Genomic DNA, 288358 nt, shown 5'->3' with positions numbered 1-288358 from the left:
TTATATAAATAACATTTCCTGGGTTTTTGCACATTCAAAACTGTTTTCCTGTAGTCTTTAAACTACAGATGAAAGACATCTTGGTCATATATAAGATCTCTGGCCCATTCTTTCTTTTCTTGAATATACAAAATTGTTCCACTGTCTTTTTGGATTAATTTATATCTTTAGAAAAGTCTGATGCCTGCCCAACTTCATTCCCCCATAAGTGAGTTGATGTTTTTACCTGCTTGTCCAAAACTTTCTTTCTTTATTCTAATCACTTTAAGATATGTGTTGATGTTGACTTTTCTAGATCAATTTTCCCTGGTACACAGTAAGCCCTTTAAATATGTAGATTCATGCCTTATTTTGTTTTTAGAAAAGTTTCCTTTAATTGTATTTTTAAACATTCGTTCTGTTCTTTTGTTTTGGTTTTCTTCTTGGGAGACTCCATATGTATAAGTTAGCTTGTGTTTTTTTCCTATAATTTTGCCTCTAATTCTTTTTATTTCTGTATTTCTTGTTCGTTTCATTCACTTTTCCCATACTTTGTCTCCTTCTGTGCTTTCAATGGTGCCTACTCTTCTTGTGTTCTAATTTAGACTTCTGAAAAAAATTTTTCCTTTTTCTTTTGTTTCTTCCATGGTTTCTGCCAAATCCCATTGCACCTCTTCCTTTAATTATTTCATCATCTGTTGTCTGGTCCTGAGTTCTTGTATTTGTGCTTTTTACCCCTTCATTAATAACAGTTATTACTTGCTAAATAATCAAGTAATGTTAAGTTACAATTTTTATCTGCTTCTTAGCAATACTTTTCTGGTGCATTTCATTGTCTATAGGAAAATTTTCCAATTCTTTTCCACAGTTTGATAGCATCTCTGTATAGCTGCTTTTCCACCTCCTTTTGCTGTTACTCATATTTGAATGAGTTTAATTTTCCTGGACTAGCTTTTTGAAAAGGTTACTAGTGGGTAGAAAGGAAGGACTAAGGAGTTCCAGTCTGCCAAGCTTTACAGCTCATGGGCTCTCTCTGTTCCTGTCTGTTGCAACAGACTATTTCCTTTAAAAATAATGCCAGTTATTATTCAACCACATTCCCTTTGCCCTTAAGGTTCAGAATGGTTTCCATTGATGTGATCTTCCAGTTTCTTCACCAGCCACTGCCACACAGGACATATCTCTTACCTTCCAAGGTAGGATCTCCACTTTTTGTTGGTGCATTCTGATTTGTACTTTCTGTAGTCTGCCACCTGTGTGGACCCCAGACCCTTCCCATCTCTCCAGAATTCCACACCCTGTTCCATCTCATCTAGGGTGAATATATCTCAGTTTGTCCAAGGACTGAAGAAGTTCCTAAGACTGGGACATTCAATGCTAAAGCTAGGAAAGGTCCAGGCAAACTTGGACCAGTTGGTCACTCTGAATTCATCCTTGCTCATCACTGCAGTTGGCATTCAGGATGGGGCCCGCCTCGTCTGGAAGTAAACACTTAACTGTCTTTCCTGAAATTCACCACAGCTAATGCCCTATTCACCATCCTTCTCATTGTCCATCACCATTTACCATGCAGCTCCTTGACTGCTCCTATTGGCTTCAGTTGCTTTGGGCAGTAGGTATACATAATGCATAGTTTAAGAGATCTCTGGTTCTCCAGGTTTTACTGAAAATGGAGTTTGTGAAGTTTTTTTCACTCAACTTGCTCTATATAATTTCGAAGAGAAGAAGTGGAAAAATTCAAACTAAGCCTCTCACATGTTTCCTTGGAGCTCAAAAGATATTTTCTGTTGTCTTAATAGAGTTCCAGGTTGAAGAGCCTCACTTCTAATATAATTGAATTTCTTAACCAAGAGAATTCTGCAGTCAAGACTGTGATGCTTAGAATAAGCAGACCATGTAAGCAATACCCCACACAAAATGATGAGCCAGCGAGGTGAACGCCAGGCTGTGTATGCTGCACATTACACAAGCACATCAAGGCACACAAAAGTACAAAGGCACAAGCATCAAGTGCTGTGTGGATACAAAGTAATAAAAACAGTGTGGGAAACTCTGATAACGAACAAATCATAATGGGAGTTAAATAACAGCCTGAAGAGAGGGTAGGTGGAACACAGAACCAGGTTGGTTTTTTTTTTTGCGGTACGCGGGCCTCTCACTGTTGTGGCCTCTCCCGTTGTGGAGCACAGGCTCCGGACGTGCAGGCTCAGTGGCCATGGCTCACGGGCCCAGCCGCTCCGCGGCATGTGGGATCCTCCCAGACCGGGGCACGAACCCGTGTCCCCTGCACCGGCAGGCAGACACTCAACCACTGCACCACCAGGGAAGCCCCAGAACCAGGTTTTGAATAAGCCCTCTTTGAATAAAAAGTTGCTGTTTTTTTTATTATAGCCAATTCATAAATACAAGTGTAAAAAATAGGCAGAATAAGTGCTCCTATATGCAAATCATTGTGCCACATGCAGAGGCATTGGTTATTTTACTTAAACCTAACAACTTTTCAAGGTAAGCATAATGAAATTGAGTGTCGGAAAAGTTAAAATAACCAATATCATTCAGCTAGCAAATTCCAAAGCTAGGATTCAAACCTGGGCATCTCTGGGACCAATGCCCATACTCTTCTTGCTACATCACTCTGCCTCTTTTCAATCAAAGGAAGGAATTAATGGAAGTTCAATGCATGGAAGAGAAACCTTGAGGGAGATAGTAACTTAAAACAGGGGCCTGGGGAGGGCAGTCATTGAGTTCTAACCAGATGTGGCAAAAGCTCAAGTGTAAATAGTATAACTGCAGCAGAAACACAGAGGGAGCAAGAAAGGCAGCAATGATATTTATCAAGATTTTTAATGCAATTGCTTCCACAAGCTAGAGAGACATTTAAGATCTGAACAACTCGGTGCATCTGGTTTCATCCCCTGACAGAAGCCCATTTGGACGAAGTGGGAATTAAATTCACAAATGTAAGAAACTAGAATAGTTTATCAAATTTCTTCCTGCTGTTATGAAAAATAATGTTGTGATAGGGAATGAGATTAAATCTCTCAAAAATCAAATTTAGTTTAAAAAAAGAAGGTGGCAGGCTAACTGGTCTACCAGAGGAGACAGAGGTATCAGGTTTAATTCTTGGAAAAGGGTTTGCAAAAAGAAAGTCTGACTCTTCATGTCCCTGAAAAGCTATTAAAATTAGATAAGTTCCAAGCATTTATAAAGTGTTAGCTTATAGCCCCTTCCCAAATTACAAACATGATGCATCCAAAGACTCAGGTGATCAGGATGACATCATTGGAATCATCTTCATCTTCAATCAACCCTCACACAGACTCCACTAGGAGCAAAGCCCTCTGCATGTTTAACCTTGGCTTCTGCATAGTACCCCATGAATAGAAAGAAATTTGGGTTTGCAAGCCTTCAGTTGATAGGCAAAAACTGCACCATGCAGGAAGCTAAATGATTTGAAGGGCATATACAGTCTTGACCAGAAACCTCCCTGCAATGCCATAAATCTTAATTTCATTAATTTCCAGCTATTCCAGTAATTTATTCAATAAGAAAATAAAATATTAACCCTTTATCTCCAGATACCAGTGCATTTGAATTCCACTAATCTTTATCTAGCTACTCCAGCCCATATTGACCTCTCCTTTCTCTGAAAATTATTCCAATGGCTCATATAGTTGGACTCTTAATTAGTTTTGTAATTGTTTATATCAGTAAGCTTGGATGCAAACTAGAGGATAAGTTCTTTAAGCATTAGCTCTAAACATTGTGATAATCCAGAGAAAATTCTTGGAGAAAACAGAAACCGTCAGACAGGAACTCCCTGTGCTGCCCAAAGACACAACATACATACTACCTTTCATCCCTCTAGCTGAGGCCAATTCTTCCCTCTGCATTCCAGATTCTATCCTTTCTGATTTTGTCAAGAACTTTGCATTATTTAGTGTGTATCTCTTGTATGGTTAATCTTTTCTTTCCTATTGGTCCCTTTCTATTGTATTCAACCATGCTCAAGTATCTCCAGATTTTCAAACTTTCCCATGTACTTTCTCCCCATTCTCACTAAACATTATTACTCTCTCCTCCCTTCATGGAAAACTTCTCCAAGGATTGTCAAGTGTCAAAGTTCCTCTATCTTCATATCAATATTCTTCACACACTCTAACCTGGCTTCTCTCTCATATGTGCCATTTAATTCCATCCAAACAATTGTATAAGGTGATCAGTGACTTCCATGGTATCAAATTCAATGGAATCTTTTAATTTTATTTGACATCTCAAAATATGCAACACTGTTATTCACGCCCTCTGACCAAAACATCCTCTTTGCTTTCTGACATAAAACTCTTCTAACTTGATTTCCTACTCCATACACTTCATTCCCCTTTCTTGGATACTCCACCTCTACCAACTCTTTAAATGGTAGAGTTCCTAACTGAATTTCCCTGGGCTTTTTCTCACTGGGTCAGTAAGTGGCCTGTTACTCTGCGTTTATTTTTCATGATAGGCTGGGATTCCAAATATGTAAGTGTGCTATTTTTATTTTATGTTGGAAAACTCTTTTCCCCTCTGAGTAGCAGAGCTAACATTAATTTTTTGGCATAGTGTGGAAAAGTATAAAAAATTTTCCAGGACTTCATCTTATCTGTTATTATTTGATTTCGATTTTCAGGTAAAACGGTAATGGACCAAGGGGTGATGTCAGTGAAAACAGTTGAGTAGGATCATCGAAAATTCTGTCTCTGTGAATGCAATAAGACTACTGGCAAAATTGTCAGAATCAACTTTTTCAGAACTCTGATAATTAACCAAAGGCTTTCAGCAATCCAGGGAGTGTTTATTCAAGAAAAACATATGACTCTCAGTAAGAACAGTGACCTTTGTAGCATTTTTATTCCGATCGCCCCGTCCCCACCTCCATGGTAACTTTGAAAGCCAGCAGCCTGAAATCACAGTGGAAACCAGTAGCCTAGCAGTCACTGGAGGCGGGGGACGGAACTGAAGCTCCATCAAAGCCTCATCTTGTGCCAACAAATCAGATAATCTAAATAAAATGGACAACTCCCTAGAAAGATACATATGACTAAAACTAACTCAAGAGAAATAGGAAATATGAATAGACCTATAACAAATAACATGATGACATTAGTAACCAAAAACTTCCCACAAAGAAAAGCCCAGGACCAGATGGCTCCACCACTCAGTACTACAAAATATTCAAAAAAGAATTCATATGAATACTTCACAAACTCTTCCAAAAACTAGAAGAGGGAAGAGCACTTCCTAACTCCTTCTATGAGTCCAATATTGCCTGGAAACCAAAACCAGACACTCACAATGAGAAAAGGAAAAATACACACGAATATTCCTAATGAATAGTGATGTAAAAATCCTGAACAAAATACTAGCAAACAAAATTCAGCAACACATAAAAAAGATTATATATACCATGTGACCAAGTGGAATTTATCCTACAAATACAAAATTGGTTCAACATAGAAAAATGAATCAATGCAGACACCATATTAGTAAAATAAAGGGTTAAAAGCCACATGATCATCTCAATAGATACAGAAAAAGCAATGGACAAGATCCAAAACCTTGCATGACAAAAACATTCAATAAACTAGGAATAGAAGGAAACTCCTTCAATCTAATAAAGGGCATCTATTTTTTTAAAAACCACAACATATTTAATAGTGAAAGACTAAAAGCTTGAAAGATTAGAAACAATACGAAGATGTCCATCTCACCACTTCCATTCAACATTGTACTGGAGATTCTAGCCATGCCAATTAGGCAAGAAAATAAAAAAAAAAGACATCCACATTTTTTAAAAGAAGCAAATTTATGTCTATTTGCAGATGACATAGTCTTCTTGTATACAGAAAATCATAAGGTACCACCAAAAATAAAACTATTAGAAGCAGCAAACACATTTAGCAAGGTTGCAAGATATAAGATCAATGTACAAAATCAATTGTATATCTATACATTAGCAATAAACAATCTGAAAATGAAAATAAGAAAACAATTTTATTTACAATAGCAACAAAAAGAATAAATACTTAGGAATAAATTTAACCAAAAAGTATAAAATGTGTACACTGAAAACTATAAAACATCTTTGAAAGAAATTAAAGAGTATCTGTAAAATGGAGTTTTACGTGTATTGAAGTTCATGTATTGAAGTTCATGTATTGAGTTCATGTATTGAAGGATTAAATATTTTAACCCGAAAATACTCCCCAAATCAATCTACAGATTCAATACAAAGTCCATCAAAATCCAAGCTGCCTTTTTTACACATATTGCCAACCTGATCCTAAACCTCACATGGAAATGCAAGTGAATCAAAATATTCGAAAACAATCTTGAAAAAGAATTACAAAGTTAGAAGACTCACACTTCCTGGTTTCAAAACACACTACAAAACTACATTAATCAAGGCTGTATGGTACTGGCATAAGGACAGAGATATAGAAAAATGGAATAAAATAGAGAGTTCAGAAATAAACCCATAGGCTTTTGACCAATTGATTTTTGACAAGCATGAGAAGACAATTCAATGAAGAATAGTCTTGCCAATAGTACTGGGACAACTGGCTAACACACACAAAAGAATAAAGTTAGATCCCGACCTCACACCACACACCAAAATTAACTCAGAATGAACCAAAGACCTAAATGCTAGAGCTAAACCTATAAACTATTAGAAGAAAACATAGACATAAATCTTCATGACCTTTAGGTTAGTCAATAATTTCTTAGATATGACACCAAAAAAATCCAGGCAAAACAATAAAAAATAGATAAATTAGACTTCTTCAAAATTAAAAACTTTTGTGCTTCATATGATACTATCAAGAACGTTAATACAACCCCTGGAATAGAAGAAAATATTTGCAAATAATATATCGGATAAGGGACTAATATCCAAAATATATAAAAACCCTTACAACTTATTATTCAGCCTTAAAAGAAATTAAGTACTGCTATATGATAAAACATGGAGGAACCTTGAAAACATGATGCTAAGAAGGAGCCAAACACAAAAGGCCACATATTGTACTGTTCCATTTATATGAAGTGTCCAAGGTACTCTAAGGTAAATCCATAGAGACAGAAAGATTAGTTAGCATGTGCTAGAGGTTGTGGAGAAGGGAGAATGGAGAGTACCTTCCAGTGGGTACTGGATTTCTTAACATAAAAATACTCTAAAATTAGATTGTATCAATGGCTGCACATGCTGAATATACTGAAAACCACTGAACTGTATGCTTTAAGTGTATGCATATTATGGTATGTGAATTATATTTCAATAAAAAAATTTAAAAGGGACTTATGCCACTCAGTAATGCCACACTTAGGTATATATTCTATGGAGAAACCTCACAAGGAGACATGTACAAGAATATTTATTCCTGGGCTTCCCTGGTGGTGCAGTGGTTGAGAGTCTGCCTGCCGATGCAGGGGATGCAGGTTCGTGCCCCGGTCCGGGAAGATCCCACATGCCGCGGACAGGCTAGGCCCCTGAGCCATGGCCACTGAGCCTGCGCGTCCGGAGCCTGTGCTCCGCAACGGGAGAGGCCACAACAGTGAGACGCCCGCGTACCAAAAAAAAAAAAAGAATATTTATTCCTGCATTGTCTGAGAAAAAATAGAAACAAATTAAAGATCCATCAACAAAAGAATGGATAAATTATGAATTTTTTATACAGTTGAATACAGCAGTTTAAATGCACCAAAGCATGTGTATTAATGTATATTGAGTGAGAAGTTAAAGAAGCCCAAAACATATCGTTTAATAAGGATGGAAAACAGGCAAAGCAATGTTATAAATTATTTATGGGTACACATATAGTACAGGTATAAAATATTCACAAGAATTAAAACTCCATGTTCAGGATACTTGTTACCTCTGCTGATGGCAGGAAAGAAATGGAATCAGGTTAGCTACAGGGGCTTCAACTATATCTGTAAGATTTCAACTTGGAAAGGAGAAGGGAGGTAGGGAGAAAGATCTGAAGCAAATTTTTAAAATCATTATAGGAATGAGCTGAGTGGTAAATACATGATTTTTTGTTATATTAGTGTCTATACTTTTCTGTGTGTGTGAAATATTTTATAATAAAATGAAAGATATGCTACTATTTAAATATACATTTATTTTATATATCGATGGATATAGATATAACCAAAACATAATCAAATATAATTTGACTTTAACTCACCAGTTCTTCCAAGTGTAGAGACCAGAGAAATTAGAACTTAAAGTGGCTTACTAGTCTACTGATGTATTTTGCTAATTAATTTTCTAAGAGATCTCTATAGAGATCTCCTTTTAATCTTAAGATAATTTTTTTTACTGTTTGAAAAATCAATTCATGATTATTCTCAATATTTAGAAACTATGATAAAGTATAAATAATTCAATATAAAATTACATACATAATCATACTGCTGAGAGATAGCCGCTATTTATATTTATATAAATATATTTATATTTATATCTGGGTACTTTCAGTCTTTTTCTTACAGCAGACATATATCTTTTTATATAAAATTAGGGTCATGTTATTCACATGTAAATTAGACTCTCATTTGTCTGCTGAAAACTTCCAATGCCTTCCTAATACCCTCGTATAAAATCTAAACTCTTTACCTAACCTTTGCCTCAGAGACCCTATACGATGTAGGCCTGCTTGCCTGGTCTTCTCTCACTCTCCCCCCCACCTATTCTATTTAAACCTCATTAGCCTTCTAATTGGACTAAGCTTGCTACCAACACAGCACTTTTGCACATGTTCTTCTTTCTTCCTAGGATGTTCTTCTCTCATGGAATTGTTTGGATTATTGTTCATCAAATATTCACCTACCTCTCCCACTCTAGATGGAATATGCTTCCCTGTCCCATTGACAGGCTTGTTGGGGTGATGTGCTTTGGAATTTGCAATGGAATGTCAGCAAACATGGTAACAGTTTGCAATATGCTGGGATGGCGAGGTTTGCCCTCTTGTGCCTCTGTCATCACCACGAGAGGAACATACCCCAGCTGACCTGTTAGTCCAAGAAGGATGAGACTCACATGATGCAGGCCTGGGCATAATTTTCACCTTGGTGCCAAGCCATGCCAAGCTCACACTGAATCAGCTAAGCCCTGTCTACCTACCTCAGAGAGAATAAATTATGTGGAGAGAACAAATTATTTTAACTTATCTTAAACCACTGAGTTTTGTGGTGGTTTGTACCCAAGATTATTATGGCGATAGTTCATGGATATATCCTGTATCTTCGCATAACTTATTCTTGCACTTCATTTAAATCTTGATTCATGTGTCACCTTCTTTAAGCCACTTTTTATCCCCTTGACTCTGCTTTATATTTATCCATGATATGATCATAATATGTATTTGTTTGCTTGTTGTCTCCCCACTAGAATGTAAGCTCATGAGAACAGACACTTTATATTGTTTACGGCAGTCTCCGTCATGCCTAGAATGTGCCATGAACATCGTACATACTCAATAAATAATTCTTGAGTGAATGAATATTTGGACTTTTTTTTAAACTTTGTATCATACCCTAGACATCTAGTTTTAGACATTTAATTTACTTCTTACTTTTGCTATTATAAATAACATTAGGATAAATATCCTAGTTCCTAAATCTTTCAGTATATCACTGATTATTTCCATAGAATGTCTAAGTCAAAAGGTTTTGAACAAATTTGGGATTCTAAATGTATTTGAACAAATTTTTCTCTCTTAAGTTTGCATAGATTTTTACTTTGACCTATAACAAGAGAAAGGTTTTCATCAAAATTTTGCAAAACTTAGTTTTATAATTTTTAATCAGTAAGATTTAAAATGGTACGCCATTCTTTTCATTTGCATCCTCTGCACTGTTGATAGGGTTAAACTTTTTCTACATGAATAACACATTGTTATTAATTCTTTGAGAAATAGGTATTCATGTTCTTTGCCCAGTTTTTCTATTAGTATGTTAAGAACTCCTTTTATCTAAAGGCCGTTAAGTTTTGTGGAGAATCTCAAGCATCGTAAATATTTTCTCCAACTGTTTTTTTTTTTCCACTTTAAGCCACTGAAGCATAGCACATATAATATCAGCTTTTCAGACAGGAAGAGCTGAATTTGAACACCAGCTTTGCTTCTTCCTAACAGTATGATTTTGAGCAAATTATTTATCCTCAAAAAGCTTCCGTTTCTCATCTGGAAAATGTGAAGTATAATACCTACCATACAGGACTGGTTTTAAGCAACATTAACTCTGATTAATTTAATCAAAATAATGTACTGGGAAGATACTGAGATAGCTCACCAAATGATGGAAGAGGTAAACCATCAGGCCTTAGGAAGGGAAAGAACCACAAGCAGCCCCAGGCGTCAGCAGCAGGAGCCCTTCCGTGGACTGCCCTGCTAAGGTCCAGCCAGCACATGACCCAGCTCTACTTGCTCTTTGTCCCTGGTGTCTACATTCAATATCCAAATTCCTGGTTGAGAGAATTTGACTCTCCTAATCTAGGTTATATGCCTCCCTCTATAATCAGGAAATGGGGCTTCATTACAGAAAGAAGAGGTGGTAAGTGTGTGAAGCATGCAGCCCCAGCCGAATAACAAAAAAGAGGGGAGGAAGGGAAGGGAGGAAGGAAGAGGAGAGAATGAGGGGGACAGGGAAGCGGAGAGGAAGGGACAAGAAAGACAGAGAGAAGGGAGGGAAGGAGGAGGAAGGGAGAGAGGCAAGCTACTCCCATTAAAGTGCTAAGCTCCTTATCTGCCCCTTTAGTAAACTGGCAGAAACAGTATACTATGCACTATTTTTCTCTGGATTTTACACATATTGAGAAAAATGAGATTCCACTGAAACCAGAATCTTAAATAAGTTTCTCATGGTAAGTTATCTTTTGCTCTTATTGAGCTTATTCCCAAGAGAGTCAGCCCTTGAATCAAACTGCAAATCTTCTCAGCACTCTAAGGGCTTAATGCTTAGTAGTAGCTGTAAAGAAGCAGCAGGGCTTTTCTGTTGACTCTGCTTCCCTAGGATACACTATGCATGTTTAATTGTACTCTTGAATAGAACAGAATCCTGAATGGAACAAGTACCTGAACACAACCTTTCAGAAGATCCAATATTTCAAAGCCAAAATAGAAATGCCAGAATATCAAGTTTTCAAATTTGTATAAAATAACCATGATGGAAAATTCTCCAAAAATATTATCCTTGGAATGGACTTAACCCTTCCAGGACTTAATTTCCTGTCTTTAAAATGGGTTTAATGGTATCTACCTCTCATGATTACTCTGAAAATTAAAACAAGATGAAAATAAGATTGAAATTATAAGCACCTTATAATAGAAATCCACATTCCACTATCTCTTTTTCCTTTGAGCCAACTGAAAGCCCTATGAAAACTTTCTTTGCCACAAAGATTTTATATACATATATATTTATATATAAATATATAAGCATATAATATATAATGAATAGGGAGTATAATAATAAAGACCATAATTAAAGTATTTAACAAGAGGCCTATAAAACATCTTACCAGTATCCAAACATGATATTACTCTTCATCGCAACCCTGCAAGTTCCATTTTACAGATGAAGAAAGTAAAGCTCAGAAAGTTTAAGGAAGGGGCAGGTCAAAGTTCAAACTTATCTCTGACTCAAGAGTTCATGCTCTTTCCACTAAGCTACATTATCTCCTAGGAAGATACAATGATTCATAAAGAAATCACTATAGAACTAGACAGCACAGTAATCAACTGCTCAAGATCTCTTCAGCCAGTGATCTGAAAGAACAGGAAGTAACCACTGAGTGGTTTAATGTATCTAACTTCAGCACCACACTTAGTTCTATATGGGCATATGGGAAAAATCTTGTCTGCAGCTTTGGGAGAAGACTCCATGGAGGAGGAGGGATTCCAAATGCCATGAAACATGGTTTGAGAAAACCATCAAATTTTAGGTCAGTAAAATTTTTACTGATCTCCCCCATCCGCGTACCCAGCAATTCAGACTGCTATTTTTGCTAGTAAAGAAAAGGAAGAAAAATAAGAAAGAGGAAGCAAAGGAGGAAAGGGAAGAAGAAAAGGAGGAGGAAGAGGGCGGGGAGAAGACAAGACCAACCAATCTGAACAAGTCTGTTATCAACAGTTTTCATGACTGGTAACCTTTGATCATTTTTTTTCCCTCTGATGGGCCATAGTATTTGAAGTAAATCTTTCAAAGAACCTGATATTTCAAAGACAAAAGGGAAACTCCAGCATGCCAAGTTTTAAAATTTGTAAATATCAAATTATTAGTATGATATAAGCATGTTAGAAAATCCTCCAAGGAAACTGATCCTAAAGTATGTCTTACTTGGATAAAGTCACAGCCCTAAAAGATATTTCCTCAAATTCTCTGAATTGGAGCTAAAGAAGTATATATTACACATATCTAACTTTTTTTTTTAGTATTTGGAGATGAATTTTTTTCAACCAATATTAGGAAATAGAGTCAATCAGATTCCTGTAAGGAACACCAAGGGGGCTTCAAAACGCACATAGCAACTCTCCTCTCTTCGAATCACCACCATCCAGCTAGATTCTGAATGAGGGAGTGCTCCAACAGGATTGGCATCAGCCCTACCTATCCCTGGAAGAGTCTTGTTATTAAATTATTTTTCAAAGATTCATCTTCCCCTAGTCTTCGGAGGCAGTACAGCTGGGAGTCATTAGCTGTAATCAGTGGGCAGCCAACAAAAAGAGGAAGCAGTGGGGGAATGCTCTTTCTGTAGAAGCCATCTGGGCAGAGGGAATTTGGTTTTAAACCCTAGAGGGTAGAGGAAGTTATTGGGATCTTGTTATATTTGGACTTGACTTCGGACCCTAAACAAAAGATCTTTTTTTTCCCAGAACTTTGCTTTTTTGAAGTAGGAGTAAAAGATAGCTGTAGTAAGCTAGTGGCCATCTCACAGGACATTATGGTCAAAGCAGACAATCTGAAAACAAAAGCCAAACACTAGTAGGTTGGGAGTCTATTTCTGGTTTAGAGTTTTTGAAAGAAAGGAGGATCTCTTCCTACTGTGAGCAATCTCCCTTTTCTCTTCCCTTCCTACCCACCTTCACAAAGAAAAGCATACCTCTTACACTCAAAAAAAAAAAAAAAGATTATGCTTGCCTAAGTTCTCCATACAAAGAGACCACTTTTGACTTGTTTCATAAGAGGGAAAGCACCACATTTTTCATTTCACCCTTTCTCTCTCTTCTCTGAGGATGCTGGTAATATGGTATAATAAATAACGCGCAAGAACACACTTTGAGGCCAGAAACCTGAGTTTGATCCTGGTTCCACTACTTACTGTGTGGTCTTAGCAAATTAGGTCAGCTCTGGGCCTCAGCTCCCTAATCTATAAAACAGGTTAATAATAGATCTCTCATAAGGTTGCTAAGAGAATTTGTGATGAGGTGTGTCAAGCACCTAGCATACTCCCTGGAACACAGCAGACATCCAACAATTGGTTGCTATTGTTATTTATGTTATTTATACCAAACTTTTAATAAAAGTAGCAAAATTCACCAAATCACTTCATAGGATTTGGGGGGGTGGATTATGGGGGGAGAAGGTTAACACAGCTAGTTAAACATGGCTCATACCTCCAAATCAGAGGATCTGTGGGACCAAACAGCACCTATAGATGTGTTTTGGCTTCACAGGGTTTTAATTTTTTTTTTCATTTATTTTGAGCATCTCAAAATGCAGATTTCCCATTAAAATATATATTTCCAGCTGTGCTTGAAAAACCGAAAGTTGAGCAACCCAGGGCCAGCATTCCTGGATGGCAACAAAGCGCTAAGGCTGAACAGGGATTACCCCTCTCAGATAGGATGTGTGCTCTTCAGTTTGTCAGTCCTCGCCTTCCCCACCCCTTCCCGGTCTCTTACCCTGCCTGGCCTTTTTAGGCATTTGAATCTGTGATATCTTCTCTAACCCTCTGCCCCAAAGTGTAGATGGCTGAGAATAAGAGAAACATAAAGGTGCTTCATGAAGGATGAGTTAGTAGTCGCAGGGCAGGGAGTGAAAAGAAAATATCACGTGACATCTTAATTAGGGGATTAGTAGGCCAAAGGGCACCAGACCCAGTGACTGCTCCAGGAACTTAGAGACTTGTCATTTAACTTCAACAAGTCTCAGGTTCTAACCTGTAAAAGGCAGCTAGTATTTACTGACACTTTACAAGGTGGATTTGAGGATCAAATTATGTAATGCATACGAGCAAAGTGAAAAATGTTATGTATAAATAAAAGGTAGATTACCAAACATAATGGACACAATATTTAAAGGAAGAAAATCATTTTCTAGCCCATTTCTAATATTATATCTTCCACAGAAATCACACAACTGAAAGGATTCTTTAAAATAATTAATCTAGCCCTCAATTTCACAGATGAGCAATTGGAAACACAAGAAGCAGCTTTCACGAAGCTTACAATATAGTGAAGTAAGACAAAATGTATGAAAAGGGTATGCACTGAAGGGATACCTAAAGTTATATAAGCCTCTATTAAGTCCAGGGGTGGAAATAGCAAGTCACCTGGAGCAAAAAAAAAAAAAAATGTTTTTCGAAAAAAATAACCTAAACAACAACTTAAACTGCTTCTGCCTTGTATTTTTTTTTTTTTTTCTTTTCTTTTCCTTTCTTTTCTGCAGTACGCAGGCCTCTCACTGCTGTGGCCTCTCCTGTTGCGGAGCACAGGCTCTGGACACGCAGGCTCAGCGGCCGTGGCTCACGGGCCCAGCCGCTCCGCGGCATGTGGGATCTTCCCAGACCGGGGCACAAGCCCGTGTCCCCTGCATCGGCAGGCGGACTCTCAACCACTGCGCCACCAGGGAAGCCCCCTGCCTTGAATTTTGAAGGGTAAATTCAAGGTGCCTAAGGGTAACAGGCACCCCTGTGGTCTGAGAAAAGGATATAACAGGACGTAAGTATCACAAGCAGACACAGAAGATGTCTCTCCCCATGACTACTGAGCTCTATGGATAGGGTGAGAAAATTTGCAGAAACTATGAGTCTTCTGAGGAGGGAAAACTCACCTCAAACTCCCTGAAATCCACAATCAGGACATCTGTCAGGAAGGACCAGAAAGGCTTTTACCCAAGGTCCACTGGCAAGAAAGGGAAGTCCCAAAGTGGAGCTCGCCAGGAAAGAAGGAGCATAAGGTCAAAACAAGGGTCTAAGAGTTCTAGTAAGTATGGGGGAGGCTGGAAACCCTTCAGTGTCATTTTGGATCTTCCTAAAAACATATTATCAAGATAGGATGAGATATACAAGAGATTTCTTGGGGGAAATTCTCCTCAAGACTAAAGGGGAAAGGAACAAGAGAAGGTTAGGAGAGTCTTCGGATCAGACTGACACTTGTGAAGGGAGAGAAGGAAGCAAGTAGGATTATGTTCTGAGGAAGTCTCAGCCGAGCCAATGGGGCACCTGTTGCAAGGCTGCCTATTAGCAGCATCTGTGTTGGGCAGAAAGGTCCCAGTTCTAGTACCCTCCCTCCTATCTAGGCATCTGGACCTGCAAGAAGATTTTTTTCTGAATGCAGAAGTGTCCACCAGGCTGGACAAAACCAATGTTCAACAGTGGACAAACTGGAATTTTCAGTCCTTTCTCTGCCTTTCTTTTAGAAACAAGATTTGTCCATTTTGGATGGAGTAAACCCCTTAATCTTTAAAAAATTAGAGAAGGGGGCTGTTGGGAAATTCCAAGAGGGAGTTAACAGATTTCCTGCTAATAACAGTAGGTATGGGGTAGGGAGTAGATCAAGCAATGAATTAGAAAAATAACATGTGATGTCATTATATTTGTATTGATACCTTGGCTGGTGAAGTGAGTTATACTGATTAAGTATAGATACAGGAGGGCTAAATAACAACAGAGTTTTGATAGAGTCAATCAATAATAGAGATCTCTAACAGCAGAAATGATAACTTATACCTGTATAGGACGTTACAGATTACGAGGACTTTTACATATATTACATTTGTTAATTCCCATGACAATCAGCAAGATTCAGAATAGTCTGTCTCCATCTTAGGTATACAGAAAATGGAAGCCAGTGGAGATTAGCAAATTTATCTGAACCACCATTAACTTCAAGAAGAAAAGTTCATACTGGAATCCTTTTTTTTTTTACTTTTTTTTTGCCCAAACCCTACTTTCTATCCTTTCTAGGTTGACTCCCTAGATTGCCAAATCAATGCAACTGACAATAAATTCATAGGATGTTAAAGGAGGGAAAGATCTTATTTGAATGAAGCCGTCAGAGAAGGCATTCCAGAGCAGGAGAGATGGGCTTTGCTTCTTGAATGATGGGCAGGATTCAGAGATAGGGAGGAGTTGGATGTTCCAGATGGGGAAAACACAGGACACCGGGGAGAGAGCAAATAAGACAGCTTGACAGGGCTTCCCTGGTGGCGCAGTGGTTGAGAGTCCGCCTGCCGATGCGGGGGACACGGGTTCGTGCCCCAGTCCGGGAAGATCCCACATGCCGCAGAGCAGCTGGGCCCATGAGCCATGGCCGCTGAGCCTGCGCGTCCGGAGCCTGTGCTCCACAACAGGAGAGGCCGCAGCAGTGGGGGGCCCACGTACCGCAAAAAAAAAAACAGCTTGACAGGTACGGGGAATAGTAGAAAATAGGGAACAGTAAGTTGGGACCAAGTTGAAACTATATCCAGAAGGAAGTGGAAAGTACTAGGTTTTTGAAGGAGGGGTGATGCCATCAAAGCCATTGGGAAGAGCACTGTGACCAGAGCCCTATAGGTGATGGTTCAAAGGAAGAGAGAAGGACCTAATTAAGGAATTAATTTAAACAAAATAACAAAAGGACTGGAAAATGATTATAATACTAGTGAATACAGAAGAGTTAAATGTTAGGGAAGAAAAGACTGAGAAAATTCCCATCACAGAAGTCACAAGGATATATTCCAGAAAGAGGGACTCAAGAGACAGGATCAAATACAGATAAGAAACCATTCTGAACAGCTTTTATCTTAAGGATTCTTTATTTGAACCAATTCTGCAGCAAATGAGGTTAAGAAATGTTTATGTTAGAAGATTTTCGTGTAGAACACTGTTTTCCTCTTCTTGGTTTCAGGGCAGCCAGACAGAAGAAATTAAGTGTAATTAAATATAAAAAGTATCAATTAGCACTGATTCTCCCATCTACAGAGAGAAATGACCAGTTGGGAGTGAGTGATCTCATCCTCTTTCAAGTCTCAGAAGGAGTTGGAAACAAGACATATTCTGTACATCTAATCACGTGAGAAGACATCATAGGAAAGTAAAGGGTCCCCAATACCAATAGGGGATTTTTTTCCCCAAATTAGCCCTTGTTCAGCGGGTCATTATAATCTCTAAAGTAATAATATTTTATGTCCTATTAACTTACACTAACAGAAATCTGACAGCCTTGGGTGAAATGGAATCTTAATCTTGAATGATACGATACTCCTACCCACCGCTGAATATTTAAAACCTTTATGTATCTAACAAGAGGAAGCATAATCTGGCAGAAGGAACACATTTAGCGTCAGTTCCCACTTTCATTAGTTTTTACCAAGCAGATTCAAACCAACCATTTCTCCATTCTCAAAATGATTTCACGTATCAGTGTTCAATGGGATATTCCCAGATTACAACGTTCTGCTTTTTCTGCAATCATCCACAATGGGTCCCACCAACACCATTTGTCAGAGTGCCTTCCCCACTTCTCTCTGCTCCTTGGTTCAATGCATCACCAGTCAATGGCTTTATGGCATTACCTAATTGGCATAGTTTTCCTCCACTTTCCCCAATATTTAATATCCACTCTCCCCCTCCAAACATACCCTTATGCATACACAGCCTTTTAGTAATATTCTGAATATAGAGGGCAGATGTTTCATCAGAGTTAATTGAGTTTAACAACATAAAATAATTCAGTGGTTTGTACAATAAGCTGATAAATTCCCCTCAATCAGGTAAGTACACCCAAACCCTACCCACCCACTGACTCCTGAGCATATCTGATTTTACTCAGGTGCCCAGATACTTCCAGTCGGAATGATTCCCCCCCACCATTCTTCTGGGATAAATCCTCCTTTTAATAACTAGACAAAACTCCCAAGCCATACATGGCAGGAAGCCTAGAGCCTCCCTCAGGATGTGCCTCTGCCTCTGCTGAATTAGTCACTCCACAACCTGCCACCACCTGCTGCTCCATCTCTACTTGCCCACCACACACACTGGACACCATGGTTTTTCTACATTTCCTAAAGCATCCCTAACATCCCTAATGCACACAGTAGAATTTTACTGGTGATGAGAGGGTAATAGAGAGCAGCACAGAGCAGGAAACAACTTCCTCTCAGCGCCAGACAACGGTAGATGCATGCTGCCCATTCTGTACTACAAGAACTGTTCAGAAGCCATATTCCTTCATAGGCCACGCAGCACCTCCCTCCGCGTTCCTGGGAGTCCCTGCTCCTCCTTTGTCCTCCTCACACAGCCCTCTTCCCTCTCCATTCACAGCCCCCTCGATCTAGATTACTCCTCCATATGCTCCAGAAGTCTTGTTTTTCTCAGTCAGAAAGTCTATCAGGGCTTTTTCCAAAGCAACAGAATCATTCCCTTGGGAATAACATATCATGCCATTCTCCTAGAAGGCAGAAACAGTAACAAATTTTTCAAATTTTTGCTTTGTTAATAATTTGTTCCTGCTTCATTTGCAACAGCTGAATATGTGGAAAGTCTTTTATTGAGGGCACATTTTCCTGAAACTCACACTACAGTGTCCTGCACTGTATGCTCTCCTGCATCCTGAAAGATGTGGATCCCAGCGGTAATCAAGGACCCTGCTAGCTATGGGCTGACCTCACTCTGAAACCCATTCACAAGACCACTAATACCACTGATTTCTCCAAGGCAAGGGAAATTTTTTTTTCTGCCAAGCTATCTTTTATTATTCTCCCAGAGGTACCCCTTTCTCTTTGCCAGGCAGTAGAACATCCTTCCCCACTTCCTGTGGTAACCTTGCTCTCTAAACAATCCACACACATCTTTCTTTCAGTCCTCCCCCAGTGCCTGGCCGTGAGCTTGCTATTTATACCAGTGTGACCCTTATTTACCATGTGAAAGCTTGGAAAGATTTTTGTATGTATACTTTCCAGAAGACCCTCTGGAATGAGATGACCCTCAACATCTGAATTTATCAGTCTTCATTTTCTAGCCTTGTCCACCTCTCTGTCAGTTTCCATCTTTCCTTACCTAGAGCCCTGTATCTGTCTCCTAGGACTGCCACAACAAATCACCACAAACTTGGTGGCTTCAAACAACAGGAATTTATTCTCTCACAGTTCTGCAGGCAAGAGGATCAAAATCAAGGTGTCAGCAGGACCGCACTCCCACCAAAGTCTCTAGGGGAAGAGCCTTCTTGCCTCTTCCAGCTTCTGAAGGCTTCAGGAGTTCCTTGGTTTATAGCAACATAATTCCAATCTCTGCCTCCATCTTCACGTGGTTTTCCATCTCAAGCCTCCCTCTGCCTTTTCTCTTATAAGGATGCTTATCGTTGGATGTAGTGCCCACCCAAATAACCCAAGATGATCTCATCTCAAGATCCTTAATTTAATTACACCTGCAAAGATCCTATTTCCAAATAAGGCCACCTTCAAAGGTTCAGTATAGACACGGCTCTTGTTGGGGAGGAAGACCACCATCCAGCCCACTACAAGCTCCACACTTCTAAAACCTTTGGCCTGACACTTGCCTGTGAAGAACATCCTTCCTGCAGACTCCCCAGAGCCCCAAGAACCAGGAAAGAGATTCACTAGGTTTGTCCACTGTGCACCGCATGGGCTCAAGGGAACTCTGTTCCCTTCACCTGAGGGCAGGTAGTAGATACTGTCTCTATGCATAGAGAATTGCTGCCAGAGACCTAATTAAACACGGGAGGATTCTACAGTAGTATAAAGTGGGGAATGTAATCAGTCTCACTTGACTTTTCCACCTCCCTTAGCAGAATGGAAATTTTTACTTTCTCTTCTTTCACCTTCCCTGGAATTTGTACCTAATATCACATGACAACATTTTCCAAACCATGATCTGCAGAACAGGAGATGTTGCTGAGTGTTCTGCAACTAGATGCTCTGAGAGAGTGAGCACGCACACAAGCTTATTAGCAGCTCTGAGAAGCCGCCAGTAAAGTAAGTAGGCTTTAATATTTTACTAAAGAAAGCTGGTTAACCACATTTAACCCAAACTCTCTTGACTTCAAAGACCTTTTTCTTAGAGTATCTTTTGCGATCTCATAAGAATGCTAATGTCCTACAGACTACATATGGGAAATTTTTTTGAAAATTTGAAAAATGAGGAGTGTCGTAAAATTAATATTACATAAGCAACAGTTATTGTCTTCTCATTCCCAACATTAGGATATAAAGCTGTGTTTTAAGTCACCTTGGTACTATAGGTCTAAAATTAAAGTCTTAATCTAATTTTGGTTTTTCTACATAGATCTGAGCACCCTCAATTATCTGGCATCTGTAGAGGATGAAGGAACAAAACCAGCACAGAATAACCCTCAAGATTTTTTTGTTGTTGTTGTTGGCGGTACGCGGGCCTCTCACTGCTGTGGCCTCTCCCGTTGCGGAGCACAGGCTCCGGACACGCAGGCTCAGCAGCCATGGCTCACAGGCCCAGCCGCTCCACGGCATGTGGGATCCTCCCGGACCGGGACACGAACCTGCGTCCCCTGCATCGGCAGGCGGACTCTCAACCACTCCGCCACCAGGGAAGCCCCCCTCAAGATATTTTTGAAGGCAGTGACCCACCTCCTCTTCATTTTCTCTCTCCAGCCTCCTCCTAATAGTGGTACCTTGCATGTAACAAGCACTGACTGTTCTCTAAGAACAAAGTAGTGAGTTATAATGCTCCCTCTTGCACTAATGTAATCTATATGTGACAATAAGCCCTAATTATTTTTCCTTTCACAGGCATAGTAGAACAATATTTCAGTGATTATTTGTTTTTAATATAATGAGAAACACTACGAGTTACAAGATAGATAATTTGCAAGAAAGTTTTCAGTGAGTCATTTCAAATTACAGAACTTGATAACTTTAAGCACAGACACCACACATTGTTCAAAAAACGGGCACTATCTGTGTGCTAATGAGCCTGACTGTAGGTTCTCCCTCCACTTCCTGAGCTGCGGATGTTGGAATGGACACTGACCCAGAAGTCAGAAGAGACAGGTTTCAGTTCCACTTGGATGACCACAGACAAATCTTTCTGAAATTGGAGCTCCTTTCTGGAGTTTCCAAATACGCAAAAAGGACATACTAATACTGCCAATCCTTACTACTCAAAGATTCCGTATTTGCAAATTCACCTACTTGCTAACATTTATTTGTAACCCCCAAATCAAAACCCATGGTGCTTTCAGTCATTCATGCACATGCACAGAGTGGCAAAAAATTTGAGTCACCGAACATGCGTGTTCCCAGCTGAGGTGGGACAAGGCAACACTAAGGCTTCCAGTGTCAACTCTCATACTGCAGACAAATATCCCTTTTGTGATCTGTTTAGTGCAATATTTGCACACTTTTTTGTGCTTTTTTTTGGTGATTTCACTCTTTAAAATAGTCCCCAACCATATGACCCAGCAATCCCACTACTGGGCATATACCCTAAGAAAACCATAATTCAAAAAGAGTCATGTATCAAAATGTTCATTGCAGCTCTATTTACAATAGCCCAGAGATGGAAACAACCTAAGTGTCTATCATCGGATTAATGGATAAAGAAGATGTGGCACATATATACAATGGAATATTACTCAGCCATAAAAAGAAACGAAATTGAGTTATTTGTAATGAGGTGGATAGAAGACCTAGAGTCTGTCATACAGAATGAAGTCAGAAAGAGAAAGACAAATACCGTATACTAACACATATATATGGAATTAAAGGAAAAAAATGTCATGAAGAACCTAGGGGTAAGATAGGAATAAAGACACAGACCTACTAGAGAATGGACTTGAGGATATGGGGATGGGGAAGGGTAAGCTGTGACAAAGTGAGAGAGAGGCATGGACATATATACACTACCAAACGTAAAATAGATAGCTAGTGGGAAGCAGCCGCATAGCACAGGGAGATCAGCTCGGTGCTTTGTGACCACCTAGAGGGGTGGGATAGGGAGTGTGGGTGGGAGGGAGGGAGATGCAAGAGGGAAGAGATATGGGAACATATGTATATGTATAACTGATTCACTTTGTTATAAAGCAGAAACTAACACACCATTGTAAAGCAATTATACTCTAATAAAGATGTAAAAAAAAAAAAAAATAGTCCCCAAGTGTAGTAATGGAGTGCTGTCTAGTGTTCTTAAGCACAGAAGGCTGTGATGTGACTTAAATACGTGTTGGATAAGCTTCGTTCAGGCATGAGTTATAGTGGTGTTGGCCATGAGTTCAGTGTAAATGAATACACAATATATATTAAATAAGGGGCCTTTAAGCAGAAACACACGTAAAGCAAGGCTAGGTACTGATCGGTTAATGACAATGTTGTGACAGAGGCTCACAGGGACTTAACCATGCATTTGCCTGAGGAGCAGTGGTTCAGTATTCACTAATTCAGTGTTTCTGATGACTTTATAGAACATAAGCACCATGAGCAATAAGAATCAGCTGGATATCTCAGCCTCATAAAGTAGCTTTGATGCACAAATTAGAAAATATATATTTATATTTTTATTGAAGTTGATCTTCATTTTGAAGATCAACATATTGAAGCTGATCTTCATTTCTTCATTTCAACTTCATTGAAGTTGATGACATTTAGGTTATTTCCATGTCTTAACTATTGTAAATAGTGCTGCTATGAACACTGAGGTGCATGTATCTTTTCAAATTATAGTTTTCTCCAGATATATGCCCAGGAATGGGATTGCTGGATCATAGGGCAACTCTGTTTTTAGGTTTTTGAGGAACTTCCATACTGTTTTTTTTAGTGGCTGCACCAATTTACATTCCCACCAACAGTGCAGGAGGGTTCCCTTTTCTCCACACTCTCTCCAGCATTTGTTATTTGTAGACTTCTTAATGATGGCCATTCTGACCAGTGTGAAGTGATACCTCAAGAAAATATATTCTTTAGCAACATATAACAAATTATTTCTGAATACCTGTCACACACCAGGCTCTGTGTAGACACTGTGGACTGAGATACACCAGTCAGAGTCCCTGTCTCACAGAGGAGGTTTAGGCGAACACTTAGAAGAAGCTTTAAACAATATGTTATGTTAACATTTTTGTTAATGTTTTCCTAATATTAAGGCTATTTAAAAATCCTTTGTCTTCAAAATGTAGGCTTTGTTCTTTTAGGACCAGAAGTGGATTTGGAAAATTAAATGTCTTCACAAAATTCCCCTAATTTAAGCCATAGAAGTGAAGAAAGAAAACAAACGTAAAACATTTCAAGAAAAATTCAGTATTAGATTTGGGATTATAAAAACTTTGTATTACAATAGTTATTAAGCACAAAATTTACAGAGCGTTTTACAAAGAGAAGATCAAAATTCCCACCAATCTTTAGAAAACTGAATTTACATCAAGGAGAACACAGAGGTACAGCAAAGGAGTACTGGGTTACCAAAGGGTCGTTTGGCCATAGGTGCTCAGAAGGCTAATCAAATACATAAAATAAAGACAATTCTGATCAGAATAGAGAGTAAGTAAAACCAAGGAGGTACAAAAGTAAAACTAAGAGATTCACCTGGATATTAAAGTCCTTCTCCACATGATTCAAATTATAGCCACTGGAGTATGAGAGAAATAGCAGCAGTCAAGACAGGTCAAAAGATGCAGAAGCAAATGCCAGGAAGGGTGTTTGAACTGCTGCTCCATGTCATTTGGCCAGTTTTACCAATGAGACGGTCAGCTCTATTTTGAAGACGGTGGCTAAAATGTTTCAGGTGTTAGAGTGCCATACTGAATGGTTACGCAGCTTCTCCCAGTTTATTTTCCCCAACTCCACTATCAACTGATTGAAAGGACTTAAGATTTTGAAAATCTAATGTGCCTCACTCCCCTGGGTGGGTATGTTGCTATGTAACAAAGAACATGCCAGTTTATCTTCCCCAGCACTAGGCACAGCTGGAAGGAAAGAAAAGCAAACCCATTTTAAACCATTTGAAAGCTACTCTCTATTCCAGACTATGAGGCTGCTCTCTTTAGGGTCTAAAATATGCTTACTTTACCCATCTTTGTTGACACAACCACAAACTTCAGCAAATACTGGAACCAGACTCAACCAGATTCCTTATAAACTTCCATATGTGAGCAAAATTCCCCTTTGATTTTGCCTAATGTTCATCTGCTATAATTTTTACCAAGTTCTAAAAAGGAAATCTAGCATTCTCTATTATGTATTTTACTGTAAAAGAATAAAATGGCAATTGGACAACACTTACCCATTTCAATCTATAGTAAATTCTGTCTCTTCATCCTCTCAAAAACTTTTTTTCTGGTAGTCATCATTTATCTTTATATCTTATAAGCAGTCCTGCTAACCCATGGAACTCTTTTTTTTTTTTTTTTTCTGACACCCAAAGCAATGAGGATAATTGGACTTACTCTTGCAGGATAAAAAATAAAAACAGAAGTCAGAGCTTCAGGTTGTGTTGGTAGTTGGGCTATGGGACCATCTTTTTTCTGAAGGAAGCCTAAATGTGTTCACAACTGGCTGAGTCTCCACTGGGAGAAATGTGCTGTCCTACATGCAAAACTGAGAGCTCGTGTCCTCTGCCTTCGTCCTCAGATCTTCCTTCAGACTTGGCATCGTGCAGAAAGCCAGGAGCCCTGCCTCGAGAGAGCTGAGCCTCTTCTATCTCAGACAGCAGCTGGCTATGTAATCCTGGACCAATGTCTGGTAACTTCTCTGAGCTTCAAGTTCTGTTCAGCCTTCCCTGATTTCCTCTAGTAACAAATTCTTTCTCCCTACTGTCCACTCCTTCCTTACGGAACTTTTCACATTTGTGTTGTATTAGAGTTATTTATATACAGCTGCACCTTGTCTATCATATGTAGGCAGAAACCTCAGTTCACCCATATTTCTGTCTCCCTCTTCTCTGTACTCCAAGGCCCAGTCAAGAGTCTCAACTTTTAATAGATATCATTAAGTAGTCATTAGATTACTAAATAAAACATATAAATACATTTCACTATGCCAGTCTCTCTTCAAATGTAAGTGGACATAGAAAGGGGGTGATCATAGTTGCTAACAAGCTTGAGACTATCTACCGAAAAAGGAAAGCAAATATTCATTATGAAATTAACAGTGCTATATGATAAAGATAAGCTTATATGATAAGTGTTGTATGATAAGGAATACAGGGATATCAAAAGCTTGATTCTGTTTATAAAAACTTTTGGGAAAAGCAATGTGTGTATCTTGCAGCTGGCCTCCCATGTTGATCCCATAGTGACCCTACTCTTCGGCATGTCCCCTAGGCCAAGTTTAATCAGCACGGAACAAGGTGCTCTCCACCTAGAACAGCTGAGGCAACCTCAGCCTCTTTTGATACCTGGAACTCCAAGCTCTCTCCGGCATTATAATAAAGCACATTCACTACTACTAGTATTAAGAGAAAGGGAAGGGACCTTAAATGTGTGATGAAGTGTCAACCTTGAAATCAGATGGGGGAATTCATGCATTTTAACATGCCTCTTTTGTAAGGTGACACATTCCTACCCAGTAAGGAACAAGGCTGCCAAGGATATAACTTCCTTTCTCAGAATCCAAACACCTTTCATCTTAAAAAGTCACATATGACTCCTCAAGTTTTAAACATCAGCTTCCTTTCACATATGTAATGACATATCCAAGAAGGGCTTCAGAAAGGAGTGGGATCAAAAGACCTGTCTGAAGCCTCAAATGCACAGCATACATTCACATTCACATTCTAGTTATTTGTGCAAAAGGCACAGCCCACAGGGCCCTCTCTGATCTGGCCTAGTTACCCCCACATTCTTGAACACCTGACACATCGAGCAGCTCATCACTATCTGGACATACTGAGCTTCTTCTCAGCTCCTCCTCTTCTCTGCTAGATGAAGCGCTTTAAGCTTCTGCTTTCTGAATCCATTCCAGAGTGAGGTATTTGTCCCTGCATCTGTGCTCACATATGACTTTATTTAGTACTTGGATATCATGTTTGGTTAGTTGTGTATCTGTGTGGCCCTCACCACCCTAGACTTACCCATTTTTCATCTTCAGAAATTAGCATGGTGCCTGACATACAACTGTGTTTATGCATACCTGTCCTCCCACTTCCTTGGTATAGACTTGTCACTTCAAAGTATCTGTGCAGGCCAAGACTAAGAATCTCACAATCCCCTTTTCATCTGGGTGGGGCCATCCAGTCAGCTCTCCCCATGGTATATGAGCAGAAGTGACATTTGCCTCTTTCAGGCCAAGTTGGTTAAGAAATGGCTGTGCCTGGACTTCACTGATGGCGCAGTGGTTAGGAATCCGCCTACCAGTGCAGGGGACATGGGTTTGAGCCCTGGTCCGGGAAGATCCCACATGCCGCGGAGCAACTAAGCCCGTGCGCCACAACCACTGAGCCTGCGCTCTAGAGTTCGCAAGCCGCAACTACTGAGTCCAAGTGCCACAACTACTGAAGCCCACGCGCCTAGAGCCCGTGCTCTGCAACAAGAGAAGCCACCACAATGAGAAGCCCAGGAACCACAACAAAGAATAGCCCGCGCACAGCAACAAAGACCCAAGGCAGCCAAAAATAAAAATAAATAAAAATTTAAAAAAGAAATGGCTGTGCCTTCTTAACCTTCTGTTTCCCTTTATGCCAGCTGGATGCAAAGGATTCCAAGGCCTGGCAGCGTCACAAGATGGAAGGTACCTAAGTTCTTGAGTCACTGCGTGGAGGAAAGCCTCCCACCAACTGGAACACTCTCATTAGATTGTTACATGAGCAAGGAATTAACATCTATTGTGTTAAGCTACTGAAATTTGGGGTTTCATTTGTTATAGTAGTTTTAGCCTAAATAATACAGATTAATTCTCAAAATGTGTACTTTATTAAATAATTCTGTGTAACAAACCATGCTTAGTCTCTCTAATGTCTAAATCATATAGCATGGATATAGGAGAGTGAAGGAAAGGGAACTGAGCAGGAGGGAAAGGAGGGAAGGGAGATGGAAGGAAAGAGAAGGGAAGAAAGGAGGAAGAGAGGAAGGAAAAAGAAGCTGTATACAATAAAGAATTGTAGTCAAGCTGCCACCTCAAACGTAAGCTGCCTATATCCTTATCACCAATCAAGTACATTATAACCAGGTCATTTTTTAATTTTGCTGCTGTATCTGCAATGCCTAAAATTTCCTGCGATATAGGAGATGCTCAATAAATATGTGCTGGATTAATGAGTAAATAAAATTATGAATTAATACCATGTTTTTCTTCCTTATAAAATGACCCCAAGAATTCACTCCTCCTTAGGGCTACAGATTATGGTATTCAATCAAGTATAAAATAATTTCTCTCCTCCAAAAGTTTAAAAAACAACACATAAGACTGTAACATTCATCTGAATGCTTATGATGTGCCATGGGCCTTATGGAATCCATGTTCCCTGGAAGCTTTTTTCTAAAATAATAGCACATTGCTTGCTGTTAAAGAGTTGATGCTTAATGGTTGGCTCTGAACTAAATGAAAGAATTGTTCTCCCTTTCTTATCCTAATCTCCAAAATGAGTTACTTATTATTATAAGAATTTTTAGGAAAACTTTCAGAAGGTATTTTTGGGGAGAAGAGCAGGGGAAGGAGAATTTTCTAAAACAGAAAAAATAATAATCCTACCTTAATATTGAGTAAAGGGAAAAGATACCACATGTAGTGAAGAGACCAATTTAATCTACATCCTATGGTCCAATGGTCCAATTACTGCAATACATATGATGCTAAATTTTGCCCAGTCCTGCTAATCAGACAGCAGCTCACTGTGTCTGTTTATCTCTAGGCCATTACCCAGTTGTACAGTAAATCTGCATTTCCAGAGATGGTCTAAAATAGAAACCCATGCTGGCTAATTTTGTTTTGGGACATATCAGGCAACAGCTAGAAATTTTTAAATGACCAACTTGTATTCCACCAAGGCACTGAATGAATTGATTAGGGAAAAGCTAAAAATTGAATAGTATTTTCCGGAGTAGGCTAAGGTTAGTGCTGCCAGTGAAAATGTGTAACTACCAAGTGAACGGCTATCAATCAGAGCTGGTTTTCAAATAGAAATATGGAAAAAATGAAATTAAATGGGAAAGGGGAATATCTTATTTTCCTCTCTATATGGCCGTTTCCAACTAGGTAATGATATAATTAATTCCTCAGGAATACATGCGAACTCCCACCACTAAAATTATGATAGAAGGTAAGTTTTCCCACCAGCCAGAGGTTATTTCTCGGTTGAGACAACCTTTGATCTGAAGATGGACACACACACTCTGAGAGAGCTGACACTCAAAGGACCAATATCGCGTGATTGATTGGTTTCTAATATGGAGAGTGCGGCGCTGCCGTTGAGAAGAAGGGCTCTCTTGAGAGACAAGCCCAACTATTGTTTGGCTGCTCTCATGTTAGCGAGTGCCCTGCGGTAACCCTCATGCTCTGAAATACTCATATTGGTTATTTCAAAGTTGGGTGCGGAATTGTGCTTTCCCATGTCTGTCACTAATGACTTGCAGCTGTTGCTAATCTGTGCCTCTGATTTCCTTTGATTACTATGTGTATTGATGCCTGTGGTAAATAGGCATCTGCCAGGTGCCAGCACAATCAGGGGAAAAATATAAAAAGTTCCCTGTTTCAAATTCAATGTGACATTGTGCAAGTTGAGAGGCAGCCATTTAACTATTCAGAGGAAACAGCTTCCTGGGGCACCTCCGGCCTCCTGGCCAGGGACATTCCTCCCATTCTCCCCACACCCACCCCATGATGCTGATTTTCTTCAGGATGGTTTTCAGCCACGACAGGAGGGCTTCCATTGCCCATGACATCAGCAGGGAGAAATATTTAAGATGGGTGGTTACGACCCAAGTTTCTAGAGAGCATCTCACCCCTCAGCTGATTTAAGCCTTAAAGGACCTCACCTGTTCCACTAACTGCCCAAAAGCTTCTCCACAACAGCTGTCCTGTGTTTTTCCCTCTGAGGAACACATCTTTCTCAGCAAAGGCTCTGGGCTGTATCACCTTCTCTTTCAGGAGAACCAGGTGATAATCTGGAAGAAAACAAAGCAAGACGTAGGCTTTCAGTGGAAAAATGCAAAAGTGATCAGGATCAAAAGCCAACACCTGAGGGTACAATGGCACGTAGCTTCTTTGGAGCACTTGTGTCTTGCTTTTTTGGTTCTCAGGGAAGCTACAGACAGAGGTTGAGTTCATCCATTTCTTACTCTAACACAGCAATGTTACACAATAACTTTGAAGAAAAAAAGGAGCCTCTGGTGTCCCCAGGTAGGAGTTTTTCTCCATGGCTTCCTCGACCCTCCTTTACCACAGCAGTAAGAGTGATGATTTTATCATTGTTAGGAAACAGAGCAAGAGGCAGGTCTGCTTTGGAGTTAGTGGTTAGGTTGCGAAGTTAGGCACCTCAAGGAAGGGACCAAAGAATAAAGGCTGGCCAAGTGAAGCCTAGAACATTGAGAGAAAATTTCATGAGATCCCAAGATATATTGACGTTAAATAGGTCATTTGAACCTTACAAAAATCTGATATGAAAATGAGCATCTGATGGACTCTTATCATTCCCACTTGGGCAATTTTAAAACCCAGACTGAGGCTGGGACATTGATTTACAAGCAGAGCTCAGGAATGTCTGGTCTTCTTCCATCAAACTGGAACAAAGTGTCCACTCTAGACATTTAATCCCTGTGGCTTCAAAAATCTGCCAGTAAGACAGTATGCCCCAGCAATAGATAAAAATAGAACATAAATGAAAGAGGACCTCATATCTAAGTCAGAAGAAATAACTAGAAGAATTTAGTAAATGCCCATTAGCCCAGTGATTAAGGGAAACAGATGCATCATAGTAATCATCTGAACATGAATTGTAAGATTCAGAAAGAAACCTCTGAGTTAAGCAAATTACAAGGCTAATAATAAGGGGATATAGCTAATAAATTAGCAAAAGTATGAGTCAACATTCTTAGAAAGAGATATTATATCATTCCCGGGATATTCAGACAACAAATACTTCAAAACTATTTTACTACACTGCATTTATTTAAAGACAGTGGTAAAAAATAAACTTCCCAGATCCAGACTGGAAGCAAGTCAACATCTAAAAGAGTCCTGGGGACGAGGGGAAGATGGCGGAAGAGTCAGATGCGGAGATCACCTTCCTCCCCACAGATACACCAGAAATACATCTACACATGGAACAACTCCTACAGACCACCTACTGAACACTGGCAGAAGACCTCAGACCTCCCAAAAGGCAAGAAACTCCCCCACGTACCTGGGTAGGGCAAAAGAAAAAAGAATAAACAGAGACAAAAGGACAGGGACGGGACCTGCACCAGTGGGAGGGAGCTGTGAAGGAGGAAAGGTCTCCACACACTAGGAAGCCCCTTCGCGGGCGGAGACTGCGGGTGGCGGAGGGGGGAAGCTTCGGAGCCGCGGAGAAGACCGCAGCAACAGGGGTGCAGAAGACAAAGCAGACAGATTCCCGCACAGAGGATCAGGGCCGACCGGCACTCACCAGTCCGAGAGGCTTGTCTGCTCACCCGCCGGGGCGGGCGGGACTGGAAGCTGAGGCTCGGGCTTCAGTAGGAGCGCAGGGAGAGGACTGGGGTTGGCGGCGTGAACACAGCCTGAAGGGGCTAGTGCACCACGGCTAGCCGGGAGGGAGTCCTGGGAAAAGTCTGGACCTGCCGAAGAGGCAAGAGACTTTTTCTTCACTCTTCGTTTCCTGGTGCGCGAGGAGAGGGGATTAAGAGTGCTGCTTAAAGGAGCTCCAGAGACGGCGCAAGTCGCGGCTATCAGCGCGGACCCCAGAGACGGGCATGAGACGCTAAGGCTGCTGCTGCCGCCACCAAGAAGCCTGTGTGCGAGCACAGGTCACTATCCACACCCCCCTTCCGGGGAGCCTGTGCAGCCCGCCACTGCCAGGGTCCCGGGATCCAGGGTCAACTCCTCCGGGAGAACGCACGCCGGCCTCTGCCGCCGCAGGCCCGCCCCGCACTCCGTGCCCCTCCCTCCTCCCGGCCTGAGTGAGCCAAAGCCCCCGAATCACCGGCTCCTTTAACCCCGTCCTGTCTGAGCAAAGAACAGACGCCATCCGGCGACCTACACGCAGAGGCGGGGCCAAATCCAAAGCTGAGCCCTGGGAGGTGTGAGAACAAAGAAGAGAAAGGGAAATCTCTCCCAGCAGCCTCAGGAGCAGCGGATTAAAGCTCCACAATCAACTTGATGTACCCTGCATCTGTGGAATACCTGAATAGACAACGAATCATCCCAAAATAAGGAGGTGGACTTTGAGAGCAACACTTATGATTTTTTCCCCTTTTCCTCTTTTTGTGAATGTGTATATGTATGCTTCTGTGTGAGATTTTGTCTGTATAGCTTTGCTTCCACCATTTGTCCTAGGGTTCTATCCGTCCATTTTTTTTGTTTTTTGGGTTTTTTTTCTTAAAAAATTTTTTTCTTAATAATTATTTTTATTTTAATAACTATTTTATTTTATCTTATTTTATTTTATCTTCTTTCTTTCCCTCCTTCCTTCCTCCCTCCCTCCCTCCCCCTCCCTCCCTCCCCCTTCCCCCCTTTTTCTTTCTTTCTTTCTTTCTTTCTTTCTTCCTTTCTTCCTTCCTTTCTTCCTTTCTTCCTTTCTTCTTTTTCTCCCTTTTATTCTGAGCCGTGTGGATGAAAGGCTCTTGGTGCTGCAGCCAGGAGTCAGTACTGTGCCTCTGAGGTGGGAGAGCCAACTTCAGGACACCGGTCCACAAGAGACCTCCCAGCTCCACATAATATCAAATGGCAAAAATCTCCCAGAGATATCCATCTCAACACCAGCACCCAGCTTCACTCAATGACCAGCAAGCTACAGTGCTGGACACCCTATGCCAAACAACTAGCAAGACAGAAACACAACCCCACCCATTAGCAGAGAGCTGCCTAAAATCATAGTAAGTACACAGACACTCCAAAATACACCACCAAACGTGGACCTGCCCACCAGAAAGACAAGATCCAGCTTCATCCACCAGAACACAGGCACTAGTCCTCTCCACCAGGAAACCTACACAACCCACTGAACCAACTTTAGCCACTGGGAACAGACACCAAAAACAAGGGGAACTACAAACCTGCAGCCTGCAAAAAGGAGACCCCAAACATAGTAAGATAAGCAAAACGAGAAGACAGAAAAACACACAGCAGATGAAGGAGCAATATAAAACCCCACCAGACCTAACAAATGAAGAGGAAATAGGCAGTCTACCTGAAAAAGAATTCAGAATAATCATAGTAAAGATAATCCAAAATCTTGGAACTAGAAGAGACAAAATGCAAGAAACATTTAACAAGGACCTAGAAGAACTAAAGATGAAACAAGCAACGATGAACAACGCAATAAATGAAATTAAAAATACTCTAGAAGGAATCAATAGCAGAATAACTGAGGCAGAAGAACGGATAAGTGACCTGGAATATAAAATAGTGGAAATAACTACTGCAGAGCAGAATAAAGAAAAAGGAATGAAAAGAACGGAGGAGACTCTCAGAGACATCTGGGACAACATTAAACACACCAACATTCGAATTATAGGGGTTCCAGAAGAAGAAGAGAAAAAGAAAGGGACTGAGAAACTATTTGAAGAGATTATAGTTGAAAACTTCCCTAATATGAGAAAGGAAATAGTTAATCAAGTCCAGGAAGCACAGAGAGTCCCATACAGGATAAATCCAAGGAAAAACACACCAAGACACATACTAATCAAACTGTCAAAAATTAAATACAAAGAAAACAAAAGCAGCAAGGGAAAAACAACAGATAACACACAAGGGAATCCCCATAAGGTTAACAGCTGATCTTTCAGCAGAAACTCTGCAAGCCAAAAGGGACTGGCAGGACATATTTAAAGTGAAGAAGGAGAAAAACCTGCAACCAAGATTACTCTACCCAGCAAGGATCTCATTCAGATTTGATGGAGAAATTAAAACCTTTACAGACAAGCAAAAGCTGAGAGAGTTCAGCACCACCAAACCAGTTTTACAACAAATGCTAAAGGAACTTCTCTAGGCAAGAAACACAAGAGAAGGAAAAGAACTACAATAACAAACCCAAAACAATTAAGAAAATGGGAATAGGAACATACATATAGATAATTACCTTAAAGGTAAACGGACTAAATGCTCCCACCAAAAGACACAGATTGGCTGAATGGATACAAACACAAGACCCATATATATGCTGTCTACAAGAGACCCACTTCAGACCTAGAGACACATACAGACTGAAAGTGAGGGGATGGAGAAAGATATTCCATGCAAATGGAAACCAAAAGAAAGCTGGAGTAGCAATTCTCATATCAGACAAAATAGACTTTAAAATAAAGACTATTAGAAGAGACAAAGAAGGACACTACATAATGATCAAGGGATCGATCCAAGAAGAAGATATAACAATTGTAAATATTTATGCACCCAACACAGGAGCACCTCAATACATAAGGCAAATACTAACAGCCGTAAAAGGGGAAATCAACAGTAACACATTCATAGTAGGGGACTTTAACACTCCACTTTCACCAATGGATAGATCATCCAAAATGAAAATAAATAAGGAAACACAAGCTTTAAATGATACATTAAACAAGATGGACTTAATTGATATTTATAGGACATTCCATCTGAAAAAAACAGAATACACATTTTTGTCAAGTGCTCATGGAACATTCCCCAGGATAGATCATATCTTGGGTCACAAATCAAGCCTTGGTAAATTTAAGAAAATTGAAATTGTATCAAGTATCTTTTCTGACCACAATGCTATGAGACTAGATATCGATTACAGGAAAAGATCTGTAAAAAATACAAACACATGGAGGCTAAACAATACACTACTTAATAACAAAGTGATCACTGAAGAAATCAAAGAGGAAATAAAAAAATACCTAGAAACAAATGACAGTGGAGACACGATGACCCAAAACCTATGGGATGCAGCAAAAGCATTTCTAGGAGGGAAATTTATAGGAATACAATCCTACCTTAAGAAACAGGAAACATCTCGAATAAACAACCTAACCTTGCACCTAAAGCGATTAGAGAAAGAAGAACAAAAAAACCCCAAAGTTAGCAGAAGGAAAGAAATCATGAAAATCAGATCAGAAATAAATGAAAAAGAAATGAAGGAAACGATAGCAAAGATAAATAAAACTAAAAGCTGGTTCTTTGAGAAGATAAACAAAATTGATAAACCATTAGCCAGACTCATCAAGAAAAAAAGGGAGAAGACTCAAATGTATAGAATTAGAAATGAAAAAGGAGAAGTAACAACTGACACTGCAGAAATACAAAAGATCATGAGAGATTACTACAAGCAACTCTATGCCAATAAAATGGACAACCTGGAAGAAATGGACAAATTCTTAGAAATGCACAACCTTCTGAGACTGAACCAGGAAGAAAGAGAAAATATGAACAGACCAATCACAAGCACTGAAATTGAAACTGTGATTAAAAATCTTCCAACTAACAAAAGCCCAGGACCAGATGGCTTCACAGGCTAATTCTATCAAACATTTAGAGAAGAGCTAACACCTATCCTTCTCAAACTCTTCCAAAATATAGCAGAGGGAGGAACACTCCCACACTCATTCTACGAGGCCACCATCACCCTGATACCAAAACCAGACAAGGATGTCACAAAGAAAGAAAACTACAGGCCAATATCACTGATGAACACAGATGCAAAAATCCTCAACAAAATACTAGCAAACAAAATCCAACAGCACATTAAAAGGATTATACACCCTGATCAAGTGGGGTTTATCCCAGGAATGCAAGGAGTCTTCAATATAAGCAAATCAATCAACGTGATACACCATATTAACAAATTGAAGGAGAGAAACCATATGATTATCTCAATAGATGCAGAGAAAACTTTTGACCTAATTCAACACCCATTTACGATAAAAACCCTGCAGAAAGTAGGCATAGAGAGAACTTTCCTCAACATAATAAAGGCCATATATGACAAACCCACAGCCAACATCATCCTCAATGGTGAAAAACTGAAAGCATTTCCACTAAGATCAGGAACAAGACAAGGTTGCCCACTCTCACCACTCTTATTCAACATAGTTTTGGAAGTTTTAGCCACAGCAATCAGAGAAGAAAAGGAAATAAAAGGAATCCAAATCGGAAAAGAAGAAGTAAAGCTGTCACTGTTTGCAGATGACATGATACTCTACATAGAGAATCCTAAAGATGCTACCAGAAAACTACTAGAGCTAATCAATGAATTTGGTAAAGTAGCAGGATACAAAATTAATGCACAGAAATCTCTGGCATTCCTATACACTAATGATGAAAAATCTGAAAGTGAAATCATGAAAACACTCCCATTTACCATTGCAACAAAAAGAATAAAATATCTAGGAATAAACCTACCTAAGGAGACAAAAGACCTGTAGGCAGAAAATTATAAGACAGTGATGAAAGAAATTAAAGATGATACCAATAGATGGAGAGATATACCATGTTTTTGGATTGGAAGAATCAACATTGTGAAAATGACTCTACTACCCAAAGCAATCTACAGATTCAATGCAATCCCTATCAAACTACCACTGGCATTTTTCACAGAAGTAGAACAAAAAATTTCACAATTTGTATGGAAACACAAAAGACCCCGAATAGCGAAAGCAATCTTGAGAACGAAAAACGGAGCTGGAGGAATCAGGCTCCCTGACTTCAGACTGTACTACAAAGCTACAGTAATCAAGACAGTATGGTAGTGGCACAAAAACAGAAAGCTAGATCAATGGAACACGATAGAAAGCCCAGAGATAAACCCACACACATATGGTCACCTTATCTTTGATAAAGGAGGCAGGAATGTACAGTGGAGAAAGGACAGCCTCTTCAATAAGTGGTGCTAGGAAAACTGGACAGCTACATGTAAAAGTATGAGATTAGATCACTCCCTAACACCATACACAAAAATAAACTCAAAATGGATTAAAGACCTAAATGTAAGGCCAGAAACTATCAAACTCTTAGAGGAAAACATAGGCAGAACACTGTATGACATAAATCATAGCAAGATCCTTTTTGACCTACCTCCTCGAGAAATGGAAATAAAAACAAAAATAAACAAATGCGACCTAATGAAACTTAAAAGCTTTTGCACAGCAAAGGAAACCATAAACAAGACGAAAAGACAACCCTCAGAATGGGAGAAAATATTTGCAAATGAAGCAACTGACAAAGGATTAATCTCCAAAATTTATAAGCAGCTCATGCAGCTCAATAACAAAAAAACAAACAACCCAATCCAAAAATGGGCAGAAGTCCTAAATAGACATTTCTCCAAAGAAGATATACAGACTGCCAACAAACACATGAAAGAATGCTCAACATCATTAATCATTAGAGAAATGCAAATCAAAACTACAATGAGATATCATCTCACACCAGTCAGAATGGCCATCATCAAAAAATCTACAAACAATAAATGCTGGAGAGGGTGTGGAGAAAAGGGAACACTCTTGCACTGCTGGTGGGAATGTGAATTGGTACAGCCATTATGGAGAACAGTATGGAGGTTCCTTAAAAAACTACAAATAGAACTACCATATGACCCAGCAATCCCACTACTGGGCATATACCCTGAGAAAACCATAATTCAAAAAGAGTCATGTACCAAAATGTTCATTGCAGCTCTATTTACAATAGCCCAGAGATGGAAATAACCTAAGTGTCCATCATCAGATGAATGGATAAAGAAGATGTGGCACATATATACAGTGGAATATTACTCAGCCATAAAAAGAAACGAAATTGAGCTATTTGTAATGAGGTGGATGGACCTAGAGTCTGTCATACAGAGTGGAGTCAGTCAGAAAGAGAAAGACAAATACCGTATGCTAACACATATATATGGAATTCAAGAAAAAAAAATGTCATGAAGAACCTAGGGGTAAGACAGGAATAAAGACACAGATCTACTAGAGAATGGACTTGAGGATATGGAGAGGGGGAAGGGTAAGCTGTGACAAAGCGAGAGAGTGGCATGGACATATATACACTACCAAACGTAAAACAGATAGCTAGTGGGAAGCAGCCGCATAGCACAGGGAGATCAGCTCTGTGCTTTGTGACCACCTAGAGGGGTGGGATAGGGAGGGTGAGAGGGAGGGAGACGCAAGAGGGAAGAGATATGGGAACATATGTATATGTATAACTGATCCACTTTGTTATAGAGCAGAAACTAACACACCATTGTAAAGCAATTATACTCCAATAAAGATGTAAAAAAAATAATAATAAAGAAATAAAAGGGTCTTGATGGATTGGAAAGGGGAAAGACTTTACTGAGATACAGAATATATTGCCAAGGAGACCAACCGAAGGCAAAGACATCAAAGAGATTCGACTCTGCTGCTGCCCTTTTAATCAGAGTTTCGCCAAGTATGAAAAAGCATCTCTCTTCTCATTGATAGTCAGAAAAGAGATAGAATGAGATGAGGTGTAGGATTGATAATCATCCAGAATACCAGTAGGAAAAGGCTAGCTGGGAACATGTTAGTCTTCTAACGCCAATTCACACGGCCACCTCCCCACCATCCCCATTCTCCAAAAGAATGTAATGTCAGGCACAACATACTCTTAGCCTCACAAGCAAACCTGCATGGCAGAGAAATCTTTGGTTTTCCAGCTCCTTGATATGACCTCTTATAATTACCCGTAATCTTAGTAATGGGATTTAAATTGCTATCACACATCTGAACACAATATATTCCAGAAAGACCTGTAAAAGGAAACTTCCTGCTGGAGCTCTGTCAAGGGTCTAGGTCCTGCTCAGACAATGAGGTTGAGCTGAATCCTGCACAGACAGCAAGAGCTAGTTGCAGCCAAGTGAAGTAATCCGCTGGATCTTCTGTCCATCAACCTCCCTGCTCCATCCGCAACAAAACTCTTATTCAGTAACTTGGAGGAATCAGAAATCACAAAAGAAATCCACTAAATGTGAACTCGGTTTTGTCACCATGAGTGTTCCTTTCATTACTGGGTGAAAGTATGAGATATCTAATGTTTAGTGATATCAGTTTCACATTTAATTCAGGTCATTGGAATGGCAGTTGCCCCTTTTCCAAATATTTAAACAGGAGTTTTGTGACTGGTTCCCAAATAGTGATGCAAGGGGAGTATCAATGTGAGCTGCTCTACAAATTAAAATAAAATAATTAAAACATAAAAAGAATTTGGAAAAAGTGCTTATTATGTTATGCTCCCTTTTAAGGATTCCTAAAATACACTACCACATAATGGATTCTGGAGGAGTCCTGAAGTTCAATAAAATTTAATCTAGAATTCTGATGGGAAAATTACTTCATACAGACAATACCTGTAAATACATGAGAAAAAGTGTTTCATGTTCATGCTATTTTAATATATTCATTTGTCTACACCAACACAGACATTTTATTACTTACAAATTGGCAAATGTAGGGAGTACTTCTACTATAGATTTTCATCTATATAATTTGGTCCATAAAGTGGCCATGATAATAAACTTTGGCAATAATCAAGATGAGACAAAAATCACTGTTCAAGTGAAATCCTGTAGCAGGATAAGTTAATTTGGGGTCTTTCTTAACTGCCTATTATATGTTTTGTGAAATATTTCATTTGTATTAATGAAAGTGGGAAATGTTATGATTTTTGCCACAAAGAAATGTGATCTCAGGGAAATCCTACAAGCGTTTCATAATAACATTCATCCTCTACGCCCTCAACCCCCAAAATTACTATGTAAGTATAATCAGATGAGTTTTAAAGAAGACCTTCCATGTGAAAAGCACGTGATAGAGACTGACAGTCCTCATTCCTTGTTTGGGAGCTTGTTAAATTCAGTAGATGAGGCACGATAACTCTGCTAATACTTAAAGACATAATACTGTAAATGCTGTAAGGGAATAAAAGAGGGCCAGCTCCCAATTACAACTGGGAATATCAGGCAAAGCTTCATGAAGTGGATGTCATTTGAACAGAGCCCTAGAGAATGTGCTGATCATTAATAAATAGAAACAAGGGAAGGAAGAGAAAAGTATTATAGCATGACCAAAGAGAAATATCAGAAAATGAAGAGAAAAGTTGCATTCAGATTTTTTTCAGGGTCTTGAATACTAGGTAGGACATTTGAAATGTGAAAATAAATTACATAAACAATAAAGAACCAATGAAGATTTTTAAGAAAAGAAGCAACCCTTAAAGAGCTATAACCTGGGAGGAGCATGTGGAATGGATGAGGAGAGCAGTCTAGAGCAATGGTTCTCAAAGTGTGGTCCCCTGGGCAGCAGCAGCATCACCTGGGGCCATGTCAGGAATGCATACTCCTGGGCCCCACCCCAGACTTAGAAGTCAGAAACTCTGAAAACGGGACCCAGGAATCTGCGTTTTACCAAGTCTTTCAGGGGATTCTGATACATGCTCAAGTTTCAGAACCACTCATCTAAAGGCAAGAAAATCAACCACAAGATAATTTTATTCATCTAGATGACTGGTAATGAAGATATCTTACCTGGTATCTTAATCCAGGTAAGTAATTGTAGTAAGAAGGAAAAGGATAGAACAGATGGAGGAAAAGCAGCTAATTTCACCGAAAGATCAGTGATCTAAAGGATGCAGATCATCACGTCTCTTCAAATGCTATCCCAAATTTCCCAGACAGAAGACCACAGTTCCCTTTGTTTTTCCCCAGCATGTAAGCAATATTGTAGAAACACAACTGAACAACTTCTGAAGACTAACTATATATAAGGAATGAGGGATACAGAGGATTTAAAATAACTCCAAGTTTTAAGCCTCAGAGATAGGTTGTTGAAAGATGCCTTTAACAAAGACAATTAAGAAAAGCAGGGCTTCCCTGGTGGCGCAGTGGTTGAGAGTCCCCGCCGATGCAGGGGACACGAGTTCGTGCCCCGGTCCGGGAGGATCCCACATGCCGCGGAGTGGCTGGACCCATGAGCCATGGCCGCTGGGCCTGCGCGTCTGGAGCCTGTGCTCCGCAACGGGAGAGGCCACAACAGTGAGAGGCCCGCATACCACAAAAAAAAAGAAAAGAAAAGCAGGAGGAGCTATAGATGGAAAAATGGAATGAATCCATGTGTTTAGTTTTTACTTATTTATAACCCTCTCCAGTGAATAAAAGGATTCACAGAAGCTTACAAAAATGCATACTCTACAGTAAGGTAAAGTAACATAAAAGAAAAGAAAAAATAAGAAAGAAAAAATGAGACCGGAGAAAAATAAAGGTAGAAAAGTAAGATGAAGCCACAAGTGAGCCAGAATAGGGCCACGACTATGGCTTTTTGCTTCCTTGTAATCATTACCCCAAAATATTCACAGGATTCATGAGAGCAAAGCAAATCAGTTACTTAGGAAAAGTCCATTTTTCCTTTGTACTGAAACCAGGGAGGAGTTTCCCCCTTAGACCATCCAAGAGGGGATTTATAATGTAGCAAACAGTCCTGTCAGTACTGCCCTTGGAGATAAATAATTTGGTTTGAGACTGCCACATGGAACTATATGTGCATGTCCTTAGAACAATAAAGTTAATATTGTTGCTATTAGGACTTATGCCTATGGTATAGAAAACACTACCTAAATAAGATATAATATTGTCACTAAGATTATATAGCAATAGGTTTCAAACATGAATAAATATTTAATTGAACATATAAAAATGAACAGCAAAGGAAACTATCAATAAAACAAAAAGGCCATCTACTGAATGAGACAAGATATTTGGTAAAAGGTATTTGCAAACGATATATCTGATATGGGAGAAGATATTTGCAAATGATATATCTGACAGGGAGTTAATATCTAAAATATACAAAGAACTCATACAACTCAACATCAAAAAAACAAACCACCCAATTTAAAAAATGGGCAGAGGGACTGAACAGATATTTTTCCAAAGAAGACATACAGATGGCCAACAAACATAAGAAAAGAAGCTCAAAACCACAATGAAATATCACCTGAAGCCTGTCAGAATGGCTATTACCAAAAAGACAAGAAAAAACAAGAGATGTGGCAAGAATCTGGAGAAAAGGGACCCCTAGTGCACTGTTGGTGGGAATGTAAACTGGTGCAGCCACTGTGGAAAACAGTATGAAGGTTTCTCAAAAAATGAATAACAGGGACTTCCCTGGTGGTGCAGTGGTTAAGAATCCGCCTGCCAGTTCAGGGGACACAGGTTCAAGCCCTGGTCCGGGAAGATCCAACATGCCACAGAGCAACTAAGCCCATGCACCACAACTACTGAGCCTGCGCTCTAGACCCCGTGAAACACAACCACAACTACTGAAGCCCACACACCTAGAGCCTGTGCTCTGCAACAAGAGAAGCCACTGCAAGGAGAAGCCCACGTGCAGCAACGAAGAGTAGCCCCCGCTCGCCACAACTAGAGAAAGCCTGCACACAGCAACAAAGACCCAACGCAGCCAAAAGTAGATAAATAAATAATTTTTTAAAAAAATTAATAATAAAACAACCATATGGTCAAGCAATTCCACTTCTGGTATTTTTCCAAAGAAAATAAAAACTGTAATTAGAAAAGATATATGCACCTCTATGTTCACTGCAGCATAATTTACGATAGCCAAAATATGGAAGCAACCTAAGTGCCCATCAATAGATGAATGGATAAAGAAGATATGGTAAATATATATACAATGGAATATTACTCAGAATATTACCATAACAAAGAAGGAAATTTTGCCACTTGTGACAACATGGATGGACCTAGTGGGTATTATGTTAAGTTAAATAAGTGAGACAGAGAAAGGCAAATACTGTACAATTTCACTTATATGCAAATCTAAAAAACAAATAAACAAACATAACAAAACAGAAACAGACTCATAGATACAAAAAACAAAGGGTGGTTGCCAGAAGAGTGGGGGTGAAATATGTGAGAGAGATTAAGAGGTACAAACTCCCAGTTACAAAATAAATGAGTCACTGGGATAAAATGTACAGTATGGGTAATATAGTCAGTAACATTGTAATAACTTTGTATGGTGACAGAACTAGACTCATCTTGGTGATCATTTTGTAATGTACAGAAATACTGAATCACTATGTTGTGCACCTAGAACTAACATAGTGTTATATATCAATTATACTTCAACTATATAAATGTATATATATATGTGTGTGTGTGTATATATATAAGTGTTTCCCTCTTGGAAAAAACCTAAATTCATCAAACTTTAAATTTATAAAGCTGATGAATAATAAGCATTCCAAAAGATTCAAAATAAGCTGTCAACATTAATTTTTATTGACTAGCAATTGCCGTTAGTGAAGTCAATTGATAAAATTTCATTTATCACTAGGTTTTCTTTCTTTTTCTTTTTTTTTTTTTTGTTTTGGCTGTGCCATGTGGCTTATGGGATTTTTAGTTCCCTGACCAGGGATCGAACCTGTGCCCTCAGCAGTGAGAACACGGAGTCCTAACCATGGGACTGCCAGGGACTTCCCTATCAATAGATTTTCTGGGGTTTTTTGTGGTTTTCTTTTTCATTTTATTTTATTTTGTTTATACAGCAGGTTCTTATTAGTTACCTATTTTATACATATTAGTGTATATATGTCAATCCCAATCTCCCAATTCATCCCACCACCCCCAACCGCCACCCACTTTCCCCCCTTGGTGTCCATACGTTTGTTCTCCAAATCTGTGTCTCTATTTCTGCCTTGCAAACTGGTTCATCTGTACCATTTTTCTAGGTTCCACATATATGCATTAATATATAGTATTTGTTTTTCTCTTTCTGACTTACTTCACTCTGTATGACAGTCTCTGGGTCCATCCACATCTCTACAAATGACACAATTTCATTCCTTTTTATAGCTGAGTAATATTCCATTGTATATATGTACCACATCTTCTTTATCCATTCATCTGTCAATGGGCATTAAGGTTATTTCCTTGACCTGGCTATTGTAAATAGTGCTGCAATGAACACTGGGGTGCATGTGCCTTTTTAAATTATTGTTTTCTCTGGGTATATGCCCAGTAGTGGGATTGCTGACATATGGTAATTCTATTTTTAGTTTTTTAAGGAACCTCCATACTGTTCTCCATAGTGGCTGTATCAATTTACATTCCCACCAACAGTGCAAGAGGGTTCCCTTTTCTCCACATCCTTTCCAGCATTTGTTGTTTGTAGATTTTGTGATGATGCCCATTCTAACTGGTGTGAGGTGATACCTCATTGTAGTTTTGATTTGCATTTCTCTATTACTGATGTTGAACATCTTTTCATGTGCCTCTTGGCCATCTGTATGTCTTCTTTGAAGAAATGTCTATTTAGGTCTTCTGCCCATTTTTGGATTGGGTTGTTAGTTTTTGTGATATTGAGCTGCATGAGCTATTTATATATTTTGGAGATTAATCCTTTGTCCATTGATTTGTTTGCAAATATTTTCTCCCAATCTGAGGGTTGTCTTTTGGTCTTGTTTATGGTTTCCTTTGCTGTGCAAAAGCTTTTAAGTTTCATTAGGTCCCATTTGTTTATTTTTGTTTTTATTTCCATTACTCTAGGAGGTGGGTCAAAAAAGACCTTGCTGTGATTTATGTCAAAGAGTGTTCTTCCTATGTTTTCCTCTGAGAGTTTTATAGTGTCCAGTCTTACATTTAGGTCTTTAATCCATTTTGAGTCTATTTTTGTGTATGGTGTTAGGGAGTGTTCTAATTTCATTTTTTACATGTAGCTGTCCAGTTTTCCCAGCACCACTTATTGAAGAGACTCTCTTTTCTCCATTGTATATCCTTGCCTCCTTTGTCACAGATTAGTTGACCATAGGTGTGTGGGTTTATCTCTGGGCTTTCTATCCTGTTCCATTATCTATGTTTCTGTTTTTGTGCCAGTACCATGTTGGCTTGATTACTGTAGCTTTGTAGTATAGTCTGAAGTCAGGGAGTCTGATTCCTCCAGCTCTGTTTTTTTCTCTCAAGATTGCTTTGGCTATTCGAGGTCTTCTGTGTCTCCTACAGATTTTAAGATTTTTTGTTCTAGTTCTGTAAAAAATGCCATTGGTAATTTGATAGGGATTACATTGAATCTGTAGATTGCTTTGGGTAGTATAGTCATTTTCACAATATTGCTTCTTCCAATCCAAGAACATGGTATATCTCTCCATCTGTTTGCCTATCACTAGTTTTTTGTTTGTTTGTTTATTTATTTATTTTTGGCTGTGTTGGATCTTCGTTGCTGCGTGCAGGCTTTCTCTAGTTGCGGCGAGTGGGGGCTACTCTTCTTTGCAGTGTATGGGCTTCTCATTATGGTGGCTTCTCTTGTTGTGGAGCTCGGGCTCTAGGCGTGAGGGCTCCAGTAGTTGTGGCTGTGGCTCATGGACTCTAGAGCGCACACTCAGTAGCTGTGGTGCACAGGCTTAGTTGCTCTGCAACATGTGGGATCTTCCCAGACCAGGGATCGAACCCGTGTTCCCTGCATTGGCAGGCGGATCCTTAACCACTGTGCCACCAGGGAAGTCCCTATCACTAGTTTTTGAAGAACGCATCCATTGCATTAGATGTGGCAAATATATTTTAAAGCTACAATACCAAACATGTTTCACAAAACAGTTTGTACAATAAATGTGATATTAGATGAACAATGAAAAAACTCTGTTGGGTAGATTAGCTATTCTATTATGTCATGAAACAGTAGAACTTTCTGATAAGGCTATTTTTAAAAAGTAAATATATTCCAAAGATCAGTGTATGACTGAGGACTGTTTTAGTTGTAATTATCAGAAACTGATTCTGACTTTAAACATTATATATATGTATATATGTACATATACATCTGTATTATTGGAATGATACATGAAGTCACTCACGGATCAAAGGCAATTTTGGAGAGTAAGGACAACAGGATCTAATGGGCAGACTGCTCAGCAGGCACTACCGTTATCAGTATGAATCAAGCCTCCAAGTTTTCTATCCTCTACCACTCAGGTCAAGATTCCCAGTCCTAGAACAGAGAGTATTGCTTCACACGCCCATCTCTTAGCTAGAGAAAGGCAGGGCCCCTTGCACAACAGCCTGTCTCAGGCAGCCTGTCTTACAAAGATGTCAAGGTTGTGCTATGGCAAGAGACAATGGACAGCGGAAAACAAATGTGCCCCACATGGAGTAAGTGTGCATTTCTGACAGGAAGGAAAATAAAAAACAAAAAACATGTACATTGACATAAAACATGAATCCAGTCGTCATCCCAGAAAGTGGAATATCTTCACATTCACATCTTTTGAATATCTTAAGAAACCAAGATTTTTCCATAGCTTTTTATCAACTCAAAAGGACTCCTCATCAGATCAGGAGGATTTTTTCTGTCAGTAAGAATGTGACAGAATCATTTTGTCTTATTCTTACATTTCATAAAAATTAAAATAAAATTAAAAGGAACAAAGGGTAGTATTGACCTTATGCTTGAAATAAGCCAAAATTATACTAAAATACTAATGCAACCTTAGACAATGTGAATTGGAAAATTAAGTCCAAATGACAGGAAGTACAGGCTCAGTGCCTTCTGTACTGTTGAGACAGAGCATTGTTTTGAATTCTGAGTTTTATAATTTAGAAAGGATGCAGCAAATTAAGAGTATGCTCAGAGGACATGACAGGGTATCAAGGAAACCATCAGAATAACAATGACAGGAAATGGGAACAATTCATATATAGAGAAGAGGACTTGGGAATTAAATGACAATGGTCTTGAATGTACTATACTGTAATGTAAAGAAAAAATGAATGTGCACCCCAAAGATCTAGAATCTAGTTCTCACTCTTTTCCTATTTTGCTGTGTGATCTGGGACAAGTTGCTTACTGTCTCTGGGTCTTGATCATCACATCTATAAAAGGACTGGCTACATGTTGTAGCCAGTGGCAGGAATTTTAATCAGGTAGGCCCAGGTTCAAGTCCCATTTTCACTTCTTATTGGTTATAGGATTTTGGTCTGAGCCTCTATAAAATAAAAATAAATAAAGATGAAATCTCCCTCAGAGTTAACTTTAAAGATAAATAAAATAATGCAAATAAGATGCCAGGTACAGTGCCTGACATATACTAGATCATAAATTTAGAGTGTTCAATTACCAAAAAATGGTAATTGTAACTATTCAGTAGTATGAGTCTAGGAAATATTGATATTTGGAGTACCATTACAAGAAATAAACAGGTTTTCTGTCTTGCCATGGGACCAGTTGGTAGAAGCTATAAGTAGGTAGATTTTTCTTTAATTAAAGAAATAACTCTCTAATAACTAAAACTTAACAAGAGAAAAAGCTGACTTGTGAAGTAGCAAGATTCCCAACACTGCAAATACTCAAAAAGGGCAAGATGAGTGTCAAGCGGGGAAACTACAAAACAGTTCCTATATTTTATATGAGTATATAAGTATATAAATTCCCTTACTAACCCAAACATCTATGAATTTCAGCTGAGAGCAGTACCAAGCACACTCATAGTTTATAATATTAATGTACCACTGCCCTCTAGTGTGTAACCTAAGAAGATAAAATCATGGACACACACACAAAAAATAAAGAAAGAAAGAAAGAAAAGAAAAAAAAATTGCATAAGCACCACGCAAAATTATTTTTACTTGCAAAAAGTTATCTCACTGATCATTGAGTAAAACCTTCTCATTTTCAGATGCAGAAGCTGAGGAAGAGAAAGCAAAATGATTAGCCCAAAGTCAGCTGCAGTGCTTGGTCTAGAAGGCTGGCCTCATCGCTCTCAGGTCAGGGTTCCTCCCATTACATCACATGCCTGGTCCTGCAGGGCACAGCCAGGTAGGTCTTCCCTGTGTAGCATCACTTATTGGAGTCGAGAGTCCTTGGTTCTAGCCATGTAACAAGTAAAAGTTTCCCTTAGCACCATGAGCCCAGTGCGTCCTCAATCACAAGTTCAACCCTTACAACTATTTTTCTGAAAAAACAATGGTTAATGAGGCCTTGTTGACAAGAACAGTCCGTTATCAGCAAGCTAATGACCACTCAGGCCGCAGCAGGGATGCCAGCCTACAATTAGGTCTGCAGTGATGTACACACAGAAAGGGACTCTAGTTATAATTAAACCTGATCCTTTGGTTCAATTGCTCATTAGGAAAGAAAATAAAACAAAACACAGACCCCACAACAAGAAGGCCTAAAACTAATACTTTGGTCAAGGGATGAAATTCCAGGCCACTGATCTATTAGTCCATGTCCAAGTATCTGTCTCTGAGTGAGCACTTAAGCTTATATTCTTATTCAAAATATTTTGTAATGGAGGAGGAGTTGTTTTACATCTTAGTGATTTTAAAAATCATGGCACATAGGATGGTGGGTGACCTTTTATCTTCTTCATTTTGCTTATCAGTACTTTCCAATTGTTTTCACTATAAACTGTATAACTTGTGTAACTAAACATATTTAAAACTTACTAAATCTTGGCAAAATCTCTTTAAGTGACGAAAAAATACCTAGGTATTAAATACAAGAATACATAAGAAAACAAATCTTTCATAATTAGAAGGAGGAAAAACAATCTACTGAATGGCAAAGTGATGTTGTAAAAAGCCAGCATGAATTCTGGGTTCTAGAGACAGACCAGAGTTTGCACGACAGCTTTCCTAGTTAATGCCTTTGATACTTTGGACAGATATCTAAAATCTTTAAGGACGGTGATTGTGATTAAATGAAAGGTCTTATGTAAAGATCCTGGCACATGTAAAAAAAAAGTGATTATTAATTATAGACTTCTTCCTCTTCCCCATATTTCCCTGTGTTACCATTTCTTTCTCCCCATAATTCTAAGAATATGTCTAAATCTAGAAGGAAAGATGCTTTATTAAGAAAGAACTACCTACTTAAAGCCTTGGATTGCTGAGGAAAGTAGTAAGAAGAGGTGGAGAAAAGGAGGTAGGTGTTGACAGCAAAGGGGGAACAGCCTGCATTTGAGTTTTAGCTCTCTGGAGCGTTGAGAAGGTGGTGAAGAAAAGGCAAGAGAGATGGAAGCTAATAAGATTACAAGAGACTTGTTTTCTCCACTTCTTCCCATTTAGTCCCCTTCTTTCCTTATTGCCTCTTTTGGATTTTCCTAGGAAATAAATGATGAGGGATTTTCTTATGCCTGCCTGTTCATCTGCAACATCTCCTTGCTCCTTAGTAAGCCTGCCCACTGCCCCTGTGCTTCTGAATCAATCTCACCAGCATCCTCTGGAATGATATGTCATAAATATTCTTTTCATTACGTATACCTTCTCACACATTCCTTCAATCTGTTCATTTCTATAAGTCTCTTATCCATCTGTCTAAAAGCATTCTTAGATTATCTCTATACTTAATATTCAATCCTGCAAGTTTTTAAATTGCCATGTTCTCCTTTCTGGATAATAGAAAGGGAAAGCACTGTGAAGAATATATTATTTTTTAAAAAACTGGTTCCTGTGCGCAAAGGGCTTATAATTTACTTGTGTTGACAAGACTGCTACTTCACTAGAAACAGTGGTGATCAATAAAAGGCAGTACATAATTAAGTCCTAAACTGTATTGTCAGACTCTGAGTTTCTATAGCTTCAGGAATGCAGGAGGAGTTCCCCAAGGTGCTATGGCCAGGGATGACTTGAAGGAAGTACACAACCAGAATACTGCACATGACAACTACTCAATAAATGTTTGTTACTTGATCCTTGAAAATCATTATCATAAGATCGTCAATTCTCCCATCCATTTGACAATTACCCTTACTCATTGAATTGAAGGTGCATATTATTTCACATTTTAACAACTCTGAAACAAGGAAGCATCTTTTCATCACTATCTCAGTAGGTATCATAAATTAATTGGTAGTGCTTTTCTTTCTTTGCGTATGTAAAATAATGGTATAGCTTACACCTGATGGCTTCTTAGATTCCATATAATACAGTATTTATTGAGCATCTAGTATATTTCATGCTATTATTCTCGATCTTGGGGATATGTGAACAACAAATGCTAAGTTTCTCTCTTGTGGAGCCTGCATTGTGGTGATGGAGATGTATAATAAACAACTGAACAAATATTTGATGCATCGAAGCTAGGTACTGTGACAGAGACTGAGAGGAGAAACTAGATTTAAACCTAGATCCCAATCTACTGTGTTAGAAAAGAAAAAGTATTCAGAAGCAAATTTTAAAAATCAGATTTCACATAAGGGGAAATTATAATTTGGGAGGAATTTACATATATTTTGAGTATTCATCTTCCCCACTAGACCATGGGCTTCTTGAAAACAGGAATTGTCCTTATCTATCTTTCAATCCTCTGTGCATACAGCATCATGTATACAACTGTGAAAGAAAGTGAGAAAGAGAAAGAGGGAGGGGGAGGAAAGGAGGGAAGGGGGAAGGAAAGAGAGGAAAGAAGGAAGGAAATAGAAAAGGAAGAAAATTAGCATAATATTGTGCAGTTGGCCTTGTTCTGGGTACTGCGATAGGCACTTCATTTATATTAGCTTCTTTTAATTAATAGCTGTTGAATAAGTGAACTTTTGGAAGGGGAGAACTTATAAATAAAAGTCAACAGAATTTCCATGCTAGACTAACTTCACTTTTTTTTATTTGTTTTGCTTTAAGAAAAGTTACCATGTTGCAGATATGGGGATGCTGTCATCTCAAGGTGTTTATTTCTGAAAAGCATTTAATTAGAGAAGTGGTTTATAATATAAATAGTTATGAATTGGATATAATGATCAAAGCAGCTGATTAATGGAAAGACATCAAACTTAGCAACTGTCTTCAAAGCTATGACATGTCCCTACAAAGCCTTGTCTTATTCAGCAGTTTTGTCGGTGATTTGGGCCAATAAGAAATTACATTCCGTAAACTGGTACAACCACTGTGGAAAACAGTATGGAGGTTCCTCAACATAATAAAAAGAGAGTTGTTATATGATCCAGCAATCCCACTCCTGGGCACACACCCAGACAAAACTATAATTTGAAAAGATACATGCACCCGCTATGTTCATAGCAGCACTATTTACAATAGCCAAGACATGGAAACAACCTAAATGTCCATCAACAGATGAATGGATAAGGAAGACAGAGATATATACATACATATATATATATATAGTGGATATTATATATATAATGGAATATTACTCAGCCATTAAAAAGAATGAAATAATGCCATTTGCAGCAACATGGATGGACCTAGAGATTATCATAGTAAGCAAAGTAAGTCAGAAAGAGAAAGACAAATGCCATATGATATCACTTACATGTGGAATCTAAAACATGACACAAATGAATATATCTATGAAACAAAAACAGACTTACAGATATAGAGAACAGACTTGTGGTTGTCAAGGGGGAGGAGGGGTGGAGGAGGAAGGACTGGGAGTTTGTGATTAGCAGATGCAAACTCTTATATGTAGGATGGATAAAAAACAAGGTCCTACTGCATAGCACAGGGAACTATATTCAATATCCTGTGATAAACCATAATGCAAAAAGAATATGAAAAATAATATATATATAACTGAATCACTTTGTTGTACAGCAGAAATTAAATACAATGTTATAAATCAACTATACCTCAATAAAATTTTTTTGAAAGAGAAATTACATTCGTATCTAATTTGCAGGTGATAAATCTTGGAAGGATAGCTAATACATCAGATGATGGAGCTAAGATTCAAGAAGATCATGACAGAACAAAACAATGGGGTGAACCTAACTTAATAAAAATAACCATAAAATCCTGCTTTCAGATTAAAATTTTCATCTGCAAAAGTACAGTATGGAGATACATGGTGAAAGAACACTATATGTAAAAAGATTTGAAGATTTTAGTTTCTGACAAAATCTACATGAGATAAAAGTGCTGAAGCTAAATTTTTTAAGTACGCCATGTTTAATACACCTTATTCTACTTGCACTATTAGCTATCTGGAGTGAAAATTGTATTCAGTTTTGGCTGACGTAATTCAGTCAGAGCTTCTGATTCTTTTAGCAAGAATCAACTAAAAAAAAAAAAAAAAAGGGTTTCCCTGGTGGCGCAGTGGTTGAGAGTCCGCCTGCTGATGCAGGAGACACGGGTTCGTGTCCCGGTCCAGGAAGATCCCACGTGCCGCGGAGCAGTTGGGCCCGTGAGCCATGGCCACTGAGCCTGCGTGCCCGGAGCCTGTGCTCTGCAACAGGAGAGGCCACAACAGTGAGAGGCCCGCGTACCGCAAAAAAAAAAAGAAAAAGAAAACAAAGCAGCATGGACAATACATGCACAGATGAACATGACTGTGTTCCAATAAACCTTTATTTACAAAAACAGGTCACAGGCTGGACTGGCTCTGTCCTGTAGTTTGCTAATCCCCAGACTAGAGAGCTGCTCCTCAAGACTCCTAGAACTCTAGAATTCTTTGGCTCTGAGGTTTGAACCCAGCGACCTATTTACCCACAACCATACACAATATCCACAGGAACCCCAGATTTTTAGGAAGGCTACAAAGAAGAAAAAAGAACAGCAACGTTTATGGTGAATAATGAACAGAGATGAACCAATTTACAAGTTTTTGATCAAAGACATAATTTAAACTCCTCCCAACACAGTATGGCCTTCTAGATAGATTCAGAGAATCCTGCACTAAAAAGAACAGGCCTTTTAACAGCCACAGGTAAGAGGTGAGCAGGTGATTAGCGAAGTCTGTATCCTCAGCCTTGGCCTGTTCCACTGCGGTCAATTACACAACTGGTTATAAGTGTGTGTTTGCACCTGTTCAAGTCTTCAAATGTGCTGATCTCATATTAATTAAACAACTTCTTAAAAGCAGGTTAAAAACAAATTAGACCCTGCCATCGTGTGCCTGTCCCAGCCATCCCTCAGTGGCCCTTCATCTATAAGGGATCATCTACACAGGTAAGGAGCAGTGTTTCTTTGTAATTAGGGAGGGGTTCATTATCCTCCATCAATTAATGCTGCCACCACTTAGTGAAAACGGTTGTTGCTACACAGCACAGATTAGTGACTAATTAATAAGGGTTGATTAGCTAAGCTCCCTCACAAGGTAGAACAGATAACAGCCACCTTCCACATGGACCACTGATTGATTGATGGAAGCAGTCAATGACATCAACAGTCTAAAATGCCATCAACTGTCTAAAATGAAAGACAGGCATGATGAGGACTCTCGTCTTTCTAAATGCCTTAAGAGACAGCAGTTCATAGCTAACCAGTACCTCTTCCAAATGTAACATTTTCAAATGACTTAAGGTGCCAAGGATCTCTGGCTTGCAATCAGTTAAAAAGGGAGGCATCTAGAACCATGATACATAAATATGGGAGGTAAAAAAATTGACTCAATATATAGGATACACAGTATACTACAGAACAAGAATACTTACCTATTTCAATATCCCTACTGATATTTTTCAACGTTATTTTTATTAGGAGTATGGAAGAGTGGGTAAAAACATTGGACTGAGATTTGGGGGGTTTGATCAGTTACAGACCAAGCAAAATGTTCATGTTCTATTACAGCAGTTATTGTGGCATGTCATAATTATCTGTTTATATATACATCACTCAGGCACACAAACAAGGCTTTGCTACTGAGAGTCAATAAACTGATAACTTGCACACAAGGCACTTTCCTATATGAATAACAACATAAATTACCATGATTAATCTTTCATTTTTGAAACTCTATGATGCTGAAAAGCAGATGGTTTGCAGCAGGTCTGTCATCCATTCTCTCCCTTTATCAGGGGCACTCCCAGAAAATAAAAAGAGAAATATATATTCTCTGACAACCACTATATACCAGCATTGTGCTGGGCAGAGCTTACATAGTAAAGGTAGCATAAAAAAAAAAAATCCAGACTTTCATGTGTATCGTTGCAAAGAGCAACTGAACTTCAAGTACTCTAAATACTGAGATTTAAAATTCTCTATTCCGTCAGTCACTCACGGTTCAATGTGGATTTTTTTCTCTATTAGTTGTCATTATTACCTTTTAATTCTTCTTTTCTTTCTTCATCTTTAATACCTTAGTCACATGTACTTTATTATTCTTTGTTTATATATTTGGGGGTTTTTCATTTATAATATCCAGTGGTAACAAGGGTGTGAGGTTACAGGTATACTAATATGTTGCTGGAGGAGATGTGTAGTAGAGAACAGTTTGAAAATTGTTGAGCCAGCATTTCTACTCTTAGGAATTTAGCCTTCAAAAGCACTCCCATACTATGCAAAGTTTATGAGTAAAAAGGTGTCAACAGCACAAATTTCCTTCAATACAAACATGGCTAAAAACCATGGTTTATTCACACAATGGAAAACTATACAACCCTTTAACACAATGATATATAATTAGATGTGCTCATATAAAAAGATTCCCAAGAGATAGGGCTAAGTGAAAAAGCAAATTGCAAAAGAGTGTTATTCCACTGTAATACAAATAAGGACAGCAATCATAGCAACAACAACATAAAATATTATTATAGGGCTTCCCTGGTGGCGCAGTGGTTGAGAGTCCGCCTGCCGATGCAGGGGACGCGGGTTCGTGCCCCGGTCCAGGAGGATCCCACATGCCGCGGAGCGGCTGCGCCCGTGAGCCATGGCCGCTGAGCCTGCGCGTCCGGAGCCTGTGCTCCGCAACGGGAGAGGCCACAACAGTGAGAGGCCCGCGTACCACACACACAAAAAAAAGTAGCAGAACTTATGTCATTTTGCAATTCAGAAGTAATCCTGCAGCCCTTGCGAAGCACAGGGAATCTACCAAAACAGTAACAACTGGACTTTGGCTGCAGCTTTTGTGAAAGTATAATAATAATACGGAGGAGGAGGAGAAAAAGAGAAGAGCGGGGAAAGGGACAAGGAAGGAAAGGAGGAGGGCGTGGAGGAGGGGGGACGAGTAAAAGGAGGAGGAAGAGCAGAGGAGAGCAGAAGGGGGAGGGAGGGAAGGAGGAGGCTCTAAAAGTCAAGGACCCCTTCAGGCAAAAACAGCGCTGCTAGACATGCTTTCTCCCTGCATACAGAGACCAAACAAATGCTTTAAGGTTGCAAAATATAATTTTTTTAAAAAACAGAAAAATTGATGGTACCCACCAACTTGATATAACTCTTCTCCAGTGCTGGGAAATACTAGCTGGAATACTTCGGTAACCCAGAGTATTACAGCAAAATTCCTTCGGTCCATTGCTGAGGGCAAGCCAAGTTAAGGACATCTGTCAACACACCTGCAATCAAGAAATTCTTTCTTTTCCTTCTAGGAAAAGAGATAAAGAGAAGCCAAGAAGTCAAGGGCAGGGCTTCCCTCGTGGCGCAGTGGTTAAGAATCCGCATGCCAATGCAGGGGACACGGGTTCAAGCCCTGGTCCGGGAAGATCCCACATGCCACGGAGCAACTAAGCCCGTACACCACAACTACTGAGCCTGTGCTCTAGAGCCCGCGAGCCACAACTACTGAGCCCATGTGCCACAGCTACTGAAGCCCGCGCACCTAGAGCCTGTGCTCCACAACGAGAAGCTACCGCAATGAGAAGCCCACACACCACAACACAGAGTAGCCCCCACTCGCCGCAGCTAAAGAAAGCCCACACACAGCAACTAAGACCCAACAGAGCCATAAATAAATAAAAATTTTAAAAAAAAAAGTCAAGGGCAGAGAGCAGAAGAAAAGCTAGCTGGCAGTTTGTAGGACTGATCCCAGAAGGTCTTCCTACCCATTTTCAAATTTAAGTGCCCTTGTTAACAGAGTAAAACATTAGCATAAAAGTCCACTAAAGAAAGCGTTCAGTAGAGCCCTACAGAAGCTGGGACAAAGAAGTGGTGCTCATCACTAAGCTTTTAGGTCCTATGAAGGCAACTGATTTGACTGAGAAGTTTCAGTACATGCTGTATTCTCAGGGGAATTTTATTAAGATTTTTTAATGGTCAAAGCAAATGCTTTGTAACATCTAAGGTTTTGCAGGCTGAAATTACAGAAATATGACCTTTGGCAACACTTCCCAAATTTTTAAAGTGTGAGAACTTCCTAAACGTCAAAATACAGTTTTGCAGATCTCCCATGAGTAAGAGTTTTGCTCTGAATGTCCATTTATTTAAAAATATTTGACACACTTTAAGAGAATGATGCGAAATGCATAGATGGTACTCAATAAATATTACTGAATGAATGAAAACTAGCAGCACACAGATACAATATTTCACCTACAGACAGTGCTTGTGGGGATTGGCTCCTGATCTCCAGATTAGACTATTTTCCTTGGAGTGAAAAGTGATGGTCTCCTTTGCCCATCTGTCTCTGTGTTAGAGCAAAACTTAAGCTATTAATCAAAAAGTGTCTTGACCTCGCCTGGGCTCCACCCAATTACAAATGGAAACTGTGGAGCTTTCCACACGGCATGTATCCTAGTAGGCTCCTCAACTTACACAAACTGTCAAACTTCCTCCCTGCTTAGCTGTTAAGCACATTTTCTGCACTCAGCCAGCAACATGACTTACCTGTTCTTCAGCAATTACTGAAAGGATAACGCTGAAGTCACTGCCACTTAATTTTATCAAAACCTAGTTAAGAGATTTAATTTATAAAAGAATGTCAGGCAGTCTATTTTCCTCTAGATGTAAGATTTATGCTCAGATCATTGATCTCACTTATATGTAAAATCTGAAATAGTCAAACTCTTAAAAGCATAGCGTAGAATGGTAGTTGCCAGGAGTTGGGGCAGGGCAGGGAAGGGGATGGGGAGATGTTGGTCAAAGGGCACAGAGTTTCAGTTATGCAAGATGAGTAAGTTCTGGAGATCTAACATACAGCATGGTGACTAAAGTTAACAATACCATATTGTATACTTGAAATTTGCTAAGGCAGTAGATTTTAAGTATTCTTAACACACATACCCACTTAAAAAAAAAAAAGAGAAAAAGATGATGAAGAAAATGGTAACTATGTAAGGTGATGGATGTGTTGTTAATTAGCTTGATTGTGGTGATCATTTCACAATGTACACATATAGCAAAACATCAAGTTGTTCACCTTAAATATATACAATTCCTATTTGTCAATTATACCTCAATAAAGCTGTTTTTTAAAAAAATTTATGCTCACATCAAACTATTCCGTCAAAATGCAATGTACCTAGTCTGCACACAGTTACTTGGTTCCCCTCCCTCATAGAACTGCTTTCACCAAACTCATTTTACATTTACCCCATTGGCTCACATTATGGAAAGTAAAAAGTTACATGTTAACTTGGAGAACATTGTTCACTGAAGAACACAGGGTTCTCTCTATAAGGGCCAAGGGAGCAGTTTATCTCAGTACCAGGAAAAGTTTTACTTCTCCTAAGCAATTGCTAATTGCTAATTACCAATAAATTTCTGAGTGATGGTATTTTCCTACTGTGTCAAGAAATCGCAGAGCCAATTTTTGTGAATTGAGTTATCTCCAAGAATCTCAAAGAACTAATAGTATATATTTTGTGTACTCACCTGTCCCTAGTTTTTACTGTATTTTTTCTAATCTTCCTAATTAGCTTGAATTTCCCAATGGTGTTAGGTGCTAGACGTGACAGAACTGGTGACTAGATCCACAGCTGAGAACAAGTCTCTAAGCAGAGCACATTCTAAGTTCAGAAGCTCACTAGGTCTTGCAGCCAGCCACTTCCATGAAGAGCTTCCTGAAAGGGACCAGCTTAGCGGAAGAAGCACTGACACCCCCACCTCAACATTCAAAACTGCTCCTACAGTTTGCTCCTGCGCCACCATCCTGCTCCAGCTTCCAGGGGCTTCCTCCCTGCACAGCCTGTGAGCAACAGCCCTTCCCTCGCACCTGACTGGGCCTCTGGGGCGAGGAGGTGCTGCACGAAAGGAAAGCCGACGCACAGAGGAGTTAACCGCCTGGTCCAAGATCACAGAACTAAGCTGTGAGACTTGAGTTGGTGTCCTTCGTGCATCACATCTTCCCCATCACTTAAGAAGCCATTGACATACGTGCATATTTAGCTGTCTCCTACCTGCCATGTGGCTGACAGGGTCTCCATGCTCTGGCCTGGTGTCAGGCCTGAGCTTCTGAGGTGGGAGAGCCGAGCTCAGGACACTGGACCACCAGAGACCTCCCAGCCCCACATAATATCAATGGGAAAGAGCTCTCCCAGAGATCTCCATCTCAACGCAAAGATCCAGCTCCACCCTACGGCCAGCAAACTCCAGTGCTGGACACCCCATGCCAATCAACTAGCAAGACAGGAACACAACCCCACCCACTAGCAGAGAGGCTGTCTAAAATCATACTAAGTTCACAGGCACCCCAAAACACACCACCAGATGTGGTCCTGCCCACCAGAAAGACAAGATCCAACCCTACCCACCAGAACACAGGCAACAGTCCCCCCCACCAGGAAGCCTACACAAGCCATTGAACCAACCTAACCCACTGGGGGGAGACACCAAAACAACGAGAACTACGAACCTGAAGCCTGCAAAAAGGAGACCCCAAACACAGTAAGTTAAGCAAAATGAGAAGACAGAGAAATATGCAGCAGATGAAGGAGCAAGGTACAAACCCACCAGACCAAACAAATGAAGAGGAAATAGGCAGTCTACCTGAAAAAGAATTCAGAGTAATGACAGTAAACATGATCAAAAATCTTGGAAATAAAATGGAGAAAATACAAGAAACGTTTAACAAGGACCTAGAAGAACTAAAGAGCAAACAAACAATGATGAACAACAAAATAAATGAAATTAAACATTCTCTAGGAGGAACCACTAGCAGAATAACTGAGGCAGAAGAACGGATAAGTGACCTGGAAGATAAAATAGTGAAATAACTACCACAGAGCAGAATAAAGAAAAAAGAATGAAAAGAATTGAGGACAGTCTCAGAGACCTCTGGGGCAACATCAAACGCACCAACATTCAAATTATAGGGGTCCCAGAAGAAGAGAGAAAAAGGAAGGGTCTGAGAAAATATTTGAAGAGATTATAGTCGAAAACTTCCCTAACATGGGAAAGCAAATAATCAAGTCCAGGAAGCGCATAGAGTCCCATACAGGATAAATCCAAGGAGGAACATGCCAAGATACATACTAATCAAACTATTAAAAATTAAATACAAAGAAAAAATATTAAAAGCAGTAAGGGAAAAGCAACAAATAACATACAAGGGAATCCCCATAAGGTTAACAGCTGATCTTTCAGCAGAAACTCTGCAAGCCTGAAGGGAATGGCAGGACATATTTAAAGTGATGAAAGGGAAAAAACTACAACCAAGATTACTCTACCCAGCAAGGATCTCATTCAGATTTGACAGAGAAATTAAAACCTTTACAGACAAGCAAAAGCTAAGAGAATTCAGCACCACCAAACCAGCTTTACAACAAATGCTAAAGGAACTTCTCTAGGCAGGAAACACAAGAGAAGGAAAAGACCTACAAAAACAAAAACAAAACAATTAAGAAAATGGTAATAGGAACATACATATTGATAATTACCTTAAATGTAAATGGATTAAATGCTCCAACCAAAAGACATAGACTGGCTGAATGGATACAAAAACAAGACCTGTATATATGCTGTCTACAAGACCTACGGACACATAGAGACTGAAAGTGAGGGGATGGAAAAAGATGTTCCATGCAAATGGAAATCAAAAGAAAGCTGGAGTAGCAATTCTCATATCAGACAAAATAGACTTTAAAATAAAGACTATTACAAGACACAAAGAAAGACACTACATAACAATCAAGGAATCAATCCAAGAAGAAAATATAACAATTGTAAATAGTTATGGACCCAACATAGGAGCACCTCAATACACAGGCAATTCTAACAGCCATAAAAGGGGAAATCGATAGTAACACAATAGTAGGGGACTTAAAAACCCCACTTTCACCAATGGACAGATCATCCAAAATGAAAATAAATAAGGAAACACAAGCTTTAAATGACACGTTAAACAAGATGGACTTAATTGATATTTATAGGATATTCCATCAAAAACAACAGAATACACTTTCTTCTCAAGTGCTCATGGAACATTCTCCAGGATATATCATATATTGGGTCACAAATCAAGCCTTGGTAAATTTAAGAAAATTGAATCGTATCAAGTATCCTTTCCAACAACAACACTATGAGACTAGATATCAATTACAGGAAAAAAAAACTTTACCAACACATGGAGGTTAAACAGTACGCTACTAAATACCCGAGAGATTACTGAAGAAATCAAAGAGGAAATCAAAATAATACCTAGAAACAAATGACAATGAAAACACGACGACTCAAAACCTATGGAATGCAGCCAAAGCAGTTCTAAGAGGGAAGTTTATAGGAATACAATCCTACCTCAAAAAACAAGAAAAAGCTGAAATAAACAACCTAACCTTACACCTAAAGCAATGAGAGAAAGAAGAACAAAAACACCCCAACGTTAGTAGAAGGAAAGATATCATAAAGATCAGATCAGAAATAAATGAAAAACAAATGAAGGAAACAATAGCAAAGATCAATAAAACTAAAAGCTGGTTCTTTGAGAAGATAAACAAAATTGATAAACCATTAGCCAGACTCATCAAGAAAAACAGGGAGAAGACTCAAAACAACAGAATTAGAAATGAAAAAGAAGTAACAGCTGACACTGCCGAAGAACAAAGGATCATGAGAGATTACTACAATCAACTGTATGTCAGTAAGATGGACAACGTGGAAGAAATGGACAAATTTTTAGAAATGCACAACCTTCTGAGAGGGAACCAGGAAGAAATAGAAAATATGAACAGACCAATCACAAGCACTGAAATTAAAACTGTGATTAAAAATCTTCCAACAAACAAAAGCCCAGGACCAGATGGCTTCACAGGTGAATCCTATCAAACATTTAGAGAAGAACTAACACCTATCCTTCTCAAACTCTTCCAAAACATAGCAGAGGGAGGAACACTCCCAAACTCATTCTACGAGGCCACCTTCACCCTGATACCAAGACCAGACAAAGATGTCACAAAAAAAGAACTACAGGCCAACATCACTGATGAACATATATGCAAAAATTCTCAACAAAATACTAACAAACAGAATCCAGCAGCACATTAAAAGGATCATACACCATGATCAAGTGGAGTTTATCCCAGGAATGCAAGGAGTCTTCAATATATGCAAATCAATCAATGTGATACACCATATTAACAAACTGAAGGATAAAAAACATATGATAATCTCAATAGATGTAGAAAAAGCTTTTGAAAAAGTTCAACACCCATTTATGATAAAAACTCTCCAGAAAGTAGGCACAGGGGGAACCAACCTCAACATAATAAAGGCCATATATGACAAACCCACAGCCAACATCATTCTCAGTGGTGAAAAACTGAAAACATTTCCTCTAATATCAGGAACAAGACAAGGTTTCCCACTCTCACCACTCTTATTCAACATAGTTTTGGAAGTTTTAGCCACAGCAATCAGAGACAGAAAAGAAATAAAAGGAATCCAAATCGGAAAAGAAGAAGTAAAACTGTCACTGTTTGCAGATGACATGATACTCTACATAGAGATGCTAAAGATGCTACCAGAAAACTACTAGAGCTAATCAATGAATTTGGTAAAGTAGCAGGATACTAAATTAATGCACAGAAATCTCTTGCATTCCTATACACTAATAATGAAAAATCTGAAAGAGAAGTTAAGGAAACACTCCCATGTACCATTGCAACAAAAAGAATAAAATATCTAGGAATAAACCTACCTAAGGAGAGAAAAGACCTGTATGCAGAAAACTATAAGACACTGATGAAAGAAATTAAAGACGATACAAATAGATGGAGAGATATACCATGTTCTTGGATTGGAAGAATCAACATTGTGAAAATGACTATACTACCCAAAGCAATCTACAGATTCAATGCAATCCCTATCAAACTACCAATGGCATTTTTCACAAAACTAGAACAAAAAATTTCACAATTTTTATGGAACACAAAACACCCCAAATAACCAAAGCAATCTTGAGAAAGAAAAATGGAGCTGGAGGAATCAGGCTTCCTGACTTCAGACTATACTACAAAGCTAAAGTAATCAAGACACAAATACAGAAATATAGATCAATGGAACAGGATAGAAAGCCCAGATATAAACCCATGTACATATGGTCACCTTATCTTTGATAAAGGAGGCAAAAATATAAAATGTAGAAAAGACAGCCTCTTCAATAAGTTCTGCTGGGAAAACTGGACAGCTACATGTGAAAGAATGAAATTAGAACATGCCCTAACACTATATACAAAAATAAACTCAAATGGATTAAAGACCTAAATGTTAGGCCAGACACTATAAAACTCTTAGAGGAAAACATAGGCAGAACACTCTCTGACATGAATCACAGCAAGATGCTTTTTGACCCACCTCCTTGAGAAATGGAAATAAAAACAAAAATAAACAAATGGGACCTAATGAAACTTAAAAGCTTTGCACAGCAAAGGAAACCATAAACAAGATGAAAAGACAATCCTCAGAATGGGAGAAAATATTTGCAGACGAAGCAACTGACAAAGGATTAATCACCAAAATATACAAGCAGCTCAGGCAGCTCAATATCAAAAAAACAAACAACCCAATCCAAAAATGGGCAGAAGACCTAAGTAGACATTTCTCCAAAGAAGATATACAGATTGCCAACAAACACATGAAAGGATGCTCAACATCACTAACCATTAGAGAAATGCAAATCAAAATTACAGTGAGGTATGACCTCACACCAGTCAGAATGGCCATCATCAAAAAATCTACAAAGAATAAATGCTGGAGAGGGTGTGGAGAAAAGGGAACCCTCTTGCACTTTTGGTGGGAATGTAAATTGATACACCCACTATGGAGAACAGTATGAAGGTTCCTTAAAAAACTAAAAATAGAACTACCATATTACCCAGCAATCCCACTACTGGGCATATACCCTGAGAAAACCATAATTCAAAAAGAGTCATGTAGGGCTTCCCTGTGGCGCAGTGGTTGAGAGTCCACCTGCCGATGCAGGAGACGCAGGTTTGTGCCCCGGTCCAGGAAGATCCCACATGCCGCGGAGCGGCTGGGCCCGTGAGCCATGGCCGCTGAGCCTGTGCGTCGGGAGCCTGTGCTCCGCAACGGGAGAGGCCACAACAGTGAGAGGCCTGCGTATCACAAAAAAAAAAAAGAGTCATGTACCACAATGTCCACTGCAGCCCTATTTACAATAGCCAGGACATGGAAGCCACCTAAGTGTCCATCGACAGATGAATGGATAAAGAAGATGTGGCACATATATACAATGGAATATTACTCAGCCATAAAAAGAAATGAAAATGAACTATTTGTAGTGAGGTGGATGAACCCAGAGTCTGTCATACAGAGTGAAGTAAGTCAGAAAGAGAAAAACAAATACTGTATGGTAACACATATACATGGAATCTAAAAAAAAAAAAAAAAAAGGTTCTAATGAACCTAGGGGCAGGACAGGAATAAAGATGTAGACATAGAGAATGGATTTGAGGACATGGAAGGGGGAAGGATAAGCTGGGATGAGGTGAGAGAGTAGCATTAACATATATACACTACCAAATGTAAAATAGCTAGTGGGAAGCAGCTGCATAGCACAGGGAGATCAGCTTGGTGCTTTGTGACCACCTAGAGGGGTGGGATGGAGATGCAAGGGAGGGGAAATGGGGATATATGTATACATATAGCTGATTCACTTTGTTATACAGCAGAAACTAACACAACATTGTAAAGCAATTATACTCCAATAAAGATGTAAGAAAAAAAAACTGGTCCATATAATAGGAAGACTGCAAGGGAGCTGGAGATCACCTTTTGAGAGAATTCAATATTTGGTTTAAAAAAAAAAAAAACTACTTCCTCCATTTAAAAAAAAAAAAAAAGGAACGGGTATGTTCCACCCTCTCCCAAGCCAAAGGAAGGGCCTGTGCTACCAGGAAAAAAGTCCTTAAATAGAGGATTCCCAGCCTAGCATGAGTGCCAGGAAGGAGAGGAAGGTGAGTGAGAATGAAGAGTCTAGACTGGTGGGAGAAGGTTGAGGTTGGGGGATCGAGATTGGGGCTGGATGATAACGGAGGGGAGCTTGAACAGAATGTGAAGTTTAAAAATGAACAGGCGTGGGGCTTCCCTGGTGGCGCAGTGGTTAAAAATCTGCCTGCCAATGCAGGGCACACAGGTTCAATCTGTGGTCCGGGAATATCCCACATGCTGCGGAACAACTGAGCCCGTGCACCACAACTACCGAAGCCCACGCGCCTAGAGCCCGTGCTCCACAACAAGAAAAGCCACCGCAATGAGAACCCGCGCACCGCAACGAAGTGTAGCCCCCGCTCGCCTCAACTAGAGGAAGCCGGTGCACAGCAATGAAGACCCAATGCAGCCAAAAATAAATAAATAAACAAATATTTTTAAAAATGAACAGGAGTGAGTCACCTAAATGTGATTGTTTTAATAGCCAAATAGCTGTGATTCAAATACTTTAAATGGCTCTCGCTGGTGATAGAATTGGGGTGATTTTTATTTTCTCCTTTGTGTTCGCCTAAAGCACCCAAATTTTTACAACAAACTTGTGATACATTATAGTCAGATGAAAAAGAGTTCATTTTGAAAAAAGTAAACTATTTAACATTAATATCTTGAGATGACATCACAAAACCATTCAATCCCATAAGTCAGCCAGAACTTCAGCAGCTACTAACACAAGTTTTGTGATTCTCACAGTAATTAAATGAACTTGTACTACCAGATAATAAAACATGATGACACTACAATAACGTAATGTGGTACACACGTTAAGAATAGACAGTGGAACCAAATACTCTAAAAATGGAATCTCATACATACCTATTTAAAAAGAATTTAGTATATGGTAAAGGTGGCATTACTAATCATAGGATAAGAGAAAGTATTATTTAATAAATGGTGCTAAAAATAGCAAGTTAACTATTTTAGGAGGAAGATAAATCACTACCTCACAATGTACAACAATACATATTTTGGATGGATTAAAATGCTAAGTGTAAAAACTATACTCAGGAAACCTAGCAGAAATACATGTGAATTTATGATAAGACCTAGAATGACTTTCTAAGCAAAATGCTAAAGGAAGAAAATAAACCAAAGAGAGAGACCAATTTTCTTATGAACGTGGTATATCTCTCCAGTTATTTAGATCCTAATTTTCACTCCCTCTCACAGGTATCTATGGATGTTGGGATTCTCGATGCTTTTATTTTCTTTCTCATATTTTAGTTATGTTCCAAGGTTTCTATAGTGATCATATAATCCTTTCATAATAAAAATTATTTTAAAAATAAATGTTTAATGAAAAGACTAATTTAAAAGATCTTATAGGGCTTCCCTGGTGGCGCAGTGGGTGGGAGTCCGCCTGCCGATGCAGGGGGCGTGGGTTCGTGCCCCGTTCCGGGAGGATCCCACGTGCCGCGGAGCGGCTGCGCCCATGGGCCGTGGCCGCTGGGCCTGCGCGTCCGGAGCTTGTGCTCCGCAGTGGGAGAGGCCACGGCAGTGAGAGGCCCGAGTACCACAAAAAAAAAAAAAAAAAAAAAATCTTATAAATACTATAAACCCTGTTAAGTATCAAATGCTTGATGAGAGTTGAATACCAAGAGGAAATTTGTGCATGAACATTGACATGGCTCTACAGAAAGATTTCAGAAGAAAACATGCTAGTCCAGAGAAAAGGGAATGAAGGAGAGCTTAGAGAATAATTAATTTTCTGTAATAATGCTCTCAATTCAGTTTTGATATCATCTACCACAAATCCTTGCCTTCTCCTAGTAAGCAAGGAATGGAGGTTATTCTGTGCACCAGAAAAAAATCAAAGCAGTCTCTTGCAGTTTAGCCAAAAAGTCCAGGGTACGGGAGGCGTTAATCAAGCAGCTGCAGTCTTTGTTATCTGTGTACCTTTTTTTTGTTTTGTTTTGTTGCGGTACGCAGGCCTCTCACTGCTGTGGCCTCTCCCGTTGCGGAGCACAGGCTCCGGATGCGCAGGCTAAGCGGCCATGGCTCCTGGGCCCAGCCGCTCCGCAGCATGTGGGATCTTCCCGGACCGGGGCATCGGCAGGCGGACTCTCAACCACTGCACCACCAGGGAAGCCCTGTGTACCTTTTTGATGCGCACTGAGGGATGGCAAGGACAGTGTGACCTTGACAGCCATGACAGGCAGGCGCTAAAAGCAAGCAGCAGTGTACTGTTGCTCCACAGCTCTGTGATGCATGAGAAATCTTTGTTAACCTCTTGGAATATCACCCTTTGGAGACATCGCTGCTTTTTTTTTTTTTTTTTTAAATACGTTCACTACCCAAATGTTGCCTGCAGACACAGCACAAACTTAATGGCTCTACAGCAATTTGCCTTTGAAGAGAGTTCTGGCTCCACGAGATGCCACAGACATATCAAGGGGAAAAGAGACACCTTACAGAAAGGGAAATGTGTGCTTCCCACTTCCGCATGCCCCGACACATAGAGTTTCAGATCCTGAAGCACAGAAGGGGGCTGGGATCGAGTCACAGCCTCTTGGCTCCAGAGAGTCCTGTCATTTATATCTGTGTATTCCGAGCTAACATCCCTATCCAGACATATGTGGGAGAGGTGAGAGCAACATCACTGGCCTCAAGGTAACAAGGCCAATTGGAATTTTGAAGACGCAGAATTCTTTTGTCCTTCAAAGAAACATCCACATTAAAAGTTAGCCTCAAAAAAAAAAAAAATTAGCCTCACCTCTCAACAAATAGTTTCACCATCCTGAGCTTGTCTTGTGTCTTCCAAAACGGAAAAAAAATTTTGCACCTCACACTGCTAGGAAATCAATATCCCCTCCTACCTCACTCCCACGCCTCACAACTCTAATCTACCAGAATATTCACAAAGCTCACTACACCAAATGGCAATCAGAGTATCAGCTTCACTAATGGCTGATATTTAATCTTTAAAAACACAAAATAAAGGCAGATCTCTAAGGCCAAGACTGGACTTCCTTTCTGAAATGCAATCTTCTCCTTGAAACGCAAGATCACCCTCACACATCCTGTCAGGTACTGGTGAAGAAGCTGGGCCCAACAGTGAATCTGCTGAAACAGGTCCTGTCCAGTCTGCTTACCTCATGGGGAAAGGCAGTGCTAGTCCCTTCTGCCCTTCTTGCAGAATTATAAGGCAAGCAGAAAAAGAGTAAAGTCAGATTCTCACTTTGGAGGCATATTAACTACCCACTGTGTTGTACATGACCCTAGATTTACACTCCCCAATTAGTTATTTATCTTCCTTTCAGGAGGGTGAGCAAAAGGTGGGTCAGAGAAACAAGAAATGTTTACTCCAGAACTGCCTAGGACTAAGGTGGAACTACAAATGAATGGATTGGAGGCCTGGCAGAATAGAGTATCCTGAGACTTAAATCTTAAAGACCCAGTTTACTACAAAGCTCAAAGAATACATTTTCAGCAAATGTTAAGAGTGAACATCAAGGTGGGGTGATCCTAGCGGAGGGAGAATTCTCAGGTCTCCTCAGTTTCTGATAGCAGATGGGCTCAGGCTGGTGACAATGGTATTCTACTTGTCCAGCGAGAGATCCTGCCAGTTTGCATGAAGACCGATCACTATGAAATTCTGAACAACTGTTTTATGTGGCTGCAAAAACTAACATTAGTTAGCCACATCAGCTGGCTCTACCATCCAGTTCTAAGTGTACTTAGTTACAACCCCATTGGCACCATCTTGCTTTCTTATCTGAGACATTATAGTAATAGATGGGCAGTCACATGACAATTGTGACATGGCCAGGCCATATGCTTGCCCAAACAGGTATCTAAGAAAAACTGAGCACAGCAGACCTAGCCCCTTTTATATTATCTCCATTTTACAGATGAAGAATTTAAGACAGAGGGTGGTTACTTAACTGTCCAAAATCACAGCTAGCGTGTTGTAGGGCCAAAAAATTGAACCCGAGTGATCTAGCTCCAGAGTTCATACTCAACCAGTGCACTGTGCTGTGTTGCAAAACTACCTATATATGTTTCTAAGGAAATATGCCCTACTAAGATCAAAAGAAAGAGTGAGCTTTGCTCTGGTTAGAAAAAGAAAATTAGCCTCCACTCAGATTGCCACCCAGAGCCACAGACTTAGAATTAATAAGAGGCTGAGCCATCATCTTGTCCAATCCCCAGTCCAGAGCATAAATCCTTTCTATAAACCTCCTGACAGATCTCATTTCTCCTAGTATGCCACAAATATCACAACCATAAGAGGTAGTATTTATTAAACATACACTCTGTGCAAGACTCTCCTAAACGCTTCATGTAAGGTATCACATTTAGTCCCTATCAGATAAGAAGCACAGAATTGCCATTTTCAGATAAAAAATTTAAGTGTGAAAGGATCTCATACTTTGTAACTAGCAAACTCAAGATTGCCTATTGGAAAGGGGTCTAGGAGTCAAGATCAGGGTGCAAGCCCTTGCCAGGGAGGGGCAGCAGTACACTGTGCAGGGCACAGCTGTCGTCTGAGCCCCCTGGTATGGCACATGTGCTCAGCAGGGTTGTCGCTGTGGTTGTTCTCTGTGCCATCACTTTATTCTTTCTGCTAGCTGCCTTTTTTGCCCCCTCTCTTTATTTAATCTGTTTTATCTTTTACACATCAGCAGTCATTTAATGAGACTGACATAGGCACTGAGGATAAACCAGTGAACAAAACAGAAATCCTTTCTCTCTTGGAGCTTGTATACTCTTGGGGGCAGGAGAAGTGTGTGTGTGTGTGTGTGTGTGTGTGTGTGTGTGTGTGTGTGTGAGAAATATATAGTCAGAGATATCTAAATATATCTATTATCTATATATATTTACTATAGATATCTATAGACATATCTATCTATAGACATCTTCTATAAAAGATATCTATATCTATCTTTCTGATATATATCTGATATACCCATCAAATAGATGGATAGATGCAGAGAGAAAGAGAGAAAGCTTTGGTGATAAGTGTTATGATAAGAAAGTAAAGCAGAGTAAGAGAGACTGAGAGTGAGAGTATAGGGAGGAAGATGGAATTTTATATTAGATGGGTGACCTATAAGCAGAGACTTTATTTCATGTACTTTTGGGACCTCATATCAGAGAGGGGATGGGGTCAATAGTATATCCCCAAAGTAATGTCTACATATCTTCATTCATTCATTCATCTTGGAGTATCTTAGACAAAGATTTCATTATGCTAGACTCTGTGGAAGACACAAAGATGAAGAATAACAAGTAGCTGTCTTCAGTTGGTTCCCTGGGTTATATACTCTGAGACCGAGATTTGTGTGCAGAAAGGAGTTTATGGGGAATGCTCCAGGGACAGCACTGTAAGCATTCAGTGTTGGGAAGCAGCATTGGGCAGAAGGACATATCGACTAGTCTTATAGGGAGCTCTAGAGCTGGGATGGCCCTACAGCAGCCAGGCCGACAGGCGTTTGAACTTTTGCATCAACCAGTCACTGGATGCAGGCTGTCCCTAAGGACAAAGTGAACTCTGGCTAGGCTGCTCCCCTCTGCAGAGGGCAACTGAAAGTGAGGGACTTCAATCCCACAGCAACCAACACTCCCAACAAGTGCAGAGATGAGCGAATTAACACCACGGTCCTGGAGGGAAGTCTCCACGACGCACCACAGCACTACCTGTGCCAATTGTTTTCGCAGTAGGCAGCATGATGAGATTGTTAAGAACATGTTGGGTCAGAGCGCCTGCATAAATCCTGTCTCCACCGTTTGCCAGTAGTATGACTGTGCCTGCGTTCCCTTGTCTGTAAAATTAAGGTAATAATGATTTCTACTTCCTAGGGTGGCTCAGAAGATTAGATGAGTTGGTATATGTAAAATGCTTAGAAAAGCACCTGGCATACCATGGTAAGCATCAAATAAATGTTAGTTAGGATACCAATTTTCTCTTTCTGCTCTCAGAACATCTCCTGTACATATTACTATTTCCATTTTAACAAACAAGCTTAGAAAACTCATTCAACCTTTCTTTCCCTTCTTTGCTTTGCAGCCCATGTGGTTTAGATGGGGCTGGCCCCACCCCTCAAGCTCTGGAAATGGGCACATGACTTGAGCCCGGCCAATCAGAGCAGTGCAGAGCCTGCTGCAGATTTTGAAACAAGCATCCACCTGAACTGAGACAAGAATTTCCTCCCCTAAGTGCTTTTGCCGGACTTTCATGAAAGCATGCTCTTTCTCCTGAAAATTCTAGCTCTAAGGATAATATAAAGATTCTGAATTTCTAGGAATCCTCTTTTCTAAATTTTGGAGAGAGCCAGCCTAAAAATGAAGCCAACCCAAAGCGAACAAAGCCAATATATGAGAGACAGTTTGTTAATGACTGTGTTTGAGTTCCTGAATCCTGGAATGCCTGAAACCAAAATTTGGGGTTTTGTAAAAACATGAATTAAGAAATTCCTTTTTTAAGTTGGGTTTTTCCACTGGAAATACTTGGTTAGGTCAGCACAGCTGAGCCAGCTAGAACTCAACTCTAAATTCTGTGGAAGTGAGCATAACCCTGGAGAGTTACCTGAGATCCCAATATAAAGAGAATGAGGCGTCAGTAAGCAATCAACAACCACAGCCCAGGAGAGCCCCGTCAAAAGGAACGATAATCCCTGATACGGATGTGATGAGAATGGCACTTCCCCTCTCTGCTGTCACAGGAAGAGAAACCTAAGGAAACATGATGACTAAATGTAATGTAAACGTGGTAGCCTAGATGAGATCCAGGAACAGAAAAAGGACATTATGCAGAAATTAACAAACTATGAATAAAATATGGAGTTTAGCTAATTTTTAAAAAGGGGGGCACAGGGGTGGGGGAGGGAATAACCTCTGCATTTACTACCAGTTAGTCTTTGCTCTGACAGCTGCGTGGCCTAGGAAGATGAGGGCAAAGCAGAACGGCCTCAGCTCTAGCAGCGGGAGCTGCTTCCATCTTCCTGGATTATACCTCTTCATCACAAGGCCTCTCCCACTTATTTAGTACAGCACGCTCTGTGCAAGGTACTGGGGCTCAAAGATGTGCAAGCTATGGGCCCACTCTCAAGGGATTTCCAGTCTGGGTAGCACCGGACAGAAAGGGTGGGTCTCTTGGCTCCAACAGTGGCTCTTAGACCCACCGCCTCCCCAGCAGATCTATCCTTGGGGCTTGGCTTGGATCTTTCCGTCCTTGGCGTGGAGGACCCCTTTACTTCAGACAGCTGGGTCATTAGAGGAGACAGGATGGAAGGGAGAAAAAGGAGTTGGTTCAGTTGGCTGGCTCTGAGAAATGACCATAGGCTCTTAAACCTATCCAGATCCACAATCCCTTTTCTGAAATCTTTGAGGCAGATATGCTTCAGAATTGAGAATTTTTCAGAATTTAGAAAGCAAATATAATGAATTACTAGGACCTCCAGTAGAATCTGGGGCCTTACCCCATAATCAAATGTATTAATATTTTATCAAATATTATCAAAACAAAACACAAATATTCACTCTAAGTGGGATAAATATAATGATCATAAATAATCTCATATGAATTCCAGACAGGTTTTGCCACCAATGAATTTTGGTGCCAAACTTATTTTAAAACTCTTGGTTTTCAGAGCTTTGTGAGTTAGAAATTTGGATAAGGGATTGTAAACCTGCTTAACCTTTCAGCTTCAACCCCAAGAGAAAATCAGTAGTACTCCCCCCATCCCTTTCCACTCTCCCTTGAGCTGTGTTTGGTTTATTTCCTAACCCTGCAGGAGACCACCTTTAATGTTCCTTTCAAACTTCTTTCAGCCATAGAACAATGACTGTATTTTGGAAGAAGCTGGCCTGAACCGGTTTCATTCCCTAACCTACTTCCCTTAGTTCTCCCCACCTCATCCACACAGAACTTACTCAGAAGTTCTTAAACTTGAGTGTGGATCACAATCACCTGGGGAACATATTATAACGAGTCCTACAGGCATAGTTTCTGATTCAGTAGGTCTGGGATCAAGCCTGAGAACTGCATTTCTGACAAGTTCGCAAGTGCATCGCTTAGACGGTGCTAGTCCTGAACCACACTTTAAGGACCCACTGCTTTACTTGACGGTGCTTTCTCATTCCACACTGAGGAGAAAAAAATCAATAAACACTCAAACCCATTTTTTATTTTCATGAAGACTATCTCCCAAATGACCCCAATGTGTATTTGATGACTCACAGCTGCCTGCCTGTCTGACACATAGACAGAAAGACAGCAGGATACTTGTGAAAAGCTTGCTTGCCATGGGATTTTGGATGGGATGTCACCCTGAAAAGCCCAAGCTAGGCTCTTTACTGGTATAGGAATCAAAACATCAATGCTAACGGGGATTAGGGAGGGGGGTTAGACTTTGATTCTAAAGAAAATTCCTGAATTGAAGTTTCTTTCCCAAACCACTGTATCATGTTGCTATGTGGAAAAAAAAAAAAAAAAAACTTTGCAAATGATCTTCAAAAGTCATTAAACATGCAAAATACTATTTTCCTTTTAACGTTCATAACTGTCAGCCAACATGTAAACTAGCAGACATAGATTCAATTCCTTGGGAATCAGGAGGTTGTACAAACTCTCGTGAGTTGATTTTCTTAATTTCTCTACTTATAGGCCACTTGCTAACTTCAAGATATCTCTTTTTCACACCCACACATATTTTTTTTCAATTCTCTTCTTCCCTCTTTATTTTCTAGATCTTATGCGCTAAGTCCAGAAAAAAAATCTCTCCTCTTCTTACTCTGCTTCAATTCTGAGGGGGAAAATGGCCAACTTTGAACAAACACAAGAAGGCCACCCATTTTTAGACCAACTTAGACACAAGAATCAGTGCCACCAACATCTCAATACAAAGATATTTTTCTTCTTCATGTTTCTCTAACACTACGTTTACTGAAACATCTTGATAACTAAAAATGTATTTCTACTGAATCTGGCATCTCCTTCATAGTTTTGACTACTCTAGCTGTATTCTTTTCACTTGCTTCAGCTACAAATTGCATTATTTAACCTACCTCATCGGTTTAATAGCTTTTGGAGGGTTGATCTGAAAACCTATTCGTGATTTATAATTTTTGTAATAAAGGGACATATGCATTTTTGCCTCAATAAATATCTACAAGCCAATCCATTTCTGGTTCAAGGACTAAATGAATTTCTGTAATCGCTTAAACATGGAACATGTATTTAACAAGAGAGACCCTTAATGACCATATCTTGGCCAACACACAGATTATCAAGTTGAACTGTGTGATTATTTACTTTGCAAAAAGATTCTTTGCTTTTCAAAAGAACTAACCAGTTTCCTTTACTTAGTCCCATGTTTGACCCACACACATTTTCATGCACACAGCTATTGCTAAAAGCAAATGTAAAAATGAAATAGAAATGAAGGGTAAGTATCATCACACTTATTTTAGGCCTGTAGACTCTGCCTCCTTAGATTGACTCCCAGTTCCTAAAAGAAAGGCTCAAAGCATGTACCTTTCCATGTGGATGTTAGATTGAACATTAGCAGACATGGCTACATGCCCTCACCATAGCTCAACAATAAGTAGCCAGGTGAAACCTAGGGCTAGGGATGTTTAGTGATGCCCTACGCATAGGGTCACCAACAGCAAGAATTAAAATGTCTAAAGAGCAAACTACAGTTGACCCTCCCTGAACATGCAAGGTTAGAGGCACCGACCCTCCACACAGCAGAAAACGTGAGTATAACTTATATGTGGCCCTCTGTATACTAAGTTCCTCTGTATCTATGGTACCACATCCACAGATTAAACCAACCTCGGGCCCTGCAGTATTATAGTATTTACGATAGAAAAACTCTGAGTAAAAGTGGACCTGCGCAGTTCAAACCAGTGTTCAAGGGTCAACCATATTTATTTCCAAGTATCTTTTCTGAAGCTCACCCTTAAAGGCAAGAGTTGTGTCTCAGAAAGCTCTGCCTCAGGGGAAACCATTCTAAAATTAAGGCCCATGCCTGTTCTATCGTTCAGCTAGGGTCCCTGACTCTACTCCTAATTCCAGTTTTAAGGATGGGGCCTATAAATGGATTTTTAACATTCTCTCTGTTTTATGCCTTAAATGCTCTTATATTTTCATATACCTTAACTATCCTTTAAAATATTCAGCCCTGCTTCTAGAAAAGGACCAGGTTGGTATTTGTCTCAAAGATACATGCCTCCCATTCTCAGGCTACCTGCCTCTGTGAAAATAAACGAAGAATCCCATAACTCACTCACTATCTGAGAAGACCACCGGCCAGCAGGGTGTACATCTTCCTCATCCAGATGCCACTGGGGTGAAATCATACCATCAATGAGAGACAGAATGCGTACTCACTGGTACCTACTATGCGGCCAGTGTTTGCTAGGCTAGTGGTATGAAGATAACCAACTTAGTCCCTACCCTCAAAGGACTCAGAGTCAATTAAAGGGATCCCTTCTTTAGGGTTAATTATTGTTCTTTCTCTGTAGCCCTCTTAATATGCAACTACCCATGGGTAAAATGAATAATATAACATGCTATGAATTTGTTCATCAGGTCTTTCCTCCCAATCCTAAAGTATCTGTGGGAGAAGACAACTTTTAAAGAAAACAATTCTCTCAAACCTCTGAAAATCAATACAATGACTCACATACCCAGTTTAAGAAAAACTCGAGTCTGTCACCTTAAAGACTCACTTTGCTGCAACCTGTGTCCTTTTATGACTGAGCCATTCCTCTGCCCTTCCTACCGTGAAGCACTAGATGGCACCAGAAAACTGCTGCATCAGAGTAACTGCACAAGCATCCTTGGCTTTCCATGTCTCCTTTCTCATCAAGGGGTCTCAGCATTTCACATATGGTGCCTCAAATTTGCCCTTGTAGGTATCATTTTCATCAGAGAGGAGCTAAAGAAACAAAAATAAATTGATATTCTAACAGAAGAAGCACCTACCATTATCATCGTCAACACTGATTCAATTGCTAGGGGCCAGCAATGTGGCTTCAAGGCAACTTCATGATTTTCCCAGCAACTCAGAGTTCTCATTTTCTTATATACTAATTAGATCCAGAATCTCGTCTACCTCCCTGAGAGGAATGTGTGAGAACAAAATGCCATAATGGATTTGAAAGGCTTTTGTGAACTGTGATGGGTTATTAATTGCCATTAGCACACATTTCCCCCTGAGATCAGAGCTTGTCTTGAGGCAACACAGGCTGTGAAGGGAAAAGCAGTTTCTCTGCAGAAGGCATGAGGTGCTTGTGCCTGGGTATGCAGTGTTTCCATTGAGCTTGGCCAACATACTCAACAGCATACAGCGAGGGAAGAGAAGTGTTATTCAGTATCTAGACACCAGGGATTTGTTCTCTCCACTCTCTGGTTAAAGTATCACCCCGACTCAATTCCAGTATCAGGCAGAAGCCTCGACACACTCATTCCCTGTCCTCTCAGCAAACTCCACGTGAAGCTGAGTTCTAAGCAAAATGTGAAGTAAGTGAAGTCTCTAAAGTTTTCCTCTTCATCCACAGACTGATTTAACTTATCCTTCACAGTTAATCCTGTACCATCACTTTTACCCAGGCTGTCCCTGTCAGGTTGGGAAATGAACAGAAAAAGGTATATATAGATTAACATGTTACCCCTAGAAACATCTATATTTTAAATGAGAATGGTAACCAAAAAGACAGTGTTTCATCCAAAGGAATAAATCTCTAATGGTTGAGTATGAGGCACTGTAGAGAGATTTTGTTATCTCTTTGCACCAAAAAAGTCATCTCTCATAGCTTTTAACAGAAGGCCCAGACAGCTTTTTCTCCTTCTGCTCCCCCACCCCAACTTTTTCTCTCTGGTCTATGCAACTGACCACCCTCTGAAATGCACCTACTGTGCTTTCCTTTCCTCTATGCCCCTCAGCAACCACACTTTTAAGTTTACAGGACCTTTCTTTCTGACCCTAAACTCAATGATGACGTTCTCCTCCCTCCCTATACATACATGCTTAACAAAAATCAAGCTAGCCACCATGTAAGTACCAGAATTATAGCTCTTTACACTAATTTATAATTGACAAAGTGTTCCCATCCAACAGGTAACGGGAGGAAAATGAGATGCAGTAAATTACCTGAGGTCACAGGACTAACTGGCAGCAGGATTCAGACCCAAATACAGACCCCTGGCTCCCAGCAACCCAAGGACTGTTCTGAAAACTACGGAAGAAGAACCTAAAGACCAGAATGACACTGCCATGGAAATGCCCTAAGGGCCCACACCTACACCTCCAGGCCCACAGACTTCCCATGGGGACCAAAGGCAAATCATACCTACAGCCAGCACTGGTACCCTCACTTTCACTGGGGCTGGGGGAAGGAGATGGAGGACAGAAGTACTGTACTATCTCAGGCCCCGAGATAGCCCCTGATTTAAGGGGACCTTAGATACTTCAGACGAATCCCACCCTGAGCAGAACAGGACCCAGAGTACCGTTTCCATATCCAGATTCAACCTTGAAAAACCATGAGATAGGGGAAGAAAGAAGAGCCCAAGAAAGCAAAAAATTGGGGCAGTAAAACCATGTTCTTGTTTCCAGATTTCTTAATCCTCCCTGAGGACAGCTCACGTAAAAGAGCATTCTAGGCTGTTGTGAAAGAAGGGGAACCACCACGTAATTTTTGGGTTTTCACTGAAATCCCCTACTATGATTTAACCATACACCCACCAACATCCTTTCCTCCCATTAGACCATCCCTACTAGGGCTTCTTCTTTGGCCCACAACAGAGCTGCCTTGCCGGTCCTGGGCCAGCACCTCCTGACACCACACGGTAAAGTCTTTATAAGAGCTGGCACTCCTTCCCCGCTGGGGAGAGCCCAAGACCTGGGAAGAGATTCTCTGCCCTAAACCAGGAAGGAAGCACCTTTCAGCCCTGAGTGCTTCACCATGGAGGAGGAGGTGGTAAAGGGGAACAGGAGAACTGGAAAGAGTTACTGAGAAGGGCCACCCATTTCTGAGAGTGCAGTCCTGTCAGTGGCCCCTCTTAAAACTCTTTTCCACATCCATGTGAAATGCTTTCATCCGAGAGCTGGGCAAGTGGCCCCAGCTCTCTAGGGCACCCCAGTGCCCACAGTACCCTCCCCAGTTATACTGCATACCTAGAGATAACTTCCACACAAGGCATCCAAAGGCAGAAAAAGAAGCAGGCCCGAAGCTTATTCAATTAAGATCATATCCAGAAGCCTTGTCAGCACAAAGGTGAGCTTGTGGTCGCTGCTGCCCTGGGACAACCGTGCTTTAGCGGTTTCTTTCTGCACGGCCTACCGCTGCCTTGGCAGAACCTTGCTTCCAAAGGCCCGTATAGACACCGGATAGACATATATATACCCGTGTACACCAGTATACATATATTTATATACATTTCTGTGTATATATGCACATATATACTTACAGCGTCAGCTCTCGGTATCCTCTGGGGACTGGCTCCAGGACACACACGAATACGAACTCGTGGACGCACAAGTTCCTTACATAAAATGACCGTGGACGCACAAGTCCCTTACATAAAATGACCGTACCGTCTCCTGGTTCCACCCCCGCGGGTTCCGCCCCCGCGGGTTCCGCCTCCCACTGATCCGAAATTGACGCGTAATCCTTCAAGTGTGTGGCTAAATGGGACTACAAAGGAAAAGAAAAATAACAATACACTATACTTCTGTAAAACTTTCTACCTTTATCCAAAACTTTTACACCTATTACGGTATTGTTTCATTCCTAACTCATGAGGTAGATTGGACAGATGTTATTAGGAGCCGTATTTCACAGATAAAGAGATTAAACTTCAAATACAGTATGTTGGTTTGAGTCATAACTAGAATCCAGGTTGAATGACATCCATGTTGTCCTGCACCAAACAGATATTTCTTAGTAACTGTACAATTAAATATGGTGCAGTTTGAGATATCAAATTCCATGTTTTATTGATATAAACCCATTTTAAGAATTATTGTTGCTGATAATACCCCCTGCAGATCACTTTTTATCTCTATAATTAAAATTGGAGTAGAAGTGAGCAAAAATTATTTAGATACTACCTATCCTAAAAGAGCCATTTGATCTATTAGTCTCAACCCTACCTGCATATTAGGAATCAACTAAGGATCTTTTTAAAAATATCAGTGCCTGGGCTTCACAACCCTGAGCATTTGAAGTAGACTATCTGGCGATGGACAGAGCAAAGCAATTTTTTAAAGCTCCTTGTTGGATGTTAATATGCAACCACAAACTTAGTTGGCACGGGAGTATACAATGTCAACCAATGCCAGATCATTTTGTACATTGTGTGCATGTACGTGTCCCAGGTCTATAATCCAAATGTCCCCAAGTTTACCGGCTATTCAGGGGTCACCCTTTTCATCAATACTCAAATAAAATGACTAGAGCTACCATCTAACATATGCTGAGAAATCCAATCATCTCCCTGATATTTTTAAGGAGTCTAGGAACCATGTTCTCTTGGTTCATATCACTCCAACTTCCTGCTGTTGCTGGTTTCTCAGTCCTACTTACCATCTTGCTTTCTGCAAATGCTGACCTTTTTCCTCATTCTATCCCCTCACCTTTGGCCACCACCTTCCTACCTCCTTTCAACACCCAAAGCAACTGTATCATTACTACTTCATGGAACAAGCCTTTACTAAAAGCTTAGGTTTAATAGAAGAACACCACCAATCCTAAAGAAAAACTTATCACCGGGTATTAGGCATTACTCTTCTTGAAGCTTCTCCATCCTGTCACAGGGGATTCCTGCTGGCTGTTTTTTTTCCCTTAGCCAACAACAACTATTATTCAACCATATTCAACCAGACTTTTCTATCATCCTTTGTCTTCTCTCAGTCACAGGGGTCCTCACCATTTTTCTACCAAGCTACCAACCAAGCAAGCTCACATTCACTTAATTTTTTTTTTTATTTTAACCGAAATGATCCATCCAGTATTTTCCTAAACAAAAAATTCATTACCTTTAACACCTGGCAGAAGCTTTGAAGTTACTGTTTTTCTTTGATTTGTCACAGACTGAGTTTGTAGACTGTGATCCCTTCCCTCACCACTTTCTTATGTATATATTTATGTATGTAATTTATATAGGTGTGTGTGTGTATATATATATGCATATATATACACATATATATGGGTATATATATGCATATATGTGTATGTGTGTATATATGTATATGAGTATATATGTGTGTATGTATATGCATATATACGTATATATAGGTATATATATGCATATATATGTATGTATATGTATATGTATATGTATATATGTGTGTGTGTGTATATATATATGTGGCAGGCAATCATTGGCTGTCAGGTGGAAGACTGGTTAGAACCTTAGGAAACAAGGGACATAACAGGCAAGTTTTGGAGAGTCCATAGGAAGAGACAACTCCAAAACATGTGGAGACATCTGAGAGAATTAGGCAATTTCAAGGAGCAGCCAGAAAAGGCTAATTGGTGGGCCAAATGTGAAGTGCTTGAGCGCTGAACCATTAGAGAATGTCCCAAGGCCAATTTCATTTAAGGCAACCTAAGATCTTTCCTCAAGCAATCAAAAATATTTACCAGGAGGGGATCTACGCTCCCAGGGAAGCTGTGCAGTGCCAGACACTGAGCTGGGTAGTTTTATCACAAGCCTTCAAGATAGGGTATGATGGAATTCTCTGGCCAAGATGCCTTCCAGACATCCCATCTATCTCCAAATTACAAAATCGTCCTAATCGGGTTTTTGGTAACGAAGGAAGGCAGCCTCCTACTCATGACCTTCAGGGTATTAACTAGCAAACCTGGCAATTCTGGACTGTATGCAGGAGTATCTATTGCACTGCTTGGCAGAGTGCATAACCAAATCAGGACGATTTCAGAAACAGGGTATCTTGCCATGAGGGATGACCTAGAATTGGGGAACTACAAGAGAACTAAGTAAGTCATCTACTTCACCTCTTCATGACATAAAGGAACTGGGGTCTTTTGGACGCTCTTGGATTCTTAGTTGCAGAGTTGAGGCAACTTGTCTCCCGGTTTCCTGTTGTGGGATGTTTTGTGAACACACAAGCTGTCATAAAGTGTACCTTTAATTAATCTTTATTCTCCGCAATAGTAGAAGAAGCCTTAAGATGTGAAATGAACTATATTTCAATAACAAAATCATGATGGAAAAGTATGTTTCCTGACACAAGTGCCGTTTCGTTTCTGGCTACACTGCCATCTTCTTCTCTCTTTCTCCCTGATACCATATCTGTCTACCCACCCACCCCCTACCCAATATATATCGCAATGCCTGAAAACTGAGCCTCTCTTCTGACAACTGCCCATGAAAACCGCCTAGAAAAAGGCAATGATTCAGTCTGACCCCAGGATGAATTAATAACAAAACACAGAGCCCTGAACAAAACATGGCCTTAGTTTTGTTGACTTAAGAGATTTTATCCCAGCATATTTTCTAAACCTTATCACCTCTAGATCTGCTACTTGCTCTGCTAAAAATGTGAAAAAAGGTAAATCAGTGCCAACCTTACCTATTAAACCATAAACATAAATTTTCCAGCATTTTTTTTTTTTTTTTTTTGCGATATGCGGGCTTCTCACCGTTGTGGCCTCTCCCGCTGCGGAGCACAGGCTCCGGATGCGCAGGCTCAGCGGCCATGGCTCACGGGCCCAGCTGCTCCGCGGCATGTGGGATCTTCCCGGACCGGGGCTCGAACCCGCGTCTCCTGCATCGGCAGGCGGACTTTCAACCACTGTGCCACCAGGGAAGCCCATAATTTCCAGCATTTTGATAAAATACCAGGCAATCCCCCAAGGAAGTTTATCTCAAACACACACGCACACGCACACGCACACACACAAAAGTATAAACTTTCCAAGCTGGGCACAGTGAAAAATGACAGTGAATTGAGTGGGAGTCAGGAGGCCTAGATATAGTGTCAGCTCTTTTGCTGACTGACATAAGACACCATCCCAGTAGGCCTTGCTTACCTTACCTGAGATCAAGAACCAGACTAAGAATCCCTAAAGTTCCTCCATCCACAAGTTTCTTTGACTCCATATAATCATACAGGTATCCTCTGTGATATCCTGAGTGATGTGACTTAGGTTGGGTCATCAAAAAGGATGGACATGCCTCCCTGGGTTACCCTGGCAAAGCATATTAAGAAGCTGAATGTTGATAAGAAAAATTAATGTTGAAAATTAGGGTCACCCTACTTGCCCAGGAACCTGCTTTACTTGGAAGGAAAACCTCAGAAGCTCAGTGGCCGTGGGTCATTATTGAGGCTGTGGGATTCTTTCCTCACAAACCAAGTGTTGCCTTGCCCAGCACATCAGGGGCCTCTTCTAATACTGGCTCAGAGGGCACGAACCCCCTACACTCTGTTTTCCTTAAAATTTTCTTTATAAACATTTGACTACATCCCACCTCTGCTTATCTTAAATGAATGGACCAGGTATGGCTCCTCTTGGTCCACAGCCAGAAAAATAAGGAGACAAACAATTCATGGCTACTTTATGTCTTTCTGAGCAAGGAAGAAGCAGCAGAAGAGAAGACTCAAATAGGAAGACGGCATTGGAAATAATGGAAGAACCAAAGGGGGAAAAAATGTACTCGTAACTTTTGGCTATAACTAAGTCAGGAATAGGCAGTCAATTGGGAAGGAACCAAGCAGTGGCCTCTCTACTATTTATATGTCAGATTAATTATGGAAGCTGATGGGCAAGTTGTATGATTTGCCTAACAGAGTACACATGTCTCAAGTGCATGCATTCAAGAGGCCCTAATACTCAACACATAATTTGGTGCATGGCACTCTGGCAGCCTTCCAACATGCCTCAACTTCAGATACAAAAAAAGGTTGAAATCAGTGAGGCCTTAAAGAAGTGACCACATCACTGATAGTAGAATATTTAGGATGCGTTCTTGCTACAACAAAGCTCAAAGGTGGCAGAGGAGGTGGAAGTTCTGTGGTGCTTTTCCCTTTCTCCCTTTCATCTCAGAACTTGAGCATACAGAGTGTTGTGGACGGAATGTTTGTGTCCCCCGCCCCGCAAATTTATATGTTGAAGCCACGACTCCCAATGTGATGTTATTGGGAGGTGGGGTATTCGGGAGATACTTAGGTTTAGATGAGGGCACGAGGATGGGGCTCCCATGATGGGATTAATGTCCTTATAAGAAAGGGAAAAGAGATTAGCACTCTCTCAAAGAGGTCATGTGGGGCTTCCCTGGTGGCGCAGTGGTTGGGGGTCCGCCTGCCGAGGCAGGGGACGCGGGTTCGTGCCCCGGTCCGGGAGGATCCTGTGTGCCGCGGAGAGGCTGGGCCCGTGAGCCATGGCCGCTGGGCCTGCGCGTCCGGAGCCTGTGCTCCGCAACGGGAGGGGCCGCAGCAGTGAGAGGCCCGCATACCGCAAAAAAAAAAAAAAGAGGTCACGTGAGTGACAGCAGCTTACAAGCCAAGAGAAGAGGCCTCAGAATGAAACTTACTTTGCCAGGACCTTGATCTTGGACTTCCCGGCCTCCAGAACTATGAGAAATACATTTCTATTGTTTGAACCCCCCAGTCTGTGGTATTTTTTTATGGGAGCCCAAGCTGACAAATACACCGAGACCCAGAAGTCACAGTCCTTCAGTTAAATCCTTTACCAAGGCTTTGGTGCGTGACATAGAGCACGGGATGTCTTGAAGCCTGAGCTTAATCAACACCACAAATCAGGTCAAATAAATCCCAAGAGTTGCAGGTTACTGAGTAGAGTTTTCCAGATAAACAGGCCTCTGCTGCCTCCTCATTCCTCTGTCTAATTTCCAATGTAGAGTTTCCTTCACAGACCATGAGGCAGACCTGGATTCCTCTGACGAATCTGACCATTTGGCTTTTCTGTAGCATGCCATTCAGCACTGAGTTACACACCATCATGGACTTTTCATGTTTTTGTTTTGTGCCTTAAATGTCTCTTCTCCCTGAAGATCAATTTTAAGCACCTAAAGTGCAGAGACCACATCTCATTTGGTTTCAGCCTCCACAAAGTCCAGCACGATACTTAGTATGTAATAGGGAATCAGTGTGTCTTGGATTTATTGGTCAAATAAAGAGTAACAATTTTTGTAGTCAGGCAAAGAGCAATAATTTGCTACAAGCCTCACCTGTGTCAAGAAAAGCCCTGCCGGGGCTTCCCTGGTGGCGCAGTGGTTAAGAATCCACCTGCCAATGCAGGTTCGAGCCCTGGTCCGGGAAGATCCCACATGCCCCAGAACAACCAAGCCCGTGCGCCACAACTACTGAGCCTGTGCTCTAGAGCCCGCGAGCCACAACTACTGAGCCCACGTGCCACAACTACTGAAGCCCACGCGCCTGGAGCTCATGCTCCTCAACAAGAGAAGCCAAAGCAATGAGAAGCCCATGCACCACAACGAAGAGTAGTGCCCGCTCACCACAAGTAGAGAAAGCCCACGTGCAGCAACGAAGACCCAATGCAGCCAGAAATTAAATAAATAAATAAATTTATAACAACAGCAAAAGAAAAGACCTGCCATTTTTACAGACAAGATAAAGAGCTTTGCTCTTACTCAGCATCACACCTAATAGCAATAGTTCTTCATATTTGCCTGGCACTTCATAGCATGCAAAGTGCCTTCAGAATGATTGATTCCTACAGGTTTCTTCCCACCAAACTGGCAAACATGATCCTCATATCAGAGCCCCTCCTGTCAGGGTGAATGGAATTGTAAAAGTCCACCTCATTAAATACCACCTATCTCTCTCCAATCCCCTCAACCAAATCTAGCAATATTTCCATGATTAGAGTAAAAGCGTGAGGCTTTAAACGTTCTATTTACTCACAGATAGGAGTCATGAGAGAAATTCTCTCTACGTGACCTGGACAAGGAAAATAATTTAAAAAGCAGACATAATCAGCTTCCTCACATTCAAAACTCCCTCTTGATTGAGGGCTGGCTGGAGCCCTTTGTCCCTAGGAAGGTAGAAGAAGCAGAATCTACCCTGCCCTGTATCCCTACACATGAGTGAAAGGTTCTTGGAGACAGGTAAATGGTTTACCTATTTCTTTTATGAACAATAGAACCAGACAGCCTTTAGGGGAAAAATAAATCATAAAAGGGTAACATTGTAGTTTTAGCCAGAGGGGTGTATGCAAAAGAGGAAAGACTTGCCAAAATTCCTTTGTCCAACGTTACAAATAAATCTCCAATTTGTTACCCCCAACGAGTGCTTTCACTAAGCAGGCCACCCCCAAATTGGAGATTCAGGATCAGCATTTTTTTTTAAAACTAAACAAATAGAACAGATCACTTCAACAGAAAACAGAGCATCTCGCAGTCAGAATGTAAGAATCGCTTCATAAAACTTTTGAAATTTTATATGTAAAACTGTACTGGATCTTGTCAAATATATTTCTTACTACAGTGCTGAACAAAAAAAAGTTTGAAAGTTTTGCCCTAGCTGTAGTGAGGTTGCTGGTGGAGTAGTACCGTTTGCCCTCTCTTTTTTCCTGGTATTAGCCCAATAAAAGAACAGTATTGTTTGTTTTCTGATAGAGCAGCACTTGCCCTGGGAGCAGCCCCGGCAGGGTGGTGTAAGCCCTGGATTCTGGCCTATGAATCATGGCTGCATCATTGCCCAGTAGATAGGCCTTAGGCAAGTTACTTCACCTCTCAGAGTCTTTCTTCATCATTCTATAGGGATACCTGCTATTTCCTTCAAGAGTCTCAAAAAGTAATGAATATATTGCCTACAAAGTACCTAGCAAAGTGCCTACAAAGTACCTACAAAGATACTCAATAAATGTGACTTCCTGCCCTGTCCACACTTCCCACCCCACACCACCCCTTCTGTAGTGCTGTAGGGACTCTGGCCTCTGCATTTTCCCACTTTTCTTAGGTGGGGCTCTGTTGACCCTGAAAAGCGCTACCAAACAATCCATCCACGTCATCTCCAGAAGCAGTCACTGACTCAAAATGAGCCGAACGCATAATTCACTCAAAGTGTTCGGAAACACATGTCTCAAAGAATATGTGAAACAAGGCCTCCAGAAGGACTGTTCTGTGTCTTGGCTTGCAGAGTAAAGGCCTAAGAGAAATGTTTTATTAGATGAATGGTTTCATTGCCTTCAGGGGCTCTGAAAAACGTCAGTTTCATATTCTAAGCAATAAAAACGACTTCTGTATCTCCTCCAACTGACTCCACATTCCTCGTAATCAGGTGGTTTCCACAGCACCCAGGAAGGACTCTCAATAAATATTAACTAGGGAAGAACAGACCAGGAAAAACTCTACTCTTCTCCTTTTCTGGCTGAGCCATTTAACGGAAGGTCAGAGGCCTCATCTGTTCCTATGGAAACACCCCAGTGAGAATCCAACCCGATTTAGCCTGATTCCAACACTCAGTGAGGTGTTAACTTTTCCTAACTATGAAAGATTAACTGTCCCAAATTCCAATACCTTGAGGGAAGCAAGTTAATCATAGATGGCCTCCTGCTGTGTCACCCATCCCAACAGAGTTTTCGTAGCTGTATTTCCTCTCAGAACCTTGTAGCTCCTCCTCAGCAAGAATACTGTCTGTTCTCACCGTTGCTGGCTTTCCCTGGCTCTCTCTCCCCATGTCAGTTCTTTCCTGAAACCTTCCCCAGGTCTCTTGTCAGAATACTTCTACTTGTCTTTGCATTGCTTGCTAGTTTGTTTATACCTTCCCCAGATCCCTTACTACATTGGGATGTGTGTTACAATGACTTGAAAAGATGCCCATCCTCCCCCACAGACAGTGAGCACATTCAGAACGTGGACTGTGTCTCAACTGTTATCACCCCTCCCCTGAGCTCCATTCGTAACACAGTGCCTGACCCATCACGCACATTCATCGCAGGCAGTTGAACTGGCTTGACCAGAGTTCTCTGGGCGGCTTCAGTTGCTCATTTGTGCCTAAAACCAAGTCCTGGGGACTTCTTTCTTCTCCATAATATCAGGAGAGAACATTTTAAGACAGGAAAGAAACAGAAGGGCCAGAGAAAAAAGGAAGCTAGAGACAAAACCAAAAAAACTTCCTTCTTTAACATTCATAGCTGTACTTCACAGCTCTGTCTGCCACATCTGCCCATTTGCCCATTCACCACCTCCTCAGCTATGCTTGAGACTGGTTTTACCTGAAAATCAGCTCACTCAACTGGAGCTTTCAAAGGCTTCCTGGATTGCTAATGAGAATGACACTGCATTTCAATTTAGGGTCCTTTTTACCATAATCTCAAAGCATTTTCTAGCTAAAGAACCAAACTTGATTAAATCACACGTTCAGTTTGCCTCCCAGCCACATTCCCAACATTCAGGCCTTTGGAGGCAGGCTAAGCTGAGACCCTGAAGAAGGAGAGGGTGTCTTGCAAAATTGTGACTGCCCACTCAGCTCTCTCCATGCATCTACCCTTCCTCTGGTCACTCACAGGCTGGCCTTGCAGCTGCTACTGTCACCAATGTAATGCATGATGTTGCCCGGGAAGCAGTGCTTTTTGCAGCGGCTGGAACAATGTTTCTGACATATGTTCCCATGGCCAGAACAATGACAAGGCTCCTTTCAACTCGCTTTCTTCCCTTGCAGGTTTGGAGAATGCTCTTTGTGAGGCCTGGCTGAGTCACAGATGGACACAGGGCTCAGGACTGCCCCCCTCCCGTCCCTCCCCACCAGGATGCCTAAGGCATTTGCATACGGTGAATCCTCCTGCCAGGCTCTTTACAAAAGCAAAAGAAAGGCATTGTTTTCCTTTCAGGGCCAGGTGGCTTTGACTAGTAGTTTGTTCCATTAACAAGAGCAGCCTGAGGAGATTAGACAGAAAGGTCAGTTTCCCCCCACAATGATTTCACCCAGTGCTTATTTGAAGAGGCTCAGTAGCCCAGGGGCTCTGTGGCTACATCTGATTTCAATCTGGCCCGCACTCTGCACTTCTCAAAGGAGGTAGGAACCGAGGCTTTAAACTAGTTATAGACGTTTGCAGAGATCCCACCCTGGCTTGCGCAACTAGGATAGTATCTGGAGATTGTCACCTCTATTAGGGTTAATATATCTGGGAAAATACACAATACAGCCCAGACCCCCACATACACGTCCTCAAAGACCAAGGCACAGGGACATGTTTATTCATAAACATGTCCTTCCCCTTCCTCTCTTCTCCATCCCGTTGTTGCTAAGCTCTATGCGGCTGGTTGTATTAAGTTTGTTGCTTTTCTTCTGGCCTCTCCCTGAACCTCCTTCCACAAAGCTGTCAGAATAATTTTTCTGACGTTCAAGTCCAATTCCATCACTCCCTTGCTCAAAATTCTTCAGCAAGGCCCATTTGTCTTGGAGATAAAAGCTGACTGCTTCAGGTGGCTTCGGGATTTGGTTCTTCCCTACTTGTTCATCCACCTTTATATCCCAACTTCTACCTAGACTCCAGTGACTCTAAATGGTTTTGGGCTCAGCATCCCTGCTAGGCTCTTACATACCTCCAAAGGTGCTCTTTTCCCTAGAATGCATCTGCTCTCTGGTTTGTTCCCAGTGCTCAAGACCGCCAACTATTCCATTAACTTACCTAATTTCATTCTGCTCCCCGTGACCAAACGAGGACACGTTAGTCCATCCTTACCTATGTTGTTTCCTTAATCGGTCAAGGTTAGCAGAAGTTTGAGAAGTTCACTTTGCCCACGCCACCATCCCCAAACAAGAAAACCTTAAGGGATATCCCACAGGGTGGAATCTAAGAGTGAAGACGCCCAGGTGGCAGACGGAACAGAGGCAAAGAGGAACTGAGTGCTTGGTAACTTTGAGTGACTGAGTAAAGCCTGTCTGGAGCCTACTTCACATCTGGACTTTTCAAGTTCATCAGCCAGTGAATTCCCTGTATTGTTTAAGTCTGTTTGAAGGCTGTTCCATTACAATGCAGAGAACCTTATCTGATACAGCAGAAATGAAGAGTATTATCTTTGAAAGAAGCAGCTTTCCTTAGAATAAATGATAAAATAATATTAAACCAAGGGAGCTCAGCAAATGCAGCATTGAATAAAGAAGCTTGAATTCTGGACTTCCCTGGTGGTTCAGTTAAGACTCCACGCTCCCAACGCAGGGGGCAGGGGTTTGATCCCTGGTCTGAGAACTAAGATCCAGCATGCCCCACGGTGCAGCCAAAAAAAAAAGCTTGAATTCTAAATAAAAATTTGCCCACAACTTCTAGGGGCCCTGATTTCTTATACTTTATTCTTCTATCTATAAATTGAGTATTCCTACCAACTCCTTCCTTATTTTATAACACAGTTGATAGTAATGAAGCCTTGGAAGATGTTTTAGTCTGTTCTGGCTGCTATAACAAAATACCATAGATTGGGTGACTTATAAACAACAGAAATTTATTTCTCAACATTCCTCAGGGTGGAGGTCCTAGATCAGGGTGCCAACATGGTAGGGTTCTGGTGAAAGCTCTCTTCCATGTTGCAGACTGCCAATTTCTAGCTGTGACCTCACACGGTAGGGAGGGGATTAGTCTAACTCTCTGAGGTCCCTTTTATAAGGGCACTAATCCCATTCATGAGGGCTCCACCCTCATGACCTAATCACTTTCCAAAGGCCCCATGTCCAAATACCTTCACCTTGGGCATTAGGTTTCCAGTATATGAATTTCAATACATGAATTCAGACCACAGTGAAAGAGTTCTTCTGTTCCTTTGTATATGCATTTAGTCATTTAAAAAAAAGACAAATAAAACTTTTAATGAGTACTTACTATTTGCTTGGTGGTAGGTATTATATACGTAGAAAAACCTGAGACATCCTCTAGGCTAGGGTTTGGCAAACTCCAGCTCACAGGCCAAATCTGGCCCCGCTTGCTGTTTTTGTAAATAAAGTTTTATTGGAACACAGCTGCACCTATACGTTTACATAATGTCTGTGGCTACTTTCACACTGCAACAGCAGAGTCGAGAAGTTGCCACAGAGAACATAGACCTGCAAAGCCTAAAATATTTACTATCTGGCTCTTGATAGAAAAAGTTTGCCAACCTCTGCTCCAGGCTATTCACCACTGCTAAAACTTCTGGTTACAATAAACCTCCCTTTTCTGAAGAGCCATAGTGAAGTATACTCCACCAACTTTTGTGTAACACAGTCCCGAATATCAAATTACACTCCTCCCAAAAAAAGCATGGGGAGAAAGAAAAAAAATGTTTTTAAACATACATTCAATTGAATGCATTTTGAGTTTCCAGAATTAATTGGTACCGCAAATGAGATGCAGACCCCATGAATCATCATTAGGATCCTCCTTGAGAGATGGGCAAAAACCACCCCAGCTGGTGTCAATGAAAAACCAAGTGTAGACAATATGACTCATTAACAAAGAAGAGAGGTTTGTTTGTTTCTCCTCCATCCTTTCCCCTGGTGTAGTTTACTTCTCAGAACAATGATTTGATTTCAAGAAACTAGCCCAAGTGTAGATAAGAAAAGTAAACCCCAGTCCATTTCTGAGTATGAATGCAAAAGCTGGAATCTAGAAATTAGGCCCCTGGTTTAATTTTTTCTATATTGGTCTATGGTGACCCACAGGTAAGCTTCTAGCCTAAATATCCCCCTTTTCATTATGCAATAGGGGCTTTTTCCAAGCTCTTTTCAGATGCTAGAGGGATTAACCCCATAAGCACTAACATTGTTATACAGTGGAATAGAAATAGCACAGACTATTGAATCCAACAGATACCTGTGTGAATTTGTTTTGGCACTTATAATGTATGCAGTATAGAAGGAATATATTCTTCTATTCCTCTTCTCTGAACCGTGATTGCCTCAACAGTATGCAGACACTAACTCGTAGAACTGTTAGAGAACACGTGTGTGGTCACACGTGAAAGTATCTAACACAGTTGCAGGCACAGAGCTGTTTTCCAATAAATGTGGCTTTCTTTCCTCTTCCTTTCAACCTTCTATACCTCAGAGAATAAAAAGCATACCCTAATCTGAACAACAGAATCACAACCTCCTATTATTTTGAGTCTTTCCTGTGTTAAAGGAAACACAGAAGTTAAAAGTTGAGAGATATAAAGAGATTTAATTTAAATAAATAAATAAAGATTTAATTGTATTCTGGGATTTTCTCCCCCTAACCCAACCATTACCTCCTCTCCCAACCCCAAGATTAAACATGAGAATAGGTTCCTATTTCTAAATGAACAGAATGCTGCAGGCATCAATCAGTAGTAACCACTAATGGAAACTTGGCCACCAGCACCCACTCCAAGGCTGACACATTTGGATCTAATTGGCAGTCTGCTTTAGAGCAGCCAAAGAATATAGTGTCATACACATCACAGATCAAAGTAGAGGCAAACTTGCTAGTGGCCACGGGGCTTTGATTGCCAAACTTAGGTAGGCAGATCTGTGGGTTTTGTTTAGGGACAGGTAAACGCTCACTAGCTTATTTAGAGAAAACCTCTAGAAGACCCTGATTTAGCTAGTTTGGACCCAAAACATGAAGGTACAAGAAAAAGCATTCAGAGTAGCTGGCCACTTGGGTGGTCAGAAGGAGAGACCAGCTTATGTTCATGCTGCCACCACGTACATTGGAAATTACTTAATATTCTCTTCTGGGCTTCCATGTAATGAGTGACTCAGGCTTTTCAGTAAGAAATATGCCTCAGTCTCAAGCTCAGAAATGTCAACTATACATAAAAACACTCAAATCCATTATTAGTAGGAGAAAACAAAATTTCTCCTTTTACTAAAAACCAACAAAAAGAATGCTTTTTTCTAATTCCAGCATTATGCAGAAATACCTATCCACCAGAATTTAAATGATAAATGCTCCTATTGAATACTGTTAATCTTTTTAGTGTCATAGCCTCCTAAAAATTATGGAAACCTCTTTCCAGAAAATATATATGCAACACAATTTTACACACAATTTCAGTACTGACAGACTTCCTGAGGACATCCTAGGGACCCTCTTGGGCTCTATCTATACTTCCTAGATAAAAGATTACTGTATTAAATCTATTAAACAGAAGAACAAAACCATTTGCCAAATGATAGTTTACCACTATAGGTCTGTCATTACTTCTAATTTATGACAGTCATAGCCAATTTACCATTGGACCTCCAGCTCACCAATCAAAAATTACTGCCTATCTAATATCATCCACTGTGAGAACCCCTAGGAATATCTGATCATTTAATTCATTCATCTAAATATGAACAGACTACTAAGAAACATCAAACATTTGAGAGAAGTCTGCAGCACAAAAGAAGTAAACCATGGCAAACTTTTTTAAAAGTACAGTTCTGACTAGTATCCTTAGAGAGATTAGAATAGATATTACACCTACAACAGGATGTTCTGCAAAAGGAGAATACGAACATTAAAAATAATTACTGGAGATTAAAAATATGATTGCTAAGATACACAATAAAATAGAACGGTTGAAAGGTACCAGTAAAGGAAGTCTCCCATAAAGGAGAACAAAAAGATGGAAAACATGAGAGGGAAGGTGAAACATGCAGGACTAAAACAGAGGATTTAATATATAATAGGAGTTTAATAAGAGAAAATGGAGGCAAAGAAATAATAGAAGGAAATTTCCTAGGGCTTAAGAAGAAAACATGTGTTCACATTGAAAAGATTTACCAACTAAGAAGAAGGAGGAAGGAAAAGGACTCATAACTCTAAACATTACTGTGAAAGTTAAGAACAGCGAAAGATAAATCCCCTACAGGCTAACTAAGATATGGAATTAATATCTTTAGAATTCTGAGGGAAAAGCATTTGCAATCTAAAATTCAATACTCAGCCAAACTCTCTACTGTGAGGGAAGACTAAAAAAATTTCAGACGAGGAAGGACTAAGAAAGTTTGCCTCCCACGCACTTTAGTTGAAGATTTCCTCCAGCAAAACAAGGGGATTAACCAAGAAAAAGAAGACAAGAGACCCAGGAAATAGTAGATCAGAACCAGGAATAAGAAAAGATGTCTCAGCATGACAGCTATGGAGCTGGCCTAAAAGTACACGTTGAGGCAGGAAGAAGTGGTGATCTGGGAGGGAAGTCACTGAGGGAAGAGTACACACCATAGAACAGACAGGATTTGAGAAGAGGAAGTACCTGAATATACGATAAAATTCACAAGTGCAATAAAAAAAACATATAAAATATACTCACGGAAAAGCAGAAAGTTATATAACAAAGTCATGTACCAATAGAAAGGAAATTAACCAGTTAGAACAGTACCTTGATGGATTCTGTAGCAAAGAACAGAGTAAGTCTCAAATAAAATACAGAATGATTAAGACTCTTAAAAGTGATAATGATCTAATGATAGATACATGTTTCTTTTTATCAATTAGAGAAAAAAAAAGGCAATCAGAAACTCCAGGATAAACAAAAACCAAACAAAAAAGATATGGAAAATGTAGCATTTTTAACAATTAGTGAAGTATAAGAAAGAACAATCCATTTGAGCATTCTCCTTTAAGTGGTTCTTTTATTAAGGAAATATAATCATACCACACAGCTTGACTCTAAAAGAAAACAAGTATTTATAAAAATGAAAATATTTACTAGGTTTCAATTTTTAGAATCAATCTCTTGAAAGTGTAACATAAAAGACAAAATAAAAAATAAATATCTGTCTTGAAATGTATTGATAACAATAAAAATAACAGTAACGACAAGTATTTAATGAGAATTTACTATGTATCAGATACTGAACTTAGAATCAGCCTCTATTCCTATTTTATAGGTAGAAAAAGTAAGGCATGGTGAGGTTGTATAACTTGCCCAAGGTCATGCAGATAGTAATGTGTGGGTCAAACCGCCAGATAGCCTGGCTTTAGAGGCAGAGGTCTTACCACTATACTATACTTTCTCCTTTGTTTTTACTAAAAACGTTAAAAGTACAACTGATAGATTTTACAAATTAAAATTGGGAGAGGGTGAGGAGAAAAGGAGGAAGGAGGGATTAAGGATGTTAATAGCCTTTTTTACAAAGTAGGGAGTCAAGATACAGTCTAGTGGATGGAAAGGGAAATGGAGGTTTTAATTCTTAAGCTTGGAAAGGTAACCAAGAAAGGAATTAAAAGTAATGATGTAACAATATTGGGAGGAGGTAGGAAGGATAGGAGGGAGTTTGTATAAGTGAGCTAAATCCTCATAACTAGTAGCAAGAAATCAATTCATATTGTGGTTATATTAAAAGGAACTTCCCAAACAAGAATTTGTGGTGTATACATACTATTTAGACTTACAGAGGCATCACTAGATGAACACAAAACCAAACTGATTAAAGGTTGCCTGGGGAGTGGACTAAAGATGGAAAGAAGAGGTCAGAGGCTCTGCTGTTATTACGCTATTATATTTTTAAATTTGATGTTAATATATGCTAACATGTATTAAAATATGAATTTTATTTTGACTTAAATAAAATAGTTTTAAAAACACATAAGCAAAAACCACCAGAAATACAAGGGAATTGATAAAAATGAGAGCATGGGGGGAGAGGGAAACGAATACCTTCCTCTCATGTAGATAAAGTAGACTAATAGCAAACAAAGATAAAATGGAATTGTATAGTAGTATTAATAAGCAAGATTTGATATTTATATATCAAACTTTGTACCCTTCAGAAGAAGATGGTGACATAGGAGGCTCCTGAACCTACTTCCTTTCACAGACACAGCAAATATACAACTACACACAGAGCAATTCCCTCTGAAAGAAATCTAGAAATGAGCGGATCAACTCCTACACACCAGGCAAACAAGAAAACACCCACACGGAAGTGGGTAGGAAAGGCTGAGATATATTCTCACCGTAAACCGCATCCCTGGCACAGTGACATACAATTGAGGAGGAATGCACAACTCCCAGCATCTCTCTGAGGAATCAGAGTTTGGAACAAACATCTAGCACACCTCAACTTTTAGGACTAGGACTTCCACCTGAAGGATGATCCCCAAAATACCCAGCTCTGAGAGCCAGTGAGGTTTGTGTCCACAAGACCCACAAGACTATAGCAAACAAAGAAATAGTTGTTTTGGCTTTTGTTTTTGGCCACGCCATGCGGCATGTGGAATCTTAGTTCCCCAACCACGGATTGGACCTGCACCCCCTGCATTGGAAGCACAGAGTCTTAACCACTGGACCACCAGGGAAGTCCCCAAAGAAATGGTTCTTAAGTGGCATTTATTAAAATAGTTTGGATGCTATCAAAGTTGTATTGAAAGGAAAAATCATAGCTTTAAATGCTTTTATAGCTAAACAAGAAAGAACGAAAATAAGCAAAGCATTTAACCCAAGAAGTAAATAAAGACAATTTAAAAATTAAGTAGAGAAAATATATGTAAAATAAATTAATGAATTAGAAAGCAAAATAAAATTAATAAATCCAATAACTCTTTGTTTGAAAAAACTAAGAAAACAGACAAATATCTGGCTATTAAGAAAAAGCAAAGAAAGAAAGAAAAAACCCCAAAAACAAACAAAAAGAAACAACTGAGAGGAAGCCAGATAAAAACATCATTCTGAGAATCAAAGATTGTTTTTAATTATAAAAGATTTCTTTATATCACTCAATTCTTCACCCTCTCAATACAACAAAACTATTAACAATTGATTTACATATACCAATGTCTATGGAAGAACTTAGGAAAACTGTCCAAGCATTCCTCCAAGTTTTACTCTTCCTTCCCGAACCTCAGTTGATCAGCACGCAAGAACTACGGGGGGATTGCTGAGCCTGCGCTCTAGAGCCTGCGAGCCACAACTACTGAGCTCACGTGCCACAACTACTGAAGCCCACGCGCCTAGAGCCGGTGCTCCACAACAAGAGAAGCCACCGCAATGAGAAGCCCGTGCACCGCAGGAAGAGTAGACCCCACTAGCTGCAACTAGAGAAAGGCCGTGCGCAGCAACGAAGACCCAATGCAGCCAAAAATAAATTTAAAAAATTATTAAAAAAAAAAAAGAACTATGGGGACTGGGGGTGGGTGGCGGAGGCTGAGCTCTCCTGCTATTCGTTATAGGGATGGCCATGTTGGTCTCTGATCATTATATGCAGCTGTTCCTTTTTTTCCTCCTGAAATAATGGGTATTGATTAACAAACCGCCAAACTGGCCAAATTTCAATGTTCTTCCCCTCTCCTCCCTGGCATCTGTGTTCAGCTGTAGTAAGCAGAGCTCCAACAGCTACTGTGTCCGATGTACAGAGAGCAAAAGGTTTCCATGGGCAAAGGGCAAAAGAATATTCTAATGAGAACGGGTTAATCATCCTTTGTAAAATAGAATCACTGAGCTAAGTGATATTGCTAAAAGCTTTAGTCCTTCACATACAATAAATACTAAAGTATATAACATAAGATTACATCAGCTTATCTTATTATCAGACAGAGTGGCAGCTAAGAAAGGGGAAAGACACACCTCACTGCACTTTCAAAGGGAATTCCTTTCCAAGTAAATGAAAACAACATGGTCAATTAACTTCCTCAAAGGACTTTCAGAACTCGGCTCCATTTCCGGTCTTTGTCAAGCTGGTTGTGTACTTTGTGTTCCCAGCTTTCCCTAAAAAAGGAGAAGGTAGTTTGGTTGAAAGCATTTCTTAAACCCTAATGAATTCATTAATGTAAGAAACTCTCCTGTGCTCTCTACTTTCTTATGAATTACTTAAAGTTACTACCTAAAACCAAGTAGAAACATATCCCCCATACAATTTTTCTATGTTTGGTCTGGCTCTTTCATCATGCCCTACGAGGAATTATTATTTATTCTCCGTTTTGTTCCAAAAACGATTTAAGGGAAAATCCTATGAGTAAGCCTCACATTAATAAAACCTTTTCTAAACTGGCTCTAGGTAAAAACTGATAGCAATTGTACGGAGGCTTTAAGATTCAATGTAGTGATGATGTTCAACTAAGAAAATTATATTGTAATACTTTTTAAAGCACTTATTCTGTAGGTGATATAACCACCAAAATGCTACTGATATATATATATATATATATATATATATATATATATATATATATATATATATATGAAACTACCATATATGTGTGTGTATAAACATCTTTCTCTTTTGCTTTTTTTCCTTTCTCTGGACCAGGTCTTCATTAAGTGATACCTCTAGACTAGTGCAGGGTCCCCCTAACTAGTCATGCCACTTCCAGCTTTCCCCCTTGCAATTCAACCAGCACAGTGCTGTCAGATTAACCTGCTAAAGTGTACCTTTGCACGTGTCACCCGTCAAGCTCAGAACTGTTACTCAGCTCCCCAATGTAATAAGAACCCACCAACTCCTGAGCCTGGCACCCAAGAGTCTCTTTTTCCTCCTCATTTTCTGGCTCTCCTCTGTTCTACAAGTGCTTTGTTTCGGCTTAATTAGGCTAGTTATCAATCCTCAAGCCACCTTGCTCTCATCATGCCCCCTCTCCGTAATGCCCTTGTCTCCTTCTTTGCAATCACAATCCTAACAACCTTTCAAAGCCCTGATCCAGTACCGTCCCTGTAAAGCTCTAACCAAAAAGTTTCAGCAATATCTATCCGCCTCCACCTGCTCCCAACACATAGCTCAGCCACTCACCTGTCATCTATCAGGCATGACCCGATACGGTTACTCATCTTCCTATAGCCCGATGTGTTCTTTCTCCTCAACCAGACTGAGTCACTTTAGGCAACTAATCGCCACACATTTGTTTGTACAAAGACGGAACTGAATACATGCTTCATAATGAGAATGGTAACCTAATAGACTTGCCTTCTTCAGTGTGTTCAACTACAGATGGGCCATGTCCTGGGGGAAACAAGGCAAAGGTGAAGCATCTTTAAGAAGTGAATTTTACTTAGGTAATTTACAATGTTATCTTTAAAATGAAATCAAAATAATATGGAGCAGATTATAATTTTAGATGAATGTTAAAGACAAAATTAAAAAATAAACAGGTGATGTCAAAAAGTTTCTAGTCCTCAGCGGTTCACTTTGGGCAATGCTTTCAGGTCATTCTCTTCCTTCCAAGGGTGAGTTCGTGTTCTTATATCAGTTGAGGATGTTTATGCGGAAACATTCGAGAAATACCCTGTAGATTATGAATGAGCAGTAAGGAAGGAATACAATCATTGCCCTTTTTTTCCCCATTTTTATTTTAAGATGCAATCAACACACATTTTTGTTTTCATTAAAGTGGGTAATAGAAATTAAACCTGAAGATTTGTTTAAGTCTTTATTTTACTTGCTTGGTTATGATATATTTGTGACATCAGATTTAAATATTAGAAATGAGTTTTAGTGTGACCATTCTTAAAATTAAATCTCAAACGTTTAAAAGTCAAAATTTTAAAGCATTTTTTGAATATTGATTTAGCTTTTGCTTTTTAGTTTACTGTTTTTGAAATCCAGAAGTAGTTTTGTGTTCTACTTTTGAAAATAAAATTTATTAAGTCTGAATAAAAATTTCTTTGTTCCTAAGTAGATGTGCCCATCCATCCACCTATCTATCTACTACACACACACACACACACACACACACACACACTATATAGATAGGTAAATATACTATCATATATACTATTCTATAACACATCCATTAACACATGTACATATGTGCCGTAAATTTAATTCAATTCACAGAACATGCCATGTGTATAGGAAACATAGAGATAAATTAATCAATACCAAGCAACTGAATGTTAAAAAGACTCCTCAGACTGACGCACTCAGAATAAATAGTCCACTGTGTGTTTAAAATAAGGATACTGAGGTTCTGATGTTTTTAATATAAGTACTAGAGGAAACACATCCCTGAAAATTCCCCAAACAACTTTTGTTGTAAGTCTTTTCAGCCATCAAGAGCTGTAAACAAACCAAGTTCAACCATTGTTCTTTGAATTTGCTTATTTTAAATAAACTTGTACTATATTTCACATGCTTCTGGAATTATCTATAATTTTATGCCTGGAAGCTTCTTCCGGTAATTACCAGTTCCTTGTCTAATAAGGAGAATTTCCCTTTTGTGTACTATTCTCATGGATATGAGGCTCACAATGGGTGCTAGTAATCTTTTCCATCTTACACAAAAGGTTAGATTTGAAGTGGACTTAGAAAATAATCACTTCCAATTTTCAAGATGAGGAAACTGAGACCAAGATAAATTGTAAATTGTCCAAAGCCAAAATGAACTAGTAGAGGTCTCACATCTCCCTCTAGTCTTCCATTTCTAGTCAGAAAAGTGACCATTCTACTTTAAAACATCTAAAGTGTCTGGTCAGGGTCTGTATTCCTGCACTGGGGCAGGAAAATGGAAGAGGTGATGACCTTGACTTTCAGTGCAGGTCCTTCAACAACAGGCAGCAACTGGCTAACTGAAATCCAGTGCTTTATTGGTCTGACCTGGGTGGAAACACCATCCTGTACTTTAAGTCAACTCTTGAAAGGAGTTGTCCTTCCTGAATCCAACACAAGATTCAGTCCAATCCTGAATCTTCTGAAGGTTTGTTCAGAAAGATGAGATCAGGTTTTCTTCTAAGCCCATGTGGAAAAATCTGTCTCACGTAAAGACCAAGGAGACCTCTCAAGGACGCCAGCCAGAAGCAGAGTTACTGTTAAAACCTTGGCCATGCTAGGCTCAACTGAAAGTTCAGATCAACAGTTCCCTTGTAGGAAGCTAGATATTGCTTTTAACTCTTCCCTGAGTTTGTGATTTCTTCTAGTTGATACTATCACGTCTGCAAACTGCTTGGCTTCAAGGGGCAGGGAAACAGAACGGTAAAAAGTTAAATTTCCTATTGAAAATGACAAACATGTTCCCATTGGCCACTTTATAATTTAAAATTATGGAAGTCAGAAAGATGCAGCCAAAGAGGATGTCAAAGAGATCTGAATTATAAGAAGGACTCGACGTGGCTTGAAGATGGAGGGCACCACACAGAAGGCATGAGAACGAACTGAATTCTGCCAACAACCAGTGAGCTTGGAAGAGAACCCCGAGCCCCAAATTAAAACACACTTGGGCCAACACCTTGATCTTCAGCCCAGTGAGAGTCTGAGCTGAGAACCCGACTACATCATGTACAGAGACTGAGATTAATGAATGTGTCGCTTTAAGCCACTATTTTAAAAATTAAAATAATGCTAAGAGGCCCTAGGCTGGCTCACGCAAGATGTGGGTTCAAACTCTAGCTTTGCCACCAACCCACTTGATGAACTTGGGCCACATCACCTAGCCCCTGAGTCTCAGCTCCCATCTGTAAATTGGGGGAGGGGCATATTAATAGCTACTTCCCAGAATAGTATGAAGAGCCAATGGAAATGTGATTCAAAGTACTTTGCACACCATAAGAAATCTTGTAAATGCAAGTTTTTACCATAAACCTCCCCCAAGAAAAACTTCTTGTGCTTTTGTGAACGCATTTCTTTCTCCACATATCCTCCATTTTAATGGAGCATAAAATTAGCTACATGCTTGTGAAATATTTGTGAAAAAGTGACATGAAGGAATATATATATATATATATTTTTTGGCGGTACGCGGGCCTCTCACTGTTGTGGCCTCTCCCGTTGCGGAGCACAGGCTCCAGACGCGCAGGCTCAGCGGCCATGGCTCACGGGCCCAGCTGCTCTGCGGCATGTGGGATCTTCCCAGACCGGGGCACGAACCCGTGTCCCCTGCATCGGCAGGCGGACTCTCAACCACTGTGCCACCAGGGAAGCCCAGGAATATTTTAAATCTAAAAAGACAACGTATTTACTGAGGAGGTCATTCCTACCTCACACACATTCACAAGCTTGAAATATATTTTGGGGACCCCCCCCCTTAGTTCTCTTTTCTCCTTTGGAAAGAATGTCTGACTACAAACTCATCACCCACACTCACAGCCACAGCACACACAGTACAATGGCTCCCTCTCCTCTCCCCTCCTAACAAAGAACGCTTAGAAGCACTTTGACATTCGTGATCTCATCCTATCCTCCTAAGCCTGAGTTAAAATAGACAAAATGACACTATGTGATAAATGGCTGGCCCCAAACCACAGCACCAGTCAAGAGCAAAGCCAGGCCTGGAACTGAAGCCACTTATTACAAGCTGGGTGTCTGTCCCCCAACCCCACACCACCTGGACTAGCAGAAGGCAGGGAGAACAGAGGACATCGCCTGCTGGTTCTGTGCGTGTGGTGTCTCAGATTTACCAACACTCTCCCAACTTTGTTCACGTACCCTTGTGGTGCCAAAGTCCAAGGGCCAGGCTGGAATTTGGGACACACCATGCAGGGCAGTGTGTGGATTTCTGGACTTGTTTGCTTTTAGTGAAACAAACTGGCTTGACTTCAAAAAAATCAGTCCAGGGCTTCCCTGGTGGCACAGTGGTTGAGAGTCCGCTTGCCGATGCAGGGGACACAGGTTCGTGCCCCGGTCCGGGAAGATCCCATATGCCGCGGAGTGGCTGGGCCCATGAGCCATGGCCGCTGAGCCTGCGCGTCCTGAGCCTGTGCTCTGCAACGGGAGAGGCCCCAACAGTGAGAGGCCCGCGTACCGCAAAAAAAAAAAAAAAAAAAAAAAAAGTTAAAAAAAAAAAATCAGCCCAGGCTGATGAATAATCAGATGTCTCACAACTCACCTCAAGAAAATCTTCATGTTTATTTTATCTAAATATGTTCAATAGCATTAATGTCAACCACCCATCCACTCCCTCCAAAAGAAAATATACCCCCTCAAATCACGCCAGGTCAGTAAGGAACCACAAGATAAAATGGCTAACATTAGACTTAATCTGCTTCTCATCAAAAGCCTGAATCCTAGTTATAACACACAGAAAAAGGAAAGCTGATAAAACTGAAAGACAAAGTTTATGCAGAAAATGGAATTCAAAGCACGTCTTTATACAGATCAGAAATTCATTAATTTCATTATTTAGAGCCTCTTTTCTTGCTTTTGAAACTGCCAATCGACTGATTTATTTAATTCTAGGCCACAAATACACTTTAGAGTACAAGTTAGTAATGTTAATAGGGAAGAATCTGGATCTGAGTTAATCACGTTGAGTCTTGATTGTAAACATTAAAAGGAACTGATGACAATGTACCTCGTATTTGTGGGGAAGAGGTAAACACTTTGGCTTTTGGAGTAAGTACATGGACACAGCTATAATTCTAGTTCCAATAGCAAATCAGATACACACTCTGCATTACTTCTCTAAGGAATCACCATCTGTCTCCTGTCTCCTGCCCTTCTCTAGATGAACCCCAGGGAGTGATTGGGGTCGATCTCAGGGGGTGGCCCTTTGCCCTAGGCATGTTGTCAGACACACCAAAATACAGACTCTAAGTGATTATTTGAAATAACACATTCTTTTATACATACCTCCATTGATGCAGGCAATTGGAAGAGGAGGACATTTTCTTGGAACTCACAGACCTGAGAGTAAAGGCAAACTCAGAATTACTAGCTGGTATTTTTTTTTTTTTTTTTGGCCACGCTGCTTGTAGGATCTCAGTTCCCCGACCAGGTTAAGATTAAACCCGGGCCACAGCAGTAAAAAGCCCAGAATCCTAACCACTAGACCACCAGGGAACTCCTGTGGCATTCTTTTTCTATCTGTCACTTATAAATAGTATGACCCCTGGCAGGACATGTACACAAAACTATTGCTTTCTCTACGAAGTAGATCCAATATCTGCCCCACTTATTTCATAATATTGTTCTCAAAAGTTTTTTAAAAAGTATACACAAATATAAATAAAACATACTATAGTTACTCTTAAATTATTCAAAGAAATTCATTTCTTTCTCATAATGTAGAGCTGGATACTATCTTTAGGGTCCAAAAAATACCTAGATTTATTATCTAACAAATGAAAATAATTGAATTACAGGAAAACCTAATTATAATTCTCCACCAAACTCACTAGATTCATGATTTACATTGCAATGAGTTTGCTGGTTAGGGGATTAATTAAAATCACTGCTGTATAAAATGGTTCATTCAATAATTCTTTGGAAATGCAAATTCAAGTTCAGCAAATAATAAGCACTTTAAAAATGAAATAATGTTGACATTCTAGGAGACGATTAAGCAAATTAAGAAACGGTAACCCAAAAATGTTTTTAAATGGTCTTATTTCCTCCAAACTGAATGCTTAGAAAATGAAATTTGAATTATAAGTCAGTTGTAAACCTTTGTGCTCAGGTATCATATTAGAAGCAAGTAACATTCAGCAAAAAGGCATCAACACCAGTATAGGAATGTGAGTTTCCAGTTTTGCAGAGACACAAGTCCTAGTTGTTAAGCAACTTCTGGCACTCAACTTCAGGCGAGTCCTGCCTTGAATACTAATCAAATGGAAATGACCTGAAGTTAACCCTCTACCTGTAAATCCTTTCTATAAAAATCATAACAAGGAAACACATTCCTCTACCATACTTTTGGGAGGTTAGAACTGACCTTAGAGCACACGGAACCCAACACGTATTTTATAGAACTGATAGCTCTGATGCCTGGCATTTTTTATTAGGATGATCAAAGACCTAAATTATTGGTTATTTTTCTGGATAATGATCAATGCCTGTGCATTGGCAGAGTGAAGTATCACACACACAACAGAAAGTCTGCAACAAGTGAAGGCATCACACTTGATCCTATTTCCTTTTTTTTTTTTTTTAAAGAAGATGTTGGGGATTGGAGTTTATTAATTAATTAATTTATTTTTGCTGTGTTGGGTCTTTGTTTCTGTGCAAGGGCTTTCTCTAGTTGTGGCAAGCGGGGGCCACTCTTCGTCGTGGTACGCGGGCCTCTCACTATTGCGGCCTCTCTTGTGGCAGAGCACAGGCTCCAGATGCGCGCAGGCTCAGTAGTTGTGGCTCACGGGCCTAGTTGCTCCACAGCAGGTGGGATCCTCCCAGACCAGTGCTCGTCGAACACGTGTTCCCTGCATAGGCAGATTCTCAACCACTGCGCCACCAGGGAAGCCTGCTCCTATTTCTTTTAAGAAACAAGGTAGCAAGAGTTACTTCCATATATGGTATTGCAGATTAGGTTACTTTTTTGTCAGTTCCGAACCTAAGATTTAATAATGACTTGGTTGGCTCCTGGATGATAAAATTGAACGTGTCTAAAAACATGCAGCATAACAAAAAATAACACACTTGATTTCCTGCTCCACATTTATTGGGGCCAGAGAGACTAAAACAGCTATTTTCCTCTCAAATACTTGGAAAAATATAATACTACAGCAATTTCTTAAATACATAACAAAACTTTCTGGATGATGAATCAACATGAGATGTAACAGCCTATAGATATCAACCGTAACAGCTTTATAAAATGTCATTCATCAAAGGCATTCTGAAACTATCTTGAAAGCTACACATATACACATATTCTATATACATAAAGGCATCTGTTCATGAACAGAAAGTCTTTTAGAAGCACTGCATAGGGAAGGCTAAAGTAATACATATCTAGATTCTGTATAATTTATTTTTTTTTTTTTTGCGGTACACGGGCCTCTCACTGTTGTGGCCTCTCCTGTTGCGGAGCACAGGCTCCGGACGCGCAGGCTCAGTGGCCATGGCTCACGGTCCCAGCCGCTCCGCGGCATATGGGATCTTCCCGGATCGGGGCACGAACCCGTGCCCCCTGCATCGGCAGGTGGACTCTCAACCACTGCGCCACCAGGGAAGCCCTAGATTCTCTATAATTTTTAAGAGACAATTGGGGTTCTAAGAAACGGTGATTTACATTCAAATAAACATGTAGATTTTCAAATCTGAATAGGTGAGATTTTTGTGATGCCAGCGACAAGAAAATTCACACTGTGAATTGTTGGTTTTTCAAAGGCCTCTTTCAAACTAGGGATTTCAAGTCGGGAGCAAACATCCATGGCATGAACAAATAGGATGCCTAAGATTCTAAAACTTGGTTCCAAGTGGTTTTCCTCTTCACCTCCCTGCCTAATAACAATGGAAAAAATCCCTAGAAGGGGCAACAGCTAAACGTTATGGAATTACATCCAATAGCTTTTCTGGATGGTGAGTTATCCCATCCAGATTACAATGTGGCGAAGGATTTGTTTAATTTCTATTTCAAATGGACTACACTACTTCAAACCAAACGATCTTCTGCCACAACATCCAAAGATAATTAGATAGACCCATATTTCTTCCTAGGACGGACAGAGAATCACTAGGGAAGGACAGAGCTGACAAACAGAGGAAGGCGACAAGGGTAAACCCTTTCTCTGGCCAGTTATACAAAATGAAAACATCAGTCTCTGTTATCAAAGTTGCCAGCTTTCCCCATTATAAACACAATCTCTAGACTGGCTTGCATCTCACCCTTTGATGCACTGGAGATATAAGTGGGTTTTAACCAACCAACCTCTTCCTGTTGATTCCAACAATCTCACACAGGCCAAATAGTTGAGCGCTTTAAGGAAGAAATCACCAGTTTTCAGGCACTTTTCAACATTTAAAAACTTAAATCCAGTTATTTTAAGCTATTCTCTACTTCAGTTCTTTTTTAAAATTATTTTATGTTATATATATTTTTTGGCTGTACTGCATGGCTTGCGGGATCTTAGTTCCCTGACTAGGGATCGAACCCGTGTTCCCTGCAGTGGAAAAACGGAGTCTTAACCACTGGACCACCAGGGAAGTCCCTCTAAATCCAGTTATTTTAAATCTATTTGACAAACACTTCCCACTCCCCACAAAAAAAAGTAAGCTAATTCTTTTATAGCATCTCTGTGAGAAGACATAGTCCTTCAGTTTGTCAAGGAAATAATAGCATAGATGCTTTCTTCCACTTTTACTCCAAATTCAGGAGCTCTGCCTCAGATAACAGAATTTTAGGTTACTTGAAATCAGCCCCTGTTTAAAGATTCTTTGTGGAACCCAGCTTGAAGACTGTATTAATATGGGGAGTACATTGCCATGACTGACATTCTTGGTACAAAAATTCAATTTCAGTTGAGTTCCTGTGATCCCCTGAGCAGTTATAAATGCCCTGTACTATAATAAGGCAGTGTAAGAAAAAGCAAATTACTCAAATATATATCCATTTATATTTGTACTAATATGAAATACAGTGCTAGAAGAAGAGATTGATTTGTTTTCCTGAAGTGTTTAGAGTTTCAAAGGAAAATAAAGACACTTAATATTGAGAAATTCCTAATGAATAATTTAAAATATTTTGGGGTTGGTGGCCATTCAAAAGTTTTCCCAGAGTTCTCATCTATGTTCTATACAAACAGTAAATAAAAATGTACACAACCAATAGATGTACTATACAGATATCAATATGTACATGTGAATTAAAGTTTCTTAAATATATACATCCCCACTTAGAATACAATCCATTACATAGGCAAAGCATCGTTCTTTAATAACAGGTCCAGGATAGCAGCAATTTAATAGTCTAGTTACCCAGTTACCTCAGTAAATAGGTCCTGATAGGTCTTGATGTGGTACCCCTAGCTTCAAGGAGAGCCGTCCACTAACATTTAACATGGTTCTCACGAAGCATCAGGTTACTGTGCTAATGGCAACTATAGTAAAAGTTACTGTCTTTTCAAAACTCATTTATTCAAAATCTGACTAACAGAATAATGGGAAAAATAAGCCACAGTGAGGTGATACGAACCCAAACTATTTAAGATACATAAAGCATTTACATTTTGTTTCTCAGATATTTTTTGTTGTTTTATCAGTGCCCTGTACATACAAAAAGTACTCTGACTGCCCTAACAGATGCTGAAAGAGCAAAACTTTGCTGCTGGGAAGAGAGCTGCTCTGAATCGTGTCTGAAAATACATAAACAACTTGATGATCAATTAGCGTTTTTACAAACTGGGATGGCACATTGTACTCTTTTAAAAGAGTTACGTTTATGAGTCAAAACCTTTGGGGAACTTATGAACTTGTAACCAAAATTTACATATATAATATGCAAAAAATATTTAGGTTGATTTATAATAAACCATATTATAACCATCCCAGAAGAATGGCTTTTAAGTAAACATTTATTTTGTGTGTACTATTGGGTAAATCCATTCATGCCCAATGAATAGAAACTCTAGGTAGGCAGCAAGTTATACAGATTCTAGATATACCTATGGACTTTAATATTCACTCTCGGTGTGTACTTGCAGGTCCAATTCTATATCTGTTGGGTGCATGAACAGAGAGCTCAAGAAAGGTCCCTGATACCTGTGATGATGATTTTGAATCTCTGCCACTTTACCCATACTTCATATAAAACAATCCTGTAGACCACAGCTACTAGCTGTAAGAAAAGTTCATCACCCAGGGGAGAGATACTACATTAGACCAGATTGTTTTACCTGCTGCAGCCCTTTTCCTGGGAAGGGACAACTCCCTCTGCATAGCAATTTCTCCTGCTTGACACTGAGACCACACAGGAGAAACCTATTGTGTTTCCGCCAAATTCCTGGGGAATCAGCACACCCGCTAACCGGCAGAGGCAGAACCGCCATATCAGCTCCTAAGATAAGCAGCTCTCTTATAATTCTTACAAGAATTACAATTCTTATAAGAATTTCCCCTTAAGCAGTCTGATCCTTCCCCTCCTACAGGCGGTTTTCCTCATGCTTCTCACGATGGTCCAATCAACACAACAGACTCTGGCTTCTCAGTTAGCGCGTGTTGTCACAACTGGCAGCACGTTTATTACACCAAGTGTTCATTCAGGCTCCTTGAATGTGGCTGGAAGTTGAACAGTCCAGTAGGATCCTTCAGACGATAGCATGACGGTGTGTTAGTTCCTCCCCATCAACCCCAAAGCTTTCCAACACGCTTCATAGACATGGCCTGGACTGTTGCACTCGGTTCTCTTTACACAGGAACATACGCACCAGCGCTTGGCCTTTTTGGATGCCGAAGGTGGGCAGGCAAGTTCAAAGTCTGGACACAGAGGCACTTCCAAAGTCTGGCAAGGAGGGGGAGGCGAGTTCACTAAGGGGGGCTTTGTCACTGTGCTGTCTCGTATAACCCAGACATCTGTGGCACATGGATACGAACGGAGATCTTTAGGTTGTGGATGGGTCATGCGTTTTCTTCTTGCCCCGACAGGACTTGCAGATGCAACAGATTATACATGGGGAAGCCAGGAGCAGCAAGGGTGAAGTCACCAAGGCAATGATGCCCAACCCCACAAGAATCCCGACCACCTGGAAATGTAGAAGAAAAGCCTATTTCAGCAGTTCAATCTTCCTATGTGTACACTCTACCATCAGCTGTGGACTGTTTGTGTCCCCCCCCAAAAATTCATAGGTTGAAACCCTAATCCCCAGTATGATGATGTTTGGAAATGGGAGCCTTTGGTAGGTAATTAGGACATGAGGGTGGTGTCCTCATGATGGGATTAGTGCCCTTCTATAAAGAGACAGCAGAGAGCTTGCTTCTCTCTCCATTCTCTGCCATGTGAGGACACAGTGAGAAGATGGCCATCTGTAAACCATGAAGAGGGTCCTCACCAGAACCCAACCACACTGGCACCCTGATCTCAGACTTCCAATCTTCAGAACCGTGAGAAACAAATCTGTGGTTTGAGCTGCCCAGTCTAGGGTATTCTGTTATAGCAGCTTGAACTAAGACACCATCTCAGGCACATAAAGCAGTTACAATTATAGCCAGTGCCCGGAAGGACAAACCAAATGCTAACTCAGGCTCTGGCGCAAGCCCAGTGGGATCATGAATTGTTGGTGTTGGCTCTCTACCTGTTTCTTCAACAGTCTTAGAAGGATGTTAATAATGGTTACTAGGCTATGAACACTGACTCTCTCAAAAGGAACACAGAAATAAACAAACAAACAAACAAATACTATTAAAAATAAACCAGGACTCCCTTTGAACCTGCCATGTAAACACACAATGATATGTACAGAGGGATCTAAGCCACAACAGGGGCTCATGGGATTTTATTTTATTTAATAAATTTATTTATTTTTGGCTGCGTTTGGTCTTCGTTGTTGCACATGGGCTCTCTCTAGTTGTATCAAGCGGGGGCTACTCTGCTTTGCGGTGCACGGGCTTCTCACTGCGGTGGCTTCTCTTGTTGCAGAGCACAGGCTCTAGGCGCACGGGCTTCAGTAGTTGTGGCTCACGGGCTCTAGAGCACAGGCTCAGTAGCTGTGGCACGCGGGCTTTGTTGCTGTGCGGCATGTGGGATCCTCCTGGACCAGGGCTCGAACCTGTGTCCCCTGCATTGGCAGGCGGACAATGTGTGCCACCAGGGAAGTCTGGCTCATGGGATTTTAGAGCCCTGCCTTTCATAGCAAATATGCCTCAAAGGGCTTTGGGAAGGTCATTCTCTCCATTTTTTCAGGAAGAACGAGCATTCATCTTCATTCTGCTGGTCACTGTTAATTACTTGGCTGCTCTGTCGCCCTGCCCCTCCACCTCTCCTCTAGGAGACTGTGCTCATGAATTAACTTCAGGCCCCAGAAGTTCCCCAGAACCTCTCAGGCTGGGCTGGGTAAATAGGGAATGGAGTGGGGAGGATAAGTAGGCGGGCTTTTTAACCCATCCTAAGTCTGGTTTCTCTCACGCTCCTTTCAAGGTCAGGGTACCTGTGTTCGGTTCCACATCACTGAGGCTCTCGAGTGGCCGAGCTTATTCCTACATGGCCCTTTGTCATAATGTCTGAGGAAAATGTCATTCTGAAAAGCAAAGAGAGGTTTCGGTAAACACGCACTTTTGAGTTGAGAAATGGATACGAACCCCATCAGATCACCTCACTGGAAGCAAAGGCTCTTTCTGGTGATATTAACGACAGCCTGTGGAAACTCCAAGCTGACAATCCTTAGACAGTATCTTAGTAATTTTACAACTCATCGAGTGAAAACAGATGATAGTTCTTGAGACTCCATTGATTCTAAACAAGATTAATGACCAGACCAATTACCTTTGAAAGGTAGCTCTAGCAGAGGTGCAGTATGGAATGAGAGGATCACGAATGAGGCAGCTAAAAGGCTTCGTAGTCAACCAGCTGAGATAAAATGCCAGTGGCTGAGATGGAGAAGAGGTAAATACAGCCATGAAGAATTAAGAAGGTAACTAACTAGACGGGGAAACAGGGAGAAGAAATCACAGATGAGGGAGAAGCACCGCATGGAAGGCTTTATTGAGGGAAGTGACAACATAGAGATGCATTTTATTGGGAAGATGATGACCACAGTTTGGACGTGTTGAACTTGAGAGATACTTGAGACATTTAAGCACTACTGTTCAAAAGACAGCTGATTACATAGATCTGGATTTTGGGAAAAAGACTTGGGAAGCAACGTCCTTGGGCTGAAGAAACCACAGAAGTAGATGAGATTACCCAGACAGAGGGTGCAGACTGAGAAGTGAAGAGGTTATTGAACACAAACATTTAAGAGAGGGCCAAGGAAAAACCTGGAAAGGAAACTGAGCAGTGGCCAGAAACAAAGAAGGGAAATCAGAAGAGATGGTATCACTGGAGCAGAGGTGGTTGAGATGTGAAAGGCAGCGGAGAATCCAGGTAAGATGAGGAATAAAGTATGCACTGGATTTTACCCAAAAGGAATCTCTCACAGTCTTGGAAGAATGCAGTCAGGGTGTGTCTAAGTGGCAATCTGAGTCACTGCAGTGACTGGAGTGTCAATGGCTAGAGGCGATTATGCTTATTTGAGTCTTGGCTTCTAAAGGAAGGAGAGAAATAGAATGGCAGTAAGGAAAAGATGTAGGCTTGAGAAAAGGGTTACTCGTTTTTAAATGGGATACAGTTGAATGTGTGGGTAGGTTAGAGAGTAGAGAATGGAAGCTGAAGTCACAGGAGAGAGAAGATATAAATGAAGGGGACAAGTCTCTGAGGTTGCCAAAGCAGAGGACGAGGACTCTCTCATCCTCTGAAACAGCAGAGATGAGAATCAAGGCAGAAACAAACCCAACTCCCCACAGCAAAACTCAAAATCACTCTTTTTGGTGTCTGTCTCAGGCTTGGCTTTTGGATAACCACCCTTCTCCTAGACCCATGCTCTAAAACTTTCCTATAAACAAAGATCAACCCCACCATCTGACGTGGAACACTTGTCTACAGGAAAACATCATTATCCACAAGCCAATGCCCCCTGGCTAAAACTGAGAAAAATGAAACCTCAAAACACAATGACCAGAAGAAGATGCTGTGTATCTAGCAATTTCACATCTGTAGCGTTTTACTCGAGTACCAGAACAGCACAAGTGACGGAACACTGTGTTCTTTGCAACACCATACCCAAAACATATTTCAGCCAAAGGAAGGAGTGATCTGGCACACATATTTATTCCCTTACTCTCTTGCCTCCTAAAGAGAACCTCATGGGCTCAGCCTCCTAGTGGATATGAATCCAATTACTGCTTTGGTTAAACCTGAAGGAAATCAGAAAAGATTTCTTTCATTTATAAAGCATGAGGGGTGTACAATCGTGAGTCATACCCTCAACCAGAGTATCGTTCATTTGGAATTAGGAGAGGTCTCAAATATCAAACATAATTGTAATTCAAGGGGTTATAATAAATAGGATATTTTCTAAAGAATGAAAACATGTCTTTCAATCTGACCTGCTGGGCTTCTAGAGTCTAAAATGTCAACTTTCTCCTCCCCAGTGCATACCTCTTCCTGAAATCCTGACATCAAGCTGATTAAGATTCTTACTCATAGATGTCAGCCTAAACAACTTATCTAATTTTCAGTTAAAAATCAGGCATGTGGTGGCCAGCACGCATGCCATGTTAACTGCACTCGCTCACTGAGTGTGTATAATACTCAGCAGCAATTAAAATGAAAAGCTGAGAAAAGAACGGCCACCCATCCAACCATGACTGAGGGCTTACACCGATATGAACACATCTTATGGGTCCAAATTGTCAAAATAGGGAATATCTATAAGCAACTTATGCCACCCCAAACTGTAAAACACTAGAATTGAAAAAACTCTCTCCAATCCTTCACATCAACTGTGAGGTTACCATTAGCCTCAGCACTGGACTGAATGGAGCTGCACCTGAATTTGAGAAGACACACTTCATGCATGGCGGGGGAAAAGAATTAGACGAGACCCCTTTATGTGGGAAGGGAACTCTGAGAAAGCGGTAACTAATGATCCTGCTTTCACGCCAATGAATGAGATAGTAATTAAGAGATACCATTTATTTGAATGGCTTTTTTCCTTAAATTCAAAAAGAAAAAAAAACCAATCTAATCGTGGTAGGCAGAATAACTGCTCCTCTAGAGATGCCAATGGCCTATTCCCCATAACTTGTGAATATGTTACCTTACACGGCAGAAGGGATTTTGCAAGTGTGATTAAAGACCCTGAGATGGGGGAGATTATCCTGCATTATCCAGAGGGGCCCAACCTAATCACACGCATCCTTAAAAGCAGACAAGTTTTCCCAGCCTGTCGGAGGGAATCACTCTGGAAGTTAAGACCATGGAAGAAGGGTCAGAGAGATGTGATGATGCTGCCTTTGAAGATGGAAAAAGGAGCCATAAGCCAACGAATGCAGGCAGCCTCTAGAAGCTAAAATAGGCAAAGAAATGGATCCTCTCCTAGAGCCACCAGAAAGAATGCAGTCCTGCGGACACCTTGATTTTAATCCAGTGAGATCCATATCAGACTTCCAATGGACAGAACTAATGATAGTAAATTTGTGTTGCTTTAAGCCACGAGTCTGTGGTAGTTGGTTACAAAAGCAATATAAAACTACTACACTAATAGTCCTTTACATAATAAAATGAGACCGTGCCCCCAAAGCAGGAAATGTCCCTAAAACAAAAGCTTGCCTTTAAAGTTAAGGTGAAACACCTAAGGCAATCAAAGAGAGGTATCTACAGTAGCAGGCTCAGGATGTCTCATTAAGAAAAATAAACTTCTTTGGTGAACAAGAACAGGCTCAATATTTCAAAAGGAAAGCCCATCAGATACCGGCTGTCGCACAGATACGGGATAGAGAAGGACCACACGGGGAGACTCTTCCAGGTGGGACTTACGTCCAAGTTCTGGAGGCAGTACCAGCAAAACGTGTGCTTGCAGTTCTTACACATCATCTGAGCACAGCCTTCGTTGCGTTCAATATAAACCCGGCACACTGGGCATTGCTTAATGGGGGCTTCTGCCTCCGTCACGAAGAGGGCCCTAGAAACAAAATGAATGAGAAATTATAGGGGAGGGATGGAGACTGCTGCCTGGGTTTTTAAAAAGCAAGGACCGCAAGTGTGCACTAACCAGAGCTATGGGAAAAGTGGGCTGAATATAATTAATTAATCAGCTAAATATGCTCTTCTAGACTCAACTTTATGGTCATCAACTGAACTCCCAGGGCTCCTATTGGGTAGGGAGTGAACTCTCTTCTATCTGTGCTTGATTCCCCAGCGCAGGAGAAGGGTGTGGGTAACAGTAGGAGAGATGCCGATTATTTGTTGTTCAGTTAACTCAAAACAAAGAAGAACCTTAATTTATTTATCTTTGGCTTTGAGTGAATTACATAATTGTATTTTCCACAGCTGATTGAATTCATTGTTTTGCCAAATTAGTCTTTCATTCTCTGAGCACACCCTGTCTGAATAAAAAGTACAAGAAGTCTGCCACACAGTGGAAAAAACAGCTCAGGATCCAACGGGGGGGGGGGGGGGGGGGGGCGGGCGGGCGGGTAGAGATCATCTATCTAATGATCTGTGCAAATAAACAAACGGAGGGGATTGGAGGGAGTCAATCATCAATTCTTTCAAATAAATGCCCAATATCATTGAAAAGACCTGCTCCAAATAGATGAATAGGCCAGCAAGGCTCACAGGCTCAAGGGTGTAGAAAATAAGTAGAACAAGCTGAGGTGGAGGGAGGCCTGGGTGAGCCAGAGCACTGAGTTGCATTTTAGCTACTGTTCATCAAAACCACCACCCAGCACGTGGAAACATCAGTTTCACAAAGTGTGCTCAAACCTAGGACTGGATTTGGTGCTCATAATAACCCTACACAGCAGGGGGACAGCCACCGTTTTCATTCCTCCCCTTTGTTTTTTCAAATAGAGAAATGACTCATAGAGGCTGAATGACTTGCATGAAGTCACAGATACCAAGTGACAATGTCAGAACTCAATCCATCTCTCCTCTAGGATCTTTACATCGTCCTGTGATTCCCCGGGGACCTTGCTGCGTGGCAGTGACAATGTAGCAGGTACTGGCTAAGCGGGCACATGCCTGCCACGTGTGTTAGCTCTTTTTCTCCTCTTGATGTGTTTGGTCTGCAGTTCAAGCACAGCATCACAGCCAGGTAGCATTTCTGTTCCTGGAGAATGGCTCTCCACACTCCGAGGGTGCCGGGTGATTAAGCCAGCTGCACGGTAACAATGGTATTTCTGACCTTGCTGATGCAAAAGAGCTATAGCCTCAAGCAAAGCAAGGGATCAAACACAAAGGTCTCTCACTCGAGGCCCTGCTGCTGCCATAAAAACCCTCCGTCCTAGAAGGTACAGAGTGCATTGCTTCTCATCATAACAAAATCTCAACCTCAGCACTGTTTTTTTTCAGAGCACAACGTACTGAAAGATAAGCTCTCTTTCTCTAGTACACGCGAATTTTAGCAGCGTACTACACTGAATGGCTGTTGCTTCTACTGCTGTGTTCCTTTTGATATGATTGGCACACCTCACAAGCTGGCAAGTGAGTCAGGGAAGAGAATCATTTCTGCATCTCTTCGCAAGCAGGAAGAATGAGGTGTATCAATTGTAGGCGGTCACGGTACCTAAGCAAACGGCTGTGGACAAAAGTCATGACTTCCTACGGAGAACCAAGGGACCACATGCCTCCTACCTAAAAAGAAATCAAAACTCATATAGACTCTAATGTCAGCCGTATCTGGAAGATTCTCTGGGGGTAAATAACTAAAATTCCTTTAGACATGCTTATTTGGTTATTCTTTGTTAATAACTTACCAATCCTGAGACACTTCTCAGGAAACCTCTGCAGGGAAATAACTTACCTTGAAATTTCATCACAATATAACTCCTTCTCCAAGCAACATATTTCTAAGAACACTAGTGAATAATCCCAAGACGAAGTTTCCTTTCTTACCCGTGCTCTGTTGGCAGGACGCTAGGCTGACTGTCTCTGCAGGAGACCTCTGCGTGCCAAGCATCCTTGCAGCACGAGCAGAACTTCAGGTGGCAAGAAGGGCACTCCACGAGCACGGGCTGTCCTGGCTCACTTGATGCGACGGGGCATACTGTCTGACAGTCTGCGACAGGACACCACGTTCTGTAGGGGTCCAGATGAACTTCTAAAGCGTAAAGAAAGAAAATGTGGTGGTCTATCTTTCATTCAAGCCTGAGGCTTTGCTTTCTCTCCTACATTTATTCTTTTATAGGTCGACACTTACGGAAGCTTAGTACAACCAATGGCGATGGTTTCTACTACTGGTCTTCACAGTGGATCCAGACCTACAAGGTCACCCAGCCCTGCCACACTTCCCAAAGTACATACTCAATGGAATAGGCCACCATTGCCCTTATGAACAGATAAGGAGGCTTCTTACTAACCAAAATGCACAACTCTTGGAATATTTCTCACCCTTCAGCATTCGAAACAGGCAAAAAGCCCAAGTCCCTTCTACAATTATTCTGGATACCATCTTGGAGAAAAATTGGATGTGAAGAACCAACCAAAACAAAAGAAAAAAAGTCCACAAAAGATTTTGTCCTTTCAGGCACTGATAAACAGGTAGTGAGGTTTCTTCTGTTGTTTAGAGAGAAATTAAAGAAGAAGAATCAAATAGTTTTAGGACCAAACAGTGTCTGGTGTGGCTCAGTCAAGAAGTCGGATTAGCTGTCAATCTGGATATTCTGTTGCCCTGCCAATGTGCTGGTGAGGGACGATTTGTAAAAGACACACATGCTCTAAAAACAAAAGGTAGGGACCTTCACAGGCCATAAAATGATCAGACACCACACTGGCTAGATCCACGTGGCATGCAGAAAAGAAGATACGGTTTGGGAGATGTGCAACTGTCTTTCTATGCGAGTGTTTACAAATCTTGTTCAGTTTTCCATTTTCTAGTCAATAACAGACTCCGTATTCTTGTCATATAACATAACCTTTAGTGGAAAATATCATGTGGGAAATGATGTTATTTAAGAGGTAGAGTAGCCCTTTTTTCCCTGAACCAACGTATTTTGCAAATTTTAAACTGATGAGATTCTAGTTTCAAATCTCTTAAGGCTTGCGATTCTTGGAAATTTCCATGCAAAAAGCAAAAAAAAAAAAACCCCAAAGAATGGTGCAAAAACAAAATGAAGGTATTAAGTATGAGCTTAATTTTAAAGGTAATAATTTTACAAATTCAGTACCGGGGGAGGGGGGAGAGTCTGAAATCTTCCAGGAAACACTGGTTCCAATAATGTTGCATCTAGAAAATGCAACAATTGGACCTACGCTTATTATAGGTTTTCATTCAAAAAGAGCATCCTTAAACCTGTTTTCTTATCTAATAATTCTGGAGGGCAGGATTAGAGAATGATGGGCCAAATATAACCAGAAAAGGGAAGCTTATGATTCACAGGTCCTCAGACTCCGAGAGATGAACCCCTCTAAGATACCGAAAATTTTGGGACAGGATGATTAAAATGTTAAGGAGACACTGACACACATATGCTTCAAGACCCTGACCTTTGATTTCCACACCATTTATGTTTTCTCCCAAACTCTTTAAACTGCTTTGCAAATACTAAGCCCAAAGAAATGAAGTCTGGCATGTAACTTAGCACTAAGGATTCCCACCTTAAATATCTACTTACCATTCTAAATCACAAGTCTTCTAAAAGTTTGATGATAATGGAGGGAAAGGAAAGGAAAGTTAAGAGATATAAAATTTATAGCATCCCTACTGATCACCTTAAAAAGATTCAAGTATGCAACCTGTCTTCATAGCTCTAATCAATTAAAATTATTTGGTGGATGTTCTGACTTGTTCCTACTTGTTTCAGGTATCTGGGTGGCACAATAGAAACAGAAACAATAAATAGGGGAGCAATGAAAGATTCTGATGAACTCCTATTAACAAAAGGGCCTTAGTATGCAGTGCAGCTATGACACACAGTCCAATGCAAACGCTAGGGAAGAGTCGGAGACACAGAAAACAGAGATCGTCTGTAGTTTTCTCCACTATGACAGTACATAAGTGACAATGAAAAGGAGTGTGGAAGGAGAGGCAGAAGCGAGACATTACAGGCTTCTACTCATTTCTTTCATTAGAAGTCCTGTTCTGTAGGAATAACCTATAGAGCTTAACAAACACCAAAAGTGGAGTTACTAGGAGGTGGATGTGACTCAATTCAGAAATGAAATTGGCTACTCCAGCCAATTCTAGTGTTATCTACTCAATATCTATCCTTACCCCTGTCAACCCTCCTTGCTGAGAACTTTTATCTATCTCTATAGAGGTGGAATATTCCAGAGACTTGCTTTCTCCGCCTTCCCTGCAGCTAAGGCTTGGGTATGTGACAAGAGTCCTGCCAACAGGAGGTCCACCAAGGGGCTGCTGGGACAAGATCTCTTCCCTGATACAGGGGGAAGAATCGTCCTTTGGTCTTTCTGCCTTTGAACACAGCCGTTCAAAGCTGACTGAAAGGCTACTTTCAGTCTGGCATATGAACAACAGACTAAAAATAATTTTGGAACTAAGCTGTCCCCTGGAAAATCATTTACTTTTTATAACATTGAAATATATTCAAATTTCCCCTTTGTTTCACCTTCTTTTCCAAATATACAGTTCTCATTCTGTGCTTTTCCTTCCCCCTAAAAACCCCCTCTCTTCTCTACCAAGTCGTAGCCTATCCATTCCTAAAGGACCTACTTTCACGTGCTTGTCTTAATTTTTGGAGTCACAGAACATGCGTCTTGTTCACTGCTGTTCTCTATTCATTTCGTAAAGATGGTCTTTCTTTCTTCAGACTGTAGGCAAGAGCTATTTCTTACTCTATTTGTGTGCTCCAATATACCTGACACAGTGACGGGATACTACCTATTGATATAAAGTAGTAATTCCTGGGTTTTTCAAAAGCATAGACAGACTGCTCTGCAAATAACTGATTTATAATACATACAGTAATAATACCATCTTGAACTGCCTTGCACCAAAATTCCCTTCTGGGACTCTCATCAATAGATGTGCACACTAAAATCATCCAATATCAGTCCTGGTGTTGAAAGTATGTGATGATCTATATTAGACCATAGATCTCCACCCACCTCAGTCAGGGCTCTCTACCTCTGAAAAGATGTCAACTTGGCAAAACATGGACTTTTACATATAGCACTTTCAAAACTAAACCTCTTTTATGAAGTGTCACTTATAAGGGCAATGATGAAAAATGTTTCTAACATTAAAATGAATAAGTATCCCTTCTAGAATCCTACTTTCTCTCTATACCTAACATTCATTCACTTCCTATCTCATCTTAATCCTTGGGTGAGCGATCCACATTCTCTGATTCCCATTCCTATCCCCTCATATCCTCCTTAAGTCTTTAAAACAAAGTTTTTACTCCCAACACATTAAATAAACTGCTCTCTGAAAGGTACAACTGACATCCCTCTAGTCACATCCAACAAATGTTTCTCAATCCATCTTTTATCTGACACTCTTCTTGTAACTCTATCTAAGGCACTGGCCTCTCTGATTTCTTCCCACAATCTTCCTTTCCCCTTTATCATTAATACTGCTTCCTTTGCTCCAACGATGGATGGTATCTAAGACTTAGTCCTGGATTTTACTTATTTATAGAGCTCACGCCATGACTCAGCCTCAACTCTCATTTTAATTTGGACTATTCCAAATTTCTCCCTCAGGTCTTACTTCTTGTGATGATAAGACTGATAATTAGACAAATGTCTATTATTCATTGTTCATTCAACAAATGATCCATTTCAGCTACTTACTGGACACCCTGTGTATAGAGGCTTTGCTCCTGAGAAATCTCACAGTATGAGAAGGGAAAGAGATGTTTAAATACAATGTAAAAAGTAATAATAATAAGCTATGTAATTACTGACAAAACATCTCACAAGATAACAAAAATAAAACTATTAACAAATATCTGTGAACAGATCTTAGGGGATGGAAGTAAGAAAGTTTTTAAAATACAGAAACATTCTTATATACAGAACGTTTTTTATGCTTTTTTGTCCAAGTATCCACAATTAAAGTTTCCCTTTTTAATCAGCTCTAAAATCAGAAGGTAAAACTAGTCCCTCCTAATCACAGTACGAAGCAGGTGACACAGGCTGAGATGAAACACAACGAGATTAAGTTAGAAAGAGCTAAAGCATCACATAAACACAGATTAAAAAAAAAAAAAAAGAAATCCCTGGAATAGCAATTCTGTAGGCAGCCAGAGTTTACAAGGTGTAAAAGTGAAAGGAGAGTCTCCTTCCAGATATTAGAATAAAGATTCTGCACTTAGAGGAAACACTGAGCAAGGATACTGGCAGTCACCTCCAGAAGTGGGTTCTTGCCAGTTCACAAGAACCCACTGCATCTCTTTCCAACTCCATGTTCAGCGACATCACATTGGCTGCTGGAAATCAGCCACAGTGGAAGTATTTACACCACAGAAATTGGTAAGCACTATAAATCAAAGCCTTCCCCACCCCCCTAAAATCTGTTTACAATACATCATTGAAAGCAAGCCAAACTGAGAGTGAACACATAAATGTATAAAACCAACTCCAGCACAGACAAGTGTGGAGCACCGTGTGGGAACGTGAAGGACAGAACTCACACAGCACAAAAAGAAGTCAAAACTATAATAGAAGGGATGGTTCTTTCAAACAGATTTGCTGATCAACTCTTCCCACTTCCTGAACATCCTATATACAGACAGGTATTTATCCCGGAAGTCACATTCACAAATGTCTACATCTTCTTCTAAAGAGTACTTAGTATTTGGTTATATATTCTAGTTTACTATTCATTAACTGCTTCTGGCATATCTGTCTGGGTTCTTCAACTCCAGGGAGAGCTACCCTAGAGCACAGGCTTAGGTTCCACTTAGAAACACAGCACATCACAAGGAGGTGTTTCTGGGTCTCCCTAACAGGCTTCCAAGCCCCCCTCACTAGGCCAATCAGTACCATCAGATGGGATGCATTCACTATATTCCCCTCCATCCCAGCGGATCAAAAAATTTCCTTTTATAAATGTAGGGGGCTCGGGGAGAAAAGGAAGACCAGATATCTACTAATTTAAACCAATGACTTCTCTCAAACGGGGCCCCCTTCTCCCATCAGCCTCCCTTTTAAATAATTTAAATAAAAAGAAAGTCCTGCTAGTTAGAATCACATAATTAAAGCCTGGAGAAACGTCTATCCATACAGGAGGTACCCACAGTAGCAATACAATATCTTTTGTTTATGGAACGTTTGTTTTGGGGCACAGATTTTTTTTTTTTACACAGGTACTTGAGCGTGTCCTACAACTTTTAAATACTGCTCTGCTTATGTAAAAGATACTTGCCGAAAAAGGTGTGTCATTATTGCCTTCTTGATAAACCATTAAAGGCAGAGTAAATGACTACCCTGGTGGGTAGGAGGGTTGGGGATGGGGTGGGGGCAATCTAGCCAAATTCATTAAAGTCCTCTCAGTTTATATTTCTATGTTAAAGTAAGGAGCAAACTAAGTTAGCAAGGAGTTAGGGAATGAGTATTCAAAGGAGTAGTGACTCAATTTCTCTTACTGGATGTACAGACGGGACCGCAGAGATTTCTCCCTTATAGTCAAACAGCCACACGCTGCAGAAATTCATGATGGACATTTCTGAATGAGAAGAAAAGGTACATTGGTGTTTCTGGGCCTGAAGACACGAAGAATACTTAACGTGTTTTTCTCTCTGCCTTCTCTATTTTTGATTCATGACAGAGATGGCTCAGCTCAAATGCACACTTTCTACTCTTTCAACTGGGTGACTACAGTATTAATTTGGTTAGAATTGGGAAAGATAAGCCTTTGGGACTGTTAACATTTGTAAGAACCAGATGATACTGAGCAAACATCACTTCTGTTTCTGAGGGTTTTTTATAGCTGTGCAATTTTAAAAATCACATTTAAGTCTATAAGTGAGAACCGTGAATACGTAGCCAACCTACACATGGTTCTTGGTCTGACAGATATCCAACTTTTATCCAAATAATGCAAAAGAAGGGATTTACACATGTAATAAGGCAGTGCAGTCTTACACGGAGCTAAGTAAGCAGAGGGGAGCATCACAGGAAATAATCTGGGGATAGTCGTCAAGGGTCTGGTCGCAGATGAAGATGATAAGGCCTAAACGTGGTGAGAAGCCATTGGAGCAGAAGGCCATTTGATCAGGGGAGTGCTGTGATATGACTTCCACTTTTAGAAGATTATTCTGGCTACTGTAGGAACAATAGGTGGTAGCAGAACGAAGTGGCAGCACAGAGATCTAGTAAGAGGCTATTGCAGTTATCTAACCCAAGATGATACGTCTAATCCAAGACGATATACGTTAGAAGTGGAAGTACTAAAAATGTGGAGCATAGTTTGAAGGTGAAACTGCCAAGATTTCCTGGTAGAGATGCAGTTGGATGTAGTCACCCAGTTGACAGCTACTGACCTAGACACGTACCTGGAACATAGTATTCATTGAGTAAATGAGTGAAGCAACGTAAGAAATAGTATCTGTAGGGCTTCCCTGGTGGCGCAGTGGTTGAGAGTCCGCCTGCCGATGCGGCGGACGCGGGTTCGTGCCCCGGTCCGGGAAGATCCCACATACCGCGGAGCGGCTGGGCCCGTGAGCCATGGCCGCTGAGCCTGCGCGTCCGGAGCCTGTGCTCCGCAGCGGGAGAGGCCACAACAGTGAGAGGCCCGCGTACCGCAAAACAAAACAAAACAAAACAAAAGTATCTGTAGATCAATTCCCTACGGTAATAAAAGATATTGAAAGCATCTATGGCAAGGTTCTATATTGTTCAGCCCTGCGTCTAGATATTTTCAGAGAACAGACACAACTCTTCAGAGAGATATTTGTATAGGGCACCTTGGAGTCTCTTGGAGAAGAGCTTCCCACAACAGAACAGGGATCTAGACATACAATTCTGGCCAGGTTACACTGAAAAGGGATCTGAATACAATATGGCACCTGTCCTTCACATTATCCTTCAGCCTGGCTCCCAGAAAAGCAGCTACAAGCAAAAGTCAAAAGAAGCTAAAGGGGCTCCCCTGGTGGCGCAGTGGTTGAGAGTCCGCCTGCCGATGCAGGGGACACGGGTTCGTGCCCCGCTCGGGGAAGATCCCACATGCCGCGGAGCGGCTGGGCCCGTGAGCCATGGCCAATGAGCCTGCGCGTCCGGAGCCTGTGCTCCGCAACGGGAGAGGCCACAACAGTGAAAGGCTCATGTATCGCAAAAAAAAAAAAAAAAAAAAAAAAAGAAGCTAAAAGAGTTGTCTTGCTTTTTTTTAATTATTAACATTCCAATGTGCCATTAAGAGCACCATTTTGCTTCATATACCTCAGGTAACAGAGTATACCACAAGCGGGGCCTAGAAGCCAGAGTGGTAGAAACGGTGAAAAAAGCTGAAGAGCCATCAGACGTTGGCAGCCCCGGCAGCTAACAGGACTTCCCAGAAGCCAAGCCAAAAAGGAACATATTAATGGATACCAGGTGGTAGCCAAATCGCTATCCCATGAACAAGAGCTGTCTTCTCCACACCAATCATCTGAGAGGAGTTTGAAGGGAAGGAGAGCCCCCGGGTTGAACGGAGGACTTTCTAAAACACTTTTTATTACTATTACTGTGAATTCAATTCTACCTCCTGGCTTTGGGCTCAGGAAAACACAGTTATTATGTAGATAAACAAAATGCACATTATTCAAAACATTTAAGGTTCAGTTTCTTCCTCCTCCCCATATCTATTCCAAAGATGGAAAAAAAAAAAAGAACTGATGCATATTCAAATAATTTCTTCTGTATCAGCAGTGATGAAAACTTTCTGCAGCTTTGAGATGGGGCAAAGCTCAGAAACCTAGAAAAAGAGAACAGTACCCTCAACACTTTAATATGGACATGATTGAAAAGTGATTAATTGTAACATACTTACATCAGAGACAGACGAAGTCACAGACTTCAACTGGAATTTACTTATGAAAATTAGAATTAATTACTGAAGTAAAGTCCCACTATTTGATCTTCAGATTCTGCTTCTTCATGTAAATTACATAAGGCAGGAAATGCTATTTAAAACTATTTTCTACTTCAATACTCTGACAATTATTAGGACATAGACACATTCCAAGAAAATAAAACTGTCATGAAACCTACAGACCACGTCTGACCCCAATAACTGTTTTCAGCTTTCAAAAACTAAACTCCAGACCCTTGGTTTTCCCACCTGGAACTAGATATGTGAAGCTTACTTTTTATTTGGCTAGATATTTTCTCAGCTAACACAAGTTGTTTTTCTGCCATCTTCTACCATTGTGAGGCTGTACCAAAAAAGACATCGGAGGCACGTTTATTATTGTGGGAAATGCCATGCACTCAAGCTAATTTAATTATCAGCTGAGCTAAATCAAACTGTTTTAACTTTTACAACCCACTGCATTTTTAATTATGCCAAAATTAATTTGCTTTCTACTATCTCAAAGAACAAAGGTCTTCTGCAGATAGTTAAAATGCAATTAAACCAAACTGATTGGAATTAACATCTGCTACAGTAAATACCCAAACAGAGGTGGCCATCAGCAGAGGGGTTGCTCTCAAGATAGTTGTTGAGAACCATAGCATTTCAAACTTGGAAACAACTTTTGAGGTTATCTAGTCTAACACTGTTATATTGAGACCAACAGAAGTTAGGAGTCTGCATAACACATGGTTAGTGAGTATGTGATGGGATCAGGCCTTTTTACTCCTAGAATACCATTATTTATGTGAAAACACAATCATGTTATTAAATAGATTTCAATCCCCCCATCACCATGGGAATCTTTTCTCTTTGAAGCAGCAACTCTGAATGCTCCGTCTCAGCAAGTCACAATCTCCTTGGAGGTGTTCAGAGAAGGCGGATTGATGCTTTGAGTAAGAATATACTGTATGAAGGAAACTGATATGATAGGTGGGGTAAGGAATTTGCCTTGATTATCAAATTTCTATACAACTCTCTAGAATCTAGGACAATAAGGAAGGAAACACACTGAAAAAGATCTGAATTAAGATGAAAAGAAAACAGAGTGATATTATTGTGCACTCACTCCAAGACATGATCTGGGTTCTGGAAGATTCTTTCTTAGTTTAGTTTAGAAAACTGGGGACAAGATTTGGGGGTGGTAGTGATGAATAACAAGAAGAATAACAATAATGGCATAATAATTCATTGAATGCACTCTGTGACATACACAATATTAACTCATTTATTCTCTACAGCAGCTCTGGGACCATCATTCCATTACTATCCCCATTTTATAGATGAGGAAATGGACTTGCAGAGAGGAAGAGGAAAACACTTATGAACACTGTGCCTCTTATTCAGGTCCCTTTAGAAATCTCACCCAACTTGCTAATAAATGTCTTTTCTTGCAAACACTTCAGTTTTTCAGAGGAGAGCTGTAACATCTAGAGGGTGCTGTGTTAGGTTTAAAACTGATCAACAAAATGAACGGGATGGTAAAGTTAAAGAAGTGTGAAGCCAAGGAGAAAGTGTTACCACCTGAAAGCACAGAATAGCTTTGGAAGGAAACCCTAGACTTAGTCATACATTTACCACAAAACACCAGAAAATCAGGCTTAAAAAGAAAACACACACACACAGATGATAAGAATGAGCTTGTGATCAGAAACTATGAAAAGGAAGGTGACTAATGAGAGATGGGAGGTGTTAAAAAATAAAACTGAACTCATGATAAAGTCATTTAGTATCACCCAGTCTTAAAAAGTAAAAACACTAAAAGAAACCAAATAGCTACACAGGAGCTCTGGTGAGATAAGACCTTAATAATTAGATAGAAATGATGGAGTGGGAGCATCTCACCAAGGGCAAATGCAAGAGCAAGATGAAATTTGAAGAGCCGTCTCATAAATGTTAAGGCTCAAAATGAAAGGAGGCTTTTGTAGGGACTTCCCTGGTGGCGCAGTGGTTAAGAATCTGCCTGCCAATGCAGGGGACATGGGTTCGATCCCTGGTCCAGGAAGATCCCACATGCCACAGAGCAACTAAGCCCGTGTACCACAACTACTGAGCCTGCGCTCTAGAGCCCATGAACCACAACTACTGAGCCCACGTGCCACAACTACTGAGCCCACGCACCTAGAGCTCGTGCTCCACAACAAGAGAAGCCACTGCAGTGAGAAGCCCACGCACCAGAACCAAGAGTAGCCCCCCTTGCCCACACACAGCAGCGAAGACCCAACGCAGCCAAAAATTAATTATTTTTTTTTTAAAAAAGAAAGGAGGCTTTTTGTGAAAAATGCTGAGAACAAAAGAGCTTTCAAAGAAAAATGGAACCACAGCTTGAAGCCACATCTGGAATTGCACCTGGCACACACAGATACTCAGTACATAAATAAGTACATATTGAATACATGAATGAATACAGTAGGATTAACAGATGATAACAGGAAAATAAAGCCCTATTGTATTCAATTTTTTTATGAAGGAGAACAATAATGGCATTTAAACCATTTGTAAGAGTCTCTAGCCACTTGGTAACTATACAAATATCCAAGAACAGACACATTCACTCACCAAGGAACTGAAGCAACTTGCAGTTACAGTAAGTAAAAAGGATCACGAAAATTAGAAAAAAACTCTTAAGGCCTAGAGATGCATAATCTTAACCCAACTTTCCAAAAAACTAATTTGAAAAAGTAGGTTCTGGAAACAAGAGACAAACAAAATTCTAGGCTTAATAATCAGACATGTGCTTTGAGAACCAGAAGAGAGTAAAGCAATAATCACTAACACATGCCAAACTCAGTATTCCCTCTTCTTTGTTAATACTGGAAGACAGACACAGAAAACCCACAAACACAGCAGTAGCCAATGGAAAAATCACAGATGGATGAAAAGTGGATTCACAGAATCCACAGAATCAATGCCAAGTTGACACTTCTCTGCTTTGTGTAAACAGAGTGGTGATTTGGGACCATTTCTGTTCAAAAGATTTTCCCCACAAAGATGCAGATGAAAACAAAGACACAGAAGACAAGCTAATCATATATGTGACATAATGTAGAAGAAAACTAAAACACTGGATGACAAACTAAAAACTAAAAAAGAACTTGGTAGGCAATAAGAATTGGACAAAACTAATGATAATTTTTCTTACTAAGATACAGAGCTGCCACTAATCTGATTCTACATTTTTTTCAGAGTAAAAACAATCTCTCCAATTCTATCTGAGTCCAGCCAATGAGTTTTAGTTTCCACCAGTTAGTCATTTAACCCATTCATAATATTAGTATTTAATACATCTCAAGATCCCCTCTTAAAGAGTTCCACATAAAATATGTTCATGACATAGACCTCAAAGTCACCTAGCTGGTAAGTGTTGAGTTAGAGGTGAATGCGAAGTCTATTATGTAAAACGGAGGTATACAATTTAGATAAAGATTATTCCTATCAAGTAAACTGCATTTACTTAATTCTTACTTGGAATTAAGAATTATTCTTACTTGGAATGTTATTAAACTTATTCTTACTTGGAATGTCTATTTTCTAATAATAATTATTTATAATGGATGCTGAGGAAGAATTACATGAGTACAAATTGCCTTCCAAAATCACCTAAGATCAAAACGCCTCTGGGTCTCAGTTTCCTTTTTTACAAAATGAGGAAGTTGAACCAAATCATCATCAGATTTAACAAATTTCCAAATTTAAAATACTTCCATACGGGACTACCTTGGTGGTGCAGTGGTTAACAATCTGCCTGCCAATGCAGGGGACACGGGTTCGAGCCCTGGTCCAGGAAGATCCCACGTGCCACGGGGCAACTAAGCCCATGTGCTCTAGAGCCTGCGAGCCACAGCGACTGAGCCCACGCACCACAACTACTGATGCCCGTGCGCTCTAGGGCCCACGTGCCGTGCCTAGAGCACGCGTGCTGCAACTACTGAAGCCTGCACGCCTAGAACCCGTGCTCTGCAACAAGAGAAGCCACCGCAATGAGAAGCCTGTGCACCACAACAAAGAGTAGCCTCCACTCGCTGCAACTAGAGAAAGCACACATGCAGCAACAAAGAACCAACGCAGCCAAAAAAACCTTTTTAAATAAAAAATAAATTTAAAAATACTTCCATCCTTTACAATAGTATAAATGTCTAATTGAATTACAGAGTTTTACAGTTTGGCAGTTCCTCAAAAACTAAACATAGAATTGCCATAGGACCCAGCAATTCCACTGCTAGCTACGTACCCAAAAGAATTGAAAGTAGGGATTGTACCCCGATGTTCACTGTAGCGTTATTTGCAACAACCAAGAGGTGGAAACAAGCCAAGTGTCCATCAACAGATGAATGGATAAACAAAATGCGGTATATGTACACAATGGAATATTATTTAGCCATAAAAAGAAGTTCTGATACATGCTACAACGTGGATGAACCTTCAAAACATTACACTAAGTGAAATAAGCCAGACACAAAAGGAAAATACTGTATGATTCCACTTATGTGAAATGTCTAGACTGCAAATTCACAGGACAGAAAGTAGATTAGAGGTTATCAGGGGCTGGGAGAAGAGGGGAATGGAAAATTATTGTTTAATTGTTACAGGGTTTCTGCTTGGGGTGATAAAAGTTTAGCAAGTGGATGGTGGTGATGGCTGCACAACATTGTGAATGTTCTTAATGCCACTGAATTGTACACCTAAGATGGTGAAGTGGTAAATTTTATGTTGTATTTATTTTACAATAAAAAATTATAGAATTCAAAAAATTTTATAGATGAGGAAGCTTGGACACACCTATGTGGTCCTAAGCAAGTCTCAATCTCTCCAATTTTCAGTTTCTTCATCTATAAAATATGAATAATAAAATCAGTTGTCAATTCATGGCATCTGTATGGGGCATCTGTCTAGAACTTGCGAGAAAAAATAAATTCCATGTATGAGTAAAACTATTTGATCTATAATGCATCAGAGATATGGAAGACCACCTATAAAAAAAGACTGACTCCAAAACCTGCTTAACTTGTAACCAGACTGAATATATTATCACATCTAATGAAGAAATAAGACAGTCAGAAGTAGGGTTGAAAACAAGAACCTCGAAAAGTCCAAGTCACAAGGCAAAGTGTGGTAGCATCTATCCAAGCACTATCCGGGGCAGAGTAAGAGTCCTGGCCAATAATCTTCCATGTGCACCTTGCATAGGACAAGGCTATTCCTATTGTAAAGATGGATAGGGCACTTACCTGCATATTACTAAGCGAAAGAAGCCAATCTGAGAAGGCTACATACTGTTTGATTGCAATTATATAACATTCTGGAAAAGGGCAAAATTATGAAGACAGTAAAAAGATCAGTGGTTGCCAGGGGTTAAGGGGGAGGAAGGGACAAACAGGCAGAGCACAGAGGATTTTCAGGGCAGTGAAACTACTCTGTATGATACTGTATTGGTAGATACATATAATCATAAATTTTTCCAAACTCACAGAATGTACAATACCAAAAAAAATGGATGTGGCCAATTAATTTCAAGTGTTCTAATCCCATTGACAACAAGACAATTATAAAATCTATTTCAATATGAGGATATCTCCTAGAGAATGTTATGATTGTCTCATCTTAGAAAAAAGGGAATAGAAGCAGAACAGTGAATATACTTTAAGTTATTAGCATTTTTATTACCAACAACCTAATATTTTGAACATTGAGACACAGGAAGTACTCAAGAAAGTGTTTTATATGTATTAATTCATTTAATCCTCCTCTGAACCCCGTGGTATAGGGACTATTAATATCCACATTTTACAGGTTAAACACTGAGGTACAGAAATTAAGGTCACACAGCTAGTAAGGGGTGGAGCCTGCATCCCTACACAGGCGCTCAGCCACTATTTTTAGAATACACTAAAAATTCATATTCATCAGTGAGAACCAACTCACAGAAAGTTTTAATTCCTAATACTATTAGAATCTGCCTAATTAATTGCAAAAGACATTTTATTTAATAAAATGGCCTGCTACTGACAAGATGGGGCAATGGGTGGTGGGGAGGAGGTCGATGGTCTGGAGGAGAGATGCATCTGGGGCAAGGGAACCCTATAAACGGGCTGAGCCCTGGTTACTGAGTGGGACTGGTGAGATCGACAGGTCTCACCATTTAAGAAGTCTGAAAATCCAGCCTAACTCCTTTGACTTTCTCCAGGTAAGAGCCCTCACATCATGGCACTGCTACCAGCCACATCCATCCATGGGGTTAATGCCTAGGTTCCAGCAGTAATTTATTTTTATAATGGAGGATATTGGGACAAAGTGGGAAAATGGCAGGGCAGATGTCTGATACCATTCATCAGCATCTGATGTTATAATGCTCAACCTAATCAGCCCACGTGGATGGATTAGGGAGGGTCAATATAAACTACCCCATCATTAATTCCTCCAGTTAGCTCAGAATCTACATAGGACAGTGTAGATGGCATATCAGGCTATGTCTTCATCCATTAAACCTAAAATTCATTCGACTCTTCTGGTTCTGATTCTATGTTCCACAACATCCTTTTTGCATCTTCCTATAGGGCAAGAATGTAATTCAAGTAATGCAGTCCAAGAATTTTTAAATAAACTCCATATATCAGTCTTATAAATTTAGTTAAATGATATACCCATGAGAGATGAATCTGTTTTTGGCTTGCTGAAAAAAAATAAGCCTGTGAGACTGAACCAAACTTTGGTCAAAGGTAGTGAATGCCATCCTGCGATTCTCCTGAGAATATTCCTATTCTTACCCCCTTTATGCTCCACATGCTCTTTTTTATTTTTTCATGTAAGAATTATCTGTCAGGGTAATTGCAAAAATTAAATGAGATAAATTGTTTACCAAATTTACTGGCACATTAAAAAAAATGTTCATTTCTTCCCCTACCCTCTTACCTCTAGACTTTATTAATCCAGATTAAAAAGGTAGCAATCAGAAAACTGTACATTCATGCTAGATTAGAGTTGATTTTATATACGACGAGGCCTATGAGTTCCAGAGGAAACAATTTTCTTCTACTTCTCAGATATGGAAAAGTACACCAAAAAATAATTCCTACAGATAAAAAGCAGTACAAATAGAAAAGCTATATAAATTACCCCAAGTCTAAAGTCAGAAAGAAAATTAGTCCAATACATTGGAAATAGCATTAGAATGATTACTTAGCCATCACTCTGACTGAACAAGAACAAACGGTGACTATCACAATGAGCAGTGAAAATGTTTGGATGGATGAATGTTTTGAAGTGATCTTCAAGAGCAGGGAAGTTGGTGGTAAAACCATTTTGAGGGTCACTTTCTTTGTCGTACTGTTATTGTGAAACTACCCAACTTTTGCAGAACTTCTCTCACGTGAGCCCAATTAAAAATACAAAACAACCAACGTAAGGAAAGTTCTGTTTCCTGCCAGTCTGCATTTTTTTTTCCTGGCTGTGGCTGAGAAAGTTGAAATTTTATGTTGCAATTACCGTTTGTCTTTTTCTGAGTACCCTGGTGGCTTTTCTGACAGCTCACAGCTGCCTTAATCTTCCACACAGGTTAGGGTTAAGATGGTCACATTCACCATCAGGATAAAAAGAAGAGTGTTTACATACCTCGTTCAGATTTTAACCGCTGATAAAGCTGAAACTGATCCACAGATACCAAACAGGCAATCTGAAAGCAGAGACATTTAAAAGGTGAGATTTCAGTCATCACAGAGCCCTGAGTTACCAGTCTTTTTATGATCCCTTTTTCTTGTTTGGCTTACTGTATCCTCTCTATACCAGCTGTCCACAAACTTCTTTTTCCTTATACTGTTCATGCAGTAACAGAAGCAGCAATTCCCAAATCATCCCCAGTCCTCTGCCATGGCTAGGATTCGCTGCTCAAGGCATCAGTTACAGAACTCAGGGATCACCTCCTGTTCTTTTATCAGCATCTAACAAGACCAGACAACCAAATTTTTGGACTTCCCAAATTATCTGGGCACGTATACAAATGATGCTCCTCTTCTCTTTTAAGACATTTTTATTTTTATTATTTATTATTATTATTTTTTTTTTGCGGTACGCGGGCCTCTCACTGTTGTGGCCTCTCCCGTTGCGGAGCACAGGTTCCAGACACACAGGCTCAGCGGCCATGGCTCATGGGCCCCGCCGCTCCGCAGCATGTGGGATCTTCCCGGACCGGGGCACGAACCTGTGTCCCCTGCATCGGCAGGTGGACTCTCAACCACTGCGCCACCAGGGAAGCCCTTAAGACATTTTTAAAAGATTATAGTTCTACTGGGCATCATTCTTTAAACAAAGCCTGAAGATTCAAGTGTAGGGAGTAGCTGGGGTGAGTAACAACGAAAAAAGATTATAGTTCTAATCTAAGAACTAAGACTAAGCTAAGAAAAGCTAAGACTAAGATCAGGTAGATACTGTCTCAGGAAAAATGAGAACTTCATTAATCACCTAGCAAAGAGTACTTTCTAAGCAACAGAAAAATCATTTCTTCTGACGAAAATCACCTCACGGGGCCTTCGGTGATCACTCATTGCCATCCATGCCCTGGTAGAAAAGAAATGCCTGAGATATTTCTTGTGGCTAGACTCCCACTTCCATTTCAGATGCCACTAGGAAAAAACAGTGATTCACATCTAACTAAATGACATTTCAGATTAATCATTTTTAAATTGCATTTCAAAGGCAGATGCAGGAAAAGCTAACTGCTCTTAAACTGGCATTCTAAAAATAATAATTCCACTGACGTCAACATATAAATATATTGACATTGCTTAAAAGACTTATAACTGAGAAAATCAAAGGACTTTAGATTAGGTTTTCAGACATTCGGCAAGTTGATAAAGGACACAGTCTTAGCCTTGGCAATTCCAGCTGTAAAACATGACATATTTTTGGTATAAAATATATCTAGATGAAAGTTCTTGCAACTAATGGAAGGAAGTCTGCTTTGAGAAAACCCTTAAAAATGAGGCATCTAAAATGTTATTTAACAAATATATTTTAAAAGGAAATGAAAACCTAATTCTCCCCCTCACAAAAAAATTCAACCTGTTTATTTTGCAAATGAATTAAACTAAGTTAGCTAAAATGTATGAAGAACCACAAAATGGGCAAGTTCAGTCTTCTATGTGCCAAGTAAAATCTCCTAAAATATAAATTTAGTTATAACATTTTTTCCAGTTGGGGGGAAAATGTTGCACTTTCATCTGGCACCTTAAATAAAAGCTCCTTAGCAATCACTGGGAAAAAAAATCATGGTTAATTTTACATGATGTGTATTTTACCATAATTTTTTTAAAAGTATGGTTAGGCTTTTCTCATACTGAAAGCCAGTTTTGTTTCATCTGTTATAATACTATGTGGACATCTTTCCTGAAAGACAAAGGTGTCTCAAATAAAATGCAGAGTTGGAGACAGAAGGTACAGGCTCGTGAAGAGATCGGAGGCATTAAGAATCAGAGGATAATTCTTGACTTAGTCACTGATTCACTGCAGGTGGAGGACAAATACTCTAATACGACATTAACTTTTGGGCCAATGGTACTTGGGGAATGATGTCATCTGGGCCTGAGAGACCTCAGTGATATTCTAGAAATCTATTTTTAACAACACGCCCCCCCCCCAAAAGAAGCTACTTGAGGTCTTTGATTCTATGGGACAGTCTTGTACTCTAACTGCCACCACCTAAAATAGTTTCTGGACTGATGAAGACCTTCTTCAAACCCCTGAAAGGCAACCCCTAAAAATTATGATTTTTTTCAATGACAAGCAATTTATATAACAGCTAAGTCCAACGGAGTTGATGGAAGACAAAGCAAACAGGAGATATTTTAGACACAGATGAAATTCTAATGAGAAAAAGGACAGAAATTAATGCAGTAAAAAGTCAACAATGATAGTGATGGAAGTTAATTTTAAATTAGAAAGATAAATTTCATCCGAGGACACATTATTGCCAACAGGGAAGTCAGAGGTCTCTAACTTTTTGTCTCTTACTCTACCTTGTATCTCCTATTTATTATTTTATAGCTCAAAGGTTTGTATGGAATTAGGTCTTAATATGGTATATCAATTTTTCTATTGAAATGTGTGATCAAAAAAGCTAGTTCCATCACTTCTCACTCACACAAAAAGTTAGTTTCATCACACTCACGGTTTGATCCTTTTGGAATAAAGTTAACACAAAACACACCAGTCTATTCTCCAGCCCCTACCTCCTGGACTTCTTTTCCATATACTCATTGAGAGGCTATTGCAAAGCATTGGCTGGAAGCTTGGGATACAAAAGAGGAAGGAGATACCAAAGCTGCCTTCAAGAAACTTAAGTTACTCAGGAGGCAATATGTACACATAAGTTTAGAAAAAGATCTATTCCTTGATCTTATCATTTTTTAGATGTCATAGATTAGAGATAATTTTCTGAAATATTTTTATATACTTTGACTTTAGATGAGAGAAAGCTGAACCCAGTTTAAAAAAAAAAAAAGCTGATCCGGAGTATTAAATTCCTGGTTCTGTTACTATTTGGAGCTAAGTCACTATTGCTCGAGGTCTTTACAATTATAAAATTGAAATAAATGTGTTAGGATGATTACCGAAGGTTCAATCAGGCCACAGGTTAAGGGGCTACTGCTTAGAAAAAAGAAACAAATCAAAAGGACACTAAGATTGATTGCAAAACTGAAAATCCTAGAGAATAATAAAAGAGATTATATATAATGAGGTGTCTTATGTATTCAATTATCCTCTTCCTGCCAACAAACAAATTTCAAATCATTCAAAACCACACCAAGACACCTTTTTATTTTGAAATAATTTTAGACTTACAAAAAGTTGCAAAAAATTGTATAAAGTTCCTAAACGCCATTCCCCCAACTTCTAATGGGAACACCTTACATAACCATAGTTAATTATTAAAATAATAAAATTTACACTGATACAAAATAATTAATCTGTAGTCCATATTCAAACTTCACAAATTGTCCCACTAATGTCTTTTTTTTTTCAGTCCAAGATCCAATTCAGGATACCACCTTGCATTTAGTTGCCACGTCTCCTTAGCCTTCTCCAGTCTATGGAAGTTCCTCAGCCTGTTTTTGGCTCTTATGACCTTGACATGTTTGAAGAGTCCAGGCCACTTATTTGTACAATGTTCTCCTATGTGGGTTTGTCTGATGCCTTCTCATGATCAGGCTGAGGCTGTGCATTTTTAGCAAGAATATCACAGAAGTGATGTTGCGTCATCAGGAGATACATGACGACAATCTGTCTCATTACTGTCGATGTTAACTTTTTAACTTGATTAAGGTGATATCTGCCAGATTTCTCTACCCTTTGTAACCAGCAAGTATCCTGTAGTGAGATATTTTGAGATTCTGCAAATACACTGTTTTTCATCATACGTTTTCCGACTAATTTTTGTATCTATCAATAATTCTTGCCTATAATAATTATCACTGTGTTACTTGCTTAATAATGATTTTCTATTTCCATCATTCATTTCCGCATTTATTAATTAGAATTCTATTATAAGTAAGAGTTGTCCCTTATCCCTCATGTATTTGTTTATTCATTTATTTATTTAGGTCAATATAGACTAACAAGGCTTATTTTATTCAGCGAGTTCTAATCCATTACTAACCAGACTCATATTTCTTAGAAACAGAAATTTCTAAGTATTTTCTCATCTATTGAGAGAACTTCCCCCTCAAATCAACTACTAAAAAATCCTGAACTTGATTTAAAGTGATTTTTCGTTATTTGTCTTTTGAAATTTGTACTAACCTCCCTGTTAAACAAAAATTTTCCTCTCCTCCTATCCAAAGACCACGTTTTCTCCTCATCACTATTGAAACTTTCCAAAAAGAAAAAAAATTTTCATTCAAAGAGAAGGCAAATTCAGTTTCATTTTAATAGAACAAAAACAATAATATCAGAATAATAACAACAAAAGGCTACTAATTACCTGCAATCACTGTCTTTTTTGTTGTTGTTGTTAAAAATGAACCTGGGGGTATTTATTCAATACCCAGTTCCTACTCTGATGAAAGTCTTCACTTTTTCACCCCCCTCCACCTACAGCAGAGCATAGGCAGGGAATTCAGAATATACGTATATGTGGGGTGCTGGAACTATTATATATAACAGTTAATTGGATATCGCTAAAATCCACAAATGAGAAGAAACAAAAAGTCACACCCTTGTGGACCATTACTAACTATGACCATAATATTTGAGCAGACATCACCACCTACATTGACACTAACCCTACAAAAACCAAAGGAAAAGAAAGAGCAGACAGGGAAGCCTGCTTGCCAGAGAAGCATTAATGCTAAGAGTACAGTGTGTTCTCATTATATTGATAAATACAATATATGCTGTCTTTTAGTTAGAAAAATAAAATGGTTAAAACACAAAAACTAGGGATTGGCTTTCATGTATGTACTACCCATCAAGGTCTGGAAAGCCAGGACAGAAGAGGGAAAAAATAGTCTGGACTTTACTTAGGTTTGACCCTTTAAATCATACTTCTGCTATGGTTGCTCTTAAAAATGAAAGGAACAGGCTGAACATAGAATACAAAAGATCAGTAGATATGGAGATGAAACTGACCACAGAAATTGATCATTACAGCATGGCAAGGTTTTGGCAATTTTTGAAGGGCTGTGACTTGCAAAAATACTGGTAAGAGAAATAGTACTGGCCTTATGGATAAGTGCCCTATCACACTAACACAGAAACTAAGAATGTTTCCTATCACAACCCAGAAAATAAAAACTGGCCCATCCACCCATTCATATGACTGCAATAAACGAAGCTCACACTAGCTATCAAATCCTAGCTGAGGGCTTCCCTGATGGCGCAGTGGTTGAGAGTCCGCCCGCCAATGCAGGGCACACGGGTTCGCGCCGCGGTCCGGGAGGATCCCACGTGCCGTGGAGCGGCTGGGCCCGTGCGCCACGGCCGCTGAGCCTGCGCGTCCGGAGTCTGTGCTCCGCAACGGCAGATGCCGCAGCAGTGAGAGGGCCGCGTACCGCAAAAAAAAAAAAAATCCTAGCTGAAAAAACAAGAGGGCATCATTGTCTGAGAGCCGGAAGGTATGGCCCATTGGGGAAGCAAAAGATGGAGGAGACCTGGAATTCCAGGGCCAGGAATCTTTCAGAAAGGGCTGCTTTCACTCTTCTTTTTCCACCTGTTCTGCAGAGGCCTCAGTACATCTTCCCACATCATCCCCCGCCTCTCTCCCTCAGCCCATCAATGAGTAAAAGGGATATGCCCACGTGCACATCCACGTGACACATTCACCCCACTGCTGCTGAGTCTTCTTATATTTGCCTTTACTTAAAGGAGAAGCTTAGAAACATTACTCTCCATTTACATGCAGTTTTTAAAAAAATTATATAGCTATACCTTTTTTTAAAAAAAATCATTTATTTATTTATTTTTGGCTGCATTGGGTCCTCGCTGCTGCGTGCGGGCCCTCAAACAACGTTTTAAATATGTTCTAAGACAAAATTCAGCTTGGAATCTCAAAAACATCTACTAACTCCAGCATGGCAGATTCCTTTATCCTGTGCCACCCCAAAGTTTTATTCTTCTCCAGCCAACAGGGAACACAGTCAAAGGTTGTTTATAGACATGCTCAGTCCCTTCCCATTCAGGTCCTTAAACTACAGGAACATCGATATGGACACTTGCCTGGGCATCCTCATTTTTCCTCTGCCCCAGCTTCATACTCAGATAATGGGGGGAAAAATGAGTTAAATGAAAAGACGGCAAGTGGAGACAGGGCTAAAGGGTGATTTGGGGGGAACAACTGGATCTCCTATAATTCCAGCAGCCTTTACATAAGCCACCCTAAACAAACACATGATACGAGTAAAAACTGTGTTTATTTTGCAAATATAACTTCAAATTTCTTGGCACTCCGCTCCTCCATGCCCCCATCCCAGTCCTTCCACAGTGCCCCACCCTAAATCCCTTCCTATAGCAATTCTGGAGCTCCCGTTCTTGACAAGAACAGCTGCACCCATTCATCCTCTGGGTATGTGCTGTGGCACCAGCAGTAAAGGCAGGTCATGTCAGTGCCCCAGGACTTGGAAGGAGTATTGGTGGGTGAGAAGCTGTTCCCTGTCATCCACTGCCAGCTGGCAAGGGGTAGAAGTTCAACTTCTCAGGCCGTGTAATGGTAGGTATGTGCTCCACTTAAATTTTTTTTTTTAATATGTATTTTTTTTAATTTATTTTTGGCTGCGTTGGGTCTTTGTTGCTTCATGCAGGTTTTCTCTAGTTGCAGCGAGTGGGAGCTACTCTTCGTTGCAGCGCATGGGCTCTAGGGTGCGCGGGCTTCAGTAGTTGTGGTGCATGGGCTCAGTAGTTGTAGCTCTCGGTCTCTAGAGCGCAGGCTCAGTAGTTGTGGCGCACAGGCTTAGTTGCTCCGCGGCATGTGGGATCTTGCCGGACCAGGGATTGAACCTGTGTCGCCTGCACTGGCAGGCGGATTCTTAACCACTGCACCACCAGGGAAGTCCCTCGCCACTCAAATTTGACATGGCCCAGACAAATGGGTCAGGTTCTCCCTGTGGTGGTATGTTACTTCCCTAACACAGTAAGGAAACTGCTTAAATGAGTCATCACCTTTTTAACAGGGCTACTAACTTCAAGCAAAGGCCTTGCCTGAAGAAATGCTATCAGGACCAACCATCTGTGTCCTGCCTTTCATAATTCCATGTTGGACAAGATTCCTGGATCAAGTGCATTCGAAACGCCGCTGAGCAACAGCTGAAAGTACCAGATGACGCAAGTAAGGTTTTCCTTTTCCCCCGGGGTCCCAGTAATTGCGCCTCTAGGGCACAAGTCCTCCAGTCACTGACTCCCACCAGCTTCCATGACATTGAAGGGAAGCTGCCCTTTCTGCTGTTTCTTACATAAATAGTATTTGGGTTGGGCATTGAATGCTTTGCTGATGAAGCTACTCCTGATAAATAGAAGTGAAGGGGCAGAGCCACGACTGAGCCAATTTGGGAGCATTACAGCTTGCAGGAGACACACATACGAAGCACAGTCAACTGTGTGAGCTAGACCTACATAGGAAAGCATTCAGAGGTGTCCTTTGAAGATGAAAAATTTTAGACTTACATGCATTTTGTAAGACAATGAACGGTGAAGAACCATATATCGTACTATAAATAGCTGCAGCACAAAGGGAACCTCAGCCTTAACCAGAATTATGCTTTTTTTTTCAGAATTATTCTTAACAAGCAAAGTATATTTATGTGTTACCTATAAAAATAAATACTTTTTTAAATGACGGAAGAAGCAGTCATAGAGATAGAATCCAGTCGAGCACAATGTCGATAAGCCCCATTGTGATATACTCAATAATATCTAGATTAAGAGCTATGTGATAGAATAATAATAACTGTATATGAGAAAAGCTTGATGTCAAGTCAGAAAGGGAGATGGTACAGCCCAAGCTCCTGTGTGTAAGGTATTTGCTTTGAAAGGAATAGTCCCATATAAACTGTCGAAGCCACCAAGAGCTCCATTATAACCTACTCATTTCTCAGTTCAAAAATGAGAGGTAATCACCACCACCACCACATTTTTTTACTCTGAAAAAAAAAAATAGTGGCAAGTTAATTAAGAACATTTGATTACTATAATTCACGCCCATCTTCAGTCAGGCTCTTAGCCAGACCTATGAGTACAGAAATGGTCCTTTAATGTCCTGGAGTGTCTCTTACTTACCTAATGGGAAACAGACTTTGGAGAATGTAAGAAGTACCATAGTTTAGTTTGGAGTATGTTTTCGTTCTGTTTTTCAAATATCCTTTTGTCATTTTTAAGAGCCATTATGGGTTTATTTGCTTTTAATGCAGCCTAAAAGTAAAATTGTTTTTCGAGTAAAGCTGGGTAAATGGAATCAGCCCTAGGGAAGTGTGAATGAGCACGTGAACAGAGGGAAAAGTAAGGATTAAGAAGGAGAAGAGAACTACAGGGGAAGATGACCAGGGAATGTCTATACTAAGAAAACCAGAAAAGTTAGACTGTTCTAGAGATCTCTCAGACAAACCATGGCCTGTCTTCATTCATCTGTACAACATTAGCCCTAACATTTGATATCCAAAGTGTCAATGGCGAATGGTTACCATGCATTCAAAGTCTAGAACGCCACTATGTAATGAGCTTTCTGCAAAGATGGAAATGTTCTGTTCTGTGCTGTGCTGTCTAACCTGGTAGCCACGAGCCACATGTAGCTACTGAGTACTTAAAATGTGATCAGTGCAAACAAAGGAATGAATCTCTAACTTTAATTTTAGTTAGATGTAAATAGACACCTGTAGGCTTATCTAGAAGAGAGACTGGGATTACTTTCAAAGGCTTGTTTAGAAACGTCACTTCACTTATGTTTAATAGATTTTGCATACATGAATTAAACAAGATTCCATGGCAGACACGGCTCTTGCTGCCTGTTCCGTCTCACACTTTTTCCTCTTATAATTATCTGGTTCTTTATCAGTATAATGTCTCCCTGCTAGATCAGAAGCTCCAGGAGGACAGCACTGGGACTGTCTTATTCACCTCTCTGTCCTGGCCCAGAACAGGGCCTGGCACATTGTACACTCAGTAAAAAAAAAAGCAGCATATTCCCTGGAAGGCTTATGTATAGAAAGATGCTCCTGCAAATCTGGGTCTCATTTTAAAAACCACTTCCAAGTTGCACAGATCAATAGTATTCTTGGTAGATAACCTAATTTTTCCCTATTTTAATTTCCTCTACCCATTACTCACACAAAAGTAAACATTTCTCACCACAGGATGTACATATTCAATACTGCCTTTTTATTTTAAAAATTCAATTTATTTCATGATTTTCCTAAAATGAACAACTTCTAAACCATTATGTATTCCTTTTATTCTTCCCCCCAAAACACTTCAAGCTCAATTGTACCACTTACCCGATATTTCATAAGCTAAACACAGGGTGCTCAGATGCAGATTGGTTAAATATGGTCTATAACATCTTTCTGACTGCTTTGCGTACAAAGCAAAGGATATATATGTAGAGCATATATATTTGTATACAAAGCATATGTGTGTGTATGTATCGTGTTTACATACACATATTCATACACACACAGGCACATATCCACATACATACATATCCACACACCTATATATCTATACACATATATGCACTCTATTGGGCTTTCAATTATCAAGTCCTTTATCATGCATTCTATTTATCTACCTAGTTCTACTCTTAAAGCCATGTAATTTGTCAGAAAGTATTGGATTGGAATTCTAGCTCTTCTGCTTTTTAGATATGCACTCTTGGGCAAATTACTTAGACACTCTGGGCTTCAGTTTTATAAGTTTGTTGAAAGAATTAGATGGTATACTGGCTAAGAAAGCAACTACATGAACACAGACAAGATTTAAAGTGAGCAGGGCCGGAAGGTTGAAAGCAGATTTAAGGGCAACCTACTAATCAGGGATTGAAAAAACAAAGGAAAGAGATACATCACAGTCTTAATACAGTGGGAGAAGAACTCACTCAAAAAAGACATTTCTATGCCTGATAAATATTGAATGAAAGGCCTTTCTCTGCTCTTTGGAAATGGTTCAACTCAGGCTACCTTTGCAGAATCACAATAATTTATATTATCTATAACCGTGGCTAATCTGTCACCTATCTGACTATTCAGATAAGGCCACTGACTATTCAGCCTCCAAACCTCACATTTGGTAAACAGTTTCTATAAAGAATCCAAGGTATGTAGCAATAAAGTACTCCTTTAAAAAGTTAACCTCTGGGGCTTCCCTGGTAGCACAGTGATTAAGAATCCGCCTGCCAATGCAGGGGACACGGGTTTGAGCCCTGGTCCGGGAAGCTCCCACATGCTGTGGAGCAGCTAAGCCCATGCGCCACAACTACTGAGCCTGCGCTCTAGAGCCCGCGAGCCACAACTAATGAGCCCGTGTGCCACAACTACTGAAGCCCGCGTGCCTAGAGCCCATGCTCCTCAACGCGAGAAGCCACTGCAATGAGAAGCCCGTGCACCCCAACGAAGAGTAGCCCCCGCTCTCCACAACTAGAGAAAGCCCGCGTGCACCCAGCAATGAAGACCCAATGCAGCCAAAAATAAATGAATAAATAAATTAATTAAAATAAATAAGTAAATAAAACATGATCTTTAAAAAAAAAAAAGAAGTTAACCTCTGTATTTTGTTTCTAGACTCCCTGGCAGAGAAGTACATAAAGAGTCAAGATCGTAGGAAATCATGTCAACAGGAAAGAGGGAAAAATCAGTGCAGTCATCCATACCTCAGCTTCCTGTAGGGTCCCGTGGTTTAGGCACACCATGTCAGGGCAAGTGATGGGAGACCCACATCCTTCTCGGATTGCCAGCTGCATGTACTGTTTCAGACACTAGGAGTTAAGAAAAAAAGACAGATAATTACCCACCGCATTACAGAAGCACCAAGGTTATACAACCGCCACTGCCTCTTCTTCCTTAATTGGCAGACCTGGGGCTCTTGTACTCAGGAAACATAAGTTATCTTGAGTGTGAATAATACTAAGAGCCATCACTCTGGAAAGAATGCAGAGACAGGTAATTAATTATGTATGACTTCGTCCTAAGAATACTGAGTTCATCCAAGGCAACAAGTCAATGCCTGTATGCTCACACATTTTATCTACCACAGATTGGGAAAAGGAGAAATGTTCTTTTGCACTAATGGCAAAAGCCTTCTTTGTACTTTTTTTTTTTTAACTTACATGACTTCCCGGTTCCATTTTTACGCAGTGGTCCTCTCCCTCAAAATTTGCTGGGAAGTAGAACTCTGTGACCCTCGTGCTGAGCTTGCCAAACAGAATCAAAATAGATTAAGGCACTGGCTCCCCTATGAATACTCTCAATAGCAAATACACCTGGAAGAAGAAACGTCAAAGACAATTTGGGAGAATGAGACCTTCCCAGAACTATAGGCCTTGGCAGATGCTATGATGAGGAAGTGTGAGGAGAACCCGGGGAGAGAAAATATTGGATAGGAAATAAGAAATCCAGAGAGAAGAAGTAGAACACCGTAGACAAACTTGGTCTACTCATGCCTGTTGCGTGTGGATCTTGGGCACTGGGTGGAGAAGTGAGTCAGACTGAAAAGGAACTGAGAGCATTAGGAAGACCTCCGACCTCTCCCTTCTCCCTTCCAACCCATCCCCACAGGCCCACAGGGAATTAAAAGGCATAGTTCCGGGAGATCAAACTCTTAAGAAATTCAAAAGCTGGCTCCTCGATTTCTACTAATTTGCTTATAATTGGTGAGCTCTTTTCTATATGCATGATGAAAAACAATCAAGCTCAAATGTTTGAGGAAGACACCCCCCCAAATATATAAGCGTCAATAAATTAATGACTCTTACAAAGTAATGATTAGTCATAATTTGGTTCTGATTTTTACAACACTATACATTTATGTATCAACCTGCTACATTAAAAATACTGCTGTCGCACCTTTTATAAAAGCTTAACTAGCAAATAAATCCTAATGACATAATTGTGAAATCTTTTCCTTCCATTGACCATCTTTATGCATTTTCCCTGTCTGAAAATAAAACTATCACAATTGTATTATTTCAGAAAAACAATCCTGCATTTATCTGATTGAAGTTACTGTTACAATGTAGTAATGAATTAATGACTAAGGCAAACCATTTAAACCATATTTTTAACTCGGTAAATACTTAAAAATTCCCTTTTCCAAGGAGTCAGTTTTTTATCACAGAAAAAACTAGAAAATAACCTAAATATCCAAAAACGAAAAAGGCCTCAATAAATTATACTAAAGTCATGTAATAGAATGCTGAAGAATCGAGAAAAGTATTTTCAAATGATGTTTAAAGACATGGGAAAATGCTTAAGATTTAGTATGAATTGGGGAATAAAAGATGATTTAGTATGAATTGGAGAATAATCAATATCTGAGAAGAGAGTCCTCTTAAGTCACTCTTCCCCTACAATTGACCAAGTATAGATATAATATTTTAACTTTCACTGTTTTGCTCAAGAGAAGAGTGAACAATCACTTGCTCTAGGAGTTACTACGCCAGACAAGGTCTCCAGTACGAGGAAGAATGACAAGAAAGCAGTAGCAAGGAAATGTGGGGAAGAACTTCAGTGTACAGGCAAAACTCGAGAGGAACTGCAAAAGTGGCTAAGAAAAATAGTGTCACACTAAGGGACAAATAAATGAGTCAATGATGTGAAGCCCTGTCCACCCAGCTCTGCTCCTGAGGACCTCTCGGCCTTCCAACTGCCACACAGATTCCAGCGTTCCTGCCTTGGTCTCTCCCCCTGCCACTTGAAACTGATGTAGAAAGAGTGAAAATGTATGGTCTCTAGGCTCAAAGGGAAGATATCTGAGAAAAACAAAGTGAACAGTATAATAAGCATCAAATCGCAATATCTGGGCTCTAGCCTCAGTGCCACTCTATCAGGTGACAAGGGGACCATTACCTAAACCATGACCCCGACTTGCCTCCCTTAATTTTTAAAATGGGGACAATAATACCTGTTATGGCTACTTCACAGGGTTTTAAACACTCATACGCACAAACACAAAGCTAAAATTGTGTACATGGAAGCCCTTCGGAAGTGTGCAAAATGCAGAATATTTAGTCATATTTCTACTGCATTTCACCTGGTCTCAGACTTCTAAAAACTTTGTGGAGAAATGTTAATCCTTTAGCCTTCTAAGATTCTTTCTCCACTCCCTTCAGGAAACTCGTTAAACCACTTGTGGTAGAGAAGCTCCATAAACAGAGCAGATATTTATAAGAGAACATCACACACACCTCTATTCAATCCTCTCTGTAAAACTATTTATTTGCATCTATAGAAAAGGTTTAGAGTTAAATAGGAACTAAAGAGACTATGTGAGTCTTTATAGGCAAAAAAATTCATCTCAACTTATACTGCAAACTTGTAAAGCTGAAATCTAAGTTTTCCCAAGAGTTTATAATGTATGTTCTATTTGCTAATGTAATGCTCTTAGATACACTGCAACCAGGATACATAAACCCAGTGAATTTTGAAGCTTCCCACAAAGACTCTCCTGACCACAATATTATCTGACCTGTGCTTTTAGGACAGAAGTTAGAGGTGTATACACTGACGACAGTGTCTAAGTATATAACTTTTTTTTTTTTTTAAATTCTGAGAAACACTGCTTCAAAATAGAGATTCGTAAGTGCATGTTGCTAAGTGACGCTACAGCACAGGCACTTGACACTCCCTCACTACGGGCATGCATTTCTATTCAAAGGCAAAGAGGGAAAACAACCAGCCCAAGTTACTGCCTCTTATGAATTTTCAAGTAACTTAGGTTCATTATATGTTTTCTATTAGCTTTCACAAAAATTTAATCTCAAACCCTCCCTCTCTTCTTTAGCACCTCTGGCTAAAGCACAAAAGAACCATAAGCATGCACGTGAACCCCTGTGCACGTTACACAAATTAAACCTACATACAATGGTTAACAATTCTGGGAGAAATGGCACCTAGCTTGTAAATACAGAGAAACACAGAAAGAGAAAAAAGAAAACTACCGTCATTTAGTCACATTAAAAAAAAAATCACATTCCATTAAACAACAGGATTAAACAAATGTCTAACTATGCAATTTTCATAACAGCTAACAAATTCTAAGGGAAATGTTTCAAAAATTGAACTTTTCAAAAATCTTTTTTTTTCACATCTTTATTGGAGTATAAATGCTTTACAATGTTGTGTTAATTTCTGCTGTACAACAAAGGGAATCAGCTATATGTATACATACATCCCCATAACCCCTCCCTCCCAACCTCCTTATCCCATCCCTCTAGGTCATCACAAAGCAGCGAGCTGATCTCCCTGTGCTATGCAGCAGCTTCCCACGAGCCATCCATTTGGTAGTGTATATATGTCAATGCTAGTCTCTCACTTCATCCCAGCTTCCCCTTTCTGCGTCTTTATTCCTGCTCCGATGACCCAAAAGATAATGAAACAACTTTTTCTTTTAAATCGCCAATATTCCATTTAGTTTGATAGAACATAGAAACATCTTTAGGTCATTAAGGGTCATGTATAATAATGACTGTTCCTCAAAATCATTCCACAGCCCTCAAGAATTCAGATGGGATCTAACCAAGGATTTAACCATCAAACACCTGGTGAACCAGATGACGTGTCTCTTCCAACCCTGAGAGCCTATGAATTATGTACAGTGGAGTCTTCCCAGAAAGGGGTTTCTTCTAGGCCCCTTTCAGGGATGTTATTTTCCAGTTGACCAAAGGGCATTCTTCATTAGATATTCTCATCTATTAGGTGGACAAGGCAAAAAGGGCTACAACATTCAGACAAAGCTCCTATGTATCCACCACAAGAATTATACATACACACACACACACACACACACATCAATATATTTACTACACAACTGCTCATTCTGTTACTACATTATAGCTTTCTTAAAGGTTTTTTCCTTTAAGAAAAAGCATTATAATGAATAGTTGATGGAACTGGATTCTAATGATCAAGATTGAAGTACAAGCTCTAAAAGTCTCCTCTGCATCTTGGGCAAGTCATTAACCTCTCTCGCTGCAGCACTCACAGTTATAAGATGGGACAATACCACCTGCCTAGCCTACTCTCAGGGAAATGGAGGGTCCTCCATGAGGATAAATACATGAAAATACTCTGAATAGTGAAAGAGGAATGCAAATGTACAGAAGAAGACGATGGAATAGAAGTCTCTGAACTTCAGGCAGGCACGCAGACATGAAAGCCCCAAAAGAGATGTGACCCCAAGAGGGTGGGGAGGGGAGGTAAGAGGACAACAGGCATTGTTGGGAGAAGAGAGGTAATGAGTGCCATTAACTGAAAGTTTAAATTGAGCCCCAGGATCGTGGACACTTCGAGGTGCCGGTGCTGGGGTTCTGAGGTCAAATAAAAACTGGCAGCCCACGTGGCTTGAAGCTGAGTTGGTGACCTACAGACTTAGGGTTTCTCATCCCTAGCTCAGCCGTGGGTGGGAAAGAAGGTGATGAGGGGGAAGTACTTGAGGTCAAAATCTAGACAGGCCTTGAGTAAGTGTCTGTTTTGCTTTTTATCATTCCTAGTACAATGCTGTACACTAAAATGGATATTTAATAAAATTCAGACTAACACTTCTCGGCCTCGGTACACAATTACATCACAATGTCTCAAGTGTGTTCTAAATAACATCTCTTATTGAAGCCAATATTCTGTTTACTCCAGTTCAGACTATGATGTGTGTACACGATCCAAGAATAATGCCTTCTTTGTTGGATGCCGTTGAGCTAAATTATTAGTACAACTCAAGATGGTATCTCTTCCAATTCAAAAAGCCTTTTAACACACCCAAAGTATCCTGGCTTGGAAACATATAATGGGTTCAAAAGAATTCAAATAAATCAACAACCCATAGCTAAGCAGTAAGTTGTTTCCTGGTACAGCATGATCCTAAAACTTTTTTCTTACAAAACCCCTTTCAGAAACCTTGACTTTTCACAAATACGATATTCCTAGTGACGGGGATCACCTTCATACCCCTTTGTCAACTACACAGGACATCAGAGGACTGATAGGAAAACCTGGTACCAGATGACTGCAAAGAAGCCCCAAATCAAACAACAAACCGTAACTAATGTTAAAAAGAGACCTTAGCTTTACATTTCTCATCCTTAAGCTTCTCTTATTCGAGAAAGCCTTCCTTGCCTTGGACCCCAGTCTGATGCAACGCCCAGACTGTCTGCTCTCACAGCACCTTGATGACCAGCTAGCACAGTACTTTTCAAACTGGGTGCAAAGATGCATTCTTGGGAGCTCCCAAGTTCTCCATGGCTAGGTTTTTTCCCCCCATTTTATGTTTATTTAATGGTATTAATAAAAGCAGAGAAGACCCATTTCCACTCAATGTCAACGCTCATACTTGTGCTGGTGGGGCAGTCCTGTTTTGCCAAGCAGGAATGCTTTCATTGTCACAGGCTGATGAGAAAACAATGGAAGTATCTGGGCCAAGTGAAAGCTGTACAAATCAAGATTTTTAGTGATTCCAACACAAAAAAGTGGCAAGATCACTGAATTACCACTTGTTCACTGGAACACACCAAACTCAGAGCCTAACTGTTAAAAGTCGTTTAGTGGAAACTAAACATCGCCCATCACATCAATGTTCACTTGAATTTTATTGGTCTATAATTTTAGTTAATATTTAGCTTATGCATTTATTCTGATGTTCTTGTTGTTTGAGATAGAAGTTTAAGGTGCTTATCCCTTGTATTATGTTTTATCAGTTTAAGTGAGTTTAAAATTATTTTTACTTTAGCCTATCTCAATATTGGGGTTCAAGTTATTTTCCCCTTCAAAAGAAATCCCTACTAATCCATCAAAAGGAGGAGAACAGTGTGATTCTCAACGGCAGTGGGGCTGGTAGTATAGCACTTTCCCTTGAGGATGTATTAGAATATCAAGCCCTCCAAAGAGAATCTTATAAACCATACAACCGCCTCCTCTCCTCCAATTCTCCAGAAGACTCGGATTTCCCTCCCTACTTGCCAATTTTCCCATCAACACCTTAGGTAACACTAGATTTTAACAATTGAAGCATGTTGTACATGGAAATCATGCAGCGATTATCATCCTACATTGCAGGAGACTGTGAACTTGCATATCTCTCCAGTAGCCCAGACACCTTCAAGGTCTGGATCCTGTCTTACTCCTCTTCATATCCTCTGGAACCACCCATCACAGGAGCTGGTACATGGTAGACACTCAGACATCTGTGGGAGCTGGAAGCATGAATCTACCACCTACCAGCTTTGCGGCAAAAACTCCTTCTGTTCCAATCACTGAAACAGAAACCCACCCCACCTGCGGCATTCCTCTCTTTTCTTCTCCTTGGACACATATGAGCCGATACCACCTTCCAGGGCCAACTCCACTGTTTTCTAGTTCCCATTCCCTGCTGACTTTCAGGAAATTTACCCTATTGATCATCTAGTTTCTTTCCTATATCTTGAATATTTCCCCATGTATTGGGTTCTTCCCCAGCAGTTAAACATGCCTAAAAATATCCTACTTAAAGAAAAACAGTCATAAAGCAGCAAAGAAAAACAGCCCTCCCTTACTCCTATTGCTGGCTGTACACTACCTTCTTCATTCCTCTCTTCAGTCAAGTGTGTGAAAGAGCTGTCTGCCCTCACCTCCTTCACCAGCCCCATCCCCATTCTTCCCCTACAGTTTCACTGAAGTGGGTGCTAAAGTCAACAGCCACCTCCATGTCACTACATCCATACACACGTTCTTTCTTCCTGACCTCTCGGCGGTCTAAGACCCAATGAACCCACCCCTACTTTCTTGGAACTTTCTCCTCTCTTGCCTTCAGAATTCCACACTTCTCTGAGTTTCATTCTTCCTCTCCGGCCATTCCTCCTCAATCTCTTTTACTTCCTCTACTCAATTTTTAAATGCTGGAATTTCAGGATGGGATCAAAACTCTTTTCTTTTCACGCTTTCTTTTTGGTCACCTCACTAACTAGATATAACTAGTTATTTATTTGGTCCACTGCCTATTTGTTCTCAGGTCCATTCCCCACTTCCTGCTCTGCTCCGTAACGCAGAGAATGTACTTCCCGGGTTCCAGGGAGACTTGGCCAATGGGAGGCATTACTAGAAAAACTAGAGGGGGGGAGGAGGGAAGGAGGCTGGGCATTTCCACCTCCACCCCTTTGCTTTCTGTACTGACCTCCGACAGTGGCTGCATCTCCTGCTCCTCCTGGACAGGACCCTTCCCCATGGCTCTAGCTCCCACAATGGCTCTAGCTCTCACCAGATACCCTAACTCCTATTCTAGTAATACCTTTTCTTCCTCTTGTCCCCTAGCTTCCAGGGGAGTGATGCTTCCTGTTGTTGCTAATATCTAGGTGCTTCACTGCCCTATTTGGCTTCTCGGTCCTCCATCACCTTTATAACCAATCACCTGAATGAAACTTCCTGTTTTGAAAGACAAGGAGTGATTTCCATTCTCCTGGCCGAATCTCAACCAATAAATCAATGAATCCCAAATTTACCCTTCCAGGCCAGGTCTCTTCACATGTGCTCCAAAGCTGCTTATCAAACTGGGTACTTAGCATACTGGGCCCTGAATGGCTCATAGGGACCTCACACTCACATGCAAAGCTGAATTCATGATCCCCTCCCCCAAATCCCATCCTTGTCCTATGCCTTCTATCTCTAGGAATGGCATTTCCATGCACGCTGTTGTACAACCCAGAAACCTAGGAGTTTCTGGGTTGACACCTCTTTCTCTCTTACCCCTATATCCAATAAATGCCTACTACACATCTTCACCTGGTTGTCTAATCACAGCCTCAGACTTGACTTAGCAGAGCTTCGGAATCCGCTTGCCCCATCATATCAACACACACGCTTCCCCACATCCCCAGGCTTCCCATCTCAGTAACTGAAACCAATTACCTACTTGCGGAGCCAAAGCAAAAACCATCCATCCCTGATTCCTCTCTTCCTCAAACTCCACAACCAAAACAGGCCCCAAATCTAACCACTTCCTACCACACCCACTGCAATTCAAGTCACCATCACTCTTTCAAAGACCCCTGCAAGAGCTTTCTCAGGGGTCTCTTGGCTTCTCCTCTATAGGGCAGCCAGAGTGCTCTTTATACATTTTTTAAATAAAAATCATACATTATTTTCCTGCCCCAAACCCTCCAATGAATGTGCACCTCACTTAGATTGCCTCTCAAACTCTCTACCACGCCTCACAAGGTCCTAAACGTTCCAACTCCAAGCTACTGCCCCAACCTCATTCCTACAGCATTCCTCCCTTATTCTGGGAACACGCGCCTTCTATTTCTCCAACATGCCCAACTTGTTCCTGTCCTAAGGCCTTTCTTGGTATTTGAATTTCCTCTCCCAGGAATTTGAATTTGCTCTTCCCCCAGATGGCTCACTCTCACTTCATTCATTCTGCAGAGCACAGAGCCCCGAAGAAAAGGATATAAGACAAATATGTTTCTATAGACAAGAAACACTAGAAACTACGAGATCCCCATTGGGAAGGGCAGCTGTGATATTGTGATTTATATTAAGAAAAACATACTTGGTCTTCATCCTTTTTCTAGCACAGAGCTTCTAAAACCCTTGGAATTTCCTAAGTGGTAAGAGAGAAAAATTGTGTCTTTTGTTATGTTAATGACTTTTTTTTTATTGGAGTATAGTTGCTTTACAATATTGTGTTAGTTTATACTGTACAGCAAAGTGAATCAGCTACACGTATACATATATCCCCTCTTTTTTGGATTTCCTTCTCATTTAGGTGACCACAGAGCACTGAGTAGAGTTCCCTGCGCTATACTGTAGGTTGTTAGTTACCTATTTTATACATAGTATCAACAGTGTATGTATGCCAATCCCAATCTCTCAATTCATTCCCCCTACCTTCCCCCTTGGTATCCATACGTTATTTTGTTTGTTTTAAGAGAAATTTATTTTTATTATTTATTTATTTTATTCATTTATTTTTGGCTGTGTTGGGTCTTTGTCGCTGCGTGCGGGCTTTCTCTAGTTGGGGCGACTGGGGGCTACTCTTTGTTGTGGTGCACAGGTTTCTCATTGCGGTGGCTTCCCTTGTTGTGGAGCACGGGTTCTAGGCATGCGGGCTTCAGTAGTTGTGGCATGCAGGCTCAGTAGTTGTGTCTCACGGTCTCTAGAGCGCAGGCTCAGTAGTTGGGGCGCATGGGCTTAGTTGCCCTGCGGCATGTGGGATCTTCCCCGACCAGGGCTCAAACCCGTGTCCCCTGCATTGGCAGGCGGATTCTTAACCACTGCGCCACCAGGGAAGTCCGGTATCCATAGGTTTGTTCTCTAAGTCTGTGTCTCTTTTTCTCCTTTGTAAATAAGATCAACTATACAAATTTTTTTCAGATATTAACTGATATGCATTAATATATGATATTTTTCTCTTTCTGACTTACTTCACTCTGTATGACAGTCTCTAGGTCCATCCATGTCTCTACAAATGACCCAATTTCATTCCCTTTTATGGCTGAGTAATATTCCATTGTATATATGTACCACATCTTCTTTATCCACTCCTCTGTTGATGGACATTTAGCTCACTTCCATGTCCTGGCTATTGTAAATAGTGCTACAATGAACATTGGGGTGCATATGTCTTCTTGAATTATGGTTTTCTCTGGATATATGCCCAGTAGTGGGATTGCTGGGTCATATGGTAGTTCTATTTTTAGTGTTTTTTTTGTTTTTAGTGGGTTTTTTTTGCGGTACGCGGGCCTCTTGCTGCTGTGGCCTCTCCCGCAAGCACAGGCTCCAGACGCGCAGGCTCAGTGGCCATGGCTCACGGGCCCAGCCGCTCCGCGGCATGTGGGATCTTCCCGGACCGGGACACGAACCCACGTCCTCTGCATCGGCAGGCGGACTCTCAACCACTGTGCCACCAGGGAAGCCCGTTTGTAGATTTTTTTGATGATGGCCATTCTGACCAGTGTGAGATGATATCTCATTGTAGTTTTCATTTGTGTTTCTCTAATAATTAGTGATGCTGAGCATATTTTCATGTGTTTCTTGGCCATTTGTATGTCTTCTTGGGAGAAATGTCTATTTAGGTCTTCCGCCCATTTTTTTTTTTTTTTTTTTTTTTGCGGTACACAGGCCTCTCACTGTTGTGGCCTCTCCCGTTGCAGAGCACAGGCTCCAGACGCGCAGGCCCAGCGGCCATGGCTCACGGGCCCAGACACTCCGCAGCATGTGGGATCTTCCCGGACCGGGGCACGAACCCGTGTCTCCTGCATCGGCAGGCGGACTCTCAACCACTGCGCCACCAGGGAAGCCTCCGCCCATTTTTTGATTGGGTTGTTTGTTTGTTTGATATTGAGCTTCATGAACGGTTTGTATATTTTGGAGATTAATGAAATGACTTTTGGAATGCCCCCAGGTCACCTAAGGATGGGGGGCTGGTTGCCAGGGGAACCAATGCTATGATTAAAGGATTAGAACTTTCAAGTCTCAACCCTCAACTTCCAGGAAGGGAAAAAGGGCTGGAAGTTTAATTGATCACCAATGGTCAATGATTTAATCAGTTGTGCCTATGTAATGAAGCCTCCATAAAAACCCAAAATGATGGGGTTCAGAAAGCTTCCTGGTTGGTAAATACGTGGAGATTTGGGGAGAGTGGTGAGCTCCGTAGGGCTTGGAAGCTCCGTGCCCTTTCCCATACTTTGCCCTATGTATCTCTTCCGTCTGGCTATTCCTGAGTTATATTCTTTTATAATAAGCCAGTAATCTAGGAAGTAAAATGTTTCTCTGAGTCTATGAGCTTCTCTAGCAAGTTAATCAAATCCAAGGAGGAGATCGTGGGAACCTCTGCTTTACAGCCAATCAGTCAGCAGAACAGTTAACAACCTGGGCTTGAGACTGGCGTCCAAAGTCTGTGGAGGGAGTCGTAGGAATCTACATCTGAGCCAGTGGTCAGAAGCCCAAGTAACAACCTGGGCTTATGACTGGTGTCTGAATTGGGCAGGTGTGTGTGTTGTCGGGAGGGGTGGGTGGGTGGGGGGGAGTCTTGCACAACTGAACCCTTAACCTTTGGAATGTAACACCATCTCCAGACTCTGCTGGTATCTGAAAATTGGTTGGTAGTACGTGGGGAAGGCCCCCACATACACACACACTGGAACAGGGTACATTAACCCCAAAGAGTAGCCTTAAGGAGAAGCCCTGGGTAAAAGGAAGAACAGTGTTTCAACAGGAAGGTAGTGAATTTCAAAGATAACACTCACCAGCCTTACTATTCAAATACGTTACTGAAAATGCTTCTTAAACGTTAATGTCCATTCGAATCACTCAAGGATCCTATTAAAAATGCAGATTCTGATTCAGTAGATCTGGGGTGGGGTCTGAGATTCTGCCCTCCTCATAAGCTCCCAGGTCTTACTGATGCTGCTGGCACACAGAATACACTCTTGAGGAACAAGGTCTAGTAACAAAGACTCTCTACATTGGGTGCTTTATAGAATCACCTGGGGAGCTTTCCAAAAGTCCAATGCCCAGGCCACACCACAGACCGATCAACTCAGAAATTTCAGAGGGAAGGACCAGGCATCAGTATGTTATATATGAATGTATATGTACTGACATATGTACATGTGTATATTATACATATATATACATGTGTGTATTTTATATATGTATATATGTTTTATTGCTTTTATTCAATGGCTTTTAACATAATTGCAGAGTTGTACAACTATCACACATCGACTTTAGAACATTTCATAATCCCAAAAGAAACCCCATGCCAACTAGTAGTCACTCCCCATTTCCCCCCAAATCCTCCCACCCCAGGTTTAGGCAACGACCAGTCTACTTTCTGTCCCTACGGATTTGCCTAGTCTGGATATTTCACATAAACTGAATCATACAAGATGTGGTCCTTTGTGACTGGCTTCTTTCAATAGTATATACATGTTTTCATTTCTTTCGGGTCTATACTTAGGAGTGGATGTGGTATACGATAACTCTATGTTTGTCTTTTGAAGAACTGCTAGGCTATCTTCCAAAGCAACTGCGTCATTTTACATTCCCACCAGCAGAATGAGGGTTCCAATTTTCTTCAGATCCTCACCAGAACTTGTTACTGTCTTTTTTATTCTAGCTATCCTAACGTGTGTAAAGTGGTATCTCACTGTGGTTTTGATTTGCATTTCTCTGATGGCTAATGATTTTGAGCACTTTTTCACGTGCTTATTGATAATCTGCACACCTTCTATGGCGCAATGTCTACTCAGATCCTTTGCCCATTTTTAATTGTGTTTTTACTATTGAGTTTTAAGAATTATTTATTCTACATATGCCCCTTATCAGACATGATTTGCAAATACTTTCTCCCATTCTGTAGGCTATCTTTTTACTTTCTTGATGGCATCCACTGAAGTATGAAGGTATTTAGTTTTGATAGAGTATAATTTTTTTCCTTTTGTTCATGCTTTGCCTAACCCAAGGTCATTAAATTTTTTCTATTTCCTATATTTTCTTCTAAGATTTTTTTGGCTTTAGCTCTTATAGTTAGGTGTATAATCCATTTTTGAGTTAACGTTTGGTGGGAGGAAGCAGTCCAAATTCATTCTTTTGCAAATGGATATCCAGTTGTCTAAGCACCATTTGTTGAAAAACTATTCTGTCCCCTTTGAATTGCCTTGGCACCCTTGATGAAAATCAATTGACAACATGAGAATTTACTTCTGAACTCTCAATTCTATTCTATTCATCTATCTGTCTGTCTTTTTGATGGTATCACACAGTTTTGATTACTATAGCACTGTAGTAAGTTTGAAAGTAGGAAGTGAGTTCTCCAACTTTGTGCTTCTTTTTCAAAATTGTTTTGGCTATTCAAGGTCCATCAAATTTCCATATGAATTTAAGATCAGCTCGTCAATGTCTGCAAAGAAGATGGTTGGGATTTTGATAGGAATCGTGTTGAATCTGTAGATCCGTTTTCGGGAATACTGTCATTTTTAATAATATTAAGTCTTTTAATCCATGAAATGGGGTATTTAGTCTTCTTGAATTTCTTTCAACAATGTTTTGTAGTTTTCAGAGTATAAGCTTTGTACTTCTTTTTTAAAATTTATTCCCAAGTATTTTATTCCTTTTGATATTATTGTAAATAGAATTGTTGTCTTAATGCCATTATCATATTACTTTGCTAGTGCACAGAAATACAATTGGTTTTTGTATTCTGAAACCTTGCTGAACTGGCATCAGTATTTTTAAGCTCTCAAAGTGATTCCAACGTGCAACCAAGTCAGAACCACTAGGTTCAATACCATCCATGCCCTCAAGTCTAATGAAGGAAAATATGTCCATCATCACTGCCTTTATACCATTTTAGAAAATTCATCTTCATAGAGAATACATGCATCAACTAGTTCCAGAAGAAATAGTAAAGGAAGTCTAAAGGGGAAGTTATATATGTAAATTTAAAATATATATAAAAATTTAAAGTATCTTGAAACACTTTACCTTAAAATAGTGCTGCTACTTTTTCTGGAAGAGGGTACTCAGATCCACCCCGTAAGTTTGAGAACAGTCATTCAATATGGTAGATTAAATCTAGGCCCCAGTTAAAAGTACCTCCAGTTCCCACCAAGCAGGAATGATCAAAAGCTTCTATCTTGATCTCAAGTGATCATGAAACATTTAAATTAAGAAACTTGGGGAAAGTAATAGCTCTGAAGATAAATCCACTGGAAATGCTGCAGTCCCGTCAATCCTCACAACGAAGCCAATTAAATCTGCTAACCTGGAAGAATATTTCAGTCAGAGCAGGGAGCAGGCACTAGGAGCGCTAAGACCTGCTTCCAACATGAGTAATTCAATAACTCTTCAGTTGACCATTCTGAGGTTTTCCCTTTTGTCTCACCTGTGCTGCCTTTCTTAACAGAGGCAGGCCCCAATTCTAATACTAGTTCCAAAGGGATCCCTCTGTGCCAGATGCTATCTTATGACACAGTACACCCAGAAAAGCAACCAATGGTTCCAAGAGAAAAAATCAACAACAACAAGAAGGCTTGCCTGCCAAGTTTACATCCTTCCATTTCCTCCAAAGAAACATTAGACCTCAGAACTGCCAGCCCTCAGCTGGCCCCAGCGCCCCAGCCAACAGGCCCAGGACAGGCAGTGAGAATAAGGACATCCCAGATTAAACGTCGGTAGATTCCACTGAACTCATTTATCACTTTCTCCCTCCTCCTCCTGTGTCCCTAAAGAGTCCCTATTTGAACTCTCAAGCAGCCCTTCTGACTCTCTCGGAATGCACACAAGGTCTCAGCAACACAGAAAGGAACAAATCCCAAAATAATAAAGGGTCAAGAAACTCCTTTAGCCATGACGTAAGACTAAGCAAGTTATCTGTGTAAAATACAACCATTCAACCAATCTAAGCAAACAACTGAAGAATGCAGTACTTACATTCTACAAGAGAATTCACAGTGAGTATTAAAACTATATCATACAGGAAATTCCCTGGCGGTCCAGTGGTTAGGACTCTGCGCTTCCACTGCGCGGGGCACAGGTTCGATCCCTGGTCAGGGAACTAAGATCCCTCATACTGCACAGTGTGGCCAAAAAACAAAACAAAACAAAACTACACAATACAAAGGACAGAAGGATAAATTAAAGGGATGGACAACAGATGTGTGACGAAGCAAGAACAGTAAAAAGTTAATGTTAGAATCTATGAGGTGGTGGGAATATAGATATTCATTGTTAAAATTCTTTTGTTTTGGGCGTCCCTGGTGGTGCAGTGTTTAAGAATCCACCTGCCAAAGCAGGGGACAAGAGTCCAAGCCCTGGGCCAGGAAGATCCCACATGCCGCAGAGCAACTAAGCCCGTGTGCCACAACTAAAGACACAATGCAGCCAAAAATAAATAAATAAATAAATTTGTTTTAAAAAAATTCTTTTTGTGTTTTGTTTTGTTTTTTAAATTAAGGGTACTTTAATTTATTTATTTATTTTTGGCTGTGTTGGGTCTTCGTTTCTGGGCAACGGCTTTCTCTAGTTGTGGCAAGCGGGGGCCACTCTTCACCGCGGTGCGTGGGCCTCTCACTGTGGTGGCCTCTCTTGTTGCGGAGCACAGGCTCCAGATGCGTAGGCTCAGTAGCTGTGGCTCACGGGCCTAGTTGCTCCACGGCATGTGGGATCTTCCCAGACCAGGGCTCAAACCCATGTCCCCTGCATTAGCAGACAGATTCTCAACCACTGCGCCACCAGGGAAGCCCTTTGTTTTTTTTTTAAAGGATTTTTTTTAACATCTTTACTGGAGTATAATTGCTTTACAATGGTGTGTTCGTTTCAGCTTTATAAGAAAGTGAATCAGCTATACGTATACATATATCCCCATATCTCCTCCCTCTTGCATCTCCCTCCCACACTCCCTATCCCACCACTCTAGGTGGTCACAAAGCACCGAGCTGATCTCCCTGTGCTATGCGGCTGCTTCCCACTGGCTATCTATTTTACATTTGGTAGTGTATATATGTCCATGCCACTCTCTCACTTTGTCCCAGCTTACCCTTCCCCCTCCCCGTGTCCTCAAGTCCATTCTCTACGTCTGCATCTTTATTCCTGTCCTGCCCCTAGGTTCTTCAAAACACATGATAGTAAAAAAAAAAAAACAAAAAACAAAAAACACATGATAGTGAGCAACTCATATGTACTTCACTCAGAGTGCTCTGCAAATACTCTGGACCAGTGCATCGGAAACCCCTGGAGGAGGAACTGAAACACAGATCACAGGACCCCATCCCCAGAGTTTCTAATTCAGTAAGTCTAGGGTGGGGCTCAAGAATGTATAATTCTAACAGGTTCACAGTTGCTCCTGATGCTGCTGGTTTGAGGACCACTGGCCTAGAACTAAAATACTCATTACATGAGAGGCAGGAGAAAGGAGGAGATGATGGCAATAAGAATATTTGTCGAGCTCCTATGATAGCTTTGGTATGCGTCTTAAAATTATCTCGTTTAATCTTCATAGTAACTCTGAGACGGAATTATTCCCACCTCACACAAAGCAGTTTGGTAACTTACCCTCAGTTCCCATGACTGGGAAATACAGGAATTGAGATTTAAACCAAGGTCTAGTGGAGACACAGCCTTTGCTTACTTCCCCCAACCTCACCATGATTTCTGCCATTAGAACAAAAGCAGGAGAAAATACTGGAATCTTTATAACTTGAAAACACTACTTTTGTTCCATCTGAAGGTTACTGACCCCATAAAGCACAGAATTATTCAAAAACTAGACACCATTCCATATTAAAATGATCTGCATTTCATACCATACCCAGGAAACTTTTACAGCTATAAAATATTTTTTTCCAGTTGCAATAAAGATCTCTTTGCTTTAGAGTCCCTCATTCATTAATTACCCTCAGCACACAGGAAGCACTTGGAAACAATTGGAAGACTGACGACCGCTAGGGAACGCCAGTAACTCCACAAGCACGATGCATGAGGGGGTGAAAGAACACTCATCTTTGAATTAGGAAGTCTGGGCTTGAACCCTGACTTCAGTTTCAACATCTAAATATACACTAAGTGTACTGGAAGCTTCCAGGTGTGTAAAACAGACCTCTTAATCTCTCAGCACTTGTTTTCCTCACATAACTTGCCTGAGGTCACACAGTTGAAAGTTCATAGCACACCCCTCAATCCCTTCAACCTGGGGCTATGGCCACCAGTGTATTCAGATTATACATATACTCTCTGGTCTCTGGAATTCCTTGGATTTTTTAAAATCATTTGCTACTTACATCTTCTTTGTACTGACTCACCTTTTATGTACATAAAAACCAGTTGTCAATTTTACATTAGAAAGGCCATGGTCCAGCTTTAGAAACTTTTAGGATTACAAAAACCTAATATGGGCCTCATCCATTGTTCATGCTAACAAATGAAATTTAGGGAGCACATACCATGTGCTAGGCAGTACATTATGTATTTTCACAGAGATTGTTCTTATTTCGTCCAAACTACCCTATGATTCAGGAATTAAGAGTATGGATCTTGGTCAAGCAACTTAATTCTGCACTGGTTTCTTGACCTGTAAACTGCAGGGTAAGAGTAAATGGGGGAAAAAATAATTATCTTACAATATAAATATTACATAATAGGTACTCAAATGCTCTTGTTTGCCCTTCCTTGATTTTTTTTTTAAGGTAAATAAAGAGAGGGTCAAAAAGATTGAATTAAAACCCTACATTCACGTGGCTAATAACTCACACACACTTTCCAGAAGAGGCGAACCAAAAGGACCTCCTTACTGGGGGTGCGAAATGATTCAAAACCACTGAGGCTTTCCGTTAACACAGAGCTATTTACTTCCATAGAAACGGGGCACTGACTGTGTCCAGCCTGATTCCAAGAGGTTCCATGCATATCTGAAATCCATATCCTAACCAAACTTTGATTAACTTAAATGTTCAGAAAATGGTGTTTTAGAGTTAATTGAATTTTCTAGTTAACTCACAACCTTTTCGGCTGCCACTTGTCTAAATTTTTAAGTTTCTTTTCCTACTTAGTAACATCTTGTCGCTGAACATAGAGTTTGTGTGTGTGTGTGTGTGTGTGTGTGTGATAACGCATCTCCCACCACCTTAAGCCCACCACTATGAGCGTTATTTTTTCATTCATTCATGTCTCCTATGCGTATACTTTTCCAGACAGGGCCCATTTTTCTAATTTGACAGCACTGTGAATACCAAGGTATAAAATCAGCTGAAACTGTACTGGCACTGGACGAGCCACATATTTTTTAAAGATAGATTCATGAAACGAGTTTGTTTTGCTGCAATTAACTTCCTCCTTTAAAAAAGGAAGCATGGATTAAACAATGAGATAGTATGTTCTTTTCACATATCAGATTAGAGAAGGTGAAAAGTTTGAGAATACCCAGTGTCAAAGAAGGGGGTTTTTTTCTACCCCATTGGTGGGAAGGTAAACTGACACAACAGTATGGAAAGGCAACAGGGCAACACGTGATGATTTAAGATGCACCCACCTTTTAGGCAATTCCACTTCTGGAAATTTATCTCAGATATATTTTCATATTTATGTAAGTACAAAAATGTTTATTTATAATAGCAAAAACTGGCCCATCATTAGGAGGGACCTAGTTCATTAAATTTTGATACGGCCATACCAGAGAACATTATGCAGCACTTAAAAAGGAAGGTAGGTCTGTACATTATTATATAGAAACATGTCCACAAAACACTAGGTTCAATTTGTAAAACTCAAGTTACAGATCCCATTTCTCTATTACGTGATGTGCACAAATGTGTATCCATCCATGTGTTTCTATACATTAACAGAGAAAGAGTCTAGAAGGGGGTACAGGTGAACTGTTCATATAATCAAGACTTTGAAAGGTTTTTAACTTTGTTTTAAAACCAGCACATGTCACATTTAAGATTAAAAATTAATTTTTAATTTAAAAAGAAGAGAACAAGGAAAAATGGAATAGATGACAATAAGTTACTGAGATTTCACTCTATTTCTAATTAAATTCTCTACCCCCATCAGCATATACGACACTGGTCACCAAAACCTTTGCATTTAGCTGAGGTCTAAGACTGAAAGCCATTCTGAGTTGACAACTGAAGGGAAGAGAGAATTCAGCCAAGTAGCTTTTTCTTCTCACTCTTCTGTTGGGGGCTTTCATTTGCCTGTTGGCTTCCTATTTCTACAAAGAGATAAAAGAGGAACAAAAATCTTCCACATGTCACACTGAAATTACCGCCAACTTTGAAGAAGGACTTGAAGTTAACTGGAGTAGCCATCTGGTCCTGGCACAGTTGCCCCTGCCTGTCCCGGTACTTTTGGAAACTGGCAATTAGGTGAAGGATTTGCTTGGGATGGCTGATTGGGCCTCAGAACATGAGTATACAAATCCCAAAAACTGTTATACTAGCAAACAGGCAGTTACTGTATATCTCCTTCATGATCTTCAAAAATAGAGATTTTTTTTTTAAATTTTATTTATTTATTTATTTATTTTTGGCTGTGTTGGGTCTTCGTTTCTTTTCACGGGCTTTCTCTAGTTGTGGCGAGCGGGGGCCACTCTTCATCGCGGTGCGCGGGCCTCTCACTGTCGCGGCCTCTCTTGTTGCGGAGCACAAGCTCCAGACGCGCAGGCTCAGTAGTTGTGGCTCACGGGCCCAGTTGCTCCGCGGCATGTGGGATCTTCCCAGACCAGGGCTCGAACCCGTGTCCCCTGCATCGGCAGGCAGATTCTCAAGCACTGCGCCACCAGGGAAGTCCCAGAAATAGAGATATTTTTTAATGACTGATTTGGGTCATGATATGGATGAAATAAGTGAAAGTACTTAGAAGGATGCCTTGCACTAAGTTGGATAAGTTTGCTGCTATTATTATGACAACAACAATGATGATTAATGATACCTAATTACCTTCCTGGGTTTCTGCCCTCAGTGAACTTCAAGTCTAGGTGGAAAAATAAAATGGATCTATGCCAAACAGCTAGAGTACAAGACAATACAGATATTTGTATGAAATCTTTTATATCAGATTTTAAATGCTAAATGCTTTCAGAGAGAAGATGATCATTTTACACTCAGGTAACATAACTCAAATGTTACCAGGGTGAGAACAATGTTTGAGCTTTTCATCAACAAATCCTCCCCAATTTAGTGTTCTGCTCGTCAAAATAAGTATTTGTTGAATAATGAGCAGAGGTATGCCCTGACCAAGCAATGAGACATCATTAGAAATTGAGCAGGGGGAATAAAAAAGAAAGAAAAGAGGACAATTCTAGGAAGAAGTAAAGACCTGGAGGTATGAGGTACTTCACACACAAGAAGAGCAGAAGGTGATTTGGGTAAACACTGTGCAACAACGGTTCCTAGAGGAACTTGAATGTTAGCACTAAGGAGTATGATTCAAATAGGATCACGTGAATCCCTAATAATGGCAGTAGCATTATGACAGCAACATTTTAAGAAATCTGACAGTAGTATCCAAATGGATAGGAAGGAGGAGAAATTGGGGACATGAAAATAATTTAAATACTCCATACCTCAAAAGTACAGTCTACCATGATAAATACAGCATATGTTGACCAGGGTGTTCTCTGAGTTCTACCCACCTGCCCTCCTTCATCCTACTCCAGTTCTGTGCACTTTCAGACCATTCTCAACCCTATGCCAAAGCCATCCTCCCCACCCCACACCCAAACAAAGCCTTCCAGTGCCTCCATAATGCTCTTCAACATGGCATACAAGACCCTGCTTGCCTTTCCAGCCTCCTGCCCAAGAACACCCATACTTCCAACAACATGTTCCAGGGATGTCTTTCAGTGGGGTTCCTCAGTAGACCTCTCCTCCTTGGTTCTGTGCCTCACACGTGGTTGCCCCTCCTCCCTGTAGCACGTCTATCAATCAATCTCCTATTCATCTTTTGGCCTTATCCCCTCAGGAGACCTTCCCTGACCTCCTCAGGAGACCCTCCCTGACCTCCTCAAGTCTAGTTTAAGAGGGTTCCCACATGAACCCTCAGCACACTGTACTTCCTCTATCAGTGGATCTGCTTCCCACGTGAAGGCTGGACTGATTATACCTTATGCAGACAATTAGCACAGTGGCTGGTACACAGTAGTAGCAAATGAAAGAGTAGAATCAGGACTTAGATGGGAATAGACTTAGAGGAAATTGGAATACAGGTGATACTTCAAAAGAATAAACTTTGATGACTCAGTGGATGGAAGGGAAAGTTCTCTCATTGGACACCCACTTTCTTTCTTTCTTTCTTTTCTTTCTTTCTTTCCTTCCTTCCTTCCTTTCTTTCTTTCCTTTCTTTCCCTTCCTTCCTTCCTCCCTTCCTCCCTTCCTCCCTCCCTCCCTCTCTCCCTTCCTTCACAGCTGTGTTGGGTCTTTGTTTCTATGCGAGGGCTTTCTCTAGTTGTGGCAAGCAGGGGCCACTCTTCATCGCAGTGCGCAGGCCTCTCACTATTGTGGCCTCTCTTGTTGCGGAGCACAGGCTCCAGACGCACAGGCTCAGTAATAGTGGCTCACGGGCCCAGTTGCTCCGTGGCATGTGGGATCTTCCCAAACCAGGGCTTGAACCCATGTGCCCTGCATTGGCAGGCAGATTCTCAACCACTGCGCCACCAGGGAAGCCCTGGACACCCACTGTTGCCCACTCTCTGGTCATGATTTGCATGTTTGGCCAGCCTATCACATTCTGCTATGTGGTTCAAAGAATTAAACACTGGCAAGGTATGCTTTAAAAAAAAAAAGACATATAAGTGCAGATTACCAACATACCATCTGTTTATAACCTTCTGTGAAAAAGAAATTAAATCTTGGTCCATTTTCTAGAACCACCCTGCTACCCTGATACTATATGCTTTTCTAAAAGAAAGTAGAAAAGCCTTAAGTACTTGTTCAACCAATGATCAAAGTCAAGAATGTTGTGCAAATGAAGCTTGTTCCAAAAGAATTGTGTCAACCGAACCAGGGGAAGGGGGAACAAATTTATTAACATTCCCACATTGGACAGAGCCCTGTGGGTGAATTTTTAATGAGTAACCTTGTCCTTGCCCTCTAACAGAAAGATAACCTTCATTCAAATAATACAAGGCTAGTGAATAGAATAAAAATTTGATTTCAACCAATTTTATTCTAGAGAACAGAACTCATACTAATAAGTAGAATTTATACAGAAACAGGTTTCAAATCAATGCAGAAGAAAAAGATAATTCAGGATTAGAATTTCCAATAACTGAATAGCTAGTGTTATGGTATGTCCCAATCCTGGATGTTTTCAAGCAAAATCTAGACGATCACACCAAAACCAGTAGAGCTATACATGCTACCTGTATTCCAGGCACTGTACTACATGCTTTATCTAGATCTTCTAACCTTAAAGGATGATTTATTATTATCCCTAAATTATATAAAAGAAAATGAAGACTCAGACTATCCACAGACATAAATGGCTATCACCTGCTGGTCCAAGCCACTCTCATTTCTGGCCTGGGTTATCATATTTACCTTCTAACTAGTCTCCATGCTTTCACCCCTGCCCCTGTAGTCCATCCTCTACACAGCTGGCAGGGTGACTGTGATGGTTAATTTTATGCGTTAACTTGACTAGGCCATGGGATACCTGGGTATTTGGTTAAACATTATTTCTAGGTGTGTCTGTGAGGGTGTTTCCAGATGAGATTAGCATCCAAGTTGGAAGACTGAGTACAGCAGATCCACCTGCCCCCCAACCCACCATGTAGATGGGCCTCATCTAATCAGTTGAGGGCCTGAATAGAACAAAAAGGTGGAGGAAGGGAGAATTCACTCTCTCTGGTCGACTGTATGAGCTGGAACATTGGCCTTCTCCTGCCCTCAAACTGGAACTTACATCACTGGCTCTCCTCATTCTCAGGCCTTCAGACTCAGAGTGGAACCACACCACTGGTTCTGATGAGTCTCTAGCTTACAGACAGTGGGTCATGAGACTTCACCTCCATAACTGCATGAGCCACTTCCTTATAATAAATCTAAGAGAAAACAGAATCCTAATAATAGAACCAATAAAAGATGTATGTGTGTATATGTATGTACGTATATACTCTTACATATATACACGTGCATACATATGCATATATATACATATGTGTAAGAGCATGTGGATACACACATACATACGTATCTTTCATTGGTTCTGTTTCTCTGGAGAACACTTATTAATACACTGATCCATTTAAAACAACATTAGATCCAAAATAACGCACAAAAAATAAAATAAAAAGGGGGGGAAAAATTACATCATGTTACACTGTGGGTTAAAACCCTCCAAAGGTTTCTGTTCTCACATCAACCTAATGTCGAAATTCTTATCATAGCCTGCAAGGTCCTACCCACAAACACCACTATCTCTCTGACCTCATGTCTGATCTCCCTACACACACACACACACACACACACGCACATGCACACGCACACGCATACACGTGCATGCACACGCACACTGGCCTCCTTGCTGTATCTGAACATATCAAGCACACTTCCAGCTTAGGACCTCTGCTTCCCTCCACCTAAAACTCTCTTCTCCCAGGCATCTATACAGTTTGTTCCCCATGTTCTTCAGATCTCTGCTTAAATACAGAATAATGTATTTTCTGCTTAAATAAAAAATAAATTAATAATACAGAATAATGTATTTTCTGTTTAAATAAATAAATGCTTAAATAAGTCAACCCTCTGTATCCGTGTGGTGGGCAGGTTGGTTGGTTCCAGCACCCCCGCCAGGTAACAAAATCCACTGATGCTCGAGTCCCTTAGACAATATGGCCTAGTACAGTCGGCCTTCCACATTCCTCAGTTCTGCATCCGCAGATGCAGAGGGCTAACTATAACACCTTGTCAGTGAGACTTCCCTGACCATCTAACGTAAAATAGAAACCCCCTCTCCTTTAGCTTTCCCTATCCTCTTCCGCCTGCTTTGTTTTTCTTCAGAGCACATATCATCATCTGACGTCTGCATTTACTTATTAGTGTCTGTGTCTTGCACTAACCTGTGACCTATCTGAAAACCAGACCTTGATCTGATTATTTACGACTGTATCTTCACCATCAGAGCTGTGCATGGCACAATAAATCTTTGTTGAATAAATGAAGCCCAGACAACCAGATTTGAAATCTATTCTCTTAAATGTCAAGCCATTCTGGCATCCAGGAAAGGAACTTCTTTCACTAGGAAGGCAGGGGCATTAGATCTAAGGTCCCTTCCAATTCTAGGACTATGATGCCATGACACCATCATTAGGGCCTTAAGAGCATGGTTCTCTCTGCTGCTCTTTCCTTTGGCCACATTTTACCACTTTCCTTGAATAAGTAAGTGGTAAGCATTAGGCAATGGATGAGATCATAGGTCCAGGAAGCCAGCTCCCCCTTAAGTCATCTCTAGTCCATTTCTCATGCTACTACAGTTTGCCTTTATTTCTCAGATGCTATCTGACCTGCAGCCACTCAGTTGTCAGTGGAAAAAGAGAGTATCAAAATTTGTGTTTTCACACCAGTGGCTTGACTGCCAAATATACAAGTCATCATAGTCTTATCATTAAAACTCCAGTCAAGCATAAGCAGCAAGAACATTGAGGTCATTTACAAATAAAGACAAAGATAAATTTACCAACTCACCATCGATCGTCCAAGATAAAGTTAAGGGAAAGCATAACACCAACCTTGCAAGCCAGGTTATATTTTAGTACCAGAAACCAACAGAGCAAGAGAGGGCTCTGAACTGGCAGAATTTACTTCTGTCTATCTAGTACTACTAGAAGACATGGGAATCCAGGGAGCTGGAGATTTTAAAACTTCAGGAAAGGCTGGCAGGTCACATGACCAGAAGAGGGGACGGAAAACTGTTCCATAACATTGCTGGAGTAAGATGCCTCATTATTTCCTGCAGTCCACAGAGTTCTCAGTAAAAGACACTAAAAATGATACTAGATTAAACATATCAAGCCAGTAAGTAATTATATTACTATATTCTTATTGGGGGTCAGCAGCTCTTAAACGTTAGCTTGAGACACTTTCATCTGAATCTTTTACATCCACCAGAAATGTACTCATCTGTTGACTTTCCAAGTTGTGTTCGTTTTTGGTTTTTCCTATAAGTCCTACTGCTAGGTCTTCAGTTGAAACATGCAGCCATTAGCCACTCTTTGGACAGATCCAACAGAGAAATTTCTCTTTCTCAACCCTAACTGCTAATCTGTGGGTGTCTCAGAATAGTAGTGAGTTGAAATCACCTATATAACCACCTTTTTTTTTTAACATCTTTATTGGAGTATAATTGCTTTACAATGTTGTGTTAGTTTCTGCTGTATTACAAAGTGAATCAGCGATATGTATACATATATCCTCATATCCCCTCCCTCTTGTGTCTCCGTCCCACCCTCCCTATCCCACCCCTCTAGGTGGTCACAAAGCACCAAGCTGATCTCCCTGTGCTATGTGGCTGCTTCCCACTAGCATTTGGTAGTGTATATATGTCCATGTCACTCTCTCACTTTGTCCCAGCTTACTGTTCCCCCTCCCCGTGTCCTCAATTCCATTCTCTACATCTGTGTATTTATTCCTGTCCTGCCCCTAGGCTCTTCAGAACCATTTTTTTGTTTGTTTTTAGATTCCATATATATGTATTAGCACATGGTATTTGTTTTTCTCTTTCTGACTTACTTCACTCTGTATGACAGCCTCTAGGTCCATCCATCTCACTACAAATAGTTCAATTTCGTTTCTTTTTATGGCTGAGTAATATTTCATTGTATATATGTGCCACATCTTCTTTATCCATTCATCTGTTGATGGACACTTAGGTGGCTTCCATGTCCTGGCTATTGTAAATAGAGCTGCAGTGGACATTGTGGTACATGACTCTTTTTGAATTACGGTTTTCTCAGGGTATATGCCCAGTAGTGGGATTGCTGGGTCGTATGGTAGTTCTATTTTTAGTTTTTTAAGGAACCTCCATACTGTTCTCCATAGTGGCTGTATCAATTTACATTCCGACCAACAGTGCAAGAGGGTTCCCTTTTCTCCACACCCTCTCCAGCATTTATTGTTTGGAGATGTTTTGATGGTGGCCATTCTGACTGGTGTGAGGTGATACCTCATTGTAGTTTTGATTTGCATTTCTCTAATGATTAGTGATGTTGAGCATCCTTTCACGTGTTTGTTGGCAGTCTGTATGTGTTCTTTGGAGAAATGTCTATTTAGGTCTTCTGCCCATTTTTGGATTGTATAGCCACCTTTTTATAAAAGGTTAATGAGGAAGCAAGTCAAGCCTTTACACGATTTCCTTCCTCTAAAACATTTTCGAAAAACAGAACAGCTCAGCCTACTGACAGAACTTAGGAAAGAGAGGAATAATAATGTTAACTTACTAGGGGTCTGGGACTGTGCTAGTTGCTGTACGGGGATTCTCATTCGATGCTTCCTACAACACTCTAAGATAGATACTACTATCCACTACTCCCCCTTCATCCTACAGGTGAGAAACTAAGCTTCACAGAAGCCAAAGAACTTGCCTAAAGTTATACACCAGTAAACAGCAAAGCCTGAACACGAGCCTGGGTCTTCCTAGCTCTGCATCTGCACTTTTAACCACTATGAGTACGACACTGGAAGGGAAGAATGGAGGTGGGAATAGAAAAATGACATTCCTTCCTCCTTATGTAGGTATCGGTTAGAATCCAGGAAAGAACCACTGCAGGTTCTTTGCTTCATTTGAAAGTTACCAGTCCGTGTGGGTGCGCATGTATGTTTGGATGTACTCAGAAACATACACAACGTATGCACGCACACACACTGCAAATCTTCCCACACTGTAAATGTCTCCCAGGCTCTATGTGGGCCTTGCTTAAAGGTCACCCAACAGGCCCCAAGGAAAAGAAGGGCTTGGTTTAAAAAGCTTTATATTTCCTCTCACTTTTTCAAACACTGGAAAATCCATTTGGCTCAGAGAAATGAATAGTAAAAGGAGTTCTAACTACTTAGAGCCAACAAAACATAATGGAAAAAAGGCAAGAATATGGCTGGACTTTATTTTCTTTTTGCTCAGCACATCCTGTCTTTAATCTGAATGGTAAATAGGCCATGCCAACATACTAACTCTTTTTAGGTGAAATTATCTAGGTTATGAAAACAAGCAACAACTGTGTTTTCATTATTCTTTAATTCGTGGCTGACAGAAATAGCTTCCAAAATAAATCAGAGAGGCAAATATTGCTCACAAGGGAGAAACCCACAAATTTTCCCTCCTTTGATAATGGATTTTTGTGAAATTTTTTTTCTTTCCCTTGAATTATAATTGTGTGGTATTATCTGAAAGAGTGTGTTGCAAAAGCTAGAAAAGGGGAATTTGAATTTTCATATTTGCATTATTTAAATCCATGGGGGAGGGTGGGGAGAGAGAGAGAGACTTTTTCCATATTATTCATTATTAATTAACATCCCTGAGATATTTAACTTTCAAGTACAACAAGGAATTTTACAACACCTCCCTCTGTAACCCCACAATATCTTTGGCTCCGTGATGCACCTAATGATTCATGACTTAAGTCAGGCTAGTGAGAGCTCCGCCCATCTTTGTCCGTATATTTAGCTTCCCTTGCTTCATACTTTACTTTCTTCTCTATGTTAAATCTGAGCAAACAGTCTAACAGAAACCATCTTCTCAAACAGAACATGGTAAAGCTTCTTTTAACAAGAAACTAGATACATCGATGGATTATTTGAAGCAAAATCTGTCCCCTTCCTTTCTCTGGATGTCATTTAAATCAAGAATTACATCCATGGGGTAAGTCAAAGCGGCATTCTTCCATGCACTGGTTGTGGGGAAATTAATAGGTATTCCACTCAAAAAGAAGGTGGCATTGGTCAAACGGAAATGCTTCATCAGGAGAAGGTCAACAGGGTCCCTTTGCTTTCTTTCTAACCACAAGATTTCACAGAGTCTCTAAAATGCAATTATGCTTTACATGCCTCCAAGAGAGGACTAGAAAACATACACGTTTCCAAGCTAATTTGACTTGGAAACAGAGCTGGAGGGTCATGGAACACCCTTGGGTTAGGGAACACCCGCTTAAGCGCCAGGTCTGAGCTGGCCAACAGCCAATGGTCCAGTCAGACATTGTCCATCCTGTACTCTCCAAGCACACTGATCACACTGTTTCTTAGGGAAAACAGGACAGGGACAGAATGTATAAAGAGCTTTATTGAACTGATGAAAATATATAAGTATAGCACCATCTCTAGCAAGAGAACCATTACATTTGGACATTCTCTTCATGGGAGGGGGAAGAGGGAACCATCTTAGCAAAACCATTTTAAATATATGGCATGCACAAGAAGGCTTTCCCAGTCGATAATTGGAAGATGTCATCCAATCGTACTTAAAATTGGGAATTAGTAGTATGTAGCCTATTAAAAAATGTCACAGGTTTCTTTTCAGCCTTGAAAACACAAAACACATTTAATATCTTTAATTCGAATGCAAATCAAAATCTAGGGGGATCAGACACATTTTTAACTGGTATTTTTAACTGGTTTTTAACATCAGTAACCCTCAGATACATTTTTAAACTGGTTTTTAAAAAGAAGACATAAGAGCTCTAACAGAAACGTTAGAATAGTATTTCAGGTGAATCTGGTATCAACTGCAAATTTATAGACACTAATGTAATCAAACACATACAGCTCACTATTTTGGCAGATCATAGAAAACGGGGTATTGGGAAGCCAGGGAAGGTTAATGTTTACAGCGATGAAAAGTTCCCAAGTTGGAGGGATACCAACAATACGAAGCCATTTGTCTTTCTGCTCTTGAGTACTCCCCAACAATGAGGAAGTATGAATCTAAATGACAGAATAATCTAATTGTATGAACTCCTACCCCCAAACTGCTGAAGGAGAAATAAGAAGCAGTTGTCTGTCTTTAACTGGGAACTAAGCTCTATGGAAACAATAATATGGCAATGGCAGTAATCTGTGAGTATGAAACACAGCTTCTGCTTGTCTGCGTATTCCTTACCCAACGCTGATGCACACATTTGAATTCTGTTCTTCGAGATCTCATTGCAAAAAGTGAATTCCATATCCTGCTTTGAAACATCATTAACCCTCAGACAAAAATTTCCACTCTGGCTTTAACCGAATGTTGCTTCTGACTCATTTGTTTCAAGGATTAGCAAAGGTCCTGAAGCGATGTGAGAAAGTCAAAGAAAACAGTTTTGAAGCACAGCACTCAGAAACAAAGTAAGACCAAAGGAAACTGAAGCTGCCCCGTGATGACAAGGCCGTTTCCTTACTTCCTGCGAAGCAACACACGCTGACAAGATGAGGAAGAACCAGCATAAACATCACTTACTGAAGCCTCCTTCTGTCCACCCAACTATCAGTGTAACATCCTGGTCCATACACTCCTAACCTCCTGCTCTGCTTTTTTTCTAAGCCCCTATTACCCACTAGTATGTAACTTACCTATTTAGTATGCTAATTATTTATTATGTAACTCCTTTGATAGTATGTAAGTTCCTAAGAGCAAGGATCTATGCTGGGTTTTGTTTCTTTAACTGATAAATCGCAGCGCCTAGAACAGTTCCCGGAACACACAAATGCTGCTCATTAGATATCTGTTGAATAAAGGGATAAATGATACTATTTCTTTGCCATCTTTGGATCCTACAGTTGAAAACAGAAGGAAAGGATTTTAGTCACTTTCCTTTTTACCTAAAAATTATTCCAAGCCTTCTCTCTATGCTAATCCTCAATCCAAAAGAATTTAAGAAAATGGATATAAACTAGCTAGAAAATGTGTCATGTGAGTTAAATTAACTTAGAAAAAAGAGATGGAGCAAAATTTCCTTCACCTTAACTGTTTTTTTTTAAAAAGTATGCTTAGTAAAATGTCTTTTTATAAATTACTCCAGTATTTCCTAAATGATTTCTTTCTCCTCATTCCCGTTGGTTTAAGCACTGATCACTGTATCTAAACTGGTCAATGTCCTTCACAAGTCAGGGGTATTAAATTCACATTTGGCTGGTGATTATTATGCTTATTGTATAATAAATATTAACAGTCTGTCCATACAAGGCCTACCAAAGCAAAGATAGACAGTTGACTACTGTGATTTAGGCATAAGGCCCTCCCCTCTACCATGCTGAAATGCCCAGCACTCTTCCTAGCTGACTCTTACTCCATCCTTAGTTTAAAAGTGTAGCTATTTCAAACACACAGGACACACAGGAGAGAGGTAGGTACCATAAATAGAGGAAAGATCATTTATTTCTGGGCCTATGAATACAGGCCCAGAGTAGCTATATCTTACTACTTTTTCATTTTTTCATGAAAAATTTACCAATTTGTTATTTGAAATTTCCCAATTGGGGATGCAAACAAAAATGTGTTGAGGCCCGATGTGGCCCACAGGCATCAGTTTACAATCTCTTGTTAAGGCCTCAGGTCAGAGAGTACTGCCACCAGGAATCCCCCTCCCACTCCTAAAGTGAGTGAGGCACTCCTGCAGTATGTTACGTCTAGCCATCCCTGATTTCACCAAACTCTTGTATAGCTCCTGCAATGTGTCCATCTTTTCTGTAGGGAGTATCTTACTTATCTTTATATTCCCAGCATCAAGTGCCTAGCACAGAGGAGGAGCTCAAAAAATGCTTTAATAAATGAAAATTTGAACAAGACCACCTGGTTCACACTTCTAGTAGTCCCCGTGAACCCATCAGTCCATTTCCTATCTTTGTTCTTTAACCAACCAGCCTTCAGGGATACATGCAATCAAGGTCACGGGCCTTGATACCAAGTGCCAAACTAAAAGAGACAAGCCCACCCCTGCAGATCTATAGGGTTATATTTGTTATGAGGAATAAGCAGCATTCGGCATATTGTGAAAATAGGAAAAAAATTTAAAAAGGAAATTCGACAAAGTAAAACAATTGTATACCATGTGCTTTGTAGGAGACGAGCAAGTACATGAAAGAAAATTCAGCAAATTGCTACCTGATTTCTCCATCATTCAAAACACTTGATGAGCTTCTTACAGATGATAGTTAACTAAGGGATGTTTAAAATGTCTATTTTGTTCCTTAGCTAGAGCTTTAAGAACAGAAAGATGCTGCTTATTCAACCAATAATTCAACTTCATATACGTGTTACACTTTGCCTAAACCCCAGTAAATATCGGGTTTACTATTCAAGATAGTATTTGGAATCATATCCAAATGTGGAATTGCGCTCCCAAGCAGAATCATATTGTAGCAAACTTTGGCTTCTCGTTAAGTCACAGAAGTATATCCTGTATTTTTACAATTCTTCCCTTTGTATTCTCTCATGATGAAAGCATCAGGGTAAACTTACAGCTGTGCAGAAGATGCACCGGCATTCCTGGAGCGTGGTCATCTTGTCCAGAGACTGTTCACACAGGCAGAGTTTGCAAGTGACGAGGGGGGCCAGAGCTAGGTCTCCAGGTGTGGGATTTTCGGCAGCAGTCATGGTGAGACAGTGGAGCCTACCAGCTGAGCCCATCAGCCTGTCTTCAGCGTTCTTCAGTCTCCTCTATCCCTACAGAAAGGCCCAAAGCAGAAAATATTATATCCATTGATACAGCTATTGTTTAACCAACACATCTGGGCACCAGCAGGGCAAATCCTCACCCTCAATGATCTAAGTGTACAGTAAATGCACTTCTAAGAACCATGGATTAGAGAGCTTATCACCTTGGCAACCTATTCCTAGAGTCCTGAAATGTAAGGTGACCTCACTGTCCTGACTCATATCAAGTCAACTATGGAAATTAAAAGACTACTGTGAACAAACACACCATTTAGGAATCGCATTGCTATGATCAATTCAACAGATCCAAAAAATACTTAAAAAGAGAATGTCACTCAAAAAGTTAAATATAGAATTACCATATGATCCAGAAATTTCACTTCTGGGTGTACACCCAAAAGAATTCAAAGCAGGGACTCAAACAGATACTTGCACACCGATGTGCACAGTAGCATCATTCACAACAGTCAAAAGGTGGGAACAATCCAAATGTCCATAACGGATGAATGGATAAACAAAATGTGATATAAACGTACAACGGAATACTATTCAGCCTTAAGAAGGAATGAAATTCTGACACATGCTACAACAGGGATGAACCTTGAAGACATTATGCTAAGTGAAATAAGCCAGACACAAAAGGGCAAATATTGTATGATTCCATTTATATGAGGAACCTAGAACAGTCAAATTCACAAAGACAGAAAGTAGAAAGGGGACTACCAAGAGCTGGAGGAAGGGCAAACGGAGAGTTATCACTTAATGAATACAGAGTTTCTGGCACGATGAAAAAGTTCTAGAAATGGATAGTGCGATGGTTGGACAACATTGTGAATGTACGTAACACCTCTGAATTACAGTTAAAATGGTTGAAATGATAAATTTTGTTATGTATATTTTACTCCAATAAAAAAAATTTCAGGGCTTCCCTGGTGGCTCAGTGATTAAGAATCCACCCAATCCCTGCCAATGCAGGGGACGCAGGTTGGAGCCCTGGTCTGGGAAGATCCCACGTGCCACGGAGCAACTAAGCCCGTGCGCCACAACTACTGAGTCTGCGCTCTAGAGCCCGCCAGCCACAACTACTGACCCGTGTGCCACAGCTACTGAGCCCTCACGCCACAGCTACTGAAGACCGCACGCCTAGAGTCTGTACTCCACAACAAGAGAAGCCACGGCAATGAGAAGCCTGCACACCGCAACGAAGAGTAGCCCCTGCTCGCCGCAACTAGAGAAAGCCTGCACACAGCAACAAAGGCCCAACACAGTCAAAAATAAATTAATTAATTAAAAAAAAATTTCAATAAGGTGTCAGTGTTAATTGTGTTCCTTCACATGCATTATTTCATTTAATGTTTTGCAACCACAATGATTATTTCCTTCATTTTATAGATGAATTGAGGTCCTGAGAAGTTAAGTAATCTGCCGAAGTTCTCAGAGCTTATACACGGCACAGCTAAACTCAAACCTCCATCTTCTGAGGCCAAGTCCAGTGCCTGGTCCATTACCCAAGAACTGCCTCACAAGTGGATACTATGTGGAGGGATGTAGCAGGGAGAGAGAGAGATATAGGAATAGGGAGGGAAAGAGAGAAAGAGAGAGAGGTGAATTCCATGACTACGGCTATCATAAGATCACTGAAGAATAAAATTTGTCTCTACACATAGCATGACTATAGGAAAGGATATTTCTACACCGAAAAATAAAAATTATAACCGAAGCCCTTCCACTAGATTGTTTTTATTCAGAATATCTTTAAAAGAGGTAAGATAATTGTGAAAATAATTTCCCTACATATACACAGTTTATATCACATCAAGAAATTTCATGTTCTGATTAAATAAAAGCAAAATCCTTAAGTTCTTACTATTTTAACAGAGTACGGCCAATTCTAATAAATTTGGCCATAGAAATAATTGTATCCTCTCCCCCCAGAAGAACCAGACTCTCTTCCTCCCAACTTTTGGGCAAAAGAAATTATTTTACATATTCAGCATCTGTTATACAGCCCCACAGCGACTTAAGTCTCCATATATTAGTACAAAAGTACTAAAATACGGGAGAAAAAACCAGATTAGATTAGAAAGAAAAAAATCTATGAGATCTAATTGCACTAACTTTCTCAGTGGCACGTCAGAAAGAGTCAACAGTTTCTAACTCTAGTGCCCTGAAGTGTTTATGGTTTATCACCTACTCCTTAAGTAGTAGTAAAAGACTTGACCAAAAATAAATTAAATAGGAAGCTAACCAATGACTGGCTTCCAATATGATAGATGTTTCTCGGGAAAAGACCAATATGGTTCAAGACAGTATTCTTATTCAATTAACTATTGACGATCTATCATCCAATAGCAAACTAAATTCAAATCAACCTACACATCAAATCCAGGATTTTAAAGATAAAAAAAAAAAAATCCCTTTAGGGTCAATTAGGGGTAAAAGTGAATGATTTTACTTCTCCCCTGTTCCCAGTTTATACTTAACACAACTATCGCCTGTTTTCTTCTCCAAGACTCCTCCGTTGATAACATACATCATCTTATCGAAAACGTCTTTTCATCTCTATTTTCCCAACACTGCTCATACCACATATTCTGAGTTATTTTCCCCCTCAAAAAAAGAAATCCCAAGTCACACAAGAAGAAGAAATGTAGCCAGTAAAGGCTTCCTGTGTAGGGAAGATGGGAAATGACACAGGCCAGAAACATCCCACACCACAAATGTCAATTACACTAACAGCCCATTTGGAGGAAGCTGTTGAGAATAGATAAATCCTGTTGTCCCAGCCTAGGCAAGAGAGCAAGGTATTCTTCAAGAAAGTCATTTTTTTCTCACAATCTATTTTTCAGAAGGGGACATTTAACAGGCCAATGTACTTGAAAAACAAAGACATAAAGGGATACTTCTTAGAAGGTTATCTCTGGGACTTCCCTGGTGGCACAGTGGTTGAGAGTTTGCCTGCCGATGCAGGGGACATAGGTTCGTGCCCCGGTCCGGGAAGATCCCACATACCGCGGAGTGGCTGGGCCTGTGAGCCATGGCCGCTGAGCCTGTGCTCCGCAACGGAAGAGGTCACAACAGTGAGAGGCCCGCGTACCGCGAAAAAGAAAAAAAAAAAAAAGTTATCTCTTTGAAATAGTCTTCTTTTGAAGGCAGGGAGAGAAGTTGTGTGAATCAAGGACATCTGAAACGTAATCTTGTCCCTTGCAATATACGTAAGTTTTTACTCAGTTTGTGAGTTACATGCCTATAGGCTATGAAATCAAAGTTGTAAAAATATAAAAATATCACCTCCAAAAGTTTTCTCCTGCCCCCTTTATTTATCATTGTTTTGTGTGCGTGTGATTAAGAGCACTTAACATAAGCTCTACCCTTGGCAAATTTTTAAGTATACAATACAGTATTGTTAACCACAGGCACCATGCTGTTCCACAGGTGTATACTTGCTTCTCAACTCATCAAATTCTATACATTAAATATGTACACTTCTTGGTCTGTCAATCATACCTCAATAAAGTGGCTTAAAATTTATACATATAAATTTAAACTATATATATATATTCTTATAACATAAAAACTTTTTACAAAGCAGAGACCAATTTTGTTTAAAAAAAATTCCAAGCATTCCAATCAAGGCAGAACTTGTGACTGAGACAGAGGAAAGAAGTCACATATTTCATCTCTTTGAGAGCTGAACAATCCAAAATAATTCTTCAAAAAGAAGTGATTTATCTTTCTGTCTACCAGAACCCCAGTTCCCCAAAGTGATGGCTTTTGAATATTTTTAAAGCAGTGGAATTTTATAAAAACAAAATCTTAAGCACCCCGCCTTTGGATAACAGAGATAAGGTAGACTAGCGCCAGTTGAAACAACACGGGGAGACCCCGTCCAGGTACCCTTGACTTTCCCTTCAGCAGCCTCCCAGGCACCGTCATGGAAGCTGAAGGCTTCACCACGCACAGTTCGAAAACCAGCCCTTTGGTTTTCACTCTGGGCAAAATCAGTAATGAATGTTTTAGAAATAAATGACACACAGTAGCACTTCATAGAAAAAGAGTAACAAACAAGAAATCTGTTCACCATTGATTCATTAGAAATTGAGCCCTTCAAGCAATAGTCTGGGGAATCCCGAAGTCCTCTAAACGAATCTCCCCCGCACTTGAGATGTTTGTGAATGGCTCCAAGGTGTCCTAGTGTTTCTTCATTTATGTCTTAAGATTCACTGGTCTCGGGCTTCCCTGGTGGCGCAGTGGTTAAGAATCCGCCTGCCAATGTAGGGGACATGGCTTCAAGCCCTGGTCCAGGAAGATCCCACATGCCACGGGGCAACTAAGCCCACGAGCTACAACTACTGATCCCACACTCTAGAACCCACAAGCCACAACTACTGAAGCCCGCGCACCTAGAGCCCATGCTCTGCAACAAGAGAAGGCACCGCAATGAGAAGCCTGCGCACCGCAACGAAGAGTAGCCCCCGCTCGCCGCAACTAGAGAAAGCTCGCGTGCAGCAACGGAGACCCAACACAGCCATAAATAAATAAATAAATAATAAATAAATTCTTAAAAAAAAAAAATTCATTCCTCTCTACAACATGAAACCACCACTGGCAGAACTATCCCCCCACCCAAACTACTAAACTAAATGCCAGGAAGCATAGAGGGGTGGCCAGAAGATGACCAACCACACACTCGCAGTTCCTCCTGACCTGCTCACGGAACCAACATCCTCGTAGGTACACTGACAATACACACACTCCCCTCCAGGTTTCCAGAAAAGTCTTCCTTCCAGAGAGCCAGTAACTCACTCTTACTGGCTTGCTCAACTTGTTTTGCCTCACACTTCACATTTTACCTAAAATAAGAAAGTGACTTGAATATTCCATCCTCCTGCTTGATTTAAAATGGTACCAATTATAATTACTTTTACAGTTATTACAAGTGTGACTGAGCCTCTTTTTGGATGTCAAGAACCCAACGAGAAAAGAATTTTGGTAGCGAATGTAAGAGCCATGTTGCAAAGAAGAAAAACGTGACAAGCTAACTTCAAGTTCAAATGTTCTAAAGTTGGTGGCAGGATTGAGGGTGGAGTGGTGAGGGCAGGCTTCACCCAGATTGTAGAAGTCTCACTTGCTTAACTATAAGTAACCACACAAGAGGACAGATTGGCTGGGGCATGCAAGGAAGGAAAGCCACTCTAAAACATCTGATTTTGCACTAAATTACCGGGAAAGGGGAATCAGCAGTTCTGCCTACTCTGAGTGTCTCTTACCCTACAAAGTATTCATTATATGAGAAGCAACCACCTTCTGATAGGAAAGAACAGGACACTTTTTCCCTCTTGTGTTTTCATTAGAATTGCCAAAGAAAGGAATACTTCAGAAACGGTGCTGGAAAGCTCAGGATGTATAAGGAATTTTCATATTCTGCTGGCGGCCTGAAAAGGCAATCTGCTCCAAAAACGCAGTGGGTGAGAGAGCCAACCTTCAAAGTATTTTTAACTAACGTAGTTTATATCCGTTTCACTACCCAAAATCATAGCTGTTATTCCACTGCACAAAGATAACATGATTGGAGAGGATAATGTTTTACTAGGATACTTGTCTAGTTATTTAGGAATTTTTACACCATCTGTAAAAACTTTAAGATTTAGATAAATTGGTAAAGCACAATTAAAGGGACTAAGAGAAAAAGAAAGTTAATACAATGAAACAGCTGGATGTTACTTATGTAATAGAAATATTAATTTATGTAAAAATCCAGTTGATCTGTGGTGAGGGGTCTTAATTCCAGGCCATGATATGAAAGTCTAAGAGTTACTCAAGAACAAGGGACAAAACAGAAGAGACACATGAATGTTCTCAAAATGTTTACATGCCCCTGCAAGACACTGAGTCATCCCTGCAAAGTATTCATAAAAGGTATGAATGCTTCACAGTGACAGGGAGCTAACAAAGGGAAGCATTTTCAGGAAGAGTAGGTAGTGGGCAAGGTAGGGCTGAAGTGCTGCCTGTATAATGGAGAGACATTCTCAGGAAGCAGAGCAGAGATACTCTAGCAGAGCAGAAAGAAACAGTAATCCGAAGGTCCCACCTCTGCCTTGTTGGGAAAGCCCTCCCAATATCAACTAAGACTGACATGTTAGGCAACCAGCCCAACACAATCCAAAAATTAGTATTTTGTTGACCTTGGCATTTCTACCCAATGCAATGATTTATTTCACTGCTGGTTCACGTTCTTGACCAAAGCTATTAGTGACTCAAATGGTACTGACTGAACCTAAGAAAGTGCTGACCATCATCAGCCATTAGCCACTTGCTGAAATTCTACCCTAATACAGTTTGGAATGGAAGGTAGACCAGCTGACTGGTAGAGTACCAAGGGCTATGGACATTGGTGGTAAGTGAGGCAAGGGCTTATGCAAACCTCCATACTGGCCAGTGTTGTGGTTCTACTCCCTTACTACATCTTTGACCCATTCTCTGGCCATTCATCTGGCCACCCATTCTCTGGCCATTCATCTGGCCATTCAGTGGCCATTCATCTGGCCACTCATCTAGTGCACTCTGTGCACTAGATGAACCAGTGCACAACCAGTAATATCAGAAAAACAGTTCTAATACATGCCTTGAGAGGGCGAGAACAAACGGGAACACAGGCAGCCTCACTAGTAATCACAGAAATGGAATTACTCAAGTATATTTTATGTCCATTTAATTGCTTTGTAAAAGAATGAGTAGATGCATGGCATCACAATAAGATACTTCATCATTATTTGAAAACAATAAAACATATTAGAAACTATTTTCTAGTACAGTCGTCCCTAGATATCCATGGGGGATTGGTTTCAGGACCCCTGGCAGATACCGAAATCCTCAGATGCTCCAATTCCTTTTATAAAATGGCCTAATACAGTTGGCCCTCCGCACCCGCGGCTTCTGCATCCACAGGTTTCACCAACCACAATGTAGGACCCACCAATATGAAGAGCTGACTGTAAAAACAAACCCAAGAAATGCTTAATTCTTAGCAATAATGGAGGTAAATATTCACCTACTCAGGCTTTGTGAGGTGGTAGCATTGCTGCAAAACACTGTTTATCACTGTGATAGGAAAGGGAACTTCGGTTTTCTTCCCCACTGTTTCGCAGCTTCATTCAGGGGAAATCAAGAGATGAAAAAATATTCAGTCTAAAATTCTTTTAGTTTTAACATCTTCATCTCAACAGGTTCCAGGATGTCAATAAGATTATAACTCTGTAACCTGGAGACCCGGTTTCTTCTAAAAATGGAACTGATGTGCAAATATATCGCTACTAATTTTTTTGTGGGTCAAAAGGACAGACACTCCCTTAGGAGGGGAATCATAAATATTACCAAAAACTTTTCTAGGCAGTCTCTTTGCTATTTGAAATTATGTAATGAATAAAGCCCATTATTTTAATAAGATCTATTTTTTCTAGCTTTATTGAGATATAATTAATAAAAAAAAATTGTATAAGTTTAATGTATACAATGTAATGATTTGATATAGATATATTTTGTGAAATGATTACCATAATAAGGTTAGTTAACACTTCCATCACCTCAGTTACCATTTTTTTAAGATGAGAATAATCAGATCTAATTTTTATATTTTTTCCTACAAAGTACATAGGAGAAATATATGGAAAGACATGAGATCACGACCAACAAAGTACATGATATTGTGATAAGCTAACTCTAAACCTTACAGAGTACAGGGCATCCGGGATGTCAAGTTTTAACGTTTACAAAACGCCTATCCTTCTAAAAAGCGCATTTCTTTTTTCTTGCCTTCTTTCTGTATTCTCATTACCACTGCGAGGTAAGACCCAGGAGGCGGAAAACCATTCCCAGCTTTCCTAACAATAAAAACTTACCAAAGAAGGTAGGAGTGAATATGAGAATAACAGCTCAATGATATTTTGGGCATTGTAATTTTACATTCATCATTGTAGGTCCCTCCTCAACACCACTGCGGTGCCCTGCCCGCCTCTTATTTAATCAGTGGGTCCCTTGCCTCCCACAATTATTCATACAGCCCTGCTGAATAATTGCCTTCTCCCTGCCTGGCATAACAACAAAGCTCAGAGGCAGGAAGGAACGCCACTTACAGGCAGGTCAGACAATGATGTAATTAACAGATCAAGGAGAAGTGTTATTTCAGAAAGCCCCATTGAGCAAGAGACAGGCTGAATTCCTGGCTTATGACACTACCAAGAAACTACAGTGCCTAAAGAACGAATATCTAAACCAAAATGTTTTCTCCAAATGAATAAAAGCATGTGTAAATATTACCCTCTCCTGTGAAAGTTAAAAGTTGTATACAGACATATTATAGACACAAATTTAAAACCAGTGTGGGAAAAGAACTCCTCCATCCCACACCAAGCAAGGTGCAGGGCATGTATTTTTGTACATCTTTGCCAAATGAGTTTCTCAAGGAATCAAATACAGAAAAATGCAGAACGCAGAAAATAAGGTCAACCCACAAAGAATTGAATTCCATACATTAGGTGCTATGGACGTAAAGGTGATTAAACATAGTCCCCACTTATAAAGCATAAACTGGTTGAGGAGGCTGTCAACAGACAGGTTCATATAATCATACACAGGACAATTTGTGGGTTTATAGCTTCAGCCACAAGTCCAACAAAAAAGAGAAATGAGATAGTCTTGTTCTATCTTCCCAAGAAAGACAAAGAACCAGTTGACTTAAGGTCTGAGACTCAAACTCATGACTGCAGAGGAATTAGAAACCACTGAGACATAGCTTTCAAAGCATGTTCTTTTTTTTTTTGCGGTACGCGGGCCTCTCACCGTTGTGGCCTCTCCCGCTGCGGAGCACAGGCTCCGGACGCGCAGGCTCAGCGGCCATGGCTCACGGGTCCAGCCGCTCCGCGGCACGCGGGATCCTCCCGGACCGGGGCACGAACCTATGTCCCCTGCATCGGCAGGCGGACTCCCAACCACTGTGCCACCAGGGAAGCCCCCCAAAGCATGTTCTTTAATAGATACCACAAGCCATGTGATCAGAAGTATCCCCAGCTATGAATAAGAGAAGTGTATTTCACTTATATTGTTGTGTTTTCAATTCAAGCAAGGGAGCCAATCACAGATGAGAAGTTTCTCATTTCATGTTGCGAAAGCATTGATCACTTTCACTCTCTTTAATGTACAGTTTTCCATTTTTTAATAACTACTAAGGTATAATGCATTGGGTTTAGGAGTATTCATCCACCAAGTAAAGAGCAAATGCCAATATTAATAAAAATAAAATGTTAGTGCAAGACCTCCCACATATGCCTAAAGGTGAAAAAACAAATTTAAAATTAAAATAATGAAATAAATTAACTTAGATGCTCTTATGCCTCTTTAAATTATTTAACACTCAGGTGACATCAGGGAAACATTATCAAAAAAAAAAAAAAAGCCCAAAAAACAAAAATATAATTAAAAGGACAAACATCAAAGTATTTTTCATTCTCAGGTAAAACAACATGAATTAAAATTACTATTCTAGTCCAAAGTCACTTTCACTTCCAAGCTTATTCAGATTCTTTCAAGGCAGAGGCTACATCTTATACATCTTTATACACTCAGCCTCTAATCACTCAATACCACAGTAGATAACTTCTCTAATGTACATGGAGGAGAAGAAATACTCAGGGCCTGATTCTCATCTGGATTCGTTTCCAGCAAGTCAAAAGCTGAAAATATTGATAATTTGTTATAGCTAAGGCACTTCAATAAATTAAGGCAGGCATCCCTGAAAAAAAGTCTAAGTACTCAAGAGCAGTGGCTGGAGATACCAGCTCCCCAAAGCTCAGCTTGGCCCAATTCCCATCTCCGAAATAATCAGTTGCACAAAGTAGGTTTAGTCCCCAAACTGTCTGGACTTTGTTCCTCCACCAACATCTGGGTTCAACATGATTCCTGACCTCTACCTCAAACTAGAGATTTCAAACACTAAGAACCTCACTCAACAGGAAAGTAATACCATAAGTCAAGGCCAGGGGAAACACAGAAGCCAGGACCAGCAGAAACAGTACAGAGAAATGATTCTGATGTCCTTAAAAATGTTCCTAAACATCTAAAATATTGAAACAACTTTTCAAAAAGGAAAACTTAAATATAAATTTCTCAGATTAAAATATTTGTATCATTCAAGAGAAAGACAGTTTCCAGAAAGCTAAATGATCTTACCATTTAAATAAAATGAGCTTTTCTCTTTCTGATAGAGCATACTTTCCCCTCTGCTGTAGGGTTTGGCTCTGAAAACCTGGATCATAATCTGGGAGACCCAAAAACTAATTATTATGTTTAAAAAAAGACATGTCTTAAACTGACCTAGTTTGGAAGCCTGGATGCCTTTAAATTGCCAATGAACTGAAACCATTCATGAGAATGGGGCTTTTGAATGCTGAGAATGTTCTTTGGGGCTCAGCACAAAGATATTTGGCATAGGTGACTGTAAATATTTGTAAAACTCTGGGTAAATGGACAGTGTTTGACCACACTCAGAACTCACGTCCAGCACAGTACTGTAGAAGCAAGTTATCTAGGGTGATTGGTTTGGGGGTGGGGCGGGGGTGGCTGTTGGTTGAGGGGTTTTTTTTCTGTTTGTTTTAAATAAAAAGCCAAGCAATTCAATTTCGCTACTTGACATCTTTTTACATTTTCTATACCTTGAGTTTGTTTACTCATCAAGACAGTTCGAATTTATTTTCTTTCCCACTTTCCTAACTTTATGCTCAGCACAAAGAATAAAATCCCAGTCACAGGTGTGCAAAAGGGAAGACAGGAGTTTTATGAAAATGTGGCCTTGGACTTCCTAATACAATTCTCTCCACGTGGCCTTATGGATCTGATATAGATGTCTTTCTTTTTCTCGCTCTCTCTCCTCTTCAAGATAGCTTCAGAAATACTGAAGGGACTGTTACCCATGAAAAGGACTAGGGTCGAAAAGGGAGGACAGAGTAAGGAGGAGGGACCAGCAGAGGAATTAGATGTGAAAGGGACTGGGGACCAAGAGGCTCATCTCAGTGAAAGCTACAGCAGCCAGATACTTTAATTAGCCAGCAACTCAGTGAAGACTGGTTGGGTTCCTTTTGCCTCTTACCCACACCCTAAAAACTGAGTCATCTCAAAGTTCATTTATTTTGCTTCTGGGACTAGACTCCCGCAATCGGCTGCTTCAGAAACGTTAGATACATTGCTCTTTAATTCATACCTGGCAACGTTCAAATAAACCTCCAGAAATGCCAGTTCAGAAGAACACTGCTAGTCCTATTGTGAGCCCCAGCTAATGTTTTGAAAAGATACGTGCTGCAGACAGAAATAAGAAAGCGAGACTGTAGTGCAAGCGTGAAGACAGAACATTTTTTCAGAAAGGGGAAATCATTTCTGAGAAATCCAAATGTGAGAAGTATATGCTTCAGGAGCAGACTTACAGCAGAATCCCTGAAACTAGTAAGAAAAACAAAAGGTACCCTGGAAGGGGTAAGCTAAAGATACCTTTAGTCTGCTGATACAGGAATTGGTTTCATTTTAACTTAAACTTGAGAACAGCAATATAAGATCAGAGTTTCACCCTGTTTTATCAGCAGTTACACGACAAAATAAACAGCATAATATATGACCAAGATCCCACAGATAATAAAATATCTTATCCATATCTAGGTATGTCAACGTATTGCTGTGCACTTCCAAATAGCAGAAGGCAAACATCTGAGATTATGCCAAGTTTGGTCTCCGCTGAAGACACAGCGAGGTTTGATCTAATCTGGAATTTTGCAATACATTCTGAAGAGACTGTTTTATTAGAAATTAAACGTTTCTTTTTACCTTTACAAAGGTATCTATTTTTTAAAGTTAACAGGTGTTTCAGGCATTCAGAACGAATTCAGTTCTGTACGTTTTAAGCACTGGAGGCAGAAAATAAAGCTAAAAACCATGGTATCAGAGATAGTCTCTCGTCCTTTTTTCTTTTCTTAGTCCAACCCCACTGCTGTCTTGCAATGCCTGCAGCGTTTAAAAAGCTCGCTAAACCTACCTGGCAGGAGAGCTACGTTCCTCCCAGCCGCCGGGCTTCTCAGCAGACTCCCTCGCGCTCACCGCCAGCCGGGGCTGCTCGCACCCCGGGGAAGAGGAGTTGTTCCATTCTCTCCCTCTGCCGCTGGCAGCTTCGCGCTCTGTAGGACTGCACAAGGGCTCGGGCTCCCAGACCTACTGGGCCGGAGGAAGAGTACCTGTAACCGCCTCCTGCCTCGGGGCACAGCTGCGATGCCCGGGAACCTTGCAGAGCGTGGGGCTCCGCACGCCAGCAGCAGCCCCAGGAGCCGCGCGTTTATTTATACAGGAAGCTCAGGCGCGGCACTTCCTACTTCCCATCTGGGTCGCTCTTCAACTGCAGGTGATGGTCTTAACCCTGTCTGAACCCGGCTGCCAGTGCGCCCGAGCAGTCCCGCCCTCCTGCACTCGCTCCACTTAGCAGGACCTCTCTCTTGTCCTTCTTGGACGGCTGCTGCAGAAATGCCGAGCAGGGTAGCCAGCAGCAGCCCCTAGTGTCCTTCCTTCTGCCCAGACAGGGGCACTTCACCTACTGGCTCTCAGAACTTGACGCTTCTCTGCACGCGTCCTCCCAGGACGCCTGTCTCCCTCCTTCCCAGCTCTTTAAGTCTCTTGTTCCTACTTATAACAACCCAGACCTGCCTTCCCACCTTGCCGGAAAACTGTTTCTGTAGAAACACTTCCCATGCATGTTTCATCCAAAACACATGTACTTGATTTGTCCTTTTGCATCTAATGATAAAATTAGATCGCAGGCAAATCCAATCAGGACAGTCTCAGTTTACCTCATATAATACAGGCACACTTTTATGAAACAATGATTTTGCTGGAAGTGCTTTGTCAACAAATTATGTGGGGAACTGCTCAGTAACCTAACAGGTTGTACTCCAGCTAAAGAAAATGTAACAAAGTAATTGAGAAGCTGTGGGGTACTAGGATACGCCTTCCTCACTCCAAAACCTCAGACACTTAGTCTGTGTGATGTTTATAACACATTACATACCTACTCACTGCCTACATCCGCCAAAGGTCACAATCACAGTCCCAACTCCGTTGAACATTCCCATTTACAAACGTGGCTCTTCCGATCGGGAATCTTTCTGTGCTCACTCTGCACCCTCACTCTGCTTTTGCAACCACAGTCAGGAATGTGCTGCCTACAAGGAAGGGACTCACAGCCCTTTGTGGAAGGAATCTGAGCATGCCAGTGAAGTATCAGCAGTAGGCACAGTGCCACAGGACACAAGCAAACTGCTTCTCGGCTCTCCACGTTGAAGAAAACCTCGAGGTCAACGCCAAGTGCCGAAGCACATAGTGTATCTCTGTGTATGGTGGTAGGACAGGCAGGAGGACCAGTCCACTAGTGGGGGAGGAAGGGAAGGAGGCGGAGGGAGATAAGATGGTAAGAAAACATACAGTGGGGACCCAAAATAATAGAACTGAAGGATAGTTGAGCTTGACAAGTCCTTCTAGCTAGTTTAGTCCAGACACCTAACTTATGTCCAGGGAGATTTAAGTGGTCGGCTTGAACCAGACAGGGGCAGAGCTGGAACGACACCTAAAGCTGTGTTACATGAGAAAGGTATTTGTTAATGAAAACCACCCCACGGATGTCTAACTTCAAATTTAACAGTAGCTTAGGTTCTGGGATAAACAATCTCAAGATATTTTCTTGGTGTAGTGACCATTGTGGATGGACAGGAATCAGGAAAGATAAACAAAGCACGTTCTAAGAGGTTACTTTATTCATTAGTGTCAATACAAAACTCTGGTGCCTTAAACCAAAGTTCAACAGAGTCCACGTTTTCAATTACCATGCAATGAAGTTATAATCTCTTGTCAACAGGATAAGGGAAGAAGCTATTGCTAATGTGAATGAAAACATGGGTTAAGCAATAATCATGCTGCCTGTTGCTGCAAATGGCAGACGGGAAGAAAAATACATTGTATAATTAAATAATATCAGCACTGATTATTTTCAAGTTTATAAAATCTGCATGCAAATTTTTTTTTTTTTTTTTTTTTTTTGCGGTAAACGGGCCTCTTACTGTTGTGGCCTCTCCCGTTGCGGAGCACAGGCTCCAGACGCGCAGGCTCAGCGGCCATGGCTCACGGGCCCAGCCGCTCTGCGGCATGTGGGATCTTCCCAGACCGGGGCACGAACCCGTGTCCCCTGCATCAGCAGGTGGACTCTCAACCACTGCGCCACCAGGGAAGCCCTGCATGCAAATTTTCATAGAACTAAATAAACATATAGAACACTATAGTATTACGTGAACAACTCTTTCAGATCTGGAATAAAATACATAAGAAAAAATTTAACCAAGGAGGTGAAAGATCTGTATACTGAAACCATAAGACACCGATGAAAGAAATTCAGGACAGAAATAAGTAGAAAGACATTCCGTGCTCATGGACTGGAAGAATTAATATTGTAAAGATGTCCACCCTACCCAAAGCAATCTACAAATTCAATGCAATCCTATCAAAATTTCAATGGCATTTTTCACAGAAATAGGACAAACAATCCCAAAATTTGTGTGGAACCACAAAAGACCCCAGATAGCCAAAGCAATCTTGTGAGAACAAAGGTGGAGGAATCACACTTCCTGATTTCAAACTATATTACAAAGCTATGGTAATCAAAACTCTTTCAGATCTGCCTAACGAATCCACAGCGTGCATCATCCTCTCAAGCATGTATTGATCTCCTCCCAGACAAGCTGCTTGATGTTAGGAAGACAGACATAAGTTGGACACGGCCCCTGTCCTCAAAGAGCTCTCAGTCCAGGGAAGGAGTCAGACAAGCAAATCAATTATCAGGATACTATGGTGTGTATGTATGTGATACAACAGACTGAAACATGATGTGCTTTGGGAGCACAGAGAAGAATTTAACTAAAGGAAAGGGGCTGGTAAAAAGAATCAAGGAAGGCCTTCCCTGAGAAAGTGACTTAAAGCTGATACTTCAAGGAGCCAAGTGGGGAAGGTAGAAAAAGGTGAACCAGTCAGAGGCAAGAGCCACTGCAAATGCCTAGAGATGTCAGACTTTAGGTGACACTTTTCATAATTCAGACAGAGCAGATGCATTCAGAAGTAAAGAATGAGGGCTTGAACTAACATAGTGGCAACTGGCATGAAAAGGAAATGAACAAATGGAGAGAGAGCTCAGAAACAGAATTAACGGGACTTGATACCTGATTGGATGTAGGGAATGAGGGAGAAAGAAGAGCCCAGGCTGCTGGTACCACTAATTGAGAGTGAGAATAAAAGAGGAGCAGCATAAGGAAAATGATTCCATTAAATCCTGCAGAATCTGAGGTGTCTCTGGGACATATAGAAGACTTGTCTAGTAGGCTGTCAACAGAGAGAGATCTGGAGTAGAGGGTCTTTTAGGAATTACCACCATTTAGGTGGTGACCACGGATGAGATTACCAAGAGCTGAGGTCACCCACAAAAGGTTGCAAGCTGTAGAAGGACAAAGGGCCTTTGGACCCATACACACTCTATCACCCACCAATTATTATGTAACCTTAAACAAGATATTTAACATACCCAAAACTCAGTTTGCTCATGCACAAAATAGGAATGATGATATTCATCTCATAGGTTGTTGTGAGGCTCAAGGAGAGGTTTGTAAAGTAGCTAGCACAGTGGCTGATGGCACTATATGAGTTGTGGAGGTAGGGCAGTGAATGTCACCTCCTAGAATTGTGTGGTACACAACCTGCTCAGCTGTACAGCATGGCCCTGGCCTGATACACAAAAGAAACTCAATCAGCATTGTTCACCTTAGAAGGAAGGGAAAAGGAGAGAAAAAAAGAAAAGAAAGGGATCAGAAAAGAGAGCCCAAAGGAACGCCAGTATTTATTTAAAATGTAGGTAGAAGAGGAGCCCTCATATAAGCCTAAGAAGGAACTGCTTCACTCAGACCACAAAAGTAGATGTAACATTTGATATCTCAGACTGAGAAGTAAAATCCAGTCACCTCAATCTACAAAAATATTTTTTTATCTTTCTGAGCAATGATAGACATAATATAATAAATTGTTCACCAGAGATTGCAGTCATATTGACTTTCATCACAATAGAGAATTTCCTAATCTGAATCACAGACCTTCCTAAAGAAAAGGCAAACAAAATCTTGGCATTAATGGTAAGTAATCCAAACCACAGGAATTGTATTAACTTGTAACATACCTAAAGTCATGTAAAAGCAAGACCAAGATGAATCTAACACATACTTATATAGCCAAAATGCAAATATAGAAATATAATTACTAGATTACTAGATATGCATGTGTAAGATACTTATGTAATATATGCCATATTATATAAAATGTAACATGTAACAGATTATATATAACATACATTGTAGTCCTACGTAAGAAGGAAATCAACAATGGAATTTCTTTTTGGAGAATTACTCTCATTAATTAATATAAAGAAATATCAAGATTCATTCTGATGCCACTGAAATTACTCTTCTCGTCTACCTTAGTATATGTTAGTAACACACACCTTAGACTTGACATCTTAATTACATCCTGCGATAAAACATTGAAAAAAATTTTTTTAATGATTTGTTGAGTTTCAAGAAATCAGATGAAAGAACACAAGTACTGGGAAACCAGCTTCTGCAACAGGTGCCATTCTCTCTCCATGGGAAAAGATTTAAGGCAAAGGTCATGGTATTCTGCCAGTGACAATTTGGTCATTTCTCATTTAGAGCTACCATTTCATTCACATTGTTCTGTTGGATCTAATGGGGCTCATCTTATACATACATTCAACATTTATTGAGGGTATTGAGTATAGAACAAAGACTAAGACACAATACAAAAATAAAACTAAAAAATCACAAAATAATATAAGAGAAACTATGCCAGAGATTCGTTCAGGGTGGCATGACAGTCAAACTACATGGAAAGTCAAAATATGACCCAGAAATGATCACCCAGCTACATCTGACTTGATAATAAGAGTTTTCAAAAAGCTGGAAACATCATTTTGGTTTATTTCATGCATACAAGAGCATCTCAACATCTCACAGAGCAAGTCAAAACCAGCTGGGACCCAGTAAGAAAAACCTGACCAGAATGGTCATCATCAAAAAGTCTACAAACAATAAATGCTGGAGAGGGTGTGGAGAAAAAGGAATCTTTCTACACTGTTGGTGGGAATGTAAATTGGTACAACCACTATGCAGAACAGTATGGAGGTTCCTTAAAAAACTAAAAATAGAACTACCGTATGATCCAGCAATCCCACTCCTGGGCATATATCCAGAGAAAACCATAATTCAAAAAGATACATGCACCCCAGTGTTCACTGCAGCACTATTTACAATAGCCAGGACATGGAAGCAACCTAAATGTCCATCGATAGATGAATGGATAAAGAAGATGTGGTACATATATAGAATGGAATAAAAAAAAGAATGAAATAATGCCATTTGCAGCAACATGGATGCACCTAGAGATTATCATACTAAGTAAGTCAGACAGAGAAATACAAATATTATATGATATCGTTTATATGTGGTGGAATCTAAAAAAGATGATGCACATGAAGTTATTTACAAAACAGAAACAGACTCACAGACTTCAAAAACAAACTTATGGTTAACAAAAGAGAAAGGTGGGGGAGAGGGGTTAAATTAGGAGCTTGGGATTAACGTATACACACTACTGTATATAAGATAGATAATCAACAAGGACCTACTGTAATAGCACAGGGAACTCTACTCAATATTCTGTAATAACCTGTATGGGAAAAGAATCTGAAAAAGAATGGATATATGTATAACTGAAACACTTTGCTGTACACCTGCAACTAACACAACATTGTAAATCAACTATACCCCAATATAAAATAAAAATTAAATTTAAAAAAATTTGAAAAGAAAAACCTGACCAGAATAATCTCATACTGCCATTGCCATCATTCCACACAAGAGCCCATCATGACCCGAGGTGAAGGGCTGAACAACAAAACTCCTAACATCCTACATATAACACCACTAGCAAGCTGGGGTTATGGACTGATGAGAAAATGGAATTCAGCACTCTTGTTCATCACCTAACTCTAGAAAAAAATGACTATGTTAGCCCTGAATTTAAATTCGCCACTAGAAAGTCAGATGAAATCATCTTGAGAATCCTTGTTTGCAAAGTTTACATTAATCCTTCTATTAAAATTACCATCTCCTCCAAATTCTTGCATATCAGACAATCAATGAAAAAATTCCCCAATGTTCCCATAAATCATCAGCCCAGCCAATGTACCAACTGGTTTGTAGAAAATGAAGGACTCAGTGCTGTGTACCCATATCCTATAGATAAAAGGACTCAGCTGAAATAAAAGTCCAACTATTTCTTGCCTTAAATCATGAGGAACTTCATTCTTGGAATTAAGATTCCAATCTACAAGGATCAAATTACCCATACATGGGAATATTATAAATGTTGAGTTTTCCAGTGGGACTTTATTTTGAAAGGCACCTTAAAAAGTTAAGTCTTCTCTGTGATGTAGTTGGCTGATTCCCTTCTTTTCCTGCCTTCTCCCTTTCCTTCATCTCCTCCCTCTTCCTGAAAAACAGTGAATCATAAAGTCCCCAGTGAAACCAGGAGCCAGAGAGAGCGAACAAATTCTATCATCTGCAACAGATCAAAGAAACCAAAGTTAAGGGCATGGAAGCGAGGGCTCCGTGAATGCTGGTTGAAGAAATGCACATACCTTGAAAGGCAGGCATCCTATTCTGAATCCTACAAGAGAAAAAAAAAAAAAAATTCCCTCCTGGGAAAGTCGATTTCCCTTCCATATCTACCACCCTCCACCTAAAGTCCTCCATGTAGATATTAACAATTGCAGCAAAAACCAGACTCTGTGCAACAATGCCTGCATCCCGAACAAAATGAAATCTCAGCCTTCTTACAAATCAGTGTTCCTTTAGTGGATCCTTCTCATTCCCCTTGGCCTCTGGAGAGGAATCATACTCAGATTAAATATACAAAGATCAGTTTAAATAAGCAATAATTGCAGTCATGCTCCACGGTGTTACAAAGCGCCTTTTTCCACAAGTCCCACAATCATTTTAATATATTCCTGACCCACAAAACTATACTTATCTCATGAAAGTCACTGTTACTAGTTGCACATAGTTAATGATCTCATAAGGCCAGTAATAAAGAAAATAATCTTCTGCCCAGAGTGTCTCTATTCAGATCATGGGTCTTTCCTTCCTCCTCTAACTCAGGTCCCTTTATTCCCCAACCATGGAACTTAACACAGCACTCAAATTACTGATGTGTCTACCTCCCTGAGTAGTCTGTGAGAACAGTGTCATAATATTTTTCCCACTTTCTACTCACATCATGTACCAAAGTTAACAGCCTATGGTGTCTTCTAAACATTTCCTCTGTGCTCATTTCATCACACTGATGTTTGCTAAACACACACACACACACACACACACACACACACACACACACACACAAACCATTTATCTTAGCTCTGTTGTCTATTCATAGTCTTCATTTTGCTTTAGGGTAGTTCATGTTTTTCCTGTCTATTTACAAGAGCTCTTTGTAAATTATACACATTAACACTTTGCCTGCAATATAGTTTAAAAATACTTTTTTCCAGACAGAGCTGATTTCTATTGATTTATTTTATGTTACTATTTCCAGGAAATGGTTTCGGATGGTATATATTCTGATATACCTTCCTTTTCTCATAGAGCTTCTGGGGTTTGCAGTCTTGATTAAAGAGGTCTCCCAAGGTTTAGATTGTACATGTGGGCTTCCCCAGATTCTTGTGAGATTTGGGGGTTTTTTAATCCATCAGGGAATTATCTTTAAATAGTATATGATAATTACTGTTATATTTTAACCAGATAGAGAATTACCTATAAGCAGAACAATTTATTAGGTAACCAGGATTTTCCCACTGAATTGGGCTGCAACATGTATCAAATATTCAGTTTTCCGTATTTTGAATGATCTGTTCCTGAATCTATTCTCTTCCAATAATCGATTTGTTGATTCCGAGGCCAAAGGTATTTTGAAGTAGTTCTTCAAAGACACAAAACATTTCTAAAATCTGATTGACAGTGGATGGCAAAAAAGAGAAAACACATACTGTACGCTGAAGGATTTTTTAATATTCAACATCAGCTTCATCACAAAAATGTTGTAGTTCAACTACTTAGTGAATGTAGAAAAATATTTGTAAAATTTGGCAATGATTTCTATTGCAGTTTGCTTGAGAGAAATATTGAGTTATATGTGCAGTTATTTGTGCAAATTTCTCTCCGTGGATTCCTTATTTTAGTAATTCCACTGTATGTATTCTGACATTGTGTGCCACCAAAATCCTTATTTGTATTTTAAAAAATAAGTCATTTTCAGTGGCTGCCTGGGGCTGAATGTGAAAGTGTGGATTGGCTGCAAAGGGAGCACCCTTTGCAATTTTGGGGTGATAGAAGTGTTCTAAAGCTGTATGGTAGTGATGGTTGTACAACTGTATACATTTGCTAAAAGTCTTCCAATTGCAAATGTAAAACGGGTGAAATTTTGGTATATAAAGTCTACCTCAATAAAGCTGTTTTAAAAGTAATTTTATTTTTGATGATAGTTTTAAAACAAATTTACAATAGAATTCACAATAATATTAAATATTTAAATTTCAGTAGAATAACTATTCTAAAGCTTTACTTTGATTCCATGAATTATATGAAAATAATTAAACCATTCAGGTAAAAAGTTTAACTGAATTTCTATTTGAAGAATCTGATAATATTTATATAAATCTAGCATAATCTGTGAAAATTCCTCTTTTGCTAATGGGGCCAACAGATTAACAGCTATTACTTTACTTTTCTACATGCATAAGAAAACTTAACATTGAAAATGGGTGGAATAGTTTTAGAAGAGTCATTTGATCTAAATGAAAAGCCATGCTTCACAGAATGAAATATAATGACACCTTCTGTGACTGCATGTGTTAAATCATGGTCTCTGGGCAAAGTACTCTTTTTTTTTTTAACATCTTTATTAGAGTATAATTGCTTTACAATGGTTGGGCAAAGCATTCTTAAATAATTAAAAATTTTTGAAGTAGATATGGATGCTGCTCCAGTAGATGTGTGAATTATACATTCATCACCATCGTTCTTAAGAAACAGAAATTCAGTACTTAATTTTTCATTAAACTTTGTACTTCTTTAGTTCATTTTCTGCCAAAGGGGATTATCCCAAAATAAATGTTAAAGTTTTAAACAATAAAATAAATAGCTATCGATTTGTACCCTACAAAAATGACAAAACTGCTGTACCAGGAGGAGTCAGACTTTCTACACTTCCCACTGACCTCACCAGTGGTCAGCGTGGCAGCTGCCTGCTTTTCACAGGTCACAGTGGGGAGCGTGGCATAACTGGTCTACCAAGTAGCTGACAGGGTTAGCAACATCAAGAACTTCTCCCACCACCATGAAGACTGGAATGAGTTAGTCGTTCTCAGCCACCACTGTTGGAATGCATTTCATTTTCTCAGCAAGTGCTTTGCATGCTGTTCTTCAAAGGGAGGTGTAAGTTAACTTGCACTTGGAGAGAACTGGGGGTAAAAACAGGGTTATACTACCATCTTTCACATTTAAGCATGTGTTAAAGTAAAAGCACTCTTTTCAACAGATACATCTCACATGCTATTAGAGGAGACCATATAGTAAAACCTGATGTTATAAGGTGGAGGCTTACTATCTCATCTTATTTTAGTTCATTTTAAGATAATAATACTTCCTTAAAAATAAAGTCCAGAACCAATGCCAAATGGGACACAACAACTGGCACAAACTGGGACTTCTATAGTAATTGATCTGTTTGAATTTTCTACATGAGTCAACATTGGTCATTTATGTTTTACTTATAAAATTGTCCATTTCTTCAATATTTTCAAACTTGTTTCTACAGAGTTTTGCACATAGTCTTCATGTATAATTCTTATAATTTTTCCAACTCTCCTGCTTCTGTAGTCGTGTCTGTTTCCTCGTTCCTAATGTTGTATGTTTTTGCTTTTTCCAGTTTTTTGTCTTTAGCCGTTTTATCTATTTTTTTCTCCATTCCATTAATTCCAACTTTTAAAACTTTATCGGTTCCTTTATAAGTTTTCCTTTATAAGTTCTCCTTTGAGTAAAGTTTAGGGTATATGCTATGCCCTAAAGATTTGGGTATTTCCAATTTTTTATTGCTTTCTTTTTCATTCTTTTATCAAAGGTTTATCTGGGAGAGTTTCTTAGTTTCCAAGTGGTTTGGGTGGGGGTCATATTTTTACTATTAATTTCTAATTTAATTGGATTATGTTGAGGGAATGTGATCCAAAAAAATACTCTACTTTTTATATTTGTTATAGTTTTGCTTTGTTTTTGCCAAGTAGGTTAATAATTCTATTTCTAGTCATTGGTGTTTGGAAAACTGCACATCGCCAAAGAAATACTCCCTGAAAGGTGATGTGACCAGGTAACCTGCCCTGCTCACCTAAAGGCTAACTCCCAGAAGTAACAATGGCTCATGTTGCAACAAGAATTCTCACTTGCAAATCTGGAACCATTACATCTCTAAGTAGAAAACAAGGCAATTAATTATTTTTAACAGCCAGATGATTGTTTCACCTGGGAATTTAATCAAAACAAACCAAAGACATGCAATACTCCTGAATGGTGCCCAGCAAGCACCTGGTTCAAGTTTTCATTTTCCAACCTGGCATCTCAATTCTTCCACAGCATTAGTAGACATTGAATAAGCATCAGGCAAACCCGCTGTCCATCTACAAATCCAAGAGAAACACATTTGTCTTGCATGTCAAGAGTGCCTCAGCATGATTCACTGAAACCCGGAGGTGAAAGGGGCTAGTACTATTTTAAATGCAAGTAACTGCTAAAATATTTAGTCCCACCAAGCTTTGAAGACTCTGTACTCAAATCAGATCAGCCTTGGTGATCTAAGATGCAGACAATGAGCACATTTAAGAGAGGAAATCTTGTTTAAAAACACCAAGGAAATTCCAAACTCTTACAAAAGAATTAGCAGATATTTCAGCATAGATACACTTGGAGGCAAGGAGTTGTTTTTTTAAAGTTTTTCCTGAAAGTTCATAAAGGTAAAGTGGAAACTCCCTCAGGCCTGGTGTGTTTGAGGAATAAATAGATTATATTCTTGAGCATCTACTGTGTGCCAGGCAAGGTACTTGATACTAAGCATTTTGCATACATTATCTCTTTTAATCTGCACAAAAGTCATGATTACAGAAAATAACCTACATTTATGTGCATGCATTTTTAAATGGTTAGTAATGGACATATAGGAAAGGCTCATTAAAACATAAATTCGGCTATAAATTTCTCTCATGATATAGTCCATTTAGAATTAAATTAAGACTCCAATATTTTTACCTCTAAGTTGAGAAGAACCCCTTAAAACTTCTAAGATTTCAGTTTGTAATTTCAGCAAACTTTTGTTTCAAACACAGACCGATATGCCCATCCATTTCCTTTGAAATAACTGTTACAAAAAAATTAATTAAATAATAAGTCATCTAATCAAATAACCTCAGGAGATCTAATCCCATCTGGTATTATCCAATTGACCCAGCACATTACAGAGGTAACTCTGGCTAATACCCTAAATAATTTTAATTGGCACAAAATTCAAAGTAACATATAACCTGCCTACCCTTTTAGATTCATCTTCTGCCCTTATCATTTTGCATCTAAATTCTAGCCATACTAAGCTATTTTCAGGCACTCTGAATTTCCCACTCACAAGTTCCTCTGGTCCTTCATTAGCCGAGGCCATTCTTCCCCAACTTTCTCACCGAATGAAGAGCTCCTCATTTCGCAAAATGTCACTCACGGTGTATCTTTTCTGGGGCCACCTCCCTCTACCTAACTCCTCCCCCATCTGGTTAGATGGCCTCCTCTGGTCTTCCTCCGTTAGTACAATGCTCTCACACTATTAGAGCACCCATTCCTTTCTTCAGTAAACATTCATTAAGCTCCTATTATCGACCAGGTTCTTTACTAAGTACTAGGACTATAAAAATAAATAAAACATCAGACTTCAAGTGGTGTAGGAAAAGTCAGAGCAGTGCCACAGGATCCAGGAAGGCAGTTTTGTGAGCCCCACCCTGTAGGACAGGAAGAGTTGAATGGGTAGAAGTGTGAGACACTGGGAAAAAGAAATTGCATGAGTAATGGTATAGAGATGGATAACAGATAAGCTTTGTTGATGGCAGAAAAAAATTGCTAGCCAAGACATTTGATTAAAAAAGAAAAACTAAAATGAATCACTAATAAAACTTTGTTCAAGCTATTATAAAAGCAAAAGATAATCAGAGAAAGTCAATCCTAACTTTATTCCTAATTGTTGTTAATATCCAGGGCTTTCTTAAACCCAAAGAGGCTTATCAGTGATGTGTTAAGACTTTCAACTTTTATCTAAAGACAAAAAGGTTATTATTATTTTTTTTTAGATTCCATATATGTGTGTTAGTATACAGTATTTGTTTTTCTTTTTCTGACTTACTTCACTCTGTATGACAGACTCTAGGTCAATCCACCTCACTACAAATAACTGATTTTCGTTTCTTTTTATGGCTGAGTAATATTCCATTGTATATATGTGCCAAATCTTCCTTATCCATTCACCTGTTGATGGACACTTAGGTTGCTTCCATGTCCTGGCTATTGTAAATAGACCTTCAATGAACATTTTGGTACATGACTCTTTTTGAATTATGGTTTTCTCAGGGTATATGCCCAGTAGTGGGATTGCTGGGTCGTATGATAGGTCTATTTTTAGTTTTTTAAGGAACCTCTATACTATTCTCCATAGTGGCTGTATCACTTTACATTCCCACCAACAGTGCAAGAGTGTTCCCTTTTCCCCACACCCTCACCACCATTTACTGTTTGTAGACATTCTGATGATGGCCATTCCGACCGGTGTGAGATGATATTGCATTGTAGTTTTGATTTGCATTTCTCTAATGATTAATGATGTTGAGCATTCTTTCATGTGTTTGTTGGCAATCTGTATATCTTCTTTGGAGAAATGTCTACTTAGGTCTTCTGTCCATTATTGGATTGGGTTTTTTGTTTTTTGATACTGAGCTGCCTGAGCTGCTTATAAATTTTGGAGATTAATCCTTTGTCAGTTGCTTCATTTGCAAGTATCTTCTCCCATTCTGAGGCTTGTCTTTTTGTCTTATTTATGGTTTCCTTTGCTGTGCAAAAGCTTTGAAGTTTCATTAGGTCCCATTTGTTGATTTTTGTTTTTATTTCCATTTCTCTAGGAGGTGGGTCAAAAAGGATCTTGCTGTGATTTATGTCATAGAGTGTTCTGCCTATGTTTTCCTCTAAGAGTTTGATAGTGTCTGGCCTTACATTTAGGTCTTTAATCCATTTTGAGTTTATTTCTGTGTATGGTGTTAGGGAGTGTTCTAATTTCAGTCTTTTACGTGTAGCTGTCCAGTTTACCCAGCACCACTTATTGAAGAGGCTGTCTTTTTGCCACTGTATATTCCTGCCTCCTTTATCAAAGGTAAGGTGACCATATGTGTGTGGGTTTATCTCTTGGCTTTCGATCCTGTCCCATTGATCTATATTTCTGTTTTTGTGCCACTACCAGACTGTCTTGATTAATATAGCTTTGTAGTATAGTCTGAAGTCAGGGAGCCTGATTCCTCAAGCTCCGTTTTTCTTTATCAAGATTGCTTTGGCTAATCGGGGTCTTTTGTGTTCCCCTACACATTGTGAAATTTATTGCTCTACTTCTGTGAAAAATAGCAGTGGTAGTTTCATAGGGATTGCATTGAATCTGTAGATTGCTTTTGGTAGTACAGTCATTTTCACAGTGTTGATTCCTCCAATCCAAGAACATGGTATATCCCTCCATCTATTTGTATCATCTTTAATTTCTTTCATCAGTGTCTTATAATTTTCTGCATACAGGTTTTTTGTCTCCTTAGGTTGGTTTATTCCTAGATATTTTATTGTTTTTGTTGCAATGGTAAATGAGAGTGTTTTCTTAATTTCACTTTCAGCTTTTTCATCATTAATGTAGAGGAATGCAAGAGATTTCTGTGTATTAATATTGTATCCTGCTACTTTACCAAATTCATTGATAAGCTCTAGTAGTTTGCTGGTAGCATCTTTAGGATTCTCTATGTAGAGTATCATGTCATCTGCAAAGAGTGACAGCTTTACTTCTTCTTTTCGGATTTGGATTCCTTTTATTTCTTTTTCTTCCCTGATTGCTGTGACTAAAACTTCCAAAATTATGTTGAATAATAGTGGTGAGAGGGGGCAACCTTGTCTTGTTCCTGATATTAGTGGAAATGGTTTCAGTTTTTCACCACTGAGGATGATGTTGGCTGTCGGTTTGTCATATATGGACTTTATTATGTTGAGGTAAGCTCCCTCTATACCTACTTTCTGGAAGGTTTTTATCATAAATGGGTGTTGAATTTTTTCAAAAGCTTTCTCTGCATTTATTAAGATGATCATATGGTTTTTCTCCTTCAATTTGTTAATATGGTGTATCACATTGATTGATTTGTGTATACTGAAGAATCCTTGCATTCCTGGGATAAACCCCACTTGATCAGGGTGTATGATCCTTTCACTGTGCTGCTGGATTCTGTTTGCTAGTATTTTGTTGAGGATTTTTGCATCTAGGTTCATCAGTGATATTGGCCTGTAGTTTTCTTTCCTTGTGACATCTTTGTTTGGTTTTGGTATCAGGGTGATGGTGGCCTCCTAGAATGAGTTTCAGAGTTTTTCTCCCTCTGCTATTTTGGGAAGAGTTTGAGAAGGATAGGTGTTAGCTCTTCTCTAAATGTTTGATAAATTTCACCTGTGAAGCCATCTGGTCCTGGGCTTTTGTTTGTTGGAAGATTTTTAATCACAGTTTCAATTTCAATGCTTTTGATTGGTCTGTTCATATTCTGTATTTCTTCCTGGTTCAGTCTCAGAAGGTTGTGCATTTCTGAGAATTTGTCCATTTCTTCCTGGATGTCCATTTTATTGACATATAGTTGCTTGTAGTAATCTCTCATGATCCTTGGTATTTCTTCAGTGTCAGTTGTTACCTCTCCTTCTACATTTCTAATTCTATTGACTTGAGTCTTCTCCTTTTTTTCTTGATGAGTGTGGCTAACGGTTTACCAATTTTGTTTATCTTCTCAAAGAACCAGCTTTTAGTTTTATTGATCTTTGCTATCATTTCCTTCATTTCTCTTTCATTTATTTCTGATCTAATCTTTATGATTTCTTTCCTTCTGCTAACTTTGGGGGTTTTTTGTTCTTCTTTCTCTAATTGCTTTAGGTGTAAGGTTAGGTTGTTTATTTCAGATATTTCTTGTTTCTTAAGGTAGGATTGTATTTGTTATAAACTTGCCTCTCAGAAGTGCTTTTGCTGCATCCCATAGGTTTTGGGTCGTCGTGCTTTCATTGTCATTTGTTTCTAGGTATATTTTGATTTCCTCTTTGATTTCTTCAGTGATCTCTTGGTTAGTAAGTAGTGTATTGTTTAGCCTCCACGTGTTTGTATTTTTTACAGATTTTTTTCCTGTAATTGATATCTAGTCTCATAGCGTTGTGCTCGGAAAAGATACTTGATACGATTTCAATTTTCTTAAATTTACCAAGGCTTGATTTGTGACCCGAGATATGATCTATCCTGGAGAATGTTCCATGAGCACTTGAGAAGAATTTGTATTCTGCTGTTTTGGATGGAATGTCCTATAAATATCAATTAAGTCCATCTTGTTTAATGTATCATTTAAAGCTTGTGTTTCCTTATTTATTTTCATTTTGGATGATCTGTCCATTGGTGAAAGTGGGGTGTTAAGGTCCCCTACTATGATTGTGTTACTGTCAATTTCCCCTTTTATGGCTGTATTTGCCTTAAGTATTGAAGTGCTCCTACGTTGGGTATAAATATTTACAATTGTTATATCTTCTTCTTGGATTGATCGCTTGATCATTATGTAGTGTCCTTCTTTGTCTCCTGTAATAGTCTTTATTTTAAAGTCTATTTTGTCTTATATGAGAATTGCTACTCCAGTTTTCTTTTGATTTCCATTTGCATGGAGTATCTTTTTCCATCCCCTCACTTTCAGTCTGTATGTGTCCCTCGGTCTGAAGTGGGTCTCTTGTAGACAGCATATATACGGGTTTTGTTTTTGTATCCATTCAGCCAGTCAGTGTCTTTTGGTGGGAGCATTTAATCCATTTACATTTAAGGTAATTATTGATATGTATGTTCCTATTACCATTTTCTTAATTGTTTTGGGTTTATTATTGTAGGTCTTTTCCTTCTCTTGTGTTTCCTGCCTAGAGAAGTTCCTTTAGCATTTGTCGTAAAGCTGGTTTGGCGATGCTGAATTCTCTTACCTTTTGCTTGTCTATAAAGTTTTTAATTTCTCCGTCAAATCTGAAAGAGATTCTTGCTGGGTAGAATAATCTTGTTTGTAGGTTTTTCTCCTTCATCACTTTAAATATGTCCTGCCACTCCCTTCTGGATTGTAGAGTTTCTGTTGAAAGGTCAGCTGTTAACCTTATGGGGATTCCCTTGTGTGTTATTTGTTGTTTTTCCCTTGCTGCTTTTAATATGTTTTCTTTGTATTTAATTTTTGATAGTTTGATTAATATGTGTCTTGGCGTGTTTCTCCTTAGATTTATCCTGTATGGGACTCTCTGTGCTTCCTGGACTTGATTAACTATTTCCTTTCCCATATTCGGGAAGTTTTCAACTATAATCTCTTCAAATATTTTCTCAGTCCCTTTCTTTTTCTCTTCTTCTTCTGGGACCCCTATAATTTGAATGTTGGTGTGCTTAATGTTGTCCCAGAGGTCTCTGAGACTGTCCCCAATTCTTTTCATTCTTTTTTCTTTATTCTGCTCTGCAGTAGTTATTTCCACTATTTTATCTTCCAGGTCACTTATCCATTCTTCTGATTCAGTTATTCTGCTATTGATCCCTTCTAGAGAATTTTTAATTTCATTTGTTGTGTTGTTCATCACTGTTTGTTTGCTCTTTAGTTCTTCTAGGTCCTTGTTAAATGTTTCTTGTATTTTCTCCATTCTATTTCCAAGATTTTGGATCATCTCTCCTGTCATTATTCTGAATTCTTTTTCAGGTAGACTGCCTATTTCCTCTTCATTTGTTAGGTCTGGTGGGGTTTTGCCTTGCTCCTTCATATGCTGTGTGTTTCTCTGTCTTCTTGTTTTGCTTAACTTACTGTGTTTGGGGCCTCCTTTTCGCAGACTGCAGGTTCATAGTTCCCGTGGTTTTTGGTGTCTGTCCCAGTGGCTAAGGTTGGTTCAGTGGGTTGTGTTGGCTTCCTGGTGGAGGGGACTTGTGCCTGTATTCTGGTGGATGAGCTTGGATCTTGTCTTTCTGGTGGGCAGGTCCACATCTGGTGGTGTGTTCTGGGGTGTCTGTGGCCTTATTATGATTTTAGGCAGCTTCTCTGCTAATGGATGGGGTTGTGTTTCTGTCTTGCTAGCTGTTAGGCATAGAGTGTCCAGCTCTGTATCTTGCTGGTCGTTGAGCAAAGCTGGGTCTTGGCGTTGAGATGGAGATCTCGGGGAGATTTTCACCGTTTGATATTATGTGGAGCTGGGAGGACTCTTGTGGACCAGTGGCCTGAACTTGGCTCTCCCACCTCAGAGGCACAGCCCTGATGCCTGGCTGGAGCACCAAGCACCTGTCATCCACACGGCTCAGAATAAAAGGGAGAAAAAAAAGAAAGAAGATAAAATAAAGTAAAAGTTATTAAAATAAAAAATAATTATTAAAAAAAATTTTTAAGTAATAAAAAAAAGAAAGAAGAGAGCAACCAAACCAAAAAAACAAATACACCAATGATAAAGTGCTAAAAACTATATTAAAAAAACAAAAAACAGAAAAACGGACAGACAGAACCCTAGGCCAAATGGTAAAAGCAAAGCTATACAGACAAAATCACACACAGAAGCATACACATACACACTCACAAAAAGAGAAAGAGGGAAAAAAAAAATATTTATCATTGCTCCCAAAGTCCACCTCGTCAATTTGGGATGATTCGTTGTCTATTCATGTATTCCACAGATGCAGGTACATCAAGTTGATTGTGGAGCTTTAATCCGCTGCTTCTGTGGCTGCTGGGAGAGATTTCCCTTTCTCTTCTTTGTTCGCACAGGTCCTGGGGCTCAGCTTTGGATCTGCCCCGCCTCTGCGTGTAGGTCGCCGGAGGGCGTCTGTTTTTCGCTCAGACAGGACGGGGTTAAAGGAGCAGCTGATTCGGGGGCTCTGGCTCACTTAGGCTGGGGTGAGGGAGGTATACGGATGCAGGGCGAGCCTGCGGCGGCAGAGGCCAGCGTGACGTTGCACCAGCCTGAGGCGCTCCGTGCGTTCTTCCGGGGAAGTTGTCCCTGGATCCCGGGACCCTGGCAGTGGCGGGCTGCACAGGCTCCCCGGAAGGGAGGTGTGGATAGTGACCTGTTCGCGCACACAGGCTTCTTGGTGGCGGCACCAAGCAGCCTTAGCATCTCATTTCCGTCTCTGGGGTCCGCGCTGTTAGCTGCGGCTCGCGCCTGTCTATGGAGCTCCTTTAAGTGGCGCTCTTAATCCCCTCTCCTCATGCACCAGGAAACAAAGAGGGAAGAAAAAGTCTCCTGCCTCTTCGGCAGCTCCAGACTTTTTCCCGGACTCCCTCCCGGCTGGCTGTGGCGCACTAGCCCCCTTCAGGCTGTGTTCATGCCGCCAACCCCAGACCTCTCCCTGCGATCCGACCGAATCCCGAGCCTCAGCTCCCACCCCGCCCGCCCCGGCGGGTGAGCAGACAAGCCTCTCGGGCTGGTGATTGCCGGTTGGCACCGATCCTCTGTGCCGGAATCTCTCCGCTTTGTCCTCCGCACCCCTGTGGCTGCGCTCTCCTCCGCGGCTCCAAAGCTTCCCCCCCTCCACCACCCGCAGTCTCCGCCCGCGAAGGGGCTTCCTAGTGTGTGGAGACCTTTATTCCTTCACATCTCCCTCCCACTGGTGCAGGTCCCGTCCCTATTCTTTGTCTCTGTTTTTTCTTTTCTCTTTTGCCGTACCCAGGTACGTGGGGGTTTTCTTGCCTTTTGGGAGGTCTGAGGTCTTCTGCCAGCGTTCAGTAGGTGTTCTGTAGGAGTTGTTCCACATGTAGACGTATTTCTGATGTATTTGTGGGGAGGAAGGTGAGCTCCACGTCGTAGTCTTCCGCCATCTTGAAGCTCCTCCCAAGGCTGGTTTTTTTATTGGAGTATAGTTGATTTACAATGTTGTGTTAGTTTCTGCTGTACAGCAAAGCGAGTCAGCTATGTGTATACATATATCCCCTCTTTTTTAGATTTCCTTCCCATTTAGGTCACTACAGAGCACTGAGTTCCCTGTGCTATACAGTAGGTTGTCATTAGTTACCTATTTTTTTAATTAAGTAATTCATTTTATTTTTGGCTGCGTTAGGTCTTCGTTGCTGTGCACAGGCTTTCTCCAGTTGCAGTGAGCGGGGGCTACTGTTTGTTGCAATGCACGGGCTTCTCACTGCAGTGGCTTCTCTTGTTGTGGAGCACAGGTTCTAGGTGCACGGGCTTCACTAGTTGTGGTATGCAGGCTCAGTAGTTGTGGCTCACAGGCTTAGGTGCTCCACGGCATGTGGGATCTTCCCATAACAGCAATCGAACCCATGTCCCCTGCATTGGCAGGTGGATTCTTAACCACTGTGCCACCAGGGAAGTCCCTAGTTATCTATTTTATACATAGTAGTGTATATATGTCATAAAAAGGGTACTTTATGACTGCTGTGATAGGCATTAGTGAATAAAGATAAATCGTTCAGTCATGTGAGATATTAACATAGCAAACTGAGAAACGGGCTAAACAGGAGAGCGTCACTCACCTTTCCATGTAAGGATGAGAACCAATCAAGACAAATGGTAGAAACTTGGCTGCAAGGCTCCTAGACCATTCTGTTGGGCTTGGGGTCGGGGGGGGGGGTGTTGTCAAGGACCTACCTTGGACAACATAGATGTTGCAGTACTTACCTACAGCTACCAAAATTAGAAATGAGGACGCAGAAATCAGATAACATCATCCCCAAAAGAATGTGGTAAGCTTGGGTGGCTGCCTACCCCGTTCATGCTGATTGTTTCAGTTGAACAGTACAGATTGCTCCAGATGTTCCTTTGCCATCACGTCAGCTTATGTCTCTTATCAGAAAGCATGGTAACAATCAATGCCCCAAATAAACAGAGGCACTGATCCGCATCATGCCCTGAATTATGCTATGTTTATTTTATACTGCATTCCAGAAAATCAAATGGTCAACTATACGCCAATAAAAACTTTTTTCAAAATCATTATGTTGCACACCTGAAACCAATATAATGCTAGATGTCAATTATACTACAGTATGTATAAATCAATCAATAAATAAAAAGAAAATCAAATGGAAGATGAAATGACAAAGGAATGAACATTATTACCTCTTTTCTGCAAGGACGGAATAAAAGGCGTTGAGCACAATACCCTAGGTTTAAAACAAATAAACCTTTAAGCAAATTAATCCTTGTTACAATATAATATAAACTATTTTGTTATAGTTTATATTATATTGAGGAAGGATAGTTCTAATCTCTAAAAACTAATCAAAACCTCGGTTACTATAGCAATGTGACCTCATCTGAGTGCTTTCACAAACATCCTCTTACTGAATACATGCAGCGCCTCTCAGTTGAAGTTGTATCCTTGCCCTTTTACAGATGAGAAAACTGAGCACTGAAAAATGAACTGACCCTCCTGGGGTCAAAGAGGCAGTTACTGGCACAACGTGGACTAGAACCTAATAACCACGTCGCCTGATCTTCTGCTAGAGGATCACTTGCTTCCCAAAATAAACTTATAAGTGAAATCAAGCTCCCCTTGTTCTCATATCAGGATCTTTTTTTGGAAGGAGGACAAAATTAGAAGGTTGATGTAAAACGTTTATTCCTATTCTTAGACCTCTACTTTGGGCAAAAAGCCAGGTGTTCTACCAAAACAAATTAGACAATACTCCTATCTTAGCAAAAGCCCAATCTCGACCAAGAAGAAAAAAGAAAATGTACGTTGAGAGTTCTGCAACTCAGGGCATTACATCTCAGCAGTAGCCTTCTGCAAGAAGGATGGGGCAAGTTTCCTGGAAGAGTGAACAGAGTATGACTCAAAGACTATTTTAGTACAAGATCCTGTTTCACCCTTGTCCATCTGTTTTGCCGAGAATGTAAAGTTGTCTGGGTGAAATCAATCCGCTAAAGCCACATACGCAGGAGCCCCACGAAGGCACACAGTGATTACCTAACACGGCCGTGCAATTAGAGGCCAGGGCACACCTTCCGTTATCTGGCTGGACTTCTATGCAGTCATGTTGCCTCAGCCCAGGGAGGGGAGTTCAGGAATTCAGCTAAACCAATGGGGAATACTGTAAAATTCATTATTAATTTACTACAGGCTGATCGAAGGCAAAGAACGACTCAACTGCACACAAGAAAAAATATTTACACGCAGACATTGACTAACTAATGACAATACCTATTTATCAAATGTTGCAGCCAGTTATTCTCCCCCTTCTACTCTTCCCCCCACAAGACTTCCCTATCTTTCCTATGAGAGTCACTAAGGACATCAAACTCACTACTCTCCACCCTACCCTTCCTTTTGTGCCATCTAGTACCCCTGCATCCTTCAGCACTTGGAGCCCACATCTATCGTCCATCTGCACACCTCCACGGTTTCTCCCTACCTTCTTTAGAGGGAGAAAAAAAATGGGAAGTCCAGAGATTATCAAACTGTAGAGAAATACAGGGGAATTAGTATTAAGGAAGCTAGTGAATTCAGGGCTTCTGACATAGAAGAGTCGTGACGCTCATTTTAAGGGCAAGGAAACCATTTCAGCTGTGTTGTAGACCAAATGATCATTTACAGTTTGGCTAGAAACCTAAACTATCAAGTGTAATATTGTTTCCATAGTGAAATGAGTTCCAAGTTTTAAACCACTGGCCCACAAATAAACTTTTGGAACACTTAATATTCATAAGTTTGGGCCACCTACAAAAAATGTAACAATAAATATTTCCCCTTGAGTTTCTCTTTACAGCTGCAGAAGAATATATAGAAAGTATACACATGTATAACTGGGTGCTAAGATTTGACCTCCTTCCTTAGAAGCTGCTTCAAATGAGAAAGTAGTTGGTGACCACCACTGGTTCCTAAGAGCCCCAGGTGAATTTGTTCTTCTCACTGAGCTCAATGAGAGAAACTGGACTCACTTCTTGATAAGCAGTGACCACTGGGGAAAGGACTCTCAACATTATCATAAAGAGACAATAAAGCAAGAGGGAGGAGATATGGGGATATATGTAAATGTATAGCTGATTCACTTTGTTATAAAGCAGAAGCTAACACACCATTGTAAAGCAATTATACTCCAATAAAGATGTTAAGAAAAAGAAAGACAGTAATGACAACAGGTTGGGGGAGGGTTTTATTCGCTTTATATTGGCAAAGAGTCAGTAGAATTGTTACCATTGCAGCTTAAATCAAAAGCTGAGTTCCAAGGAGGCAAGTGGTTTCTTCTGAGCAGAAACTGTAAACATACTCCCTATGTCTAAGTGTGTGTCTGTGTGTGTGTCCGTGTGTGTCTGTGTAGAACCAACTGAGCTATGAAGAATAAGATTGAGGGGACAACAATGATGTACCTCAAGACGGGATGATCACTGACATAACAACATACTAGCCAAGCCTATCCTAGTCCTGTTTTCTCTTCAAAGAGCTATAATCATGGGTCGAACCTGGAGGGGAACTCTTAGACATCTCCATGTAACAATTAGAGTAGCCAGAATCAGTAGTCAAACTAGATGAGTGAGAAGACAAGAGTCAGACACTCCTACCAGTAAAGGATGGTGCCTCCAAATCCCATGGCAGCCATGTTTGGACGATGTAATTCCGTCTCCTTCAGCTAAAGCTGATTGGACCCAGAATGGATGTCTGTCTGAAGTAGAGCCAATCAGATTTTCTCTATCAGGAATCTGGAATTTGGATTTAGGGACAAATAATCTCTGCGTTTGGCTGAAGCTGTACAGTAGCCATATTCTGCCGTCTCACATATAAGAGATAACCTGCGTTAAGCACCCCACACACCCAGGTTAATATCCTCACTATGCAATGCAACAGATCCTCACTTGTCCGGGAGGGGTGCTTGGATATTCCCCGGTAGTCTGTACATACTCTTCTACAGCACTTACCCTACTATATTTTAAGCATTTACTTGCATGTCTGTCATACTAAACTGTGAATGAGCACAGAGAGCGTGTCTTTCATTTCTAGGATTATGATTCATATAGTAAATATTCAATAAATGATAAACTTACACTATTTTGTAAATATAAATTACGATTTGTGCTCATTTTTCACTCAAGAAATAAAAAACTCAAGATAGTGTGCAGGCAATAAAAGAATTTTGATCCACTTCAGAACATCCCCCAAAATTCAGTCTACAACAACCTTATCAGGGCTGAAGGAAGTCTCTGCTTTGTCAATTCTGAAGAATTACATTTTTTGGCAATGGAGCTCTATACATTGCACAACTTCTGGTCTTCTTCGATTCTCTTCTACTCAAAGACATTTCTAAAATATACACCCCCATACACAGAAACACGTGAGCTCACACATGTACATCCCACAAGTGTCAGATTTTCATGGAATTGTCAAGTACCACAATCAGCCAAAATATATTCACTTGTTGCTTCTTACAGATGTTGAAGGTAGTGGTAGAGATGAGAAGAATTATAGGGACATTTCAAGGCACATATACTGCCCTCAATTACATTTTGAATGTGTAGTTAACCAAAACCAAACAAACTTGAAACAAGGTAAAGATCGATACATGGGGCAAACCCTAGTCTTATCTCCGTATTATTACTGCCTTAACTGACTCATAAATAATCTAGATACAGCCTTCTTACTCAAACATAGCCTTTTATTCATTCATTCAGTGAGTTTTAAATAAATCCTTATTATGTGCTAGGCACAGTGCTAGACCCTAGGGATACAAAGGTAAACAAGAAAGCCAGAGTGTCTGACCTCACAAAGAAAGGATAATCATTTTTTAGTTATTTTTCAGTGCTAATAATAAAGTGCGAGGAGTGTTATGCTAGGAGATGCACAGGCGCTATGGAAGCACTCAGCTGGAGCCCAAACTTAGCTTAATCTAGAACAACAGTTTCCAAGTATGGTCCCTGTAGCAGCAGCAGCAGTGTCACCTGGTGATTTTAACAAAAGCCCTCCAGGGGATTCTGATCCAGTGCCATCCAGTGCCGTCACCTCCCTATGGAGGTGACATTTAAGCTGAGACCTGGAAGAACAGGAGTCAGGAAGTAAATAGGAAAAGAGGAATTTCAAGGTAGAGAAAACTGCATGTTTAAAGAGCAGGCGGCAGAAAAGCATGGTGCATTTGAGGGATTTACGGAATTCAATAGGGCTGGATTACAGAGAGGTTGAAAAAGAGTACTTTGAATTTAGGATGAAGAGGTAGACCAGATGACGGGGAAGCAATTTGCAAGCTTAAGAGCTAAACTAGAAGACCATGGGAAGACTTTTTAAGCAACTTGACATTAGCACATCTTTATTTTTTAAATATCACCCTGGCTGCAGTGTAGAAATAGACTGAACGGAAGCAAAATTTAATGCAGGTGCTTCTAGGTAAGAATATGTGTCAGTAGTCCAGGTGAGAAATGATGCTGGTGGTAACAGGGGGTTGGAGAAAAGTTAAATACTGATTCAGGAGCAGCCTGCCTATTTACAATTATTGAAGCCATGAATGTGAACGATATAACCACTGAGTAACTCAAGTTGGAGGTAAAGAAAGCTTAGAAACTAACCCCTTAGGAACACTAATGAAGAGAGGAGAAAGAAATAATAGAGAAAGCAATAGCAAAGGATAAAAAAAATGGCCAGCCTCTTTCCATGTCCAAGTCATGCAGCTCACGGTGCAGGACTCTGGATGGGGAGATAGAGGAGTGAGCCTCTTCGGCAGCATCCCACACAGTGGAGGGAACCAGATGCTCACTCACCTGCTCTCATTTTTCCCCTTACAAGAGAAATTGTGGAGGACTTCCCTGGAAGTCCAGTGGTTAGGACTCGGTGCTCCCACTGCCAGGGCCTGGGATCTATCCCTGCTCAGGGGAACTAAGATCCCACAAGCCGCATGGCACAGCCCCCACCCCAAAAAAAAGAGAGAGAGAGAAAAAAAATTGTGGGCTGAGAAGTTCTCTCCTGGCCCTAAGTTGTGCCACCTTGCGGGAGGGTTTGCGCGGGTGAAGTCAAGCTTTTCCTCTCACCCTCTCCACTGTGTCCAAATGCGTGGTTTTGCTTCAACAGTGTGCTAGAAGCTCTCCTCCAGGGACCTGGACTTCCACAAAGGCTCCACCATCCTTGCGTGATTGTCTAAGACGGCGTCTTCCAGTGTTTTCCATGGCTCCTAGACCATGGCTGAGGAGGACTGGACCTGGTTCCTGGACCACTGCGGGGTCTACAGCTGCAACCAAGGTCTGTATGTCTGTTACCTGACACACAGATGGCCAAGACTCATCCTGAGTCCCACTGCTCCCACAAAGGCACTTCTGTCCATTAGTATATTTCTAACATGCTGATTATTTCTAATGTAATAATATATCTGTGTCCATTAATACTCATTATTTCTAAAACGCTAAGATGCTTAGATAGAAACTGCTTTTAAAAGAATGAAACACACTACGTTAACTTTCTTGATCATTCGCGAATTGACTATATACTCCTTGGTTATTTACTTCTCACTCTTCAATTCCCACTGAAAATTTTATAGCAAATAACTCAGAAGAAACTGAAGAAAGGGGAGTTTTGACATCATATCTGAAATTTCTCTTACCCACATATGACAAAAACTGATCCAGCTATTGACAAACACAAAGTCATAAATATCAGGCGCTGATCAATAAAACACAATCTTTATAGTATGCGTTCTAAAATAAAATTAGGGGTTAGCAGTCTAACTCTTTGGGGAAAAAAAAGGACCAGAACTAAAAGAATACCATACAGAAGGGGGAAAGCATTGTTAAATAGGTATGATTGATAGCCTCAGAAATTACACTGGGTTTTTATACCCCATCAATCCTCCTCAGATACCCAACATTACTATGTTAATGGAAAATAAAAACGTAAAGCTCTCCGTGTTCTCCCTCAGCATAGCTCAGTTACAGCTTAGCTTTAAAGACATATTTACCTCCCAGTACCCTGTTGCCAAACTCTTTGTAATCCTCAGAAGTATGGTTGAATTTGATAGAGGGAAAAGAAGCATGGAAGGCTAGAGTTTTACTGTTTCCTCAGAAATGAAGCCATCTTGTGCAGCCTTCATGAATATTGTCATTATTTTGATGCTTTCTGAGTTCTTAGAATACGTTGATATCTGCATTATCATTCAAATCCCCAAAATTGTTTTCAATAGCTAAATCACAAACTATTTCAAATTAGTTCTCATTTAGGATATCCCTAGTACTGTTCCCTTCCCAAATACAGCTACAGAAATAGAATAAGTACCCCAGTGATATCAGAAAACACAATTCTTAAACAGAATAGTTATTTGGAGGAGACAGCGCATAAGATTAGACTGTAGTTCTCAACTCAGGTCACACACTCGAATCACCTAAGCGTGCTTTTTATGAACACTTGCCTGGTTCCTTTGCCAAACCAATGAAATCAGAATCTGGGGTGGGGCCCAGGCACAGTATTTTTAAATAGATTTCCCCAGATGTGCTCGATGTGTACCCAAGGTTCATTAAGTAAGAATTAGGTTTGGCTGTATATAACAGAAAAAAAAAAAAAAAAAGAAGTATCTTAAGATAGAAGTTCTCTTTTTCTCTTTCATATTAAAAACTATTTTTTGAAAGTCTGCACATAATAGTGCATGTATTGCAGCTCTTTGAGTCATCTAGGGCCTGAGTTTATTCTGACTTCCTGTTCTACAGTCCTGTGTTGGGTTTCTGATTTTAACATCCCTTCGTGGTCCAAGATGGCTGCTGGAACTCCAGCCATCATATTCAGGGCTATAAGAAGGAGAAAGGAAAAGAATGTGTGCCCCTCCTTTTCAATAGCCTTTCTGGAATTTCGCAAACACTTACATATGATTGGCTGAACCATAATTATGTGGACACACCTGGCTGCAGTGGAGGCTGGGAAGTCCACTCTTTAACTGAGATAAAAGTTCTATGCCTAAAGGAGAAGCTGAAAATGGAATTCGGGAAGGCAACTATTATAGTAGTCTCTGCCACAGATAAAGAAATCAGCAACATAACTCAGGCTCTCTCAATTCCATCTTGCTCTTTTTTGCTTGAATCAACCTCATTGTTGGGACTTCCCTGGTAGCGCAGTGGTTAAGAATTCACCTGCCAATGCAGGGGACATGGGTTCAAACCCTGGTCCAGGAAGATCCCACATGCCATGGAGCAACTAAGCCCATGCGCCACAACTACTGAGCCTGCACTCTAGAGCCCGTGCACCACAACTACTGGGCCTGGGCTCTAGAGCCCATGTGCCACAACTACTGAGCCCACATGCCACAACTACTGAAGCCCGCGCACCTAGAGCCTGTGCTCCACAACAAGAGAAGCCACTGCAATGAGAAGCCCACGCACCACAACGAAGAGTAGTCCCCGCTCGCCACAACTAGAGAAAGCCCATACGCAGCAGCAAAGACCCAACGCAGCCAAAAATAAATAAATAAATAAATTTATTAAAATAAAAAACCCTCGTTGTATGGTGTGCTGAATTGTTACTGGCCTTAGAAACATTAAGTTCTAAAGCTTGACACCATTATCTTCTGCTACAGTTGAACAAGCCAAAGACACCAAACCACATGCAGTAGCAGGATCAGTTGTCTATAATGTCACAGTGGACTCAGCTTCAAAGACTAGACTTAGAATTTAGGGACATGCATTCAATACACAATATTCATACCCCTTCTGGGCAAAGTGTGCACAAAGCCAGGTCTTTTTCAGCATAACCCTAAGCTAAGAATAGAGACAGAGATTCTTCGACATCACATTGAGTAGCATGCATACTAAGAGGCAGTCACCACTGCAATATAAGTCACCCAACTTTCTTGCATATATTTGACCCTGAGGCCATTCTTATAGACTCTGTGCACGATCAAACAGCTAAACCGATAATGGTCAGGGCCATCTTGCACAGAAAGTTCATTACTACCAACTTCCTATTTTAGTGTCCCACCACCCCCCTTATGCAGCTTGCCATGCAAATCCTCTCTCTCCTTTCATACCCATTTAGGTACCCACAGTTTAGGGTTCTAATCATAGCATTCCCTCTGCAAAGCAGCCAATTCCAATTCCCTTGCCCCCAAGTGTTGATGTCTCAGACCATCTCAGAGGAGGTATACACTATTGCCTCATGGCAACAATGGTAGTGTTAATAAAATAAACTAAAAACATAACCAATGAGTGTCCCTTCTAGTTAATGCCTGGTGAAAATGTGTATCCAAGACTCCCTCAGGAAGTGTTATGAGCTGAAGTGTGTCCTCCCAAAATTCATATGTTGAAGTCCTAACCCCTGGTACCTCAGAATGTGATTTGAAGATAGAGTCTTTAAAGACGTAATTGAGTTAAAATGAGGTCATTAGGGTAGGTCCTACTCCAATGATACCGGTGCCCTTATAAGAAGAGGTGATTAGGACACAGACAGAGGGAAAACCAGGTAACAGCACAGGGAGAACATGGCCATTGACAAGCCAAGGAGAGAGGCCTCAAAAGAAATCAACCTTGCCAACACCTTGATGCTGGACTCCTAGCCTCCAGGACTGTGAGATAATAAATTTTTATTGTTTAAGCCACCCAGACTGTGGTACTTTGTCACGGCAGCTCTAGCAAACTAATACAAGGAGTAACAAAGTATTTCAAACGGCACCAACTTTAGGACTCGTGGTAAGTCCCACTGAAATCATTCCAGGTAAGCAGTTATTTCCTTTGCCTGCAGGTAGGCCTAGACCCAGTCAATGGTAACAGTCCTGTATTTATAATGGACATTAAAAAATCTATAATTTGAGCAACAAAGTACTATTGGATTATAAATACAAAGCATAAAATAGGCATTCATGAGTCCATACTGATATAAATAAATAATGGAGAATTGACCAATCTCTCATACAGAACTCCAAATAATTGATGTAGATACTCCACCCTCAAGGAAGTGGCACACAACTCCCCGATTCTTAAGTGTGAATGACACAGAGACTTCCTTCTGAAGTGTACTGTAGGGAAAGAGGGAGAAAGAATAACTTTAAAGTGGATAAACCTGCCAACACCACCTCAGTCAGGTGATCAAGGCCAACATCAACAGCGACAAGTCATGTTGATAGTGGGTACCTTTGATATGATAAGAATGACACTTTATTCCTGTGGTCGTTCCTCCTGAAAACCCATAATCCCAGTCTAATCACTAAGAAAAGCATCAGACAAATCCTAAACCCCAATTGAAGGAGAGTCTAAAAATACCTCACAGTACTCCTCAAAACTGTCAAGGTCACCAAAAACAAGGAAAGTCTGAGAAATTTAGCCAAGAGGAGCCTAAGAAGAGATGATGATTAAATGTAATAGGGTAACTTCGATGAGATCCTGGGACAGAAAAAGGGCATCAGGTAGACATTAAGGAAGTCTGGATAAAGTATGATTGTTGGTTAATTTAAAACATGATAATAATAATCTATAGACAAACGTGCCCTATAGAATTTCAACAAGTAAGGCTCCCTTCTTTACCACTTCAAAAACCCTCAGAAACTGCTGAAGTCGTAGGTGGCTGCAGAGCAGCTGCAGGAAGTATGTTTCCGCAGCTGAAAAGGAGGCAAGTTCACTGTAGTGTACGTGCCAGAAAGGAAATGAGCCCCATACAGTTATCGAAGGCAACACGTAGCAGGCGTCAGTGCTGAAATTAAAAGGCAGCACACAACACAAAGGGAGGACACCTGAAGAGGGCCAACTGGTCACCCATTCAGTGACATTGCCTTGGTGAATTCATCTCTGCCAGGGTCAGCCCTCAGCCTGACAGGCTTGGCAACTACTTGCTGGTATCTTGAAGTTAATCAATCCCATGGATGCTGACTCATACTAACTAAACATCCGTGGGTATGATACAGAAAAAGAGAATGCCACACTGTCAGGCAAACCCAACACACTGGGCTTGGTGGGGTGGGGCATGAGAGTCTGCAGTTCCTTTTTTTTTTTTTTTTTTATGGTACGCGGGCCTGTCACTGTCGTAGCCTCTCCCGTCGTGGAGCACAGGCTCCGGATGCGCAGGCTCAGCGGCCATGGCTCACAGGCCCAGCCGCTCCGCGGCATGTGGGATCCTCCCGGACCGGGGCACGAACCCATGTCCCCTGCATCGGCAGACGGACTCCCAACCACTGCGCCACCAGGGAAGCCCGAGAGTCTGCATTTCTAACAAGCTCCCAGGTGATGCCAGTGCTGCTGGGCCATGAACCACACTTTGAATAGCAAGGGTCTGAACAAGCTACATGCGAAACCCAAGTGTCAAGTTTATCGATGAGCTGAGTATCAGTTAGATCACGAGAGAGGTCAACCACTTAACTGTTAACGCCATCAGGCTTTGGACGCCTGACGCATCCATCTCCAGAATAGAGAGAAACCCACTACTATCACTCAGTGGTTGCATTATCCTTGGCAGTTCACTCTTTCCTCTGGACGGGGCTCACACAGGTACAGCCAATATGCAGTTCCAGAGATTCTTACCTACGCTTCCACACTTAATCTCCTCCCACCTCCAGTGGGAAGAACAGATTATATGTGCAAATAAGACACCTTCAATTAGTTTATGAGCTGGTTTTGCAGACTGAGGAGTCATTCCCTCCAAGGGGACCTGATCAATCTCTGTACTGACCTAGCGCATATACATTTCCTAGATTAGCTCTCTGAAGAAACTGTTGTTTCCCTCAGTCTTAATGGAAAAGGCGAAACACTACACTTACACTGTTGCCACAGTAGGAAGGATTCTCGTTTCTAAACTATTTATGGAGCCCCGGTTGAGTACCACACATGTTAAGCCCTGGGGATGCAGTGCTGGGCAAAAGTACACAGGACTCCAGCCCACATGCAAGGTTGCCATCTGAGAGAAGTGACAGGGTTTCTGTCTTTAGAACAGCTACATAAAACTTCTAATCTTTCAAACTTCCACTTCCTCCTTTTTGTCAGCTCCAGCTTTTTCAGACCTTTGGTTTGATAGCCTTGGGAATACAGGCACCCACGCTGAACTACAACCTGCTCAGCCCAGGTGACCGTTCTATAGCACTTTTCCCTGGTTTCATCATCTGACCTGTTATGTTCATGAGACCGTGCAAAAACCCAACAATAACTCCCATCAAGTTCTGTCAGGTCAAGTCGAAGCATATTAAAAATGAGACAACTCGGGCTTCCCTGGTGGCGCAGTGGTTGAGTCTGCCTGCCGATGCAGGGGACACGGGTTCGTGCCCCGGTCCGGGAAGATCCCACGTGCCATGGAGCGGCTGGGCCCGTGAGCCATGGCTGCTGAGCCTGCGCGTCCGGAGCCTGTGTTCCGCAATGGGAGAGGCCACAGCAGTGAGAGGCCGGCGTAGGCCGGCAAAGAAAAAAAAAAAATGAGACAACTCTCTAGAAACCCTATACCAACCAATGGAGAGTAAGTATTGAATTTACAAACAGTACATGAAGAAGCATATTTCTAACAGATTGGTTTAGCAAAAAAGGAAATAGTGATCCCATTTCATTCATTCAGCTGTTTCCACTCATGCCTACTACAGGAAAATGCCATGTGGTGCGTAGTTCTCAAAGTCTAGCATGCAGAAGAATCATCGGGACAGACTGTTTCCAGGGTCTCACTCTCCCTACCCCACCCTCAGCCCAGCTCATTCCCTACTACCAGAGGGTCAGATTCAGCAGGCTGGAGCTTTTAAATCTCTATTTTTAACACACACCCCAATTGATTCTGGGAAATACTGACTTAAGTCTGATTTTCACTCTCTATTATAGTGGTTTTCAACTCTGGCTCACATTAGATTTCTGTGATAAGCTTAAAAAAAAGTCCTCATTGCCTGTACACTGTCCACCAAGACCCCAAAACAATCAAATCAGAATGTCCATTGCATGAGACTCAGGCATCAGTGTTCTTTCAAGCCTCCCAGGTGATTGAGTGTTTGGTGTTTCCAGGTGGTACTATTTGTCTGGGTTGTTACACATCAGATTCCAAGACGCTCCCTGAAGATTCTGATCCACTAGGTGTGTCTGGGGTATAGCTCTAGATTCTACATGTCACACAAGTGCCCCGGGTGATTCTTACAAAGGGGTTTGAGAAATGTGCCTATCTTGCTCAGCTGAGTCAGAAACTCCCATCCCCAGCAAGACTGCTCCAACGGACCTTTTGACCTCCGTTTTGGAACCCCTATTCCATGCACTCAACTCCAATCTAACCTGGGTTTTCCTGCATAGGGAAAGGGAACTCACTTTATGCTACATGGTGATGAAAGCTACTGCTTTACGTGGCAGTGACTGCTGCAACCTCCCTTCTATTACTAATATAACGAATTATTTCTCCCACTCACTTAGCACTATGTACATGGTCTTATCAGCACCTAATATATTAACTAATTTAATTTTCACAGCACCATTAGGAAGAGGAACTCTTCTTAATGCTAACTCTAGAGATAAGGAAACTGAAGCAGAGAGGTTAAACAAACTGCCTGTTAGCCAAAGTCACAGGTAGAGGATAAATTTGAACCCAAACGTGGGGGACCAACATCCACATTGTAACAGGGCTCACCAAACAAAAGCTGAAGAGCCTGCCTATGCATCGCTTGCTGCCGGAAAAAGAACACAGAAAGGATTCTGGAATCCCTACCCCGTGTTCTAAGTACTGGGCTAGAAGCTAGCTTTATTATTTCATCTAATCCAAGAGTCAGATATAACGCCTATTGTCATGGACACACTCTCCTGCCTTACTCAGCGATGGGAAGAGTTAACAGTTGTAGGGCATTAGGCAAAAAAAACAAAGAAAGCAGCCAAAGAGACCTTCCAAGTAGACTTGGCAGGCAAGATACTGGAGAATTAGCCAGTTGTGGGTTTAGCGAGTTGAGGCAAGAGGAGGCTGAGTAGGGAGGCACTGGGACTGGCTCAGGAAGGATTCTTCAATGAGGTAGAGCTGTGGAGATCTCTGATTCCAAGATAGGATAGGGCTTCCTGAGGTCTCGGGAAGAGACGGACCTTCACTCAGATGTACTGCTTCTCACAGTGAATCTTAACAAGTCAGGACAAATGGTGGAGGTCCACCCACTTTGGCGGATGACATGACACAAGCTGCCTTGAAAGATAAAGTGATGTTTCCAATTCCTGCAGGGCAACACAAGAGCAATACCTTTTGCCCTGCTTCCGGTTTCTTCCTGAGCAGTGGTACAGGAGGGAGAAAGGGGCTGCAAACCCAAATGCCCTGAACTCCAAGGCATTTCAAAAGCCTTTGGCAAGAGGCCAAGAGAGACTGTGTCTTTATGGAAAACAGCGATGAGTGGCCACCTTTCTCCTACCTCTGTTTAGGGACACCACACCCTGCCAATCCCAAGTAACACAGCTGTCTAAGAAGAGCCACAGGGGGCTTCCCTGGTGGTCCAGTGGTTGCGACTTCGCCTTCCAGTGCAGGGGGTGCAGGTTCAATCCCTGGTGGGGGAGCTAAGATCCCACATGCCTTGGGGCCAAAAAACCAAAACGTAAAACAGAAGCAATATTGTAACAAATTCAATAAAGAGTTTAAAAATGGTCCACATCAAAAAAAAAAAAAAATCTAAAAAAAAAAAAAGGAAGAGCCACAAGGAAATCCACAGGACCTCCAGGGTTATGGAGGGCAATGCTATTCGCTAGGTCACAGAGCACATGTGGAAGCCCTAGCAGAACTGGACCTCTCCACTGAACAGCTGACCAGAAAGGGTCTAAAAGAAAGCAAGGATTAGATACACGGATGAGTTCCAGAGCAGTTGGAAAGGGGAGGTCTAGGCTGGCTGGCTAAAGGAAAAAAAACTTGATTTCAGGATAATAATTCAAGAGTAATAGCTCTGATCCTAGAATATGAACTGTTTGGTCTTTTCATGTGGGCTGTGGACCACTCTGGGCCCAAAGGCATTAACTGGAACTGAAAGGTAGGCAAAGTTCCACAGGTCAACCTCGCTCTTAACTGAAGCAGGGATGTAAATGTTAAATTTCCATGAGAGTTGTGTCCCCATCCAAGACGAAGAGCAGGTGAGTTAGGTATGTGAAACCAGCAGAATCAGAGGAGTGAGGAGAATAGAAAAGGAAGCAAAGTGTAACAAGCCTAAAAGAAGGGCTAGCGATCAAAAGGAAACATATGCAATCATTTTTCACTGAAGGCAATAAATAATAATAAGTATTTAAAATCATTCTATACTTCACTCCTTTTTTATTGAGCTCCTACCATGATTTATTAGCAAATTTGCAAAACAAGCATTACCCCAAAAAGGGGGAAGGGGGAGAAGAGGGAGGAGGGAGAAAGAAAAAAGAAAAAAAGGTTGGTTGAAGAGTTTATTGTTTTTCAAACCTTCCACTATGTGTTTTATTCCTCCTGTGCATGGAGGGCTAAGTAGACCATATAAGTCAGGCAAACCAGAATTCATGGTTCAAGCCTTTTTTACTTCCTCCATCCAAGAAAAAATAGCTGACAGTGTTTAGAATTGAACATTGTTTCAAGGCAGACAGCACTTCCATGTCCCATGTTTAATACATTCTGTTTCAAATCCATACTTACTGTTTTCCCTTTGTACATTATAGTCATCATCTCCCTTACGTGCTACACTGGTAGTGCCTTCCCCGTTGGCAAACAATGCAATACCTGCTTGCAACTCACTGAACCTTCAAAGCAAGCAACCTCACCGAATATTTAGTACGTTCTAGGCATAACAAATAAAAAACAAGCCTACTGCTTCTAAGAATTATTTGATGTACATTCATGAACAGCAAACTGGATGAATTCTCCAAAAAAAAAAAAAAAAACGTTTTTTGGGAAACACCTACTGGCTTAAGGAAATCAACTTTGCCCAAACTGGACAAATCCCTATGAGAGCAAATGACCTTATATTTTACATATCCCCTTGTCTATGTCGCCCACTTAGCTGTAACCATCAGAAGGCAGGGACTTTGTCTAGTTTTTTCACCCACTGTACCTAATACACTGCATGGAACATAACACATGCTGAATAAACATTGGTTGGAAGAATGGAGGTTGCTCAAAGTAAAAAACCGAAACATTATGCATTTGCGAAATAGCCTTGGCTAAAACCACAAAAAAATTAAAGAAATGGATTTGATTAGGCTCTCAGGCAAACACCTACATGTCTTTCTACATCGACGTTTGTCTGGCATTTAACACTTTATGTGGTTGAAAGGAAGACACATAAGACAGCCATCTCATTGACCCTCACCTGGGAAACCCTGGAGTGTGGTATTAGAATTCTGATAAGCATCACTGTGCCTTCACCTACTAGCCCAGTTTCCTAGGAAATTTCTTGACCTAAGACTCATTTTCCACATCTGTATAATGGGATACATTTAAAGCTTCCTATAAGAATATCTGATGATAACTAACATTTATTGAGTATTTACTCTTTGCTAGAAACTGTGCTAAATTCTTTATATGTATATAATATTTCCTATATTTATATGTTATGTAAACATATAATCTCATTTAATTCTCACAACAACCCTATGACTATTCTCTCCATTCTACAGATGAGGGAATGGAGGCATCTGGACTTTTAGCTGTGGGCCCATGTCAAAACAGGTAGCGAGTACCAAGACCAAAATGCATGTAGTCTGGCTCCAAAGCTGGTACCCACAACCTCTGCTGTGGTTGTATCTATGGGCTTAGATCGTCTCTAGGCACAGAAAAAAGTGGTAATAATCCTGCCTCCCAGGAGAAGAGCTGAGTGTATGGGATACAGAAGGGATAGTTTTAACTTATACACCCTTACAAATCCTTGGAATTTTATGCTTTAGGAATGTATTCCCTATTCAGAAAAATATTATACTCTAAAGAAGGCTGAAATAGCTATATGAGTTGACAAACTCAGCAATGATGCTTCCCTTTATGTAAAGAGTTGGGGGGCAGGTATCATTTTCACTATTTAACACTAAAAGCATCATAAAATCTTATACTCATGCGAAGGCCCATCCAGGTGCCTGCTTACTACAGGCTGAAGTTCCTAACATAACACTGTATTAGCTCTTTTGCTCCAATTGTAAGGGTTTCGCTGACTGTGAAGAAGCGTGTCCACCTCAAGGCTTTTGCATTTGCTGTTTCCCCCACCAGGAGCCTTCCTCTCCCATTTATGCACAGGCCCCACCCTCACCTACCTCCTTCAGGTCCACACTTAAATGTCATCTTCTCAGTCACACTTTTTTTTTTTTAACATCTTTATTGGAGCATAATTGCTTTACAATGGTGTGTTAGTTTCAGCTTTATAACAAAGTAAATCAGCTATACATACACATATAACCCCATATCTCTTCCCTCTTGCATCTCCCTCCCTCCCACCCTATCCTACCCCTCTAGGTGTTCACAAAGCATCGAACTTATCTCCCTGTGCTATGTGGCTGTTTCCCACTAGCTCTCTGTTTTACATTTGGTAGTATATATAAGTCCATGCCACTCTCTCACTTCATCCCAGCTTACCCTTCCCCGTCCCTGTGTCCTCAAGTCCATTCTCTAGTACGTCTGCATCTTTATTCCCATCCTGCCCTTAAGTTCTTCATAACCATTTGGTTTTTTTTAGATTCCATATATAAGTGTTAGCATACAGTATTTGTTTTTCTCTTTCTGACTTACTTCACTCTGTATGACAGTCTCTAGGTCTGTTCATCTCACTACAAATAACTCAATTTCGTTTCTTTTTATGGCTGAGTAATGTTCCATTGTATATATGTGTCACATATTTTTTATCCATTCATCTGTCAATGGACACTTAGGTTGCTTCCATATCCTGGCTATTGTAAATAGAGCTGCAATAAACACATTGGTACATGACTCTTTTTGAATTATGGTTTTCTCAGGGTATACGCCCAGTAGTGGGATTGCTGGGTCGTACGATAGCTCTATTTTTAGTTTTTTAAGGAACCTCCCTACTGTTCTCCATAGTGGTTGTATCAATTTACATTCCCACCAACAGTGCAAGAGGGTTCCCTCTTCTCCACACCCTCACCAGCATTTATTGTTTGTAGATTTTTTTTTTTTTTGCGGTACACAGGCCTCTCACCGTTGTGGCCTCTCCCGTTGCAGAGCACAGGCTCCAGACGCGCAGGCTCAGCAGCCATGGCTCACGGGCCCAGCCGCTCCGCGGCATGTGGGATCTTCCCGGACAGGGCACGAACCCACGTCCCTTGCATCGGCAGGCGGACTCTTAACCACTGCACCACCAGGGAAGCCCTGTTTGTAGATTTTTTGATGGTGGCCATTCTGACCGGTGTGAGGTGATACCTCATTGTAGTTTTGATTTGCATTTCTCTAATGATTAATGATGTTGAGCATCCTTTCATGCATTTGTTGGCAATCTGTATATCTTCTTTGGAGAAATGTCTATTTAGATCTTCTGCCCATTTTTGGATGGGTTGTTTGTTTTTCTGATATTGAGCTGCCTGAGCTGCTTGTAAATTTTGGAGATTAATCCTTTGTCAGTTGCTTCATTTGTAAATATCTTCTCCCATTCTGAGGGTTGTCTTTTTGTCTTGTTTATGATTTCCTTTGCTGTGCAAAAGCTTTTAAGTTTCATTAGGTCCCATTTGTTTTTTAATTAATTAATTGATTGATTTATTTACTTGTGGTTGTGTTGGGTCTTCGTTCCTGTGCGTGGGCTTTCTCTAGTTGCGGCGAGCGGGGGCCACTCTTCATCACAGTGCGTGGGCCTCTCAGTGTCCCGGCCTCTCTTGTTGCACAGCACAAGCTCCAGACGCGCAGGCTCAGTAGTTGTGGCACACGGGCCTAGTTGCTCCGCGGGATGTGGGATCTTCTCAGACCAGGGCTCGAACCGGTGTCCCCTGCATTGGCAGGCAGATTCTCAACCACTGCGCCACCAGGGAAGCCCCCATTTGTTGATTTTTGCTTTTATTTCCATTTCTCTAGGAGGTGGGTCAAAAAGGATCTTGCTGTGATATATGTCATAGAGTGTTCTGCTTATGTTTTCCTCTAAGAGTTTGATAGTGTCTGGCCTTACATTTAGTTCTTTAGTCCATTTTGAGTTGATTTTTTGGTATGGTGTTAGGGAGTGTTCTAATTTCATTCTTTTACATGTAGCTGTCCAGTTTTCCCAGCACCACTTATTGAAGAGGCTGTCTTTGCTCCATTATATATTCTTGCCCCCTTTATCAAAAATAAGGTGACCGTATGTGTGTGGGTTTATCTCTGGGCTTCCTATCCTGTTCCATTAATCTATATTTCTGTTTTTGTGCCAGTACCAGACTGTCTTGATTACTGTAGCTTTGTAGTATAGTCTGAAGTCAGGGAGCCTGATTCCTCCAGCTCCGTTTTTCTTTCTCAAGATTGATTTGGCTAATCAGGGTCTTTTATTTCCACACAAATTGTGAAATTTTTTGTTCTAGTTCTGTGAAAAATGCCACTGGTAGTTTGACAGGGATTGCACTGAATCTGTAGATTGCTTTAGGTAGTATAGTCATTTTCACAATGTTGATTCTTCCATTCCAAGAACGTGGTATACCTCTCCAACTGTTTGTATCAACTTTAATTTCTTTCATCAGTGTCTCACAGTTTTCTGCATACAGGTGTTTTGTCTCCTTAGGTACGTTTATTCCTAGGTATTTTATTCTTTTTGTTGCAGTAGTAAATGGGAGTGTCTCCTTAATTTCTCGTTCAGATTTTTCATCATTAGTGTAGAGGAATGCAAGAGATTTCTGTGCATTGATTTTGTATCCTGCAACTTTACCAAATTCATTGATTAGTTCTAGTAGTTTTCTGGGAGCGTCTTTAGGATTCTCTATGTAGAGTACAGTATCATGTCATCTGCAAACAGTGACAGTTTTACTTCTTCTTTTCCGATTTGGATTCCTTTTATTTCTTTTTCTTCTCTGATTGCGGTGGCTAAAACTTCCAAAACAATGTTGAATAATAGTGGTGAGAGGGGGCAACCTTGTCTTGTTCCTGATATTAGTGGAAATGGTTTCAGTTTTTCACCATTGAGAATGATATTGGCTGTGGGTTTGTCATATATAGTCTTTATTATGTTGAGGTAAGTTCCCTCTATGCCTACTTTCTGGAGGGTTTTTATCATAAGTGGCTGTTGGATTTTGTCAGAAGCTTTTTCTGCATCTATTGAGATGATCATATGGTTTTTCTCCTTCAATTTGTTAATATGGTGTATCACATTGACTGATTTGCGTATACTGAAGAATCCTTGCATTCCTGGGATAAACCCCACTTGATCATGGTGTATGATCCTTTTAATGTGCTGTTGGATGCTGTTTGCTAGTATTTTGTTGAGGATTTTTGCATCTATGTTCATCAGTGATATTGGCCTGTAGTTTTCTTTCCTTGTAACATCTTTGTCTGTTTTGGTATCAGGGTGATGGTAAGGGGATGGAAAAAGATATTCCATGCAAATGGAAATCAAAAGAAAGCTGGCGTAGCAATTCTCATATCAGACAAAATAGACTTTAAAATAAAGACTATTACAAGAGACAAAGAAGGACACTACATAATGATCAAGGGATCAATCCAAGAAGAATGTATAGCAATTGTAAATATTTATGCACCCAACATAGGAGCACCTCAATACATAAGGCAAATGCTAACAGCCATAAAAGGGGAAATCGATAGTAACACAGTCATAGTAGGGGACTTTAATACCCACTTTCACCAATGGACAGATCATCCAAAATGAAAATCAATAAAGAAACACAAGCTTTAAATGATACATTAAATAAGATGGACTTAATTGATATTTACAGGACATTCCATCCAAAAACCACAGAATACACATTCTTCTCAAGTGCTCATGGAACATTCTCCAGGATAGATCATATCTCGGGTCACAAATCAAGCCTTGGTAAATTTAAGAAAATTGAAATCTATGAAGTATCTTTTCTGACCACAATGCTATGAGACTAGATATCAATTACAGGAAAAAAATCTGTAAAAACTACAAACACATGGAGGTTAAACAATACACTACTTACTAACCAAGAGATCACTGAAGAAATCAAAGAGGAAATCAAAAAATACCTAGAAACAAATAACAATGAAAACACGACGACCCAAAACCTATGGGATGCAGCAAAAGCACTTCTGAGAGACAAGTTTATAGCAATACAATCATACCTCAAGAAACAAGAAACATCTGAAATAAACAACCTAACCTTACACCTAAAGCAATTAGAGAAAGAAGAACAAAAAACCCCCAAAGTTAGCAGAAGGAAAGAAATCATAGGGATCAGATCAGAAATAAATGAAAAACAAATGAAGGAAACGATAGCAAAGATCAATAAAACTAAAAGCTGGCTCTTTGAGAAGATAAACAAAATTGATAAAGCACTAGCCAGACTCAACAAGAAAATAACGGAGAAGACCCAAATCAATAGAATTAGAAATGAAAAAGAAGTAAAAACTGACACTGCAGAAACACAAAGGATCATGAGAGATTACTACAAGCAACTATGTGTCAATAAAATGGACAACCTGGAAGAAATGGACAAATTCTTAGAAAAGCACAACCTTCCGAGACTGAACCAGGAAGAAATAGAAAATATGAACAGACCAATCAAAAGCACTGAAATTGAGACTATGATTAAAAACCTTCCAACAAACAAAAGCCCAGGACCAGATGGCTTCACAGGCAAATTCTATCAAACATTTAGAGAAGAGCTAACACCTATCCTTCTCAAACTCTTCTAAAATATAGCAGAGAGAGGAACACTCCCAAAATCATTCTACGAGGTCTCAATCACACTCTTTTAAAAACTGCAATCCCTTTATTTTTCTCCATATCACATACCTCCATCCAATGACACCTATGTTTTTACTTATTTGTTGTATTATCTTTCTCCCTACCCCAGGCCCTTAGAATGTCAGCTCCACGAGGGCTGGAATTTTTACTTCTTCAAGTCACTGCTGCTTCCTCAGCCCCTAGAAGAGTGGAACCTCATTTAATTGTTGAATGAAATGAATTGAGTGTGGCCTATGGAATCCTCCTAAGGTGAACATTTTGAAACTTTTAAATTGAAAAATGTATCTACTTCACAGGGCCAGCTTTAGGAAAGAATGAGGAGTGACCAACATAGTATATTTTAAGAAAGAAAGAAAATCCATTAATCCGAAGTGTCACAGTAAGTAAAGTCTACCTTTACAAATTCATTCTCTGGGGTTCTTCTGAAAACGTTTCGAACGTGTGTTACAGCAGTCTTGCCGATTTGAATTGAGCTGGTGAAGTGAAAAAAGCATGGAGGTTGAAATCAGACTATAGATTTCCATGTCAATGTGGCCAGCCAGATATTTAACCTCCCTAAGTTTCCTAATCTATAAAAGGTTGATAATTATAACAGTTGCTTAACTTTATAAACTTGTTACGTGACTTACACTGGTTTAAGTGAGGATCAGATGAGTTTATGAGTGAAGCACTTGGTAAAACGTAACACATATTCTAACTAAATGTAAAGTCTAAGAAGGAGTAACATAACAGATGTTTCTTTCAAAGTTATCACCAAGATAGTAAAAGTTAAGTGACATTTAAAGAATAGAAGAGAAAATCAAATTTAATAGAAAGTATGGACTTAAAATGTCACTTAAATTAATGCCAGTTTCCTTGAGCTTTTCATTTTTAAGCTTTATGAAGCGAATTTGTAACAAAATCTACAGAAAATAATGTGGTATGACTGCCAGTGGGCACATATTAAGAATTTCCAGAGGAGGGAAAAAGTTTTTAACATCACATGTTCTAAAAGAGCAAAGCCCAACAATCCTGACAAGCCGCCCAGAAAATTCAGTGGAAACAAGCATTTAGTTAACGTCAGAGAAGCAGCAATGACTTGCTGGTTGAGAAGGAAAAAAAAAAAAAAGTGCAAAGTCAAAATTCTCTTGCTGCCTTTTTTTCTCATTTATGTAAGTTTAAATGACTTCTTTCCTTGGACTATTAGAAGTATACAATATTCTAGAGGGCAGTCAACCTTCATTTAAAGGGTAGGGAATGACTGACAGATGTTCAACAGTCATTCAATCTTTATAATTTGCATTACAAATCAGAGCCCATGAGAACAGAAGAGGTCGGAGCACCCAGTCGAACTCCCTCATTTTATAGAGAAAGAAACGGACACATCGGCAAATTAAATGGCTTTCCCAGCTCTCATATTCATTCATTAAAAATAGACACCAGAGTGTTTCATGTAATATGGAAATTACTTTTTTAAGGAAAAAATAATTTTCCTCCCTAGCCCAAAGGAATTAAATACACTGGATTAATGAGTTAAATAAACAGCCCAGATGGCCTTCTCGGGATCTTGTATCAGAGGCTTCTGAAGCGCCTTCATACTTCAGTAGGGGTTTTCATAGAAGGGAGAGTAACAGCCTTTTTCTCCCTTCCAAGTTGAAAATCCTGAGGCTCATCATTTTAGCACAGACACAAGTTATAATTATGTGCCTCTCTTCCAAAGACCCTGGATATGTAAATATATATGAAAAAATATTTTCTTACCTTTATTGTGACTATACGTAAAACAACCCTCATCTTTAAGTGGCAAACTTTGACCTTCTTTTGGAGAGCAGCTCCTGCCTCCACCTGAATTCACCATCCTTTTAACTTTCAAATTATTCAGTGATCAGCATCACATATGCTGGAAGAGACGCCAATAAATTCAAAGGGAGATGATTTAAGAATAATAAAACAACCTACACGAAGCGAATAATAAAACAACCTACACGAAGCAAATAATAAAACTAACACCCAGACTCATAATTCCCAAGTGTTTGGATACCATTTACTATTAAGAGAGTTTTCCTAATAACGCTAAGGAAAACCAGAGCTTTCTATCAGCTACCCAGGCAGACGCTCGCACATAGCATGAGGCTTCAGAGAAGCCTAAGATGGCCCTAAATATCACAATTACACCTGCTAATTAACAGCTTGCTATGTGCTAAGCATTCTACCATCTGTTAGCCCACCTAATTCAAACAGCAACCCTGCCAATTGGAAATATCACCCTCATTTTTGAGATGAGAATCAGAGAGGTCAGTCATTTGCCCGAGATCACCAGGCTAAGAGGAGCCAAGATTTACACCCTGATCTTTCTAACGCTGAGGGCAGAATTCCTTCTCCAGAGACACCGTGTGACTTTTCCCCTTCTAGCCTGAAACTGGGACCATTGTTCGTTCTCCTTAAACATCTTCAGGAAATGGCTGCTTTATCTGAGACAATGATATACTCTGTAGCTAATATATTCACTCAGATGAGCATCTCTCATTAACAATTACTGTCATCTAATAGAAAGCAGACTCTGTGGGAAGAAGTCAAAGAATAGGGAGGGTTCACCTGTGCCCAACAAAGCAGGGAAAATGAAAGGATTGGGGGGCCAGCTGGGCTCTGACAGTATGACAGTGATATCCAGATAGCAAGACACCCCCACCCCATCATATGTATTTTTCATATTTTGAACTAATAGAATAAGTTACAAAGAAGTTCTACCCAAACCATTCTATTAAAAGAGCTCTTCTAAAAACACATTTGGGAAAACCCACAAGTGAATATACAGAAGCCTGTGGATAGGAAGAGACTCAAAGAACTTAATGATACTATCCCTTAGGAAGAGTTAAGGAATATTCAGGAAGTCCTGGTTGATTAACATTGAATCTGTAGAGCTCATTCATTGAGCCAATATAATCAAGCACACATTACATGCCTGTTCCCAGATATGCTTTCCATCTACCACGTCCCCAGGCTATATCAGGGAAACCAGAAATGTCACCTTTGGTCAGAATGGTCCATGGACTGTCTTTGGCACAGAGCTCTTTGCTGTTCTGGTTCTAGGTGGGTAAGAAGTTGGCCTGTGATTTCAGAGTTGTAGAAATAGAGTTTTTAGGACCAGGGAGGACCTGAGAGGATGGAACAAAGTTGGTTCGGGGCTAAAAGAAGCTATGCCTCCCTTCAGTAGGGCAAGGAGAAGGGTGGGTGGGAAAAGCATCTAATCTTCTCTGCTCAGAACACAGAATATTCCTTCACGGGTGCTTCCTAACTTCTCTTTTAAGAGTAAAAAGGCAAGTGGGGTGTAAGCCTGCTGAAAAGAAAACGGATGACTTGCATGTTCCAAATAATATGTTTTCCAAAGATTCCGATTACATACAGGTTTTTCAGGGCTATATCATGATAGAAAAGCAGGATATGCTATTTTTGACTAAGAATGGAGTACAAGGAAAGTTATCAGAGATGGTGAAAAACTATGTGGAAAATTATCCCAGAAGCAACATCACACCTATCAAATTCGACCTGGGGTAAATCTAATACCACCCTTCTCTATACAACAAAATTATCTTATTAGTTAGAATTATAAAAGGAAACAGTGGCCAGAAGAGGGGAATAGGCAGGGACACTTTTATTTTATTGAACTCAATATGTATATGTAATCATGCCAATAAAAAATAAAGAATAAAGAGGAAAAGAAATTGCCATTCAAAAAAGGGGGAAAAGATGAATCAAATATTTAATGATTAAATTAATTAAATTAAATATTTAATGACTTTAATATTTTTTTAGAATAAAGAGGGAAAAACTTATCTACATATTAGTCTACCTTTATATATGATTAATGAACATGAATTTACTTTATATATAATGAATATTATTACAATAACTGAATAAGCAAATTTCAATAAAAATGAAATGTCTGAAAAAGGTACAATTTTGGTAAACTACTAAATCATATTGATGTGATATTGTATCTTTTTGTTCCTTCTTTAGTTTTAAAACAAGAATTTTTTAAAATAAATTTTAATTTTAAAGCTGCTATTCAAATTCAATAAAATATGTCATGTGTAAATTAAAATTCACACTTACAAATAAAAATTGTACCCCTTGTGATTTGCACTGTTTCAAATTTTAAATACAAATAGAATCTCCAAATGGTCACAAAGAGTGACATAATTGAAGTAGATTTCTTCCTCTGTGCCATCATTGTGGTTATCACTGTTGATTTCAAATCTATGATTTAAGCACAGATGTGTGTGGCACCAGAGGGACCAGAGACTTGAACTACACCTGAGGTGAGCTCAAACAGTTCTGAACTTTTAGGAAGTTACTGTCAAAGTGAATGTGTATGTATGGCTCACACAGGGAGAAGCCAGATGCCACAATGAACAGCCCTGTTGGAGAGGCCCAACCGGTGAGGAACTGAGACCTCCGACCAACAGCCAGTGAGGAACTGAAGACCAAGCTGGAAGCAGATCTTACTCCCAAGTAAGCATTCAAATGATGCAGCCACAGCAAAAGTCTTCATTGCAACCTCATGACAGGTGCTGAGCCAGAACCATGAACCTAAGACACTCCTGGATACTGACCTTCAGAAACCATTCAAGATAATCTTATTATTTTTTAAGTATGTAGTTCAGTGTTCAAGTAGGTCTTCTCAAAATTAACTTCCACATAGAAACAATGTGTATTAAAGAGTAAGTAACACAAATGTCCTAAGTTTGTAGCTTACGAATGTGCTATTAAAACAACAATAAACATAGAAATTGTTTAGAACTTAGGCCAATGAAAGAGTTTTTTCAGGGAAGAGTATTTATCACTGACATTTATTTAGGATTGTTCTCACACGGTGATATTAAAAAGGAGACCAACTATTAGTTTCATTACTGTTTTACAATTATACACAGAAAACACAACCCTCATTGTGTCCCCTCATGGCAGGCCACTCCTACTTTCCCATACTTGCTGGGTCATGGTCAGGAAAAGAAAAAGGCATTTTAAGTCAATTCCTGAATAAGATAAGAAACGTAGACTCACTGAATAGAGAGTGAAGAATCATAGCAGGTAGAAGAACATCTATTTAAATTGTATTGATGCCTCTCAAGAATACCAAAGTACCACATCACAAAGGAATCTACACTTAAACTACAATCTAAATAACAGATGTGGCAATTAAATAAAAAATGTTATACATCAAAATGGCTCAAACATAGGTATTTTTCAAATTTAAAGATATAACTGTCAGTGTTTTTTTTTGTTTGTTTGTTTGTTTTGCGGTACGCGGGCCTCTCACTGTCGTGGCCTCTCCCGTTGCGGAGCACAGGCTCCCGACACGCAGGCTCAGCGGCCATGGCTCACGGGCCCAGCCGCTCCGCGGCACGTGGGATCCTCCCAGACCGGAACACGAACCCGTGTCCCCCTGACGGGGGGGACTCTCAACCACTGTGCCACCAGGGAAGCCCCTGTCAGTGTTATTTTTGACTGCCACCATAAGTGGAATAACTTATTCCCATTTTCTTGACAAGGATACTGAAGGACAAGAGTAAACCTGGGCCTCCACGGAGGCTACAAATAAAGAGACACTCCTATGTGCAGGTTAAAAACAAGTATTAAACCCATTCCAGCAGTCTCACCAGGAAAACCATGACCTCTGAGCACAATTCCTCAGCTTGTACCTGAGCCCTTATTTCCAGTTGTCACATGGGCAATCTTTTCTTAATTCCAATAGACTGAACTACATGGCTGTTCCTATCCCAAAGAAGAGCCGATCCCCTTGTAAAGCCTCTAGAAACCTGACATCTGCTTCACATCAAGTTTTCTGTCTGCAGTGACAATTGCAGTCCTAAGTGGCATCAAATTTGGTGTGCAGTCTTGGTGCTAAACCAAGACCAGGGACCTGGAACCCAAAACAAGGCTGTAAAAATGAGACACTTAGCAGACGTAGCCAGCAGTCTTGTGAGCCCCAAATATTTTGAATGGCCCTATTTTCTATACAGGCATTTGATTTAATTAAATTCAATCCATTTCAACCCAAGTAATAGTTACCTCTGCGCCAGGTCCCGTGCTACACAGTGTTTCGGGAGGGGGGTGGGATTAAATATAAATAAAAGAATCCCTGTTTCAAAATGCTCACAGTCCAAAAGGGGAGAGTACAGAAACCCTGAGATAAAGGTAACAATAAATAGGGGCCTGCTACAAAGGAAACAGAGGAAAGAGGGATCGCCGTGAGCTGGAGGATCGGAAGGTGATAGAGCTGAACTTAAAGGACAGCAGTAGTTTACAGGCAGGAGACAGGGAAATTCCCTCCGGTGTATCAGTACCAGTGAATGTCATGTCAAATTATTTTATCCATGAGTACCTTTAACACTGAAAACAATATCTATCCTTCTTATTTCAACTAGACAGCCGCAAAAACATTTGTAATGTCTGTTTTTCTCTGTACACACATGACAATATTTATGAACAAATGACCCATTTACAGAACTTACTTTGTGCTAGGTGTCACAATAGATATGTTAGCCCTACAATATCCTCTAAACGTTATATATTCTTGTCTTTACAGATGAAAATCCTTTAGACAGACCAAGGTCACCTGGCTAGTCAATGGCTAAGGCAAATTTTGAACCAGGTTTACCTAAGGCCAATGGTTCTGGTCTTAATCACCATTCCAAATTTCCTCTTTATAACTTCTCTACATATTTAAACCAATCCCTTGTTTCTCTATTTAGTAAAGATCTCCAAGTTGACATAGTTATATTCTCCTCCTGCTAGGCTATGAACTAGAGCTAACAGTTTCCTTCTCACAGTTGCTTAAGCCAGAGCCCCTCCTTTCAGAATTGAACAAATCACAAAACAAATGTAGAAGTTACACGGGGAAGTGGGAAGATGTTTGCTTTGCAGGACGTTGAGCTACCGTGGAGTTTTTGTGGCTAGGGGAGTCCCTGCTTCCAAAGCCCCAATTCTTGAAGTAGCAAAAGGAAGAGAAACTCTACAGCTGAAATGACTCAAGAAGGAACTTGAGAAAGTCCATATAAAACCAAAGACCACTGAAATGCTAAGGTCAAAGATGGAGAATTCAGCTTTGCCAGCTCTTCCTCTGAGTTGAACCAGACTCACCCCTGGTTTCCCAGCCCTCATTCTCGCTATTATTTACAGTACATGGTGGTCCACTTAATTTCTCCCCATCAACAGAAACAGTCCCTAAACAACTGCTGGGATCTTTGAATGTGGCGCAATTTTCTTGCTTTTTAAGGAAATTATATCAAATTGTGGTTGGAGGAAAAAACTGGCCAAACATTCTTTTAAAAGTTCAGAACAGGGGCTTCCCTGGTGGTGCAATGGTTGGGAGTCCACCTGACAATGCAAGGGACACGGGTTCAAGCCCTGGCCTGGGAGGATCCCACATGCCGCGGAGCGGCTGAGCCCACGTGCCACAACTACTGAGCACGCGTGCCACAACTACTGAGGTCCACACTCTTAGAGCCCGTGCTCCACAACGGGAGAAGCCGCTGCAGTGAGAGGCCCGCGCACCGCAATGAAGAGTAGCCCCCACTCGACACAACCAGAGAGAGCCAGCACACAGCAACAAAGACCCAATGCAGCCAAAAATAAAAAAATAAATAAAAATTAAAAATATAAAAAATGAAAGTTCAGAACAGTCTAAACTATGGGTTTGGACACACAAGGAGAAGAAAGTTTTGTTTTAATCTGATTTTAAACTGAATTAGTTGAGCCTGCTACAAAAATGAACTATGTAATTCGAGCAGTCTACTCAGTTAATATATGTCTACAATAAAGGAATACAGTCAGAGTGAAGGACAGAGACCCAAAAGCTTTTTTTCTGCTTTCCCCACTAAAGTCATTATCTTCTTTTGTAACAGGAAAAGGAAACACAAATACTACATTGTACATTTGATATGCAAAAAATACCTGATATTAAATAATTTTGAAATTCTATTTCTTACAAAATATACGTTTTATCACTTCTTGTAAAATAAATGTATCCTTTTTATGTGGGAGGGGGACTTGTTCTTTAAAGGGGTACTAAATGTACCCCTTTAACATAGGTCTCACACACATAAATAAACTGATCACACTCACAATATATGTAACTGGAGGGAATTAATGCTGCCATAATATTTTTAATGTCTCAATTTTTAAAATTAATTTTTAAGCAATGACATATTGTTTATTAAACATCTTTAAAAACCATACTTAATGGAATTACTATTCCCACTTAATTTTTAGGACTGAAAAGAATCTCAAAGTTTACTGAAAAGCAGGGAGGAGATAGAAAAATCAAAGTTACACAAGACAGGAGAGTCTTTTTATTATGTCATACCAGCAGAAATGAGGCGTAATTGAGCAAGTTTTAGAAACAAGAAAGCCATGATGCTGATGAGTTTGAACTTAAACTTAGAAAGTCTCTCCAATGCTCAACCTAACATCAAAATAACAGGAGTATCACAGTTTCAAAATACAAAGAGAACATATATTCTTCAAGTGTTTTTTTTTAAATGTTTTTCATTGAAATTGAAACATAAAAAGCAAAGTCAAACACAAAAAGTACAGTGAGTATAACTTTAGGAAACAAATAACTAACTTGTTTAACAAGGAACCAGTTTTCTGAGTTGGTGAAAGAAAGCCAGATCAAGTGATGCAGATTTAATCACTTCAAGGAAGGTGATTAAACTGAAAAGATTCCATTGTTACCTTAAATATTAAAATGCGACATGATGAACACGGCTCCTTTAAAGTCTTGACAGTAAATATTAATTTACTCCTCATACAAATTACGTGTAAGACCAGGGTTTTATAACACCAGCAGCAAAGCTGCCGTTCCAATAATAAGCAGGCAATATTGTTCCCATGGGCTTAAAAGGAAAAGAAAGAGTATAAGAAGGGATTACGTGCAATTTTCAAGTGCATGTAAAATGTGGTCAGGAACTGGAAGTTTGGACATGGAAAAATTGAAAGGCGTGCAGGTCATTCACTTACCAGTAAGTGATATAAAAATAATCAACTCATTCAATGAAAACAGAATGTAGAATTAGGTCAGCAACACAGACCCAGAAACCTCCTTCCTGTCTCCCCACCCCATGCGTACTGCAGCCAAGGCTGGCTGCCTTTCCACAAACCCATCCAATGTGAAAAAGCCAAGAGAGAACAGCAGTGAGGTGGAAGGAGGTCCCTCCTGCTTCGAGAGTGGCAGCGAGTACGGAAACCTACATGGAAGGCTCTTCAGAGTCACGGCCAGGGGAGCTCAGAGCTGGAAGTGAACGTGAGGACAGATGAACAGAACAGAAACTGTCTCCACAAAGAGCTTCTCTTTTGCACTGCTTGACCCAGAGTCAGCCCTGGAAACTTCTTCCATGTCTATCACCAGAGAATCTGCAAAGGAGGGAGGAGGGAGGCTGCAAAGTCCAGCTCTCCCCACACCCTTGCAAGACCCCAGGTGGGCTAGCCACCTTAGATGCTTTAAGTGACAGCTGCTGGGTGGGCAAGGGTAGTGTCCCGTCTGGTGCCGGTGAAGACACGCCAGGGCAGGGCTGGCTCCTCCAGCCCCCTCCTCACAATCCCAGCTTCCCCTTCTCTCCTTCCATCTCCCCACAGGCCCGGGGCTTTGGTGGTGTCTGACTAAGGCTGCCGTACCTGTGCTCCAGAACGACAGCCTTACCTTACCCTCTACTCCAACTCCATCATTCTTATTTGCTTACTTCTGCTGAGGGTGCTGGAGAACGATCTGGTGACACAAATTCACATTCAAGAGTGAGTAAGTAACAGGTCTTTTCCCTACCTCAACGCCACTGCCTCCCCGACTCTCTCACTGTGAAATCAAGCCAATCTCCTAGTTCCTGTATTTTAAAGAGAAGGAATTGGGGGATAGGTTGGGGTGAGGGGTGATGAATCACACCACTCACTGGCCGTGGGACATGGCAAGGAACAGCCAAGCGACAACTTGGAATTTCTTCAACGGCAGGAGGACGGCACCCCTGTTCTGCTTTCTCCCCTGGCCACCAGAAGAGGACAAGCCCAGACCCCCTCATGCCATCTCCTCTCCCGTCTTCCAATTTTAACAAAGAAATAAAACTCTGACACAGGCTACGTGGATGAGCCTTCAGCACATTATGCTAAATGAAAGAAGCCAGACACAAAGGCACAAATATCATATACTTCCACTGATATGAGGAACCTGAAATAGGCAAATTCACAGAGACTGAAAGTAGAATAGAGGTGACCAGGGGCTGGCAGCGGGGAGAGGGGAATGGGGAGTTTCTATTTGGGAAAATGAAAAAGTTTTAGAAATAGGTAGCGGTGATGGTTACACACTGTGGTGAATGTACTTAATGCCACTGAACTGTACATGTAGAAACGGTCGATTTTATGTTTTGCGTATTTAACCACACTTTTAAAATTATAAAACGGAAAAAATTTTACAAAGGGAGATAACCTCACACATACCTCCCCTACTCCCACCTCACCCACTGCTCACTGAAACCAGTTTTAGTCCTGAAGTTCAGTGTCTGTCCATCTGCTCTGGTTCCATGAGGGGTGGACACATTTGTCAACCCAATGAGGCCTGGCTCCTGGCCAGCCCGTGGAGGGTCACAGAGGGACTCGACTTTCTCCTGAGTCAGGTCAGAGCCGCCAAGGGAGTCCAAGCAGGGTCTCCTCCTCGAATTTTGCCTGTTCTTTCCAGAAGTGGACCCCATTCTTGTTCCCATGCTCCCTTTACTCCATCCCTGAGCCAAACTCCCAAGGGTTGAATTAGTGGGTAGCCTTGAATCTGAATCCACTATTTTCAGGCAAGCCTTGATGTGACCCAGGCAAATCCTTTCCCAACCCTGATGGACTCCACTAGACCCTTGGGAGCTGGGGTGAGATTCACTGAATAAAATATGGGGGAAAAAAATATGAAGTGGTATTTTCCCTCTTTCCTTCTTTACCATGTATTTCATATCTTCGTGTCTTCATTCATTAGACTTTAATCACTAATTATTATGCCATGCAACTGCGTTTAACTTCATTGTTTAGAGCACATGTCTGAAGACAAACTTCCAGGCACTAGTGTGTGACCCTGGGCAGCCCCCACAACTCCCAGTTCACCTCAGCTTCCTCATCCATAAAGTGGGGATGACAGTCACGCCCATCTCATAGGGTTGTGATAAAATTTGAATGTGCTACACACAAAAGATTTAGGAAAAATACCTAAGCACATATTAGCATTCAGAGTAAGTTGCTGTTCTCGTTTTATCTGAATCAGTTTATCACCCTCAATTTTCCTTGCTCATTGCCAACAAGGGACATTTTTTATTCCCAGTGTTTGACATTTTTGTCCTACAAACGTAGAGGAATGGGGCGCAAGAAGATGACTTTACATTTTATAATTTTCTCTACAGTTTTTTCATCACTTATACTATAATGGTCAAAATACCAGCCAGCCATCTGGCACGTGCTAATCCAACCAAAGTTCTCCACCTCACTAGAATTCTCAAGAAAGATTTTTTTTTTTAAACTGTAGGATGCAAAACTGTAAGCAGAGGTGAATAGAGCTGAGGGAGGTGGAGAGTTCTATGGTCATATTTGAATCTCTGATCCAGTAATTCCTCCCCTACCCCCTCGGACTTCCCAATTATGTGAGCCCACAAATTTCTTTCACATCTGCTAGTCTGAGTGGAGTTTCAGTCACTTGCAACTAAGAGAGTCTTGACTGATAAGCTCAAAAACGATCTTGTTAAAAATGACAGTAGAAATATTGTCATCGATTTGATTTGTCTCTTCCCCCAGTATTATTTTTAAGAAAATTTTAAGGACCAGTAATAAAATGAGTTTTTACATAAATGCTTGAGGAAATGGTTGTACTCCTTAAAAAAATGAAGGTTCTCTAAGGAATAGAAAAAATGGGTTTAGAAAGCACCATCTTGAACTCAAGCCAGCATGTCCATCAAAGACTTTATGATGTGTTGAAAGAACCAAGAGCTCCATCTCTTGAAAGCACTTCTGCCATCCTCCAACTCACATCCTCCCCTGGACCACACTGCACAAGGGACTGGGGTTCATGGTCCCTCCATTCACACCTTGGAAAGCCTGCTGTCTACCTGGAACCCATGTCTTTCCTTGAAAGACACAGGGCATTAGCATATTAGTGAGGTCATCTCCTCATAGCCTGAAACCCTGGAGCGCCCGTGGCTCTTCTCTTAGCATTTGTGATTTTATCAGGGTTTATTTCTACGTTTGTTTCACCAACTGATCCTTAAAATGCTTGAAGGAAGACACTTCCACATTCATTTCACCAACCACACACCTGGCAACAAACTAAGTACTCAGTACAGGGTTAATGAATGGGTGGGCAGCATCTTCCCGACACTGACCTCTGTAGCCTTCTGGGGTGGTCTACTTGCCCACCTGCCCCAGCTCCCAGGTGTGAGACCCATCCCAACTCCTGCCTTCCCTCCTCTCTGGTTCAGCCTCGGTGTCCTTCCCTCCCCTACTCTGCCTCTGCTCCCAAAGCTCAGTTCAGATATTATGAGTCATGAAACAATTGCCAAGAGATGGAAGTTTCCTTCGGGATCTCCTTCATTTTGATTTCACCACCACAGATGGTGAAACTACGAAGTGTGAAGAAACTTGCAAGATCTAAAACAAGTTGTCATGCAGGAGTTACTAATTGTGAGTGACTGTCTACATGAAGCATGAGCGCACAGAGACACCTGCAGACACAAGGCATGCAAACACAAGCACACAGATGCACACACAGACACAGACACACAGAGGGACATGCAGAAGACTACTGAAAATGCCACCAATTGAGAAATGTGTTAAAAGTCACTTTTTTATCTCTATGTAAGACAGGAGTTTTACAACTCCACCAACCAAATTATTTTTCTTCCAATAGAGATGAATGTCACTAACATTTCATTTTTCCATGTAAAGGGTACACCATTCAGCATGTTTATTTTAGAAGTAGAACTCAGTCAGGAATGTCTGAGAATTCTTGGGAAGTTAAAAAAACAATGTAGCAACAATATTCAGATCCCTAAACAGTCTGGCTTCAATTACCTGAGGGCAGAGGGGGCTTACATCTACCTGGCAAAGGGTCATCTCCGGTGTTTTCATAGCATCAGAAATAGACTAATTAGACTTAAATGAAAATCTCAAGTGATTTTTGGCCTCTCACTGTTTATCTAGCCTGAATCCTAGCAGCAAATGCAATGAATATAAGCATTTGACCATCATTTTTACTTCAAGGGAAGTCTGAGGTTGGGGAGCAGTGCTTGTATGAGTATTTTCTACCAGGTGACAAAGCTATCTGTTTCTAATGTAAAATAAGCCACTATAAACAACTTGATCGGGGCTTCCCTGGTGGTGCAGTGGTTGAGAGTCCGCCTGCCGATGCAGGGGACACGGGGTTTGTGCCCCAGTCAGGGAGGATCCCACATGCCGCGGAGTGGCTGGGCCCGTGAGCCATGGCCGCTGAGCCTGCGCGTCCGGAGCCTGTGCTCCGCAACGGGAGAAGCCACAACAGTGAGAGGCCCGCGTACCGCAGAAATAACTACCTCCCCACATTCTCCTGAATCAAGTTTTCACAGTGTCACAGACTTTATGATTTGAACTGAAGGTAACTTCTAGACAGGGCACCTATATGCGAATGTAAATTTAAGACTAATCGACGTTAGGTGTAAAAGTCAGGATAAGAGAATTTTAGACTTGAAAAAGACTGAGTCATTTAGGTCGACCCCACCACTTTACTAAGAAACAGGCCCAGAAAGAGCCTAAGATCTCCCAAAATCACAGCGACAGGGACAGAACCAGGGGCTCCAAGACCGGATGAAGAGTCAAACAATGTTTTTCCCCACTGTTTGTACTGCTGCCCTGAAGACTGGAGTCCTTGCCTAATAATCCACCCGTATTTAACACATATCATAAGAATAATGGGTGCCACACGTATGTAAAACAGTATCATCAGGGTTATCTTAAAGAAGGACCCTGTTATAGCTGTTTTAATTGGCTGTACAGCCCTCCCTTGCCCTGCCCCTCCTTCAAGAAAAAACAAAACCCCAACTAATGAGGACAGATTGCAGCCTAATCTTTATCTAACCTTAAGGCACTCCTGAAGATTTAAGGAAAAAAACACATTCTGAAGTAAAACAAAAATAGGATTATTATTGTAAATCAACTATACTTCAATTAAAGAATAATAAAATAAAATAGGATTATCATAACCTCCAGCATGGGGACACACACACTCCAAAACATTTGTGTTGAATCTGATCATGTTCTTGGGAGAGCGAAATCAACTTATACGGACTTACCTAAATTTTTATAAACCATTCACTACTGAAGTTTGTAACATCCTATGTTTCCTTGCGTAAATAAAGCAAGATCCTTAATTACAGTCTAAAGCGCCCTCTAGTGTTCCTTAATTACTGTCTAAAGCGCCCTCTAGTGTTCTAGTGTTCCTAGTGTTAAAGACTTCTTTTAAGATACGGTGCCGTCCTTCCTAGTGATAATGGCTAGGACTTTTTGCCTTAGACAGTCCTGCTTTTGGCCAGTTGTCCTGCCGTCTTGTTTAGCTTAACATTTGCCTGGGTATTTTTCACTTTAATGAATTACTATTAGTAATCGTAATAGAATTATTATGAATAGCCTCATTAAAATAAGCTGGGATTGATTTAGTAGTCCTCCACTTTGCGTTTCCATGCTCCTTCTATTGTCTTGTCCAGTAGTAGTGCATAAGGCACATGAGCAGTGCCAAGAACTGAATGGTGTGCACCCCCAAAAGTCATAGGTTGAAGCCCCAATTCCCAGTGTGAGGTAACTAGGTTTAGATGGAGTCACGAGGGTGGGGCCCTTCAAATGGAAGTAGTGGTCTTATAAGAAAAGGAAGGAATCTCTGTGTGTGTGTCTCTCTCACTGCAAACACTGAGGACCTAACGAGAAGATGACCATCTACAAACAAAGAAGCAGGCCCTCACCGGACACTGAATCTGCTGGCACCTTGATGGACTTGCCAGCCTCCACAACTGAGAAATAAATTTCTGTTGTTTAAGCCACCCAGTTTACTGTACTTTGTTACAGCAGCTCAAGCTAAGACAAGCAGTGAACAGAGCTGTCGCTCTAATGACAGTGGTTAAATCTCCAAGGTGACCAGCAATGACCTAATTTCCCCAGCCCTTTCCAAACACTTGGAACTAACACCTCCCTTTCAGGATAGCAGGGCATCTGCTCACAGAAGAAAATGTACTCAAACAGGAGCTGCCAGGGAGAGCTAAACCCTCCAGCCTCTGGTGGTGGTGAGAGAACTCTCTGATAACTGCTGTGCTGTACCCTTTGGATTTACCAGCTAGGTGTGCCAGACCCACGGTAGGGCCCACAAAACTGCCAAGGCACAGCTAGTAGGGTCAATGGGAAAGGTGGGAAATTATGGGGAGGGGGAAGGCGAAATAGTTGCAGGGAAAAGAGGTCAAGTGTGCTGCCTTCAAGCATGTAGAGACCAATATGGACACTTGGAATTGGTCATTTCTTGTATGATGTATATCTACAACTATTCATTATGTTACTGTTTGGCTTTGCCTTTTTATTTCATAATAGGCCCTTCAACAGCAATGAGCTCAAAAACTGGAAGTTTATGTTTAGCAAAATACTAAAAGTGCTGAATTTTCAATTCTCAAGTATGTGAACGATGAGTGTAAAACTGCACAAAATGTCATCATTTGCCACCTCCTACAGCCATGAGGAACCATAAGGAAAGTGATATCAATAACCGAGTGAAAACTCAAAAACACCAACTGGCTGAAGAAGCATTATATTATCATAGAAGTCAAAAATCAGTAGCTGTTTTCAGAACCCTGTACTTATAGTTTGGTTTATCACATGCAGCTGTAGAAGGTGCTTACATAACATTTAGATCCAGTGAATGCTCTTCGAAATTGACTTTGTCAATTTTTTATTTCAGGTTTTTCTCTTCATGCACAAAAAGTAAAGCAAAACTTACAATGTGTTGGTAGTGAAAGCAGAAGAATTTCATAAACAATTCAATTTTGCTAATTTTATCTCAGTGTTATCAAGGCTTCACTTAGATCAACTAATTCCAATAAGGGTTTAATTTTTTTAATCCACTTCATGGAATCAAAGCTTTTGGAAATTTAGTCTGTTTAAGATGAAACATCTAAAGTTACTGGGAAAATTCCTGCAGATTTAGTTTAAAAGTTCAACATTAAAAGTACAAGTATTTGGTTTTGAATCAAAACATATTATATTTTGATAATATAATTTTGGTGGACCATGGTGTCCATGGTAAAAACAATATTTTACTAAATTTTAAATTAGATATCTTAATTAAGATACGGAACAGAAAAATAACTGGAATTGGCTAGAGTATATATATAAGTAATAATTTCATCCAAAGAAGTTGCATTATTTTACTGATTGAAATGGAAGCTCTAACTTGTCAAATTTTACAAATTTTGAATATGTCAAGTAATTAAATTACAAAACTGGGGATGAAGCTGATGTGGAATTAAACACACATACACACACACATCAGCATGGCAGTACCAGACTTTTCTCTTTGCTGCCCATCATCAGTTGAAACTACTTAATAAATTAATCTGTGTCCTGCCTAAGATACTGAACATTTTTGTAAACGAGTCCTCTAGATTTGGGGTGCATTCTGTTCAATATCAGTTAGAAATTTTAATTAAGGATTCAAGGAGCACCAGAAACCTTCAGATTTTTAAGCTTTTGGAGAATTACAATTATTGAAAAACAAAGTTGCAAAAAGGAAACAAATGGGACCTAATTAAAAGTTTTTGCACAGCAAAGGAAATCATCAACTAAACGAACAGACAGCCTACTGAATGGGAGAAGATATTTGCAAATGATATGACCTTTAAGGAGTTAATAACCAAACTATAAAAACAGCTCATACAACTCAATACCAAAAAAACAAGCGACCCTATTTAAAAATGGGCAGAAGATCTAAATAGACGTTTTTCCAAAGAAGACATCCAGATGGCCAACAGACACATGAAAAGATGCTCAACATCACTAATCATCAGAGAAATCCAAACCACAATGACATACCACCTCACACCTGTCAGAATGGCCATTATCAAAAAGACCACAAATAACACACACTGGCAAGGATGTGGAGAAAAGGGGACCCTGGTACACTGCTGGTGGGAATGTAAATTGGTGCAGCCACTATGGAGAACAGCATGGAGGTTCCTCAAAAAACTAAAAATAGAACTACCATATGATCCAGCAATCCCACTTCTGAGCATATATTCGAAGAAAACAAAAAAAAATAATTCAAAAAGGTACATGCACCCCAATGTTTATAGAAGCATTATTTACAGTAGCCAATATATGCAAACAACCTAAGTGTCCATCAACAGATGAATGGATAAAGAAGATGTGGTATATATACACAATGGAATATTACTCGGCCATAAAAAGAACAATGAAATTTTGCCATTTGCAACAATGTAAATGGACCTGGAGGGTATCATACTTAGTGAAGTAAGTGAGACATAGAAAAGCAACTACTGTATGATATAATTTACATATGGAATCTATAAAAAATGATACAAATGAACTTATTTACAAAGCAGAAATAGACTCACAGACATAAAAAACAAACTTCCAGAAAATAAACTTACAGTTATCAAAGGGGAAAGGGGGAGGACAGAGGGATAAGTCAGGAGTTTGGGATTAACAGATACACACTACAATGTATAAAATAGAAAAACAATAAGGATCTACTGTATAGCACAGTAGATCACTGTATAGCACTGTATATTCAGCATACTGTAATGACCTATAATTTTTTCATTATACTGAAAAAGAATAGCTATATACAGAGAGAGACATATATATACATATATAACTGAATCACTTTGCTATATACCTGAAACCAACACAGCATCGTAAATCAACCATATTTCAATTTAAAAAACAAACAAAAGAATATGTCCATATTAGAAAAAAAAGTCTTCTTCAAAAAATACCAGTGATGTGGTATTAGAGTCAGTTATGACTAAAAAGCTGATTAAGTATGTGAATACATATCAAAAATCATCACTCCACTTACTTTTATTGTTCGAATAAAACATTATAAAGTTTTTTAAGTTTTGCTTTAATGTACATGGCTATTTATTTTTAATTTTTGGAAAGAATTTCATTTTCAAACGTTTTTAAATAGAACTCTGGGCCTATCCACATAATAAAACTAATTTTGCAGTCAATATATAATTATTAAAATGTATTTATATATATTATATAATATGTCTCATCTTAGTACCCTTTTTCATTTTTGAAAGTGTACTGGTTTGGACAATAAACCACCCTTATAGCAACTACTATTTTCCAAGAGCTTACTGTTTATCAGGCACTGTGCCTGAATCACTTTGTCAATCTAATCTTTACAAACACCCTGAAGGGTTGGAATTATCCTTATTTTACTGGGGACAGTAAGTGGCAGAGTCAGGATCTGCACCCAGGCTCTCCCCCCGCCACCCCTTGGCCGGCACTCCCCAGTCACCACATTCTGCTGCCTCTCTCCTACGTTGCAGATACACTTCTGACCCAACACAGACTGATTCTTACAGTTAGTGATCTTGAATCTGGTTCCATCATGACCTCTGACTCCACTACCCACGAGGCCAAGGCTGTGCACTTTCATGATAGCTGGCACATTTAGAAGGCCAAACTATAGCTGCAAAGCCAAGCAATTAACTGCCCCAAGTTATACTTACCCCTACCTTTCAAGGAGCAGGTGACTTTTGCATGTTTAATCTCCAATTCTGCAAAACCTTTTATTTTTCATTCAGTGGTATCCTAGACACTTAAGGGGCAGACCATAAGGTAGAGCTCTTATGTCAATGTGACTTAAGTGGTATTTGACCTCAAACCTTAACTTCACAAAAAAATTATAAATTATTTATAAGTCCCTGGCTATCCTATGATATAGAAGATGCTATGAAAAGCAACAATAAAAGTATAATAAGTTTAGTCACTAAATGTAGCACTCGGTATGTATTCTGTTCTGTCTTAAAGTGTCACTCTTGAGACTGGGAACTCCTAAAATATGATGGTGCTTAACCTAGGTACTTAGTTTTCTGATGCTTTTACTGTATTTTCATTGTTTCAATCATGTTTTAGATGTTCAAAAGCCTTCCCTTTAAAAAGGAAAATAACAACAAAGACATTATTTAGTTATGTCTTTAATGTTAAACAATTAACAGTATGTGCTACCAGATAATGAAAATATATAAAGTACCTGTTAAGTGCATTAAGCCAGGAGTGTTTTATCTACCTGGGATAATATAGATGAAAATGTTGCCGGAAGGTAAGAGGTTTGCTTTAGATTAGGTACCCCCCAAAGCGGGGATTTGATCTGATTTGAGACAAAGATTTGATTGCAAATAGTTTACTAAGGAGGTATAGGAATTACTGGTAGGGGAGCAGCAAGAAAGGAAGGAGAGCTAACAAAGGCTAAGCCAGACCCTGGGACTTAACTCCACCAGGAAACTCTGAGACAAATAGGCCTTAGAATCATCCCACCCAAGGGGTGAAGGAGCTGGAGTAAGGACACCCTAAGTCCCATCAGCCACAGATGAAGAGCTTCTGGGGGTTGGTGTTAATTCACATTTGTTAGTCTGAAACCAATGAAACGATAAAGGAAGTGAGCTGGCCACCCACAGTACCTGCCACCCACTTCCAAGGGCGAGATACATTCTTACATCAAGTAACTATGCAAATGCTAACTGCCTGCCCCCTCCCCTCACCAACACAAATAGTCAAAACCTAGGAGTGATAGTTTTTTTAAGTAATTATAGCCAAGAAAAATAGTTCTAACTTTAAACATCCTTTCCCAAACAAAAACGTCCTAGAATATCACATAATTTAATGTTATACGGAAAAGGACAGAAATAAAGATTCAATTTAAACTTCTATTAGGTTTTGGCTTGCAAAATATTTTGAGAAAATCCATGAAATTGGCCCTACTAAAATATAATGGGGATTTCTCAGTCCAATCAGATCCCAAAACAATGTCAATGAGTTGTTTATGGATTGAGCTGGAGGTGAATATAAAGAACTAGAAACACAATTCAACTGTGTGTTTCAATACTTCAAAGAAGGGAAGGACTTGCCCATGGTCCCCTAACTGATCCAAATGTTCTCATTTTTTAAGAGAAAAATCAAGGTTTCTCATTTGTTTTTCTTTCTTGTTTGGTTGGTTGGCTAATAATTTACAGACTATGCAAAAGTGCTATTCTCCAACATATATATTGCAACAGTGCTAGGTATACATGGATGTTAGGAGAACAGCAGTACTGCATAGCGCATATAGTGCTGGTTTTGCCGTATATACATGGCAGGAGAGAGTGGAATTTGTTTGCTCTGTTTGTTTTGGAAACATACTGATGTTCCTTGAGTCTCCAAAGCACTCCCCATCTGTGGCTGACCTAAGTTCAGGCAGATGAGCATTCTGAGAGCTGCTCAAAGGAGTGCAGCTTTCCCAGATATCAGATGGCAAGCCTACAATCTGTTGAAGAATTTCTCACCTAGTTTTCACCTCTGCTTATCGCTCACCAATTTTACATCTAGACCCACCCCCCCCCCAAAAAAACGACAAGCATTCCTATGGTCATATCCTGGGTGGATCTTAAAAAGTATTGGAAATAGCACATGCAGCTGTTAGCTTCTCCAGATACACAATCCAAGGCATTTAAATGCCCAGTCTGCAATGCTGGAAGCTAAAGACAAGAATAGGGACTTCCCTGGTGGCGCAGTGGTTAAGAATCCTCCTGCCAATGTAGGAGACGTGGGTTAGGGCCCTGGCCAGGGAAGATCCCATGTGCTGCGGAGCAACTAAGCCCGTATGCCAGAACTACTGAGCCTGCGATCTAGAGCCCGCGAGCCACAACTACTGAGCCCACGTGCTGCAACTACTGAAGCCCACGCGCCTAGAGCCCATGCTCCGCAACAAGAGAAGCCACCGCAATGAGAAGCCCGCGCACCGCAACGAAGAGTAGCCCCCGCTCGCCACAACTAGAGAAAGACCGTGCACAGCAACGAAGACCCAACGTAGCCAAAAAATAAATAAATTTATTTTTTAAAAAAAGACAAGAATAACAGTTACCTTTTTTTAACCAAAGATAAATGCCACCAGATTACGCCTGAAAAAGGCAGGATCAGCCTAACTTCTAGGCAGAAAAGAATAGTACCAATGTCAACGGGAGAAAAGGCTCCTGGGAAGGATGCACAGACCCAACTAATTGAAGGGCTTTTAAAGAGGAAAGCAACTTGGTTTTAAATTTTGAAAAGAAAAATATTGATCTCAACTGCTTTCCAAAATTAAGAAGTAGATTTTTTTGGACTTGCCTGGTGGCACAATGGTTAAGAATCCACCTGCCATGCAGGGGACATGGGTTCGATCCCTGGTCCGGGAAGATCCCACATGCTGCGGAGCAACAAAGCCCATGTGCCACAACTACTGAAGCCCACGCGCCTAGAGCCCGTGCTCTGCAACAAGAGAAGCCTGCACACCACAAGGAAGACATAAATAAATAAATTTACTTCTTTTTTAAAAAGTTATTTATTTTATTTATTTTTGGCTGCATTGGGTCTTCGTTGCTGTGCATGGGCTTTTCTCTAGTTGCGTTGGTCAGGGGCTACTCTTCATTGCAGAACGTGCGCTTCTCATTGCGGTGGTTTCTCTTGTTGCGGAGCACGGGCTCTAAGCGCGCAGGCTTCTGTAGCTGTGGCACGCGGGCTCAGTAGCTATGGCTCGCGGGCTCTATAGTGCAGGCTCAGTGGTTGTGGCACACGGGCTTAGCTGCTCTGCGGCATGTGGGATCTTCCCGGACCAGGGCTCGAACCCGTGTCCCCTGCATTGGCAGGCGGATTCTTAACCACTGCATCACCAGGGAAGTCCCTAGAAGTAGATTTTAAGTATATACAACAAAAAGTTAGTTCTGATTTTCTCTGGGTGATGGAATTTCAGTGACTTTTATTTTCTTCCTTACATACTTAAGCATTATTGAATTTTTTTTGACATGGATATAAACTACTTTTATAATCAAAAAATTTATAAAAGCTATAAAGAATTTCAAACTATGAGGCAAAGAAAATAAATAAAGCTATAGGAAGAGAAGAAAGAAAAAGCAAGAAAAGAATGTGAGCTTCTCATTCATTCATTCAATCATTTGACAAAAGAATTCTTTAGTCAGACACTGTTCAAGAGCATAATGACTACAGATTATAGCTGTGTTTGTTGAAAAAACAAATACAGGACTTAGAAAGGGGCAGAGATTACTATGCGTAGTAAGGTCAGAGAAAGCCTGTCTGAATACTCCAGCTAAGCTCCCAAAGAATCAAAGCTAACCTTCCGAAGAATGGCGGGGAAGAGCACACAATAATGTCCTGGTGCAGGAAAACCTTGGTGACTTCAAACTAGCCAGCATGGCTGGAATTCAGAAAGAAAGAGGCAGAGTGGAAGGGAGGTGGATTCCTTCAGGCACCTGAAAGCCCACTTAAGGAATTCATAGTTTAATCTCAATACAATGAAAGCCATTAAAGGGTTTTAAGCAGGGAAGAAAAGTAATCTGAGTTGATCATTCTCACTGCCCAGTGGATTGGAGAGGGGAAACAGGTTCAGATTCTACAGCGCTGGTGGTGCTGTAATAGGAATATCTTGCCTCTTTCACCCCTGCACCTGCCGCTACCAAAACCTCTGCAGCCTTAGATCCAACCCACCTGGCAACATTGCCCCCAAATGTCTAATCATCCTAATCACTCAGCTCTCAGACACACTGCAATCTTCACCCCAAACCTGCGAACCCTTCCAAACTCATGCCCCCACTTCCTAGGGCTCCTGCCACACAGACCCCATCTACCCCTCGCTATGCAGCTTCTGCAGACCTCTGGGAGGAGTAAGGCCAATTCCCCCATAATTGCCATCTCTTTTACTCCTCTAATTCACCTCTTGGTTCGATCTCATGCCACCTTCTGTGTTCCCGGTACTAGGTGTCAGTGTTTTATTTCATGGAACTGTAAAATGCCTGGGGTTGAAAAGGACTTTATAGATTTTCTGGTTCAACCTCCAGGTTTTCATGATGAGGAAACAGACCTGGCATGGTTAGAAGACTTTTCCAAGTCCCAAAGGTTAGTACTTCTGACTTCCTACTTAGAGTTCCTTGCATGGTTTTAAAGCAATTTTTTAAAAAAAGAAGGCTTGCATAGTACTTCATGTTTTACAAAACACTTCTACCCACACCACCTTGCAGAATCACTGCAGCCCCCAAGTACGAGATATAAATTGAAGCTGAGAACGATGGAGCTGAGAGCAGGACTAAGCCAGGCTTGGACCCAGGTCTTCTGGTTCTAAGTACATCTTGAACTCTGAAGACATCCCTCTTGTAAGATGAAGCTAGCCCAAGGGCATTAAAGTTAGAGGTTTCCTATTTCTGCTCATTATTTTTGATTAATAATACCTTTGTGTTTTAGTTGTATATACCTTCTGAAAATCAGATTTCTTTTACTGTGGTTAGGGAGGGACTATGCCCAATACTGGGATTTTATTGGAATGAGGGTGAGGGCTTCTGAGCAGGAGAGAAAACTTAATGGACAAAGAAAATTAAGAAGAAAGATGCAAACTTTACCAAGTTTATGATTTGGCCTAAAGGTGCATGTGGATGCAGACCCAATCGACACGGCAAATAACCATTGTCAGAAGACCCTCTCTAAAATTGGTCGTCTTAGGTAAAAGTTAACATAGCACAATTCCAACATAGTGAAAGAACGTGAATGGTTTCATAGAGATCATTATGAAAAGATTTGAACTATATACAAACTGGATTATTTGTATTATATTTTTTCGGCATATTTGAGCCTTAGAGTTTCAAATCCAATGTCAAACTCTAAGTGACAAAAAAAAAGTCCTTTTTGGTTGCTTTGCAGGATGTGGAAGAGATTACTGCTTTGGAGTAAATATATTTAGGAATGCATTGCATCCTCATGCTTCAATTAGTTCTATTCTTGTTCTGAAAGTGGAAGGGGGTCGGGGCCCTGCATAACTGACACTTAGCAACAGCAGCTGATGCAAACTAGGCATCCAACACTCGCCCAGGAGAAACAGCTCACTCTTGCCCTCAGAGCCCAACAGAGATCGGTTAACAGAACATTCATGCAAGAATTATTGCTTGCCTACTCTTTAATTTGCTTTTACTTTGATAAGCTCAAAATTCTTTTTCCCAAATATCAAACCTACTATTGTCAACGTCGCCTTAGGGTACGTAGGTACAGTTATTTGAGTGTGTTGTAAAACCTCTCAAGTGTGAATGAAAAAAATCTGCACTTACCTCAAACGCTAAGTACCCTAAGAATATAGCTCATCCCCTCTGTGAATACTTGCTGAGCTAAGAGAAATCTTATGGGTCTATTAACTGAAAGCCCAGAGTAACGTATTTATTAGGGTTTGCTTAATATCATCCATTGGACTTGGAGAAATGGCTATGCTAACAAATCAAGCAAACGGCACTGCTTGTTTTTAGAAGGCTAAGATAGAATATCTAAAATAGCAAGTGTTCCACTGAAAATAATCATACAAAATGCACCTCTCTCTCATACCATCAAATCTGAACACATTCAGGACATCCTCTGCGTTACTGCATTCCATCCAGTTTACAGTCCTTACCAATTAAGCCACCCAAGTTGTGACATGTGGATTCTGGCTTAGCTCAGTTGAGTGCTGGCGCATAAAGGAGTTAGTAAATACTTCACTCCACATACCTCTCATACCTATCAAGAGACCCCACGATTGTGGTTCACAAATATACAGAAAGCCTACAGTGCGTTACCTTGGCCTTGGGGGCTTATGCATTCCTCAGAATTAAGTGAAATCTGGAGGCACTGAGTCACTTTTTCTAACACTGCACTCCATTGTAAGTAGCCAATGTTTAAGACCAGGTAAGATGACAAGTTGAAGACGATAAGATTGTACCGTTAAGATCACTCTTTTCAAGCTCTTTAAAGCACTGAATGGTGCTTTTGTACACGGGACTTTAAGCTCAATAAAAATTCTTGTGACTGAGTAATGTTTGTATCCATGTTGAGTTATTTTTTTTTCTTTAGGTAAATGCACCAAAACTGTCTTTATATTTAAGATTCAGAAGAAAGCAGAAAATGAAAATAATGTTTTAGGAATACAAAATAAGTAACAGTTGTCCAAATGTCACACTCTGCTTTCCTAAAAACTGAGTTTTATTACATAAAGAGCATTTTATTTGCCATTAAATCAGGGCAATTCAGTAGGCTTATATTTTCAGGCAATTTCTGATTCTTAGAAGTGTATTTTACAAACAACAAGAATGACGATCATTATGAGTAACTTTCTCCATCATTAATAGCTCCCTAAGGTAAAAGAATATCATGCTCCAATACCAACTATATGAAACTGCAATACCAAAAAGAAGTACAAGACGAACAATCCATGACATTGTCTACGTAAAAGCAAACAACTGAACTGGCTTTAGCAGATCACTTCGTTCCTTTACCGATCCATGAGGATAGCAATGACATTAATATAACTTAGATTTGCCCCTCCTGGCCAGGGTCTATGGCTTGATGGTTCTGTAGCCAGCTTAGTTTTGGCTCTGAGGAAAGTCAGTCAACAGCCAGAGCAAGAAACCTGTGACACCGCTTCCACCATTAAGGCACATGGCCACTGATCCTAAAGCCTTTGTCACTTGATCCTTCCATCCACGTTGACTGCAAACAAAACGTTCTGAAGATCTGATAGCTGAACTTTAAGCGCAGCCACTGGTGCACTTCCATCAAAAAGGGAGCCTGCCACTACTTTCCCAGGGTCTTAGAACTCAGCAGAAGTAAATTTAGATAAAGTTGACAAATTTCTTGAAAAAGTTAAAGATCTTGGCATCCACATCTCTTTTTAAAAAATGGAGAGATAAAAAAAGGAAGTTAAACAAAATAGACAAACAGTTCCACTGCATCCTTGGGAAACTTTTTCTGAATGCCAAAGAAGAATGCTCTTAAATATATGGGAAATACACTTACATATTAGAAAAACCTGGAAAATATATACTTTTAAAAACATAGATAGCACTTACAAAAGACCTCTGAAAATACAGTATATCATGTTTTGGGACAAAGTTTCAGATGATTTAAGCATTGTTTATAATTGAATTGTTAGAACAAGATATTCTTAGACCTGGTTTTTATATTTTAAAATTGTGCTTAAGATCCCTAACCCAAAATAGCTAGCGACATGTTACTCTGATTTCCTGGAATTACAGATCAACAGTGCTAGAAAAATATTCAAGATGATTTGTTTCAACACCTATTTATAGATGTGCATCCTAAAACCCAGACAGGATGAAAGTTATGCAGCAGCAATATGAAAACGAGGACCAAGATTCCTTGACCCTTACTTTAATTTAGTGAGTCTTAGTTGTGACTTAAAATAATAATAGTTCAAAAAATTTTGAGATTGGTTGCAGCAGTCACTCCAGGCATAGTTTGCTACCATAGGTGATAAAAAATAACCAAAGGGGAGAATCAAGATAATGATACAGAAACATTACCCGCCCCCACACACACACACAAAAATACCCTTAAAAAGCAAAAAAAGAAAAAAAAAATCATATCATTCTTTTTGTCCTAAATTGTCAAATGTGTTGCCTAAATTCTTCATTTCCCTTTAATGCTATAGCCTAAATTAGAAGCATTTTCTTCCTTGAAAGAAAACACCCCTTAGCAAGTTTATAACCTGAGAATAAAGTAAGCCCTAAATCTTAGTGACTTAAAACAAAAAGGGTTTAAATGATACATTAAACAAGATGGACTTAATTGATATTTATAGGACATTCCATCCAAAAACAACAGAATACACTTTCTTCTCAAGTGCTCATGGAACATTCTCCAGGATAGATCATATCTTGGGTCACAAATCAAGCCTCGGTAAATTTAAGAAAATTGAAATCGTATCAAGTATCTTTTCTGACCACAACGCTGTGAGACTAGATATCAATTACAGGAAAGAATCTGTAAAAAATACAAACATATGGAGGCTAAACAATACACTACTAAATAACCAAGAGATCACTGAAGAAATCAAAGAGGAAATCAAAAAAATACCTAGAAACAAATGACAATGAAAACACGATGACCCAAAACCTATGGGATGCAGCAAAAGCAGTTCTAAGGGGGAAGTTTATAGCAATACAATCCTACCTTAAGAAACAAGAAACATCTGCGATAAACAACCTAACCTTACACTTAAAGCAATTAGAGAAAGAAGAACAAAAAAATCCCAAAGTTAGCAGAAGGAAAGAAATCATAAAGATCACATCAGAAATAAATGAAAAAGAAATGAAGGAAACGATAGCAAAGATGAATAAAACTAAAAGCTGGTTCTTTGAGAAGATAAACAAAATTGATAAACCATTAGCCAGACTCATCAAGAAAAAAAGGGAGAAGACTCAAATCAATAGAACTAGAAATGAAAAAGGAGAAGTAACAACTGATACTGCAGAAATACAAAGGATCATGAGAGATTACTACAAGCAACTCTATGCCAATAAAATGGACAACCTGGAAGAAATGGACAAATTCTTAGAAATGCACAAGTTTCCGAGGCTGAACCAGGAAGAAAGAGAAAATATGAACAGACCAATCACAAGCACTGAAATTGAAACTGTGATTAAAAATCTTCCAACAAACAAAAGCCCAGGACTAGATGGCTTCACAGAGGAATTCTATCAAACATTTAGAGAAGAGCTAACACCTATCCTTCTCAAACTCTTCCTAAATATAGCAGAGGGAGGAACACTCCCACACTCATTCTACGAGGCCACCATCACCCTGATACCAAAACCAGACAAAGATGTCACAAAAAAAGAAAACTACAGACCAATATCACTGATGAACACAGATGCAAAAATTCTCAACAAAATACTAGCAGACAGAATCCAACAGCACATTAAAAGGATCATACACCCTGATCAAGTGGGGTTTATCCCAGGAATGCAAGGATTCTTCAATGTACGCAAATCAGTCAATGTGATACACCATATTAACAAATTGAAGGAGAAAAACCATATGATCATCTCAATAGATGCAGAGAAAGCTTTTGACAAAATTCAACACCCATTTATGATAAAAATCCTCCAGAAAGTAGGCATAGAGGGAACTTTCCTCAACATAATAAAGGCCATATATGACACACCCACAGCCAACATAGTCCTCAATGCTGAAAAACTGAAAGCATTTCCACTAAGATCAGGAACAAGACAAGGTTGCCCACTCTCACCACTCTTATTCAACATAGTTTTGGAAGTTTTAGCCACAGCAATCAGAGAAAAAAAGGAAATAAAAGGAATCCAAATTGGAAAAGAAGAAGTAAAGCTGTCACTGTTTGCAGATGACATGATACTCTACACAGAGAATCCTAAAGATGCTACCAGAAAACTACTAGAGCTTATCAATGAATTTGGTAAAGTAGCAGGATACAATATTAATACACAGAAATCTCTTGCATTCCTCTACACTAATGATGAAAAATCTGAAAGTGAAATTAAAACTCCCATTTACTACTGCAACAAAAAGAATAAAATATCTAGGAATACACCTACCTAAGGAGACAAAAGACCTGTATGCATAAAATTATAAGACACTGATGAAAGAAATTAAAGATGACACAAATAGATGGAGAGATATACCATATTCTTGGATTGGAATAATCAACATTGTGAAAATGACTCTACTACCCAAAGCAATCTACAGATTCAATGCCATCCCTATCAAACTACCGCTGGCATTTTTCACAGAACTAGAACAAAAAATTTTCACAATTTGTATGGAAACACAAAAGACCATGATTAGCCAAAGCAATCTTGAGAAAGAAAAACGGAGCTGGAGGAATCAGTCTCCCTGACTTCAGACTATACTACAAAGCTACAGTAATCAAGACAGTCTGGGACTGGCACAAAAAACAGAAATATAGATCAGTGGAACAGGATAGGAAGCCCAGATATAAACCCACGCACATATGGTCACCTTATTTTTGATAAAGGAGGCAAGAATATACAATGGAGAAAAGACAGCCTCTTCAATAAGTGGTGCTGGGAAAACTGGACAGCTACATGTAAAAGAATGGAATTAGAACACTCCCTAACACCATACACAAAAGTAAACTCAAAATGGATTAAAGACCTAAATGTAAGCCTAGACACTATCAAACTCTTAGAGGAAAACATAGGCAGAACACTCTATGACATAAATCACAGCAATATCCTTTTTGACCCACCTCCTCGAGAAATGGAAATAAAAACAAAAATAAACAAATGGGACCTAATGAAACTTCAAAGCTTTTGCACAGCAAAGGAAACCATAAACAAGACGAAAAGACAACCCTCAGAATGGGAGAAAACATTTGCAAATGAAGCAACTGACAAAGGATTAATCTCCAAAATTTACAAGCAGCTCAGGCAGCTCAATATCAAAGAAACAAACAACCCAATCCAACAGTGGGCAGAAGACCTAAATAGACATTTCTCTAAAGAAGATATACAGATTGCCAGCAAACACATGAAAGAATGCTCAACATCATTAATCATTAGAGAAATGCAAATCAAAACTATAATGCGATATCATCTCACATTGGTCAGAATGGCCATCATCAAAAAATCTACAAACAATAAATGCTGGAGAGGGTGTGGAGAAAAGGGAACCCTCTTGCACTGTTGGTGGGAATGTAAATTGATACAGCCACTATGGAGAACAGTATGGAGGTTCCTGATAAAACTAAAAATAGACCTACCATACGACCCAGCAATCCCACTACTGGGCATATACCCTGAGAAAACCATAATTCAAAAAGAGTCATGTACCACAATGTTCACTGCAGCTCTATTTACAATAGCCAGGACATGGAAGTAACCTAAGTGTCCATACACACATAAATGGATAAAGAAGATGTGGCACACATATACAATGGAATATTACTCAGCCATAAAAAGAAACGCAATTGAGTTATTTGTAGTGAGGTGGGTGGACCTAGAGTCTGTCATACAGAGTGAAGTAAGTCAGAAAGCAAAAAACAAATACCATATGCTAACATATATATATTCCATATATTCCATATATATTCCATATATATGGAATCTGAAAAAAAAAAAAGGTTATGAAGAACCTAGGGGCAAGATGGGAATAAAGACGCAGACCTACTAGAGAATGGACTTGACACGGGGAGGGGGACGGGTAAGCTGGGACAAAGTGAGAGAGTGGTAGTGTATATATGGACATATATACAGTACCAAATGTAAAACAGGTAGTGGGAAGCAATCGCATAGCACAGGGAGATCAGCTTGGTGCTTTGTGACCAGCTAGAAGGGTGGGATAAGGAGGGAGACGCAAGAGGGAAGAGATATGGGGATATATGTATATGTATAACTGATTCACTTTGTTATAAAGCAGAAACTAATACACCATTGTAAAGCAATTATAATCCAATAAAAATGTTAAAAAAAATAAATAAAAAACAAAAAAGGGTTTTCTCACTCAAGCTAAATGTCCGTTCTGGCTCAGCAGGGGGCGCTGCACATCATTCTCATTCAGGCCAATGGAGCAGCTAGATTCTCAGAGGGTCTCATACCGTGGATTAAACACTCCCCCTCAGAAGTGACACACAATCCTGCTAGCAAATCATTGGTCAAACTGGTCACATGATCCCATCCAACCACATTGGGGTCAGAAAATGCAATATTGAAGGCAGAAAAACAGAAATATTTAGAGAACAGCGTTACTACCACTCGCTATATTTCTGAAACATGAATAACCGGATATTGACATTCTCTGATTGAATACACAATTTTATTACGTACCTAGTTTTTTTTTTCCATCATACGCAGAAAGTAGCTAAGAAGAATGTCACCAAGAATCAAGAACCTTCAGCACCAGCCTTTGTTCAACCACCAGATAACTAATGACCCTGGCAAGCTACATCAGTTTCCTCATTTGTAAAATCACAATTGACAAAGGATGATTTCTAAGGTTCCATCTAGCTTTATAAAGCCTACAATCCTAACTTACTGAGTTTATAAAAATAAACAAGAGGACTTTTCGCTGGTTGCATTGGCCATGCTAAAATCAAGATATGTTCTCTTAAAAATGTAATATTCAAATATAGAAGCCTTAATTTCATACAAAAATGGTGAATACTTGGCTGTTGGGTTTGGGGATTTTTAGCTTTGTTTTGCTTTTTCCAAGTCATCACAGAAGTAGAAAATCTCACTCTGTTCAAGGAATTATGGCATGTAGCTTGCATAGCGCTTGCTCCGAAGAACGGTATACTATATCTAGGAGTAGTTTCCCTAACCAAAGCAAAAGTTTTCTGTTCATTCTGCACCTGACTACACTTTACTGTGCTTACATGCACAATCTTTTTGTTATCTATTTCTCTCTGCTTATATTTGTCCCTTTTCTTATAGTGATGAAAGAATTCTAAGTTCTGCAAGGCAATATGGAGCATTATACTTTTTCCCTACAGGGATCAGTTCATGACATTTTACCTGAATTAAGGTCATTCTCTTTAATCAGTTGAGCAGATATGGACACTCATATTTACTCCTGATCATTAAGAATAATCTTAACAGGAAAAATATTTATTTTACATGATATCGAAAGAACAGTAGAAGATCCTCTTTGAGAAAGGAAAATGTGAAATTAGCCATGGGACTCCCTTTAAAAACTGAATCTGTTTTTGCAAACTATTATATATAGGATGGATAAACAACAAGGTCCTACTGCATAGCACAGAAAATTATATTCAATATCCTGTGACAAAACATAATGGAAAAGAATATGATAAAGAATATATATGTATAACTGAGTCACTTTGCTATACAGCAGAAATTAAACACAACACTGTAAATCAACTATACTTCAATAAAATGCTTTAAAAAAATGAAAAAAGGTGAATCTGTTTTAATAAAAGGTAGATTATAAAGCAAGTCACTTGAACCCAAAATACTTTATTTGGATCCTATGTTACTAAACATCTTGATCGGTGTTGTTACAGAAGCTGAATTTGGGGTCTAATGAATGAAAAGAGAGCCCCAGTTAGCTTTTGATCAACTAAGGTGGATGGTCTCAACTAAGCTTAAAATTAACTGTGCACTATTCTCTTCCACAAATAACAGATTCCTCCATGGGATTTTTCCCAACTATCCAATGTAAGGAAAAGACCCTCTTGCTTTCCAGTTGTCTCCAGGAGCCTGCTTTACCCATAAAAAAAAAGGAAATTTTTACATTTGCATAAACCTCAGGATTTGTGAAATCATGTTTCAAAGTCGTTAAAGATGACCAGAGTGGGAGGTGAAGCCAAGTCATGAACTATGCATGCTGTTAATCAGTTCAGATATATACGCATGTAAAATCAACTTAGTGGGTGAAAAAATTATTTTCCTGCCTAGAACTAAGTCTTGGTCCCATTGACACTGTACAAACCTCAGTGTGGCTTCCAGCATTGGACCCAGCAGCTCTGTCTGCTCTCTCTCTGCTGCAGCTGTTTGCAACTAACTTGAATTATTATCATTAAAGAGCTTCTCCCAATTTCTGAACCCAAAACACAGTACAGAGCATTGTTCATTCATCTACATTATAGAAAAACAGAGATTTGTTTTGAAAATAAGGGTCTACCTAAAGCCCCCAGTCATTAAGTCAGAAACTAAACTGCAAGTGGACGGTAGTGAAATATGAGCTCAGAACTGAAGAAACAGACTCATTAAGGCTTACATTTTCTAACTGCCTATGTTAGCCAAGGCAATCTTAAATCAGAAGTATTTTTCCTCCTTCCAAGGAAACTCTTTCATCTACACAATTAAGGGGTTAGACAAGAGAAATGATTCTTCACCAGAAAAGTACATCAGATTACCTGGGAAACTTTTCCAAACACACACACACCCATCCACACCTCAGACATACTTATTCAGAAGGTGGCATGTACATGTTGAAAATGTTCCACAAAAGGGTTCTGATCTCTATCTTCAGTGTGTAAATTCTAAATCTCTGAAGTCCTTTCCAGCTCTAAGCACTACGTTCATCATAGCCAATCAGAAAAGAGCTCTACAGAGTTGAATCAATAAGGTTCTGCAAGCAATAATGATTTGTTAATTACATGGTGAGATTGTAGTGAAAGAAGAGAGGCACCTGGTTTCCATCTTACAGTTCAGTTGTTGAAAAGGCTTTACTATTAGATTTGCATTTCACAGACAGCCTAGTATAGAGGAAAGGAATGGGCTTTGGCCCAAGTTCAAATTCTTGCTTCTTCATTAGTAGCTGGGTAACTAAAGCTGCACTAGTTACTGAACTTAAACCTTTTTGAGCCTCAGTTTTGCCATGTATCTAGTGGGAATAAGAATTCCTCTCTCACTTGTGCACAGTGCCTCACGCAGAGCTTAACATATAACAGGTGCTGGGTAAATGTTACTTCCAAACCCGTCATACTCTCTTCTGCTTCTGTCTCCTCATTTCTCTAAAGATAAGCCTTTTCTCACTATAAAACTAGTAAGACATTTTGGTTTAAAGAGAAAACTGTAGTCTTAATTATTCATGCCAGTGATAGAAAGATATATGACAGACAGACGAAACATTATAACTAATCATCCCAAACTTGTTTATATTTATTACTATTTCCTAAACCACACACCTCACCTTAGTCATTTCTATTTTCAGGTCAAATCCTCCAATTTTCTAAGTAGAATGCCTTGGGCAAGTCACTTTATCTTTGGGTCTTTGCTCTGTAAAGTATGAATGTTAATGTCTTCACCATCTACTTCACAGGGTTGTGTGAGATCCAAATGAGATAATGTATGACAAAGTTATTTAATGTGCATTTAATATTACACAAATATAAAAGAAGGCTATTAGATGGCAACTCTTAACAGCCTTTCACCAGGTTTCTCAGACACAACAAATTTGACTTGCTTACACTCTCATTTTCTTTCTTCATTCCCATATTATAAGGGAGATGGTAAAAACAAAACCAACCAGCTACATGTGAAGAAGGTAAACATACCTGAGGAATAAATTGATTTGCAACCGTAGTATCATATACGAGTTCCAACTACAGTAATGCCTATCCCATTTGTTTTCATTATATGTATTTCACTTTAGTAAATCACATAATGAAGCTTTTGTATTTCCCACAACCTTCCTAATACATTCTCAGAATAGTTCCAGTGGAATCATAGTTAAATATGCATAGATAGACTTTTTATTTTTCCAATAATATGAAAAAACAACGAAAATAAATAACAAAGGTACAATTTTCTAAAATGAGCAAATTTTTTTTTTTTGGCTGCGCCACACGGCATGCGGGATCTTAGTTCCCCGACCAGGGATCGAACCCATGCCCCCTGCAGTGGAAGTGCAGAGTCCTAACCCCTGGACCACCGGGGGAAGTCTCTAAAATGAAACAATTTTAATATAGGGTGCTAGCTAAGCATACCAGAATAACTAAAGATAACAGAGAATACTATAGCCCAGAAATTCCTAACATGTTATAAGATTTGACCATTTAGGCTTGGTTGATTTGGGGATGCCCCCTTAGATTCTTATCTCACCTGACATATGGTGCCAGGCGTCTATTTTTTAATTAAAAGAAATGATAAATTTTGCAAAATCCTTCAAAACTGTGGGTACATGAAACCAGGGTAGACAGTTATTACGCTGCCAACAGAGGGTGTGATCACAGAGTTTCCACTGACACCTCTTCAAGGCCTCTTTGGGAACGTAACATTTCTGTTGTGTCTGAGTTGACTTTTACCATATCCTAGCAATGAAGATCATGCAGCTCACTCAATGTTTGTTGCCTAAATCTGGGCTCCCCAGTCTAGCCACAGACCTAGGTTCCACAATTTCCTTCTTTCAGCTAATAATTTCAAATCCTGATTCTGTCATGCATCAAGTTAAAAAAAAATACATAATATTAAACAACAAAGAAAAAAAATCATACATAGTAATTTTGTTTACTACTGTTTCTATTTTTACTCATGTTTCAAAAAGCTCTACTTTATGCATTTTGAGTGAAACAGTAATTAGTTCAACCAAATTAACACTATAATGATTAGATTATTTCCTTATGGTTATTCAACAAGCCAGGAATAATACCTAGGCATAAAGTATAAAACCTAGAACTAAATTTAACAATAAGTACACAGTACCTATTTTTTTTTTTTTTTTTTTTTGCCATACGAGGGCCTCTCACTGTTGTGGCCTCTCCCATCACGGAGCAGAGGCTCCAGACGCGCAGGCTCAGTGGCCATGGCTCACAGGCCCAGCCGCTCTGCAGCATGTGGGATCCTCCCGGACCGGGGCACGAACCCATGTCCCCTGCATCGGCAGGCGGACTCTCAACCACTGCACCACCAGGGAAGCCCCACAGTACCTATTTTTAATTGCACAGTTTCAGTAGGACATTAAAGAGAAGTTTCAAATGAAGGGTGGGATATATACCAGATTCATAGTGGGAGGACTCAATATTATAAATACTCTCCAACTTAATTTATAGATTCAATATAATTCCAATAAAAAGTAAAATGGAATTGGGAGGGTAGATCACAAAATGATGTTAAGGACTTCCAGTCAATAAGGCATGCTGAGCTGATTTGGGAAGTGCACTCCATCCCCACCCCTTGCCTTCCCATCCCATACCTTTCTTTGCTAACATATATAAGCTCTGGATACGTATAACAAATTACTTTAAATGCATAGCTGGGCAGAAAGCAAGAAAGGGAAGTCTCCCGGAAACAAAAAAGAAACTCAAAACTCATAATAGTGATTAGGAATCGAAGACCTAGTAGGAATATGAGAATAGGATATTTACCTTCAAGTGTAGAGTTTACCTACCACGTGAGGCTGGAATTAAGCACCTTACATAAAATCAGGAGGGTGGAAGAACTAGAAAAACTCCATCTGCTCAGAAGGAAAGCAGTACAAAACAAGATTTCAAGAGGAATCACATAGAGATCTAGAACTGAAAACATCTTTAATGAAAAAAAAGTAGACCATTTTAACATAGCCACACTTAAGGGGAAAGGATTTACAGAGGTGTACACCAGGGGGCGGAATCTTGGGAGACATCTTAGAGTTTTTGCCTACTACAGGGAAAAAGCAATATTTGAAGATATGTCCCAGGTCACACCACATTTAGCACCTTTGCTCTTAACCACTGTGCTAAGGGAATTGCACATCAAATACTAGAACAGCACGGAATTGGGCTCAGGATCCTAAGGGTATGGCAGGATTTTCTCTAGAGCCACTGAAGACTGACTCACCCTCAGGCCAAGTCATCACCTTTCTTCCATCTTTGCAGGTCAATCTAATATCCTACTTCTGGATCCAAAATTCCACTTCTATGGAATAAACGACACTTGTTGTCAATGTAAATACTCTGTGTGTGGCTCACATGTATTTTTCAAGTTGTCTTTTCAACTTCTAGGAACACATTAATAAAAACATTATTTAGATTGTCTCCTTGTCACTCCTTTACCATAAAAGACTTTGATTGAATAACATTACAAATGCTGCAAAAATCATATGAAAGCTAATAGTTTAAAGCCCTTTTAAAATTCCCCAAAGCTGAAAAGAGACATCCATTAGCATGCTTGTTTATTCTAGAGTTTATTGGCTTATGGGTATCAGCTTCATTGTTTCACAGGAATGCATACTTTTTTTTAATTGATCAACGGCAGAATACAAACGGTGAACAATTAACCTTAGCTGTTTATTACTTCTATGATTCTCTGGAAACAGAAGGGGGAAAATGTCTTATGTGCTTATAACACAAAAGCACTATCTCAGATCATTTCCCCAGCTGTGGAACAGGTTGCAAACTTCATCTTAAAATTACCAAATGTATATCTTAATTGATTAAAATTCTTCTAGCATCATTTTAAGAAACAAAAATAGTTTTTGTGACATTTCTGTGAATAAATTTGATTCCTATAGTAACCATCTCTGCCCTTCCCTTCTATCCTCTTGCCAATTATGCATCATTGAAAAACTATACCAGGTTTTGTATGCATGACCCTTATAATGAACAAGCAGGACCCATGGGATATAATCAGAAAATGACTGTTTCTTCCATTGCGTCTGTAAGTTTATTATGTGGGGCTGGTTTTTCCCTTGTCCTTGTATGAAATTCAGGACAGTTGTCATGTCTTTTGCAATCATTCAAATAATGAAGACTTTTCAAGTCACTCTAAGTCCAAAAAATCAATCACAGTTCTGTAATTAATGTGTCTAATTTAATATAGCACTCAAACTCTTCCAATTTCATGCAAAGTTAAATGGCTCCCTCCTGCAGCTAGGTATGGCCTAGTGAACACTTTCCCACATGTTCTGGGAAAGGTGAACAAAGATTCTTCTCTCTCCAGCCGGATTGCTAATTTAGGTTGCTCCCACTTTCTGATCCAAAAGTGGGGATGAGGTAGAAGGAAAAAGAGGCAGCAGGAACATTCTTCCTTGACTAATACAGACTAGTTAGATTAGATCTAATGCTGGTGATCTGTGAGCGTGGTGAGTGTTTAAAGGTTACTTTTTTAAAATTGAAATATAGTTGATTTACAATATTGTTTTAGTTTCAGGTGTAGAGCAAAGTGATTCAGATATATATATATTTTTTGATTCTTTTCCATTGTAGGCTATTACATGATATTGAATATAGTTCCCTGTGCTATACGATAAATCTTTGTTGCTTATCTATTTTACATACAGTAGTATGTATCTGTTAATCCCATACTGCTAATTTATCCCTTCCCCCGCCACTTCTCCTCTGGTAACCATAAGTTTATTTTCTATGTCTGTGAGTCCGTTTCTGTTTTGTAAATAAGCTCATTTGTACTATTTTTTAGTTTCCACATATCAGTGATATCATATATTTGTCTTTCTCTGTCTGACTTACTTCACTTAGAATGATAATCCCTAAATCCATCCATGTTGCTGCAAATGGCATTATTTCATTCTTTTTTATGGCTAATATTCCATTGTGTGTGTGTGTGTACATGCATATATAGTGTGTATGTGTGTATACATACATATGTATATGTATATGTATATGTGTGTATATATATATATATATATATACACACACACACACACACACACACACACATATATACGTACCACAACTTCTTCATCTATTCATTTACTGATGGCTACTTTAAAAGCTTACTTTTTCTTTTGAGCCGGGGCGGGATGGTGATGAAGATAATTGAAAGTAGAGAGGTGGGAAACCTCAACTCCAGCCCCATCACTGGGTATCTCTAACCTCCGTATCCTTTTTTGCTGATGGTTACTTAGGGCTCCCTCCTCAGTTTACCCTGCTGGGGTCCAGGTGGTCCTCTCAGACATGACCTGAGGTGATCCCCAGCTAGCTCACTCTCCATCGTGGTGATCTATCCTTGTTCTTTCGGGAACAACCCATGCACTCTGTGCTCTACCAAACTATGGAACAGTGCCGCTACATCTCTTTCACTCCATCATCAGAGGAGCTAGCCAGCCAGTCTCTTGTCCTGTAGATTTCTCAGGCCTGAATCTCTACACCTCCCCATCTTCAGGGATACACATTAAACACTCCAAATAATCTGCATAAAACCCCTTTCTCTAGACGTGAGTTGAGGGGCAGGTACCTCACACCCCTTTGTTGGTGGCCAGGATCTGGGACTCGAATTCACCACCAACTCTCTGAAAATCATCTTCTAATCATTCTTTTTTTGGCCTCTCCAATCTGTTTTATCACCTGGGAGTGGCCAATAAGCTAACCACGAACAGTTTAAACTGGTTCTCCTGTGCTTCCAAGTCTGCATTGTGGTCTTACTTTGGAATGTGGCCTCTACTGTCTTAAGCCACAGCTAAAACTGAAAACTAAAAAGTTCCGTTTTAACATCCTGTTCCATGAGTACTCATATTTCTATCAAGTGGTCCATTTCTATTTTTCTTCCAAAAGGAAATATATGTATTCTGTTGGCTCACAAGCTCCTACAAGCAGGGTTTGAACTCTCAAGAGTTAAATAATTGTATAAACTGAGGTTTAACCATGAAGGATGAAATGACAATGGCTGAGGCGGGGTGATGGGGTGAGGTGGGGACCTAGGCAGAAGCACAGAGTAGCAAGAGTCAAACACGCAATCAGAGCTCCCAACCTATATAGCCTCCTGCGCGCTGGACTGAACCCACGATCTTCTGTTCTCCTGGTCCTGCTCCTCTATGACACCACGTAGCAGAGTCACCTGAGAGTTATCTTGGATCCCTCCCTTTCTCTCATCTGCAAGATCCAATCAGTCACCAAGTTTTATTACTGCTACATATAAAGCATCCCTCCTACTCAGCCACTCCACCCATTCCCTCTGCCACTGTTTCATTTCAGTAAGAGTTAATGAGGACCTATGTTTTTTTAAGAGAGGAGAGTGGAGTATGCTTATATGTTAATGAAAAAGAGTCAATCAAGAAGAGATCAAAAATATTTGAGAAAAAAGACAATTGGTGAGGCCAGATCCGTAAAGGAGAAGGAGAGAAAGAACCCTGAACCCAGAGGGAAAAGGAAATCTTGGACAGGAAAAGAAAAACTTCACTATCTGAGATACTGACTTTCTCATAATGCTAAATTTATTCAACTTTTCAATGTTAATATTTTCTTTTCTGAAATAAGATTAGACGGTGGTATTTTTAATGTCCTTACTTGAAAAACATTTAAACTTGGCAAACATTCAGTCCCTAAAATTTGGGGTGGGGGGGAGATTTTTCTATTCTCTCAAATCCAATTCCCCAATCTTGAGTATCTACGTGGCTACTGACCTCTCTCTCTCTTTCCCTATCTTGTCCCTTTCTTCTAAAGGAGAAACATTTTTCTATTCGCTGTCTACACTTTCCTGTCTTCCTGATGCTCATTCATCATTCCACTGCAGCCTTCCTTCTATCTGCATCTCGCCACTGAAACTGCCCCTGGCTGAGGTCACACTGACCCAATTGCCAAACCCAATGGTAACTTCTTTGTCCTCATGATGCTAATGAGAGTTCTTTTCATCTTAAATTTCTAAATTCCCTTTGATTCTCTGATTTCACTCTCTGCTCTGGCTACTCCTTCTCAGGCTCCTCTTGTCGACTTGTTTCCTATGTTCTCAGAGTTTCACTGTTGAGGGTTCCTTTTGCTGCACACTCTAGGTTCATCTCATCCATGCCTTCTACCACCACCTGACAACTCCTCTATAATTACCTTGTGTTACCTGTACCACTCTAGGACGTGACTATCACCTTTTCCAGATGAGGGAAATGAGGCTAAGAAAACTAATTTGCCAAAGTTCCATTATTAGTATAATGTTAAGGAATGTGTTTAAACCACAATCTTCCGAATCCAAAGGCCATAGTCCTCTGACTCTAAGACAACTGTTTTGAGGATAAAATAAGATAATGTATAAAAGTGAAAACAGACAAAGGTTTCTATTTTAATCAAGTTCGGGCATCGTAGAATCAAGAAAATTTTGTAAAGAGCCCAAGCTCCCTTCTATAATGCCATCTGCCTCTTGCCGTCTCCCTTCTCTCTGAGGCGGTAAAGTAAATCACAGTACATTCCAACCTTCTCCTTCTCCTCTCTCTGACTGTGGAGTCAGCCAGGGATTCACACCATAGGTACAGGACCTATCTTACCCCTGATTCTGGACTAATTAGGCATTATTTCTCCAAGGTAGAGCAATCAGGGAAAAAGGACCAGGTATATGAAAAGACTATTGCAAAAGAAGACGCTTCTAAGTAATTACCAAAAATGGTGTCTACTGAAAGAAAGTGGAAACAGTAGAAAAGTGGCAACAGTAGAAACTTTCATAGATATTCTCTTTAGTGGACTCAGTAAGAAGAAAATGGACATCGTAGCTATGAAACCAAAGCAGGTAGTCATAAAGCGGAAAGAATCTGAGATTAGGTAAGACAACTTGGATACCAAAAATATCATGACCCAATAAAAAGTTGCAATGGAGGTGGTGAGTAAAAGATTGGAAATGATTGAAAATCTAATCAAAGTAGATTGATTAGATTAAGCTTGAGAAATTCTGCCCATATTCAGAGAAAAGGCAAAAGATTAAATGTAGTAAATAAAAAATGAGATACGGGAGATGAATACATAAATGTGTATGTAATTACAAAAAGAAATAATCAGGAAAAAATTGAATTCCGAGATGAAAAGAAATTTTAAGTCTTCAAATCAAAAACTACTCAAAGAGTACCAAGAAAAATTAATGTAACAGATTATCACCATGATATGATATGGTAAAAATTTTCATAGTATCAGAGAAAAAAAAACAATGCTTTTATAATGGAAAAGAATCTGAAAACGAATATATATAACTGAATCACTTTGCTGTACACTTGAAACTAACACAACATTGAAAATTAACTATACTTCAATTTTTTTTTAAATGATGCTTTAAGCGTCAAGACAGAAAAACAGATTATCTACAAAAGAACAGCTATCAGGCAGACCTCAGACTTCTGCAATCCTAACCTCTAGAATTCAATAGAGCAACATCTAGAGAGCACTGAGGTAGACTGTGACCCAAGAATTTCATATAAAGCAAGAAAAACAGAAAAGTATTCCCATCTATACAAGGATTCCTGAAAACAATTTCTTAAAAACTTCTGAGCTATTTATGACCTCCTAAAAAATTACTTGAATATATACTTAAATTTGTCTTGCTATGAACTTAAGGATGGAGGAACTGTAATTCTATTAAGCTGGCATAAGCAGTAGAACAGCTTAAACAGAGTTAAGTCGAAATAAACTCGGTCAATGTGGGCACAAACCTTAAAGAAAATGTCCAAAGTCCTTAAATAGAAAATAAATGATTTCAGCATTTATTAACGGTAATAAATTTGATTTTAATAACCCTAGCTGATATCAACAAAAAAACTAGGAAATGGCAGAGCTGGAGAAAGAAAGGTAGTAAATGTGTTAAATTTCTCATCTTACAAAAGAAAGTTTATTAATACCATTTCTCCCTGGCACTGATTAGGGAAGACAAGGTCATATATATATATATATATATATTCATATATATATATATATATATATAAAACATATATATATATAAAACATATATATATATAAAACAAACAAAAACCTTAAAGGCAGCTATAGTTGGATTTTTTAAATATGATCTATACCTTTTAATCTATCAGAAGAAAAGTTAGCAAATAAAATACAGTCCAGACAGCTAGAGAAAACTGTTGAATAGCAGGGGCAATTCTTATGACCTACTGTTAAATTTTTTAATAAAAAGAATGCATAGAAAAAAATCTAAAGTCTGTAACAACATTCATACACATATATGTTCACATGGATACTTTTATCAATAAAACTGGAAAAATGATGCCAAAATGTTAGATGTGCTTATCTCTGGATGGTAGGATTAGAGGTGGTTCTGACAGTCATCCTTATAGTCTTCGGTATTTTCCAAAACCAAGATGTAAAATTAGTCAACAGTCTGACATGCTCCTTAGCGTTTTTTAGTGTTATTTTTTTTTTATTTTTATTTTTTTCGATGCGCGGGCCTCTCACCGTTGTGGCCTCTCCCGTAGCGGAGCACAGGCTCCGGACGCGCAGGCTCAGCGGCCATGGCTCACGGGCCCAGCTGCTCCGCGGCATGTGGGATCTTCCCGGACCGGGGCACGAACCCGCGTCCCCTGCATCGGCAGGCGAACTCTCAACCAGGGAAGCCCCTTAACGTTTTTTATAAGCCTACTTATAAACTTAAATATATTTATATATAAATTTACATATGATACTCCAAACACTCTTACCTCTTTCTGCTCACATGGTTTCCAAAAAAACATTTCAATAGTGATAAGGCACTAAAGTATGCTAAAGGAGAGTATTATTTTAAAAAGGAAAAAAGTCTGGACTAATTAAATACTATAGGAAAGAGGTATGAAGTTACAAGAACTTGCTTGAAGATTTAAAGCGAAATTTCCTGAGGCACTTCTGCACTTTCCAAGAGGCGGCAGAGCTGAGGACCAGGGCAAACGCTGCCTGAGTTGCTGGCAGAAACAGTCCCAGTTTGGAGACCCAGAAGCTGGGCTATATGAACATTATGGCCAAGACAGTTGCTGTTTGTACTAGACCTAGCAGCAGAACCTTTTAAACTGTTTACAAAAAAGATTTTCTATGAACCAACTAATGCAGAGAATAACATCTGCCTTTGAGGATATGGAAGAAACTGCGAAGGAAGGATGCCTTCCACAGGTGTAAAGACTCTCTCCTGGGGTAGAAGCTTCAAGGTTAAACTTTAAGGAGACAACTCTTCACTTCTTTACGTAAGGTTTAATGTTGATCAGATAGAATAACAAAAGCCAAAAGAAGTTGATTAAAACATAAATTTATGAAACTAATGGTAAAACTTTTACTGCTAAATAGTTCTATTTGTGTCAGATTCAGTAGAAATATTCCTTATAGGACAATGACTTTCAACCCTCTCAAACTAAAGCTCATTTTTATAACAAATATTCTGTAAGTTACTCCTTTGCTGTCTTGAAATGAAATTCATAGAAAATATAGTCTAATTACATACATATTTTCAAAACCAAACAAATATAACATCCTAACTGTAATATACAGGAGACATAAAAGAAAGTAAATTTGGGCTTCCTTGATGGTGCAGTGGTTGAGAGTCCGCCTGCCGATGCAGGGGACAGGGGTTCGTGCCCCAGTCTGGGAAGATACCACATGCTGCGGAGCGGCTGGGCCCGTGAGCCATGGCCGCTGAGCCTGCACGTCTAGAGCCTGTGCTCTGCAACAGGAGAGGCCACAACAGTGAGAGGCCCGCGTACCGCAAAAAAAAAAAAAAAAAAGGAAAAGAAAGTAAATTTAATTAATACACATTTTAATTTATAACTGCTCTGGGCAGGACGACACTAGAAAACAGAATTTCTAAAAAGCCTTGAAGGAAGTGGTACCATGTAATACAGAATCACTTGTAGGGAGTAATGGAAGGTGTAGCAATTAGTCATATTATAGATGTGAATCACCAAAATGTCATGAAATTATAAAGAAAATATATTTTCAAAGGCGTCTTGGGCTTCCCTGGTGGCGCAGCAGTTAACAATCCTCCTGCCAATGCAGGGCACACGGGTTCTATCCCTGGTCCGGGAAGATCCCACATTCCGTGGAGCAACTAAGCCCATGCACCACAACTACTGAGCCTGCGCTCTAGAGCCCGTGAGCCACAACTACTGAGCCTGGGCACCTAGAGCCCGTGCTCCGCAACAAGAGAAGCCACGGCAATGAGAAGCCCGTGCACCGCAACGAAGAGTAGCCCCAGCTCGCCGCAACTAGAGAAAGCCCACGCACAGCAACGAAGACCCAATACAGCCAAAAATAAAAATAAATAAATATTTTTTTTAAAAAAAGGCATCTTGATTGTTGAGGATTAATTCTACTTTGGAACACGTATTTTAAACCTAGTAATTGTCTTTAGTCTTTAAATCTATGCAAGAATGTTGAGCTCCACACATTGAACACAGCTACACTGAAATATAGAAACATGTGAAGACTTTATAAGGTCTTTGCAGAATAAGGAAATTTGCCAGATATCCCAAAATTAGCATACTATCATCTACAGATTCAATCAACAGCTTGACTCTAGGGAAGCAGTGTGGGGTGTTGAAAGGGGTATGTGTGTGCGGTCAAGATGCTTAACTTCTCTGAATCACAGATCTATATAAAGGGGACCATAATGTCTATCTGTTAGGACTATGAAGATACTTTTTAATGTATGTAAAGTACCTAAATAAATAAATGGTGGTGATCTTGCCACTAGCAAGAGTACTCCCCTAGATTCTATGTGGTCTCTTAAGATTGGATCCAATCCTTTCAGTGCCTATATATCAGGATAAATTCTTTTGTAAATCCTCAACTCTAGGAACTTGGGAAGATAGATCTTTAAGACAGAAGATCTTGAAAGGCAGAAACATCAAGAGATGGAACTTCCCAAAACCAAGTCTCATTTAAGTAGGATTTTGAGGGCTAGAAACCCCAGTGATTGTCTCCATTATTTCAGATTAAAATCTCTGGGGAGGGGTCTGAAGGCCAACCATTTCTGAATGATTTGCTGATTCATTAAGTCATGCTCTTCACACATCCCACCACCTTGCTCTTCTCTCTTTGCCCTCATCTTTCTTAGGGTACTCCTTTTCTTCTGTCAGTAGGTTGAAATAGTCCCCATGCAAGATAATGAAAAACACAGGATGCTAGTTTATAGTCGTTCACCACCTTTGTAAATGACTTACATTGCCCTTAAGATCACACTTTGAATTTCATTGGAAATCAGAGATTTGCAACTTACTTTACTGCCATTCCTACATCACTGAACTCGTATAGAAATTCATTTCAAATGAGCGAAGTCCTCATTACTACAAGAACTGGAAAGAATATAAAATTTAATGTCTATGAAAAGAATATGAAATGTAATGTCTCTTCTCAAAGTTTGGATTATGGCTACGATTGCATCAACATTCATCTGTAGAAAGAAATTATTAGACTCTAGATGACTTCTAAAGTGCCTTCCAACTTTAATACTGTATGACTCGATTATTTCTATACAGGTTGAATCATTGGGAAATTAACACAGCACCATTAAATAAGGCAATTTGTGATCTAGGCTGCCCTAAGCCTACTACTCTCTTTGTGGCTAAAGGTATTTCTTAGAATACTGAGCTAAAAATGTAACTGAATTCTTCAACCAATGCAAACGTCCTAATTGATGGGAGTGGAAAAAATTCAATCCAGAGTGCCAGCAATTGCTCTGTGAGCTAGCGCGGCAGGGGGAGTGTGGGGTCAGTGAAGCATCAAGTTACAGACCAAATTAAAGGTCTGGAGAAGAGTGGCAGGGTCTAATCATCCACTGAGGCTGCCAGAATTGGATCTACCGCCCTTAACTCGCTCACAAAGAACTGCTCGGTGGATGCTAAGCACACAGACTAAGGGCTTCAAACATCTTTCATTAAAAAAGGCCTTCAGTTCCAAATAGCTCTTGGTGGAATTACTTCCTTGAAGTTTTCAGTTCTGTCATATTAAAATTTCCATGAAAAAGTAATCAAAACCTAATGCTTACAGTGTCCTGTCACAAAGAAAAATATTGCAGGTTTTCATTTCTATTAAAAACATGTGTTACATATATGTACATAATTATGTAAGTCCCAGACCCAGTGTACACATATATACACAGAAACCTTAGGAAAATAATAGTTTTCCCTAAGCCAACAAAATGTATAACACAACGTTGTACTCTGTTCATAACTCCCCTCATTAAGCCAATGCTTTGAAGATGTCAGCAAATAGTGAATATTTCTGCATACTTTGTGTCATAAGCTGCGAACACTAGATGTATTAGAATGAATTAAGGTCACTTTTAAAATTCAAACACAGTAGTTTCTGGACTTGGTTGGCTGAATCGTGTGTATCTGCACTATTTTTCCTAGAGGAAAGTTAATTTTAGAAAGGTGAAAAAGGTTGCCAGGAAAACAATCCCATTGACTCAATACCTAGACAGTGACTCTAAAGGTTCAAAATGCTTTACAGACAGTCACCTACTTGTCCTTAATATCCTTGAAAGCAAGTATCAAATAGTATCCCTATTTCATAACAAGCATCTCATTTCATAAAATGTTGTATGATTTACTATCATACCTACTTCATGGTATTTAAAAAAAATTAGTCCTTCACCTCAAATTTCCAAAAGACAGATAAACAAAAATCTTTATTTTCCCTGGTAGTTACACTCAGAGTTTGTTAATTACTTAGAATGGTTCAGGTATAGATATACATGAAAAGCAGCAGATGTACATCTATGACAAAGTTCAAGATGGAGAAACAGTACTAGTGCAAACTCAAATACAATATAATTTACACTCTTAACCAATTCAGGGTAGAAGAGCTTGGTTCAAATAGGAATGTAAACAGGAACTAAATCAATTTATATGATAATTCCTCTTTGGGTTCCTAGAGATATAGTCCATTAGTGTCTTTAGCCTTAAAATAACCAACATGTAAAAATGCCAGTGGTCATTGACAGAAAGTCAGCCAATGCAAGCTCAGTGAAGGAAGCTTTTCTGATTCCCAGGAGAATAGGCCCCCGTCCTTTCTAATTGCCAGGGTACTTGTGAAGGAATTCTTACATCTTAAAAGCTTATGTTTAAAAACTAACTCTTTAACAAGGGCGGTTAGAAGTGGGGTATTTCTTTCCATCCTATATCTGAGTTTCAAAAGAACGTTAACCCTCCCGTCCCAAAATTGCCATCTTAAAACCAATGACACTGCACCAAATTCACCAACTTGAAGAGAAGCAGCTTTCACTCCGTTTTAATTCCCTATTCACACTACTATTTTCAGGGGATGTTTGCCAACAGTTGGGTGCCCCCTCTCCTCATAAGGACCTTACAGATATTTTCAAGTAATTATGAGGGGAGAGTGCATCGCAATCACCTGGAGTGCTTTTTAAATACACAGAAGCCTGCGCGCACACGCAAACACATCCCAATTTCTTAATCATGATCTCAGCGCCCGCGTAGGAGCTATTGCTTTAAGCTGTGATCAAGTTCTCGCACCGCAGTCACCCAGAAAACCTTGTAAACTCATCACAGTATTTAATTTTCAGGAAAACAAAACCCAAAAACCAAAACCAAAGAACCTCCATCACTGTTTGGTGCAGATACAAAAGATAAGACACCTACCTTGACCACGGGTTAATATCCTCGCAAAGTTAGTATAGTAACAAAAGGGGAAAGAGGTATGTTTTGGAAGGAGAGGAGTTGTGATTTCTCAGCTTGGAAATTATTGCAGACTCGAGGGGGAAAACGGTGCGCCGGTGTTTGCGCCACACACCTGGACACGCTGGACGACCTCCTGCCTCCTCCTTCGCCCTCTCGTCCGGGGCCGGGGGTGCGGGGTTTCGGAGCTGCCCGGGGGAAGGGGGAAAAGTGAGGGGTGAGGGCAGAGAGGAGGCGGGGGGTCCGCGAGGGCCGGAGTCCCTGAGGGCCGCCCGCCTGGGGCTCGGCCGGGCGCCGAGGGGACCGGGGAGGGGGCGAGGGAGGGAGCAGGAGGTGACAGCCTGGGGAGGCCGAGCCGGCAGCAGGCACCGCGGGCCTGCAGCGCCGGTGCGAGGGCAGCAACCCGCGCCCCTCCTTACCATGCGCGCGAGGTCGGAGCCCGGGGCAGGGAGACCGCGAGGGGCAGGGCTCCGGCGAGCGCGTGCGCCCGCTGGCGTCAGCTGTCAGCTTCCCCCGGCAGCGGCTTCAGGTATCGGAGGCATTCGGGTCTCCCGGCTACCAGCCCCTGCGCGCGTCTGGGGCCCCTCCCCCGGCCCTCGCCCCCGCGGCTGCCTCCTCATCCCCTCCCGCCGCCCTTCGCGCGCTCCCCTTCTCCCCCTGCTGTTTATTCCGGAGAGCGGTGGCCCCTCTCCCGAGCCTTCCCTCCCCCAGCGCGCGCACGCACACACCCCCAGAAACGCGCTCCCTTTAGGAAGCTGGCAGCGAACGGGATCCTGGAAATTCTGGGGCTGGGCAATTTCAGAAAAACCCTTTTAAAATCTTTGATCTGCCCACCGAGGTTCAAGGCAGACACCACTTCCATTCATCCCCTGCCTCCGTCCTCATTTGTTTTAATCACAGCATCACTCGACAGTTGATATTCATGTAGATTGTGCTCTGAGAATCTGCTGCCAGTCATTCTTATTTTCCCAAAATTGCTCCTTCCATTTTATTGTTTTAAAAATGTAGACGTCCCCACTAGTTACCCTTAGGTGGCAAGGACTTTCGATTGGCCCCGGGAAGGATATGTTCAGCTGTAGAAGACAGGACAAGTTTCTTTTGCTAGCATTGTCGATACCTGCCACCTGTCAGGGCCCCACGTCAGGGCAAGGGCAGTTAATTTCACCTGGCTTGGAGTACTGAGCATGCCTCCGTTCCCGGTTAGGAGAGATGCAGTTTTGAAGCCAAAGTTCTGGGGAGGAGCAGGTGGATGTATTCAAAGAGAGTTCTAACGGCAAACGAGCTAGCAAAAGGGAGAGCATACTGAATAATATAAAAGATGAGAGCGATGGGAAGCGATATGTGAAAACATCACTGTATCACTAACAGGCAGGAACTGGGAGTGACATATCCCTACTGGGAATGTGGAAGGTGAGTTGTTAAATGGCGCTCCGTTTGTTCATTCATTTACTTATCAATATACGTTTATAGAGTAGATTAGAGTGTAACATTATTCATAGTCATGTTATAATTTAAGGGTACTAGGAATTGAGAAGCAACCAGTTTATAACAGAGCGCTGGGAAATGCAAATACGTTAAAATACGTTTTAACTCCATGTTAGTCCACTATCTTTCCTAAACTTATCAGATAACTTTTTAATCTAAGGGCTGGAAAAAAAAAATTGGTGCTTACTAGAATTGTCAGGGTTCTCTATTGGGCAGGAGGCCAGTGCTGGAAGACAAACTCATTAAACAAGTTATTGCAAATGAAAGGACCCCCTTAGGTGACAGAGGAAGAGTGGGGGTGGGGGAGGTTAGCACAAAGGCTCTGGCCTTCTTAGTCATTCAGCCAATATTTATTGAATGCTTACTAGTTCGAGACACTGCTCAGGGCTAGGGATAGAAGAGATAGCAAGAAAGATAACATCCCTAACCTCGGCAAGCTGAAGAGGGGATAGGCAAGTAAACAGGCTTTTGAAAGTAGATGCTCTGATAGAGGATGGCACTCACAGAGGGTAGTATACAGGAAGCCATAGGAGGAGAAAGGGTTGGGGGAGGGGTAAGCATGCAGGGAAAACCGGAAGGTAAGAAAAGCCTGGTAATTCAGAGAATTTAAAGAAGCTCATTGATTGTGGCTGGAAGATTGTTTCCAAAGAGTGGGAGTGGGAGTGTTTGGGAGGAAGAATGGAGAGGCAGGCTAGAGAGGTAAGCAGAGGCCAGATCATGTAGAGTCTTCTAGGCCCTGTTTTAAAATTGCATCTTAGGGAATTCCCCGGCGGTCCAGTGGTTAGAACTCCGTGCTCCCACTGCAGGGGGCCCGGGTTTAATCTCTGGTTGGGAAACTAAGATCCTGCAAGCAGCATGGCAGGGCCAAAACACAAAACGAAACAAATCAAAATAATGGCTTCATCTTATAAAAAAATAATACAAAAATAAAAATAAAATTGCGCTTTATTCCACAGACAGTGGGGAGACATTGAAATGTTAAGGCAAGGTAATAACGAGATCAGATTTTTGCTTGAGAAAGACTACTGCCTACAGACAGGAAAAAAATGAGGATGGGGGGTAGGGATGAGAGGGAATGGAGAGAAGAGCTTTAGAAGGGAGACATGGTCAATGAGTATCAGCATGTAGATCCTCATGCCTTTGTGAAATCCGCCCCACCACAAGTCCTTGGAGAGAGGAACTCTTCCTGAAGGGACGTGGGGAGGGAGGAGAGTCAGCGTGAGAAACAATTGAGAAACAATAGAGGTAAATAGAAATTAGAGATAGAGAGAGAATGGTATGTTTTGGGGGTTGGGTTTTGTTGAGTTTTTTTACAAGATATTTTGTTTATACATAACTCTAGCTCATACAGTTCAAGGATAAAAAGAATGTTGATTTGTTACTGAGTAGTGGAGTAAATTAAAGGAAAATTGGACACACAGGAATCACTGATATATACATATTCCAAATTTCCTGCTTTGGGACAGCAAACCAGTATGCTCCTACCCCAATAAAGAAGGAGCTCGCCTCTCCTTCTGAGAGAGTTGTTTTATTCCTATTATCTTTCACTCCTGCCATCTAATCGTCTTATGACCTGCCTCGATTTCAATCCATCTGTCGGAAATCAAAGTTCATGCTACTTGTACTAGGTCATGCTCTCTAGATTAGTTTAGGTCTTAGACACCTGTGGCTGCCCCGGGAGCTGAATTACCTTATGGCGTAAGCATGGTGGGCTGTAATCAGAAGATCTAAAGGAAAGCTCAAGTGCTAGCGCTAAGGTGTTTGGAGGTACCAGGGCTCCCTGCTAGACCTTCTCTCTACTCTGAGAGCACAGGGGCAGACGTAATATCCAGGGGGAAAGCTGGCTGACCAGAGCCAGAGGAGGAAAGCCAAACATTTTACCCCTAGCTTTGCTTGTTATTATTTTGAGATCATTTGCTACATTCTCTCTCTCTCTCTCTCTCTCTTCTCTTATTTCTACTATCCTCAATTTTCCTTCATATTTTTCCTTTCCTATTTCTCCTCTCCTCTTTTAATCTTTTAAAATTTTTGTTTTAAATTAATTAATTTATTTATTTTGGTCTTTGTTGCAGTGTGCAGGCTTCTCATTGTGGTGGCTTCTCTTGTTGCAGAGCACAGGCTCTAGGCATGCAGGCTTGCAAGTTGTGGTGCACGGACTCAGTAGTTGTGGCTCGCGGGCCCTAGAGCGCAGGCTCAGTAATTGTGGTGCACAGGCTTAGTTGCTCCATGGCATGTGGGATCTTCCCAGACCAGGGCTCGAACCCGTATCCCCTGCATAGGCAGGTGGATTTTTAACCACTGCACCACCAGGGAAGTCCCTCCTCTTTTCTTTTTAACTCTCTCTACACTTCTCTTTTTCCTTCTTTCCTTTCTCCCTTTCCTCCTTTCTTCATTAATTGATTCACAGATATTTTTGTATCCAGTATCTATTTTGTATCTATATAGTACAATCTACTCTGTTAGTGGCATAAGTGCTGGATCTACAGAGAAAACCAAGGCAAGGGGCTAACCCTTGAATTCATAGCCAGTTGATGTATGAATGAGGACTCTATGGTTGCAGGTAATAGAAATGCAGTCAAGATAACTTGGGGGTCGGGGGGAGAGGTGTTTAAGAGGTAACAGGGCTGTCACCTGGGAGCCAAACATATGGATACAGACAGCAATCTGAAATGGGAATTGAATACAGTCCTGACTCTCTCTCCTTCCCTTCTCTTGATTCTCTTTTATCTTCATTCTCTCTCTCAATTCCTAATTCCCAGGGAGGGGACTAACTGGCCTTACTTGGTCAGATGCCCAGTCAAGGAGGACAAGGTGTCAGGATCATGATGTAAAAACATGCCTACAAAAAGACATAAAGAACCTGAGTTTAAGTCCTGACACCAGCTGCCCAGGCTGTCAGTGGTCGTGGCAGCCCTTCTCAGTGGAGACAGCGCTTAGAGGGGTGCTTCACACAGAACACAGAGCCAGGGTCTGAGGCAGGACCCAGCGGACACGTCTGAGGGTTGACCTTGACCACCTGCGCACACCTCAGATCTCCCAGAGGAGCAATTTCTAAAGTTCCGTGTGGCCATGTCGCAGGAAGCCTCTGCAGTGCTGTGCCTTTAACCCCTCTGCAGCACCTTCACATCTCCCCCTGAACTTTGACAGATACCGAAAGCCCCACAGGTGGGAGAAGTTACCTTTGTGTTGTCCACAAGCATGTAGACAGACCCAAGACTGGTTGGAACCAGGTTGATGATGCTGACTCCCAACTGCCTCACCACCAACCAATCAGAAGAATGTCCACAAGCTGATCCTGCCCGCCTCCTTGAACCATTACCATAAAACTCTTCACTACCCCTTCCAGGTCGGGACACAGTTTGGAGGGCATTAGCCTGTTGTGGCCCCCTTTGCCTGGCAAAGCAATAAAGCTATTCTTTTCTACTTCACCAATAAATAAATAAATAAGAGGGAATATCCTGGCAGTCCAGTGGTTAGGACTCGGTGCTTTCACTGCCATGGCCCGCGTTCAATCCCTGGTCGGGAAACTAAGATCCTGCAAGCCACGCAGCGTGGCCAAAAATAAATAAATCAGTTAATTAATAAAAATAAAAAGAAGAGAGATTTATTAGAGAATGGGTTTAGCTGTGATATGTTGAATTTCAGATATTAATAGGATATTAAGCGAGGAAATCTGATAGGCAATTATAAGAGTATGATGCTCAAAGAGAAAGTAAGTTGTTAAATATATTGATTTGGATTTTATTCATCTAGAGGTCATTGATACCAGGGGTGTGGATGAGATCACCCAAGAAAATCATGTCTAAGGAAAGAAGCAAGGGCCTATGGGGATCCCTGAAGAACACCAACATTTAAAAGGATAACAGATGCAAGATAGCCAGCAAAGGAGGAGACCCTAGAGAAAGCAATGTCATGCAAGTCAAGAGAAAAAGGTTTTGGAAGAAGGGGATGCTAAACAGTACCTAATGCTGCATAGAAATAAAGTAAAAGTATAGCAGTATTCAAAAGAAGTCTCAATTGCCTATTTGGAGATCATTACTGGTCTTTATGAGAGCAGTTTTAGTGGAGTGCTAGGAAAAGAAAGTACTGTACATTGCATGAGATTAAGGTTTCTTAATCTGAGCACTATTGATGTTTTGAACCAAATAATTCTTTGTCGTGTAGGCTGTCTTGTGCATTAAAGGATGTTTAAGCAGCGTCACAAGCCTCTACCCACTAGATGCCAGTAGCACCTCTCCCTACTTGGGATGAACAAAAATGTCTCCAGACATTGCCAAATGTCCCCTGGGGGCATAATGCCCCCTCCCCCACTTGAGACTCACTGCATTAGATTGAGATGTGGATGGGAGAGAGACAAAACAAATGTATTTTTCCAAAAAATATTATTAGGAGGCAGCATCATCTCTTTTTTAAATTTATTTATTTTATTTTATTAATTTTTGGCTATGTGGGGTCTTCGTTGCTGTGAGCGGGCTTTCTCTAGTTGCATCGAGCTGGGGTTGCTCTTCGTTGCGGTGCGCGGGCTTCTCATTGCAGGGGCTTCTCTTGTTGCAGACCACGGGTTCTAGGCTCTCAGGCTTCAGTAGTTGTGGCTCACGGGCTCAGTAGCTGTGGCTCATGGGCTCTAGAGCGCAGGCTCAGTAGTTGTGGTGCAGGGGCTTAGTTGCTCTGCGACATGTGGGATCCTCCCGGACCAGGGCTTGAACCCGTGTTGCCTGCACTGGCAGGCGGATTCTTAACCACTGTGCCAGCAGGGAAGCCCAGCACCATCTTTGAAAAACCTTTTTCTTTTTGGGTTTTTTTTTTGGTGTTTTTTTTTTTGGCTTATAAACAGAAATTTATTTCTCATAGCTCTGGAGGCTGGGAAGTCCAAGATCAAGGCCCCAGCAGACTGGGCGTCTGGTGAAGGTCTGCTTCCTGGTTCGTAGACAGCTGTCTTCTTGCTGTGTCCTCACATGGTGAAAGGGATGAGGGAGCTCTCTGGAGTCTCTCTTACAAGGGCACTAATCTCATTTATGAGGGCTGTGATTGGGGGTTAGGATCAACACCTTAGCATTCAGCCTACAGCCCAGGCTTAGCACGGTAATGGCACAATAAAAGATGATTACTTGAACATGAATTCAACTGAAATTCAAGCTTAAAAAAAACTGTTCACTGTCATCTCCTCTACTAGAGGGAATTAAGCTGGCCTGTTAAGTTGCCTGAGGGGACCACTAAATGTCTAAATTGGGAATCGACTATATTCTATCCAGTTTAACCCTTTCTGTTAACACGGGGAAAGAGAGGTCCAGGGAGTTCGAGAAACTGGCCCAGAGACAGACAACTACTTTTGTGCTGGGTCAAGTGTAAGACCAGGGTTCCTTTCATTAACACCAACATCTTTTCATTTATGTGGCCTTTCACAGTTTACCAAGCACCTCTCAGCTCCATGACCTCATTTATTATACTATATCCATGAGCTTACAGAGATGGCTTTTGGGGGATTTTTTGCATCCTCAGACCAGTGTTGCAATAGCTTATTCTATACTGACTCTTAAATTTAAAATATATATATGTACACACACGTAAATGTATATGTAAAAATATATGTGTGTACATATACATGCACATATGGAAGACACGGCACCACATCTCCCTGTGTCACCCCATGCGGGCCACACTGGGGCAGTCACAAAGCACCAACAGAAAATGGTCTTCGGTTTCAGAATTCCCGAGTTGCCACTGATGCTTCAATACTAAAGGGCTTAGAAGTGTTTACACTTTCAAGAGGAGTAGGAATGTTTTAGGCTTCCCTTTAATGAGTCTCATTTTGAGATAGAATGGCAAGGTTGGTCACTCTTCATGCAGTTTTTGTAGTAAGTCTTTCAGGGAATGAATGGTGAAGCCAATTCATTTATCCTCCTGGAATTTGTCTTTCTTCTTTTTCTTTGTTGTGAGGTTATATATTAAAGGTATGGGCATACAGACATTACGAAAGATAAGGGCTATCACGAGAGGGAGGAAATCAGACAATAAATCCAAAGAAACCTACGGAAATTAAAAACCTTAACTCAGGGGCAGGGCAAGAGGCGACACGGTCTTTTCACAGAGCCGTTACACATAATGCAACTGTCGTCAGAGGCAGGAATGGAGAAGACTAGACATTCAGCTGCAGAAGGAAGCTGGGGTCTTGGCTTTAGAGCTTTCACTGTCTTTAGCATTCGGCTGGGCAGCAAGTGCCTTTTCCAGAGTAGGCCAGAGAACATAAGTCCAGTTTGGTTTTTAAGGCTTGAGTCAGCTCTGTGGCCAGCAGCTCGTGGAGGGACACACCGTCGTGGGAGTACACCCAGTTTCTCCCAGTCCAGTCGTAACGCTTGCGGACACTGGATGGTGAAGACAACCAGATTTGCTCGTTTGTGGTCTGCTTGTTGATGACGTACGTTCCTAGATCTCCACCCAGTTTAATTCTTAAAACACCACTCCCAAAGGAGACATCATAGTCTTCAAATGTGTAAGGTTTGTCTGCAAGGTCTTCAAAAAAACTCTGCTAAGGAGTCCAGCGTCTCCTCGGCCAGTCTTTCATAGGCGGTATTGTCCTGAGGGCCAGCGTCACCCAAAGTTCCCGTTGTCCTCAAATTCATCCAACAGACACACTGCTTTTTGACATTCAGGATCCGGTTGAGGCAGCAGAGACTCAGACTGGGCTGGCTGGGTGTGCCGGCCGCGGCGGTCCCGGTGCGCAGGCCCCCGCAGCCGTAGAGCTGGGGGTCCTTCGTTGGCCGCGGGGCCCCGGCGCGGGCCTAGGCAGAGCCCGGAGGCGCCGAGCGGGGCAAGAGGCTGGCGGCCGCTCGGCGCCCAAGCGTCCACATCGAAAAACCTTTTTCTTTTCCTAACTTGCAAACATCTGTTCATTCTAAATTTAATTTTTTAAACCCAAGCTGCCTATGGGGAAGATACCCACCCAAACTTTCTCTAGTTCCTTTAAATGAAGAATAAGTTTAAAAAAGAAATATTTTATTTATAGAAGTCTATAGACTCAAAATAGGAATTATCTTTCTTTCTTTATATTTATTTATTTTTGGCCATTTGGCTTGTGGGATCTCAGTTCCCCAACCAGGGATTGAACCCAGGCTCTCAGCAGTGAGATAACAGAGTCCTAACCACTGGACCACCAGTGAATCCCCCCATAGGAATATTTTAGAGTTTCACGTCAATTTTTTAAGATAATGCTCTGTTTTGACAATCTTGTGACAATGTTGAGGATTTCTAGCCAACTTGTAGTGGAAAACACTTTTCTGCCTCTGATGTTATGATTCTACCAACAGTGATGGCATTTAATACAATCTAAACAATGTTAGTCCATAAGTAGAAAAGCCCCTTTCAACAGAGATGATTTTATTTTACAGAAAACAAGGGAAGTAATACCAAAGCTCTGTCGTCTCTATTTTTTTGGCCTCATTCCATGAAACAGTTGCTAAGGATATATTAATAAAATGTGTTACAAATGATATTTGCTAAATTTAGAGCAAAATTAGATTCTAGGGTGAAAATTTGGTAACCACTTATCCTTTGTTCTCCAACTGTTATTGTCTTACCACCATATCCCTCACCTTCTCCTGCTGCTTACTTTGAATAGTCTTCTCTGGCCATCGTCCAAGCTAGAATATCCCATTTATCAACCAACTGGATATCGTTGCATTCACATATTTTCAAACCTAATCTCAAATTACTAACCTGCATATGATACTTTGGCTAACTCTACCAGAATAGAGTATGATATCTTGTTTTTAAGAACCAAATGTGTCACTATATTTATATTTATGACCGGGTTTAAAAGAGAATCTGGTCATCAGCTTATTCGAGCCACGTTAATTTACGGAGCTGGTATTGCTGGAAGGTCTTTAAATGGCATCCAGACAACAGACCCATGCCACTGTCTTAGAACCAAAAGGGGATGCATTTCAATTAAACACATATTTTAGAAGTATTTGTGTTAGGCACTGTGCCAAGGACTGGGAGAGAATAATAAGCATGGATGTGGTCCCTGCCCATGAAGCTTGTCGTCTGGGAAAGATAGATATGTGTGTAAGAAAGATAAGATGTCTGTGTGCAGTGGATGTAAAAACTTCTTAAGGCAGAAATGGAACCAATTTAAGAATCAGGGTTTTAACATTTCCAAAATTAAACCAACAAATATTTTTAAGCATGGTCCCCGTTGATCCCAACTGTACCTTATTTGGTTGTAATTATCATCCCCTCTGTGCAGAGAGAGCAAAGCTCACCAACTGTTCCATATGTGCCCCCATGTTGCCTAGATTCTTTGCAGTGAGGTGGGGTAGCATGACCCATCTGGTCACTAGCCAATGAGCAGAACCCTAGAGGAGCTGGTATGAGTTCGTGTCTTGCTCTATTCCCCTAACACTGTGAACACTCAGGACTCATATCGTGATGGTGGATCACAAGACCAAAAGGAGCCTAGGGCAATGAGTAAATCACAGGAAAGGAAGCCCTGCAGAGTTGCCTGAACTGACCAAGAGTTTTATAGAGTGAGAAATAAACTTCTGTTAAACAAAATTGTTTAACTGCGGTTAAATAAACTTTTGCCAAAAGAACCTGTCTCATCCTAATGTACCGTCCCAACGCAGTAAACAAAAAATGCTCTGAATCTTCATAATAAGAGTTTATTTTGGTTTGCATGCATTTGGCAAATCCCTATTGATCACTTACTATGCGTCAGGCCCTGCTTTAGGTGCCAAGAATACTGTGATGAACAAGACAAAGTCCCTGCAGCCACAAGAAGTATACATTTTAGTGGGGAAGGCAGACAATAAGCAACTAAAAATTTCAGGTAGTGATAAATGCAACAAAAGAAACAAAGACCTTACTTCTTTTGTTGTTGTTGTTATAAATTTATTTATTTATTTTTATTTTTGGCTGCATTGGGTCTTTGCTGCTGTGCGCAGGCTTTCTCTAGTTGTGGCAGGCGGGGGCTGCTCTTCGTTGTGGTGCACAGGCTTCTCATTGCAGTGGCTTCTCTTGCTGCAGAGCACAGGCTCTATGCACACAGGCTTCAGTAGTTGTGGCACGAGGGCTCAGTAGTTGTGGCTCGTGGGCTCTAGAGCGCAGGCTCAGTAGTTGTGGCACATGGGCTTAGTTGCTCCCCGGCATGTGGGATCTTCCCGGACCAGGGCTCAAACCCGTGTCCCCTGCCTTGGCAGGCGAATTCTTAACCACTTGCCACCAGGGAAGTCCAAGACCTTACTTCTTAATTTTGCCCTATTTTCACCATGTCTCATCCCTCTCACATTGTTACTTTCCTCCCTACTCAACTCCTATTCTATGCTCCATCATTATGTTCATTGTCGCACCCATATCTTCAACTCACCCTTCTCTCCTCTCTTCATACTTGTCTGAAAAAAGGCCAACCTGGTTAAATCCAATTATTTGCCACCTTTATACCTAATCCTAGTAGCTGAATATGGCTGCAGAACAACAATAATCCTGACTGTTCTCACTTTGACTTCATGGCCACTAACCTCAATTGGTCCTCCTTGCCGCTGCCTGGCAACCCTACTACATTCTCTTGTCCACTCGTCTCCCATTCTCCTATATGACTAGCACACATTCCTCTCTCCTGAAACCTCCAACTGTCCTCTCCCACACTGACAGTCAATGATTTTGCTCCTGATTTCACTGAGAAGTTCAAAGGAATAAGAACTTCTGAAGTTCCCACAAATCTGCCAACCCCACCCACTGTCTAAAGCCGTATCCTCTGTCTTCCCTTCTGCTACTACGTAGAAATTGTCCTAAGGACAGCTCCTCCACTTGTGTACTAGGTTCCGTTGCCTCTCATCTCCCATGTAGACATGAAGATGTGTCACCTAGATCCCCCTTCGAGGAAGGACCTGTTGCTCAGCTGCAGAGCCCGCAGTCAGCAGACAGCCTCCATGGTCAGCTTGTTCAGCGGCTGCCCCATCTGTGGTCAACTTCATCCCAGGTCATGCCCTTCCTGGAGCAGCTTGCATGCAGTGACTGGGCAAGGCGGGGGTATAAAAGCTCAGCCACGCAGGACACTCTGAAGAGCTGTACTCACTCCAGAACTCCCCATGGAGTTGGCTGAAGCTTGGCCAGTTCTGCTTTACAGTTTGACCTCTTCCTCTGCCCACTCTTGCTTTCTCCCCCTTCCTTTCACAGGTACTGATTCCTAATCAATATCTGACACCCCAGATTCTGTTTCAGCATCTGCTTACAGAGCCCAACTTGACATACCAACTTTAGGTCAGCTCCAGCTATTGTCCCCTCCTTCTCTTTCATCACCAATTTCCCCCTCCCTACTGATTCATTTCCATCATCACATAAACATACAGTAATATCTCCCTACTTAAGAACCAAACTCCCAGGTCTTCCCTGGTGGCGCAGTGGTTAAGAATCTGCCTGCCAATGCAGGGGACATGGGTTTGAGCCCTGGTCCAGGAAGATCCCACATGCCGTGGAGCAACTAAACCCGTGCGCCACAACTACTGAGCCTGCGCTCTAGAGCCCACGAGCCACAACTACTAGCCCACGTGCCACAACTACTGAAGTCTGCACGCCTAGGACGCATGCTCCGCAACAAGAGAAGCCACAGCAATGAGAAGCCCGTGCACCACAATGAAGAGTAGCCCCCTTTCGCTGCAACTAGAGAAAGCCCGCGCGCAGCAACCAAGACCCAACGCATCCAAAAATAAATGAATAAAATAACTTGATAAAAAAAAAAAAAAGAACCAAACTCTCTTTGAGTTACTGCTCCATTTTTCTGCTCCCCCGAAATAGTAAAATTTCTGGAAAGTGTCTGATTCCATTCCTTACCTACCTGTCTCTCTCTAACCCCACTCCTGGCACCTTCATACTCACCACTGCAGAGAAACAACTCTTGTCAGTGCCGCTGATAACTCATCATTCTTATACCCAGCGGTCAATTCTGAGTGCTTATCTCACCTGACCTTTTAGTAGCTTTGACCCAGCTGATCGCTCTCTCAGCTTAGATACTTCTTAATCACTTAGCTTCTGAAGCTCGACATTTTCGCTTGATTTTCCTCCCACTTCACTGGGTTCAGTTGCTCCTTGTCGTCTCCTTGGCTGGTTCCACTTCCTCTCCTGAACCTCTAAACACTGGTGAGCTCCAGGGTACAATCTTGACCCTCTCCTCACCTCTGCTGATGTTCACTCTGTTAGTGCGCTCCTCCAGGCTCAGAGCTTTAAATACCATCTACTACGTGTTGACAACTCCTACATCTATATCTTGGGCTAGAGTTTCACCTGAATGGCAGACTTTCGTATCCAACTGCCTAGCCTGAATCTCCATTTGGATGTTAGCAGGAATCTCAGATCTAACAGGCCTAAAAAATAACTGACTTCCCTCTCCACTACTCCTTGCCCCTCCCCTAATAAAAGCCCGCACCCTCCCCCAACCCCTGAGGTCTTCCTCATCTCAGCAAATACATACTCTGTTCTGGTTATTGAACCAAAAACCCAAGGTCATCATAACCCAAATTCAGTACTCTAGAGAATTCTTTAGAATATATCTAGTCTTTCTCCACTGCTCTCATTTACTTAAGATCTCTTTTCAAATGCCATCTTATTAACAAGATCTTCCTTAATTATCAAATACGTAAAATAAAATCCCATCCATCCTACTGGTCCTTCCTATCTCCTTTAACCTGCTTTACTTTCATAGCTATTTGTCATACAATAAATTCACTTGTTTGTTCACTGTCTCAACTAGAATGTAAACTTGAAGATGGCAGGGACTTAGTCCTAGTGACAGGCAGAGAGTAGGTGCTCAATAAATATTTTTTTAAAATTAATTAATTTTATTTTATTTATTTATTTTTGGCTGTGTTGGGTCTTTGTTGCTGCGCGTGGGCTTTCTCTAGTTGCGGAGAGCAGGGGCTACTCTTCGTTGCGGTGAGCAGGCTTCTCATTCTGGTGGCTTGTCTTATTGCAGAGCACAGGCTCTAGGCGCGCGGGCTTCAGTAGTTGTGGCACGTGGGCTCAGCAGTTGTGGCTCGTGGGCTCCAGAGCGCAGGCTCAGCAGTCATGGCGCACAGGCTTAGCTGCTCCACGGCATGTGGTATCTTCCCGGACCAGGGCTCGAACCTGTGTCCCCTGCACTGGCAGGCAGATTCTTAACCACTGCGCCACCAGGGAAGCCCCTCAATAAATATTTTTGAATGAATAAGTGAATGACTGAAAAAGAATGGAAAGGGAATAGTGATGCTATTGGGATAGAAGAAGCACTTGAGCATAGAGCTAAATGATGTGAAGGTACAAATCACTTGAAGATTCTGAGGGAAAAGCAGTCCTGGCAGAAAAAAGGTGGAGAGCCCAAAGGTAGGGGTGAGCTTGGCTTTATGGGGGAACATCAAAGGTATGTGTGGCTGAAACAGCCAAGAGTGTCAGAGAGATGAAATCAAGATTGTCAGCAACTGGATGATGTAGGACCTTATAAACCATGTGGACAAAAAAAAAATTGTTGCCTGCCATTTCAGTAAACAAAGAATGTTGCCTGTCATTCCAGTAAACAGCAAATGTTACCACCATCAAGCCATCAGCCACTGCACCCTGAGGGGAATTCAGGACAGAGAAAAACAGGATACTGGCCCTAGATAGTTAAGATGCATTTCTAAGGACTTCCCTGGTGGCGCAGTGGTTAAGAATCTGCCTGCCAATGCAGGGGACACGGGTTCGAGCCCTGGTGCAGGAAGATTCCACGTGCTGCGGAGCAACTAAGCCTGTGTACCACAACTAATGAGCCTGCGCTCTAGAGCCCGTGTGCCACAACTACTGAGCCTGCGTGCCACAACTACTGAAGCCCATGTGCCTAGAGCCGGTGCTCTGCAACAAGAGTAGCCACCGCAATGAGAAACCCGCGCACCGCATCGAAGAGTAGCTCCTGCTCACCGCAACTAGAGAAAGCCCGCGGGCAGCCACAAAGACCCAATGCAGCCAAAAATAAAAAATAAAAATAAATAAATTCATAACAAAAACAAAAAAGAAGTAAGGTCTTTGATTCTTTTGTTGCATTTATCACTATCTGAAAATTTTAGTTGCTTATTGTCTGTCTTCCCCACTAAAATGTATACTCCTTGTGGCTGCAGGGACTTTGTCTTGTTCATCACAGTATTCTTGGCACCTAAAGCAGGGCCTGACGCATAGTAAGTGATCAATAGGGATTTGCCAAATGCATGCAAACCAAAATAAACTCTTATTATGAAGATTCAGAGCATTTTTTGTTTATTGTGATGTGATGGTATATTAGGATGAGACAGGTTCTTTTGGCAAAAGTTTATTTAACAGCAGTTAAACAATTTTGTTTAACAGAAGTTTATTTCTCACTCACTGCAACTAGAGAAAGCCTGCATGCAGCAACAAAGACCCAATGCAGCCAAAAATAAAATAAATAATTTATTTATTTTTAAAAAAGAGATGCATTTCTAAGGAATGATTTCCAATGAGCCCAATCTCTTGCATCTTCCCATTCATAGAAAAGCAGTAAAATCATTAACTTGAGATATCTTTTTTTTGTGATTAGCAGTAATCTTTTGATGTTTGACTACATGTTTTTGTTTGGGTTTTGTTGTTGTTGTTTTGTGGGTTTCGTTCAGAAAAAACTCCTATATATCCTGGCTCTTCCCTTACTTATTCAGAGCAGTTCCTCAGAGCGATCTGAGAGGCTGTCTCCCAGGCCATAGTCCTCAGTAAGTTCCCTGAATAAAACATAACTCGAGGCTTCCCTGGTGGCACAGTGGTTGAGAATCTGCCTGCCAATGCAAGGGACACAGGTTTGAGCCCTGGTCTGGGAAGATCCCACATGCCGTGGAGCAACTAAGCTCGTGCACCATAACTACTGAGCTTGCGCTCCAGAGCCCGCGAGCCACAACTACTGAGTCCGCGTGCCACAACTACTGAAGCCCACGTGCCTAGAACTCGTGCTCTGCAACGAGAGAAGCCAGTGCAATGAGAAGCCGGTGCACCACGACGAAGAGTAGCCCCTGCTCGCCACAACTAGAGAAAAGCTCGGGCACAGCAATGAAGACCCAATGCAGCCAAAAATAAATTTATTAAAAAAAAAAAAAAGTAACTCGCAACTTTTAGGTTGTGCATTTTTCTTTGGTGGACAACCATAAGTATTTTGAATTTTATTCCAAGTATGATGGGGAATCATTGGAGAGTCTTAAGCAAGCGAGTACCCAATCTGATAATTAAAACAAAAATACAAACAAATCACCTTGGCTGCTACGTGATTAGTAGGAGGTGGGGCTAGCAATGTGGAAGCCACTTGACCAGTGAGGGACTATGTCCAAATCCAAGCAACAGAGTGGACAGGAGCTGAGTGACATCAGTAGAGTGAAAAACGGTTTTAAATTTGAGAGTATAAGTGACAGGATTTGCTTATGTTTTCAGTACGGGCACAA

The 288358-nt window shown here is 40.4% G+C and overlaps 1 protein-coding gene and 1 pseudogene across 4 annotated transcripts; both read right to left on the bottom strand.

Annotated features, from left to right (window-relative positions):
* Positions 1 to 96300: 96300 nt before the first annotated feature.
* On the bottom strand, positions 96301 to 272973 carry RNF144B (ring finger protein 144B). 4 transcript variants are annotated; one of them, XM_067752095.1, is made up of 9 exons: positions 183441 to 183957; positions 171173 to 171376; positions 139942 to 140046; positions 129213 to 129273; positions 113486 to 113690; positions 111407 to 111551; positions 107979 to 108068; positions 100753 to 100806; positions 96301 to 96475 (listed from the first exon to the last, which is right to left on the bottom strand). In XM_067752095.1, the coding sequence occupies exons 2-9, from the start codon at positions 171338 to 171340 to the stop codon at positions 96431 to 96433; spliced, it is 873 nt and encodes a 290-aa protein (XP_067608196.1). In that variant the 5' UTR covers positions 171341 to 171376; positions 183441 to 183957; the 3' UTR covers positions 96301 to 96430. The 4 variants fall into 4 exon arrangements, with proteins under 4 accessions (XP_067608196.1, XP_067608195.1, XP_067608194.1 ...); XM_067752093.1 differs by lacking the exons at positions 96301 to 96475; positions 100753 to 100806; positions 183441 to 183957 and adding exons at positions 102535 to 106577; positions 272403 to 272626; positions 272858 to 272973; XM_067752094.1 differs by lacking the exon at positions 96301 to 96475 and having other exon boundaries at positions 100013 to 100806; positions 183441 to 183958.
* Positions 272974 to 279764: 6791 nt separating this feature from the next.
* LOC137232969 (frataxin, mitochondrial pseudogene) lies at positions 279765 to 280771 on the bottom strand (annotated as a pseudogene).
* Positions 280772 to 288358: the final 7587 nt, after the last annotated feature.

The sequence above is a fragment of the Pseudorca crassidens genome, chromosome 10 (genome assembly GCF_039906515.1).
Source record: "Pseudorca crassidens isolate mPseCra1 chromosome 10, mPseCra1.hap1, whole genome shotgun sequence".
In the NCBI taxonomy this organism is placed as follows: domain Eukaryota; kingdom Metazoa; phylum Chordata; class Mammalia; order Artiodactyla; family Delphinidae; genus Pseudorca; species Pseudorca crassidens.
The sequence above is the reverse complement of the archived record's forward strand: the minus strand, read 5'-3'. Positions and strand labels throughout refer to the sequence as shown.

Bases quoted from the DNA above. Each gene is read 5' to 3' on its own strand.
- RNF144B (XM_067752093.1), bottom strand. From the start codon at position 171,340: ATGGGCTCAGCTGGTAGGCTCCACTGTCTCACCATGACTGCTGCCGAA. The intron at 111,552-113,485 runs GTAAGAAAGGAA...TTTTGTTTCTAG, and splicing joins GTCCTGCCAACAGAGCACGG to GGCCCTCTTCGTGACGGAGG. The intron at 106,578-107,978 runs GTACCCTGACCT...CTACATTTCCAG, and splicing joins TGATGTGGAACCGAACACAG to GTGGTCGGGATTCTTGTGGG.